Here is a 288,358-nt window from a genome sequence, read left to right on the forward strand (position 1 = left end):
GACTGTGAGGGGGCATGTACCATGTGGAAGACACAACTACAGTTAATTTTTACAGTGTTATGTGCTCCCCAGCTTTTTGTGGGTCAGAGGTTTAGCAAATAGGTAACACATTTCTCCATGTTAGAAGGTGTAAATGTAACAGCACTGGGGAGGCACAGAGAAGGGATTGGCCTGATGTTGATGTTGATACGTGCACACGCCCAAAACCCAGGTGGGGTTCTCTGCTCTCAAAATAAGGTTCAGTAGCACTAGTTGGAATACTGTTATGGTAAAACATGCTGGGCTTCATCTTGTTTGTACATCTCATATGGCTTGTATAGTACTGGTAATAAAAGTACTTGGTATTTATTCTTGAATCTTCCTATACTTGTGTGGGTTAAAATATTTAATACTGATAATATTTGGTGATATTCCAGTCTAAATAGTTGGCATCTCCTTTAGTCATTCTAATTTTAACAAGCATGTGAAAGCCTGTTTAAGAAATTATTTTAAAAATCATTTTCTCCATTGATTCAGCTTGTCCTTGAAGATATAACCATATTTGTTCCAACAATAAATTCCAACAGCATATACACGCTGTTGGTTTCTGGAATTTTAGAACCAATGTATTATAAAAATGCATCTTTTTGCTTTCTTGTTTCAGTGACTCAGGTTACCTTGTATGATGCATCCTATTTTAAAGGAAAAATCTGATCAGCCTTTCAAAGCTGTATCTGCTAGGACCCTGCCTGGTGGTAGATGTTTTTGCTATCCTGGGATTGCACAGCTTTATAAAATTTTATTATTAAGGCATTGATTTAAAAAATTACAAGATTGTGTAAAAGAGGAGAAGGTCAGAAAGGCATTGGGAATGGGCAGTTTTGCATTGCAGCACATACTTAAAAATGGGTGTAAGCTGCCTTTCAAAATGAGACTATTTGTAATACTGAAATTTCAGTTACATGTCAGCGAGACATTTGGTATTAGGAAAGAAAGGTGATTAAACCAGTGTCGTGGTTCCTTAAATGGTTCTGCTTTTCATCAGCTCACATGACACTGCTTATTATTTTTTAATTTTGAACAAAATTACCTAAAATAAATACTATGGTTTCTGGGTTTTATTTCGGTTTCTTTTAAGTTTATATTCAAATACTAGAATTTTGCTGCAAGTATTAGGTGTTCTTTCTTTTCTGCTGAACCATGTAATAAAGACTAGTTTGTAAAGACAGATGTAAAACCTGTGTATTTTAGTGTGGTGGCAGCCAAATGAGCATTGCAAACTTAAATCTGGGTGGCACAGTTGAAGCATTTTATTCTAAGATATTTGTAGGCAAAATATACAACATGTTGCTAGGTACCAGGAAGTTGTGTTTAATTATTACTTTAGTTGGCTGCACTTGAAATAAGTTACTCCCTTTCCTAATATTGATGATCTCAGTGCAAGCCAAGCCATTTTAATGATGGACCAAATACTGATTTTAATGATGGCATAAAGTGTTTAAGGCTTTAGCAGAGAATTAGGGAAGAAGGCTACAACAGGGAAATAAGGAACAGCATTGCAACTTGCTAATTCCTGATAGAGTAGCAAGAGGAGCATGATCTGAGCCAAACAGCAGGAGAAGAAAATCATTGGTATTTCAGTATTATGTTGAATATGGGTCTTAAAGCACAACAGCCCTGTGAGGTTCCTGCATGGTACTACTAGTCAGTATAGTACAGTATGGTTCAGCAGCTCAGAGAAAGGAATTGCAAATTTAAACAAGGATACCAGTTAACCTGCAAAACAATAAGGAAATGTTAAGTTCAATTTTGTGATCTCAGAATATAAGCTAGTAGGCAGATGCATAACTTCAGTCAGTATGATTTGCATATTCCCCAGGGTACATTTACTTCTTTCTTGTCTGTTACCTGGTAAAGTATTCTTATATTAAGTTATTTGTATTTTCTTATCTGTACTTGCATTGTCAGTTTCTCCTGACAACAAGACTTTATTTTTCTTTGAAGAATGCAGATTATTCACATGTCATTCAAGAGAAGGAAGATATCTTACTTCAGCCAGTGCATCTGCTTTTTAACACTGCTACTTTTTATGGCTTATGTTCTCAATTTGCTGTTATAATCTGAACTTAGTGAAACTAGGAACATTAGAAAAAAGATATAGTTTACAATCATAATTTAAATATCAGACCTCAGCTAGCAAGTTGCCTCGTTGTATGTAAGAAAATTATGTCAGTAAGTGAAAATTTTGTGAGTATTGTTTCTGCTGGAGTTCTGTTCACTGTGAAGGTGAGCAAACATTTCTATTTGAGAAACTCAGATGTGAACTTGGCCAGTAGAATTTGTATTCCTCCAGAAGAATTTCACAGACAAGTGGAAAAAGAGGATATGCTTTTAGATACACTGGTTTTCTTCTTTTAGACTCAAGTGTTTATTAAAAAAAAAAAAAAGGCTACAAAGTGATCTAAGTTCCCTTTCTTCTGCTTCCCCAACACAAAACTGAAACTTAAACCTAGGAGTGACTTTAAATTTATTTTTAAGGGAGTTCAGTATTTCATTGTCAATCTATTTAAAACATTAATAGAAATAATGGAAAATTACACTCATTTTTATGAGGTTTACTCTACTAAATTTCATATAACATTTTTTGTTTAAAGAACTTTTGACTAAATTACTTAGATTTTATTGGATACAGTTGAGGTCTGTGACAGAAAAACCACTGAACTTGATGGCTAGTCACCTTCCTTTAAGGAAGGAGCGTCTAGCTGCACTGGCTACATTGCACTCTTCTGATGCAGTAGGAAGGTGGAACATGAGCAAATATTAACAGGCATTGTGCGTTCCTGGCAGGTTGCAAATGGAGATCATCACAGTTTTCGTCTTGATGTGAACCTCCAGATATTTGGCGGGATCATCAAATCACATTCATTCATTAACGAATTCACCATACCACTGGTGTTTTTTGCCAAGGATGCAAACTTAACGTTATTAAAGATATTGAGAAAGCTGCCATGGATCTAACTCAATTGCTGGTCAATCAGCAAAGGTACATCCTCTACAAATAAGCAGATGACACTTGTTGGGATACAGGCCATGCTTTTGGTGGGATACAAAGTTGTGTTCAGCAGTGTTCATGGTGCCTTGATACTCAGTCATGCAGTAGCTTTCCTCACAGAGACACTGCTGCCAGTGAAGAAGAAAAAGAGATATTTGGAAATGTGTGCCTTACAAGAAAAAAAAATTCCTTGGTAGGTGACATGTACACATGCCAACATGCCAATTATTGTTTCTTACAGTGTTTCTTTAATCCCAGCCTGCAAACTCCTTCAAAACAATTTGCAGCGGTATCTATTCTTCCCAGGCACCTATACAGAACCTGTGTTGATATTACCACAACTCAGCTGTTCTTTGTGGCTGGGCCTACATCTCCTTAGCCTGCCCCGTTACAGCGTCCAACCAGCCATGGACTCAACACCTCCCAGTCAGCACAGGAGGAAGACCAAGTCATAGTGAGAGCATTTGAAATCCCAGAAGAATTACAGGAAAGTACAGGTCATGACTGATCCTAGGGCTGAGGGGGTGAAGCAATGATTAGGACTACCATTTGCGATGCATGTGTGTGTGACAGGAGGATGGAGATAAGGAATGGGGAATGCAAGTATGGTTTCCACTGTATCTAATACAACACCTAATAGCTGCTGCTGACACCCAAGCAAGCTAGGTTTGGAAAACAACAATCTGTTCTGAATTGCACTGTTTTCTTTAATTTTGATTTTTGATGCCTTTACTGGAATCTGTTTTGCTGAAATTTTTTTAATGTTTTGACTGGAAAGATCTTGTTCTACTTCTTGTTACAAAGGAGTGTTTAGACTTCATTACTGTGTGTTGGGAGATTGGTTTGTTGCAGGAATTCAAACAGTAGTGTTAGTTTAGCAAAAAACTGGAGCACGCACTCATACTGACCATGTTGAATTGGATAAGATAAAAAAATCACCAGCTTCTCATCTGGTAGTGCTCCAATGAGTTAAAACCATGTAAACTTTCTTAATAAAAGTCCATACTTTTTTATTTTTTTTTTTTTTCCCATAAAAAAAGGCAATGTAACTGCTTACATAATAGATGAAATGAGTATTTGATGAGTTTTGCTGCTCCTATGCCAAAGCAGGGTTCCAGTAATTCACTTCATCGAAAAAGATGAGAACTTTAAAATATCTAAGTGTTTGTTCTGTATGTGCTGAACATATATGCTGGTTTTGACTGGTTTTGGTAGAATAAATTTTCTTCATCATAGTTGGTATGGAGCTATGTTTTGGATTTGTGCTGGAAGAAGTTTTGAAAACACAGGGACATTCTTGTTATTGCTGAGCTGCACTTGCATAGCATCAAGGCCTTTTCTGCCTCTCGCCCCAAACCACCAGTGAGGAGGCTGGGGGTGCACATGGAGTTGTGAGGGGATACAGCCAGGGCAGCTGACCCCATCTGACCACAGGAATATCCCAGACCACACGGCGTCGTGCTTAGCATAGAAAGCTGGAGGGAAGAAGAAAGAAGGGGGGCTTTTCAGACTGATGAAATTTGCCTTCTCAAGTCACGTTACCCATGCTGGAGCCCTGCTTTCCCAGAGACGGCAGAACAGGCACCTGCCCATGGGAAACAGCGACTGAATTCCTTGTTTTGCTTTGCTTGTGTGCGCAGCCTTTGTTTTCCCTATTAAACCAGCTTTGTCTAGACCCATGAGTTTTCTCACTTTTATCCTTCCCATTCTCTCTTCCCTATCCCACTGGATCAGAGTGTGAGACATAGTTGCTAGCTGGGGTTAAAGCATGACAGCACCCTCTCTCTCAATGTATATACATACTAGCCAAAACTTTAAAGTTTTGGAAACTTTAATTTTGTGCATCTCCTCAGGAATTTTTTTCCTGCATGTCGCAAAATATTTTAGAGCAATTCTTTTGTCCATGCTTACCAAGAATATATGAAGCTGCAAAATAAACAGTTGTATCATTAATAAATGGATGCATTTGTGCTCATTGGTACATTGCTCGTTTGTGCTGCATTTTTGCTAGCTCTATTTCTATAGCAAGATTTAACAATCAAGGAAGATCCCTACTTCATGCCACATGAGCTATTAAAATGAAGCCTGGACTCGTTTTTGTAGCTTCAATGAGGTAGTGTCTTGCCAGACCAGTATCTATGGCATTCAAAAGTTTTTCTTGTCACCAATACATGTTAAACTACAGCTACATATCAGTAATTTGTAACTAAGTGATATTTAAGCTCAAGTTACATGTAGGTATGTGGCTTTAGCTTTATCTTGGTGAGGTAAAGACAGGATGGGTGTGGTGGGTAAATTCCAAGCAATAAAGTATCCAATTTATTCTTCCCAAAGCAAATATTTGTTAGGTAACAACATCCTATTAATAATAGATTTTCATATTTTCACTCATAAGTTTCTCTGAACTATTTCAGGCCTTTTTCTGCTGTAGATCCTTGTGGGGGGGTTCCAAAAACATACCCATATTTGTTTCAATTTTTAAATTTTTATTTACCTCTGTTTTCTTTTTCTTAAACGCTTTGGCATTTCTGCATTTCCCTGGGGGCCCTTAGCCGGAGGTTAACCTAGAGATTAACATTCATATTTGAGACCATACATATTTAACAGTACTTTAAAGAAAGGTGAGTCCTACAGAGAAAAAGATAATTGTTAGTAGAAAAATTTTAGGCCCTCATTGTTTGACAACCTTCTGTTCCATGCCTCATATCCCACTGTTTTCCTCTAGACTCCCTACAGGTTACTGGGAATGGAAAGATAAGCTATGACTGCCTTCAATGGGTGAATCCTAATGTTGTTGCCATCAAAGCACAGATTTAATAAAATCAAGACAATCTAAAACTCAACTGCCTCTACTACCTCAAAATTCATCTGTAGAAACCATGTTTGGCTTTTGTTTCTCCTTTCAAATGAAGGGTAAGTTCTCCTTATCTGCAGAAGCAGCGGAAACTACATCAAGGCAGAATGAAAAATACCAGTCAGGAAACATAATTTTGTGACAACCACAAGATACTTAATAAAAATGGCCTTTTAAAAAAGCTGGGCAGTGAGTACTGGTGAACAGAATAGCCGTGCCAAGCTTTGTGCCAAGCTGAGCTGGTATCTGGTGTTGGTACCTGTGAGTTTTTCTTACACACACTGTTTAGGTGTAAGAGAAACACAGATCCTGGGTGCACAGGTGTACTGGCAAAATATTGTCCCAGGTAAAGAGCTGACATGTATTTTCCTCTCACCACTTGCTGTCCCTACTTGCCCGAACAGCTCCATCCGTGCGCTAGTGGGACCGAAGGAAGGTCCCGGGCTATCTCTGATCCCTGTGGACCGGTAGGCGGGTTCTGCCCTGCTCCGGGCAGCCCTACTCCGGCCTCTCCGCCCGATCCTGCCCGGCCCTGCCCGGCGGCCCCGCCTGCTCCGCCTGGCATGACGGGCTGGATCCTCGGTGCCCGGGGCCGGCCCGGCTACGGCGGTGGCCAGCGGTGCGCAGCGGTGCCCGCTGCTTCCGCACCCGCCCCCGCAGAGCAGCGCTTGACCCCCGGCGGGTGTGCTTATGAATGTGGGGTGTGGTGGGACAGAGACGGTGGTGTCTGACACTCGCACTGCAGTTTCCAAAAGAAAAAGTGTCATGAGGGATGCACATGGATTCCCACAACTATGCGTGTTCAGATAGATGTACACGGTGCCTTGCGTTCCTGTCCGTGGCTAAGCGCTTGCCTTCGAAAATGCTCCCGGGGGGCTCCGGGTTAGCCTCTGTAAAAGAGGGAGGGGAATTCCTGCTCTCCCCCAGTGCCTGTGGGCGCCCTGGCCGAGGCGGAGAGTTGGTGGAAGACGCCGAGAAGGCTCAGGACGCCCGGGACGCCGGACTGGACGCTGCTGGCGGTGGGGAACACGGGGCAGGGTGAGCAGTCCGCTGTGCACTAGGGCAGATCCCTCCCACTCTGGCCAATTTCAGTGAGGAAGGTAAAATGCGGAAGTTGCCACCCAGAACTGTCAGTGGATCGTCGGGTTTTTAGCCCGGAGCACGCAATTAAGAAAAACAAATAAATGAAATAAATCCGCCCTTCGTGTGTACAGCCAGTCTCGATCCTCATCGGCAGCCGACATTCACGGCTGCTCGCCCGCATGGCGACGCTACCTGCCGCAGACAGGAGGGCGTTCGCCCTGAAAATCAACAGGTAAGCGGCTTTCCTCGTACCCGGCAACTACCCCTCGCCAGTCCAAGTTTGTCCAAGACAAGCGGGCGGGCGGCGAGAGCAGGGCGGCGCGGCTCCTCCCCTGGAGACCCCCGGGGCGGAGAGCCCATCTGACAGCTCCCGATAGCCGGGCTAGCCAGCCCTGGACGGGCACCGCTCCGCGCCGCCCGCTGCTCCTGCGGCAGCTGCGGACCCGGGCTGCACTTCTGCTGTAAGGTTTGCTCTGATGAAGGGTGCTCAGACAAAGCCGGCTATGGGTCCGTGTCCTCTGGCAGGAAGGCGACGTCCAGTCTCACCCCAGGAGTTCGTTCCCCATCTGTTCTGTCCGAAGAAGTCCCGAGTTCTTTGGAGGGGCTGCTCGCTGTCCATGGAGGTTCCCCTTCACAAGAAGTGGCAAAATTACCTGGTGCCTCTAAATTAGCACTATTGACAAATGAGGAGTTTATGTAGGGCATCAATACTGCGATGACAGTAATGACTCCGTGAGATTTTTTTTCATTCTTTCATCTATGAAAAGAAAAAGTCCCCCGATGGCTGAAAATATATCTACCTCTCACGTTCCCTCCCTAAACCAAATAAATTAGAGTTCAGCTGTTGGAATATCATATTCTTGAGACTAAACTTGCTGTCTGATAGACTTTGGTGTCTTTTCCCAGGGAAGTGCTGACTTAGTTTGTCTGTACTCTGTGGTGGCAAGCAGTAAGAAACCAAGACAATTATTTTCATATTGTTAGGTTAAAGGAAAAAACAGGCCTCCTTTTCAAGAGTCTTGTCATCTGAGTCAAAAACTGTTTTCAGGGTGTTGATGTAAGTAACAGGTACCTGAGTTTGCTGACACATAAAAGAACAAATAGCATAATGGTAATATAAACTGAGGATAAGTCTCTGTGCCAGAGAGAAAAGTATGCAGGGAAACTCCGCCTCTTCAGCAACTTGTTGGAAGACATGGGGTTTGCAGTCGGGGAGGATAAAATTAGCTCCTCTGTGATGTGCCGTTCTCATGGCAGAATATGCATCAGCGTACCTTTCTGTATCCTTTGGGAATTTATTTTAAATTTATGGTGGAATATTCACAAGAGTGAGGCACCATATTTAGAAGCCATCAGATGAGCAGCTCATGAGAGGATCAGGCCACAATTCCTGATGATTTGGAGACTTGCTTGAACAGAAATCATAACTAGCTGATGTTTACAGAGTGAGTTATTTTCTTTCTTCCTATTTTAGGGTCAGCTTTTTGGCAGCTTGCCCCAGCTTTGGTGATGGCCACTGTTGATCTCTATGACTAAAGTCTTACAAAGTAGCAGAGTCATAACAAGGTTCACAAAAGTTTTGCTAGTAAGAACTGTTGTGAAATTAAATTACTGTTAAAAATTTTTAAATTTTCTTTTTCTTTTGAATCAATAGTGAAATAGTCAGTATTTCATAGCAAGTTAAATGTTGAAATGTATTATAAAAATATTCTGAATACAATTTCAATTTAAGAGTGTGCCCTTTTATTTTGTGGGCATGGATACTCTCTTTTACACTTACTCTTTATTCTCTTTTATCAGTATAGTAGATGTTTTTTAGAAGGATATTTTATTTCCCTTTCTTCAAAAGCAGCAGGACATTTTTACGTTCCTCCAATGCAGTTTGCACTGCTGACAGGAGTGATAGATCTTTGCAAGAAGCATTAATGTGGTGGTTTGGATTTTTTTAAGTAATTTTAAAAATTACTTAAATCAGGTTAGTGTGTTAGATTTCTTGACTGTACACTAAAGGCTAATTTACAGCTGTAAAATTTTGTTTCTTTCTTTTCAGAGTTCATGACTTCTTCAAAATGCAACTTGTATTGAAAGTTGAACATTACTGACAAAGCAACATTTTCAGCAGTTAGTACATTGCCTCTGTAATTACTTTGCATTCACTACAAATTTGCATGCAAAACTCTGCCTTTTTTTGTTCACTCTCTCTCTTGCCAGTGATTTATGTAAGCTATATGTACAAGTTTTTATGTAAGTTTTTATGAGGAACGGCAGAATTTTAGGCTGTGTTCTGCCTAAACGTCAGCCACCTCATTGCTACTAACATAAGGTGTACCCTGGTGTGTTTGATGACCTGTGGCAGATATCTGACCAACCTATGAACTCTGTTCTGTAAAAAATCAGCAATAACATGGTACAAAATGTCTTAGTGGTCTCATTATGATTTAAATTTAGTCCAAGTTCATGAGCACTGGAGTTGCAGATGTTTCAGGAACAGCTATTACATGACAAGCAACACATTTGTTTAAAGCTAGGCAAAACTTTAAAAACAGGCCTTCAAATGCCTTCAAACTCTTGTATGCAACCTGCCCACGTAACCGTGTTTTCCTATCACTTTATTCTTCCTTCCACCCATCTGGTGTCTGTTGCCCCAACCTGTTGCTTCCTGCCTTTTTTAATCCTGCAAAGACTTGCATATATGTTTTTAATGCATGTATGTAAGTAGTTCCTTCTGCTTTAATAGGGTAGGTTTTATGAATAATGTTACTCATTTCCTATGTAGAAGTGAAGGAGCAAATTTTTAGTGTCCCTCAAGTCAGGCAGCTAGAAATCAGCATGGGGCACAAAAAGCCAGATCATCCTTGCTGAGTTTAATTCAAGATAGTAATTAGAAGATATCTGGATTGTGCAGTGTGTGTCTACTTTCCACAGTATTTATACCCAGGAATCAAGGAAGTTAAAAAATAATTTTGTAAACCACTGAGGAGAAGACAGCTCAACATTTCTAGAGATATGGGCTCTAATATGTACCAGCTGAGCAGTGTAGGTTTGGGAGACCAGAAAAACTGAATTTTAATCACTTTGTCATGGCAGTATGTTAGGATAAACACAACATTAACAGAAGAGATATTCTATTTTTATTATTTTTGTTTAGCTAGTGTAATTTACTGTCTTATCTTTCACATAGGTCTTGCAGTAGTAATTGTTTGTTTTGACTTCAAGTGAAGAAAATTGTGCTTCAAGCACCTAGCTGGTGCAGTGGTCACCAATGCTCTACATTCAAAACATTTCAACACACAAATTATAAAAGAGAAGGTTATCAAGGACAGTAATACAAGTCCCTAACATATCACTTAACTTTCAGTCATGTGTCTCTTGCAATTAAAAACCCTCCCAATAAGCATACTCCTCAACTGCCTCTACAGACAGCTGTTGTCTGAATTTCACAAGTATTACATAAGAAATTTTCAACATTCATTTCTGTAATTTCATTTCCTCGTCCCTGAAATTGCCCAGTTGTGCAACAAACTTAGCTTTTCCTGTTCTAGTTTTAAGATGTGTACTTCAGGATGAGTTCACATGCATAGACTTATATTAAAGAATAACAAACTCACACTACCAATATTAAAGGAAACATTTGATACCAATATTAAAGGAAACAGCTAAAGATTTCAATTTTTAAAACCTTACGTTAAAAGTCATACTCATATGAAATTCTCCAATTGTACCAGGAATTCCATTTTACATTAATGACGAAAATATTTTTTTGTTTTACCTAAAAAAGGTCAGCTTAAATCATATATTGTACAGGGTGTCAGGCCTGAAGATTCATGAGAATTTGCCCTAAATGACAAAGGCTCTTGTGGAAAAGTCAAGTACAGTGCAAAAATTGTCTTCATTTCCTATGTACTCTGATAGTAGATTGCTGTTCACTGCAACCCCTTCATTATCTGAGGCTGAGGCTATTATCTTTGGATTGAATTTCAATAAAACCCTTGTTATATGGATATAGAAAGATGTTAATTATTTAAAAGTATTGACCAGACTCCATTGTATACACTAAGCTATTTATTTTAATTATTTTTTCTTTTCAAATTCTTAAATATATAAAAGAAGCTCCAGAGAGGACCTCAGTCTTTTGTATATACAATAGGTTTATGTAGCAAATATAAAATCTAGTGTATACATGCATATATGTGTGAAATGGTACTCATCTTGTATTTGGTACACAGAATATTAAATGTAACAGATTAAAGAGAAAAAAGTAAGATTAATGTATTTCATATGTTAGGTATAGCAATGTAACATAACAATTTATAGTAAATAGGCATTTTTTAAGACTTCCACAAAAATAAATGAGATTATTCTTTTGAATACTTGGGACAGTTATATGGAGTTCACATGCACAGGGTATACAAATAGGGTTTGCACCTTAGATCCCTAAAAAGGTTTGGAAGGGACCTACAAGGATAGTGTAGTTCCAAACCCCCTGTTATTGGCAGAGGCATCTTTCACCAAATCAGAGGTTCTTCAGAGCCCCAGTAAACCTGGCCTAGAACATTTCCAGTGATGGAGCATCCACAGCTTCTCCAGACAAACTGTTCCAATGTGTCACCACCTTCACAGTAAAAAAGTTTTTCTTAATATCTAGCCTAACCTATCCTCTTTTACTTTAAAGTGAGAGGATTCACTTTCTCCTTGTCCTGTCACTACAGGCTCTTTTAAAAAGTCCCTCCCCATAGTTCCTGCAGGTCCCCTTTAGGTACTGGAAGGCTGATACTGGGTCTTCCCAGTGCCTTTTCTTCTCCAGGCTGAACAAATCCAAGCTTCTCCAGGCTTCCATCTTCACAGGAGAGAGTATTCAGCTCTCCTCTGAACTCAGTCCAAGGGGTCTGTTTCTTTCCTGTGCTGGGACCCCAGAGCTGATGCAGCACTGCAGTGGGGTCTCAGCAGGGCAGAGGGGCAGAATCCCCTCCCTGGCCCTGCTGCCCACACTGCTCTGGGTGCAGCCCAGGTCATGTTTGGCTTTCTGGGCCTTAAACACACATTGCTGGGTCATGTCCAGCTTTTCCTTCATCAGTACTCTCAATTCCTTCTCTGGACAACTGTTCTCAGTTCATTCATCTCTCCATCTGTACAGGTCTTGGTGGTTGCCTTGAACATGTTCAATGCCTTGCTCTTGGCCTTTTTGAACTTCATCAGGTTCATATGAGCCCAATTCTCAAATCTGTCAGGGTCCCTTCCCTCTGGACAGATCTTTTCCATCAAGTGGATCGAGTGAAGTACTTAACTTGATGGTGCACTCAGTCCCACCATGTACATCATTAATGAAGTTATTAAATAGAATTGCTCCCTCCACTTACCCCCAAGGAACAGCTCTTATTACTTATTTCTGTTCTCTGGACATTGCACATTCACTGGAGCTCAAGCAAGAAAGCTATCAAGCTAGTTCCTTTTCCAGCTAAGACTCTATCCATTAAATACATGTCTCTCCAATTTAGAATAAGAAAATTGTGGGACACGGTACAGAAATTCAGGTGGGTAACACCAGTTGCTTTTCCCATGTCCACTGATGCAGTCACTTGTAGAAGGCTTCTACTTGAGTACAGCACAATCTGCCCTGGTGTAGTCAGGTTGGCTGTCTTTAATCACCTATCTGTAGTCCATGTGCATTATAGCTTTCAGGAGAATCTGTTGCATGGTCTTACCAAGCACCGAGGTAAAGCTGACTAGCACTGTTCCTGGATACTGGTTTTGTTTGCAAATAATTTAATCTGGCTATAGGAAAGAAATACTGGAGTATACAGGAATAGCACTATACTTTTTTCACCTTTCATTCAATTTTTTCCACTTTTTCAGCTGACTACAACATGTGTTTCCTTCCAATTGTTCACAGCATTTACCTCCCATTTCTGTTTTACAGGGATAGATTATAAACAGATTAAAGCATCTGCTCAATTCTTCCACAGAATCACACAATAGCTGAGGTTGGAAAGGACCTAAGATTATCTTGTTCAGCTCTTCTGTTCAAGCAGGGCCATTTACACCTAACTGCCTATGATCACGTCCAGTTGCATTTTGAAGGCCTCCAAGGAGGCAGACTCCACAATTTCTTTGAGCAACCTGGGCCAGGGCTCAGCCTCATGGGAAAAAGATGTTTCACATAGAATCTCCCAAGTTTCAGGGCAGGCCCATTGCCTCTAGTGCTGTCACTGAGAGCCACTGAGAAAAGACTGGCTCTGTCTTCTTTACTCTGTCCCTTTCGATATTTGTATAAATTTATAAGATCCCCTGAGCCTTCCCTTCTTGGAACAGTCCTAGCTGTCTCAGTCTTTCCCCACTGTAGAGACACTCTGGTCCCTGGTCACCTGGTCACCTTGGTCACCCTTGGCTAGTCTCTCTGCCATATATCCATATCTCTCTTGTACTGAGTCCAGACTTGGGCAGATAACTGAGGCATGTCTCACCAGCATTGAGCAGAAGGCAAGGATCAGCTCCTTCAACCTGCTGGCAATACTCTGCCCAGTGCACCCTGGCATAATATCTGGTTTTTGCAACCAGGGCATATTGCTGGCTCATGTTCAACTTTGTGGAAGTCTCAGTCTCCTAGAACCAATGTAGTCATGGTCCTCTAGGACCTCTGATGCTTCCCTGCAAAGCTGTTTTCCATCTAAGTGCCTTCCAGCATATATAGGTGGATGAAGACAATCCAGGTGAAGGGCTTTGCACTTTTTGAACTTCACAAGGTTTCCATCAGTCCATTTCTCCAGCCCACTGAGTTCCCTCTGAATGGCAGCATGACCCTCTGCTGCATCAAGAAGGTCATGCTGCACTGTCCTCCCATTTCTGTGTCATCAGTAAACTTCCTGAGGGTACACTCTGCCCTGTCATCCATATCATTAATGAAGATGTTAGGATTGGATTGAGTATTGACCCCTGAGTTTTACTGCTAGTTTATACCCTCCAGCTAGACTTCTTGCCACTGATTATCACCCACTGTTCAGGAAGTTTTCAGTCCAACACACTGTCTGCTCATCCAGCTTATACTTCACCAGCTTTAGACATTATTCCTTTAGACAGATGAAGAACTGCCATCTCTTTACTCTAAGCTGCTTTTCCTTAGCTAGTGGCATCATGGTCTTGGTGTCTTCTGGATTTTATTCAGTGTAAGGAATAGATTGTACCTGGCTCTAAAGCAGGTGAAGAGAGGAGAGAGAAGACAGGGTGCTCTGCAGCTTCATATGCTGCTCATAAAGACTAGTCCCCACTGCGGCCTCTACACATAGATGCTTTACCATCCACCTTCCCACTGTTTGAAATCAAGGCAGTTTGAGGGAGCAGAAAAGATAAAAAGGACTTGACACCATGGTTTCATCCCTGCTCTATCAAGGGCTCACAGCATGTGAACAATTAAATAGTTATTAAAAGCCTCAGATGGCTCTTTCCCTAGGTATATTGAGCTGTGTGTCATATTCTGGGACATTTTTACAAGTACTCCTCCAATACAAGGGAGACGTGTAAACTAGCAAAAGTGGACTGTAAATCATTTACAGGAATAAGCTGAAGAAAAAAGCAACGTCATAGGTCTAGATTGTACCGTAGGATAATAATTGATATTTTTGTTTAAAATTCCTGTAAGCATCTCATTTTTTAAAGGTAAGATTATTCAGCATGATGTCTTTACTACATTTGGTAGCATAGTGTCCATCACAAAGACTAAAAGCCCTTTCCTCTGGCAAACTCTGCAAAAATTGCAACATTTCATGCCTAAAACAAATGTAACTTTTAGGAAGTAGAGAAGAAATAGCAAGGAAATGTCCTCATAACTATTTTTCAGACTGTACTGGTGTCTTTGGTTGTTCATAGTGACTTACTTTTGGTTTTTATTGATTACCCTTTCTGGACTCATCTGCCTGCCATACAATGAAGGCGATAGTAGCCACTTAAGTAGGAGGTTGATGACAAACACAGGCCCACCCAGCCATATCTCTGTGAAAAATTACAAGTGCAGGAAAGATAGGCTCTATAATACAAGTGTACACTTTATCAGCTGGTAGGCAGCTGTAGAAACTGTGTCTTTAGAGAACAGTTGGTCATGCAAGCAGAAAACTGTTGTTACAGTTGAGACAGATGTTATTGACAGCTAGGAAGCTCTCTAACTGCAGACTTGATACTCAAATAGGGTTTAAAATATAGCCATCTATTTTTGCTACGGTTGCTTAAGTGTAGTGTTATACAGCACTTTCATTTCCATGCAATCACTGAACTCAGGTGCAATAATCCCTGTTACATGATTAGAGTAATGGGATTTTTGCTTTTTCTCTGGGAGATGACTGCTGAGCTTGAAAGAGACTTTAAGCTCTGAACAGAAAAGCTCAGGAAAGCATTTTAACATAATTTTTTAAGGTCTGATGTTCCTCAAGACTTCAGACATATATATGCATGGTGAAGCCTAGCCTGCAATTTATGATGAGGTTCATTTTTTTTTAATATAAAGTCAAGGAAATCCTAAGATTACCAAAGGAAAATGTAGATGCAAATAAGAAACATTTTTGTGTCCACCAGGTCCTGTGTATGAATATTTCTTAATCATTGTTCCCAACAGTTGTCATTTTCAAACATGAAGTGAAAACCAGCAAGAAAGAAACATTTAGTGTTGTATTTTATACCTTTTACCATTTTCAGGTTTTATGGTCATTAAAAATCACAGTTAATGAGCACGACTCTATATGGTTGTCCTTTTCTCCTATTCTAACTTGACTATTTTTTAAATTTGATTTGAGGAACCCATACCAGACTTTACCATTGTCTGTGGCAGTAGGAAAAAGGGTAGTCCATGAAATATACTAAAATATAAAATATACTAAAATATACTGCCATCGTGAATGCAGTTACAGAAAAATACGCCCAGGCTTAACCAGCTCTTGGGCCAAGTTCACACAAAAAGTCCTTTCCTCATGAGTTTTGTAGAATTATACTTGCACATGATGAACCACATTTTTCTGAGCCTTGGTAATAATGGAGATCTTTTATAAGGGAGGCAGCACACCTGGACTCGATATTATTATTTTTCCCTAAAGTCGAGCAAACTGAGGCAGATAAAAGCATGTATTATTTCAGTTGTTACATGATCTGAGCCTTACAAAGAAAATAGTATTAAGACTTTTCAGAACATTAAGAAAAATGTAACATTTCTCTAGCTTGAAATTTTCCAGATATTTCAATTTGTAATTTATGATATAAAATGTCTTGTATAATCCACATATGTTAGTAAGACTGTGTAATAATGAAATTTATACCTGTAAAGACAACCAGCAGATACAAAAATATATTAATTTTAACAATAACTTTTAATATATGCCAAATTCTTTGAACACTCTTATTTTTAAGAGTGTGAGCAAAAGATCCAGCTTTCAAATATATCTTAGATACTTCTTTGGCTCCTGCTGAAGTCGAATCAAAATTCCCTGTTCTAGAAATAGCAGTACCTCTTCATGTGCTTGAAAGTGGGCCAATTATTTTTTTAGGCATTTTAGTAAATGATCCTACTTTTTCTAGTTCAACTTAGCTCTAAAGAAAAAAATGTTTCTCTAAGAAGTGACTGAGAAAAACAATCCTCATGTTTTTTCCATATCAGAAAAGTCACACTGAAGCTCCACAAATCTGTGTTCTTAGGAAATGAGGGGCCAAAATATTAACACAAATTATTTTCCAGTTCTGTCTAATTTGCCTTATTTCCTCCTCTGGCCTTTCCTATACACAGTATGAAAGACCCTTTTATGACTGTATTATGAATTTTTTGAAGTTGACAGCAATGTTTTTGCTGGTTGATAAAAACACAAATTTTGAGCTTGATAAAGACAATAAAAACTACCCTATAGGAGCAAAAAGAAAAATTTCCCTTGAATAAGATGTACATAGTCTTTATTTTAATATTATATATTATTTTAGTTAATGTCTGACTTTTTTCACTTAGTATCAATAATTGTTTTTTAGTAAAAAAGTGAAAACAAAGCACAAGAACCATTAAACTTGTTACAGGATTTACAAAATTATCAGTATTACAGTAGCATTTTCTTAATGAAGCCTTTTGGATACTCAGATAATACACATTAGCTGGAATGTAAGTCTTTGCAGTAATTTCATAATCACTTTTTTATGAATTGGTGGAACAATGCAGACAAAACAAAAATCTAGAAGAGTAAACTAACATAATTCTATTACTTTCAAATCTCAGTATAAGGAGAGGGTGGCTTGTACAATCATTACTGGCCTTGAAATTGCCATTATCATTCTTATTGTAAAGAATGTAAGCTTTTTGAAGACTTCTAAACAGTTTAGCAAAAAAAAAAAAAAAAGAAAAGAAAAGAAAAAGAAATAAAGCTATGCCCTAAAACCACAGTTTTGCAATGTAATATAGACCCGTGTGTCTCCTGGAGGCTGTAGGGGCACATGTGCTAAAAAGTATTTCTTCAGACATCTCAGTTAACAGAAAATAATAAGGCACCAATGTGAGCTTTAGTGCCTTTCAAGCAGAGAGGCTTCTGAGCCAAATACAGAAAATTTTCCTAAGATAAACTGAAGTTAATCCATTCAGAATGAAAGCTTTGTGTGGGGACAACAAAAGAATTCTGGTGTTTACACACATATTTCTCTTCTGTTAGCATCATTAATTAGCATCAAATGAGATATTAATTACAAATTCTCTATTGCATATATAAACTATCACAGCCAGTCTAAGTCTATAATAAGATAGCAGATGACATTGATTTACACTTTCTGCTTTCCAGGAGGTACCACTAAACTATCATGTAAAACCTCACACCTAAAACCACTTTCATTGCAAGAGCCAACCAGTCAATAACGTATACATATTGTCTTCTCAAATATTATTTCATAGCTATTCCTATTATCCATGAAGTGATTAAAAACTGCATAAAAACATTGTTCATAAGAAGCAAATCATAGGTTTTTGGTTTCTTTGCATGGCCAGGATTAGAAAATTATTTTTATCAGCGCTCATGTCTCTTCCCAAGGGAGAAGCAGCAAAATGGAAAGGCAGAGAAAAATCTTCACTGAGTAAATATCACACATGACCTGGGAAAGAAATAAAAATTGAGCTCTTGCCCATATTACTTTGTAACAAGCTGACAGCATAATGAAGTCAAGAGTTTCCTCTTCTAGATTTTCTTCTTTCTTCCAACACCATCCCTTGTAAGAAGATTGTTGTTAAATTTCAACCATCTTGAATAGGATCTTTATTGCTTTAGCTGATATAGAGTCTTAATGTGGTAGACCCCAAAGTGGGTGTGTTCCAGAGGGTGTAGAGCCTACCTGAGCCAACAAGGAAGGAGCAGCAGTTCAGATCGACCACTGCTGTAAACAGTGACTAACAAAGTGGAGCTCTGGTGCCTTAAGGACTAATTAGAAACTTAGAAGAAAAACAGGCAGTGCCACTGGCATTAAGAACAGGAGATCTAAGTGAGATTCCCATATTTGCTAGTTAAAGATCTGGATCATTGCCCAAAACTTTGTGTGTCTTTGCGTGTGGGAGTGAAACAGAGCGGTAGGTAATTGTTACATTTTTCTCTTCTAGAGCTTTTTAGTTGCTTGTTTTCAGTTGTAACTAGAGAAGTTTCATCTTAGGTTCAGAAGAGAACAAAAGCTAGCTGTGAACCTTCTTTGTCAGTGTCAGATGAAAGGGATTACTCTTCAGGGTAACCAAGACTGAATATTTTACCTGTTAAGTAAAAGTTTTCACTTTTTTTTTTTATGATTCTGTCATCCATGTACATTTAAGTGTGAATGTGTCTGGCATTGGGGATAGTTCCTGTACTTTCTATTTATTTATTTATTTTTGTATTTCCTTGCTGTCTAATTGTTTATGCAGTTCTTTATGCAGTTCTTGCAGAAGACAACTTCAGTCTGCTGTAAGTTTGTTAAGAATTACCCTTTCTGCCTCCCCTCTAGTATTAAGTAACTTTGGAGAACTTTGTCCAGTAAGCATGTGAAGCATACTTTTAAAATTAAGTCTTTTCTTAGGAAGTTTCTGATTTTTAGTTACTAGGGGATCTTTAAAGCTATTCTCTTTCACTTTTTTCAATTGTTTTTCTCTGTTTAAATTTTCATATTATATACATACTAAAAAAATACCCATTGCGCCTGCTTTTAAATTACATATTTCAAAGACATCTGTCATTGAGCAGAATTTACAGTGAAACTGCAAAACCTGCTTTATGCATTATAAGCATTCATACAATTTTAATTATAGAATGAGCAATGTTCGGCCATAGATCTCACATATGTTAGAGGAAGAAAATAAATGGCTGGTTTATCTTCCTTTTCTTCCTTTCCTGGGCCCATATCTGGGCCCAACTATTAACCCAAATCTCCAACCTTAAAATCCTTTAATGAGCTCTGTCCTGAGAAACATTCCAGAATTTGACCTCCAAGATTAATTTAATTTTAAGAACCTCCAGGTGTAGTCTGTTACTTTGGTTACACTGTTAATATATTATGCAAACTGAGTGCTTTGCATTGGAGAGTATCTGTGAAATACAGACTATGTCTCAGCTGTTTGCTAGCAATTGCTGGAGGTTTATATCTACCTGTGGGACAGACACTGCTGAAATTGAGATTGAGAAGCACCAGTTTGGGGTTTGGGTTTTGTTTTGGTTGGTTGTTTTTATTTGGCTACCCTCCAGTCCTGTCTGGGTGAATCAGAAAGTCTGGTGAGTTCCAGCTTTTTCAAGAATTGCACCAGATTGTATGATTGTGTGTCATGATCATTCAGGGCCCATGACATCACAGAGTGGAAAAATTAGTTGCAATTTATGTTATTTTGCTCTGATGCTGTGGTTCAGCCAAGGACCTGAAATGCAGAAAATCCTTAGTATGTTGTCATCTGCCATCTTTGTACAGGTTTACACTGTCTTTCTACATGCATGCTGACAAACTGAATTCATCAGTGACCTTTGTGGAAAAGTCTTCACCAAATCTACACCTTTTTTTTTTTTTAGCTAGTGAAAAGGAACAGCTGTCAATATAAGTGATCAGCAGAGCTATTAACACTGCTGAGTCCCACTCGTCTTTGAAAGGGTTGCAGTTGCCCAGATGCTGCTTTCCAGGTAGTTCAGGGACATTGCAAAGGGGCTGTTGACACTAGGCAATCACAAGATGGCTGCTTAGAATCACAGAATGGTTTGGGCCAAAAAGTACCTTAAGGGTCATCTAGATCCAACTGTCCCCTTCATGGGCAGGGACACCTCTCAATAGGCAAGGTTGCTCAAAGCCCCATCCAACATGTCCTTGAACCCTTCCAAGGTCAGGGCATCCACAACATCTCTGGGCAACATGTTCCAGTACCTTACCATCCTATGTGTAAAGAATTTCTTCCTAAAATCTAATCTAAATCTTTCCTCTATAAGTTCACAACTGTTGTTCCTTTGTTGTATCACTATTTGTCTATTAAAAAAGTCACCCTCCATCTTTTTGACATGTTTCATTTAGGTAGTAAAAGGCTGTGATGAGGTCTCCCCAGAGACTTCTCCAGGCTGAGCAACCCCAGGTCTCTCAGCCTTCGTAGGAGAGCTCCTGCAGTCCTCTGATCCTTGTGACTCTCCTTTGGACCTGCTACAACAGGTCCATGTTTTGTGTCCTGAGGACCCCAGACCTGGACTCAGTACCCCAGGAAGATTGCAGAAGAGCAGAGTAGAGAGGCCAAATTCCCCTCCATCAGCCTATTGGCCACAGTTCTTTGGATGCAGCCCAGGATGCAGCTGACTCTTTATGCTGTGAGAACACATTGCTGGGTCACATCCAGCTTTTCATCTAGGAGAATCCCCAGGCCCTTCTCCACAGGGCTCCTCCCAATGAGTTCTTCTCCCAGCCTGTACTAGTATCTGGGGCTGCCCTGGCCCAGAGGAAGCACTTCACACTTGGACTTGTTAAACCACAGGAGGTTCCCATGGGCCCACTGCTTAAGTTTGTCCAGGTCCCTCTGGATGGCATCCCTTCCTTCTGTTGTCTTACCTGTACGGCTCAGCTTTGTGTCATCTGCAAGCTTGATGAGGGTACACTCGTTGTCACTGTTGATGTCACTGATGGTGAAGATATGGAAGACCACCAGTCCTCAGACAGAGCCCTGAGGAATGCCATTCTTCACCTGGAGGGTTCACAAGAGCCACTGGCAGCAGCTCACTGGCTGTGTCCATTCAGCAAATTCTTTATTCACCAAATAGTACATCCATCATAGCCATGCCTCTCCAATTTGGAGATAAGCTGGGATAATGTCACAGAAACCTAGGTACATGACATCAGTCAGTCTTTTGTTGTTAACCTTTGCAGACACTCCATCATACAGGGCCACCAGGCTGGTCAGGCACAATTTGTCCTTAGTAAAGCCATGCTGGCTGCCTTGGATCACCTCCCTGTCTTCCATGTGCCTTAACACTGCTTCCATGAGGATCTGCCCCATGACTTCTCGGGCACAGAGGCGAGGCTCAATAGTCTGTAGTTGCCTCTGTGTTCCTTCTTTCTCCCCTTTTTCAAAATGAGAGCAATGTTTTCCTTTTTTCAGTCAACCAGGATTTTACCTGACCACCAGGACTTTTCAAATATTAATGGAGAATAGCTTGGCCACAACACCAGCCAGCTTCCACAGGCCACTTTTGGTGTCCTGGTGCTGTTGCAGTGGGATTTTCTTCCAAATACTTTACTAGAGCTTTCTTGTTTCAATTTAAGCACATTACTTATTCTTCGTCCCTCTAGGGACATGAACTGCACACCATTTTCTTTACTTATTGCTATCTTCTACATAGTCAAGGACAACTGCTGTCTCCTGCCAGTCTCTCTTTTTGTGACACAACCAGTTTTTTCAGTCTTTCCTCCTGGGTCATCCTTGCCAAAATTTTTAGCCGACTGACTGCTCTCTTTTGAAGCCTTTTAAAATTGATTGCATCTTACTCTGTGTTGTTATGAGTGAGTACATCAGCCCAAGTATGTCTCATTGACTTCTATTAATAGAAACAGGATCCGTTTCTCCTCACTGTGGTAGTTTCATTGGTAAGTGTCCCAGTGTACTCTCTCAGTGTTTCTTCTGTAACGTGGCTATTTTTTTTGACAGTTAATTTCACTTTTTGTATTTCTGCAGTTGGTTTTTTTCTTCCTAAGTTTAGAGGTTTACATTCATTTTTATTGAATCTAGCTGTGCTGATTTCAGACTATTTCTAAAATACTCTGAATTCCTCCTGGGTTGATGGAATCCCCAGATTTTAGTCCTAGGTGATCCTAGATCATCATCCATGTTGTAAGATAAAGTACGGACTGGAATTAGATTGAGAAAAAATTTAATTGCTTCTCATAGTAAAATTTTCTTGCAATAGTCTTTTGAACCAATGATGACTATGCCTTGAATGTGTTTCATTAACCAGCTGTGAGCTCTTTTGGAGCCAGCTGTGATGATTCCATCCAGCTGCTCTCTCTGCTTACAGGAATGTCATGAGGGACAGTATCAAGAGCCTCGCTGAGCCAGTTAAACTATTACAGAAGACCATTAGATTGGTTTTATTGACTGCCCTTAGATAATCCATATTGTCCGTTCATCATCTCCTAATAATTGCCAATAATATACCAATAATTGTGAAACTTTTTGGACCAGAATTTACTGCAGTCCATATTTTCTAGTTGTCCACCATACATTTCACCATCAGACAATAAACAGGCATGTCTAAAGTGATGTACATTTTAAATGTGATGTCACATGTCTAAAGTGATGTACATTTTAAAGTTAAGTCCAATGTCATGGTCCCCTTGCTTCAACCACAGAAATTTTTCTCAGTCACTTTTCAGGGACTGCTTTGCATTTATCCTTAACCACTTGTCTTCTTTCTTTCTTTTAAACACATAGATAGACCATTGTTGCTGGCAAGTATGACTGTAAAGCTTTCCTCAGAATCAGACAAGCCTACTGTACACAGAAGGAGGGTAAAAGTATAGCCAGGCATAGATGGACTGCAGCCTCCATGAAAGCTAAGACATGTACTAAGTGACTGTGAACTACCATTTTCCTGATGGTACTCCAATAGTGCCCAAGGCAGCTCTTTGATCAGGAAACAGGCGTGTCACAGACAACAGCCATTCTGGCATTATCAAAGAGCCATCTAGTAAGACCTCTGTTTCCACCTTAGCTCTCAAGTTTTCAAAAGTTTCCACGCAGATCCCTGACTGTTACACCCACCTTTCCTCCATGTTGGTGTGATTAACTTGTGCTTTTGGTTCTTTTAGCAATTGGGACTTTCCTTTATCTAATCCTCGCAATTCTAGGCAATTATTTCTGAGTTGGTTCAAACAAATTTTGCTGTCTTATTCTTACTGGACTTTCTTCCTTTAGTCATTGCAAAACTATGAAGTCAGTCAAATGAACTATTCTTATCTGAAAGTCGCCATTACAGATTACAAGCTTTGTCATCCATTGGACTGATTTAGTTTGCAAGTTCTTTCTATTGGTGAGACACTGGAACTAATTGATGGCAGTGCTTCTGAGAACTGTATTTGCTCTCAATTAACTACATTTGCCCAGGCTTTTACCAGACGGCAAATTTGGCCCTTCATACATATGTGTGCTTCCTCTTATACTGAAAATTCATATCATTTCCTCTTTGAAGCATATGATAACCTCATATTGGATGTAATTTAAAGAAGTCTTATATTATTGTTTACTGCAGCAACTTCTGCTATAGACTGCAACAGTCTAACTCTGCTGCTACCTCTACTGTTTCCATCAGTAACAGATACTTTGGCATAGGGTGGGAACTGACTCAGTTTGCAGTAAAATAATGATTTTGAATAATTTAAGTTTTGTACTCTGAAAATGCATTCATTATCAGAGATTATTTGTAGTGGGAAAATGAGTAACAATACCCCTCATATACAAGAAGCTTTTGTGTTAATCACATATCCTCTGAACAGAGAGAGACATAGCTGTCCCAGAATTTTCCTGGGAAGCTGTGAGAAGCTGTGAGAAAGCTCAGAGAAAGAATTATAACAATTATTATCTCTCTTTCATTAACTGTTATTTATAGATATAGTTCTCCAGAGTGAGCTATTCATAGTTCACCAATAGTGTGAGAGAGATTCCTAAAGGCCAATCAGGTCTTAGGTCCACCATTTTTTCTAGAAGAACTGTAGATTTCTAATAAAAAAGTGCCTTTATGCCTTCTGATGATGGAGTCTCTGTATCACCTTTGCCTGTCCCTGATACCCTGACGGTGATAGCTTTACTTTCTAAAATAGGTCAAAGATAGTCTATGGAATGCAGAGACTTCATCACTTTCCCTACATGGCTTCTTGCTTTTGTAATCATTGAATAACCTTTAAAAGGTCTTGGTTTTGAGTTTTGGAATACGACTGGTGGAATACCACTCATCCTACTGATGAGTAGGAAATCCTCTTCCAAATAGACCTCTTTACTTTCTCTGTAATTCTGGCTTTGTTCTGTCTGTAATAACTGGTGACTTCAGATTGGAGAAGCATTACACTCACACCTGTCATGGCCTTCTGACCTAAAAACAACTACTCTCATTTATGCAACATTTATTTTCTAAATCAGACCTAATACCTCCAATACTTTGAATACCTTCTGTCAGGTGCCTGTTGCTTCACATGAACAGAAACCTATTAAGTGAAATTCAGGGTTTCATCATGCTCAAAAAAGCTGTAGTAAGTGTCATAGAATAGGTACAGTAGTCATAGGAATCAAGAGGCCACAAAGGAGAAAAAGTGCAGGCAAGTGTAGCAAAGTGTGGCAAAGTGTGGCATTTGGTAATTCTAAGATGCCTATTAATGTTTGCTGAAGTTGAAAGAATCTCATGTGGAAAGGAGTGTTTTCTTACATCTGTGGGGTTTTTTTTCCCATTTGACTGCCCTGGTGGGCTGGCTGCAAGCTGTTATTTTTACTTGGAATCTGCCTAACATCTTGTTTTAAAAGTCTTGTCCTGAACCCTTATGGTGAAATATAGTGTGAAATATTTTGTTACCATTTCATGGCTGATTATTCTTAAATTGATTATTCTAAATAACATTAAATATAAATTGATTATTTTCCATTAAAAATCACCACACTGCCATATTTTCAGACTGTGTGTATTATCACCCTGGGATTTCTGAAGAATTCAGTTCTGGGGTCTCTCCACTTCCACAGCAACCAGTTCCTTAGCACTTACTAAGTTTTTTCCTTAAATGTTTAGCTAGTTAGACACAATAGGCAGATTTTTTTTAATTCCTTCTTTGGTTTGCCTTGGGCTTTTCACAACAAATTGCATTAGTAGTGTAAGTCTGGGCTTACACTGTTTAGTGAGTGGTCTCATTTTTATCCCTTGACCGATTAAAATATTTGCTTATGTGATGTTCATTTTTCTTTCTCCGCTTTATTGATGTATTTTTGCTTTGCAGAAGTGAATTGTTATGAATGTTGCAGTCACACTTTACTTCATGCCAACGTTATTCTTTCTCACATAGCATTTCCCAGTTGTGAGGGCTGCAAAATAATGATAAAAATCTGTTGGAAGAATGACAGAATCTCAGTTCCATGGGACTGAAAATGTTTTATGAGATTTGCATCAACTACAAACCAAGAGGAGTCTAGGTCATTACAAAAATATATTTATAAACACTAAGACTGGAGACTAAATTGGCTAAATGCTGGCATTTGGAATTTGTAAAGGGATAATTGTAATTATAAAGATTTTTCTCTGCTTAATTAAAGGCACTCGTCTGCAGAAATAAGAAAGCAATTTACTCTTCAACCAGGACTTGAACAGTTCTGTCAACGAAGCTTAAGTACCCCTGGCTTTTCTACATTTCATCTGGTAAGTTCTGGGTTTATTCTCTTTACACAGGTTTGGCATGTGCATTGCTTAATTGTTTAAGGGTAAATTAAGTTATCAACTAAGTTGTCTTATGTTCCACTGGCTTCTACCTGAAACTGTTAAAAATACTCTCTGGTGAGCTGAGGAAATTATGCCTTTGAGAAACACGAGAATGATCCTTGGAGCCTGGAATAGACAGTTCCTCTACATATTACTATGAATCAAAGTTAATTAGTAAGTGTTGGAGTATATTACATTCTTTCCCTGATGGAAACATTCAACAACTCCTTCAAGTAAATGCTTTGAGTGGTAGTCCTTCTTCCCCCAGTTTTATGTACTGAACGTCATTCCAAGTGGTCTGAAATATCCTGAGGTCAGCTGGGGTCACCTGTCCTGGCTGTGTCCTCTCCCAGCTTATTGTCCATCCTGTCTCCTTCCCAGTGGGGTGTTATAAGGACCAGAAAAGGCCTTGGTTCCTTGTAAGCACTAATCAGCAATAACGAAAACAAATTTTATTGTCAACACTGTTTCCAGCACAAATCCAAAACATAGCCCCATAATATTTACTGTGAAGAAAAATCAACTGTATCCATGCCAAAACCAGCACAGATCAATGATTAAAGAGAAAAAAACCCAGAAAGGTACAGGCTCAAAAAGCTCAATATAATACAGTTTCCAGAGCTAGCAGCAGGGGCAACGTTTTTCAGTGCTGTAGGATGTGCATGTTAAGTGAGAAATGCTGAAGTATGTCCCAATGACATAGACATAATTGAGTCAACTGTTACGTGTCTCCAAATCATCTTCAGCCTTCCATGTGTAATCACCCTCTAAAGAAGTCAGATCATATGACAGTACCCTTATGACAAAGGGAAAAGATGCCAGATCTTTTTATTGCCTTTCAGGTGGATGAGTATTCTGCAAACTTACTATGCCATAAAAGAAACTGATTATGATTTTGGTCCCTATTTTTTTAATTTCTGGTTCTTTTTGGGAGGTCTGATAAGTAGAAGTAGGAAGAGTCTTTGTGCACCAGTGATTGTGAAAATCTAGATGCAACCGGTTCCTTCCTGTGTCAGGGCCTCCCGCCACTACTCACTTCCCTAATCTGAGGCTCTGTGATCTTTAACTTGTTCTTGCGGTTACTCAGCCTGATGAGGCCAGGTCCCTTCTTCTGCACAAAGACAACCGCTTGTGCTACTAAAAAAACTTGGTAGCATTTCATTTACCAAGTATTGCGCCGTGGCTGCCATTTTGTGTGCTGTCACAATCTACATGCCTCTAATTCATCATCCTTAAAAAGGTATGTTTGCAGTAATGGTTTCTGGCATTTTCTGTCGAAAATTGTTTTACATGTTTTTATGATATGTGACTTCTCATTTAAGCGATTTTTTGTGTTTCCTTTGAAAAGCTGCACCAGTTGCTAGGGAGATCATTTCCCTCCACCTGCATTTACTTTTTACACTACATTTTTTACATTTGCGTCTAATTTACAATAGTCAAAAGCACATATTTCTAGTAATTAAAGGTTATTGTTAACACTTGAACTAGAAAAAGAGGATACGCTGAAATGCAATGGATTTGACCTGACAGAATGGAAAAGTGTGACTTTTGAAAGGAAGTGCAATGGCTAATTAAAAATTAGATTGTAGTAAGGAAAACTATTTTCCATGCAAAACATTGTACCTTCAGCAACTGAAAATATGTAGCACACCTTTGTATACTTTAACCTTTTACTTTAATCTTCTGTGAATTGTTTTTTTATTAGATTGAAATATATGTTATATATATTTATATTTATATTTATTACATGTTATTTATTAAATATTTTAATATATATCTTTAGATCTAAAAATCTCTATATAGACCTATTTATATATCTAGATATTAACATGCTATGCATTACACACTGACAGTACAGTAAATGACCTTCAACCATATTATGCCAGTAATTAATTTTTAAAAATTGCAAATAACATTTACTATTTACGCATAACTATTGATCCAGCATGTTCAGCACTATATTGGGTGCAAACCAGAGATAGTGCTTAAACTAAAAGCCAGCAGAGTATTTTTTTTTGGCCTCATAATTTGACGGACTTGCTGGTAATGTTAAGTTTTCCTTTTGGCTAAAAAGAGCAAAGACAGGGAAAGATTTTTCCCAGAGAAATTTTTGATAATTTAGACAATGCCTTAAGGCATTGTACAGGCAGAGGAGTGAGCTCAGAGACTGTGTTTCTGCAGAAATCAATATAGTTTCCCTTTAAAAGGGGAACCTGAGGTAGGAGGTGGTACTTGGTTGGGTTCAAAGGTCTGTACTAAAATACTTGCAGGAGTATTTACCACATATGGGGTTTTTTCAGAAGTTTAAATTGGTTTGCTTCTCCTAGATGTTTCCAGCACGTTTCTTCCTCATATGCTTAACTTAATGCGAGAAGTTTTTGGATTTTTTTAATCTGAAAAACTTCCTGAACTATATGTCCAGAACGCTAAAATGGCTCCAAAGAGTGCATTTACTATTAATTATTTTTAACACATCTTCTTTTCTACTGCGGCTGGTGTGGCATAGTAAGTTCAGAGGTTCAGAGCCATTTTCGTTCAAAGTTACTGGAGCTTTGCCATTGTAGAGCCTCTATGCGTGTTTCATAAACTAAGAAATTTCTCATTGTCCCATTGAGCTAAAATTCCTGATGTTGTAGATATAACAATGGTGTCACTGGTGCCACTTCATGCTCTGGTGAAATTCTGGTCAACTTCCATGAAAGCCTTGCATGAGCAGGCCTCAGTATTAACGAGGGAAGACTTGCTGATTTTGACACACAGATGCTTACACTGGAGTATAAGGAGGATAGCTTAAGAACACATTGGATGAGACAACAGGCAGAATAACATGAAATATAAAGGTGTGTTGATACCAGGAACATTGGAAGCCTTCTTTTCTCCAAAATGTATCAACAGCACCACAGACATATTTTTTGCTGGCAGCTTCAGAATACAGCCTTGTGAAAGATATCTGGGCTAATCAGTGCAATGCAATCCTCACCCTTTACAGAAAGGAGGATTTATTAGCTGGTTTTTGCTAGAATTCTTCCTCACAGTAAATAAGTTATTCCAGTGCTATTATTCTAATGCTGCAACTAATTTTCTTCACTTTTACAATGATGAGGCATCATCAGCCTTTCTGGAACACACAGAAAATAAACCATAGATTTTTCTAAAGCTGTATTTTTTTACATCTAGTTTTCACTTGTCAAGAAAATCAATGATAAGAGATTCTAGTCTTTGTACTCAACTGGACAAATATTGTATTTCCTAAAGATATACAGGGTATTTTTATTTGTTACATAGCAAGTAAAATAATTTTCAGTTTTGTCTATATATACACTTTTAATACATGAAGTCACATTTATTTCTATGTAGAACATCTCTAGGTACCAAATCAAACAAGAGTTTCTGCCTCTGTTTTTGACACTAAAGAGATAACAAGCAGACAGTTTAATGGCATGTATGAGTTATACAGCTTGTAGTTGTTTAACTTTGTTCTGAGTGGACCTTCTGTTTAAGAATGGATAATTCAATGTAATGAGATACAACTGCTGTCTATCAAGGTGCAATGCAGTGTGCTGTAGAAATGGGGAATATCTAAGGTTTGCAGTAATAACTTTAGTAGTTCCATGTAATCTTTTGCAAAAGCACTGTACAAACCCTTGAAAAATACAATAAATTAAGAACTCCAGTAATACAAAACCCCAGCAGCATTGAGAGATTTAAAAATAGTCATTTTTTTCTGATTTTGAGTTTATATTGTCCTCAATTTTGTTTGCAGTTGAAAGCACAGAGCATTTCTATTAGTGATTTTCAGGCACAGCACCTCAAATGAGTGCATCTTCATGATGCACTACAGTGCTTACAGTGGGTCCTTAGCTGCGTAACTTTGAGTAACTTCCAAGACTTGGCCTCGTTATTCCTAATGTGTTTTGTCTGCTGTCTCCTGCCCATTGGCATTGCCTGTCACTGCCATTTTGGTCATCTCCCTTATATCCTTGTTTCTAGGTTAGAAGTTTAGATGTTTGTTTTTGATGTGTAATAAAGAATGGGACAATTACAATAGTTAAATAAATAAGCCTAAATTACACTATCAAGAAGAACCTTCTGTTGTTAAAATAAATGCTTCTTTATTTCTCATTAGCCCTCCTTTTATGATGCAGTAGACCCAGTAGATTTTGAAGGCTTCCTGATGACGCAGCTGAACAATTTGGATTTAGATCTAGCACAAGAACTTGGGGACTTTCCTGAAGATGATCTGGATGTTGTCTTTACACCTAAAGAGTGCAGGACTTTGCAACCCTCTATGCCAGAAGATGGGTAAGGAAAGTTTCTCTCCCTCCAAAATGCTGCAAAAATAATTAAAGTTAGTTTAGAATAGTTAAAAATAGTTTTGAAGATGGTGATCCAACATCACTCTGCCACCCATCCAGCCAGTATGCAGTTCCTGAACATCAAATGTTTGAACTTTGCCACTGGCTCTATTAGGCTTGTTTGCACACTTAAAATTACACAAGTGTTTACACAACTTCCTTGGTAGTGGCACAAATGAGGTAGACATCAACAGGAAGAGGAGTAAAGAAGGACAGGAGGATGGAATGAAAAATAATTTTTGCAGCTGTGATGCCAGAAATAAAAATTTATTCTGATCATGTAACAAGAACAGTACTGAGTTTTTTTGGTTTTTTGCCAGCTGTGTGTTACATGGCATTGATCAGATTACTAAGAATCTCTTTCTCAGTACCTGTCTTGCTTAAATGGGAGGAAATGTTTCATACTTCACAAGGTTTGGGAAGGGGAGTGAGTGTTAATTTCTAGTGTAGAAGTCACATGTGGTTTTAGGCTGATATTGATGAAATAATTACCCTGTTTTAAACAGCTTATATAGGCAGCAGTGGTGACACTGATGCTCAATGGTCCTGCAAATACTTGAGCTGGTTGGAAAACAGGCATGCTATGAACAGAAGAATTTTTCAGAATGAGAAAATTCATCAGGGAGTTTTCTGATGTGGTATTAGAAAGTCTATGCAATGTATACAAAATACTCTTCAGGGACTGTTTCACTGTAAATGGTACCTTTAAGGAGAACTCCAAAGACCTGTTGAGTTTTGCAAGCAGTAACGGTGAGATAAATGTGAAGTCAGCACCATTTAGCCCCAAACTGCTACATCAGCAGAGATGGCTAACTATACAGTGTGTTTGGGATGGGGGCTGGCTCCTTACAGATTATCCAGGAAATGAACAGCACAGGCTATATTCAGTGCTGCGCTGAACTGCCACACTGAGAGACAAATAGGCTTCATTTACGTTGCCTTGCAGGGTAGACCTGCGTCCCCCTCTGTTCCTGCAAAAGTTGCTGCTCTAATTTTTACCAGCCAGCTGTTCAACCTAGAGCCCTATATAACAGAAGTATTTGTTCAGTGTTTTCTGCCCGACACACCAAATACAATGAGGCTAAATGGAAAGCACAGTTTGTGTGATTTTCGCCAGCTGTAGACTAGTTGAGAATCCTCTCTCTAAGCAAGGTTTCAGTCTGCAAGTTTCTTCTTTGCCCAGTGCTTCTCTCCAGAAGTTCAGGAGAAAAAAGACACATGTAGAGATGAGATGCCATGCTAGGTTACCTAAGAACGCTTTGAATCACACAGCTTCTAATATCTGCACAACACGTGATTTTCAGTTGAAGTTACTCATAGAAAAGTCCCGATATTTACAAAGTATTCTTGTTTTTTCTGTCAATTTGAGAGAGAGAATGGATGTGGGAGACAATGAATGGGATTTTTTGAAGTAACCTTTTATTTAAACAATGAACAAAAGTTCTGAAATAATTATTCAACTTTTGAAATTACATCTAAAATAAGGCCAATTCTTACCTATTCCAAGGATACTTCCCACCATGCCTGATGTTAAAACAGCAGTTACCTATTTGTTTTTCCAGTAGAAGACCATGCAGGATCATTCTGTACAATCAGCTTTAAGCCTGATTTGCACCTCAAAGTTATTAAGTGTTCTGTAAGGAGTCTGTGACAAAGCTCAAATAGTCAATACCAACAAATGTGCTTTCAGCAGATTTCTTTACACAGCAGCCTGCCACTTAGCCATTCACATTGATATAATTGATATTAGTGTTTTTACAGAAAATCCTGATCAAGGGTGCCAGGATGTGTTAGGGAGAATGAGAACACAGCAGGGGCATGCACCAAGGATGGGCCTGCAGGCAGTGCAGTCTTTGATGTCTCTGTGTGCGAAGAGCACGAAACAGGTACCGCCGACCAAACTGGGTTAATGTGCTGCCTGCCAGCAAACACACCTCCCGCCTGACCCAGAGGCAGGAACCACCACAGGCAGGGGCATTTAACAGCCTGGCATCAGCCAAGGCTCTGTCCCACTGTGCACACACAAACCCAAAAAAGCTGTTAGCCAGCCTCAGTAACCAGTTGCAAATCTCTTAGGAGTTATATGTGGAAAGTGCTAAAAATTATCATAGCTTTCACCTGTTCCTGTATTGAATGTGTATCCTACCTACTCTTTTACTCACTTGGATTGGAGAATGCTACAAATTATTTTGGAACAGGTCATTAAAAAATTTAAGAATGGGCATGGGAGAATTATGCCACAGCGTCATGTGGTGAAGTTCATGGGACATTGGTTGAAAGACCTGTAGTTCCAAATAGTATCCAGGCTATCAAGGAGCACTGACAACCCCCTTCATTAAAGGAGACTTATTTAAAAAATAGAAAATGAAATCATAACATATTCTTAGAACTTAAAGTTTTATTATGCTATCTGATTAAAAGCTTTTTAAGCTTCAAATCTAAACTTTAAGTTCTAAAGAGGGTCCCTTTTTAAGATTTTCTTTGTTTCTGCAAGAAGAGAAAATTGCGCATACATAAAAACTAGGTATTTGCAGGAGTCCAGGAGCTGAGGCCTCTAAAAAAATATTTCTATATCTTGAGACTTGTTATCAAGTTTTGAAAATCACAAGTTTGGTTATGTTGTATAATTTATTTAATTTTGCTATCTTTTATAGCAACGTCACTCTTATATTTAGAAATAGATAGTGTAGCAAGTGGTAACCTCTGGTAGATGTATGTTTGTACATTTATCAGCACAGTACCAAAAACCTGCATAAGGGAATTCATGCAGTACAGAGGATTTTTTTTTAAACCTCAAACAATAGTTTAGCAGTAAAATAAATACACGGGAGAGGACTAACAGAGAGGCCTTTATCTGACTAGCATGTTTAGATAAATTTGTTTGTCCTGAAAGTGTGACTTAGGAGCCGAAATATGTTCTTTTTCCACAGGGTTGAACTGGACTCACACGTCAAAGACTGTGTTCAGACTTACATCCGTGAGTGGCTGATTGTGAATCGAAAGTAAGCAACACAAAACTAAATAAAATAAAAAATACATTTCATGTTACTTATCAGAGAGGAGATGTTTGCTGTTTTAAGTAATCCTAAATTATAATAATTTTAGTTGATGATTGACGAGAAGAACTGACTTTTCAGTAGTATAAATAACCATAGCATTTTGTTTGAGATGGTGTTCATTGCCAAATACTGTAGCATCTGCTTCTTAATTACCAGGCACTCTGGGGATGAATGAGAAGTTGATGGGAAGAAATTCACATCAACCCTCTGTAGTGATGATTTATCTTAATCAGGAAAACTAGTACTGTTTGATCCCACTAAAAGGAAATGTAACAGGGATAAAGATTATATTCGCATGCTTTTCTCCTATTCATACTCTGAAAATTCAATATGATTTTATTTCCCAATGTGTCTCAAAACTCAAGGATTATGGGCTTTCCCAGCAGTGATTGTGTTCATGGGATTATCCGTGTTATACCCAAATTACGATTTTATATCAGTAAATGATTTCTGCACTTGAGCTCAGTGTAATTCAACACGGAGAGTCGGGCCTGTAGTCATTATAAGTGCTTAATTTCCTTTATTTTATTTTATTTTATTTTATTTTATTTTATTTTATTTTATTTTATTTTATTTTATTTTATTTTATTTTATTTTATTTTATTTTATTTTATTTTATTTTATTTTATTTTATTTTATTTTAATGTCCTATCCCACTTCATATGTAAAATGTGAAGGGGACTCTCAGTCAGTGCTCTCTGTTGCAGCGATGTCTGTTCTCCGATTCTTAGGGGAGTCTGTGGGATGTCTTGCCTCCTTCCCCATCACCTCATCCTGTTCTTCAGAAAGAGGTTTTTGGAGCTCTGTTTGGTCTATAGCACTTCCTCTTCATCCACTCCTGCACTCATGCCCAGCTCTTGAAAAGCAGAAAGAGCAGCAGGTGGTTGAGTGCTGACACATTTGCTGCCATTTTGTTGTGCCTCTTCACTCACCCTTTTTTTTTACTCTGTGTTTTTCTGATGTACATTAGCATCCAGTGCCTTATGGGTTTACAATGGTGATTGCAGAGGAATTTGCACTGTTTAACTGTGCAGCTTGTGCTCCTAAGTGGAGCAGCTGCTGGGGGTTATTAAGAGACTTCCTCCAGGGGTGCTGATGAAATTTGATTGAATTCTCAGAACTACTCTGCAGTGAGTCACTAGGCTAGTGGGTTTTGTTGGCTCTCCTCCCTCACCACTCAGAGTGCTAGCTCTTTCACACAGCGCTGTTCTGTGTGCTGTAAAGAGCCAGTGTGCAGCTTTGTTTGTGCATAGGAGAAGGGAGTAAGCAGTAAAGCAGCTGAAGTGAAAAATAGAACATAGCTATTTTTTGCATTTATGTGTGCTGGTAGAAGTGTGAATGGAGCCATAGAAACACACATATGTGGAAAGTTTTGCTTGGTGTTTTACTGTTTCATTAATTTGGGTGAGGTAAATTTGCATTCAAAATCTTTACTGAGCAGTTGACTCTGGTAAGCATGGTGGTGGATTCTGCCAGAGAGCTGAGCTTTGGCAGCTGTGGCTAACAATGCAAGCAAGTTATTAAAAACTGCAAAGAACAAAACAGTACCAAATATGCTGCAGTGTCACATAATCCAATGATAGACTGAACATGAGAATCTCATGTTATGCTTGGACAGCTTTTTTTTTTTTTTCAAAACAAGTGTGAGCGGAAGAAAAGATATCAAGAGAAAAATGAGGAAAAAAAAGTCATTGTAGAAGGCTTTCCATTGTTTTGAGGAAGGCTGGAAAAACTGTAGCTGGCTACTTGACAGATGTTATATTCAGATGTTGCTGAATATATCGTCTGGTGAGCTATGGGTGAGAGAATTGTGTGAATGACTTTGCTCCACTCATGAATGTGAAGGTTCAGAACAGGAGATTGAGGAGTCTGCAGTGGGTGGCATGAGCAGAGGTCATTCTCAGGCCCCAGGGCAGAGAGGTATGTGGCAGAAAATCTAGGCACAGCTGGAGTCCATGTGGCCTTGCAGGAAGCTGAATGGATAGCTTGTTCCTGAGCCTGTTTCTCCTTTCAGTTGTCCTTTGGGTTTTTTCCTCATCTCATTTTCTTAATTTAGTGTGTGCCCATTAAATTGACATGTGTATTAAAACCATGGTTTACTACTTGGTGAGTTTTAATTGCTATAATGCTTTTCAAAATAAATAAACAATATAAATAAATTTTCCAGGAGTAGTTATCGGGAAAGGCATCTCTAGTGTAGTTTTCATACTGCAGGGAAAATGTGAACTCAGGTACATAAACTTCTCCATTAATCATTTGTTTGCCACCAGATGTAGTGAAAAAAAAAATCTATACAACCTTTTTTTGGATTCTCAAATGTCTTAAAGTCATGCAGAATTTCTGCCTTCCATTCTGGATAATTACAGTGGTTCCAAAACAAGGTCACATCCAAGGAGAGCTGGGATTGTCTTTTTATGACCATTTCTCATTGCAGTGAACTGGCAAACGATTAAAATGCAAACAATTAAAATTAAAACACATCAGAGCATATAATTCAGTTACTCCCAAAATGTAATAAAAAGGTGTCTCCCTGATCAATAATTGCTTATTGTGTCTTCTTTATGAAAGTACTCAGATGCTCAGTCATTTCTTTGGGAGTATCACAGAAAGGAAAATGAATGAAGCAGGATGTTGTAAATAAGGAGATTGATTGCAAAAAGACCATCACAGGATTTAGCAAATTTTATACTAAGGTGAAAGAAACAGAGCTCTGGAGGCATCTAGTACCTTTTTTTCAGGGTACCTGCTGGGTTTTTTCCATCTGCCTCAAAAAAGTAACTTGAAATTTCAGAAGAATTTTTCAAAGCTGCCAGCCTGGGGGATTACACTGGGGCATAGAAATAGCTCTCTTGAAAATGTGGAATTTTTCTGCAGGTTGTAGATGGTTGCATGTGATTAACTTGGGATACTAGCTAGGTCCAGGATAAGAGCAGTTAGAGATTTTATGTATATAATTGAAGAGGCCAGCCAAGAGATAAGTGATCCTGATCCATGTTCTTACGGTCACTGAAATAATCACCATGTCTGAAAAGGAGATGAGAGCAGATTTTGTACCTAGGTCAGGTTTTTCTGCTGTCTCAGACATATACTCTGTAGAAAAATTATCCGAATTATCTTTATTTCTTTTCAAACTGTTCTTAATATACATTATAGAGTTGCAATGGTGCATTAAAACATGTTAAAGTTGTGAAATGTCACATTTTTACATAAAAGCTGTGCTACACTGCTTTTTGCAGAACAATCTTTTCAGTTTGTAAATAATTTTTAATTTGTCTTTTCTGTTTTATTTTCCCTTAACACCTCCTCATGTTATCCTGACCTTCTTGGGCTTCTCCATAAAAGAAACCAAGGGAATTCAGATACTTGTAGCCTGAAAAACAAGGGATCCCGAAAAGATTTCCACAAAACACTTCAAAAACAAACATTTGAATCAGAAACATTGGATTCTGGTGACGCAACTTTTCAGGTACGCAACTTTTCTTCACATTGGGAAAAGTGATCAAATACAGCAGCTTCCCTCAAAAGAAGCATCTGGTGTGACCTCCCCCTGAGTGTTGTGCGCAGTTTTAGTCACTGCAGTATAAGAGAGATATAAAGCTACTGGAGAGCATCCAAAGGATGGACACAAAGGTGGTGAAGGGCCTTGTGGTGAAGCCGTATGAGAAGTGTCTGAGGTCACCTGGTCTGATCAGCCTGAAGAATGGGACACTGAGGACAGACCTCATTGCAGTCCTCATCTTCTTCCTGTGACGGGAAGAGGAGGGGCAGGCACTGATCTCTTCTCTGTGGTGACCAGTGATAGGACCCAAGGGAATGGCCTGAATCTGTGTCAGGGGAGGTTTAGGCTGGATATTAGGGAAAGGTTTTTCACCCAGAGGGTGGCTGAGCACTGGAGCAGGCTCCCCAGGAAGTCATCACAGCACCGAGCCTGAGAGAGTTCAAGAAGCATTTGGACAATGCTCTCAGGCACATGGTGTGACTTTTGGGGATAGTCCTGTGCAGGGCCAGGGGTTGGACTCTGTTATCCTAGTGGGTCCCTTTCAGCTCAGCATATTCTGTGATTCTGTGACCTGGGATGGCATCAAGCAGAGCACCATACTGGCCATGAGGCTTCACGGCAGAGGAGGCACTAAAATCCCCTCTGCTAGCTCACCAAGAGCCATTCTGTCACACCCTGGTGCCCAAACCACACCTTGCCGTGTTCCCGTTTTCCACCAGGTGGGACCCCAGCCTGCGCCTGCTGTCCCGGAGGAGGCCTCAAGGGCGAGCGGGGCCTGCTCGGACCCGGAGCTGCGCAGCCTGCAGCCGGACCCGCGGCTGGAGCACCTGCTGCGCCACCTCAGCGCCCACGAGTTCGAGAGGCTGAACGAGGAGGCGCGCCGCACCAACAGGCACCCCGAGCTCCTCAGCCTCTACCCCTCCGTGGATGAGGTGAGCCTGAGGCCGGCTGTCCTGCTCCTCTTTCCCAGCTGGCTGTCCCAGCGTGCCCGAGGTTAAAGCCGTACCGCAGCAGATAAGCACTACGCTGCTCTCAGTGTGGGCCAAGCCACATGCTGGTGATATGGCTATGTCAGGGTGTCACCTTTCATAGTAGCTTGCACTTGGAGTCCGCAACTGTAAATATTTGGTGTAAGTGCCAGTTAGGGATCAGGAATGTAAATATTCAGAAATAATAAATCTGTTTCCTTCCATCTCTGGGAACGTTACCTGCCCACTGAGGGGGGGAAGATGCTAGTCTGTAGCAGTGGCTCAGCTACTGTCATGTAAATGTTTTATGCAAGTGTGTAAGTTTACAGTTGCTTTAATTGAGTATGACTGTTTAATGATAGGAAGATGTAGTGGAGATACGACCAGTGCCAGATCGCCCAAAGGAACATCTGGGCAACAGGATTTTGGTGAAGCTGCACACTCTGAAGTAAGTAATCCTTCGCATGCATTGCTCACCGTTTCTGAGTTCACAACAGTGTGCAGCTGCACACCTTGTTGCACCACTGCAGCTGTCCCCTACAACAGCATTCACTGCTCAAATGTTCTTTCTTAGCGTAGCAGAGAATTTTTTCTACCCATCTTTACAGAAGTCTTTAACATGCCAGGATGAAAAGGAGTTGGGAGTGAACCCAGATTATATATTTATAAAAAAAAAGGCGATTGGTGTCCTACGCACTGCTGGACTTTTGTTGTGGTTTAACCCCAACCAGTATCCAAGCCCCACACAGCCACTCACTCACTCCTCCACCAACAGGATTGGGGAAAGAATCAGAACAGTAAATCTGAAAAACTCATGAGTTGAGACACAGACATTTTAATAGGGAAAGCAAGTGGCACACAGACAAGCAAAGGAAAGCAAGGAATTAACTCACAGGTTTCCAATGGCAGGCAGGCGTTCATCCATCTCCAGGAGAGCGAGTCCACATGTAATGTGACTTGGGGAGACAAACACCATCAGTCCAGATTTCTGCCCCTTGCTCATTTTACCCCCTATTTGTATTCTCAGCATAGTGCCACATGATCTGGAATATCCCTTTGGTTATTTGGGGTCACCTGTCCTGTCTGTGTCTCCTCCCAGTCTCCCACACACCTAGACTCCTCACCTGCTGGGGGAGTACCAAAAGCAGAAAAGGCCTTAGTTTTGGGCAAGACCTGCTAAGCAACAGCAGAAACATCTTTATGTTATTAACCCTGAGTTCATCACAAATCCAAAACCCTAGCCCCACGCTGAAGAAAATTAATTCTTCCCCAGCTAAACTCAGCACAACTTCATAAACAGAAAAAAAAAGAGCAGTGTACGATAATTTTAAACGATCTCTGAGACCATCTTCCTGTCAAATTTAGAAAGTACATTGCATGCAGTCTACTACCCTTCTTTTCCTCTCAAAGTCATCTTAAAAAAATCTAATAAACAATAAATAATAAATAATAAATAAAATAATCTAATTTTTAAAATCCTCAAGACTTTGAGAGAGCTGAGGTCCGGAGCTAAGTATTTCTCTGCATTTTAATGAAAGGGCTAGTCAAAATATAACTCTTCTTTTTTTTTATTATGCACAGCCATATGACTGCAGTATCAGTCAGTGTCTTGTGTGTCTTTCCCTAACAGGTTTGATATAGAGATAGAACCTTTGTTTGCATGCATAGCTCTCTATGACATAAAGGAAAGAAAAAAGGTAAGTGTATATACCATATTTTTGTTCACTCAGCCTGGGTTTTTATCTTCAGAGTAGTAACGTAGGAAAACTTACAAAAAACTTGGTACTTTTTTACACATGCAGTCTGATCCAGGATTCTTGTTATTCAGTCAGTCACATACTTGCAATTGTATTTTATAGTTGTAGTTACAACTTCTGACTTGTTTTAAAATAAAATTTTAAGCATATTTGCTTTACAACATATTTTAACCCCTTTTTCCTTTTCAAGATCTCAGAAAATTTTCATTGTGACCTCAATTCGGATTCATTAAGAGGATTCTTGCGTTCTCATACACCCTCCATTGACTTGTCTACTCAGGCAAGATCAGCAGTATTTTCTGTCACTTATCCCTCACCAGATATATACCTGGTAATAAAGGTATGTTGCAGTACTTCTTTGACACCATTCTGCCTGTTCCTGTTGTCTAAGCTCACAGAACTGACAAACATGGCTTTTGTCTAGATGAGATGAATTATCGCAGTTTTTGATAGGAGTATGTGAGCAGGTGTCCAGTGGTATATCTCATTCTCAAGCTACAAAGTTATATTACTATCCCGTGTACCAGTTCTACTAGGTATGTAGAATTTCCTATCTCTGCCTAAGGGAAATAAAAATATAGTGAAATAAGGCACTTTCAAAAATTTTATTTACATTCTGTGGAGGTTTTTTGGCATTGGTTTAGTGCACTTTGCATCATTTTGTTTGCTTAATTCTGAGACTGAGTTAGCCTGAACCACTTCATTTGGAATGTGTTAATTATCTAATTTCAGTGAAAATGCAGTAGTAAGTGATTGACTGTGTTGTCACATATATACTTTCTGCTTTCTAAGAGATGGAAAACTGGAAGGTTTAGTATCAGTTACTCCATAAAGACAGTTTTAAGGAATTATATACAGCTATATATCTAGGTGAGTTCTTTCAAATTGCTAAAGAAACAACATGTTACTATTTGGATGACATTTTTTCTTTAACCATCTTTTTGTATTGCTTTTTGTAGATAGAAAAAGTGCTTCAGCAAGGAGAAATTGGAGACTGTGCAGAACCCTACATAGTTCTTAAAGAAAGTGATGCTGGCAAGGTAAGTAAATAATTGTAAAGAATATTTAGATTAAGAAATGCATGCTAAAACTAACCAACCAGCCAAACAAAAACAACAGAGAAAGAGCAGACCCTTTGAAATAGGATGAAATACCAGAAACACTGGAGGAAAAGCTGGTTAGATCATCCATGGTGCGAGCAGTTTGATGTCTGTGGCTGACAGAAAGAAATCAAGAGAAGGCCAGGTGCATTATTGTTACTGACCCCTTTGGAAATCAATACTGAGACAGTTTTGAGTCATGAAGCAGATGGGGATGAGCAAAGGAAATGACTGAAATGTAGAATTAGCAGAAATACTTGTACCTCAGAGACATGCTATGGATTTGGATGGGCAGACAGCCTGTTGTAGTGTGCAGCTGTCCCATTCCGTACTGCTGTCCATAGATAATGCAAGTTCTGTTCAAGGCATTCACGGTCATTTACCTCCCTGGAACACACAGACTGTGTTTGCTGGGCTTCCACATGTTTCACCTTAGAATATTGCTTTCAATAAAATTTTTTTTCTGTATCTGATGAAAGAAGTCGGACCTGCTGATGTTTCATGGTGATTGTTCATTCTGGATCTGAATATTACTGCAAAAAGACTGGCTTTCTATAGTTCTATAATACAAATAAACTCATTGAAAAGAAATTTAAGTGAATGTACAAGTCAAAATAGCTACAGTTCTGTCTGTGATGTAGCAAGAAAATATGACATACCAATGAAAATTATTTACTGAACTGTAAATATGTACTTACATTTTTGTCCATGGTCGCATTGCAATAACTGCTTTTGAAAGAGCCAATATTTTCTTTATTTCAGACAAAAGAAAAGATTGAAAAACTGAAAGCACAAGCTGAATCCTTTTGTCAGAGGCTGGGGAAATACAGAATGCCATTTGCCTGGATTCCCATAAGCCTAAATAGTTTCTTCAACTTTTCAACACTTGAACGAGAAATACCAGAAGCTGAAGGTTTAAATGGTACTTGTCTTAACTTTTCTAATGCAAAGTGACTCTTCAGTAAGACTGGGTATAGGAAACAATGTTATTCACTCTGGCATCAAAAGTGAATCACAGATTCAAACTCATGTCTTGTCAGCTTTCCTTTTCAGTCCTACAAACACTTACAAATTAATTTCATCACCATGTTGTCTCTGCATATTTATTTTTATGTCTGCTAAATATTCTTACATGGTTTAGGCCCAATTTTCATTGAACACTGGCTTTGTAGAAGTAAAATTTCCTTTGCCCATGGAGTTAGCTAGCAATACTGAGCAATCAAGATACCAAACATATCAGTTTGGTAGGCAGGACCATTGTTCAATGTGCTTTATAACCCATGAACTAAAAATTTAAATAAACTTTTGCTCTGCAGCAGAAATAATGTCACTTCAATAGGTGTGTCCTAATATTCCACTATTTCACATAGTCGGAAAAAAAAGAAGCAGAATATTTTAGGTTCTCTATCCTCTTATGTTGGTGAGATTTTCCTGTGGTTTTCTAGCGTATTCGTAGAATCTTTGTACTTCAGCAAAAAGCAAAAAACAAGATGATGATACATTTTAATTTCTCTTTGAAGGGAAAGGTTCCAGTAGTGACAAGAGGGCAACACTGCTGCAGGCAAGAAGGCTTTCTGAGAGAGGTTTTAACTCAGAGGATAACTATCCAGCATCAAACTTCAAAACAAACTCTCTGACCGTTAACACCTTCTTTAAACAGGTACTGGATTCTCTTTAGGTCTGATTTCATAAGGGATTTTTTTATCAATGAAATATGAATTGTGTTGGGAAAAGCTACCAGTTATATTTGAGGAGAGATAGAGGACAACTGCAGTCAAGTAAATAGTAAACCACTTGCTTTGGATGCCTTAAGGGCATGGTTCACTCCTGAACCTTTTGTCCATGTTATGAAGTATTGTTACAAAGGTACTGTTTTTGTCTTTCTCTTGGTAGGAAGGAGACAGGCTCAGTGATGAAGATCTGTTTAAATTTTTAGCTGATTTCAAAAGATCGTCTTCCTTGCAAAGAAGAATTAAGACTTTACCAGGTACATAATTAATTTTGGATGGAAGGTGTTATATGTGTTTTTCTCCCCTAAACTGTTCTGTAAATTCCAAACCCAAAACCTATTTGATTTGGGTTTAAAGTCTATAATATGTGCCATTGTGGAACTTCCTGGATTTCTAGTGTCTACCTGAACACAGATGCATTTGTATTTTTTTTCTGCATGAATAAGTATGGAGATTTAGATTTAGCTTGATACTTTTAAATTTTTTTTTCTCCCTAATTTACAGTGTACCTACTGGATATCTTCTGTTAATGTTCAAACTATTTGAAGACAGTTCTTTAAAGAAAATTTCTAGAAATCTTGCTACTTCCCTGCAATGCTTTGAAATGGTTCATATTTTATAGAGAGAGATTAAAATGTGTACACATGTCATCTTAGTTTGGTATTAGAGTCAACATTAGTTAACAAAGTAGAGAAGTACAGGCAGTGTTTAGCTACTGTCAAACACCAGACCAGCTTAATTTTTCTTTTAAATTAAATTACAGTTCAGGCTCTTCTGCATTGTGGAGGAACCTTAAAAAATATGAACTGAGGTCAAAGCTGTTTTTCCTTTTTAGCTGATTGCCAGAAATTACAAGTCTGAGCTCCACAAACGGTTGTAATTTACCACAGCAGAGAATTTAAATTGAAAGTCTGTTTATAGGGGGGTAAATGTTATCAGTATTAACTGTGTAACTGCTCACCACAGAAAGCCCAGTTTTCCTGGTGGGTGGTGCCTACTTTGTCAGAGATTAATTCCAGCAGAATCTGAGGGGGAGGGGGAGTAAGAGACAGCTGTATTAGACAGCACACCTTTTGTTTGTCTCCCAGACAAGTGTTATATTACTTGTGTGTGAAAGACACTAGAACATCATCCAGCATATAATATTCCTTCTTTCTTTCTATTTTCTTTGAAACACTACAGGGTAGACTTAAGAAGCTATGTGTTGCCCTGATTGTGAAGGTCTGTGTGTTGTCTACTTCCTCTGTAACTTTCTGTAACTATGATTTTCTTCTCAGGCAGCCCAAGAACCAGTTCTTTTTTTGCACTGTTGCTATGTAACCTTACATATTGTTTTAATTTTTCTTTTATTATAGACTGATCATTTTTTATATTTTTGTTAAGATTTTGTGATTTGATTTTAAAGGAACACTTAAAGTGGAGATTTCCCCAGCTCCAGAAAACATTGGTTACTGTCTGACACCAGAACTACTCCCAGTGAAGTCATTTTCAGAAAACCGTAATCGCCCTCACAAAGAGATTTTGGAATTCCCAGTTAGAGAAGTGTATGTTCCCCACACCATTTATAGGTAAGAAATAACATATTTTTAGCACTTTTCTGAAAAATGTGATTCAGATTTTTTTTCAGAAATAGAAACTAAAAATATTTTTTAAGAAGGCTAAAGACAATGTGTTAGGCTGATGATTTAATCTTCCTAGCCATTGCAAGATAAAATACCTGCACGATATTCCATAGTGTGTTTACTAATCTAATTGTGTTGTCTTTTGATAAATTTTCTATAACATTTTAAAAAAACTTAAACAATTGTCATTGATTTGGCATCTATCTATCTATCTATCTGTCTATCTATCTATCTATCTATCTATCTATCTATCTATCATCTATCTATCTATTCTCCTATGTGTTAGTTTGGGCTTTTTTCTTTAGATTTTATTATAGTTTATCACTTCTGGTAAATTTTAATGCTCAGTTGTTTCTATTGTTAATTTGAGTCATCTGAGTATCTGAGGAAATAATGTGTTGCTCTATGAACTTTTAAACTATGAATGAGCACTCTACACTATGTAATTTAATTTCTTTAACTCTGTTCTGTTATGATTGTTTCAAAGTGATCACAGTACTCAGTAGCATGCAAGTGAGCAATTCCAATAATTTATTTCTTAATAATCTGGAACATCTGAGTGTCCTATAGGAAATTAACAGCAGAAGAATATGTTTCAAGATGTTTGTGCAGTATTTCATTGTTAGTGAGTGGTGTTATAGTAATAGCTAACAGTAATTCTGATGGGGCGTATTTGCAGTATTATAGATACTGAAATAACTTGAAATAATTACTTTCATCAGACCATTGTGTTAGTCAAGACAAGGGAGCTTCTAACAATAATAGTAGATTATGCTATTCTAAGGGGGATTTCTGATCCCTAAAACAGTAGCTAGATACTGTATTGTATTAGTGGCAAAAATGTGGCTACAATAAGGAATCAAAGAATGAAGTCACAGAATAAACCGGTGTAAAGCTTACTAATTTCTTGCAGTGGAAATTAGCAGAGCCAGCTCTCCCATCTGCTCACCTGACCCAACCCAGGAGGAGAGAAGGACGAGACATAGTTCTGTACAAGTCAGAATTGCACCATGGCAAACTAATTTATTACAGGGAGATAATCCACCTTCACAGTAAACTAGAGATCTGTTTGGCTGTTGGTGACACCTGGATTTGTGTCTCAACTTTAAAGGAAAGCACAAAAGAGGAAGTGGCAAAACTTATCTTAAAATAACAACTTGCAATGTGGTGTCAGCAGGAAATAAGTAAGCTGGTTTGGCTATAACCTCATTAGAAGTTGTGGAGGAGTTACTCCTGCCACAATTCAGTGGTATTCAACCTCCCGAGGGCAGCTCACAGCACCCTCACACACTAAAATGCAGAGAGTTATGGTACTTCTGTCTTCTCTGTGTATCAAAGATAAAACTGGATGGTGGTAGAACTTTAATGCAGACGTTTCTATAGGGAAAGTAGTTTTTATAGAATTGAAAGTGGAAATGTAAATGAATGTGAGCCAAGATGCCTTTTTTTAGTTTAATGAAAAAATAAGACAGAATTTTAACTTTTCTACTCGTTGTCTGGCCCCAGTAAGTGTCAATTCCAATGTGCAGTCTCACAGTGTCTAAAGGTCTGCTTTTAACAAAAACCATTAGCAACTACTGTATTTCTGAGCTGTAACAACAGTTGAGTCTGCACAGAATATTCTCCCTTTGGTTCTCATCAGATTCTCACTTCTGCAACCAGACATAATGAGTATAAAAGCCACCATGCCAATAATTAATTTGTGCTTCTCCTAAAGCAAATTTGGGTGTCTCCACACTATCCTTCCGTTGCCAGGGTGTCTGTATTGAATACATACATCCACATGAGAGGAAATGCTTGCTATCATTCAACAGTCACACTCTTTCAGCAAGAGTTCACACCTTACATGCTTAACCTTTTCTTTTAAATCTCTATTTTGATTTTCACCCTAAGTAAAAGTCATGGCAACATGACAAAGTAGGATTTGTTCAGTCTAAATTGAAATAATGAAGACAACATCTATAAAGAATAGTTGCCTTCATTAATCTTTACATTAATTAGTGAATCAATGGTAATGACATGGCTGACATACATATGTGATGTACGTATGCACTTCCGTATCCTTCTTGAAGTGAGTGGCTCAGAAATACACACAGGATTTGAGGTGTGGCCTCACCAGTGCTGAGTACAGGGGGACAATCCCTGCCCTGCTCCTGCTGGCCACACTGTTGCTGGCACAGGCCAGGATGCCATTGGCCCTCTTGCCCACCTGGGCACTGCTGGCTCACGTTCAGCTGCTGTCACCAGCACCCCCAGCTCCTTTCCCTGTGGGCAGCTTTGCAGCCACTCTGCCCCAGCCTGTGGCACTGCCTGGGGTTGCTGTGACCCAAGGGCAGAACCTGGTACTGGGCTTTGCTGAACCTCACACCACTGGCCTTGGTCCATGATCCAGCCTGCCCAGATCCCTCCATGGAGCCCTATGACTCTTTGCTTAATTCAACGTCATGTAATTCTCATTACTTAGTTTTCCACACGGTGAATACCATTTTGAGTCTGAGATTAAACTAACCCCTAAGGAGTAATAGAGCCAAAGTGTTTCATGTTATTTTATTCCCTTTCTTCTAATCTGGAAAGTAGAATCATCCTGTCTTACTTGAGCAATTTGATAGCATTTAGTCATAGATGTGCGTCATGGCTTGCTAGGGCCTTAAAGGTGATTTAATGTTTTCTGGTTTTTGGATATAAGTCTGCAAACAATTTTTTTTTTCACCAGTGCTATACATGTAGACACTGGGGAGAGAGGTTGTCAAAGGTATTTCAGAGGAATGAATTGTTGATTTTTTTGTTTTGGTTTGGGGTTTTTTTTTTTTTTTTTTGGTTTGTTTAGGGTTTTTTGAGGGGTTTTTTGGTTGTTTTTTTTAATAGATTTGTCCTTTGTGAAAGGAAAAGTGGAGCCTTCTGTTATGTCTTTGAACTCAGGTCTTGCAAGCTTTTTTTTTACTGGTGTAATGCCATTATTTTAAATGATGCCATTTCTGATTTATGCCAGAGAGATCAGCCAGCCCACTTTCTTTGTGCACTGTGAAATTGAGCACTTCTTTTTGTTGTGTACTTACATTTCTTTAATAAAAATATTTCCCTGAAATTGTCAAAACATTCCAAGATTTATTTCTTTCATACCCCTCTATTTTTAATAGGAAAAATCATATAATTTAAAGTTTGTTTGTCATTTTATTTTCTCATTAAATATAAATGAAAATTATGCTGTTTACTGCCACTATGAAATGTTGGTGCTGAGGAAGAGGGATTTGTCACATATCTTCAGCAGTAACTCAGCTTAACCAGGCACAGGAAGTCCTGTCTGTGATAGGGGTAGTACTTAACGCTTAGGGGATTTTTGAAGGAAGGGAAAAAAACCCCTTTTCTTTGTGGTTTCATTTCATTTAATTGCAAACCACTTAGCAATGTTCTCAGACTTGCTGTAGTCTGTGGTGTGAGAGCTGGATGCCTATGCTTTGGTGATAATTATTCTACCCCATCCTTGACTAGTTTGGGGTGAGGAAAGGTTATTGATGAATAACAGTGTCTCACTCCTGTTATTGCTCTCACAGCGCTGTTTACTCCTCTCTGCCTCTCTGCCTGTGAAATCCAGAGAGAGCATGTCTACTACTTGTGAGTCTTCTAAGGGCCCTTTGGTCTAGTTTTACATCTGTCCACCACCTCCTCAGATGATTCAAAATTTTAGCAACGTGAGAAAAATCGTTCAAACTATTTTCCAAATTACCCATCCTAAAATACGGAATTTATGACTCATACACATCCTCTTGTTGAAGTTCTGTCACTGTTCTATTTTCCTAGTCAATGGCTGACTAGAATGGGTTTCCATGTTTGGTTAAGCATTTGTGAGGTGCTTTTTAATTTTTAACCATTTTTTTCCTGAAGACTCCCCACCAAAATTGTGAAAGAATCAACAAATATTGAAAATTGTTACTAATGAGTGCATCAGCTTTTGTGTCTAGTACCATAAGTTTTAAATGTCAATGTTAACTCATCCATCACTCCTCACCTACAGAGCATTCCTGGTTTGTATCAGTAGGGACTACTTGCACATATGTTGAGTTTTGCTCGGTATGGAATTCTCACCGCAGTCATCAGTGAAGATGCCTAATATTCATAAGAAGTTTGAGGTGCACTTGCTGACACGTCACACGAGGCGTAATCTAGCAAACAGAAGGATTCTTTTATGTGCACATATGCACAAGCAGTGTTTACAAACACTAAACAAGAATGGCCACAGACTTGAAACTCTGAATAGATTTTATTTTCACAGAGGATAGGTCTGTGTTGCTTTGCCCATGGGAAGTGATGGGCAAGTCACTGCTAAGCCCCATGAACATGTAGGAAGGTCAGCAAATTTGTATGAGAATTGCCATGTGGTGTCCTGTGCCAAGTCAGGGGAACCCTTAGCTTTCCCAGCAGGTAACTGATTCCAAAACAGTCTCTTATCACTCTTCTGGGTAATTCTCTGATCCAGAGAAGCTGTTGGCATCTGTGCCTCACCCAGCACTCTGCTGGCCTTTGGGACTGTATTCTCAGTGACACTGGGTGTTCTGCCATGGCTTTTGTGGACTCACGCTGTCTCTTGAATAGCTGTTTTGTTTTTTAAGCACATCTGACTGTATCTGGAGGCAGAGTGCTGCACTTTCTGAAGGGAGAGTGAGGGGAGAAATTTGATCACATTGACCAGAAGTATTTGCTATGACATGTTGATATAATAGTTCTGCTCAATGCAGAACCTTGGGGGAGATGCATTGCCTTCTGGAGCCCACCACATCCTTATGTGCATCCTACTTGTCCAGTTATTTAAAAGACAGCAGTATTTGCTGCCCCAATGCCCCTGCTAACTGCCATGTGAAAATGCTCCTTGTCATTGCTTCCCCTCAGGCTTTTGTATATGGATGGAGTGCAGGCAGTAGCGCTAAGGCAGTGGTCAGCAACAATATATACCTGTGTGAGGGAACATCTTTTGATCATCATCGCACCTTCCTGCTTTAGATGTCAGCCATCACTTTCATCTCTGCAGGATATCCAGAGTCAGCATTTGCCTCTGTTCTTCCTCGGTGCTGGTGGGTTTAATACACTTGTAAGCAAGATCCCTAAAACTGCTTCAGCATAAATGGCACAAGCTTTGGCTTTTCAGTCCAGTACTTGCTGGAATAATGCTTCATCGGTTGTGTAGTCAGCAGAGAGCTCTCTGTGTTTTTACATATCTTTCATCTCAAGTCACTTCTAAAAGTAAAATCCAGTGCTCAGGTACATTATATAGATTTGTGACATCTTGTCCTAGTCTGCAGATTAATGAAGCAATGGCTGTATTATTCACCCTTCCCTACATGTATTTCTTCACTTCTGGCAGATGTAGTGTTGACAATATCCTTCATTTAGTATGTCAGTCCCCCAAGTATTATTCAGTAGAGGTTACCGATATATTTCGCTCTTTCACTTAGCTTTCCTTAACATGATCTGGGAGAGAATTTAGCAAAGCAAAACTTGTACATAAGGTAGTAAGGAAGAGTGCACTAGTGTGACAGGCAGAAGTACCATTCAGAATGAAGGGAAAGGCAAATTAAAGCAATTTCTTTTACTAAGGTATGCCATGTGCCACGTAGCGCATGTTGGTTGAAAAGAGTAGATTGGACTGTGCAATTGAACGGTACTGTCATGTTGGAACACATGGAAATCAGAAGAGTAAACCACAGTTTTCCTGGTCTTGGGATACAGTAAATGGAAGATGGACTGTCTGACTTAATGACAATATTCTCCAAGGCTGCTTGACTTTTTCAGCTGGCGGTGGTACTGAGGAGAGATCTGTTATAAGGAGAGGGCAGTTCTGTGTGCAGCTTCTGACTGCCAGAGAAGAAAAGAAATCATGAAAGTTCATGAGTAGTCCTCATTGCTTCTCACTGAAAGCTAGCGTGCTTCCTCCAACACTAGTCTTAATCCTTACACTCAGAGGACAAACAGTGAGAAACCTTTATCAGACTGGGAAAACAAGACAGCAAATAGACATAATCGTGATTCCAGAATATCTGTATAATCCATGCCTACCTGAAATCTCAGATTTGCCATAAATTTCACCAGAGAAAAATCAATAAATTTTTTTACTCTTCTATTGGAATTATACATCAGAAAATCACCTATGCTGTCAAATTCCCTACAGAAATTAAAGGTGTTTTTTATGTTTAGTGATACGTTCATGTACGGAAGTTAGTAAACAGCAAAGTATGCTATATTTTCAATCATTCATATTCATTACTAATAAGAGATAGCTTAAAGAATTATTGTTTCAAATTTTCTTATTTGTATTTATTCAGGTTCATTGATACTGCTTTTTGGTTTGTGTAATCTAGAAATAGATAACTTCTTTTTTGCTATAATGTATGAACTTCAGTTGTTGATTTCCTTGTTTTTATCACCTCTGAGTAATTCTTTCCCCCTTCCAATATCTGATCACATCTGAGAAAGGAACTGCTTTCTCAAGAGATTCCTGCTTTCCATTACATCAAGCAAAGATAATAGTTTGTTTGTAACACAACATAGCTTAGTGTAGGTGAAACCTTAAACATAAGATGTTCTATGTGTCACACCAAGAAATTATCTTTTATTTGTGGACTTCTGAAATTGCGTTCTGACAGATCTTTTGCTATGTAGGTGGAATTGAAGGACAGGGAGAGGAATGAGCAAGATGCTAATTTGTGCACTTAATTTTCAAGCAGGAATGCTTTCATTTACCAATTCTTCCTAATCTTTCTTCCAGAAATCTCCTATATGTCTACCCTCAGAGGCTGAATTTTGCTAACCGACTGGCTTCTGCAAGGAACATTACCATCAAGATCCAATTTATGTGTGGTGAAGACCCATCCTGTGCAATGCCGGTAATAAATGCTGAGATTTCGTAGCAGGCTTTTGTTTACATGCATTCCTGAGAAACCTCAGAAGACAGTAGCCATTATTTATTTCCCATCACCTCAGTTTCTAATGGGGCTTTAGAAAGCCTAACACAGAGAGCTTGAGAAGCTCCTTCTCATCCTAAAGCAGGGCAATACTCCTTACCCACAACAAAAAAGATTTTTTTGAAATTCTAGTGGAACCAGAGGTATGTTGCTCTCTCTTATCTACATCTTCCTACCCTGTTTTGAGAAGAATGACATAATATCCCATCAGTATCATGCTGGAATTTCTAAGGGTATAATTCACAGAGCTTCAGAGACCTTTTAAGAATGATGTCTATTTTGCAGGGTAACTGCTCTGTATGCACTATGTTTACACAAGTGCTCAGGTATTATGCTGGAAGGTAAAAATTGGGATCTTCATTGCCTGAACATGAATGGATGCACAATTATGTGGTGTAGGTAGAGCTTTCCATGTTTGAAACACACTGTGTAATAGGGCATACATGAACACTACTAGCAGAGCAGACAGTCCTGTCTATGTTCAGGTTATTCAGGATCTCTGAATAACCTGAACATAGGATCACTGTAAGATCCTCTATTCAGCTTTACCAAGCTTCAGAGATTCAGTGTGAAGTGTTCTAACCCAGATGCCTTCCTCAGCCCAATTTTTTTTTATATTTTCAAGACATTGCTGTTGGCTACTTGAGAATGACATTGAGACAAAAATCTTCTGTAATTTTGTGTGTTGGAGAAGGAAAACAATGAATGGAAATATTATATTGAGGAAACTTCAGTCCAACAATCTGTTGGGCCAAGGACTATCACCCAACCAGCCCTTATCAGTGTGCTGACATTGTTTAGTATATACTTCACAGCCTTGCTCCACATAACCTGTGGATCTGAAATCAGAGCATTAGCAGTGTTTCCCAAGCTGCATTTCTTCCAGAGCTAGAGCTTTGCCATGTGAATGTAACATCTTCTTTTGCACAATACTGCATTGTTGTTATGATTAGGTTTTGACAAATGGTTAGGACAGACACAGTTCATCTGTCTTCTCTCTCCACTGTAAGTGATCTTCCTCTCAATAGGTATATAACGATTTGCACAGTGCAGAGATTCTTGTCTAAGCTCATCACCCAGGGCTCCCTTTAAATTATTTGATTTCAAGGCCTTACCATAGACATGTGTCATAGGAAAGCAAATCTAGCACCAGAAATGCCTATTTTTTTTCATTGATTTTAAAGGGACTTTGCACCTCTAAGGTAAGGTGAGATTTAGTTGTAACCTGAATGAGCAGGTTACAACTGGAAAATAAAACTCCTAAAAATACTTTTTATTCGACTTTTTAGCACTTAGATAAAGGCAGTGTGACATCATGTAAGTGGCTTACCATAACTTTTTTCGTATGATTCCTAAGCTTTTAGTTAATGACTAAAGAATGTGATGTGAGGTAGTCAGTGACTTAGAAATAAGTCTGCTCCATTTTCCTGGTGTTTTACCCTGAATGGAGTGTGGGGAAGGCGCTTGGTAATAAGACATTTATGCCAACAAGATAAGATAACATTGAGGAGTCATTTTACATCTTTAGATACTGTCTTAAAGTTTACACAAGATGATGACAAATAAATGCTGTAGTCCTGATTTTTTGTTCTTCTTAATGTAGGTAATTTTTGGGAAATCTTCAGGTCCAGAATTTGTCCAAGAAGTATACACAGCTATCACATATCATAACAAGTAAGTGTTGTTGCTGTCTACTCATATGACTTAAGTGTTAATCATGATCTCTCTATGTAATTGGTACCCTGCATAGCTCATCAAGGAATGGCATTTTAAACATTTATGTTTTGTGCAATTTATCATATCTAATTTGGATTGCTACATTCATTTGCATAAGTGGCTGTTGTAGAAGCGACCTTTGCTTTTCCTGTTTGAAGTTTTTAGTAGTTGAGAATATTCCTACTATGATGACTCAGGAGCAGGAACAGGAAGCAGCACAACTTTTAAGATCATTCACTTCAATGAATTCATAGAGCCAAAAGAGCTGAAAGGACAATCTCATTCTCATAAATAAGAACTTGGGATTTAGGATTTGCAGAATACTTATGCAAAAATCCAAAACAGAGATTGAAACCTAGGGATAGATGGAAGCTGAATCTGTCCAGCTGATACTGTCTCTTTTCTTCTGATTCAAAGCAGTAGATTGTTCATAAATATAACTTCCAGATTCATAATGCATAAAAATATTTCAGGTTCATAAAAATGTGTGTGTATATATGTATACTTTGTTTAATTCAGCTCTGGTTTTAGAATTTATCTGGTTTTATAACCATAGCATCTAAAAGCCAGCCGGCAAATTTGCCTCTTGCTCATTCTTGCACTTATGCTGGAAACGTGCTTGGCATTTCTTTTTAACAGATCCCCTGACTTTTATGAAGAAGTGAAAATTAAGCTGCCAGCAAAACTCACAGAGAAACACCATCTACTGTTCACATTCTACCACATCAGCTGCCAACCAAAGCAAGGAGCGTCTGTTGAAACCCTCATAGGATATTCAGTAAGTTCCGTGTGATACATAAGAGTGGGTGTGTGTGGGTGCATGTCTGTGTGTATCCCAGGCAGACTCTCTGCGTGTCAAGAATTTTGTCATTTATTCCTTTTCTGGTTATGGCAATACATCGAAATGAGTGGAAGATCTTAGTGTGGATTCATAAAAACTAGATGCCACCTGAGATGTGTTACATCCCCATTGTATAATTTTACTGTTTTAACTGTCTTTGAATTTAATGAATTCACTTGAATCAACTGAAATATGCACCTAAATATTTGTGACAACAATGCCTTATAGCATGTAGTCTCATTCTGTTACATCCTATTTATTGCCAAAAAAACCCCTAAACCATGCATAAGTACAATTATTACTGTTACCATGTTCATACATGAGTAACAACTAATGTAATAGTTTGATTTAGGTTTTACATGGCACTTCATTTCTGCTCTAAATTGTCTTTTATCCACATAAAAATTTAAAAACCAGAAAGACTCTAAAAGCTAAAATATAATTCTCTTGTCTTCTTTATCTTCATGTTGAGACTAGAATGTCTTAGATTAAGAAATACATGTATTGTATGTAGAGTATGTAGAAACTACATGATGTAGTCTCTCTGACCTATTTCTTTATCAAACAGTATTTTTTACTGCTGAGATTTAATCTAAAAGGAAAGTATTGAAGATGACGTTTTCAGATTTTAAATCATCCTACAGCTCTGGTCAGCAATTGGGATGTGGAGCCAGACAAGTACTTTCCATTTGTTCTTGCTATGAAGTTTGGGAGGACGTTGTGTTTGTGTATTTTTGCTTTTTTGCTTGTTTGCTTGTTTGTTTCTTTGCTGGATTTTGGAGTTTTTAAACCACAGTACTGAGAATCCTTTCAAATGGACTTTATTTTATGGACAGTTACAGTCCCACCAATGTCAGTGGGGGTGTTAAGAAATAAATTAGTTCACGACCAAGATCTGACATAGGTGAGGACTTAATTTTCAAGTGTCTGTTCACCTATTACAAAATGTTTCTGCCCTGTGGTATTCAAATGCCCAGCCTCTTTCAGATTTATATAAAATAATAAATATGTCCAAATATCAGTGCAGGGATATGACATGTCAGTCTGGTATGGTGATCACAAGGAAGACATTCAATTTAATTCCAGCAAAACTTTAGTTGTTGATTTGCTTCAATACCAAGAATCGGTGTATTCAAGATACATGATTTTTTAAATCAAAACATGGACTCCACTAAATCCTTCTGATAGGATTTATTAGAAAAATGTGTGCCACACATGAGAAGCTCTGTGTTTGTTTTCTTCAAAACAGATGGTTTGTAAAGTAGCTTTGTACATTTTTCTACAGTAGCTATCAGCTATCTTTGAATTTAAAATACAAAGAAATTACTGTTGAATGGGTTAGACCAGAGAAGCCTAAGTCAATATCTCATTTGTTTTTTGTTGACTGTATCTAGCAAATTAAATAAATGGGTCTAATCATATATCATCAGGAATATTGCTGTGTTTTCTCTTCATTTGTTTCAGTGGCTGCCAATTCTATTAAATGATCGTCTTCAAACTGGACATTATAGTCTTCCTGTTGCATTGGATAAACTGCCTTTGCACTATTCAATTCACTCTCCTGAGGTAACAAACAAAATTATTAAAAGATAGTATTTTCTTAATGTAGGAGAACAGTATAAGTGTTTCACAAACTAACATTGCTGTCTGCTGGTAGGCAGTGCCTCCTTTTTGTTCTTTAGAAGAGGAAAGTCAAGAAAAATGTTGTTGTTGTTATTGTCAGTGGTGTTAATATTTTATATAATTATGCTGGTTTTTTAGAAGTTAGCTATGCAAGAAAATTCTTGTGAATTGTCTAATCAGGAATACATTTGCTTCGAGAGTGTCAAGGCAATAATTCGATTTCTTCCACAGAATAATTTGGTTTGGTTTTTTTTCTGTGACTTTGTGGGAAGGGGAGTAGAAATGGAATCAGGTATTACTGGAGCAGAAAACTGCTCTCAGTAAACATGGCATGAAGGAAATTTGCACCACATCGCCACAGAATGCCTTTGGCAATGCTTTGACCAGGAAATTTTAGCCGTAACAAGATGTGTATCTACATGGTCTGTGCCAGACATCCAGCTGAAATTGTCTAAATTTCCCTGTTCAGTGCATCAGCTTCTGTCCAAATGTCTATGAGAACAAAGAGATGCTTAGCTGTCATCCTCTGTATAGCACTGAATTTGGATGTCTAAAATGAAGTGAATAGTGGGAATACTCTATAGACCCTCATGTAAACAGACTTTCTGTTTGAGCATTAAAAGGAAGTTGATTCCCTTTTTTTTTTTTTTGTCACAGAAAATTCCATCTCAGACACCCCCTATAAAGTGGGTTGAAGGACACAAGGGCGTTTTCATTGTTGAAGTTCAAGCTGTGTCATCTGTTCATACCCAGGTAATGCATCAGAAGTAACACACAGCTGTAGTTTCATTTCAAAGAAAATTCAGATGTCCAGGCCAATTTAGCAGGTTTATGAAACTGAGGTGTTTTGGCCCGCACAGTTAAAAAAAAAAAATTAGGAGCTATGGAAATAACCTGATGCCGTCTGTGAATGAAATCCTTTGGTGAAATTCAATCTATTGGTGGAAGTGAACAAATGAGCACTCCTGGCAGCAAGTCACATGGAACAATAGGGAGCCTGGTGTCCTCTCAGCTCAGCAGGGGTCTGTTCAGGCTGTGATTGGAAGGTGCTGGCAGGGCACACTGCCAGTTTCTGCAGGCTGCATCTTCTGTTCTTCAAGACTAGTTCAGACAATGTGTCCACACCTCCAAAGACATAGCTCTGCCCTGCCTCCATTGACAGGTTATATATGGCTGGTATGTGTTAAGCAGCTCACTCGTCAATGCCCTGTGCTTTGGGGACACGAGCTTAGCGCTGGGTGACACCTCAATGATTCCCATCATTTAAATGCCATGGGAAATTGGATCTTTGCCCGTCTTACTGAGATGCTGGGTTGAGGCAGGTCAGCTTTGTTTTGTTTCTGCTGCTTTTCCCTTATCCTATTCTAGTTAATCCTAGTAAATATATCCTAACAGCTGAAGGCCCTATGTTTGAAGCAGGTCCATCACCCCTTTGCAGCATGTTTTTTAAATGTAAGTAGGGCATAATCATATGGCACATAGCTTGCAGGTAGCTGGAACTCAGGTGTGAGTGGCAGAAGGACTATGATGTGACAGAGTTTATCAAATAGAAGGAATAGTCTTTTCATTAAATGAAGTGATCAGTTTAGTGAGGGCAATAACTTTCCTGCCTGTAAGCTGATCTCACCACAGTCTGAATTTGAACCATATGAATAGGAGCAAACAAAGCACTGTGACAGCTGCTTTACAAGTTGATCACTCAGAGCGGCCACTACTGAACACCAGAAGGGCAAAAATCTTTCCTTTCATCCTATGAGGTGGTATGATCAGGCTTTTCTTAGGTAGAGCTAGCCTGAAATATATCAACTTGTTAACTGTGAGTGCACTGTGTTTGCAGGACAACCATCTGGAGAAGTTCTTCACCTTGTGCCATTCTCTGGAAAGCCAAGTGACATTCCCCTTTCGAGTGATGGATCAGAAGATTACAGAGGCTTCACTGGAGCATGAATTGAAACTCAGCATTATCTGCTTGAATTCTTCACGCCTTGAACCTCTTGTCTTATTTTTGCATTTGGTACTAGATAAACTTTTCCAGCTGGCTGTACAGCCTATGGTCATAGCTGGCCAGACAGGTATTCACTGGTTCACGGTCTTCAAGAGGCTTTGCAAGCAACCTAGATATGTGGGGGAAATGCTTGCTGAAATATTCAGGCTTCAATTTAGTATTTAGGGTAGCACACTTCAGAAAGAGTTGTGCTGCTCAAGACAGAGTTTCACTGCACAATTTAATCAGGCTTAATGGAGTTGCTGCCTTTTCTCCTTTCCCCCTGCATTTAAGACTCTTAGTCTCTGGTTGGAAGGTACATTAAACTGTAGTAATTTACTTATCTGAAAATATAGGTCAGAAAGTGGTTGTGGTTCAACTTTGTTTGCAATTGAGTTGTTTTGCAATAAAACACCAGCAAAATCATTATCCTACAACTGACACTGCTGTCTGCATCATATCCTCTGCCCAAAGATCTTTAGACAGAGTTGAGTGAGCACAAACCCAGAGAATATAATAGTAAACACTGATTTTTGTTTTACTGAGATGCCAGTTGCCCATAACATATGTTAAGGCTGGAAGAATGGCATATTTGCATACAGTGGTGTAGGTAATATCCTATCTCATTCAGATAATCAACATCTGTCATCCACTACATTATTTGTGCTAAAGCCTGCTAGCTTATATTTCTCTGTCAGCTGGAGACTAATGAGTCTTAGTATTCTGCAAGAAGAAAGTTTATAGGAAATGTGTGAAAGCTGCTAGAAATGTAATTAACAGTTTTATGTTAATTACAGTTTTAATGTTAATTAACAGGTTTATGTTAATAGGGCAAAGTAACAGAATACCAGTGATTTGGTTGAAAGTCAATGGGTCTGCTAAAGAGTGTTTATTGGCCTGTGTAGACTTTGGGTCTGGACAGGCATAGCAATTGCTGTCTAAAACTCTAAATTTGTTAAGGACTGGATTGAATCTTGCAAGATTAGTTGTTGATTTAAAGAATGTCCTCACTTAATTATGTTATACCCTTCAGTGCTGACTCTAATTCTTGTCTTTGTTCCACAGCCAACTTCTCACAGTTTGCCTTTGAGTCTGTGGTTGCAATAGTGAATAGTCTCCACAACAGCAAAGAGCTGAGCAAGGATCAGCATGGAAGGAACTGTCTCCTGGCATCTTATGTGTACTATGTATTTCGTCTGCCAGACCCACAAAGAGAAGTGGTCAAACCAGGTATTGTCGTGCAGGGGTTGCAGAAGTATGCTGTTCAGCATGGCACTTTTGAGAGAAGGACTTAAGGCACTGACCTTTAAGATAGCAAACACTTCTCATACCCAGACTGTATACCATTTAAGCACTGAACTGTTCTGATTTTTCTCAGAGGTAGATCAGGAATATCAGGACTGCAAAGAGCAATATGAATTTACCCCAATAATCTCCATCCTTCAGTTATTAATTTAAGATGAAGGGTTGATGTGAGAGGTTTCCACAACTACAAGCCATGTTGTAGCTTCATGAAGATGAATGCAAGGGAGATTGCCTAAATTGAAGCTTTTTCTTGAAGAACTTCTTCCACAAGTTAAAATGGCCTTAAGATGCCGATTTTTTACTGACCTGTACTAAATACCTTCCATGCAAAGTAACCTACTGCCAAGTGGTACAGGGCCGAGCTCACCCAATATCTACTTTGCATTAAGGATGCCATTGGAGGATAAAATACTGTAAGTACAGCAGGTTTAAACAGGTGATCTTTCTCCTCTTCTCAATCCTGGTGAGGCCATACCTGGAGTGCTGTGTCCATCTCTGAACTCCCGAGTACAAGAGAGACATGAACGTGTTGGACAGAGAAGGGCCAAGGGTCAACAAAAATGACAAAGGGTCTGGAACATCTCTTCAACAATGAAAGGCTGAGAGAGCTGGGCTCTTCAGCCTGGAAAAAAGAAGCCTCAGGGAGCAGGCTTCAGTGTATACAAAGAGCTGAAGGGAAAGTGCAGAGACAGACCCTGGCCATTTCCAGTGGCACCCAGTGCAAGATCAGAGGCAGTGGGCACACACTGAAACAGAGACATCATGAGGAAACACTTCCTCTGAGGGGGACTGAGCACTGGTACAGGTTGGCCTGAGAGGTTGCCCAAGTCTCTCACCTTGGAGATAGTAGAAAGCCACCTGGTTGTAGTCCCAGGCAACTGACTCAAGGTGACCCTGCTTGATCAGAGGGATTGGACTAAATGGCCTTCAGTGGGCCCTTCCAACCTCAACCATTCTGGTATTCTGGCGCAATCATTATCCTAAACCCTATAGGATTCATTTGATTAATTGGTATATGTTCAATGATTTACCACAAGCAGCTGTGCTGTGGGAGCTAAAGGTATGTAGGCCTTTTTCTCTTTTGAATATTAATATAAATCCCCCATAAAGCACAATTAGACTGATGTTGGGATATGCAAAAATCTGCGAGCTCACATACACTTGGGCATTTTTTGTCCTGGAGAAACAACGTCTGCAGTGAAACTGAAAACTAGATATCATTTAGTGAAATTCCTGATGGCAATGCTCCCTGCTTCCTTAGATGCTTCAAAAACGGTATTAAATCATGTACTGAAGGTGGTATTTTGTGTTTAGGCCTGTGAATATTGTCTTAATCTACAGCAAATTAAAAAGAGCTAATGGGAAGAAAGAACCATTGTAATAGTGCTGCTACTTAGGTAACCCTATTAATCTTTTGGTACTGCTTGTGCAATCACCCTGTTAGCTGTTGACTGGGATAATATCAGTAACTTCTCTTTCAATGCCTGTGTAGATTGCTAATGAAGCTGCTGGTAGTGGGTTTTTCAGGAGCTTTATTCTTTTCAAAATGCTGATAACACCACTGAGCAAAACCGGCTTGAACCTGATGTTTGTCTCATATATATGTCCTTTAGTCTTAATTCAAACATCTCACCTGTGGCAGGTGGAGGCAGCAGTGCCGTTTCAACAGAATCTCGTTATTACACCTTTGGACGCACTTCTGCAGTGTCTGTTGGAAGTAAACTCCTGCAGAGCCGAGTGATAAGCTGTAGCAATCCTGACATCACTGCTACGCAAGCTGCTAATGATGAGGAGGTCAAAAACATCATGTCATCCAAGGTAAGAGGACAAAGTCAAATATCTGAAGAATGGTATGGTGCAAAACCTAATTATCTTGAATTTGTCTTTGAAGGTTGGATTTGCTCCTTGTAAATTAACTGTATGTATCACCAGGAGCATTTTCTGTTTATCTGATGTGGCATAAATGCATGTTAAATCTCATTGGGAAATTCTGATGTCTCTTACCAGTGGAGAGCAAGAGGTGAGAACTCTGTCTCTTGTTTGTGACTTAGACACTTCCCAGAGGCATTTGCTTTTTTTGGCTTGCCTCGCTCTCCTGTTATTCCAGATATTCGAGTTCTGTTCACAGCTGGTGACCTGGTCTGGTCCGAGTCACAGACTCAGTGCAGGGGCAGTAGTCAATTATATGACAGCAGCACTCTAGCTTTATATCAGCTACAGTGCAGATGCCATGTGCATAATTTACACCTGGGTCTTTCCAAATACTTCATTCAACCACTGGGTGAAATACAACCTTCCTCTTCATTCTCATCCACTGCTACATATACTACCAATGGCTTGCAGGAGAGTACGGTTGAGAACATCCAAGAGGAAGGATTTTGTTTCCCTGAGTGGCACTGGGTGCTCACTGATCTACGGCATCCCAGCCCGCCAAAACCTAGAGTTTGCCGCTCAGCTGGAGCTGGGAAGCTGTGCCTCTGGCAAAAGCAGGATTTTTTCTCCTGTGCAAGGAGCCTGTTGCTAGTTGCAGCCCTGGCAGAGCTCTACAGCAATACATCTGATGAGGTCTGAACTGTATCTCGCCCCCTCACTTTCTTTGAGTGTTATATATGTAAAATATTGCTTCTCAAGTAGGTTATTTTCAGAAATATTTTGAAGTCGTTTCTCTATTGAATGAGCATGTGCCTCTCCATCTAAAATGAATAGGTACTGGTCTTCAGCTAATTAAATAAGAACTAGTAAGATACACAGGCTTTGACAATTTATTTGATTTGTTCCTATGTGCATATATATCTATCCATAGCAATTTTTAATAATGTTAATTTGAATTTTATGACTTTTACTCTAATGTACTGTGTCCTGGGGGGGGAAGTAAAACAGAGCTCAAGGCATTTTTCCAAATTAATACTAAATTAAAATGTTTGATATTACAGCTTCATCACATTGATAAATGTAGAAATTTACAACTGGTTACTGCCATTTCACTGCATTTTAAATTGTCATAACTTTTAATGGAAGGAAGGACTTCAAGGGGCTAACTCTTTTCGATGTAGAGCCGGGGATAAACTCACACCTTTGAAGGGTGAACCGTATTCCCCAAAGTACAGCTGCAGTGCTGCCATTGGGCACACGATGGCAGTGCATTTGCACCTTGCTGCTGCTGCTGCTGCTGCTACTGCTGCCTGTCAGGTGGTTTTCGGCTTTGAGTGGGAAGGGGGATAGGAAGAAGGTAAGAGAAGAACTGTTTAGATGATTGTATGTGCATACCTTAAAAAAAAACCAAACAAACCCCTGACCGCAAGTGATTTCTTCTATGTTAATTAGATTAAGTTCGTTATGGATTCACTATTATGTATTTCTTCCATCTGTGCCCCCCAGCCTGTGGACCACAGCTCCAGTCGGATGTCTTACTATATTGAAGGAACAAATGACATGTCAAGCATTTGTGCAAGCACAAGACCAACCAGTAAAAAGGTAGGCTATGGCCTATGCATGAGGAAACTCCTTGCAGAACCTGGAGCTTCCTGAGGTAGTGCTGAGAATTAGCCCTTCTAAATGTGGAGAGGGAAGCAACAGAACAAAGTATCAACCAGTTTTATCAAACAAGGAATTAATAATGAGATATTGAATCTGTGGGTAAACAAACTTTTTTGCTTCTGTTCCAGAGTCTTTAGATTCTTTATCCAGGACAGATTTAGACAAGTATCAGCTTGTCTAAATCCTCCTGTTGTTCTCTTTCTCGAGGTCTTAGAGCTTCTGTCATTTTCCACTGCTGTTTACCTTTGGATTCATGTCTTTACGTGTTACAGTAAACTCCATTCAGAAGTAGTAGCCTCCTCTTTCTTCTGTAAAGAATTATTTTCTTTGTCTCTTTTTGTAGCTGTTAGAACCAAGCTTTTTGTAGTCCAGATTTGAATTTCCTAAAAGTTTAGATAATTGGGATTGTGTCTCTTGTGTTCAGATCTCACTGTAAAAAGTCTCCAACTACAAATGTCTGTACAAATGTACAAATGTAGTTGTACAAATGTACAAATGTACATTTGTAGTTGTCTCCAACAAATGTACAAATGTACAAATGTAGTTGTCTCCAACTACAAATGTCTGTACAAAGTCTGCTGTGGTTATTGCACTGTCTTTCTCTTCCACCACAGAATCAATTTTTTACCTTTTACCTTCTCTCAGAAAAACATAGATGTGCTAAACAAAAATGCTTAGCAGGTAGCGGGAAACATGACTGCTCCCTATTGAGCACACAGACAATGACCTGAGAATGGTCCAAAGGCATTTCCCTCTTCAGTTATCTACAGTTCTGGATCCACAGAAAAATGGGTCCCTAAGTCTGTTTGCCAACAGCATTCATTTTGGTGAAATGAGTGCTGTTGGCAAACAGACTTAGGGATCTTCTGCCTTCTGATCTTGCAAGGATGCCCATACATCCCATCTGGCTGCTTTCCCTCCAGTATGGAAAAGTTTCCCGCAGGGAAGATGTTGAAAATGAAAGTTGAGTTGATTGAAAAGCCATTTTCCAACAGTCTGTGTTTATTATGTAGCATTTCCATGAGGAACTGGCATTGCAGATGGTGGTCAGCACGGGCATGGTGAGAGAATCAGTCTTCAAGTATGCTTGGTTCTTCTTTGAGCTCCTGGTAAGACTCAACAGTGGTATTTTACAATTAGTTAATGGTCACATGTAGTAGATTCTCCAGGCACAAATTCAGCTGGGTGGTGACCTCTTCCGTTATTCTGTGCTGTGTAAAGGAGAGGTTTCAAATAATGAAAATACAGAGAGTACAAAATAAAGAGCTCTTTGTATTCACCCTCCTTCCTCACTATGGCAGTGATGGCAAAGTCCTGCATGAACTACATGAGCAGTAGTCCACAGCTTGTGAGACACACTCATCAACCAAGCCCTTTCTTTTTGGTGTTCCTGTCTTTTCCGTTTTGTTAACAACATGGGAGCAGTGACAAAGCTCCACAGACTCACAGTTCTCCAGAGCCCTGTGGTGATGTGTGTCAGTGGAAAAAATATACTGATTTCCACTATCAGCATGTAAGTAATGTAACATTAGGTCAAGAAATAATAATTCCACAAGTGTCACTCCTTGTCTGTCATCATAAAGGGCAAAAGTGGCAAGCTGCAGCATTTCAGAACTCCAGGTGCAAGGCATTGGGGGAGGGTGGTTCTGATTTCAGGTACTGAGAGTAGCCACCTGCATGAATATGAACACGAATCAATGTCTGTCTGTATTTGAGCCTTAGACCCTCTGTTGTCATTGCCATGTATCACAGCAGCTCTGAGAAAATCAGTGATTAAATTCAGGGAAAAGGAAGTAGGAAATTTTGTTCTTACAAACAAACTTAAAGCAGTATTTTACCTCCAGTCTTGACATTTTTTTAGTATTCTTTTTTCTGCTTTGCAGATAAAGAGTATGGCTCAGTATGTTCACAACACAGAGAAGCAAGATAACCCACGAAGAAGCCGGTTCTCTGATCGTTTCAAAGATGATATTACCACTATAGTTAGTGTTATTACTTCAGAGATTGCTGCACTTGTAGTCAAACCACCCAAAGTAAGTGGATGAAATAAGCACTATGGATCCTTGCAACTCATCTTGTGTTACACTGAGCTACATTTAATCTCATTTCAAAATCAGCAGTGTTGCTAGAATTAGGCCAATATTCTCATATGGATCTTAAGTGAGAGTTGTGGCACTGTAAAGGGTAGCCTTGTGCTCTCTTGGCAGACTGTTTTTGTTCAGCTCAGTTCCTCAGCCTGCTTCTCAGTGTGACTGCAGTGTGCAAGAAGAGAGTTGCCTTTCCTACTTACAGGAAAGGCTGTACATCCATTTTCAGTTGTAGTAATTCTTTATGCCATCTTAGCCAGCACATCAGACTGCAGGCCCAGCAGGACTTCTTCCTTTTATCGTCCTTTGCAGTTACCCTCTATCCTACTGAATTGTGTTTAATTCCTCATTTGAGTTCTCTGTAGCAGTGGAATATGCCATAGGAACACAGTGTTCCTCATGAATGTTGCAAAAGCCAACCAAATGTGATCTAACCCTTGATCTCTTTAAAGAGACACTGGGCATTTGAAAATTGATGACCAGAAATAAGCCTTAAGTCCCATAAAATTCTTTCTACTTTTAACAAATTGCACTGATACAAATTCTTTCTACTTTTAACAAATTGCACTGATACAACAGATTGTAAAGTTGAAAGGATCACAAACTGTAATTTATACTTTAACATTGCTACTGTCAGCCTGTATCGTTGATACCTCTTTGGACTGGCTAGTAGAAAAAGCTAAGGCCACAGATAGGCTGTGAGTGAATGTTGTTCCTTCAGTTGTTGTAACCAACTTGTTTTCACGCCCCAGAGCTGCCAAATGCAGCTAGCCCAGCAGAGTGCTCTGCAGCAGGGCAGGGCAGAGCAGCTGGGAGAGCTGGCCTGCCAGGTCACTTTTCAACAAGCTCAGTTTCATAATCCACTTCTTCAAAGTGCTGTGAGAATCAGAAACTGGGAAAGGGCAAGACCAGACAAACTGGGGCAGAGGATGACAGAAGGGATTGTCACTGTTCACCAAAAGGTTGTTCTTGAAGCTCAATCCACTGATGTACTTCTGTGATAGCCACATGCAGAAAAATAATTTCCACAGAAATGTTTACCTAAGCCACCAGTGATTTTTTTTAAATACATTGTGAAATAAAAATATGTTACAATAAAAATGCTTTAACAGAATTGTAGGCTTTGCAAAGAAATTGGTATTTATGGCTTCCTCATAAGAAATGCATTTTTTTGTTGGCTGTTAATTTAATTCGCATTTTGATAGAATGAGAGTATACAAACTGATTGTGTGTGAAAATTTCAATGTTGTGTTTTTGGAATTAGGGCCATTGGTTAGGTGTAGAGAGTAGTAGGCAATATGTGTCTGTTTTTTAAATCCAAGAAGTGATAATTGATGCTTCAGTATATGGTTGAGCATGTCAGATTGCCCTGGATTTTTACAGTGATATGTCTGGCATATGCTTGCCTGCCCTGTAAGATAGTGGAAAATCAGACTTTTCTGCACCATAGAAAAATGTTTTCCTGAGCATATTCCAGATTGTAGGGAATAAATATATTCCTGAATAGCAACAAAAAGCTTGAAAAATGAAAAAGTGAATTGTAGCCACCCTGAGGTGCTGCACACCTGTTCTCACTAGCCAGAAGTGCCAGTACAGACAATATTTTTCTCAGTCATCTCCTTTGTCAGTTTTGAACGTTAAATATGTGCAGATCCCTCAGGCATCTTCACTAATTCCTCTTGGAGAACTACACAGGCTCCTGAGAGGTTATGATTTAAATTGGTATGTTTGAAGTATCTGTAGCCTCATTTTAGAGGGTATACAAAGTTCTCTGTGATTCTTACTTGAGGCTGTGTATCTCTGGTAATCAGGCCAATTCCAAGCATACAAGAACTTAGCTGCTGGATGGTGAACTCCACAGATTTATCTAATCAGTATTTTGTTACTATCAGTTTTAAATTTAAAATTCTAAACAAAATACTTGGGATTCCATCAGCAAAGCCAGTGCAGGTTTGTCTTAATATTTGATATGTTTTAAGTTCCTAAACCAGCATTCTATTATGTTCCATAGGAAAAAAAATCATGTGCAGTACGGCAGCCAGTAGGCAATTCAGAACAGGTCTCAAATTCATTGTTGCCAGCCCAAAGGGGTGCAAAATGTCACAAAATTACATTTCTCTGTGAAATAGTTGAAATAATTTACAGAAGTGATTCTGTGCAATTTTAACAAGATCATATGACTGGAGAACTGAAACTATCTTGTCCTGTATTTTCCCCAAGATGGTTCTGGGAGCTGACCCCTGCACTATTTTTCATGATTCTAAAAAGTCTTCCACCTTTATGTACGTTTTATACATTATAACTGGAGTGTTTTCTTTTTTTAAGGAAAGTGAACAAGCAGAAAAAATTAATATCAGCCTGGCATTTTTCTTGTATGATCTTCTTTCTTTAATGGATCGAGGATTTGTGTTTAATCTCATCAAACATTACTGTAATCAGGTAGGCACCATGCATGATTGGGATTGCATTTGGCTTATGTGTTTTGTTCTGTTTGATTAGTTTATCCATCAAGATCCTTTGAGTTGTGTTAAAGGTCCAGGCAAATTTCCTATTTCCTATTGCATATGCAATGATTTTAAAACCTCTTTTGATTTGTGATCTGCAGGAAAAAAATTGAGTGGAGGTAAAGACTCTTTTGGAAATGTCATACTTTTCACTGCTGCAAAACACCCATGGAACCATCTTTCTTCCCTTTTTTTTTTACTGCCCTTAGCAGCAGGATCTGCAGATAATACAGATCAACTTTCTGACTCCTGCTGAGTGCTGTGAGGACAGTATTTAGCTTTCAGGGAGTCACTCAAAATAATACATTTTGATTTATTTGTCTTCTTGCTTCACAAGTCTCTGAAAATTAATAATGAATGGTGATGCAGATGTTGTTATGGAATTATTTGTTGTATTTGACGGGGAGCATTTTCCTTCTGTTTTGTGACCTGTATTTTTGCAAGTCCATCAAGTATCTCCACAAATTCCTTCATGATGTCATTGTTGACAAGAAGTGAAATGATGAGACCACCGATGTCCTGTGTTGCTTAGCAGGACGTTTTATGAGTTTGCCACAAACTCAGAAAAGTTCACTTTGTTTTTTATTTTTGTCTTATGCAAAAACCAAAAATATTTTATATTTTTGTTTTGGGAGAAAAGAAGAAATAAACAATTGGTTATCTCTTGGGAAGCTGATAAGTCATCTGGGGAGCAGGGAGAGAGACACCATCATTGTCAAACAAAGAGCAGCTAATGTATGGAGACTAGGTACAATGAGCATTTTAATGCATGAAGGGCTATGTGTCTATGCCCTTTCCGGGGAGCAGGATATTTTACTACATGGTAATTTAAATAATACTAGCCCCTCACTTGGCACTTTTTTGTTTGTTTTTTCTAGCTTTCAAACAAGCTGAATTCACTCTCCACCCTGATTTCCATGAGACTTGAGTTCCTGAGAATTCTCTGCAGCCATGAGCATTACCTCAATCTGAACCTCTTCTTCATGACATCTGCGTCTGCTCCGGCATCTCCCTCTCCCTCCTTGTCCTCTCAGGTGTTTGTCCATTAGATAGGTATTACATGAACATCACATGAAGCACATGTAGAAAAATATTTACATTGCTCTGTACTCAAGTACTTAAGTTAGAATCAGCCACTATTGGATCAGGGAGAAAAATTTCCCACTTGAGAAAAAGGGACAGAAGAAGAAAGGCTACAGGAGTGCTACTGCAAAACTGCATCTACAGGAGTTAAAAGTTGAATGTGACACAGGCATGTGCTCCCCTGGATACATGCACATCCATGTTCACAGAAAATGACTGTTGGGGTAGACACACAAGGTCTAAAAGGAACACAGCTCTGAAGGCCAGTTTACAGGCCTTACACCCTTATGCCATCCACACACAACCACAAATATGTATTTCAATATCTGTTTTGGAGAATTATGACATGCAGCAGTGCACGCTTTCCATGCGTTTTCCTTCTGATGGAACTTCTTACTTCCCAGGTGGAAATAGGTGGTATCACTATCTAAGTTAGTGACTAACACACTGCAATTTTCAATATCCTGGAATAGTGAATTTTTGCTGAGCCTTCATGTTGCTTAAAATAGGATTATCGTGCTTTCTTTTTCTGGTGTTCTTTCTTCTGGGTTTCTCCCCCACAGTACTACAGATCATGCTATATCTTTGTCCATGATTATCTGTGGTTTTTTGGACAGTGTTCTTCTTTTTATTTGAACTTCATGATTTTCTGTGTGGAAACACTCAGGTATCCTGAGTAGACCAAGCAATCTGCATCATATCTCATTTCTCCAGGAATTTTTCCAGACTTGGTCTGATACTGACACAGCTCTAGACTTCCTTAATGTCAGGACCTCCCATGATCCTCCTGACCACAGAGTTCACAAACACATCAAAAAAAGAAATTGTTGATTGGCATGGGACACACTATTTTGCCAGTCTTGTGCTCTTCTCCTCTACATTCTGTGGAGATGATTTTCTACAATGGGGTAAACTCCCTATCAAAGGCTGCTCACATGTCTGTTTTCCACCTCAATGGTCTTGCAGAGATCAGGACTGGGTTGAAGCATTTCAGTTCAATGCTCCATAATTGCCACAAATCTTGGAGACTAGGGGATGGAATTGAAACTAAAAGTGATGGGAGGTACAAAAGCAGTCTGAGTAATGGAGCAGTTCAAATTCATGGTTTCTTTTCTGAGTGTCATTGTCAAAAAATTGGTTGGATGCTAAGATGTGCTACATCTCATACTTTAATAACCTGTTGTCAGAGGTTCATAATAGTAAATAATATTTTATTGGGGTTTTTCCTGGTCCTAAAAGCAAAGCATCACAGTGCATTTGGTTAATACTAATCTTGGATGCCAAAGAGCTAGAAATATGGCTCTTCTGCTTACAGGGATAAAAAATATAAACATAGTTCTTGTAACTAATTCTAGCAAGTCAGAGCTTGGCCAACATCAGTTTAATTGATCTTTCCTTCAAGCAACATCATCAACTCTTTTCTCCTTTAGGAGTAACCTACAATGTGCAACCTGTGCAAATCAATAAAGCTTTTGTGGCCCTTGCATGATTTAATGCACTAACTGACCACCCTTGCAGTAATTTTGATCTGTCTGCAGGAGTGCTGCCTGCTTGAGTTAGACTTGCAGTAGAAATATGGTCTTGTGAATAAATCTTTTGAAATTTTTTTTAGAGAAGCCAAACTCACTTAAATGGGTGCTCTACACTTTGACATTATTTCACACAAAAATAGTACAGCTAGTGCCTGTTTGTTTGAGGTTGAATGGGAATGGGCCTAAGTATATGGATCCAAAATATGGGGCTGCTAAGAGACATGGGGCTCATTTGACCCAATATACTAATAGATAGCTACCACAGCATGGTGTACTGATACTTCATGTGTTTGGGCTCTGAGGCTATTCCCAGGTCACTGACAGAAATATTGGAAGGAATACTGAAGAATATAGATTAAAAGCAAGATTTGGACTCATAAAACCCAGTAGCTGCAGTGGGAGTAGAGTCTAAGACTTATGCTCACCTGAGCAAGGGACAAGAACATTCCAGGTGACCTGTGGCACACACCTATGATTGGAGAAGCTAAGAAGTTCACAGCACATATATAAGCAGCAACTTTCCATTCCTGGGCTGGCTGTATATCAGTCACAGCTGTAAGTTAGAGCAGTTTGAAGGGTGGTCTAAATTATGCCAGCTGCCAGCAAGCTCAGCCAAGGAGTTCCAGGGCAAAAGGAAACATGGTCCACATGTCTTTCCTGACCTTACTTCCATACTAGACATCATGTATGTGGAAGAACACACAGTGAACATCTTCTGACACCTAAGTCCCTCTTAATGTAGAGGCACTTTCTTGCTCTGTGATAGCTAATGACTGCTCTGAAACAATAAGAACAAGAATGGAGAAAATTCTGATTTTGTGTCCTGTGCAAACTAATGAATATAGGGTAGGAATTTCATGTCTCAAAAATGAGTTGCTCACACAGAACAGAAAGCATGAGATTGCATCCTAGCAAGCTTTTAATTTCACACACAGATGTCTTCCTCCAAAATGTCCAACCTACTTTCATAGTCTGTTGTTTTCCTCTGGTAGAGATTTTCTGTTTGTTACATTGGCTGTGACTGTGATCTCATTAAGAAACATTTGTTTCAGTGATCATTCTTTAATACTTCTAATATACTTCTGCAGAACTCCAGCTCCTGCTCTAGTTTCCAGGACCAGAAAATCACTGGTATGTTTGACCTCTCAGCTGAATATCGTCAGCAGCACTTCCTGACTGGCTTACTTTTCACTGAACTGGCAGCAGCACTGGATGCCGACTGTGAGGGGTGTGTATCCTAATTTGCAGATTTTAGAACGGGTCACACTGTTACTCTTGCCAAGGCCATAGTTTGACTGCAGGACAGTTCTGCTTCCCCCATGGTTTTCAGTGAGTCACTCTGTAACATAGCAATGACCCAGACATGGTTTTATCTGCAGTATGTTCCTCTCAATTAACAAAACTATGCTATCTGTGGTGGTAGTGTTGGCTGAATACAGAAATCGAGAACACAAAATTTCAGTTGCTCTTCCCTCTAAAACACCTCTGTCTTTGTCTGAACTTAAGCATTTAGCTAAACTTTGGCCAGAGTTTGATGCTTTTCCTTAAGCATCTCTGTTTACCACAATGAATTTTTATGGGAAGTTCCATGTATGCTTTGTTTGATTGTGATAAAGTGTCTTGGACATTTAAGATACCTGTCATTTGCAAGGAACCAGAATCTCTGCTCAGAATGAAAGAGATTATCAAGTGCATACTGGTGTTTATTATTTGTTTCTTTCACCTCCTTTCCATTTATTAAATCTTTGATTTATAAGTGATTTGTGCATGATCCATGAATGGAACTCATGGATGGTTTCTGTGTTAACAGGATTAGCAAGGTGCAAAGAAAAGCTGTCAGTGCTATCCTTAGTCTGCTGAGTTCCCATGACCTAGATCCACGTTGCTCCAAAAAGGAGGTGAAGATTAAAATTGCAGCTCTTTACCTCCCTTTGGTTGGTATCATTTTGGATTCACTACCGCAACTCCATGATTTTACAAGTAAGACCTTTTTGCCTTTGAATTTTTCAACTCCTAAGAGAGACTTGTCTAAATAATTTATCAAACATAAGAGATTTGTCTAGTAAGATAGAATATTTCTTTACTTAGAAGTAAGCTGGATTTTTACAGACAGGAAAAACTTCAGTGTCCTTGCTTCATGAGAAAGTGATATACCAGAGATACACCTGTAAGTGCTCCTGCATATCTCTTAATGTAACTTTTCTGACCTGACAAATAAAGCCTGCAAGGTCTGCAAGAAATATTTAGCTCTACATACACATAACAGTAGTGAAAATATTGATAGTGATACTGACATCATGTTACACCACAATTATAGCAATTAGATTGTATTCTCTTTTTCTATTGCTTTTTTGCTGCTATTAACATGATACCAAAATTAATTCATTAAAGGTATATATTTTGAAGAGTATATTTTTGTCTCTGGTTCGAAAATATTTTGCATTTAAATGTCTTAATAAAAAACTTACTAGTATGAAAGTATAATTTACCACTTTCAGTTGGGTAAGGTGAAAGCATTTACTATACATTCATACATATAATGTATAAATATAAACAAACAAACAAACAAACAAGCAAATAGGCTAAGTAGATCTCACATGATTCTTTCATCTTAGTATTATCCTTATACCATAGATGAAAAAAGTTATTATGAAGAAGCCCAGGTGTACCAATGTGCCTAGGTTTTAGAGTGCCTTCCTTTCAGAATCTGTCACAGGAGGCTGTGATCACATTCTGAACACATGGGGTCCAGCTGATCACTCAGCTTCTCTGAAAAACAGAACTTGCAAAACACAAAATGGGTGCTCCGAATCAGATAATCTTTTTACAGAACTTTAGTATAAATAACTTAATTTGCTAAAAGTGATGTCAGGAACCAGCCGGGAATAGAAGCAGGTAGGTGCCTGAAATAAAACTTAAGTCAGCAGGCAATACTGGATCTGTCAGCTCTTAGCAGACTTACATACTTTGTTGAATATTACCAAATCCATGTCTAGGGCTTATCCTCTTGACTGAAATTAACTAGAACTGGATGGTTCCAAGTCTTACAAAGTACTCGTGTGGCTTTGAACTTCAGAGATAATCTCATGTTTGCTACCACCTTGTACGTATTTTATGTGTTTGAATAATTTGGCAGTCTTTGCAGATCTCTGCAATTCCTTTTGCTAATGCTGTGCCTCTTCCACTGCTTGGTACATCAGCCAGAAACAGTCTCAGGGATGGAAGTGCCAATTGTTTTGCTCAGTTACAGACCAATGGAAAACTGTGACATGTGAGCAGAAGCAACTGGATTGCCCCTGAAGTTCCAATGGACTATTTCAAATTTAGTTTCAGATATCCGGAGCGGAAAGGGACGCACAGGAATCCCAGAAGAAGAACAAGAGTCTTCAGGTGCAATCAACCAAAACGTGGCCCTTGCCATTGCAGGGAGTCAATTCAACATCAGGAACTCTGGAATACCTGTGGTGGCACTGGTATGCTCACTGCTCTGCCAATCTCCTTTCTTGTATCTGTTTTCATCTTCCTTTTTTTCCTCCTTTTGTCCTTACTTGCCACTAACAGCTACAGTCATGAGAAACTGCATTTTTGTTTCATCCAACCCCAACAGTTCCCTCATAGTCCTTCTGTCATCTTCTTCTATTCTCTTCTAGTTAGTTAATTGCTATTTTACCATAGCAACTGTTCACTTTTTTCTTCCACATGCCTATTTCCATTTCCAAACCAAATCCAAACTCATTTTCAGATCAGCAAAGGCCACTGTGGCAGCCCCACAGTTCCAGTCTTACCTGAATCCGTGGATCGAGGATTCAGATGTTTCTTTCTCGCTACGTATGGTCTTTCCTCATTTGTTTTTTTTAATTTTAATCTACTATGCAATTTGGCTGACACAACTGCATGGAAGGGTGGAAGCAAATGGTAACAGAATCTTTTTCCTATATTTTTATACGGAAATTATTATACAAGCGTGTAGTAAAATGGAGCTTCTCTCAGTCTTTCACTGGTATTCAACTGGTCCTTTCACTAATTACATGTACACTCAAAATTACAATAACTATCACCTGGAAGAGGTCAAATTTATTGAAGTCCAGTCCTGAGATTTGATTACAATGAAATTTAAATAAGATTGTTTCACCCAAATGAACTTCCTCTCCTTTTTCTTCTTTCAACTGACATTTACTTTACGTGTTCCTAGCCCTACAGACAGAGTACCACATTAGGTCCTGATACTACTCGCAACCTTTTGATCTGTTTCCTCTGGATTATGAAAAATGCTGATCAGAACCTAATACAGAAATGGATTGCAGACCTTCCATCCATGCAGCTGAACAGGATTTTAGACCTCCTTTTCATTTGTGTTTCATGCTTTGAGTATAAGGTAAGTGAAACAAGGCATAGTTTTTTTGTCCTGGTTTGGATAAATTTTTTTCTTTCAATTCCAATTGTCCAGGGGAAATCTGTTATTGACAATAGTTAAATTAGCACTTATCTAACCTAGACAAATTACTTCAGATAAAATAACTGACAGTAGCCTTCAAGCAAAATGCTGCCGAAACTTTTGAGGCAGTCCTATGAAAGTGTCCTAAGTAGTTTAATTAATTTCTTTTACCTGGGTATTTGAGGTCTATTTTTGGTGGGAATTGTACCGACAGCTCCTGTAGGTACTAGACGGGACACCAAGGATGACTCTTTAGTTATGAGCAGGGACTTGATGTCAGCACTCTTCTCTCTGAGAGGATCTGTCTGAAATTGATCAAATAACCTTCTCTCTGAACTTTAATTTCTTTCTCTGTAGCACAGAACTTCATCTTTATTTCTATTAGCACTACACGTTGTACCTCTTTCCTAATTTGCAATATTTGTTAGACTTTATGTATGAATCAATCATATTCACTGCTTTCTGCCCCCTCTACAGGTCTCTCCTGTTGTATCTCATTCTGGAGATGTAATTTTGTCTTATGATCAAAAATCTAGGCATTGGTGATGATTGCTTTAACTTTATTTCCAGGGCAAGCAAAGCTCAGATAAAGTTAGCACCCAAGCACTCCAGAAGTCACGTGATGTGAAAGCTCGATTAGAAGAGGCTTTACTGAGAGGAGAAGGAGCAAGAGGAGAAATGATGAAGCGCTGCAGAATACCAGCTGGTACTTCATGCCATTGCCCCCCATGATTTTTGAGAGGAGCTCAAGTTTCTGTTAACATAAATGAGTTTGTTGGGTTTGTGCACACTATCCATTTTCATCCTTGTCCATTTCACCCCCTTTTCACCCACAGTCCATTCCTTTGCAGACCATTCTTGGTTTTGCATGGATGAAAATATCATTAGGTTTCAACTGTCCAAGGTGTAGCTAGGACTGAGTTCCTCTCATGTGAAGAATATGAAGCCAAGAAAGAAGTTTCAGGATGTTCTAAAAAGTTATGTTAGTGTCTAGTCAAGAGCCAAGAAATGGTATCAAAACTATCACTAAAAACAAATTGTTCATAGCGAAAAAAGTTGTTTCATTTAATAAATGGAAAATCTGTTGGTTGATTTTTGTAGGTTTTTGTAGACATTAAGCAAGTTAATGCTCTCAAAATCCTAAGTAAAACAAATGATGAGTCTTTTTGCTAGACCTGTAGATTGAATGGTTTTAGTTCTGACTGAAATATATCTCCTTCTTTTGGTGAACTGTCAGACTTCAGGTGTCCCCTTTTGTTTTAATCTCTCTGACATATGTTGCACTCTTAGGGAATGACAGATCAGCAGGGGTAAATGAAAATTTGCGCTGGAGAAAGGAGCAGACACAGTGGCGGCAGGCAAATGAGAGACAAGATAAGTAAGTAACTTAATTAATGCATATTGCTTTTATTGGAACCAAGCTGCTTGGGGATTTTATGTTTTGTTCTTGCTCCTAGGATGTTTTATTACAAAATCAGTAGTTTCCTTTCCCTCTTTTTGTCAAAGAGAAGGAAAAATAAAATGTCTCTGTAGCAGAAATATTCAACTGTTGCTATGGCACAACAAAGAGGTCACAAGAACGGAGAGAAGGGGAAATTTAAATTGCTATCTACACATTTTTTCCTTCTTATTAACAGTGTGGCAAACATTAGTTAGTGGAAGAGGAGGCTTGCTGCTACATTTATTTTGGTGTTGCTCTTGGCTCCTCAGTACATGCAGTACTGTGGTATATGTTTTGCCACATTAAATGAGCTAAATTGGGTTTGACATGCTATATTAATATTGAGAAGCTCTGTTAGCAGGGAAGATAATGCTTTGGGATTGTAGCAGCAGTCATAAGATATGTGTCATGCCAGAGAAGATTCCTTCAGCATGTGGATCAAAGTTCTGTGGTTGCTGGAAATAGTCCAGACACCTGTAAGGTTCACTAAGTTTGTTCAGGTCTTACTCTTATTCGGATTTCTGCCCCTATTATAGCACTAAAGTTTTGGCAGTCCCTTCTTTTTGTTGCTTTGAGTCATTGTAGTTATTAACCATATGACTTCCCTGATTTCCTATCTTAGCCCTCCTCAGATTTATATGTTTGTGCACTAAAGGATGGCTCTTTGCCCCTCTGGTTTTATTTTTGGGTAATTAATGCAGCAGAGCAGATACACATTTCAAAGTCACTCAGAAGCATGATTGTAAGGGTGTTGGCTCCAGCCACAGATATGCACCTTAGGAACTTTGGCCGAAGTTACAGGATCTTTAATCTCAAGCTCTAGAGAGCAGTCTCTAGCCAGGCAACAGCACTTTTTTGAGCAGCTCAGGAAAAATAAAAATTCCGCTTTGCCTTTCTGGCATGGATGTGTGAAAACGCACTTTTGTTAGTAGCTGATCCTGTGTTTATTCAGCTGCAGAGGAACTGTGTTCTAGACCTTGTTCTTAAGTCTCAGCTAAAAAGGTGTATGTGTTGCCTTTCCACTATGTCCTGTCTTTCATCAGTATTTCAGTTCTCTCTTAAATGTCCTGGGACACTGCTGTATGGACCTGCTGTCTTTTCTTGTCAACAGACTCAGGAATCAACATTTTTAATTGCCTACATTAAACAATGCTTCTATAGCACTGAAGCAGTTTCCACTTTGGTCTAGTCTACTTTTTTTACTTTTTTTAATGGAATTGTCAGATCAGTTATCTATTACTCCATTTTGGAGTTTTGTGCTCTTCTACAGGCCATGCTTTCAGAAATTACAGCATAGTTTCCTCAACAACTGAACATGATATTAAGTAGCCATTATACAGATGACTATTAAGGAAGAAAAGCATCTATCTGAACTGTCTAGAGGCCTAGTTCTCAGAAGTCCCCTTTGTGACTGCTCTTCTATGATAGCAGCTTTCCTAATTTCACTCCATAGTTTTTAAGAACTAAGAGTGTTTCTGAACACGCTTGTCATTGTCTGTTGTTATGGGATCATTCAGATGGGTAGGCATTTGCATCCTGGCTTTCTTTAAACAGCAGGTCATCTAACTCTTGGGATACACTCTGCTTGCTCTAATTAGAATTCCTTTTGCAGGACGAAAGCTGAGCTAGACCAAGAAGCTCTGATCAGCGGAAACCTGGCAACTGAAGCTAACCTGATCATTCTTGATATGCAAGAGAACATAATTCAGGTGAAAAATAGTAGAGGTGGCTTAGTACCAATCTCTGCTCCCTCAGAAGCCAATGGAAGCAAGATTAATTTTTCCTTTTGTTTCTTAGTGCGAAAAATTTTGAGATCTTCTGTAAACTTGTATAGTGTTGAATAGAAAAAAAAAATCATAGGTAGGGAGGAGAAAACCTCATGCTTGAAAACCTGTTAGTAGAAAAGCATTTATCTGCTAGGCTTTTGTTGTACTGGACATTACTTTTACATGCCACCACTCATAGCACCTAGTCTCCCCACTGTTTTGGTTGTGGGTTTGATCAGAACATACCAGTATGTCTGTTTAGCCTAGATGCTCAGGATATCAAGGATGCAAGAGATAGGATAGTGCTTGTCCACCACAGGATCAGTTCCTAACCCGAAGTATACATGAAGGATTGGAAAGAAGAGAAACAGAGCTTCAAAAATCACTGCGGGATCTCACTGAGCTTAAAAATGCATTGGAGGGTCTTCAGAAATTGGAAAACATTTGGGACATTTCCCCTTCTGTCTTCTTGTCTTCACTGCACAAGTGCTTTGAAATTTCTCCAAAGCAGATGCTAAAAATGAAGAAACTGCAAATTATAAACTCCTGGATGTCTCATGGGCTGGAGAGCAGAACTTCAGTTCCTGTGTGCCAGTTCATTGCTGAATTACCTCATACAGTTATTGTTTTTCTCCTTCCTATGTAGGCCAGCTTTGCAGCTGAATGCAGAGATAATCTCTTGGGAGGAGTATTGAAGGTCCTGGTAAATTCTCTTGGCTATGATCAGAGCACAACTTACCTGACTCATTGCTTTGCCACACTCAGAGCACTCATTGCCAAGGTATGCTCTTGATATACTTTTGGTTTTATGCTTCCAGTCAAGTTAATAGAACAGTATTTGTAGAGCAGAGCTGTGTCCATTCATTTACCATTTTCTCTGACATTTATTAAATATATTTTGCATATGTAAATACAAATTACTGTGTATAAGGTTGTTACAGGATTTCTGCATCTGTTATAAGGTTATTTCTCTGACCACACAAGATGGAATAATTAAATCTGAATAATCTTGTAGGTTTAGCAGTCTACTCTTAAACATATAAGATATACCAATAAAAAGGTAGGCAATTCCGCACGCTTTATTTCAAATACATTCTGATTTTAATTAGGAATCTTAATGCCAAGAATTGTACAAGACTTCCATAAAGTCAAATTTAAGTTGTTACATCAGCAAGGCTAGTTTCCAGTCAGATGGGCAGCAAAGAAATCAAAACTCATGAGACATTGAGGGCATCATTTTAGGTTTCTATTTCTAGGATGGGTTTCAAAATTCTAAGTAGATTCTAAGACATTGACAGTTTTCATCTTTGTTCTGCCTGAAAACCAGCCAAATCCTCATCTCTCTTCCACTTCTGTATCACCAATAAAAAAACTCCAGATCAGAAAAAAACAGCAACAATAAAGGAAAAAAACCCCTAACAAATCAAATAAAACCTCACAAACTTCAAAACATATATGAGGACAGAAATTGACTCAAAGTCTATTTTTTAATAATAGAGGTCATAAGGTGTTGCGTGCTTCATGAGGACTCTAAAACCTTTTTAAGATTCATTCTTAAAAGATTCATCTTTTTAAGATTCATACAAAGAAAAGCAGCTCTACTAAAGAAGAATGCATTAAATGTTTATTTTCCCTAAACTATTCTAAAATACAAATAAGAAACAGGATACTCCTGTCCACTTAATGCCTGTCTGCTCTTAAATTCAGATTGGCTGACAAAGCCTAATTACAGGGTAGATACCTGAATAGTTATGAAACTAATAATTATGTTTTCATTTTAGTTTATCTTTAAAAGCTGACTTCCAATTAGAGTAATGAATTTTGTGAAGCAATAGTTATTCTCATTGAAATAGATGTTGGTAGTTAAGCTGACTCTGTTCTGTATTTCATGAAGCAATCAGTCCAATTATTTCTATTACACTGTAGGCATATAGATGTTATTTTACAAGTAAAAGTGATAAAACCATCTGCCAGCAGGCTTGTAATATAAATTAGACACAAAACAGTGAGATAATGGACTGAAGAAAGGCTGAGAACTGGGAAATCGGTCTGCAAATTGGAGGCAGTATCTTGTGTTTACTCAGAGACCTTTATCAGTCCTGTTTATGTAGATATGGTACTGATGCATCTGTGCTGTCTCTGCTGAGAGTTTCTTTGGACGGACATCCTGCCCTCTGAGTTTATTGCCTGCTGTGTGCATTGTGAAGACACTGTAAAGGAGGGTCTGGCATGAAAGCTTGGCAGTGGAAGTTTTGTCATACAGCATAGCAGGAAGAACATATTGGCGGCCTGGGGAAGGGTTGGGCATTGGTGCAGAGAGCTAAAAATTGCTCCACATACTTAAGGGAGTGTTTGCATGCTTCATCAATCATTATGTATTCTGAAAATATCAAATCTCCATGCTTCTAAGAATTTTGCAATACTTGATATTTTCAAAAACTCCTGGAGCCATCATACTTTGAGTTTATTCTGTCTCTTTCTTTTTTTTCCAAAACACAAACCCTCTTTTCAAATCCTTCTTTCTTGTAGAAAACCTTAAAAATGGAATCTGCAGCATCACGGGAATCAGAAGTCTGAATAAAAAGATGTATAAAATGTAGTTTTTGAAAACTTTGGACTTTTTGTGGACCCTGTGACTTTTGTGCACCAAGATAATGGGTGTTTTAATGGCTATAAATAAGAGTAATAAATGTTTTCTTCTTCTCTTTCCCTTAGTTTGGAGATTTGCTCTTTGAAGAGGAGGTTGAACAATGTGCTGACCTGTGTCAAAGAGTTCTCCATCACTGCAGCAGCAGCATAGATATTACAAGGACTCAAGCCTGTGCCACTCTCTATCTCCTCATGAGATACAGCTTCAGCTCTACCAGTGTAAGATTTTGAGAGCAGCAGTGTATTTTGTGCCACCTTTTTTTGTGATCAATTGAAACAAAGACTGAAGTTGCAACAGCAAGTGGAATGCATCTACAGTGACCTGGTCTGCTGTTTCACATATTTGAGCCAAGAGAAGTGCTAGAAGTGCAGGGGGAAAGTAGCTTTAATTATTGTTCATTGCATTGATTCAGGAAACATGACTCCTGCAATATCTGTAAATGCAGCTTCAAACAGAGCAGCATTAGGCCTCTGACAGCAAAGGCTATACAATGCATAAGCAATATTCTTCACATTGTCTTTTTTCTTTCATTCCTGTGTCAGAACAACCCAGTCTAGTTCTATTCTAATGGAATTGCAACCTCTGTATACTCCTGTACACCTGTATTAATAGTAATTTTTCACTAGCTCCTTGGCCTTAAGACTAGGCTCTGATTTTTACCACATATGTGGAGCAAAATGCATATATTATGCATGTAGATTAATAATGTTCCAGCCCAAAAGCATATACATTAGCATTTTGGATAACATCTGATCTTGCACAGAATTTCCTTCACTAGTTATTACTTTAAAAGCCTTGGATATGTAAAAAGTGTAAGCTCTGCAGAAGGAAAATGTACTGCAGACACATCATGATCATCAGGGTGTAATGCATTGCCAGCTGGAGCTCCCAGAGGCCTTTTGCCTCCCAGATTTGTTTCCAGAATGTTTTTGCAGTCATTCTTTCTCATCTGTTCCTGTGTGTTGTCTGATCCACGCACCCACTGGCCTGTGCAAAGGGGGAAAGGGGTGCTTCTGGCTTTCTCCTATCTCAAGAATGCATGCATATTTCAAGGAACATTCTAGCACCAAATTACAGACATGTCAGAATTAGGGGTCTTTGGCTTAAGTGGGTAAAACATGATTAGGTTTGATGCACCAGAGGCCAGTTATGTGAGCAGTTGGTCTACTGCACTCAATCTGGACAGGAGAAAGTGGGTTTGCTTCATAGAGGAGGTAGATGTGTGAACTGCAGTGCAGCCATCATTCTTTCATGCTTTTGTTTTTTTCTTCTGGAAGAATTTTTCAAGAGTGAAGATGCAGGTGACCATGTCGCTAGCTTCTCTGGTTGGAAAATCACCTGAGTTTAATGAGGAATTCCTTCGACGATCCTTGAGAACCATCCTGGCCTATGCAGAGGAAGACACAGATATGCAGGCAACGCCATTTCCCATTCAGGTTAAATCTTTTATGGCATCTGTGGCTTTTATCAGGAGCTTTCACATAGGACCATGCTCGAAGCAAGTTCTAGATCTTGGTTTTCCAAAGCAATGAAAATAAGGATGAAGATATTATTGCATGAGTTTATGTCTAGCACAACAATAAGGGGGGAAGAAGTGGATATTATTCAATGAAATAAACTATAAAGAATTTCCCCAGAAATCACATTACAGGAGAACCATCTCTTGGTTTTGAGTACAGCTTTCTCCTAGACCCTAGCAGGGACTATGGCCTCTAAGAGTTTGCCAAAATGGAATTTGATTAGTTATGTTTTCAGACAAGTACCACCTGGAAAACTTCTTCCTCTTTGCCAACTTGTAAGGTGTCAGCAACAATAATGAAAGTCTTGTCAGACAACTGTCAAACACTTTGTTAAAATTCTTAGAGTAACTCAGGTTGTGCTGAAGACTTACAAAAACATCTGGCTTTAGATGTAAGATCAACTAAAGCTGAACTCCATTAGCACATTTGACTTTTTTCATTCAGAAATAAATAGATCAAAGAATTTCAGCTCATTTTGATTAACTAAATTATGTGTGTTTGTGAGATTTGCTATATGAGCAGCCTTTGCTGCATTACATAGAGCTGAAGAAAACATCCTGACATTTCCTTGGGTAAAAGAGGCTTAAAGAGAGTAACACCATCTCGTGCAGATGCTGTTGTTTTTCCAGAAAGAAAAAATAAACACCTGAGATTGAGCACATTGATCTTTGCATTGCTTCAGGTAGAGGAGCTACTGTGTAATCTGAATGGCATCCTGTCAGATACGGTGAAAATGAGGGAATTTCAGGAAGATCCAGAGATGCTAATGGACCTCATGTACAGGTGAATCCATTTAGAATTGCTACTGAGAAAATTCTGCAGTGAGGTGAGCTGAACTATGCATTTTAGGGACATAGCTGTGACAAACTCTCTATCTTTTCTGTTTGTGCTCATTTCCTTTTTAGTAGAGCAGGGCACCCAGGCTGCAGTCATTGCACATTGCAGTGCAACCTGTGGGAGGTGACATAGATTTGGACAAAGATAAGAGTCAGGTACATTGAAGAGTTTTGGATGCAGCAGTTTTACTTTCCTCATAGCCCCTCTGTCTCCTGCCCAGCACTGCCTAACCATTTCTTTTGCTTTCTGTTTAATGAATCATATAGAATAAAGAAAGACAGAATGTCTTCTTCCATTCAACCCAGGGGAAGAATTATAAGGGTATTTTTGTTATTTGAGAAGTGATCATTCAGACCTGCTTTCTGGCCTGTGTTTTCAGAATTGCAAAAGGATACCAGACATCGCCGGACTTGAGGCTGACTTGGCTGCAGAATATGGCAGAGAAGCACACCAAGAGGAAGTGCTACACAGAAGCAGCCATGTGCCTGGTCCATGCTGCAGCACTGGTATCAGAGTACCTGAGCATGCTTGAGGATAGGAACTATCTCCCTGTGGGCAGTGTTAGTTTTCAGGTAAAAGGTTTGACAGCATAAGGCAGCTCTGCTGTGTCTGTTCTTGTGCTAAGCAAAGCAGAGGTGTGTGTGGGGTGGATGTTACAATGGCAGTCTCCAGCTTCTATTTCCAGCAGTTTGATACTGCAATCTCTCATTTGCTAAGTAGAACTCCTCTATTATCACATGCTTTTTCTAGGGCTGTTACTTATCAACTGTGACAGATGCATTTTTCAAACTTCTTTCTCATAATCTAGATAATTGGAGCTGCTCAGCTCTTTCAGGCGTGTTCTCCAATCCTTTGACTGCCCTCAAGTTACTAACCAAACCCTTTTGACTGATGAATAACACAATCACTGCAGTCAATCCAGTATATCCAAGTCAAGTAAAAATGTCCTATACGTTCTTTCAGCATGTGTTGTAACTCTCACATTATCTCTCTGAAGACTTCACTGGTTTTTTTGGCATTGTTGAGCTCTTTAAGCAGTAATAAACTTTTCCAGATGATTTCCTTGGGTTTAGTTTTTCACCTTACTTTTCTGCATCACATAGATGAAGGCATAAGTCTTTGTGGTTAAAGTTAAACTTTTTAAAATGCATATATATATCCACTTAGTTTATTAGATTATGCAGTTTTAGATACCCTTGCCTGAACTGACTTCATATGCAAATTCAATGATTTTAGTGCTTCATTTCTCCCTATTATTAAAAATAAAATGGCCAAACCCTTAATTTATTGCCATGTGTTGATAATTTCTCTTATATCATTATTCCCTGAAACCAGTGAATTATTGGCTGCAATGATTTAAGTAAATTATAAATTATTTCAACTAATTAGTGGGAATATTTTGTTGGATCACTGTTTAGACATTATTACCTTTATTGGACTGTAATTTCTTTCTTTAGAAAGCCTCAGGTTTGTGTCATCTGGTGTTGATTCAGTCTAAGTACAATACTTTTAAGGTTTTCTTTAGTAATTTTGTATCAGTATTTCCACCATTTTGTCCTGGTGCAGTCTGATAAACCTATCACCATCTGCTCATCTTGTACACTTCAAAGAAGTAGATGATCCCCAAAGCATATCTCGTCTTCTGGAACTTCTCCAGTTTTGTAAAACAAATGGCAGCTCAGGATTCACTGCTTGAATACTCCTTTGCTTAGTTTTTTTGATCTGTTGCGGAGCACTTTTTATTGTCAAAGGGAGTTTGAAATATCTAGCTAATACGAATACTTGGTGCATTTATCATCCCACACCACTTGGGGTTTTCCCCTTCAAAATAGTAAATGTGAACGTGATTGAGCCACTTGGCATTTTGCATTGAATTTAGTCTGGTGGGCATTAGTATTTTCAATACCACCTCAGTAATTAGGTGATGAACAAATGTTTGTTCTTTATTTTCTTTAGAATAGTTGTATGATAGCTGTATGATAGCTCAAGATAGCTGTATAATAGCTCTTTTTAATGGCTAAACTTCTGGCCGTGGATTTATTCTTCTGCCATTTTGCATCCCTTACCAGTTTTGTATATCTTCAAACTTCTAAGTTCCATCCATTACTTCTATTTACTCTTCTTTCTACTTGTTGGATACTGTCATCATTTGGATATAAGTGAAATCTGCTTTCCCTCCCCAATGTCATCCTGCTTCCAGGCTGCCTTGAGGGCTTGTAAGCTCACACACTTGACCCTAATGCAATTCGTCCCTCCATTGCTTCTAGATTATGCAGGCTGCTATGGATATGTTTTCATTTATGATAGAGAATTGTGCAAGGCAGTAGGCAAGCAAAAACTTAGGAGTTTAAAAGCAGCAAATCAATTTCTCTCATCAAAAGGCTTGTGTAAATACATATTTTCCAAAGACACAGTTTCCCCATAGGAGAGAGGTAATAAAATGCCCTAATGAGAAGAACTCAATTACCTAACTCTTTATCTGACAGCAAAATTTTGGATTTCAGTTTACTCAATAACAGTAATTAACTATAATAACCCTTTGCATTTTTCTACAGACTTTCAAGAAAAGGTTTCCCATTCTTTACAAACCGGTTTATGTTTTTTAGCACCTGCGGAGATCTTATTCAGATGACTTTGTTAAAAGAGGGAAACACTATGCAGACTGGCTGAGCTTCAAGTGTAGTTACAGGTCTCACTCACTGACTCTTTCTGTGATCATTTCTTCATTTGGCTTAGATATGAGATCAACTAAATTGTTGATATGCATTTAGATGTGGAATTGAGGGTGATAATAATGTGAATAAAAATATTGCTCTTCATGAGTAGAAGTATTATCTCCTTTTTACAGATGAGTAAAATGAGTCAGCAAAGGATCAAATCAGTTCTGTCTTTGATCTTCTGCAGTGAGCCTGTTAGCATCCAGAAAACTGACTGTCAGTAGAGTAATACTTTTCCTTATATTGTACCAGACAAAATGCTGACCTCTGTGCAATCAAAACTATCTCTCAAAATCAGTGAGGTCACTTTCAGTAGAATTCCATTTGAGCTTAATTCATGTTTATGCTAAATCTCCTTCACAAGCGGTAGAGCAGAATTAGTGAGAGTATGAAGTGCATGGGGACTGACTCTAAAGCCACTTTGTAGTAACAGAGACAAGTACTTAGTGTGTGTCTACCTGCTGAGGTACACAGCTCAGCAGCAGCCTAATTTGTCTGGGCTGTTTGGGCATCTACATTGCAGGCTACCCCAGCCTTATTTAGCATGGGGATAAGGGCTGGGATCAGAGAGATTTTGAGTTCACAGAAGTACTTATTTTCCTTAATGAAAACTAGACTTGCTGATAAAATACATTGTGATTTATTTATTGTCTTTATTATACAAGGGATATGTAAAATTCTCCAATATGAAAGGTAGATCAAGGCTTAAATTGGGTGAGGCATGTCTACTTTGCAGAAGATCATGCAAGCCCCAGGAGTGTGTCATGCAGGCTCTCTCCTCCTAGAGTGCATGGACTGTTAAACATGGAAATACATTCCTGACATAAGCTATTAGAGGCTTAAAGATGGAGAAGGAATAATTGGTGTCTGTGTATTTCTTGTTACTTTTGTATAGAAATAATTTCTCTAGACTCTCTTCTCTTTGCTACAAAAGGAAAATAAAAAAATAATAAAAAAATTTTTAAAGCCATCAGAGTCACGTGAAAACAGTCCTTAATGGCTAGTGTTACGGAAAAGGAAAACCTGAAATAAATCTGGATGGCTTGTGAGTTTCTGCAAGTATGTGCCAGTGAACCTAAGTCTGGTTGAAGTCATTCTCTTCAATGAGACTGGTCGGTTAAAAAGTGGCATAGGTGTGCTAAATGTGTTGTGGTTCTTCCTCTGGCCAAAGTTCAGATGTATTCTGAACTCCTGTGAATGGCGTTCTGAGGCTGTGCTCACCCTTCCAGTGGTGCTGACATGATGTGCAGACTAGGCAGTGTGATGGCAGCATGGCTGGAGTAAATTTCATCCATGGAGAAATTAATAAATCCATAAAACCCAGGGGGGAAAGCCCAATGCTGCTGGTGGTGTGTGGTGCCAATTCTTTATCTGAAATCTGATCAATAGTAACAGCCCTCAGTGTCTCTGCTATTTTATAAAGATGCCTTTAAGGACTCAGCTGGCTAGCCAGCTGGCATCCATCCTGCACTCAGACAGATTGTCATTGCCAGTTTCTGCTGAAGTGAGACACTATGACACTAATTTAACTCCTTTTAATTAATAGAAAATCGAAGCTTAGCCTTTCTGCTGCTGCTGAAAGTTACTTATGCCAATCCCATACTATAAGTACACATATTTTGCTGTTATTTGTACGTATTATATATATTATAAAATTTTAATGTTGATGCCACCCAGTGTCATATATTCAAAGTCCTGAAGAACTGTAGGCATGTTATTTCGTGGTCTAGAATCTCAAAAGAGTGCCTTCATCTAGTTTTATTTAAATGCACAGTGAGATCCATACATTAACAAGAAACCGAGTAAATCCTGCAGGTTTGAAGTCTCGTATGGCAGAGGATGAACCAAGAAGAAGCAATCAATTGTGGTTTTTAGAGTGATATTGTCTGTGTCCTACTTCTCCTCTGCTTGGAAAAGATGAATAAAAACCTGAAAGTTCAACTTATTCAAGCAGATGGAGTCCTGTTTGGAATTCCCCACTCCTAAGTGCCAGCACTAGGAAGGGCACATTGCTTGTGACTCTAGTAATGTTGGGGATTGAGCTCCATGGAAATCCAGCCACCAGAGAAGAGCTAGTTTGACCCCTACAGGAGTCTGCATTTTAAACCTGAGGCTAGGAAATAAATTCTCTAGCGATTCTTACAGCGAAACTCCTGATCTGCCATCTCTGGAGATTTATGACATTACTTTCTCTTCTAAAAAAAATGTAACTATGTAGCCCCTGGCTGCACCTGAAAAAACCCATTCCTCTTCCCATCATGTAAAGATGTTGAAACAATTTCTTCCTCAATCTTTGTAATATACTGTTGATTTAGGTTTTTTATTTGTGTGCTCTGATATATTTTAGAACATTTCATCCAATGTACTGGAGGAATCTGCTGTTTCAGATGATGTTTTGTCTCCAGATGAAGATGGCATATGTTCTGGGAGGTATTTTTCAGAAGGTGGACTGGTAGGGCTGCTGGAACAAGCTGCAGAGCTCTTCAGCACGGTGAGTGAGGACCAGAATCACCAGGAGGGAATGGACAGTGGGCTGCCTAAGCCAGATCCACAGCTTCCTTTCCTGCACGTGAGGAAACAATGTAGTACTCCTAAACCAGGCATCACAGACCTGCCACAGTCCAAATAACAAGGGGACACATTTTTGGCTGTCCAAGGACTGCCTCAGTCAGATTAAGTAACCTAGGCTTTTTCAGCCTAGCTCAGCCACATACCCACCTTTACTGTGCAGACCACAGGCAACATCAAAGTGATTGTCTCACGCAGGAACCTAGACTTTCAGTTGGTATTATCATGGGATAGTATATTTAAGAAAAAGATCTTGCATAAAGTATATCTTTTTAGGAGGCATGTCAGAATTACACATATACTTTTACAAAACATACAAGAGCCTCATAATCTACACTTATTATGTAAGGACTTGTGATTTAGCATCTCTAAAGATATCACTTGTGTCCCTTTGTCCAGAATAGCTGTGGTTGCCCTGAAACATACATAACAAACAAATCCATTTCCTGCTGCTAGCCTGCATTTCTAGTTCTTGTAGTCCTGAGGCAGGAACCAGGGCTTTACATGGGTATTTGGGCTCAAGAGCCAAACAGATCAGAGATCCAAATTACATCCAGTTCATTGTTTGCAGTTCAGAACAGCCCATTTACTGTTGCTAGTTTTCAGAACACCTAAACAAGCAACATAGCAAATCAACAGATGAATCCCATAAATCCCCTTTTCAGCCAAGCCATTGATGGAGATATAGTTTCTTTTCAGAGTGCATGAAGACTCACTTCATTTTTTCTTCTTTTTTTTTTTTTTCAAAGGGAGGTTTGTATGAAACTGTGAATGAAGTGTACAAAATTGTCATCCCCATACTGGAAGCACATCGAGACTTCAGGAAGCTTACCTTGACACACAGCAAGCTACAGAAGGCCTTTGACAGCATTATTAATAAGGTACTTTTGAGGCAAGGCACTGCTAGCAAGACACATTGCTGGGTTGCACTATTTGTTTGAGACTGCTGTTAATAAAACTGTTCATGTGTGTATTGGGTTTGTGTGGCCAGGTGTTGATAGTGGAGGGGTAGGGTTTAAAGAATGATGTCAATGAGAAGCTGCTAGAAACTTTACCCATGTCCAACAGAGCCATTTCCAGCTGCTAGCCAAGGCTGGCCAAGGCTAAGCCCATCAGTGACAGTGGCAGCCCCTCTGGGATAATATATTTTAAAAGGGAAAAAAGTTACTGGTCAGATGTAATTGTGCTCAGAGGAGAGATGAGTGGAAAATGTGTGAGAGCAGCAGCTCTGCAGACACCAAGGTCAGTGGAGAAGAAGGGGCAGGAGGTGCTACAGGTGCCAGAGAGAGACTCCCCTGCAGCCCATGGTGCAGACCAGGGTGAGACAGCTGTGGCCCTGCAGCCCATGGAGAACCACAAGGGAGCAGAGACCCACCTGCAGCCCATGTAGAACCCCATGCCAGAGAGGTGGATGCCTGAAAGAAGGTTGTGACCCCATGTAAAGCTCACACTAGAGCAGGGAGGAACCACAGGCTGAAGCTGGAGAAGGACTTCTCTCCCTGAGCAGTGGGAGAAACAACATGTGATGAACTGTAATTTCCCATCTTCACTCCATTTCCCATCTTCCTGTGCCATTGGGAGAGAAGATGTAGGGACTAAGGAGAAAGGGGGAGAGGTGTTTTTAAAATTTGTTTGACTTCTTGTTATCATGTTCTGAGTTAGACTAATTTTCTCAAGTCAACTGTGTTTTGCCCATGAGGGTAACTAATTCTGATCACACCCTATCCTTATGTCAACTCATGAACCATTCATTATCTCTCTCCTGTCCAGTTGCAGGGAGGGATAATACAGTGGCTTTGATGGGTACCTTGCATCCTGCCATGATCAACCCCCCAGAATTTGAAATAATTCCATTTTCTTTTTTCAAATAAAAGCTTCCATCTGCTTGGGTCTACCTACATAACCTACTGTGTAAAAAGGCTCTCCATAAAAAAAAAAAGCAGAAATTAGTATAAAATGGTTTTAACTGAACATGTCTGTGTCCACCTGGCCACATCTGTTTAACAAAAATAACTTTATTGTCAATTCACTAGTGTTTTCAGTTATAAAGCAGAAGAGTGTTTATATTTATAAAACATATTTCATAAATATGAAACCCCATCTAAATTTTCAGGACTCATACTGTCCCTTCTCTTTCTTCAGAAGAACCTTATTGATGAGCCTAGTCAGTTTCAAATTCGTATAAATTTTCATTGCAAATTTGCAAAATTTTAATTTTATTACATGTATTCAAAGGAATTAAAAATTAATAAGGTATTTTTTTCTGTGCAACCTCCTTCATGATCAGCTTAAATTTGAAATTAGATTGCAGACAAATGTTCCCTTTGTTATTTGCTTTCTCTTCTGTGTTTCTAATCCATCAGCACATGATGATATATAGAAGTGGCTTTGAAATGCTGAAAATGTAGGACTAGTGGATTCTCTTATACATCAGCTGAGAGAAAAAAAGGCCTCCAAATACTACAATGTCCACATAAAGCAGTTGTAAATTTCCTCTTCTTTTTATCTATTAGGGTCAGAAACGAATGTTTGGAACTTACTTCCGTGTTGGTTTCTATGGATCAAAATTTGGGGACTTGGATGAACAGGAATTTGTTTATAAGGAGCCTGCAATTACAAAACTCCCTGAGATTTCTCACAGATTAGAGGTAAGGAAAAATATTATGTTAACAAGATCTCAAATGGCATATTATACTTTTCAGTTAACCCACACAGTCCTAATATTATGATTGCTATATAAAAAATCAGTAACGAACTGATTTGTACCATATTATTTCCTTAGTGCATAGCATTTCCACAGTATCCCTTTTTAAAGCATAATTATGTAAGTGATCCCATTCCTTTGAGGCTATGTCTCTTATAAGCGTGCCTGTAAAACATTGAGTGATTTTGAGCATGATTTGGTATCTTTTCAGCTCTTTTTATAGAATTGCTATGTCTGATTGTTTAACCTCAAGTTCTGTGATTGTCTGAGCAACTCACAGTGATCTTGGTCAGAAGATGCCTTACCCTGGCCAGATGTGGTTTGTGGAGCAGTATACTGACTGTACAAAGCCCAAAAAAGTCATGGTTGTCACTCGTTTCTCCTAGAATTGCACTAGCATTGCATAAAGGACTAACATTTTGGGATAATTCTGTTTCCTTTCTAGGGATTTTATGGCCAGTGTTTTGGGGAGGATGCTGTGGAAGTGATTAAGGACTCTGCTCCGGTAGACAAAAGAAAGCTGGATCCCAATAAGGTAGGGAAAGTACTACCGAGAGGGTTGAGTGCTTTGTCCCACAAGAGAAATGGGGAGAGAAGGTCCCCTTTGCAACTTTTATGCTCAAACATTAAGGCATTAAAAGAAACCACACAACTTGGTATCTCTGTGCCCAGGGGTATTAAGGCCTCTGTGACAGGTTTAGCATGGTAGCTCATCAGAGAGTATAGAAATTGAAATTCTGATCTCTGCTCCCTGCCCTGGTTCTGATCCCCAGGGTTAAGCTGTGCCTTCCTAGATGCAAGTTTTGTTAGCTCTGAATAAGAAAATGACCCCTGCAAGATTTTCAGCTCTTTCCTTTTCCAGACCATCCTTAGGAAATGTATACTATGGGATACTTCACGTGCGCCATTGCTTTTACATTCCTTGGGTTCTAAAGTACTGTAATGGTTCTTCCCTCTTTTCTTAGGCATACATACAAATTACTTTTGTGGAGCCCTATTTTGATGAGTATGAGATGAAGGACAGAGTTACCTACTTTGAGAAGAACTTCAACATCTGCCGGTTCATGTACACTACACCTTTCACTATGGATGGGCGTCCCAGAGGAGAACTTAGTGAGCAGTACAAGAGGAACACCATCCTAACCACAATGCATGCTTTCCCCTACATCAAAACTAGAATCAATGTCATTCAAAGAGAAGAGGTAATTCAGTTTTGAAAACAGATCTAATTTCTCAAGGACTGAAGGAGTCTCACTTCTCACTGAAGGGTGGGAAGATTTCTACATTTATGCTTGGCAGAAAAAGAATGCTGAATTTCTCTGACACTGCTCTTGTAAACAGGACTATCACAGAAGGGACAGACAAGGCAAGATAGAGATATACTATGGAGAAGAGACGATTCTTCTTTTGACCTCCTAGCTCTAATGCTGTGTAGGAGGATATGTGGAGCTCTGTTTGTAGCTATACTTCTAGTTGTTAAAGCAGAAGTAGGATAGGAGTACAGTCAGAGAACTAGATTTGGTTTAGGCTGGTTTAGAGACAGGGAAGCTTTATACTGTAGAAAGTACAACACCCTTTCAGGCATGAAGTAACTTAGAATAAGAATGAATTATGCGAACAGGAGGTCTGATTCACGCCCTATTTCTGCAAATGATAAGACATCTAAGACCTTTGGATCAGCTGCACCATCTACCAAGTTAGATTGAACAGTGTTCCTGGGTTTCACAACTACTGCTTTTGAAAGAGTCATATTTAGAATAGGTCAGCTGCAAGCATGATTCAAGTAATGAACCATCTTTTCTTCCTTTTCCCTTAGTTTATTTTAACACCAATTGAAGTTGCTATTGAAGATATGCGTAAAAAAACACAGGAACTAACTGCAGCCACCAACCAAGAACCACCAGATGCCAAAATGCTCCAGATGGTTTTGCAGGGCTCAGTCGGAGCCACTGTAAATCAGGTAAGGGATCCAAATAAGCCAGATGAAGTGCACTTTTCTCACTGTGCATTCTTTTTGCACTCCTTCTTCTTGCACTGGAAGAAGTATATCTAGTCAGACTCATTTAGTCACTGTGTGTATTTAAACTTCATCCCTTGATATTTAGCCACTGTATACTGTTCATTAGCTATGCTTTTGGTGAAAGTGTTCATGGGAAGCGCTGTCCTGGCTGCATGTGCAGAAACTCATAGAAGTACATCCAAGGATTATTCATTTCTAGCATGCTAGCAATCTCAGCCACTTTGTTCATTCCAGATTTATCCTTGGGGAATGGAAATAACAGCAGCAATTTTCCTGTGGAACCACCACAAACTCAGTTTCATTTAGGAAATTAAGTCAATATATGAAGTCAAGACCCAAGTACCCCAAAGTAAAGCTGAGATACAATAGGTATAACACAAATATACACACTAAGAAAAAGCCCAGGCAATTAAAAAAAAAGATGGAATGCTAAAGCCATGGCTGAGCAAAAAAACTTGGTGTTGTGCACAATTTCACAGAGTTTGGAGTTTTTTTCTGAAAGCCTAAATACTCTCCATTTCCAACCAATGCATCTATTATGAAATAATGTATTGTTGTAAGCTTTGCAAAGAGTGATCTTTTTCAGCACTGGGCTTTTTGCTTGAAGGTCTTGTAACACACACACAGGAGCTGTGTTTCTCTAATATAAACAGGTTTGTCACTAGAGCTGTCTCATCTCCTCTCTGCTGAGCAGAATTTGTTCCCTTTGTTGTGGGACTGGAGGAGAAATAAGGGTAGGATAAGATATAACAGGCAAAAATTCTGCTTGCCAAAGGAAATATTATGGGGGAAAGAGAGCTAAAATCCATCCTGTGTTGGTAACTGTGCATAGCTTATTTTCTTTCATAATTGCACTTAGGAAATAACAAACAGCTTTAAACAAATGTGTGTCTGCTTTCAGTCTAAGCAGGTGGGTTTGACATTTTCCTGTGTTATTTCTATAAGGGACCACTAGAGGTAGCGCAAGTGTTCCTGGCTGAAATTCCAGCAGACCCCAAACTTTATCGACATCACAACAAGCTGAGGTTGTGCTTCAAAGAGTTTATAATGAGGTCAGTAAAACAAAGTTGAAATGCTGAATTGCATCAATACATTCAATATTAGCAATACTGCAACGATAATATGACTGAGTAATTACCTATGCAAGTTAGCATCATGAATCCTGGCATCTCACACCTTGAACTCTTGGACCACACTTGTTATTTCTGCTTCACATGAATGCTTTGGTAGGCATTGCACTCTCGAAAGGAAGAAATGTTAACACTCTAAACTAATAATGTATAAATTAAGATCTTCCGTTTGTTTTATCTTTCGACATCTTATAGAAATCAAACATTTCAGACTATTGCCTTGATTTGTTTTTTAGTAAAATTATATTCTTACTTAAAAAGTTGTTCGTAAGAAAACCACATCTGTCAAGCAGACACAGTGATAGTGGCGGACACGTCCTTTGCTTTAGATACATTTGTAAATCTCAACAAAAATAATTCACATATGAAGATACTCATCTCCTTAGTCCAGACTATCCTCCTTGCTGAAGGATAAGTTAAATAAATTTGAGTTAAATAAAAGCAAGTCTTATGGAGAAGATACAGCTTGAATTAAATAAAAACAAGTCTTATGCAGAAGATACAGCTTCTAAGCATTGCTGTTGCCAATTTATCAGTTTATACAGTAAGTAGTCAGCTAGCTCAGTATTCTGCTGTCATTAAATTTGCTTTTTATTCGTTCACTCATGCTTTACTAATTTCTTAAAAATATCATCTCAATTTATTTACTTGGAAAAAACAGAACTTTCTTATTAGTTCATTATTATGTTAGTCTTGACCAGAGGAATGCCTAGACTAAAGGAACTGTTTCTTTTCCATTTAATAACACAAAATGAGAGAGATTAACAGAAGTAGATTATGTATATCATGGGGTTTTTTTTTCTTTCCTTTTGTCTAGGTGTGGTGAAGCAGTGGAGAAAAACAAGCACCTTATTACTGCTGATCAGCGAGAATATCATCAGGAGCTCAAAAGAAACTACATAAAACTGAAGGAGAACCTTAGACCCATGATTGAGAGGAAGATCCCAGAGCTGTACAAACCTGTAGTGAAAATCCCTAGCATAAGGTATAGTTAGGGCAGGTTATCTGTTGTAGCTATACAAAATATGCCATTTTTTGCAAGGAAGAAAGGGAGTCCTACTGGCAGCTAAAACCAAGCTGGAATATACACTGCCAACTCTATTACTGATTAAAGAAATCTGCTGACTTCCACTGAAGATCATTCTAATGTTAGCTGTGTTTCTCAAGCTCTGCATTGCGGGGGTAGAGGATTTATGTAATTTCAATGCATTGTTAGATAAGACTTCCCTCTCACCCTAACAAATTTACTGGAAATATCTTGTGATTTTTCAGCCTTTGAAGCCAGAAAGGAGATAGAACAAATAAGGCACCATGTGGTGTTAGGCAGCATGAAGTCATCCTTTCACTACAGAAAACATAATCCTTTTTAATCACATGACTGACACAGAAGAGTCTAATGTTCTTTGATTATGACTATACACTTCTTCACAAAGCCACTGTGTCCAGTTTGGGGTGGGAAAAGAAGAAATGACAACTCTGACCTGCCGACACATTGAATGTTTCAGCTGAGCTCCTTTTCACAAGACAGGTATTTCTGTGATTGTTTTTCATTTGCCAAGTCTATTAATGAATCTGTTTCATTGCAGGGAATCTTTTCGTAACCACAGTTTTAGGAAATACGATGCCCAGACTTCTTCCCAAAGCACCTAAAAATTAGCTGCTTTGGCCAAGGAAGAGCTTCATGCTGCGAGACAGAAGTGATGGAGTATTTGTTCCACATCTATGAAATCAGAAATCTCTCACAAGACAGCATGTGCACTTTCTGGACAGCATGCGGAAAAGCATTTACACATTTACACTGAATGAAAAATAGGGGATAAATCCTTACCAAGCACGTATCACAAGGGCTTGGAAAGGAAGGGGATGCTTTTTAGATACTTTTGTATATATTGTACAATAATGGCCTAATGTAGAGAGGTGGACCTTAGAGTGGTCAGTGCCATGAAGCCAGTCATGGCTAGGCAACAGACATAGAACTTTTGTGTGGTTTGATTGAGGTGAATCCAAATAACATGTCTAAGGAATAACAACAAATTATATACTTTTACAGTCCTTTTCTAAGACAGCATTTATCCATGTGCTTTTGGCAATGAGGCACATCCTGCAAGTTAATCACATGCTTAAATTCTGTCTTAATGAGGAGGGATGTGGTTACCTGCTCAGTGTTTGCTGAGCTGGCGCTCTAGGGAAGGATAATTTCCTCAGTCAGTTTCTGAACAGATCTTTGTCATGGCCTTAACAGGGGAGTTATGCACAGATTTTCTCAACCAAAGCATGAAAATCAAGAAATAGTAATAGATAGTTCTTATAGATCTTCTAAAATTTTTTCTAAGTATAGGGACATGCAGAATAGTGACTTGACATGAAGTTAGTAATCTGTGACTTATTTAGCAGAGCTAACAAGTAATAGTTTAAAAAGAAGATGCTAAGCTATGAGTAATTCTTTATTACATAAAGCTCTTGCATAGATAACCTTATCCAAAATTAACTACAGAAGCTCACAATGGGGATTTCCTGCAAATCACTTCACTCAGGCTTTACAGCAGCTTAAGAGAAATTAGCACATAATTTATAGTACCTAGTGCTTGGTATTTTTTGAGTCCTAGGCAAATATCTTACTAAGTAATCTTTTTACCACTTGTCTGAATTATTATTACAATGTTATTACAATTTTGCAGATGAGGATGCAAAGCAAGAGGAGAAATTAGGAATTTAGAACTCATTTAGGACTTTTGGAACTCATTAGGACTTTTGGAACCCCTTTAGTGAGGCAGTAGAAGAGCTACAATTTTTATTGTGACAATGCTTGCCACATAGTGTTCAAATTTTGAAACAAAGACCTGTGAAAGCGTCCTAAATATTACTTCCTCTCCTGCACCTCTTCCATGTTTTGGAAATGATACTTTAATGCTGATTAAAGTAACCAATTCCATTTGCCCAAGCAGAGAATTTAATGTTAAAATTCAAGGAAATGGTCGACTTTTTTCCTTTATGCTTCAGTTTAGAAAATTACAGTGAACTTTCTCAAACCTGATACCATATGTTTCCAAAGGCAGGGCCTCTTTAATCCGAAAGTGTAAGGGATATTGAGGCTGTTGCTTTTAGTGGAAACATTTTGACTTTTTGTGGTCACCTGCAGCCTTGCCATTTGATAATATGAAAAGCACTTAATTGACATTTGTATCATATTTTGAATGTGCTTTGTAGAAGATTAGCACAGATGATCAAACAAGATGAGATGTGGAAATAGGTGGAATGAACCCTGTAGTTTCACAGCACTTGGAGTATAAGAAAATAATTTCCATCTTCATTCATAGTATTGTTAAATTAAATAATCAGGAATAAGAACTCCCTGACTTTGAAGTGAGCGTATCCAAAGTACATAAGCAAATGGTATAAAAAGCTCAAAGCAAAAGATGCCTCTATGTCAGAGTAGCTTCTCTAGATTCAGTTGCTTTGAAACAGTTCTAGATTGAAAAATTACTGATTTCCCAGAGTTTTGAAGCTATGAGATCTCTGCCCTTTCTCTATTGTTTTTAACTTCCTGTTGTGGTGAAAGATCAGAATATTGTCATCTATCAAACCCACAATTCAACATCACTGTTAACAAGATACTTATCCTTTACAGCCTAAATAACAGAAACCTCAGGTAAATAAACTCCCTTACAAGTGTACAATAGACTAGATAAAAGTAATGAAGGGGTTCTTGGAACTGAAATAATACTCAGGATAATATGAATACTGACGGACTCTTCACTGCCATTTTACAAGTTGAGCACCTTGAAATCAGATGGCCAGTCTTGCCTTCAGTTTGCATTTCATGTTGTCCCTTCTGCAAATGGAACATGGCTTGTACATTTCTTTCAAGAGCTGAATTATGTGAAACAAATTTTCTATATTACAACATACATTTTTCAATAAAGCGACTGTTACACAGCATATTTAGAAGTGCCTTTGTGTTGCATCTTATCTCTTATCTATTGAGGTATAAGATACTTCAGCAGCTGGAAAGAAAATTTCAATAGGAACAACATTTTCTTGTGGAAGCATCATTTAGCAAAAAATACATATATTTGGGCAGAGGATGAGTTGGTGTGTCTTTAGGATAAATTGTGCCTATTGCAGGGATTACAAGCAACAAGTTGCTACCCAACTTCTGTTTTTCATTCAGTGTATTGTGAAAAATGTCAGTGGGAAGCTCAGTGACAGCAGTACCCTCTTTTCTTCCCCTGGTCTGTAGCTGTAGAGCAGAAACATGCCTGATTCCTGAATTCAGCATCTGGACAATTCAAGACTAGAGAGAGTTTTTTATGTCCAAACTAGGTAGATCCAGCTGCTGCGGCTGTCAATGGGGTACCATCAGATAAGCACTACACCATCCTAGACATTCAGCTGGGAGCTCCCAGAGCTCACTCATCCCTTGGCAATTACCGCTAGCAAGCACCAGCGTTAAGGAGCATGGTGCTGAATTTGGCACAGGAATCCTCTAGCTTAGCACCAGCGTCTCTCTGTTGACACATCAGCCATGCCCTGTCCTGTGGCAGCACGCGGGTGGCAAGGTAGTGACCAGCAGCCTCAGGTCTGTGCACAGCCCCACTGCCGCAGGAGAGCGTGGTCCAGACCACGTGTTAGCACATCTGGCAGATGTAAGGAGTCCGTGCTGGGTATGAGAGGGCCAGCAATAATGCCCGGAAGTATAAATGTCAATGCATTTTGAAAACATTTGAACAGTCAAGGTAGCTGCTTTTGGTCAGCGCAACGAACCCTATGTGGAGCCCTAACTCTGGATTTCCTGGTTTGCAAAACAGTATCTATACAGGGACCACACCTTTCATGCTGCATGAAAGAAATCACAACATCAGGAGGGGATGGACTGAACTGGCACGACCATGAGTAGGAGTAGCCACATTTGTGCTGGGTACAGAGAAAAGCAGTGTCGTCACTTAAAATTGGCAGGTGTGGGTTATTTGACCTCTCCTGGGAAGCTGAATGCCTTCTCGTTACGTTTCCCACCAATTGTGAAGGCTTGGGAAAGTGAAAGCAAACATTTAAACTCTTTTTTGCTGTTTCTCTTTTTGTCAGTTGGAAGTATCATTGTCTCAAGTATTTCAGAAAGGGCTGTTAAAGCTTAGCAGAGAGCCTGACACTAAGCCATCTAGGACTCTTTTAGGTGTTTCAATCTCTCAAAGCAATGCTTGTTATGAAGCACACAATAATGGTGTTTTACCTGGGTTTACTGCACTGAACTGCTGATGTCTTCTGATAGAGAAGAACACATACAAGGAGGGCTCATAGCCATTAGAAAAAGTCTCTTTTGATTACACAAATAAAGACAATGCACTCTCAGAGTAGAACTCTGTGTTTTGGAAAGCTACAGTAAATTCTGGCATTCATTGAGCACTTCTCAAAGGGACTATGTTCTGTCACTCTTTATGTTCTTACAGAGGAATTAGTTTAAATTACCCATTTTCATTCAAAACCAGACTGTTTTGCAACTGTTCAAGAATTAAAAAACTACCTTGAAGCAAATAATGTTATCAATCAATATTTGTCAGTAAAAGATCTTGAAAACATCAAACAAAGTGTTTAGCTGACCAAACCAAGCAAACTGAACCCATGAAGATGCTCAATAATAACTTTAATAAGAATACTTTAGAAAGCCTTGAAAGTTGTAACATTATGTTCTTCCTGTCCTAAGAAATTTGATGCTTTGCACCCTTCAAAACAAAATTTTCTCTTCAGAAAAAAAAAATACAAAGTTGAATTTTACTTTTTTTTAAGTTTCTCTTCATTATTTCAGAAGATCCGTAAATCATTACACACCTTTTTGCTATCTTCTTTTAGAACTATGTCTTGTTACAGAAATAAGGTTTTTCACTATCAGCCTCTATTCATGGAATATTTTTAAACATGCCGCTACTGGTAGGATGCAAATTACAAAAGGAAATCAAATAACCAAAGAGATAAGGTGTTTCAGCTGGATGGCAAGAGGACTCCTGTGCATTTAATAAACGTGTAAAACAACTGGAAGGGAAGATTTCCTATCACTTATTTCCAGCTTCCCCAAATGTGGACAGCTGTGCAAATTTCTTTTCCCCAACAAGAGCTCAGTGGAAAGAAAGAAACAAACAAAAGCAAGCTTAGCACTACTGGTACATCTAGAATTTGAAAGTGCCAGAAAGCCATCCTAAAGAACCTCAAGCAAGCAAGGGTTTCTGGACTTAATACATAGTGAAGAAAGGAAGTATGCACAAAACCCTATCCCTTCCTTTATTTGCTTTTAAAGAGATGAAAAGTCCCTTCTCAAGTACCAAAAAAAGGTTGGAAGTGCTCCAAAGGAGTGTGTTCCTTTTTGACTTAAGGCATAAAATCCTGGGTTCAAGTCTAAACCCTTGAGAAGACATTTTTTCCAGAGGAAGAAAGGGAAGGGGAAGGGAGAAGGGGAAGGGGCTGTAAGCAAGAACAACTTTACAGAAATTAAGTTGATAGCACTTGCCTCAGAGGCTGGAGATTTGTTAGCAGCCTGGAAGGATTGCATCTTCACTGTACTTCACACTGCCAGCTTTTAACATGGGGAAAATAATATTAAATCAACAGTGTCTAAAATATTTCAGGGTTGGTTTATGTGAGAGGCTTCAATCATTGATTAAATTAGGAAGACAAAACTCTTGTAATCTGTGGCAGATTAAAGAGCATATAGGATGTGTAAAAAGGATTGCTCAGCTCACGTTGTAGGGAAGCCCAGTTGCCTCCAAGGCCCACTGCAGCCTGGGACAAAGGCTGCAGCTGAGTGAAAGAAATCCATCTATTAATAAGCAATCAGAAAGAAAAAGATCAAAACACCAACACTGCTGGGAACAAAGGGAGCAGTATTTTAAAAGGACAGGGTAAATTGCTGAACACATCTCACTTTCTAGACCATGTGGGGCACTTAGCGAGAAAGTGAGGACTGTTGTGCACTAATGGCAGCTGTCAGGCAAAAATTAATCACAAAATATTTAAACAAATCAAACAGAGAAAAATCTATTTTTTCTAATAAAAACATCCTTGTTTTTTGGGGGACTTCTGTGGATTTGGTGGGCTGTGTTTGTTCGTTTGGGTTTTTTTGTTTGTTTGTTTGTTGATTTCATGGGTTTTGTTTTGTTTCATTTTGTTTTAATTTTTTTTAATGCTGACTTCCTGTATTTTGCTAGTTTACACCAAGGTCTGGGAAATTGCAAAAGCAACAAACAAAAGGCACACTGTTTACACATCCCTCCTTTGAAGGAGGCAGAATAAACTTGGGATTGCTTCTTTCAGGAGAGGATTCAGGCTGTTTAGGAGGATTGACACAGCCCTGCACATCTCCAGCAATAATGGGTGTCAGGAGTGACCACTGGTTCCACATCCTATGCACAAAAGGGGTGCTGTGGATGGAAATTACATAGCTTGGAAATTAAGTCACAGATAGGCATAGTTGAAGGAAACAGAGTGCATTGCAGCATGTCCCGTTATTTCCACTAGTTTTGGTTCACTGGTAATCTTCTGTATCGCTAATTTGTGGAGGATGCACCCAAATGCACCTCCCAGTGGCTTTGCAGCTCTGGGATCCTGCTCGCAGGGCAGGCACCACCACCAGGGCACTGGCCCTGCAGCACCAGCTGCTGTGAGAGCACTCAGCGTTTCCATGGTGAAGAAACTCTTCCTAGAAAGGCCACCGGAGCTACCTATAATGCTGATCATTTCCACGGCCTGGGAAGGAAAAGCATTTAACATAAAGTACTTGTGGCTGCAAAACTGAAGCTTATTTAATCCTCCTTAACTTCAGCAGTTCTCTTTCAGACAGTTCCCATCCCTGCTCTCCCTGACACTGCTGTACCTCACCACCTGCCCAAGACCCCTTTGCCTGACTGCTGTGAGTAGGATATGTGGTTTGAGCTGGATACTTCAGTGTAGAAGGGAGTGCCCACATAAGTGGTGGAGTGGCTCCCAGTTCCACAGGCACAGCTGCAGGAGCACCCAACAGGGACCATGCAGCAGAGCTGGGACACAAAAGAACTGAGACTCTTCATGTGTTCCAGGGTGGTCTGAGACAGTGACAGGATACCTGTGTCCATGCAACAACTGCCAGGCCCCAGATGAAGCATCTGGCTGCCAAAATAAACAATGGTTTTGTTTAATGGATGAATCTGTACTTACTGTCTGTACCAGCTTGTGTTGGCAGTAGGTACATCTGAGGGCTGGAGGCTTACACTGCTAGTCATGAGTTCACTGAAACACAAATAGAGTATTTTTATGCCAGGCATGTTGTATCCCTGCTGGTGCAAAAGCCAATATTGGATGCTTCAGGATGAAAAATCTTTGTGAGTTATGAGAGAGGATCTACACCCACAACTAGTGTTATAAAACGCAGACTAATCAGCATGGCATGCATTTGAAGAATAAATGAGCTGTCCCCAGCATCTGCTTCACGCTGATGTCTTCCAAACAGGAGCAAAAGGCCCGTTGTCTTCTTCAGCTTGATGTCTAGTCAATGACCATCAGATGGACCTTATTTGTTAAATCAGTCAGCAGGTGAGAAGAACAGAATGTGGGTCCACCACCCTTCTCAACAAAATGCCCAAGTACATCAAGATTTTTCTTGCATTTTTACAGTCAATATCCTAATCACATTTCTTTAAAAAAAGATACCATGCCTCTAAGTTAAAATACTCTCATGAACCTGAAACTAGAATGAAATTTGAAAAACACCATTCTAAGAGGACAGTTGTCTAATGAATTTGATGAAATCAAATAATCATTTGTACAAAGTAAACAAATTTGTCTGTGCAGAAGAGAATAGGGCCTTCCTATATCCTACCTATCTCCACAATGAAGGAGAAACTCCTCCAATGACCTATGCATGACGGAAACAAATGCTGGGGTCATTAGCTTCCTCATTCTGCTGCTCCTTGGCATGAGCATGCATAAATTTAGGATTGCATCCAATGAGTGTCGCGGTGAGGGAAGTCTTGGACTCTCAATGTGAGAATCAGCAAGCTCCAAATTTATTGATAAGCACCAGACTTTTATACACAACAAGTAATAAGCTCATGCATATTCTGTAAGCTAAGAAATCTATTGGTTATACTACAATATCAGCTCTTCCTTGTTCTTGAGAACTTCCATTTCTGCTTCTCACATCTCATCCTCATTACTGTTATCGTACCACAGCTGTGCTCAAGGACACAATGTTGTTGCAGGTGCAGAAACTCAGATTAGCTGGGTTTGGTACTTTCCCAGTCTTTGGTCAGCTAACAAGAGAATGTCTACGTGACCTCTGTCCTTTAGCCATTCCTCCACAAATGAGTCTAACTTTGGGAGTTGATTTTATAGGTTTCTTGTTTTGGTAAGAAATTGCCAGTGTTTTTTCTGTCCTGAGTTCTCCCTACAGATGTTGTTTCGCCTGTTACTATGGGTCTCCAGTTTGCTTCTGAGCTGCTGTAAAATATTTTCTCCCTGCCCTGGCATGTAAGACAAGCATCCTGTGAACATCCAACCTCATTCAGGCCAACTCTGCCTCTCACAAGCTGTCATGCAGACATGCTCGTCTTTCCCAGCAGAGGCATCCAAAGAGACCTTTGGTGGTAATTTTTGGTTTCAGCATGATTCTCCAATGTAGTTCAAAACCCTAGCTGCTGTATGCACATATCCATTAAGGAAATTATTCTATTAATCTCTCAGGTGAATCATGACAGGCATCAAGTCCAGCTAAGGGCTTTTGCAGAGATTGAGCTTGGTTATACAATTTCATTATACGGATGATATAACTACACTAAACTGCAGTGGCTTCCTCATCCTGCTCAAAAATAAAGTTCTGGGAGGTCTAGGGAATCAAGCATTCTTTAAAATACTTCAGGGACAAAAGTTTGGTGGCAACTTTATCCTCTGTCATATTAGAATTGCTCAAACCTTGGGGAGCATATTTTGACACTGCTTCTCCAAAGGCAAGTGCTACATTTCATCCAGTAAATTATTTCTGGAGTTGCATTCTTGTGCATTCATGCACAACTCAAGAACACTGTTCTGCCTCAAATATCCGTAGGCCGAATGGTGAGATCCAAGACAATGTGTGGCAAACAGCAGCACATACCCTCCAGCATTGAAAACTCTGATGATGGAAAATCAGGTGCCCTGCTGCATTCTTTCATCTAACTCTGGACTCTCAGGCAAACATATGGTATTTTTTCCCTGCTGCCACTGGTGTGGCCATGAACCAGGGTGGAAAAAAATACTCTGCCTTCTTTTGTGTTTGTGTAACATCCTTCCTTTGCAGATGGGGCTCTGCAGTGCGAATTGCCAGGGGTGTAGAAATTGCCAGTGCTGAGAAAAGAGAGACACAACGTGCATCTACTGAAACTGCTGCATCCCTAAAAGTAAGTCAGGACAGCAGAAGAGAGAAAAAGCTGGGCTTTTACAGGCTTGCAGTGGAGAGGATTGCTCTGCCTCTCAGCTGCCATGCCTGCTGTGTGGGGTCATTCACACCAGTGAAACACATTACCCTTGCTCTCATTGTGGCGGGCAGAATACTCACAACAGCAAACATTCAGTATTTTTAAAATAGTTTTTAATTTAATTCCTTAGGCTGCTATCCAGCTTTGGCATTGTAGCTGCTTGTCAATAGTCAGCACTTCACAGTGTCCTTGAGAGGCAGAGGTGCCTCTGATGGGGGATGCTCAGCAGCACAGCCCTGCCCTGCTTAGCCCCTCTCTGTTTGACAGACCACAAAGGCAGGGAGCCAAGGGTAGGAGGGACACTTGGTTCTGGTCATTCTTAGGTGGGTGCCTGAACTTCACTTCCTACATGCCAAATCTCCCTTTTGGATAAAAAATAAATATGTGGGTTTTTTCAAGAAAGTGGTATTTCTAGAATGGACAAAATAAGGCACAGGAAAACATTACCATTTCCTATGGAAAGAACATTTCAACTTTTTGTTTGGCAAAGTAATGAATTATTATTCCTATAAAATTTTCATAGGATTGGTTTTCTTAATACATCAGGATTGTTTCCACTACCCCTACAAATCAGGTGAAGTTTGCTGTCGCTTAAGGGACTTCCCTGAAGCTGTGAGCCTCGTGGAACTGTCAGCATCCTATTTTCTGAGGTTAGAGAAATGTGGGAGAAGACAAAATATGCAATTTATGAGTTAGAGTGCTGAGCAGCTGCTTGCTGTGGAGCCATAGATGCACATTGCAGTTTGAGGAAGACTTAAGGCAACTCATCCAAGATAACTATGGCCTCTTGGGCTCCTCTACAGCGGCAGCAAAGCAAAAAATCCCTGCCAAATACAGCAGCAGAGGAAATGTCTGATGCCCCTCCTTTCTACACTTTTACAAAAGTGGCCCACAGATGGGAACAGGGTTGATGCAACCTGCCTCTAAATTTAGCCCTCAGATCACCTGTACTCAGGTGCACTGGCAGCACAGAGGATGCTGATGCGACTGACCCAGTGGCTCCTGAGTAAGCTGTGAGGGATGTCCAACAAAAAACAGGTTTCAGGCATGGGAAGTGTTAGAATCCAGAAGGATGGGGCCTGAAAATCCATGAGAGCTCACTCTGCCTGAGCCTCTGCTCAACCCACTGCTGAAGGTCAGGATGATTTCTCTGAAGTCCTTCTTGTTTTTAACACATGTTCTATGTGTGCAGAGGGTTTATCTGTTTTGTGAGCAATCTGAAATGTCTGTCAAAGCATACAACAATATTTATTGCACCAGATAATGGAAAAATACAATGAGTTATCTCTCTTCAAAGTATTACTTTTACTTACTTTTAGACATGTCCCTTATGATTCCCTGCTCACAGACATGGGCATCTGGATTTTTGAAGGAAATAGGTGAGTTTGGTTTTTTTTGGGGCGGTAGGGACTTTTTCTCTAAATGTTTAATAGTCCAGACTTCCTACCTGTCAGAGCAGATCACAAATGAAAAACAGCCTAAAGAGCTAGAAAAACCCTGCAAAAGCACATATTGCCAGCCCAGTGTCTCTTGCTGGTGCTTGGGCTGAGCAAGGCAAACACTCACTCCCACAGCCCCAGGTGGGAGCTGCACCAGCATCTCTGACGGTGACAAAGCCAGTGCCAGTGCCCAGCTGGGAAGGAGGAACCTGCTTCTCATGGCTCACACCTGTGAAACAGTAGCAACACATTCACGGCTTCATCCCCCTTTCTCCTGGAGGCTCTGGCTGCATTAATTCAGATAGAGACAAGTTTCTCTCTCTGGTGCTCGACAGAGTGGGGTCTCTGTCCCCTCTCCAAGCCTTCCCTATGTGCATGTGCAGGGCAGATGGAGCAGATTGGAGGTGCTTACTGGCTCCCCTCACTTCGAGTTTGCCTGTACACCCCTCTGCCCCATTTGGCAGATCCCGGGGCTCCCAGTTAGTGCACTCTGCAAGGGCCAGACAAGCTCCAAGGAGCTGAAGGGTGAACCAAGACCTGCCGGTTTTAATCGCAGCATCAAAGGAAAAAGCCCCATCCACTGCATGACCACACTGAAAGGTCTGTCATTCTTACGTGGGTAATGCAACAATTGACTTCTTTATTTAATTTCACTTGTTTTAACTGTCAAGAGCTGGCAGCTCTTGAAAGAAAGGATTAAGTGGGAGAAGTGGAAAGAGTCCTATCTGCTTGCTCTGCACACTGCGGTAGTCTGAGTGCTTTCATTCTGTTTGTACAGTTTCTGGTACAACATGGTCCTGACCCAACTAATCGGATGAATAGGCTGATGGTAAGGAGTTGTTTGCTAGTCTGAACATACTTGCTTTTTGGTTGTTAATATAAAAAATGGTAAGTGGTGCTCACTGTTATCTCAATTAGCTCTTTCATCAGTAACCCTTTTTTTTAGAGTTGGTAATTCAGCCATTAAAAAATAGCCTCTGGATGGGAAGTTAGCAGTCAGGATTAATAACTATTAGCATCTTAAAGAGCTGCAGGGCCTAAAAAAAATGGGTCTGAATTAATATGTGCAAAAAATTTTTTTTTTGTTTTTTATAAAAGCTCTGTGGTTTGAGAGAGAGTTTACATCAATGTCATAGCAGCTTTACTTAGATTTAATCTCTAAAATGTTTTAAAGGCTTTGGAGATTTCAGAAGTAAAACTGGAAATTATTTAGATGGAAATGTCACTGAACCTATTAACTTTTTATAGAATGATAAAATCCTAACAATTTTTGTCTACCATTACTTGAGTGTGGTCCATAGGGAAAAAAACCCCATTGAGAGAAACTTTGGTGGTCTCCATTCATAAGCTTCAGGTCTAAAAAAAAAATAAAATCTGGGAATATGCAGAGCTTGGGGAGAATTACCCAGGGAAAGGCAGAAGAAAAGTAGAGGAATTACACAGAAAGAAGGAAATGAGAAGGGATCAGAGGATGCCAGTATTTGGTATTTGATAGCACACTAGGTAAAACTAGAAGAAGCAAGGAGTTTTGCACCAAAGCTGTGTCCTTTTGCTCTGTGAAGTGACTCCCAATAATCACCTTGCAGGGTCCAGAGCTGGAAAAGAAGACCAGGCATTGTTCTCTGTACACTCCTGACTTTGCTGAGTCTCCTGCATCTTGCTTAATCTTGGCCTGTGGATTCTGATTTTTATTTGGGAGGGACTGTCCTGTGAAACCTTCCCGGCATCATCACAAAGCTTCTGAATCATTTGCTCCTGGAGACACTGGAGCCCTGGGGCAACGGAGATAGCTCTTGTGATAAGAGTGGGAGGAGTGAAAGAAAACACCCATCAATCCGTTCCGAATATTCAAACCCTTAAGCGAAAAAATTCAAGGCACACAAAAACCTCCCGGGACTACTGTATCCTTTCGTTGCTGAAAAGGCTTTAGAGATGGCCTGTTCTGAACAGTAAAAATCACGGCACAAGTCTAAAAACTTTGTTTCTGAGCTGAGGTTCACAAAACAGTGCAGAGGGAGCTGATGCCCGTTTTGCTCTTTGAAAGCCCTGCCGAGGACCCCATCCAACCCAGCGCAGCCGGAGGGCACATTCTGCCGAGGCTCCAACATGAAAAAAAGCGTTTCACGGGAGAGCCTCCACTGGGGAATCCCAATCGCTCGGCACTGTGCACTAGCCTGGGACAGGGATCGGATCTGACCCCATTAATTGGACCTGCTGGCAACAACGCTCCTTTCCTGAGCTTCGAACCAGTCCCTCTAACCTGCACACATGGGCGGACTCCATTTGGGTTAGCCCCTGGCAGATTTTCCCAAGGATGCTGAACTTCCAGGCGCAGCCCCGACGGTAACCTACTCTCCCTGACTAGGAGCTCCCGCATCCCGGCGAGCCGCCGAGCCAGGCTCTTGAGCGGGGGCAAGGAAACTCCTCTCTGCTGCCGCTGCCACCGGCGCTCGCACTCCAGCGCACCGCCGGGGCTCCCCCGCCACGCCGTGCACCCAGCCAGGCCGCCCTGATGCTTCCCGTCCCGCGGGGGTGCGGGGGGCCGGCTGGGGGTGCGGGGGGCCGGCTGGGGGTGCGGGGGGCCGGCAGCCCGGCCCGGAGCAGGAGGGTGGCTGGCGGCGCCGCGCTGGTTTTGGGCAGCGCGCAGCCGCAGTGCGGCCGCCGCCGGGTACAAAGCGGGGCCGGAGCGCTCCGCGGACTCGCAGCGCGGCGGCGGGAGGGAGGCAGGGAGACCGGGAGCTCAAGTTTTGCGAGGTTACTGGAGCCCTCCCCAACCTCCTCGCCTGGGACGTGGAGCCCGGAGGTGAGCGGCGGGGGATGCGGTGGGGACGGGCTGGACGTGGGCGCTCGGGCAAGGGGCGAGAGTAGCGGCGGACGCTGTTGCCGCCGCTCTCGTCGAGAGGAGCAGCGCAGCTTCCCCCGGCCCCGGGGCAGCTCCTGGCTCTGTCGGCAGCGGCGCTGGTAGAAGACGGCGGTCCCGGCGGACCGGTCTGTGAGCTCTTGATCTCCCTCCCCGTTTTGAGTAAAAATGCTTGGTTATGCCAAACGAGGTGCGGACGCGCGTATTCCGTGCATCGCCGCATCCCGCCCGCTCTCGGAGCCGCGGAGGCGCGACCCTGCCCCGAGGGAGGCGCTGCTAGGTGCGGCGGGAAGTACCTGGGCAGGGGAGAGGAGGGGGTGGAATGGGTCACATGTGGGAGCAGTGTTCACCGGCGCTTTGTTTAAATGGACCGTCACTAACTTGTGAGACGGCACTTCAAAAGAGTAGAGATTTTTTTTGGGGGGTAGGGGGATGGGAAAAGGGGAAGGTCTTGGGCTTTGATGCTCAGTACATGAAAGTGCCTTAACTTTGGCTGCTCTTCACGAATCTCACGAATGCTCTTCACGAAAAAAGAAAAAAACCCAACTCACAAACTCTTAAAGACATCCTGAAGTGTTTGAAAACAGTCTTACTTTTTTCTGAAACAACGTTGTGGGGCCCAATAGCTTGATACACATTTACGTGTAAAAACTGATTCAGACGTAATTACAAGCCTCAGTAATAATAGTGACTTTCTTGTGACTGCTTTGTCCTCGAGTTACACATAGGACCAAGCTGAGTTTAATTTTTCTTGAAGCGATGTTAAGGTCAGGTATAGTGTGCTTTTTGTTAAATCATAGCTCTCAAACATTTAAGTAGCAGCTAAGCCGTTTGGCATTTTAGTAGCATAGTTGGCTACCTTGTATCTTGGCAAGCCATAAAAGATACCATGACAATTTACTGATTAAACATATCGGCTGTATCTTACCCTTTTATATCACCCCTTCTGTCAGGGTGACTGGGTCTTATTAAACGTTGTGTGGGTGTCTGTGGAGAAGGAAGAAAAATATGAGAAAAGTCAGAGGAGGCTGATCAGGTTAATGTATGGATTTAAGAAAGGCCAGACTAATTTAGAAAGTGCTCATGATGTGCAGAGAAAGTCCTGATATTTTTGTTCAGGTGGTGTGTCAAGTCCTTAGAAGTGCTGCTTGGGTCTTCAAGTCCAGAGTCAGTTTTCCAAAGGGAGTGGGTGCCAGTAGAGCAAAGTGGTACTGCCTGACAGGAGTAGGGCTGCTGTCAATCCGTGCTGCAAGCAGTATCCTTGAAGTCTTGTCTCTCTTCTGTCTGGGAACATCTGCCATATATTAGTGACTAGACTAGAAATAGGATTCTACCCCAAAACTTTCTCCTCAAGAGGAGATGAAATATTGTCATATGATGCGACAGCTTGTGTCCTTCCTCTGTTGGTTTTGAGTGAGAGAGGTTGCAGCTCTGGTGCACCTCTCCAGCTCTGGTGTGGGGCAGCGGGGTGGGAAACTTGTTGCATACCATGCAGTGCTGAGTGTGGGTCACACCAGCGCCAGGGGTGGTGGCACAACTCCAGGTTGTGGCAGAGTGCAGTTTGGGCTTAAGGACAGGTGGATACAGGCTCTTGTGTGCCTCAAAATCTGTAGCTTTGCTGACCATGTGTTTAATGGAATTTGGTGTTACATTTGACTCTGTTTCATTAGTCTGACATCGCAGTGTGGTTTGTCCCTTTGTATTGCTAGCAATCTAACTAGAAGGAAATTCATATTGTAAAGTGTATTTTGGTGACAACTTCTGTAGCACTCCAGCCCATACAGGAGTCCCAAATGTCTTAGTTTTTAAGTTTGTGCATACCTGCTTTCTTTTAAGGTAGGGCTTTACTTCAAAATTGCACTGGAGAAAGCCCTGATTGAAAACAATGTGAACTGGTTTTTGGTGTCAGTTCAGTGTGTCTTTCAAAATCCCACCTCCTTGAGAGAACCTGCTATGGAGGTATTTCTTGTAGCACAAATTACCTCACTTAGAGATGAGTTGATCCAGTAGCTCCCCCTTGGTATCTGTTTGCCTTTTCTCACTCTAGCAGTTTTCTCAGGTTTGTAAGCTTCTGGTACAGCTTGTCGTCTCAATTTCTGCAGCGCGCTGCATGTCTAAATAATAGATGGTGAAAGTGAAATGAAAACGTCCAAATGAAGAGTCAGTTTTGCAAATGATGCAGAGCTACTGTGGAGAGCTGTCGGGAATGGGCATCTGATCGTGCTTTTAGTTGCTAAAACATTAGTTGTTAACTGAGGAGAGTTGCAGATTTTCTTGTGGTGTCAGCACCTGTTGAAGTGGTAGGTCATGGAGATGAAGGGCTTTTTCCCTAGTGATTTAGCTAATGGAATTGACTAATGGGCCAAAGAAGGTGTTTCAGGCATCACTGCTTGTGCTGTTTATCCATCCAAATTCTCCTCTGCACTTTAGAAAGGCAAGAAACATAGTACTTGGGAAGTGGCTTGAAAGCTTGTGTGCATGTATGTGCACAAGTATGAATTTTATCTAAAATTTTTGTGGGTTGTGTCAAGATGACATGTATTAAGCTGATGACTAGGTTTTAATGTTGTGATGATGAGGAGTTCATGTGGAATTGCAACAAGAAGTAGCAATGAACTACTTCCAAAAAATAATGATTCCCCCTAACTTCTTAAAGATGCAGTAAATGTAGTTTACAGATGACTTGAAATGCCAGCTGTAACTTTTTACAGAATTTATTTGAGAAGTCTTTTGTTTAAACTATATAAAAATATCTAAAATAACATTGTATTTTTATAAACCTTTTGTATATAACCATAATTCACAAGACTTTATGAAATAAAAATATTTATGAACATTATTAAATAAGTTCATCTTGACTAGAGATTGAGATTTATGGTGAGGTTTATAATGTGTTTGAGTCTAGTGGGAAATGATTCATTTTAAGTATCTTAATAGTATCTGCTTGCATGGTTGAATAATTGGTAGTGCTGTAAAAAGGCATTTAGGCATCTCAAGGGAAACTACTTAGGCTTGTCAACTCTGACACTCCACAGTTGTCTCTTGCTCCCATTATAGAGGCTATATATTGAGGGGAAATAACATGCAAATGACTGTTCCCAGCTATCAAAAGACTGGCGCCTGAAGAGAAATAAATACATATCAGGAATTAACAATTGGCATAATTGATTTTTTTTTTCAGTTTATATATTTTCCTAGCAGTGTTGTACTGTGAATTATACTTGTAAGGTCTATCTAGCATATTCTCTGATTCTGAATTCTGCCCATATATTAGACTTTGGGAAACTGTATCTGCAGTCATGACAGTAGTGTTGAGACTTGTGGTTAAATCTGAAAAGTGATTCAGGCCATGTTTATATTTGTACTTCACCAAAGGTTCCCTGGCAAACTCCAGAAAGCAGAAAGATGTATGTGGTGATAGTCACTTTTTCACCATTAATGGTGTACTTGTCCATGATGAGGAAAAAAGGAAATAGCTTGTAATGTAGTGAATATGGGAAATGCTTTCTGAGCTTTGATAGTAATGAAAAAAAAAAAAAATTGGTCATTCAGGAGGGGTGGCAAGAGCATCTGATCTCTCTTTTGGCCTGCCACAGACTCTGCATTAACCCTGCATTAAGCCCAATGACTAGTCTGGCTAAAGCATAACTTAGAAGGTGACATCCTGTTGGACTTAAAACACTCCCACAGGTTTCCCTTGTCGCTTAGTGCCAATTTTTGGTGCTTTTCTGAGCTCAAAAATGTGTTTCTGATTTCTAATTAGAGCTGTACTGAGGAAGGATAGCTGGCAATTAAGCATGAGTCATGAATGCGTGTTTTCAATGTCCCTTTAATTCTTTAGAAATGTGAGTAGACTGAAGACAGAGGAGTCGGACAAGATCAGTTGGAACTTAATTGTGGATAAGCATTGTCTAACTGAGCCTGGTCTTTTCAAAAGCCAAGCTGCTGTTCACATACTTTTCTGATGTGTGGCCTCCCTATTGCACACAGAGCCAAAAGTAGTCGCAGATACCTGTCCTGATGGGCTGGAGGTTGTGACTACCTTTCCCCAAAACAAGGCATCTCCAGAAAATGTTCTGGTGAAGGGGATGGTGGGAGGAGCCTGCTTTGTGGCTCAGGGATAGTGCCTGTGTCCCATCCTTCACGCAGACAGATGTCTCTGCTGTCCTGGAGCACTGGGATGTTGCTGTGTGACACACAGAGCTCCAGACAAAGAAGTGTCAGTGAGAGAAGTCTCCTACATGCGTGCTATGTCTGCTTTTCCATCTTCTCTGCAGCCGGGTATGCCATGAGCTACAGCAGCTTTTTGTGGTGTTTGGGGGTGGTTGGTGTCCAGGAGGGCAGTGGGAGCACCTCACTGGATTTCTTGGACAAATGTTTGTGCCACCACACTTAGGGGATGGATTGGTGGTCTGCACTGGCCTGGTGATGTATTAGACCTGTTTCATCATGTGCCAGTGCTTGAAGTTCCTGCCTGTAGATCCCTAAGCTACTGGTTGTGGAAATTTAGAATGATTTACTGGTGAATTCTTCGTTATCTAAAGGTACCCTTTCCTCATTCCAAGGACCTTGCTTTTTCTTACTAGTCTTCTGGGCCCAGAGAGTCCAGAGCATTTACATGAAACAGTAGTGCCCTGGCAGGAGCAGGTTACACTGCTGCTGAGGTTTCTAAGAAGATGCAAACAGTCAAGGTGTTGGTTATTGGACACAAGGCACTAGCCTTAGTAAGGCTGCTTTGGGTTGAGAGGTTCTGTGCCAGAAGTTTTTGTCCAGTGTGAGGTACCCATACATCTAAGACTGATGAGGTCTAATCAGTCCTGTATGTCTTGTATGAGTCTGTAACTGGTTATCATTGACTTTTCAACTCTAAGTCCCTGGACTTTTTTTTCCTACTTTTTTTACTATTTCAGGCAGTATTCTGAAGTTTAGCTTCCAGACAGGGCTGTTACCCACACAAATGATCAGTCCTTCTCTTGGTCTCACTAAACTGTTAGCCTTTATGGCTGTGTACTGACAATGAGTTCTGTAACATGTGTCCACACATTTCAGCCTCCTAATTGTATGGCTTGATCAACACTTCTTGATGTAAGTTTTAGCTTTTATGCACCATCTATTATTTTACATAATCTACCAGCCCCTGCCAAATAATGTAGTTTGGTCTGTTAAAGATTGAACTGTCTTTTTGGAGTCTCTTTCACGATTTATAAGTATTTCTGATCTCTTCCCAATTCTGCAGTGTCACTATTGAGGGGGAGGATGCTGCCCGGATTGGCTCAGATGATTTTGCACCACGAATTGCTGAGTGGCGCCAGAAATGTTTCTGTTTTTTTCAGTGCCCCTGCCAGTCTCCACACCTCCTGGCTCTTTCCTGTTGAATCTGCCTGTGCCACAGGGGCTTTACAGGGGCTGCAGGTAGGCGGAAAACCTGTGCCTGGCTGAAAGCAGTGAGCTCTTCTCTTGCACTTCTGCTGCCACCTTCTTTCTGTTGGTGCTAGTATTAATGTGGCTGTGGGACAAAATTGGAACACTGATCTGGCTGGAAACAGATGTGCTGGAATACCTCCCTCCCTGCCCTGACCCCCGGCTATTTGATGTGTGCACAGTGTCCCACGGGCTGTGCCAACATAGCATGAGAGGGTGGGAAACCTCAGCGGTAGTACAGGGATGTGTCAGAAATTAATAGGCATGAAATCATGGTACTGTGATTGCCTCCCGAGCCTGTGAGTTGGAAATCCATATGATGTGGGTTTAGTCCATTAGAACCTTTCTGAGGTTCTAATGAGGATCAGGAGCACTGATCACCAAAGCCCTGCTTTGCGGGTGGGACTGGGAGAGCCCCTCGCCTCGCATTTTCTACTCATCAGCCTGCAACCTGTTAGTCTCAAAGAATAACAAGTTGAGTTTAGTTTAAAACTAAATTATCTATTTAAAACTAAACTAATTATCTCCTCCGAGCCGATCTGATTTTTTTTTTTTATTTTTTTAGCCGCATGTTTTCCCAGTTAACGGCTGGAAGCCTTCCCTGAAGTGAGACAATGTCAGAGGTTGAATGTGTTTGTTTAGGTGCATAAACATGGCTGTGCATGGTGGGGCTTCCATCACAGTGTTTTCATTCACTTCGTGAGCTGTTAAATGAGAAAAGGATGGCGCTCATTCTTGAGCTGTTTTGGAACAGCTGTGTCAAAAAGCCCCCAAGGACCTCGGACAATAGTGAAATCTCTGTGAATGATGCTCTTTTCATCTCTGTCACAGCACATGCAGAGGATCTCTGAGAGTTACACAAAACTAATTTAGTTTGGATAGGGAAAGAAGGATACATACGTGAGTGCTTTATGTGGCCCTTCAGTATTTCTCCAGATGGAATTTGCGAAGAAGTGTGGTGACTGGGGGAGATAATGTTTAGATTCAGACTAAGGAACCTTTCTCTCTATTTATGTAGACACTTCTGAGTGTTTTAAAATTAGAATATGAAAAGTAACAAAGGACGGTCAAGATACTGATCGCGAGACAAAAGCAGGGGCACTTGACTCATGCATAGTTATTAAATTTTGCAATATTGCTTCATTTTCCTCCCAATTTCCACCCTTCCAACAGAAGAGAAATCAGAATGAAAGAGTTGATAGGCCTTCTCAGTTTTGCAGCTTGGCAAATGCAATTTAGGGCTGTTGGTATTTTCTGACCAGTGCTTTGTTATTAACCCACCTGTTAGTAGACAGGCTGTTTCAATTTGTCAGTGTTCCTTTGCAGTGTTAGTAGACTGATACATTAAGATACATTCCACTTCCCGCTGCAGTTCAGTTTTTGGAGGGCTGCACTACAGCATAGCCTTGCTTCTTTTTTTTCCCCAGGTGTATCTGCCTCAATAGACACGGCAGAATACCTGCTAAGAGATGTATCGTTTGGCTGACTCTTTCTTCAGAGTAGAAACTGGGGTTTCTATCGGGGTGAATCCCACTGTGGGGGGGTTGTTTGTTTGTTTGTTTTGTGTTTAAGGAGAGTGCTTTACTGGGTAACGACTCGTATGCTGGAATCTGACTTTTCACTCGATTGGCCACAGACACACCCAGATGTACCTGCGCTCTGCAATAGATAACTGTAGTGTGCATTGTTTACATTTCAGACACCAAACCAGGGCGAAAATCAGGCTGTTCATTCATTGCGACCTGTCATGTAGCTGAGTGTGAGTGCACGTCCCTCCAGGCTCCATTAGCATGAGTTAACTTTGTAATTGGGTTTCTGGGGCAAACAGGGACAGGAAGCAGAAGTAATTTGGCAGGCCAGGCTTAGCTTTTTTGTTCTGTGTGTCCTAAGTGCACAAGAGAGCAGAAGTAAAAGAGTGGTGCAGAAGTAAAAGAATGGCTGGAGAAATCCTAACAAAGCAGAGGACAGTTGTCAAAACTTGATCTGGATGTTATGGAATATCATGGGACTTAACCAAGGTGGGACATTACAGCTATATTGAAGCAGAATTTCTATAGGCTCCTGTGATTTTTTAGAGTCCTTCTCCTCCTGCTCTGTATTTTTCAGCTGTCTGTCTGGCAGTAGCACTTTGCCTTGTTGAGTCTAGCAACAGAAAATTGCTTGCAACAGAAAATTCAGGCTTGCTGAATGAAAATCAGTTGTCACTAGTCAGTTTTGAAGCTGCTTCACAATGAACTCAATAGAAATGTAAGTTTTGAAGTTGCTCTAAACTCTGTTCATAATACCTAGTTTTGCACAAATAAACCAAAAAAGGGGGGGGGGGGGGGGGAATCCAAGCCAAACTGTAAAATGCGTTCCTGAGTAGGGGAGACAGGTTTTGGTGTTTTTTCTTCTATTTTTTAAGGCATTGAAAATCATTTGGCTCTTTTCAGGTGTTCAGTTTGGATTTACAGGAACACGATTAAAATTAAGCTGCCTTATGGTATTTTTTTTAAAACCACACTTCACATTTTTCAATTAATAACTTCACTTTTAAAACAATAGTCTTTTTCCCAGACTAATCTTAAGACTCAGAAAATGCAATACAAGAAGACTTTTTTTTAGCTTAAGCTCCATTCCTTCCTGATATGTGGGGCTGAACTTGTTCTCAAACTTTCAAGTTGCTGCTTTCTTGGTTTTTTTCCTGATGATAAGCTCTGGAGGGGTTTTCTTTCCTCAGATGAATGCTCGTCTTACTGTGGCATCACTGACCATTTTCTCAATTAACACTTTGCCAGCAGCCTTCTCAGGAAGCTTTCTGTGCATGACGAGTCAGTAACATTCGAAGAGGAGATATAATCACCTGCAAGACCCAGGTGAAATCTCTCTGAAACAAAGAGATGCTGGAAATTATGCGGGCATGATTAGCTGCAGTTTGTGTCCTGTCAGCATCATTTACCAAATTGGGCTGACAAACTTGATGTCTGCTTCTTACTTTGCTCTTGTGGGGTTAGGGGCTGCTTCATGCATGGGGTTTTTTTGAGTAGGCAAGGGTTCTGATGTGTGTAGTGGAGGTTGCCTTGATCCTAACCCCATCTGTGATTTAGCACTGAGTCTTTGTCTCCTTTGTGTTTTTCTTGCAGTTTCTCATCCCATCACTACTGCTGCTTGTGCCCACTGTCGTGTTTTTAAGCAATGTTGCAGGATCACATAAACGAAAATACTAGTGGCTGCCGGGAGCCTTCTCACTGAGGAAATTTAAGGCAAACAAACCCCTCTTTGTATCTGTGCACACATCATGACTGTCACGAGTTATGCAGTAGGCGTGCTAAGGAGATGCAGTCGGTGCTCACTGCGCCGGGTCTCGGCGGTGGGAGCTGCACCTCCTGCTCCAGCCAGGCAGGCAGTGCTCAGACACTTAGTGGCTGTGCTGGGATGTGGGGATCAAGACAATGTGGTCGAAATAAAATGGAGTTCTTCAAGAATTTTATAAACAAGCAGTTGACAGAGTATTGTTTGCATTGTAAAGGGTTGTTGGTTTTTGCTGAAGCAGACTTGAGAGTGTTTCAGGGCTGTTACCTGTAGCAATTCCATCTTTTGTTAGCCTGGGGCAGAGAAGGCTTGTGCATGTACAGCTGAATATTAAATCTCTGGCTCAGGAAGTGTTAGGTGCATGGATTTATTAGTCATAATGCTGGTCTATTTTTCATGCCCACAACTAGCCAAAAAGCCAGGATGGCCTGAAGTTTGTTTTAGGTGGCAGAGATTAATGACAGTTTTATTGCAAAGCTACATTTGTAGTTTTGTTTCCACAGGCGCTCGGGGTGACTGGGACAGGAAGGGACCTTTGTTGGTTCGCAGCCTGCAGTTGAGCCTTTTGACCCCTCCACAGACCGCATCCCCCCCCCTAAAAGAAGCCCTACCACTCCTCAGCAACCCCAGCTGCCTCTTGGTCTTCTTGTGCTGTTCCCCTGGTAGCCCCTCCCATCCCTCTCTCCCGGGCAGCAAAGCCCCCTGGCCCCCAGTCCGCATTGCTCACATTCCCGAGCTCCGAACGCTGGAAGTGGGATGAGGGAGGCGGCTAAGCTGGTCCTCTGCTCTGGCTCGGAAACCACTGTTGTGAAAGCAGCCTGCCTGCTCCTGTCCTCCCTTTATATCCATCAGAGCCCCCCTGCCCACATAGCTCACATTCCTCAGCCGAATTTCATTTGGGACGGTGTTTTGCTTTGGAGGCCGTTCCTGCTGGGTAAAAAAAGTTTCCTTGTAGCTACATCTTCATGGAGGAGCAATGGTTTATGTCCCCCTGTTTAGCACACCTGCTGGTGTTCTGGATGGCACAAGGTCTCTGGTGACTGCGAGTGAGTGAGATGGCAGGTGCAGCAGTGAGGAGAGTGTGGCGTGGGGAGGCAGAGGTTTGGCTGTGCACGGGCTGAAGGAGAGTCCTGGGGTCCTGGAGGAGACACCGCTGGAGCTGGTGTCTGTGACTGACTGTTGTGCAGGGTGGAGGTTTCATTGTAATTTCAGTTAAAAGTCTTTTCCTTCCCACCTCTTCCTCCAAGCAACTTGCTAATTTGCACCACAAAAGCCAGCCTGGGTTGTCTCCTGACTTTGTTTCAGAAAATAACAATTGTCCTCAACAATTGTCTTCAACTCTGAGTGAAAATGACGCGATTTATGGGCTGCTTTATGCATACTGGTGCATTTAAGTATAACTGTCAATTGAACTGGCTAATATTCTTTTACCACAATGTCCAGTTACAGCTAGTCTTTCATCAGTGCTGAGAGTCTCTTTGCAAAGAGGACTGTCTGGCCTGTGATACTGGTGTTGCCCCGTTGAAGAACCAGCTGGGTATGTAAGGCACTTTCCTGCGCATCCTGTCTTCAGAAACAGTGGGTTGTTTCCCATGTCTTACTACTGCTAAGCCAGAGACTCTTTGAGCAAATAAAAAATAGCTGTAATATATTTATACACAGCTAGGGCCACCAACAATTTTCTGTCAGCTAACAGCCATTTGTATGTATATTAAAACTTAGTCAAACTGGCTTTGTTGGAGCTGGAGCATCTCAACACTTTCATTTTGGTGCAGAAGTTGTCAAGCCACAAGGATGCCCTGACATTCCTGTCTAAAGCTGCTGTAAATAGGTGTGTGACCAGTGTATATGTAACCAGGTCAGAAGCAGTAGTTACTCCACATGCGCTTTTTCTCTTTTCTTTCTATTAGTCTCTGGACCTTTGTCTAAAACCCAGAGTATTACAGAGACTGCAGGAGGGGCCCAAGTAAGGCATGGAGTCTGTATTCTGTATTGCCCCAAGATACATGTCTGTGCAAAGTTGTCCTGTTTATTGCTCTTGCTCGCAATGGAAACACCTTTTGTGGCTGGCTAAACTTTGGAAAAACATGAGGCCCAAGGAGGAACATTTTCCTTCCTTTGTCAAATAAAATCTTCCCTTAGACCAATGCTTGAATAGTTATTTTTGAGCTGTGTTTGGCCTGTCAAAATCCAGCCATTTTTTTGCCAAAACTGAGGTAAGCTCCAGATAGAACTTAACATGTGCTCTTTCTCAATGAATTACTCACATAAAAGCACTGGCTAAACCATGTCTAGACTGCAAAGACCTGGATTTGACTGAATCTAATTAAAGCAATGGTGGCTTTCAGGTACGGATTTAACTGCAGTATGTTATCCTGGCTTTTGCTAGAAAGAGGCTGACCATGGCTGAAGTGGTTTTGACTTGAATATGGAGGTAAATTCAAGCCAGATACCTTTGAACTGTTACTTCTGCCCACCTGCTTAGCCCGCCACAAAGAGAACATCATGTGCCCAGAGCAGGATAGCCAAGCAACTCATGATGATATGGGTTTCAGCACAGTCTTCTCAGAAAAATTGAAATCAACTTCCTGCTGGTTTTGGAGAATTAGATGAATAATTCTGAGTTACCAGAAGGTTTCTGGCTGTATTGCAGAGATATGAAGAGTCTGACAATATCCCTGCTAGAAATACTGGTTTTGATACTGGAGGTTAAATATGTTCAATGCACAGCACTAACTAGTCCATGCTGGCCAGCCACCTTCATGACTTAGCTTGTGAGTTCATTGCCCATCTGTGCCCATTGCCTCATCTTAACTGAGGTCGATTACCAGCTGCTTATTGATTAAGAGGGATTAGGGGAGTCCTAGATGTCTAACACAGCTGGTTTCTCCCGTCTCTGACTAAGTCACTGAGTGGAAGTTGTGGTATTGCCTGTGGATCCCTCCCTGGAGCTGTTCAGGGTAGGTTTTACTGGAGTACAAAGAAGCATAATAACTCCTGGCTTCTGATAGTTCTACCTCGTGGCCTTGAACGTCTGCCCAGACATGTCTGTGAAGCATCTTGGCTGTTCTCATGCTTTTGCTATTCCTCTCTCTCAGCTCTCCGGACTCCTTTTATTTCCTGTAGCTTTTCTATCTAGTGCGCACTTTGTTCAGTGCCCATCAAGTCATGCCTGTTCCTCCTCTTTCACCCTGCCCCTGAATGCTTGCTCTGTTCAAAGTCTCTAAGACAATGCAGAAAAGGGGAGGTCACCATGAAGAAAATGGAAGAAATAAAAGGGAGAAGTGAAAGAGCTGTCTCGGACAGAATTCAGGCTCAGCTGTCTAATCTGACAAGTATAATTTTTTCTTGAGAAACTGTCCTTTGCTTCACATTTTCAGCCTGTCATCAAATTTCTGCTAGTTTTGAACTTTGTCTCATGAGGCTGTTGCAGGAGCAGGAGTAAAGAGCCAGTAGTGCAATTCCTTTTCTTGTTCTTAGAAATGGAGGGGGAAAAAAAAAAGATTCAGCTGCCTCTCACTGTAACACAGCAGCAGTGGGTGACTGCCATGACTTTTTAGGCTGTTGCAGTCTTGCAAAATGTTCTAGTTTGGAAATGAAAAAAGAAGATACACTGGACTATTCTTAGTACCAAGTTCAAGGCTCAGCATTGCAAAGACAGTTTGTGTAGCTAATTAAAGGTATACATACTACTTCTTGGCAGCGTGCAGAAAGAACTTTTCTGGTAAGGAATGTTGGTATGACCTTGCCTTGTCCCTGATTGTCTGAGAACTTGCATTTTTGTTGTCTTCTCAGCAGAACACAACCTGGGATAAACCACAGAGTGGCTAGGGGTCACAGCACAAATGTGCCATGCTTGCTTTAGTGAGTTCTCTTGTTTGCAGCTGGGTAGTGGGGGCTGTGAATTAGCCCCCTCACTGCCTTCTCTGGCCATGGGCTGTGACCCATGCTCTTTTAAGCTCTTCCTGCTTGCTGCAGGAATCTGATGTTTTCTTAGCTGTGAACACTCTTCTAGGCTGATTTATGTATGATTTTTTTTTAACAGATCTCTTGATTTCCTTTCACTGTTTATATGTTAATTCACAGCTGGTTGTTACAGGACTGAATACTATTCTGAGTCAAGAATAGCCCCAGTCTGTGTTGGGACTGTTCCTGTATGAATTATGTTTTGCTGCTGTGGAAAGAAGGCTGTTGTGCTGTATGATTGATTTGCAATTCATCTTGCATGGCCCAGTCAGGACTCAAGTTGGAGGGTGCTGATGGATGAGGTGATTAGTGCTGATGTTGAAGACGGACTTACAAGCAAAGAGGTTCCTAGCTTCATGGCTTCTTACCATGAAAAAAGGGGCAGTATTTGTCTCGCTATACTGACATGCTGAGCTTCTCTCTGATCTCTAGGAAGTCTCCATTAGATCCATCCATTTCCTCGATCCCTTCTTGAAAACTTAATTTTACATTATGATTTTTAATTTTTATTTTTCTTCAGCTCGAAGGAAAACCCTCCTTACTTTTGTCTTGCTGTCTATTGGAAGTGACAGGAATTGCACCGGAGCCTGGATGAGTATTTTTATAGATGAGTTTGTATTCCCTAAGGCTCTGGCATTTATCAGCCCTTGTTCATGATGGAAGCTGGAGGTCATTGCGATATTTTAACTCCTGACCTAATAGCATGTGAGCGTTTGCTGTTGCCCAGTTTGCTCAATTCCCTGTTTGGTCAGCAGCGGGGGAGCTGCTGGGAGCTCGGCTGGCCTTGGCTCCAGGTCACTCGCAGAGCTGGCTCGCTGCTGGCATCAGCCTCGCCCGCCGGCCGGAGCTGGCAGGAGGCGGCTCGGTTAAAGCGCTGTCAGTGCGCTCAGCCCACGGGCAGGGCCGGACGGCACAGGCTGTCTGTCCCTCTTGGCCGGAGAAGGGTGATGTGAGTGCCCAGCTCACGCTGTGGAAGCCGAGCCGGCTGAGCCTGCGGTGCGAGCTGCTGGCTGCAGCATCGCGGTGCTCGTACCTGTTTCCTTGTCTTTGCTGAAGGGTAATGGTAAACAGCCGCTTCCCACTTTCTTTGTAGGTCTTTCTTTGGTGTTCCTTTTAACCCAGATTTTTCCTTCAGTTTGCCAGTTACTTATAACTCCTAATTCCGGTTTAATGACTTTTTTGTGTCTGGGGATTGTACTTTATTTGCATCACAACAGAGCCCTATGAAAGGCTTGCAGTAATGTCAGCTCTGGATCTGGTGTTAGGCAGTTCAAAGTGCCAGGCATGAGTTTTATCAAGTTGGTCCCTTTGTGCTTCGAAGTTTGAAGATACTGATCTCGCTAGAAGTAGGCAGGTGGCAGGTCGAGCAGCGCATCTCAGAGTTGCCTGCCGAGAAAACTTGTTTTAGTGAGAAAGAATAAAAAAGTAACAAGTCTGTCACAGGGAGAGACTTCAGGAGTTCAGTTCTATGATATGACTAGTAAAAGTAAGTTAATAAGCACCAACATACCAAGACCATCTCAAGGGTTAGTCAGTCTCTTCTTTTTTTATTTTGTGTATTATGGCCTATTGATTTAATGAGATTGTAATTTCTTAAAGCCTGGTAATAAAACACATCAGTTAAAATGAGGCTGAAGGTTGGATGAAATTATTTCGTTTTGTGGACTGTTTCTTTCAACACCTTGGATTAATAATGTTTGGGTTTTGTAGCCTTTTTTTTTTTTTTTTAATTAAGAGTTTATCATAGCAGAACTATGTAGCAAAATATGCTTCTAATCTGCAACCCCCCAAGAGGCATTTCTTTTTAATTGCCAAATGTTCTATTTGCCAGTAGAAGCATGGGAAAATATTAATAACTGAGAGACTATCTGATGAAGAATGTTGAAAGAAGTCTGCTAGTATCAGGACTTTTTTTTTTATGGTTAGGAGTGCAACTGCGAATGCTTCATTGTAGGAAAAAAGGAGATACTACTAAACCTCAGCTTTGCCTTCACTTTTCCCAGCTGCTGTCTCAGATCTTTAAGCTCATTTTTTGTTTTTGTCTCACTCAGCTCAGTCGAATGGGTCATTGCATTTGGAAATTTTTCTAAACATCCTTTGGAGAGCAAAGCAAAAAAAGCCAAAACAAAAAACTCCTCTAACACACAATACCCCCAGCTGTAGTACATCCAACAAGTTTTGCAATACTTCAGTACTGCCAGAGTGTCCTGCAGTTGCTTACTTTCCTTTTGATGAGTTTTAATGGATCCCTGTTCTGTTAGCTTGCTTCAGATAGGTAGCAAGAGAAGGAGTTGCCTTTCTAGAAGGAGCTTCTCGCATGCTGTGAATGCAAATGGACCGTTTGCTCCCCTCCCACCACCTAAATCTTTCCTCCCAGGCTTTGTGGGATTTAGTGCCAGCTCACAACACAAGTGTGACAGCTGGTTAGTGTCCAAAGTCCTTTTTGTTGTTTCAGATTTAATCAGGAAATGATTTGTCAGAGGATCAAAGCCCTCTTGGGTGAATTAACTTTTTTTTTGCCAAACTTTGCCAGCTTGTAGCTTTGATGCATATGTAAATATTGTCTGATATTTATTGGGACGGAGCGATCCTTGCACAGGAGTGATTTTTGGTTATAACCCGAATAAAACTGGGGTTGGCGCTGCTGATTTTACTGAGCAGCCAGCATGGACTGTTAGAGATCACATTTGGATATTAGATCAGGTGTGCCTGTAAGGTGCATGCAGGTGGCAAAAGGTCTCTTAGCTCATCTCCTGATACAATTCTGAAAGCAGCGAACAAACTTCCAGCATCGACAGCGACTCCTCTCCTTGCCTCCTCTTCTGCCTTTGTTTCTGAGAGACAGTTGCTTGTCACTTGCCCCTGTGTTGGCCTTTGGAGGCTTTGTGACCCTCTGGAGATGAGACTTCCCCTGTGCACTGCTCCAAGGGCCTCTGGGAATTGCAGGGCTTGCGGGGGCTCATTGTGCCATGCAACAATGCAGTGAAGTAAGAACCCCTGGGAGGGCCTGACAGTGTTCACAGCTCGTGTGTCTGTGTGCCTGCAGATATTTTATTGGCAATGTCATGCTGTGAGAGTAGAGTGAGAGAAGGGATGAGATGCTGTGCCTGGGATTCCTTTGTTCCCTAGAACAGGGTGCTGTTGTTGGGACAGGTGTGTACGTGTCTGCGCAGGTGCCGGTGCTGGTGGGAGCAGTGTGAGCTGCAGGCACAGATGGAAGTGGTCTTCAGCTAGGGAATGTGTTCTGTGAGGAAATAAAGCTGAGTAAGCTGGTGTTGATGCCTGAGGAGAAGGTGGGAGGAGGGAGGTCAGGGTGCAAGGCAGTGAGGTAGTGTCTGGGTAACATCACTCTTCAGATGCTTTCACATGAAAGTTTCTTGGGGTGAGGGGTGGTGATTCCTTTTGTCCATGAGAGCACACAGCTCTAGATGACTATTCAAGACAGCAGTCCTGTTATGAAGGATGGACACATTCTCTTCAATATTTGGGAACCAATTGGATTTTTTTTTTCTATAAAAATTTTCTTGGGGTGAAACATACCCAAAATGCGAGTTACACTTTCTTTTCCTGCTCTCTGATTTGAAGTACCATGTTTCTGAGTCACCCCAAAGTAATTCCCCACCCTGAATGTGGGGAGCACACATCCTCTCTGGGCAGGAAGGCCAGGCCCTGCTCTCCAGGAGCAAATGCATGATGTATTGCATGGTGGCTCAGCTGCCAGCATCTCTCAGGCATCTGACACCTCTTCTTGACTCCAAATGGAAGGAAAGGAAGGCATGGAAATCTGGTGAGGCAAACCCTGTTCTGCTGCCTGCAGTGCCTTTGGGGATGTGAATGGCTTGTGCTGCAGCACTGTGTAGCTTGAAGGAGGGGGGTTTGTGCTCTGGAGGAGGGAGAAGAAAATTGGTGGTACTTGGTGAACTATGGGCTATTGAGTTCCTGTCTGTCTGGTACACCTGAGGGCGAAATGGAAAGAAATGCATGGTGTCAGGATGCCTGATGGATGTGAGAAGAGCTGGATCGAGGCACACAGAAAAGACATAAAGTGAGATGTTAATCATTAACAGGCTGAGTCATCTTGCAACAGCTTGCAAAGCCAAGTAGAGATGTACACAGCCTGAAAGGAAGGAATGTGCACAAGTGTGTTTATTCCAAGTACAGAAGGACTCACCCTCATTCTTACACTCAAAACCAGGGCATTTTACTGCTTTTGAGAAGTAGTAACACGCTGTAGTAGGAAATGTGCCCCTATGCCTTTTGTTCTCTGTAATGTTCTTCAGATGGAGTAGCCTTGGTGTGAAATGCCTGGTATTCAACCAGAGGGCAGCTGCTTACCCAGCCTGTGTTGTGGACATCAGCCTTGATCCAGCCTGCTGCATCCTCAGGGTCTTTTAAATGACCTCTTCCTGATTTCTTGGCCAAAGTAGGGCTTCAAGCCAGTCAGTTTGTCAGGGAAGAGCTTGAAGAGAGGGACTCATTAATCTAGAATGATGCATCTTATAATGAAGGTCTCTCCCTTAAAAGGAAAGAAAGCAGAACAAATAGTATTCCTGTTGTTTGCTCAGCACAAAGTCTGTTTTGTTTCAAGGAAGAACCTGCTCCTTGACATTTTCATTTTCTTATTGTTGGCTCTGAATTGCTCACCTGAGACTGAGCTGCAGGTGTCTTCAGGTTCAAACAAAGTAGAGCATTCTTGCTTCTCAGATTTCAATGAAATTTGTGTGCTGTAAGACCAGAAACGATTTTTTTTTTTCCAGGAAAAAATAGGTGGCTGAAATTGCTGTGTGGGTGGGTATAAAGCAAAGGATGGGGACAAAGGGATAAAAAATTTGTGTGAGAAAGCACAGCTGGCTAGGCTGCACATCTCCAGTGCATTGAGCTCTGTGTATTTAGAGGGTGATAGCACACACAAAAAAAAGATCGTTTCCATGTCCTGTGTTTGTCCAGTTGGCCTGTTGCCCAGTTGTATTCATGCAGTTGTGAAGACATGGTCTTGGTGCTCCTGCTTCACTCTGGGTACAGCAAATAGGAAGAGAAGTGCTGGGAGCTGCTGATGTAACTGAAAAAGGGCAATGAGATGAGAAGTGCTTTGGCTGTGGCACAAATTTGTAGCTTGTCCTTCCTCATAAAAAAACCCCACAAAAATACAAACCCAAAATAATAATTTAAGAAACTCCATGGTTTTTGTTCTAGATAAAATGAGGGACATCTCAGTCATAAACTGAATGAAAAGGAGAAACATATATGGGATTATTGAGTCTTTGTTCAGGCAGGTGGATGTTTTATTTGCATTTTTGATGATTGTGGTGTCCCTTTGCCATTTCAAAATGCTACAGCTGAGTGCAGATGTTTCAGAGAATACTTGACTTTTGGATGGATCTGCCTAATGACAGCCCGGAGTTTTGACTTTTGCTACTGGTACTTCTGTTATTTGTGTTGTGATGGTACTAACAGAGCACTCTTTGCAGAATGCCTGAGATCCATAGTGTGAAAAGTGTGCTGAACTCTTTTTGTGGAGTGTTTTTCCATTGTTTCTTCTCTGTGACTCATCTCTTGTTTTAGTGCTATATCCAAGCAGCTTTTTTTAGCCTTTGATCCAAGATAACTGACACTTAAAACAACAGTCTTGCTTCCATGGTTTTAAAGTGTGTTAGCTACCCATGTCTTAAACTGGCATGTCACTTGCAACTGCATTCTGGTCCTGCCCTTACAGCAAGGCATCTCTACCCTGTTGCAACTTGTTCAGAAATAGTTTGTTTCAGGGAAACTTGTTCAAGTAAGAGATACGAGATCTCCTCTCATTATACCTTTGAAAGCATCTATGCCTTTGGCAGGCTGACCTCCCACCAAACTCACTGTGCAAAGTAAGTTGGTGCCCTGAAAATTAGTCAGGCAAGAGCAATGGTGCTTTACTTTCACTTGCTCACTGCTGATAGAGAAAATCTTGAGATTGTGTCTTTTCAATGGCATTTCTCAAAACAAATGAAGCCAGTCCTTAAAGTGCTATCAAGTGCTTATTCGTAGATAAGCACGTACTCTGCAGCTAGAAGCTCTGCAATGCCTCGGTGAGGAGGAATTAATTAGCAACCTTCTTGCTAGGTGGTGTCCTCTTTCACTGTTCTCAGGTTGCAAAGGCTAAGAATGAGAAAAAAGCCTACCTGATTATCTCTTTCCTTGATTTCATGTTGGCCCACCCCAGATAGTTTATGCCAAGCATTCTGGGCAGAGCTCAGTTAAAGTTTCCACCAGACAGGGTCTGTGCAGAGCTGGGGGTTGCCATTCCCCCCTTACACATTTTGCCTGTCCGTGCTGTCCTTCGGCTGGGGCAGTCCTTGTCGGTCACAGCCGGGAGGTGTTGGGGACAAAGGGCACCACTGCTGCAGTGGGGAGGGCGAGAATCAGCCCTGTCACTGCAGCATGCAGCTTTGCCTGTGCCCATGAGGTTTCACCAGGACTGACTGTGGCTCAAGGGCTAAAAAACCCAACTTTCTCCAAACCCTCGCTCTCTCTGTGTAGGACTTCACTGTTACAGCAAGAAGTCGCCTTTCCCTTGGCTTCATTTTGTCCACTAAACATTGCTCCAAGAAAGCAAATCTTTAATTACTGTTTTGATAAGCATGGATATTTGTTGAGAATAAAACATGAAAGTAAATATGTCAACCATTTCCCACCTACACAGTAAAAATGAAATTCCTGCTACTACCTTTAGAAAAACAACTTTTCACTTACACTTGTGGTAGAAGTTATTTTGTGGCAGTGTGGGTTTGAGTTTATCTGCATGTCCCCCCCTTTACTTCCCTGAAACTTGTTGGCACTATTGCTGCAGGAGGTTTTTTGTTTATAGTACAGCTATATTAGCACTGTAGCAGGGTACAGGCTGCTACTCTTGACCCCTGGGGTTTCTGTGAAGGTCACAATGGAGGAGCTGGAATTCCTGCCTTAATTGCATTGCAGCAGAATATCCATGCTGCTTTTCCCAGAAGATTAACAGAATGATGCTGCACTGCTTTGAAATGTGATCTCAGAGCATCTCAGAGCTCTCAGGACTGCTTCTTTCATGTTTAACACATGCATGGATTTTGTGTATTTTTAAATGACTGATTACTATTCCTTGGAGTAAAATGTGAATGGTAGTTTATCACGCTGGTTGTTTGCTACTGCTTTTGCCATTCTTACCCGAAGCCTTCAGTGCTCTCCTGTGGAGTAGCAGGGAAGAGTGAGACTTTGTTTCCCCGGTAATATTTTGAGGTAGCTCAACTGCAGCTGTCACGCAGTTGTTGTAATGTACAGTAAGGCACAGCTCTACAGATTTGAAGAATAAATATACAGAAATTGTCCAGTGGTTAGGCTTGATAGGCTGCAGAGATGCCTGCAGAACTGCAGCAAAACTAAAGGCACAGATGTTGCTGTTCTAGGACTTTGGGGAAAGCATGCTAGGGAGAACTCTGTGCCTTTCCCTCCTCACATACAGCTTGGCTCCCAGAGCAAGTAGATTCTTGGCTTCAATCCAGCTACACTGTGAAATGTGGTATCAAAGTATCTGCTCTGTTGTGAGCAATTGGTTTATCAGTCATTGGCCCTTGTCAACAGAGCAGGGACATCTTGTAGGTGCCCCTGTTTCATGCAGTGTCTGTGGTTTTCTCTGTGCTCCTGGTCTGGGGTGGTGCCTCAGTACCTCAGGATGATTTGTCTCTGTCTTACCTTCTGTACACTAAGAGCACTTCCAAACTGGACTGCACCTCCAGGGAAAATATGAACATATTTATTTTCACTGCTGTTTCCCCCCCAAAGCAGCTTAGTCTCCAGTCATTCTGGAAATAGTCTCTCTTTTAATAATGATAAAAGGCTCTTTCCTTTTTTCTCTCAGAACTTAGGTATCGAGAAGGAAGGCTGGAACACTTGTTTATGCACCTGAATCACCCCTCCCTCCTTTTACCCCAAATCCTCATACAGACAGACTATACATGGCAACATTTTTTGGATGGAAGCCCACAATAATACTGGGGGTTTTTTCTGTCACTGCTGATGAAAGTGTCACGAAGGCACTCGCTGCAGGGCAGAACAGGGAGATGTTAATGTTTCCAGTGCGTACTCCAGATGTTTATGCAATGTGCCTAAGCTTGCTGTGGAATACAAAATATTTGTGAAAGGCCCCCAGGTCTATCCATGGATAAGCTATTGGTCCAGGTTTTCTGAACAAAGCAGGAGAGAGAGCTTAACTGACAAGCCCTAATTAACTCTGTTTTCCAGCAGCTCTTTCCCAGGAGAATGACTTGGAAGGTTGTTATCAAATGACTTTGAAACTGGAAAACCCTAATGTTGACTTTTCCCTTTATTTGTGTTTACTGGAATAGCAAATACTGAAACAGACTGGAGAAATTCCTTCTCTTAAACAGTGGCAATTAAATGATTACAACCAACATTTGATGCAAACTCAGATCTTTGTTCCGTTTCCTCTCTTTACCGCAAGCCACTTTTGTTTGACTTAAAGCATTTTCATTGCATACCTCAGACCTTTTGAATAGATATTTTAGGTAATGCTTAAGATGGTCACTCTGTCATCTTTTAATTATTTTTTAGTTTATGTGGAAGAGGGACAGAATCTTCGAAATAAAGCTGTCTACATTTTTCATCAGTGTGTAAGAAAGTACATGGGTGTTACACTCTACATAAACCATTGTTTCAAAAAATATACTTAAAACTTACCAAAAAAAATCCCCAGCAAGTTCTGGTTATATGGTCAAAGCAACTTAACACTGACCAGTTTTCATTATTTTGAGATTTCAAATACATTGGAAAATGCTGCCCTGAAATTTTACTTTCTATGAGGTTGCTGTGGCAACTTGTATTCTCTGATATACATGGTTATTCTGCACAAAGAGAAAACACATTGTTGACATTACAAAATCTGACTTAAAATATCAAGAGGTGCTTCACTGTGTGCATTGCTATGATTTCCAAAGTTTTGGAAGTATATAATGATGAACAAGAGCAGGGATGAAACAGGGAGCTGGACTGCTTGAAAAACAAAACAGAAGAATGATTCCAGAATTATGCATGTATCATTGCTGGAACAGTGTTCCAGATGCATGCATTGTCCCTGGTGCCTGTGGAATTAGCTGAAATTAATACCTTTTATTCCACATATATTTGTGCCAAGCACCGGGAGTTAAATGGGCTGAATCAAGAACACTGGAAGTTCCATTGTAAGCAAAGGGTTAGTCAGATCAGTTGCCCAGAACAGCAACATGTAGGTGTTGGAATCAAAATAAGTTCAGGGGCAATTAGGTTCAGAATAGCTATAGGTATTGCTGCATCTCACTTGGTCAGGAGTGCAGCTAGATCTTGAGTGTAGCTAGATACTTTTGAGGAGTATGAGAACTTAGCTGGAGAAGACTGCTATTCACATGTGTGTGCAGTTCTTCTGATTTGTGAACAGCGTTTTCTCCCTCTTCAAAAAAAAAAAAAAGACATTTTTAGCCTTAAAAAGTACTGAAAACCTTAAAAGTACTGTAAATGTTGTATATTTGACAGCCCCAGCTGTGAATATTGGTTTGTAGTAGTTCATTTTTCTCAGCGGTGGTTCTGCCACCCAAAACTTGAAAGGTGATTGCTGTTTTGTCCTTGAAAGGAAGACAAGGCTATACAGAGAGGACACTGGGCATGCCTGGTGTGAAGGGGGAGCTGCCATAAGCACAGGCAGCCGTGATGCAAGAAGTGGATGCCTCTGGAGTCAGGGACAGGCATGGTCTCTTTTCTTCCTGCTTCGTCTGCCTCCTTATCTTCCAGTGGGTTTTTATCCCGACCAACCCTGTGGATTGGCTCTGCCAAAGGTCCTTGGGTTTGCTGAGGAGCAGGCAGGCAATACACAGGTGTGTGAAGCATCACCCTGCAGGGACAGGTGGATGATGAATGATGGGATGTGGTTGGTGCTACAGCAGGCATCCTTAAAAGTGCCACATGAATGGATGCAATGGGTTTGTGGGGTTGAAGGGAAACAAAATTACGGTATTATCAGTGGTGGGGAAGAAAGCTCAAAATTTATGGTTCAGCCTGCTGAAGTCTTGGTTTGGATTTGGCAGCACTGACGTTTTATCTTGGTAACATGCACAGTTAAGTCCAGACAAAATTTCTCTGGTCCTAAGAAATTTTGTTCTCCTGAGACCTCATGAAAAATTTTCATAATTGATGGTTGGGGTATGATCTAAGCCTGGAGTGTCAGTGTGACTTTTCCATTCATATTGGTTTACAGATGAAAGAATGTGCGGCGAATACCCAGAGTAATTATGCATGTTTCTAATGTTTCAGCTTGAATAACACCGCCCACCTTCCCAGAGAGGTCAAGTTACTGTTTCAGGCATTGCAGTTAAATAATGTACCGTGTGCCAGAGAGAAACGGTGGACTAACAGCTCTGTAAGTTTTTAATACAGTTTTGGTTTTTTTTTTTGCTCTTTCAGGAAATAGTGAAATCAGATCAGGTTTGTGTCACTGGGTAGGTTTTGGATTTACAATCTAATGGACTATTTAAAATACATCTAAATGGGAGAGTACTTGTGGCTTGAAGTGGTGATTTGTTTTTGAACAGTACTTAATGTCGAAGGAGTATTAAGTGTGTGTGTGAGTGTGTGTGTGCCTGGTCGTGTCTCTTTATGGTGCACAAGCTGTTTGCAAACTGCTGCAGCAACACAGACGGTCCCACACAAGTCAAATTCTTCCCAGCAGAAGCGGTGGTGGGACGACAATTACATTGTTGGGGATTTTTCATCCATGGTGACCTGGAGTACCTGCAAGTATGCTGAGATGATAAAGCAGCATTGCAAGGCTAGTGCTGACTTTTTCATCTGCATTTCCATTCTGTGCTCTGCCTCCCCTGCCTTTTGCTGCTGCCCTCGCAGATGGGAGCCTGCAACTTCTCAGACAGAATTGTTTGAGGTTCACATTGCTTACTGACCTTCATGTTTCATGTAGTGTGTGGGTAGATGGAGCTTTTGCATGCAGGTGACATTTTTTAGCAGTTCAAGAGAAGCATACACTGACAATCACAATGTGCATACATGTGTTTTCCACAATCTACTTTGAAAGATTGTTATTAGACTATAACCTTAATGTCCGTGAGCTGGAGCATGAAAATCAAGTGTTTAAGGTTTTGGAAAGGGGCAGTGTTCTGTATGTGGAGAGAGAGTGTGTGTGTATTAATATTATAAGAAGAGATTTACTACTTATTTTTTGGCAGAAAGGATAGGAATATTAGTGCATAAGAGGCTGGACCCAACCCAGCCATGGGCACTCACAGCCCAGAGAGCCACACGTGTCCTGGGCTGCACCCAGAGCAGGGTGGGCAGCAGGGTCAGGGAGGGGATTCTGCCCCTCTGCCCTGCTGAGACCCCACTGCAGTGCTGCATCAGCTCTGGGGTCCCAGCACAGCAAGGACATGGAACTGTTGGAGTCAGTCCAGAGGAAGGACACTAGGGTGCCTAAAGGGATGGAGACCCTGTCCTATGAGGAAAAGCTGTAAGAATTGGGATTGTTCAGCCAAGAAAAGAGAAGGCTTTGTGTTGACATAATTGCTGCCTTTCCCTTTTCTTGAAGGGAGCCTGCAAGAAAGATGGAGGGGGGATTTTTTACAAGAGCATGTAGTGACAGGATGGGGGGGATGGATTAAAACTGAAAGAAGGTAGGTTTGCATTAGATATTAGGAAAAAAATCTTTGCTGGGCGGCGGGGGATGGGGGGGAGGTGGCAAGGCACTGGAACAGGTTGCCCAGAAAGGTTGTGGATGACCCATCTCTGGAAAGGTTCAGGGCCAGGCTGACTGGAGCTTGGACCAAGCTGGTCTAGTGAAAGGTGTCCTTGTCCATGGCAGGGGGATTGGAATTAGATATCTTTAATGCGCCTTCCAAGCCACACCATTCTATGATTCCAAAAATATTACCATTTGTGTATGCTGCATTTAGAGTTCCTGATCAATGCCATTGCTGAATACGCAAGCCATGGTAAGTTTCAGAAGAGAAGAACATCCTGACCACCACTACCTGTGTCCTGCTTCTCCTCCCCTTCTCTTCCTTATGCTAGGACAAGCTGCTTGGTTTCCTGGGGACACCAACAAATGTATTACCATGACTGGGTTTCAAGTTTAATTGGGCAAAGCTGTTCTGTTGAGAGCTGGTGTTAGAACTCTGGGGAATAATCTGTCCTTTACCTTGGAGGCCATATAGTTGGTTATTTAATTTTCCTAGTTATTGAATACTTGAAAGTGCTTTTTTTTGTCTACCATCTCTCATGTAAAATGTCTGGTTTACTCTTCTGTCTAGAACACGGTGCTCTTGAAGGCATAGGAACATACAGTAGTTATTCTGGATTAGTTTGCTTCACAGGAGGTAAATTCAGAATGACCTAATTTTTAGCTGTTCTTCAAGCAATTGATTCAGAACATCTGATGAGACAGCTGTATTATCTGGGTTTTTTTTCTTTTTGTACAAGGGACACAGTATTGCCATGACAATGGCCCTGAATGATAAGCAACTTCTGAGGACCCTTTTCGTTGCAGTCTGCTGCAGTGAGGAGCGTGCAACCCAATAGCACTGTGCAGCCTGGGGTTCATAAATTCATTGTGTTTTCAGAGCTTTAGGCGGAAAATATGATAGGGACCTTTCTTTCTCATCTTGGTTCAGTGTCATAACTTCCACAGAGCTATTACCAGGAGCATGTGGAGAGTGTTGAGGATCATTCCCCACAGCCCTTCCAAAATTCCCATCCTTTAGGAATATACTTTAGAATATCACTAGGAAGATGGTCATAAGATCCACTTGAAAATCCCTAAAGGCAGCTAGGAAAACTTTGCAGCTTGGAAAGCCCAAGCTGCAAAGAAGTGACCTGGTCCAGGGCTTTGACTTGGTGCCAGAGGAAGATGTGAGCTCTGTTGTTGATTTTCATTCTGACTCCAAGTCTCAGGATGTTGCCTGTTCCTTTAATTAAGGGGAGCTTCAGCCTTTAGGCCTAGATATGGAGATGGATATGTGAGGGACAGGAATTCCCTAAGATGCAGGTTCTTGGCATGCTTCTAGCTAGCATGACCAGCTGCCTGTTGTTAGCTATAGCTGTGTTACACCCAGGAAGAGGTGTAGTGATGACTGACATTTGGGGAATGTTTTCATATTCTGTGAGGATGGGGAAATACAAAGAGGAGTTGTTAGAGATACTTGCTTTTGTCACTTGAAATCTAGCAACTAAACATTTTTGGGAGTCATAAAGGTTATTAGTGTTTCAGATCCGCTCCTGGAGATAGTACCTATCAATTCTATATCCTTAACTGAATTTTAAAGGGTAAGATATCTAGTGAATTATTTTCTGCCTTTTTAAAGCTTCCAGGGCCCTTTCCCTCCCTTCCTCTCCTTGTCCAGCTGAGATAGGACCAGAGGAGTAAGCAAGTGGCTCTCCTCAGGAGCATCGTGTCTCACCTGGGAACAAGGCAAGCAAGATATTGTTTTATGATCCCTTTCAGTTTCATTTCCTGCCTTTGCAGCTCCTTTTCATTTCAAGACAAAAGAAATACCTTCATGCTCTTTCCTAATCTCTACTTGCCTTAAGGAAGCAAGCACAGATTCATCGTGTCTGTTGTTGCTTATCAGCAGTAATTTATGATATGGTGATGTAAACAAGCAAAGGATATAACTGGATAAGAGATGCAGTACAGGACATAATTGCTGTATGCAGGAAAGTTAAAAGGAGAAGATAGGTAACTGAAGTCTGTCCAGTTTTCCTTCTTTCTTGAACCACTTTTTGAGGTAACTTCACATCAGTTCTTCTGTTGTGATACCCTCCTCTCCCTCCGTTCCTTGCCTAATGCCAAATATCCCATCTAAATTGGCCTTGTTAAAGACATCCTGCTTTGGAGCCATAGAAAATTCACCATGTTTTTAATCTGGACTAATTTTGGTAGCTTAGTTTTGCAGTCAGAGAACAAAGAATTATGTCTGCATGCACATGAACATGTGTGGGGAAAAAAAATCCTCACAAACAAAAGTTGGGGTTGTTAATGACTTTACCTCCTCAGTCACTGGGTGTGAATCCCTATATAAGTGACATCCAAGAGTAGCAGTCTCCCTGCAGATGGAGAAAAGAAAGTTCTGGGTGAATTCTAGCACTGTCAGTGAGGCTTCACCTCTGGCAGCAGCCTTCGTTGTTGTTCCTTCTGTTTCTTTGCCCATTTCTGGTTAAGACTCAGATCTCTGTCTGCCAGCTGAAGCTCTCCATTGCAGGGGTGGTTATGTCATGGTCTTGTTCGTCCTACCAAGCAAAGGTCTCCTCTCCACAGTTTCTGTAGGGAAGGTTCTGGAGGAGGGAGTGAGACATATGTCGGACCTCTGAGTGTCCACTGAATGCTGGGTTAACTTCACCTGACGTGGCAGCTAAAGCTATTAAGATTCAGCACACGCTTTTATAGCTTGCTGGGTTTTGTCACCACCTTGACTAGCTGTTGTTTGGAGACTGACGTGTTCACCTATATTGCCACTTTTACTGTGTACAATTCACAATCAGCCGGTGGGTAAAAAAAATTTTGAAGGAGAGAGCCTTTTATTAGGCAGTGTTAAACTCAGCTGTACACCGTATGTTTTGACTACATTTGTGAATATTTTTTAAATGGTTTGGGTAGCAAATGTCTTTTATGGCACCTTTCTATTTTTCCATGAGCTGAAGTATTTGTAAGTGTTAAAACTGCTACTTTAACACCTATTTATCAAATGCAATTTAATTACTCATAAGTGAATTGTTACGCTCTTTAGAGTGTTTTATTCACCTGTGCTGCATCTGGCAGACTTATTTGAGTATTTGTCCTCTCTGCTGAGAGCATGAAAATCTCAAGGACTCTTGATACTGTTTAATCAATGTGATTTCTCCCTGTCTCAAGGCAGTGCACTCTGTTAGACAGGTGTCCCCATGCTTTTGCTACAAGAAACAGCCTACGTGCTGAAACCAGTCACCAACTTCTGAACACTATGGTACAAACCCAAGGTGAAGCAGTCTTTCCCTGTGCTGTGACCTCTGCACAGAGCTGACAGACACGTGAGAAGCCAGCCTTGCCTGCCAGCTTCTAGGTGAGCTGGTGTATACCATTTACCTGCAACGTGAGCAGGTAAGTAAATCCTGAATTCATGGGATTGTGTTCTGCAGAAGCTCTGTGTCTGTTGAGAGAGGCCATAGGAACAGGATTGTCTCGGAAATTACTCATTTTTAAATAACTGTTTATGGGGAGAAGAAAGAGGGGACTGGATAGGGGTTCCTCAGTATCTGAAGTTATCTGTTTTGCATGGCAGTACTTCTCTGAGTATCGTCTGTTTGTGCCACATGGAATGACCCTTCTGTGTCTTTCATTCTTTATTGTGGACAGATAGGAGGCTGTGTTCTGCTGCAGGTTGTATTGTGTATCAGGTGTTCCCCTTCCCTATTGCTCTCCAGTTGTTCAAAAACCTGTTCCTATTGGGACAGGTGCTTTAAGCTACTGCTGGTTACATTATTCCTTATTGTATGTGTTTTAACAAATCAAAAGAAGATTAAAGTCCGTTTGAAGTACGTGAGGAGCATGTCTCGGTACCAAGAGGTGGCATCAGGTACAGTAGATAAAGTGTTCTGGCTTTTGCCCAGGACTTGTTTTATCTCCAGAAAGCTAAAACAAAGTTGCTTTGGCAACAATTTAACTTCTACCCTGCTAACAATCACACTATTACCTGCTACCTGGAGCTTACTAAACGGAGAACATTTACCCTAGTGCTAGAGGGTTTCTCCTTGGTCGGTTTTAAATGTGTCTGTTAAAATGTGGCGTGAATTGCCGCAGCTGATTGTCAGAAAATCGCCATTATCATTACACATGGCTCCTCTGAGATGCTGACCTGAACCTTGTCTTCTGGGGCCCGGGATACTGTCTGTAGGTGTACCCTCTCACATGCCTCCTAGCAGCCTAGCATGCTCAGTAATTGCTTTTCGATTACTTTAGGGTTTTGAATTGGTGCAGTGTACAGCTCAGTATTGTGTGCTGAAGATGGTAGATTTCAGTGAAACACACAGCTTTTGAGAGGAAACACCCCTCTATGGAGGGCTCATCTTTGGTGTAAGACTCATGTGCAAGAGACTGCTTGGGGTGGGAGGCGGATATCCAAACGGCAATACATCAACATTGTGAGATTCCCAAGGCGGAGCACGGGTGTTACTGTGGTGCCCTGCCCGGATTAATTAGTGTCTCTGAAGCGGTAATTAGCATGGTGCTTTGTGCCACCCAGACACAGCCTTGGTTATTTCCTTTAGTAATTATGAGAACTTATGTCAGTGAAATGTACCAAGGCTGAATAGTGGTTTTGACCACTTAAAGGCTTTCCTGTCCCAAAATGTAGAACATGTTCACCAGGAAATAGTGCCTTCACCACTGAAAATGTTACATTCAAATTTATTTTTTAAAAAATGTCTCCTTTATACCAAGAATGTAACTACCCCTCCAGTGCTACACAGGACGTCTCTAGCTGACTTAGCAGTGCTTGTTGGACACAACATCTGAGGCATATCTCAATAAGCAATCTAGGCATGTCCTTGCAGTTGAGGGGGCTGGTGTTTTCTCAGGCCATCATAAATTCCTCTTTAGGTAAGTGAATCAGGCTGCTGTCTGCTGGAGGGAAGTGTGTGTGTTGGAGGAGCGTGTGGGCAGAGGTGTTCAACAGTGCTAGAATGGAAAAGGAGAGGAGATGGAATACATGTGTTACCCATCTGGTGACTTGTCAGGCTCGCAAAGTACACTGTGAGACGTGGACCTTTTGTTAAAAATTGGCACCATGTCTTTGGGACTTTAGGGAATAACTGTTGCATAGCAAGTTTAGCTTAAATCTAACATGTTATGAAGGTTGAAACTTTATGTAAAAATTACAATTTCATCAGTAAGTGGAGTCCTGTTGTATATTCAATATCTCCGCTTAACTGTTTGACCATGTTTGTTTTCATTTTTGCTTTTCTTTCCTGGTGCTTAATACTCAGTTATGCTAATCACTTAGTAAATTTTCTGGCTGGAAATAAAATGAGATTGCCATTTGGGAGGCAGTTTAGAAGAACAATTACTTTTTTATGTAAGATATATACATCTATTTTGTACAGATTAAAATTTTGCCTAGTGTTACATATATTATTTTAAATACCCATTGTAACAGAATGTTTTCTGGTGTTTGGTGTTTTTATTAATACCTGTTAGGTGTGGTTTGTTCTTTCCTTAAGGGAAAAAATGTACCCATTTTTTTGGTGTACTGTTTTTCATTTTGGTCATGCTTGGATGTGTAGGAGTCAGATGATTGTGTACACATGCATGCTGTGATTTGTTTGGGGTTAAAAGTGAAACAGAAGCATTCTTTCCATCTGGTGTGGAAAACAGGTACGTGGTAAGTCTTAGCTCCCAAAGGATTTCTGACTTTCATTCAGCCCTCTTTGACAAAAAGGAGAAATTCACCCAACATTGTTACTAGTTCATCTTGGGGCTCAAGCCGTGTCCTGGTTCTAGCCTTTGGAGATGAACAGTTACTGTGTTTTTCGGCTGATTTGGAACAGGTGTGGGCATAAGCTCTCTTCAGCTAAATTAAACAGAGTATCTGGTAAGGAGTTTATGCTAGCTGTGGGACAATGAGCAGAATATGACATCTGTTGGAAAAAAATAACTCATGAGAAACACCTGAATGGTCTTGGCTCCATGGTATAGGGACATATGGCAGTAAGGGTTTGAAAGTTAAGTTTCTGTGTCCTTGAACAGTGGCTCAGGGTGTATGACTGTGTATAACTGTAACTTTCCAGACTGAACATCTGGAACGTGCTGTACTGCTTTATAGAGAAGTGTAGTGGAGGAGGTTATAGAGAAGAGCAATGACTGTGGTACTTCCTATAATCTGTCGATATAGAGCTCCAAGGATATGATTTGTTTCCTATAATCTCAAGTTTCCATATGCAATTGCAGTCCTCATTATTATGTAAATGGAGATGTTTGTAATCAGCTTAGAATATACCCCCATTATAAGAAAGGCATTTTTAAGGTATCATGAATAGGTAACTTGCTGTATAAAACATTCATATGTGGTATTCACATTCTCTGAACAGAGAGACACAATTCTCTCTTCCAGGACTTTTCATGGGGAAGGCAGTAAGAAGCTTAAAGAAGAAGAGAAAATAATTCTTATCTCTATTCACTGCTCCTGTTGTTTGGCACATGTGGAATGTGTTATGGAGATTGTTTACCAAAAGTGATTCGGTTGTTGGACACCAGTGAAGGTTGTTTTGTTTCCTTGGCCAATTGGGTCAAAGCTGTGTCCTGAATGTCTCCAGACAGTCAAGGGTTTTTCTTTAGTATCTTTTTTAGTATGGTATTCTTTAGTATAGTATCTTTTTAGTATGTAATTTAATATAGTATTAGTGTAATAACATAGTATTACATATACTATATGTGTATATATATATATATATATATATATATATATATATATATATACACTTAATAATGCATTTGTTCAGCCTTCTGAAATCATTGGAGTCAATGCACATTATTCCCCAGCTGGGGGATTTTTTGTTTTTACTATATTCATATTTTACACAAATAACTAAAATTAAAAGCAAAGGTATTGAGAAAGAGTTAGAAAGAGGAGGGGGGAAGAAATTGCTTGGGACTTTTGGATTTCTGTTTTTTAACAAATGAAGGTGTCTGACTTATTTCCCCCCCCCTCCACTCCTCCCAGAGACATGGACCCTTGTAGTTTCCCTTCAAATGCTACTTTTAATTTAAGTTTATGAAGATAATTAACCCTTACAAGGCTTTTTAAAGGATTTGTAAACAGTGTAGGATTAGAACAATGTATTTGTCTGTATAGGCACATTGGCTTATGGCATGCTTTCAAGGCTAGATTTTTTTATTAATTTATAATAAAAACTCTAATTTTTACCAGATGGGATTTGCTTGCACTTTATTAAGCCCCCATCCTTATAGTTTTACAAACTGGGACAGAGGTCACTTTTTATGTTTGTACCAATGCTTTAGGGAAGTACTTAACAACTTGGACGATAAGAAGTGTCTCTTACCCGAAAATAACCTTTAAAGCTCTCTTGAGTAACCGTGCTATAGAGAGATAAGTTTTTCTGCTGGCCCATCACTCCATAGCTGTCAGATGTCCAAGTGGTGTCGTTGTACAGCTGTTACACATCAGCACCACTTCAGGGTGCAGCTGTTGGACTGTACTTGTGAGTGGCCCTGAGGCAGGATATCTCAGTGCAAGGAGCGCTGTCGTGTGTTTGTGTGTGTGTTTGTGTTTGTGGATGTGCCTCTATTTGGGAAGTTTGCTCATTTGGGGGATTATACACACCAAATGGGTTGGAGCTGAAAAACAAGTATCTAAACTTAAGTGGGGAATATCTCTGCTGAATTGGTGTGGAGGAAGAGAGCTGCCTTATGTGCTGTAGTGGTGCAGGCATTAACTCTGCTGCAGCTTCACTCAGTATGGGTTGAGTGCTTGCAAGGTGAGAATTCCGTGAAAAACCTGTCTGGAGGAATGAACCAAGTCCATCTGTAAAGTCCATCTCCTTTTCCTGTAGTTTATGTAGTACCTCCATGTGTCTTCCACATACATCAAGATCCTCTCTTATAATGTGCTAATACTTAGCTCACATGGGCTTGGGATGCATTTCCCAGTTCAAACAATCCATGTTACTAACATTTACTGCTGTGTTTCTGTTACTGGTGTGGCTGGTGTATCCTGACATGCCTGGAGCTTTGTTTCTGTGCATTCGCATGGATTGTTGTTTGAACGGAGATTAAATTGGGAAGGCAGGGCAGCTATTGCAAGATGCATGCTTTCTCACCATGGTGCCGTAGCCAAAATGGGCTTGAGCATTTCATCTTGGAAACAAAAAATACCTTAGCCTTTCATTTTTGTGGTAATTTCTTCATTGTTCAGCAGCATGGCTCTACTAGGCATCAGCAGTTTTAAGTACAAGATATATTGCACAACATATGGACTAATTGGTGCTTTTAATTTCTCTTCTTGTAGGTGACTCTCAGGTTCCTGAATGTGCTGTCAAATGCTGGCACATTGAATTAGCTGAATCTGCTGCATTATTTCTGATGTTTTAAAAGGCCTAAAGGAGACACTGGCGCTTCTATTACAGTCTTTTAAGGTAAGATGTTATTTCTTTTGCCAGAGCAGAGGGAAGAAGCCAGATTCCACAAGCTGTCCTAGTCCCACCTCTTGTTCTCTAATCAACCTATTGTGGTTTAGTCCAATTCAGCCACTTGCTCACTCTGATGGGGGAGAGTATCAGAAGAGTAAAAGTGAAAACCTTGTGCATCGAAACAAAGACAGTTTTATATGGAAAGCAAAATCCATGCACAGAAGCAAAGCAAAACAAGGAATTAAGTCACCTCTTCCCATGAGCAGGCAGGAAAGCCTTCACACATAAAGGTGATTTGGGAAGACAAACGCCTTCACTAAAAATGTTCCTTCTTTCCTCTTCATATGCTGAGCATGATGCCATATGGTCTGGAATATCACTTTGGGGTCTGGAATATCAGTTGGGGTCATCTATCCTGGCTGTGTTCCCTCCCAGTTCCTTGTGCACCCCCAGCCTCCTTGCTGGTGGCGTGGTATGAGGAGCAAACTAGTCTTTGTCACTATGGATGAACTCAACAATAACTAAAATGTCCATATGTTATCAATCCTGTTACCAGCACAAATCTAAAGCATAGCTTTTTATCAGCTATTGAGGAAAATGAATTCCACCCTAGGCAAAGTCAGCACAGAACTACATGAATCTAAAGTCTTGTATTGGACCCAGCTATCAGTATTTGTTGGTTATAAGCAAATTCATTGACTTCAGTAAGACAAAATCCATGCAATTTCAAAAAACATCCATGAAGAAACAATTTATTTTCTTTTCCTAAATCACTAATTCTATACAAGAGCTATGCAAGCACTCTTAAGTGCTTGTATATCTTTCCATTCACATGCCTTAGTTTTTCTATCTATGTATAAAAATTATTTAGTAGAAGTGGTCTTCAGTCCCTATAGAATGCCATGCTGAGATCAATTCACCACCAGGAAAAATAAGGCTATGAAGCTGAACATGACTGTAGCTAGAAAAGTGACCATTCTGCTTTGACTAGGGCTCCTGCTGTGATCTTTCATTCATTGCCCATGTTTCCTGTGCATCTTCTGGGGTCGTGGCTGCATTGGCAACTGTGCTGTAGTGCTGCTGCATTTTCTCAGCAGCGCAGCAGACGAGCCACAGACCAGACTGACAGGGTCAGTCAGTACCAGCGTGATGCTGTGCCCAGTGAGCAGTGTGGCCTCCTACTGCTGCAGAGTTGTCATGGTGACCAGTGACTGGCTGTAAGTACCCCAGCAGGACAGGGCTATATAGATTTTTTTTTCCCTCTCCTTTCTGTGCAGAGATCAGGTTAAGAGCAACACCAAAGGGATGGCCCAAATGAAATCTCTAAGAAAGGAAACCCAGATAAGTGAAGGCTGTGTAAAGGCTCTTTGCTGCTGACTCCTGAATTGCCTCAGGTTTGACAGCTGCTGTTTGAAGTGGCAGTTGAATCCTGGTTTCATTTACACTTAGAGTGCCACTGCCTGCCCACATTATTGCATGCACTGCATTGTGCTGCAGAGTTGGATGAGAGGTAAGACACAGCTAAAACTGAACTTCTCTTTTGAGAAGGAAGGATTTAGTCTCTTGACAGTTGTGATTACCTGGGATGGCGAATTGCTTTTCTTCTGCTGCTTTTGCAGCTTTAATCAGAGCATAAACAAGCAGTGGGGAGGGCTTGTTTGGCTTTTGAGTGTGGAGAGCTTGCTTTGCTTTTGACTGTGGAGTAAAGGTGGTGCTTATAGATGTGGACTTGAATTGCTGACAGCTTATGGGGCAGGTAAAGGGCTCCTGAGTCAAGTGATTCCAAAGACATGAGGACACCAGCTGGTTTTCCTCAAATTTTGAAACTGAGTAAGTGTGGAAAAGCAGATCTCCTGCTGTTTTTCATTACTCCACGAATTTGCCATTTAGATGTGGAGGTGTGCATGTAGCTGGGAACACCCAGACTCCACTGACTCTCTCTGGCTCTGTTGTGTAAAAGCACTTCAGAAAGGGGGCAGAGGGTTCTGCAGTGGACAAGCTGCCATGATTGGGAAGCTGGTGTGCACTTCCTCTGCAGGTCACATACCAGCACATTTTGCATTGGCCCTGGGCTCTTGCTCCTAGGGCAGCGTCCCTGCTTGGAGGATGCTGTTCTTCACTTGGGTGTACGTGGGCTGTTGCTCTTCTGGAGATTATTCTTTTACCAGGAAAAGCATTAGTACATGGATTTTATCTTTTCTGGTGGCAAAAAAATGTTTTGATACAGCAGGAGAAATGCTTAGAACAGGCAAAATGAGGAAACTTGCTGTTGCTGTGACTAGGCTGGTTGTAGTTCCTGTTTGGCTGTGTGCTGCAGCCATGTCCTGGCTGTAGGAGTGGGCACTCTTGGCCAAGCATGGGTTTCTAAGAGAAGGAAATGTGTGCATACATGCCCAGAGGGGCTCAGGTTGACCCCCAGCCCTGCCAGTGCCCTACAGCAGGTGCCAGTAATGTAGAGCACTCACAGCCTGCATGTCTGGTGGGGCGTGGTGGCTGGCCCTGAGAGGTACAGGGTGGGAACTGAGGGGAGGGTGCTGTCCAGAAACACATGCAGAGAGAGAGGAGGAGACTGCAGATTGCAGAAAGGCTGGAAAATCCAGGGCAGACTTGTATGGGCTCTCAGGGAGCTGACACTAGGGATGATTGCTGACTGCCTGGGAAAGCACAGGAGCACCAGGTACAGTCACTGAGAAGTGGACTCTGAGCTCAGTGACTTCTCACAAGCCTGTGGATATGGAGAGGAGCAGGATGAAGAGATTTCCTTTTCAGTGCTCTCAGTTGAGGTCTCCCCCAAGTTACATACACACATACATTTATATGTATCTTTCCTTGGTGAGCTGTCCTGTTGCATCAATAGCTCTGGGCACTTGCAGAGGGCAGGGGAGCGCAGGCATTACTGGCAGTAGCCATCAGCATAGAGATATGCTACCAATTAAATGTCAGTACACAAGGTAGGGTTAGTAATTTAGCAAGTCTTGGGAAAAGTGGGCTTAATTTCTCTCTGCAAAGCAGAGTATTTGAAAACTGGGTGTGGTATGATGGCATGTAACACCACATTTCATGGTGCTCAAGGCATTTTGCATTTGTGCAGACACTGGTACCTTGAAATACTAATGTGAACACCTCAGTGCTTTTTGCAGGTGTGTTATAAAGCCAGCATCTCACTGGTGTGATACACTCCATGGAGAGGGCCCAAGAGCATTTTGTCTGTTTCTGAACTTCACTGAATGTGATCCCTGTGCAAATGATTATAGCACTGCACTTCTAATTGGATCACAGACTTTGGCAATGTGAGATGAGCAACAGACTTATTAAAATTAATTTCCATTTATAAAACCGTGGTTGCTTCATTGGGATTGCCTTGGGTTTCTCAAAGCTGTGTCCTGTAGCCTTAATTTAGCTTTGATTTTACTAAAAAGAAAGGATTTACTTGCAATATCATCAGACTTAAAAGAGCATTTTTACTTTTCACAGCAGAAACTCAGCCTATTTAAGAGGGAAAAAATTCGAAACAGCAACCAACCTTATGAACAAAGTCTTGCACTTCTGACAGATGAAAATACAGACTGGTTGAAATACAAATGCTCAACAATCACCTTGCTTAGCTGATCTTTAAGCTGTAGCTTTTTTACACTTCTGGGTATCTTCTGTTCATGTTGTCTTGTTCTTTTCCGAGTTTTCTGTGCTAGTTGGACCAGTTAAATTGGAGTTTTGCACAATGATTAGTTGGCTTCAGAGGTCCCTGATATACTTTTACATGCAAGGGATATCCGATTTTTGAGAAAATATGTGTATTGTAAGTGCAGTTAAGCTTTGCTCAAATCGAAATACCACTGAAAAGAGTTAATTTTCTTATCTCAACACCTGCCAATTAAATGCACTCACTTATTTTATTTGTCCAGGTATTTCCACTTGACTAACGTGAAACAGTTGTAGCTTAAGCTCTGGTTCTGTCATCCTTCCTCCCCTTATTTGTGCTTAAATATGCCATAAGGCCCTCAAGCTGCCCAGCCGTGCTGTGTTACAGCTTCCACCTTCCCACATTGTACAGAAGGATTTTTCTGAGTCATCTTGTCATGCCACAGAGAGACCTGGAGGGTCCCACTGGGAGTGGTGCTCTGGGTATGAAAAGGTTGTCACAAGGTCACCTGGTGCTTGCCAGTTTCTAGAGGGAAGCCAGCTGTGCAGCCTGACTGTAAAAGGAACAGCAGTGGAAGTCTGCAGTGTGACCCAAACCCACCTCCTGGTGGTGCTGCCATCCATCCTGTGGCTGGTTGTGCCTGGCTCCATGTCTGAAACCAGGCTGAGGAGGGCCAGGTGGAGCCCCCACCTGCACAGTGGTCACTGCTAGAGCAGAGTCCAGGTGAGACTGCTGGATGTGCAGATTCTGTGTCTGCATCCTACGCTGCTCGTGGCCAGCACGTGTGCTCCAAGTTCCTTGAAGCTTTCTTGGATCTCAGGCATTCAGGTGCTGGGACCACTGTGGTTGGAAGTGATGCTACTGACCAAGAGCAGCCAGCTTGTGCCATACTATATTTTTGTGAATTTGGTCTTTGGCAGGGACCCCGCTCCTCAATTTTACAGGCACAATAAATGCTGCTGAGCTATTTCAGTATAGTAGCTAGTTCTTTATATTGATGAGAGGCTTGTGTGCTTTTCTGATTTATGAGACTTGTGAAGGATTAAAAAAGTAAGTCTATTAATCTTTGGAACAACCTAAACATAAAAAAAATCCCACCAAAACATCTTTGGGTTTCAGTTCTTTTGCTGTCGGAGCCTGACACCAATTCAGCAACTCTCAGGATTTTCTGAGAATGACAATCAGTTGCTAGTATCGAAAGTCAGTTCTCTTGTTTCATGTTTTAATCTTAATGAGTTCAGGGTTTTGAGCTGTTACCTATATATTTTTTACTTGCCATTTTGCTGTTTCTCTACATGCAAGGAGGCACAAGAGTAACTCGTCTTTCTTTCTGCTAAAGGTTCTTCTACTTTTTCAAAGGAGATGCTTTGTCCACTAGGAACTGTGTCTCAGCATGCTAATAAAACTCACTTTATGCCTTTAAAATGTTTATTCAAAGTGGCCTGGCTGGCTCACAGTAGCTGTGTGGGTGGACTGTCCTTGAATTTTGTCAACTTAATTTAGTACTGCACAATACCCAGTGATGGAAAACAGCTATAAATTGTCTGTGCACAGCCATGCATTATTGATAAAGGGTAGAATAAGCTCTACAATTTCTTTATTTGATGTTGTTAGTCCAACAACTGGCTGATTTGTTAAGACTTTCCCCCCTCCTATTGGCAGTAAAATATCTCTTAATTTTGAACTCTGAGTTTTCTGAATTTTGATTAGTTTGGTGTTGAAAACTTGCTTTGTCTCCAGTGTTACTAAATGTAATGGAAATACTTTCACAGAATAGAAAGAAACTTAGGTTCAGGGGGAGCTAAGTAAACAGTAAGTTTGACACCATGCTGAAGACCGGACTCTCCTAATTATCTCAAATATTTAGAAATAGAAGATGGATCATAAAGTGTCACAGTACATTTAGAAGAAAAAACGCTTTAATATACTTCATTTGGCACATGCTTAGAGAAAATGCTTTACAGTGAGCTCAGTGTGCTTTGTAATTTCAGTGTTCCTTCAAAGTTTATGAAAAAATCTCAAGCCTTAAATCTGTCACGCCTTTTCTCCTGTTGACACTTATGATGAGTAGAGACTCTACTGAATATAATTTGCATATAAAACTGTGCTGTAAACTAAACAGTTCTTTCCCTGTAGTTGAATGAAGGTACAATGAAATGCTGAAAACTGGAAATTAATAAATATGTAAGTAAAAAAAACAAACTTGCAAGCGAAACTATGAGGCGCTCAGTCTTCCCAACAGATGTCCAGCATTGAAACTTCCTTTTTAAGCTATAATTTTTGGAAGAGTAGCTTCCCAGAGGTTGTTATTGTAATACAGCCAAGGGAATGTACAACTTGTGCCAAGGAAATATTGTATTAGAGTGATGGAATTTTATTTCCCCCTTTTATGTTTGTAGATAGATATCCTTTGGTAGAAGCATTCCAGACCTCTACAGATTTTTGCTTTCTCTTTTTTTTTGTCTTTGTAAAAGTGTCAGGATAGGGAATCCACAAGTTATACTGATGTTTATAATGGTTGCTTTTATTTCATGGGGAATTTGTATGTATTAGTTTAACTTTCCATATATTTGCAGTGTTTTAAGGTTAGAAGTTATTAAGTAATGCAGTAATTAAGCTGTTGTGTCGTTGCAGTCAGAAGGCAGGAAAAACCATTGGTAAAAGGACTAACATGACTGACAGAGGCTTGCTAGAGATTTACATTGAGAATGACTCATTCTTCAAAACATTTTCATTTTCTGATGGAAATTGTGGAGTAAATCAAATACAGTGGCTATGAGTGATTAAAATGCAAAACTTTTGAGTTCTTACTGACTTTGTAAATCTGACTCCTTTACTGTTAATATAAAATCATTTATCTTAAAGCGGTCTTGGGGCTGTGAATATTTAAATGAAAGCTTCAGCTCTTGAAGAAGGTTATTTTGATATTCAACATCATTAATTATGTGGTTTGCATAGAAAACTGTCATGGAAGAGGCATGGGAGATTTTTTCCTTAGGTCATCTGGTAGATCTGTGGTCATCCATTTGATAAATCAAAGTAGCAAATTTTGCTATAGTTTAAATACTTACACAATTCAGATGTTACACAGTCATCTAAAAATTCTGTGCTGGTTGAAGAGGATACCTTTGGTTTGATCCTACAGAAAATACAAACAGTGGACATTGACTTGCCTGTGATTTTGGTTTTGGAGCAACTGTGCAGCTGTATTTTTTTAGAGAAGAGCAGGCTTCAGCCATGTTACTACAATTCTCTTTAGACAGTTTGGGAGTATGACTGTGTATGTAATTTCTTCTGGAAACAAGTATACTTTGGTAGTGAAATACAGTTTTGAAAATCCTTTGTTCCTGCTGTTTGTTTAAAAGAGCATCCTTCACTGGCATTGTTAGATGCCACTGTAATGAAAAACTGTAAGATAAGGAAATACTCCAGAGTACAGTGGGATTGGAATCTCCTCCATATCTGCACACTCTCTTCAGGTAGTGGATGGTGTTGTTCAGAATTCTTCATTTACCCCCCTGGAACTCAATCAGTAGTCTGACTAACACAAAAGAGCTTTAATGCAATTTGACATTTATTTTCTTCATACTAACAAAATATGCCTTGGCCCAGCCAGCTTGAGTGACTTTTGGAAAGTTACCTAGATTAGAAATGCACTGTGCAAGTGACCTGAATGTTGCTTGCTACCATCCAAAATCCTTGACCCTTGGGAGGGCCATTGTGGAGGAAGGTGGGATGGATGAGAAATCAGCCTCACATGGCTGATCTCTGCAGACCATGCTCAAAATACAGGGACAGCTACAGATGTTGCAGGAATGGCGTGATGCAAAAGGACCTGAAACCAGTTGATTTAAGAATATGTAAATAAAATGTAAAAAGGTCAGTTTTTCTAAGGTAAACTAGAGACTTTTCCTAGCAGTCAGTAGAAATGAAAAATGGTAGGGGAAGAATGAGGCCAGTGACTTGTGAAGAGAAATTATCTGAAAACTGTCTCTTACTTTTAATGTTGTATTTCCCATTCTTTTTCAAATGCATCAAAAGAGGATGTTATTTTTTCTTTTTCTTTCCAGTATAGGAATTAACAGGGGTGAGGTGGAATCCTTCTCCCTAAAATATTTTCTTTTTAAAAGCATAGGGTAGGAGAGTAAAACATGTGTTGCTGCATCTGTCCCCACCCAGGAGTAATGCCAAATGCTTTGTCTCTTAACAAGTTGCAGTATGCCCTACTATAGGGGAAAGAACTGCTTTCCTCTCTCCTTGTACAAAAAAAATGTATTAAGCTTGTTTTGGTGGGATAAACTTCAGAGGCCTCTTCAGAGGTTTGATTGGTAGTACAAAACCTGTGTTTGTTCCCTTACCTGTTGTGCTTCCCTTACCTCAGCCAGCCAGGCTGCAGTACACACCTGGTCTGTGAATCACAGAACAGTCATCGTTGTGGACAAAAATCTCTTTTCTGCTTTTTGTTTTGTTGTCCTTATTGTCCTCCACTAATTTGAAAGAGATGGGGAGTACGCGGAGTTACCCTGATTCTGTGAAATTACTGTGTCAACAGTGCAGTTATCTGCTCTGAGAGGCTCTGCACTGGCAGAAACTGATTCTTACTGAATTTTCCATGAACTTTCAGCTGTAAAAGTAATTAATTCTCTGCAAAATATACTTTAAGCAAAGCTATGTCCTTGCCTAATGTCTGTAACCCCAATAACTAATAATGTTTTGTCCTTCTAGAAGACTCTATTAGTGATCTTTCCGCAGTGAACTTGATGAGACCTTCTTTGCAAAATGCAGAGCACTTTTTAACCCTTCTTCTCCCCACAACCATTTTGGCTGGTAATGTTCATGCAGTTTCCATGCAATGTGGTGGTCAAGGTATGTAAGTTCTCTATTATGTGTATGGAACTCAGAGCTGTAGATTGCTCTTGTGTTTTCCTCCTGTTCCCTTTTCCCTCCTCCCTTTTGTGCTCCTCTTAATGAGGTTCTAGGGGATGGCAGCACAGATTTTCCCAGTATACATCAAAGCAAACATACCTAAGCTGGAAGCAGTAAAAGCAAAACATTGTTAGATATGGCAGAAGAATTGCTAGGAAGGGAGAAACTGAGTTATGTTGTTTGGGAAAATGATTGCACCTCTGGCTAATTACAAAATAATTGAATGAGCGGTTATGTGTTGCCTCACTGCAAGCTTCAGATCACTGAAACATGATCTGTTTTTTTTAGTGCTGAAATTTGCTATGAAATAGAAAATTGAGTAAATAAAATTTGGATTGGCTGTTCTTCAAGGTTCCTCACCCTTCCTCCTTCTGGTTTAACCTGGGATATTCTTGTGCACCTGGAAAACTGAGCCATAAAAATGCAGTTTTTGTTGTTTTATTTATTTTGTGCTAGAAAAATTGCATTCCTGTAAACTTTCTGCAGGCTGCCTATAGCAAAGGCAGTGCTGGCATGTGAGTTTTCAAGACACAGAATAGGCTGAAGAACTCAATTTTAAAGTACACCATGAATGACTGGACTTAACGTGTCTTCTACCCAAGGAATCTTCCCCCTAAAAGTTTTGAGATACATACCACTTTAATGAGCCTGTGGTTTACTTTGGAGTGAAATCACAAGTGATTTCAGGTTTTATGCCAGCTTTTTCTGGTTTTTTTTGCCTTGGCCTTGAATGTTTTGGCATCTTTTGTTGCCTTTCTTCCACAGCAGCCTCAGTAGAGGTGCAACAGCAACTATAATTATCTTTCTTGGTAAAGAAGGGTGCAAAGTAAAGATGCACATTGTTGCTTCCTGAGGATTAAAATGCTAACAATGTCATCAACATGCAAGACACTGGCACTTAGGAGTTATTTTAGCTGAATGTATTTGGCAGTCCTTGGAGTGTAAAAGGAAAGTTTGTCCTTGAGTTTTTTAAAAGACCAATAGTTACAATGTTGAAATATTCATTAAAAGATTTCAAGTTAATTCCCTGATAAGTAAGCATGTAATGTTGCATTGTTGATTTTTCTGAACCAATTTTTAAACTTCAGGATAACTTAAAAAGGGTTGGTGAAAAATACGTTTTCCATTCCATTGCTGGAATGCGTCCATGATTCCCAAAGGGTAAAAGAGTTCCTGTGCCAAATTCAACAGAGTAGCAAGAGATCTTATTTTAAGTCTGTCCTCAGTGATGGATGGATTATGGCTTGTTCTGGCCAAATTAGAAACTGTAGGAAAGAGGAAAGTATTTTTTGCCAGGTTCCCCCTCACTTGTGAGAAATGCTACTACCCTAAACTTGTCTGTCATATCACTTCAGATTAATAGCTCCCTTAAGTTTGCTTCAAATTCTAGCTCCCTCTGCTTTAAAAATAATGATAAAAAAAGGCATTTCAGAAAGATTCACTATGTTTTAGAGAGATGGAGAATCAGGGTGACTGCCTTTCAAAGTCAGTAACTGATGGCATTTCAATTCAGGGAGGAGTTTAGCTTGGTTAATGTAACTTCACAGCAGAAGTATGCATCTCATTATTTTATGTGTCTGTATTTATTTAACTTTTGGCTGTGCATTTTACCTGTAACATTCCTTTTAGTTGTGACTGAGAGCAGACTAAGCAGATAATCACAGGTTTAAATGCACAACAGTGTGCCTTCGTTGACGATGCTTAGCTGGGCTTCTCTTTTAATTGAAAATGCATAAAAGCAAAAATCAGTAATGCAATCAAAATTGAAATCTCCTTTTGCACAACACAAAATAATTTTTCTTTATGTTAAAAAGAAGGGTGGCTACTAGGGCATTATGTCCTTTGCCAGGTATCTGAAACGATTTATGATATATCAGCGGTCAATGAGTAAACTGTTTGAACTGTATTGGAAATAGGTTTTCTTGTAGACACCTAGTGTCCTGGGTTACAGGATGTGGCCAGGGGTGTTTATTCTATTGCCATCTCTTAGAGGTGGGGCAGTTATCTTCTGTTAATTGGGCCACCTGTTAAAACCAGGTGGGGCAGTTTATCTCTTCTTTATCCCCTTGGGGAGATATCTTCTGTTAATGGGCCCTTGAGTGCCACAGCATGACTGATAAAATTACATCACTCCATTGGGAGATGCTCCACCCAGGGGGAGGAGCCAAGTATTCCTATCTGGATATAATCTGAGACTTGGAACACCAGAGCAGCCTTTTCCCACTGGATTCCCAGAGGTGCAGCTTTCTTTTCCACTGGATTCCTGGAGGAAGACCAGGCCCATCTATACCACCACTGGACCTTCAGAGGAAAACTGCCTTTCTACAGGATCACTGCTCCAACAGAACCACACCTATCACTGCAGGAGGACTGCAGCCAACATTTAATCAGACTGCTACCTATACCCTGACCAACAGGGTGTCAGGTTGTATTCTTACTCTCTCAGTAGGTTTTTTTTTTTGTACTATTGCATTTGTATTTTAATTTTCCTAGTAAAGAACTGTTATTCCTATTCCCGTATCTTTGCCTGAGAGCTCCTTAATTTCAAAATTATAATAACTAAGAGTGGTCTGGGGAGTGCATTTTCCATTTTAAAGGAGGCTCCTCCCTTCCTACGCAGACACTTATCTTTTTTTCAAACCAAGACACCTAGGAAAAAAACAAATCAGAAGATTAAGGAATTTTGAAGGCAAAGGTGCCTTATAAACACAGGAGAATTTAGGGATATACATTGGCAGTGAACCAGTGTGAAGGACTTGAGAGAAATGATTCCCTCTGTAGCTATGACCACCTCATCTGTGTCAGGTTTGCTCCTCAGGAGAGTCATTTACTTTAGCTCATGCTAGCTCAGTGTTAGCTGTGGTGCTAACCTGCCTTGACAGTGTGTTTTGAACAAGTGTGTTATGATGTAAATTACGTAAAGACTTCTGCACACGCTTTATAGATGAGCCATTGGTTTTGTTTTTTTATTTTAATTTCAAGATTCCTAATGCACTGAGCAACAAAAGCTCTAATCCAGGATTTTGAAAGCAATTATTTCAGCTGTAAAGAGATACAGAGTTTGACTTTCATGATTCCTCTTGTGCAGGTAATTAAGAGCTGCCTGACACAGTACTACAAAATCTTCTGTTCTGGGGTAGGGTGCTTCTAAAGGCTCTCCGAGAGCAATGAGCAGATCGCATTAAAGTCAGATATGAGCTGACCACAGCAGTTGTTAGCCAGAGAACTCTACTCTGAGCCTTGCTCTCCAAATGCATGTGCCCTCCTACAGAAGAAATTAATAATGCAGAAGCACATAATGTGAGAGTCTGGTAGGAAGGATGTGTAGGAGATAATAGGACTTTAGAGAGGACCACAAGCCCAAATACAGTTTCACTTGTGAAGTCTTTTGATGCAGTGTAAAGCTTGTAATGGAATATGAATCATAGTGGAAAAAGTCTTCTGGGAAACCTGAGGATATTTACATTACTTGATATAGAAGACTGAACACAAAATATCTCAGAACTACTCTGTAAGGAGGCCAAGAAGAAAGAGATGGAGGATCTGACAGTTATCATTCTTCATATCATTTTAATCCAAATCAACAGATCATGACCTATTTCATGTGTGCAGAAAACTACGCTATGAAAAGCCAGTGCCCATAAAGGAGACAGAGGAGTCCTTCAACTTTATTCAAGTAAAGGGGGAGAGTCCTCTGGGGCACATGCCCACAGGGATTTCTCTCTCAGGGTTTCAGAGGGCGCAGCCTCCTTTTATGCTAAACTCCCGGCTGCACGTTTCCCTATTCATTTCCCCATTGGATGAGGTACTAGGAAGGTACAGCCTTCCCAAACTGCCAACCCCATATGCCCCCTTGAACCTGTCATTTTACCCCAAAGTTCAAAAGTTCAGGTATCTGGGTCCTGGAGTAGACTTTGTGTGGACCCATTTGTCTGTTACTCTGAAGCTGAGGAGCCAAACTGTCTAAGTTCTGTAACAAACTTGCAGCTTGGGGTTGGTAGAGTTATTAAGACCCATTTCAAAGATTGCTTCTGAAGACCCTCACCCATCAAATTGTTTGTAAAGACATTAGCACACATCTTTCCTATCCCATGTTTATCTCCCATGCTACTATTTTTTTTTTTAATGGTGAAAAACCAAAATCAGAAGTAGTTCCTAGGGGCACAGTATCATTCTGTGTCTCAGAAGTGACTTCTAGCCTTCTTCTAAGTTCTCATAAAGATTCATTTAATGGGGGTTTTTCCTGCCTTTTACTGGGTGGAACAATTGTAAGACAAACCTGGAGAAATAGATTGATATTCTGCTGAGGTAGATGGAGTACATTTTAAGTTTTTGGGTTTTTTAAGAACAAGTGAAGTATATCAGAACAGAGGTGATGCTGTTCATGCTTTGTATGAATTTTTAGCAGTGACTAAGACTTCTCCTCAATTAGGGAACAGCTCTCTCTCCTCAGGACATGGCAGAATAGGAAAAAAAAGAAAAAGTGTTTAAAATTATGAAAGCTGTTCTGTTTGTCACTAGTTTGTAAATCCCAAATGTAACTTGTGAGAGTTTCTGTTTAGTAATGATGTGGTTAAAATTAGTTTATAGTTGGAAACTATATGTGTTGATTTCATTTTGTTTGTAAACCTCAATAAATACTGTGGTGGCACTGGAGGAATGAATAACTGGAAAAGCAAAACAAGCTTCAGTAAGAACACAAGAACTTTTCAGATTTTATTGGTTGTTTTGCTGCAGATGGGTCCTCCTTCATCATGAGAGAAAAGGGAAAGTAAAAGAATTTTTTAGTGTTCTGTAATCTTTTTCTTCTGTTTTCCCTGTACATTCTAGAATCTGTCTTCCTCATTTTTCCTCCACTGAGTGTTTTAGAACAGCATTCTGCTTCAATAACTGTATTTTATCATTAGCATGACTGCAGCACGTTATTTTGCCAGTGCTCCTATTGAGAAGCAGTGGCATGAAGTGGATTAAGTCAAGGGAACTGAGTTAAGGGAACTGTCACCTAAAGAGCTGTATTATTATTCTCTCCCTCTTAGTACACTGTACCACAAAACCTGTGCAGGAAAGGAAGAGATGCAGACTTTGGACAATCTTCTGGCATTTAGCATTTAGTAGATTTTTCACAAAATTGTTAATGGGTGGAGTTGTCCTTCCACATCGTCAAGCCGAGGTTTATTGAGCTTCCTCAGCCCAGTGTGCTGCAGAGACAGGGCAGCACTGATCTTTGAGAACAGCCTCGGTTAGGAGCTTTTTGTTGAGTAGGGGGTGAGTGACCTCAGCAGATGGTCAGTGATCACAGTTCTTGTCAGGCTGTTTGTGTTCTTCAGTTTATCAATGAGATCTAGCAGTTGTATCTTTTACCCTACTGACAGCCTCAAAGTTACTGAGGTTGTAAAACATACAGCTTTCTTTAGCACTGGACTTAAAAACCAGAGTGGCCTTGCTTCCCCCTGCCAATACTTAATACTTAGCACATATTTTAGAGTCATATTTTGGGACAGAGTAGGTATCACTCTTATTGAGTGCAGGAAGTACATGTTTGTGTTGTACTGTGGTTTTGGAAGGCACAGATTGGGCTGGACAGATGTCACAGGAAGACAGGAATTCTAGGACAATATTTTTCTTTAGTGAAAATGGAAAAATAAACTATGTGTGAATTCTGCATGCTGAAGATTGCCCTCCAGCAGATTCTTTAGCTGAAGAGATTTCCTAGTTTGAGTAAAGGTAGGACAGTTCTGCTGTGGAAAGACAGGGAGAGCAAGATAAATGCACAGTGTGGAAAGTGAGCAATGCTAATTCAGCATGCTGCTCAGAAAACTAACCTGACAAAAGAAAGATTTCTACTGTGTTAGTGAAATGAATCAATTGAGTAAGACTTTGAGGGAGTATGTGGGTAATGAATAGGACAGAACATCATGATAATGCTAATTTACCTTAACTGTTTTCTGTTTTGATGTCCACTGTTAGGTTTTTTTCCTTCACACAAAGGAATTCAGGAGTGCTGGGTTTCAGTGTACAATTGCAAAAATCCATTTGATTTTTAAGCAATGAAGAGTGAAATGCAAAGTTACTCAGTTTCATTTCAGGCAACAGTAGCTGTTAATGCTTTGGTCGATAAAAATAATCTCTTAGAGAAATTACCTTCAGGCATGTCAGAGATCATGGGTACAGTCTCTCGTTCCTTTAGTGTAACCAATAAAAGCTGTTATTCATCAGACTATGGATAATCTTGGCCATCTGTGATCTTCTTTCCTCCTGTGTGTTCAGGAAAAGTTAGAATACCTGCACAGGCTTTTCAGGCATCCCTATATGAGATGCTGATAGCCATGAATATATCCATATTCTGATTGTTTTCTGTCTTCTGTTGGGAAGCAAGAATTTTTTTTTTCTTGAATATAACACACTGCATAACAAAACAGGCATGTTTAGGAGGAAAATCAACTTTTTTGCAGGAAACTATTGGTGTGCTTTTTGTCACTTAATCTGCGTGAGTCTGTTTTTCAAAATGGTACATTGTTGTGGAATTCAGAAGATTTTGAGGTGTCACAGTTCCCAAAGTCATGAACCCAGTAACAGCTCTGTTGGAGCAGAGTGCTATCCTATGTGTGCTCTATAAAGGAATTGTGGCCTGGAATTGTGCTTGGGGCAGATGTGGCAGGCAGTGTCCATTAGGTGGCTCTCGGTTATGGAAAATACATTTTCAACTACGTGCAGGCTAATTTTGAAAGGCATTAGCTGTGTTTGTGTCCTGTCAGGCAATTAGAACAAATCAAGAGGCCATAAATTCAGACCTTCTCAAAAATGGTAGGTTTTGGTATCCTGAATAGCTCTGCAAATACTGTCCTGTCTCTGCTTACTTGTGTTGTTGTAAAATGTTCCCTGCTGCAGGCTCCACAAGTGAGATAAGATGGAGGTAGATTATTGTCTGTTACAAGGCACTGCAAAATGATTATGCAGTTTCATTACAAAAAATGTCCTTTTCGTTAGAAACTGAAAAGGTAACAAAAGTTCTTTATGACTCCCTCCCAAGTGAAACAAGGCAGCTGCAAAATTCTTCTGCAAAACAAATTGATGTTCTTGAAACTAAAATCTGATATAAAAATGCAGAACCATTGAATGCGTAGACATGCTGGAATAACCACTGAGTGGACTAATCTGTTTTATTTGATTCTTTGGGCAATTAATCCTGGAAAATAAGAATTTAAATTCAAAAATGTTGGAATTACCACAGGGACAGTTACATGGTTTATGCCTGATGGCTAGACTTAACTTTAGATGCTGTCCTCCTTGCAAAGGGGACACTGCTGAAACGCTGTTACATCGTTGTGGGTAGTGCCACAGGTGCTGCTCTGAAGATTTGAGAGAAGGCGAGTGGGTTAATGGCTGTATTTGACAGTCCTCTGCTCACTGAGGCTGCAGCAATACAGCTCAGCCACAGACTTTATTTCTTCATCTTCTGGACCCCTCTGCAGTTTGGATATCTGCGCAAGGCTTCTTCAGGGAGAAGCCTTGGAAGCACTGACCCACCTTGACCCTGAACGGCAGGCAGGGCAAACAAACTTTCTGGGGGAACAGTGGAGGGAGGTGGAGCGCAAATTTCTTCTTGGTTCCTTGCTGTCATCTTAAAGAGTAGGCACAAAGCAGAGGAGCTGGTAGATCTGACTGTTCATCTGCCTCATTAGCTTGTAGAAAGGCACCCAGGGGGCCCCCAGACTCAGGCAGAGTGGCAGGGCTGGAAAGGCTTCCCCTTTCCACAGCCAGCGAGGTGACCCGGGGTGTGTGCAGCACTCCGGAGTTACAGACTGCGGCTGGCTGTCTGCAAGGGGATGCGGTGCTGCCTGCTCTGCTCTCTGCCCTGCCCAGGCAGCAGAGGTGCTGGGTTTCCTACTAACTGATGTGCCACTGCTCAGGCCTCGCTTTCTGAAGGAGAGGTTTCAGAGGAAATGGGGCCCTTTTTTCCTTTTGGTCCACTTGTATCAAATAGCTTTCTGAAGGAAAGTAGGGCTGCTGGCTTGGGTTTCTGTAAGGAAGGAGATAAGATTTTAAAAACCTGAGATACCAAGAATCACATATCAGTGGCAAAGCACAGACAAGCAAGGAATAATGTTATTTATTGTGGAGTTTGGTGCCTTACCAAGAGAGAGTATGCAGATAAATTTAACTGGTGTTTTTATTTCAGCCAATATACAGAGTTTCTATCAAATCTGTTATGTATGATTCCCCATGTGTCTTCTGTGACAGTACACACACTAGGGAGCACTGTCAAAATGGTTTAATTTTTGTAAGACTGCTTGGGTATTCTGTCTTTATTTGTTGCTCTACATAGGCTATATGGAAGTATAGTAGAGTTTACTGTACAACTTCAGTCATTGCAGGTTAGTAATCAACAACTGTTCCACTGGTGGAACGTTCTTTTGTTAAGGGAATTTTGTGGTGATCCCAACAGTGCAGTACTTCGTGCTTGAAAGCGTTTTCATAAATCTTCATTACAAGACTGTCACCAGATACATGTAACCTAGGAAGGAAACCAAAGACTTTAGGCACACATGGATCATGGGAAAATTAGTCTAGACTGTCTAAGCGGGAAAGAAAGATTGGCAGCTCTAATGTGCTTGGGTGATTGAAACTCCTGTTTTCTGCTATGCTTTCTACAGGCTCTGTCCTTAATAAAGAGAATTATTTTGGCAGAGCTGTTGTAGGTTTTAGATGACAGCAACGACAGATATGAGAAAAATCTCCATGTTGGTTTGTTGGTTTGCTGTTTTTTTTAAATTAGGTTTTGCATATGTATTTGCATGTCCAAGTTTTGAGTAATGAGAAGGTTAAAAGCTGCATTTAAGCACTATCTCCATGTGTGTATATTGGCTTCTTGATGAATTCTGTCAGTCTTGCTATTGTTTCCTGCTACTTATGCATAAAAGCACAACTTGCTTCCAAAATAATCACAAGTTTTGAAACTTGGCTTTAAGGTTTCTGAAGCATGGTTCATTTCACAATGAAAGCATTAAAGGCAGTGATATATAGTGAGACAGTTCCCAGGGGATTCTTTGTGATCCATATCAATGCTGCCAAAAATGTTCTTGCTAGGGGGAAGAGGGGAGTGAGTGGATTTTTGCATTATTTATGGGCTACTGAGACTTATAGCCTTCAACCGGAAGGAAATCAGAGCTATGCTGTAGTATTTGCCCTCAGTCCAGGAGCACCGAGCAGCCTGGATCCCATCCTGGGAGTTAGACAGAGCCCTCCCTGGCACACCTGTGCATCAGCAGAGCTGGCACCATCATGGTACTTCAGTGCCTCTCCTAATTCCTGGTGCCTTCTGCACTTTGAACAAAGGCATGTCCCCAGTGAGTGTGGCAGCTGTTCACTGGAGGGGCACTTGGAATCTTGTGTTGTCCTAGAGTCCCCTTCTGCGCAGGGGACAGGTCTGGAGGCCTGACAAGAATTTTTATCACTGTGCAGTACTTGCATGTCTCTGAATGCAGCAGTTCCTGCTCTCTCCATAGGCCTGCTGTCCTCCTTTGGCTGCAGTGGGTGTTGCTTATGCTTTTGCACTCAGCAGCATCGTCTCTGTGTGATGTTACCCACGTGCTTCCTTCTGTCCCTTTAAGGTTTTCCACAACTCACAGCTGTGTCTGTTCTATAGGATTGTCGTGTCCTTGGTCAGTCTTTCCAAAATGTGCTGAATGAGTCTTCAGATCCCCTAGAAAGATGCTGTACATGAGTTGATCTATTTGCTATCAGACGCCTTGCAAGACTGACAGTTATGACCAATGTGAAAATAGGATTGTTCTTAATCTAGTCTGCAATGGATTGCTTAAAAAAAAAAAAAGTGTTAATACAATACTATACACTGCACAGTGTTAATATTATACAAATCATTCTGCATTGGCTTCAATATCATGTGCAAGAGTATTAGTCTAAGTGTTTGGATGACTCATTTTCAGTCTCCTGCTAGCCTCCTCGTCTCCTAATACAGAAGCCACAAGTGGTCAGCTGGGCAGAAAGGTGAGCAGAGATGGAATTCATAGGTCTGTACAGTAAGTGCAGCTAACTGAAACCCAGAGATTCATCCACAGTATTTGTGATGAGGACACAACTGATGCCTGAGTGAGAACCGTGCACTCTGTACGTACAAGTCTGCTGCCCCACTGCCTGCAGATGGCAGGTGATGCAGTTTGGGAGTCATGAATGTTAATGGCAAACCCATGTGAACAGTTTTTAAAAAAATACATTAAAGACTTTGCTTTTTAAGTGCTAGTACATTCTAGGCAGAAAACTGTTCCAGAGGCTTGGCTTTCCTTAAGGGCTGTGCCGTCCCTTGCTGAAAGTCCTGGTGCCATACAGTAGGTAGCTCAGCAGAGTAGAAGGTGCTGCATGAAATAATCATCAAGATCCAGAACTTAGAGTGAAGAAAAGCCAAGAATGAACAAAGAAACCTTCAGAAGTTCCCAGGAGTCTATGTAACAATCGTGAGGAGGGTGAGCAGCCTCAGCAATTTGGCAGCAGGCACCTCTGTTTTTCTCAAGAGCCAGGCTGCTTTAGGACTCAGCTATCAGGTAATATCAGTGTAAATCTGCATGAGTATGCCCTGGAGGATGTTCTTAGTCTCTGTTCAACAGGATGGCCTCCTTTGCAAACACTGTTTTTCATAACATAGTGTGTATATAAATAAATCATTATAATTAGAAGGGTGCACAGATTTTCCTCTCCATCTCAGCAAAACAAATTTTCAGCACAGCTTGCTGTGGGAGTGAAAAGATCCTTTATTTCCTAGTCTGTGATAACCTGTAGATTTGCCAGGTTTCTCTCAAATGTGTAGTTTAGGTTAGGCATTCCTTAGCAAAATGCCCTATTGGTAGATGAACAACACCCCCACAAACAAAGTCTGTGTCTGGATACTTGCACAACCTGATGGAGAGCTAGTAAAATATTTCCATGCCTTTGAAATTTAATTAGCAGTTATGGATAAGTTTTGGCATGTGTCTGGAGATGGGATGCAGAGCTTGTGCCTTCTTTGAAATGTTGTTCCAAATTGTTTAAAAATGCTTCTTCAAAAAAAAAGAAAAAAAACAAAGGAAACCAGGAAGCCAGCTGTCTGGAAAGCTTTCAGAGAAGTGCAGGTATGCTGCATTTTTCTTGGACTCTTTCTAGAGTTGTAGAGTTTAGCATGGGTTTGTCCATAAAAGGATGAGGTTGAATACTTAAAAATTACACAGTGACTTCAAACCACTTCTGTTAAGGCTGCCACCAGTGCAAGAAATGATCTGAAGTGGCGCTTTCCCTCTGTCACTTTATTCTCTTTTGTTTATACAGGTCTGTCTCTCCTGGATCAAGTCAAGCTCCACAGGGTTCAGTGACCAGAGAAAAGTGCCCAGGGAATATAACATAAGAACAGGGTAGGCACACAGTACATTGTTAGAATATACCACTAATCGCTAGCAATTTGTAGTCCAGCACTGTCTTAAGCCACAAGAAAGGTATTTGCTTGTTTCAATAGCCTCTGGTGGACAAATACATTGTATTTTTCTTCCATCTGGGGTTTTTAAGTATGGGTGACTTTTAGCACTGTCAATTAACATCCTCTGGCAAGGAGTTTCAAGAACTACTTCGATTTTGTGAATGCACCTCATTTTTAGTTTTTCTTTTTATCCTGCCTGACATCCCCTAGTTTTTGCAACCTTGAGAAACATTTTCTTCCTGTAAATCTGTTCATGGTTTTAAACCCACATATTTAATGTCTTTTTAATTATGGAATTTTTATTTTCCCTCACATCAGTAAAAGTTCATAGAATATCCTGAGTTGGGAGGTACCCACAAGGATCATCAAGTCCAACTCCTGGCCGTTCACAGGACACCCCAATAGTCACACCATGTGAGCAGTGGCCTGAGTGTTATCCAAAGGTCTTGGACTCTGTTAGGCTCAGTGTTGTGACCAGTTCCCTGGGGAGCCTGCTCCAGTGCCCAACCACCGTCTGGGTGATAATCCACCTCTTCTAATATCCAGCCTAAACCTGCCCTGACACAGATTCAGGCCATTCCCTTGGGTCCTGTCACTGGTCACACAGAGAAGAGATCAGTGCCTGCCCCTCCTCTTCCCGTCACAAGAAGAAGATGAGGACTGCAATGAGGTCTGTCCTCAGTGTCCTCCAGGCTCACAGACCAGGTGACCTCAGCTGCTCCTCATACGGCTTCTCCTCAAGGCCCTTCAGCATCCTCATGGTGCTCCTTTGGACACTCTCTAGCCTTACCTTAGGCTATTGTGGCACCCAGAACTGCCCCCAGCACTCGAGGGGAGGCTGCCCCAGCTGAGAGCAGAGCAGAACAATCCCCTGCCTTGCCTGGCTGGCCATGCTGTGCCTGATGTCCCCAGGACACGGGTGGCCCTCCTGGCTGCCAGGGCACTGCTGACCATGTTCAGCTTGCCACAGACCAGGGCCCAGTGGTGTATTCCAAGGGGCTGCTTTCCCAGCCTTTTGTGTCCTGGTCTGTCAGTACTTCCAGGTTTGCCCTGTCCCAGGTGCTAGATGTGGCACTTGTCTCTATTATCAAATTCATGTCACTGGTGATTGCCCAGTCCTGCAGTTTGCCTAGGTCTCTCTGCTGGGCCTGTCTGCCTTCAACAGCTCTCCCTAATTGTCAGCAAACTTGCTTAGTATCCCTTTGAGTTCTGTGTCCAAGTCATTTATGAAGGAGTTGAAGAGCTCTGCCATAAGGAGGAGCCCCGTGGAACCGTACTAGTCACAGGTCACCAGCCTGCTGCCACCCCCTTCACTGTAACCCTTTGTGCTGGCCAATAAGCCAGCTGTTCACCCATTGCAGACATATCCAGAAGGATCCTGTAAGAGACAGTATCAAAAACTTTTATTGAATTCCCACTATCACTCATCTTCCCTTGATGGGCTATGTGGATTACCCTGTTATAAAATAAAATTAAGTTTGACAAGAAGACAGGTTTTTCCCTTATGAACATGTTTTAGCTGTGACCAAAAACTGCATTGTCCTTCAGGTGTTTTTCAATACCTCACAGAGTAATCTCCAAAATTTTGTCAGTCACTGAAATGAGACTGTGACAGGTCTGGACTTTCCAGGCTCATCCTTCTGGCCTTCTTGGAAACTGGGACCTTTCCAGATTCCCAAAACCATTCAAAAATCATCGAGAGAAGCCTTGTATTTGACATCAGGCAGCTCTTTAAATATTCTCAGAATCCCATTAGGGCCCATAGATTTACAGTGGTTCAGCTGGAGCAGCAGCAGATCCTGCAGAAGTTCATGTCTGTACAATCATATTCGTACTGTAACAGGCCCATGTTACTTCTCTGCTACCTTTTGTTATTAATGTATTTAAAAAACCTTTTTATTATTCCCCCCCCCCCCCCCCCAACAGTACTGGCCAGCTTCAATTCCAGTTGAGCTTTGGCCACACAGATTTTCTCCCTACAGTGGCATGCAGCATCTTTGTATCTCAGATCATAATTTTAAAAAATTACCAAAATGCAAATTATAGAATACTTAAAATGTGGTGTAGGGGGGAGTATATTGGCAACATACGTTATTTCTCCTTCCTGCCCAATCTTGTTTTGATGGCTCAGTACTAGGAAAAATACTTGGTTTTCCTTGCTGCTGTCAAAGGCTTCTTGCTAAACTGTAAAAATATGATTGGTAGCTTCTGGATGTATTTCTTTTGTCTTCCATTTTGAAGTATTTTGAGTATTTCTAGCACTGAATAAGGAGGAAGGGGGTAGGAATCAAGGAGATCCTGTTCTCCTTGTGCATACAATAGCAGAGATTAGGGATTTTCCATATTTAACAAAGACTCCCTCTTTTTTCCATAGCATTTGGTAGTCATTGTTTTAGTGTGAGAGAGAAAGAAACTCTCTGACAATGAAAATCTTCTCCTTCCTTGAAGCTCAGGTTTGATTTTTTAATTGCCATATCATCAGCAGCATCACCACTCATCAGGTCTCCCAGCAGATGGTGTGACCTGAGTTGCCAATCCGGTGAGCTGGCCAAGGAGTTGCCAAATCCTCCTCCCTCTCAAACCAAAAGACATTTCCCTTCCCACCAGCTTTATGACTGACCAATTTTTTAGTAGGATTTCTTGGCAGGATAAAGTGTCACTGAGGAGTCTGCTTGGTGCTGGGTGACCTGAGCACTGTCCCTCCAGGTTGTCACCTGGTGGCCACTGATGGGCTGTGCTTAGGCTGGACCCAGGCACAGAGATGCAGGTAAAGCCTCCCAAATTCATTGTACCAGCTGACTTTGAGAGAGACTGTAACAAGTAACCACCGTGGCTTCTGCAGCTGGCACAACTAGTGGTGACTGCCTTCAGCACAGCTACTGCTGTCATCTTAGTTACCTTGGTGTCATTAAGATTCTTTTTGCTAAGTTCACAAAGGTGAGGGCTGGTTCTTTTAAAATTATTTTTGGAGAAAGGCTCAACTGTAGGTAATGGATCAATGCAGTTTTAGACAAAGCTTTTCTGTCGCTGAAAGGCAGCAGAAAGGTAGATAGAAGTGACTGGTGCCTTGTCCACACACAGCAAGCTGTAGCCTTTTGGTCACAAAGGCAACAGGATTTTTACCAGGTAGCTGTCTGTGCCATGCACTAGCTTACTTTTCTCAGCAGTGCAATCCACGTCCCTGGGAGCAGACTCTGTCCTATTAGCAAGAAAAAAAGCCTTGTAATTCCTCTTGAAAGTCAAGTGCCAGACTGAGGCATGTCCACTAGCTACTGATCTTACCTCTCTGAGCTGTTCAGCTGTGCAAGTAAAGCAACTGCTTTCCATGTTACACAGATGCTTACCTGCTCCATGGGATCCTCTCCAAAGATTTTTAAGGGACAACAGAGAAACCCTCCAATATCTGATAAAAGTACAGAGTCTCCTTTACACTGTGACAGTCAGTTAGCAAAGAATTTGTTCTTTTAAGAAGCTTTAGACTCCACACCTGTGTCATTTTTGTAAACTGGTGGTACTTGATTATTTGTAACAAAATTGAAAGAACTTACCAGTGTTTTCTGCTATGCTCTTGAGAGAGTGAGCATCACTGGGTTACTGCTCCCACTGTCTGCAGTCCCAAGGTGGGAAGTAATCTCACACAGGAGGCTTGCTCTAAGCAGAGCCATTCTTTCATAGCAAGAAAAGCACTCTGATCATACATTACTAAGCAATGTAACTGTGTTACTGTTTTGCTTGAGAGCCATGCATAGGGAGGCTTATTTAGACACCAGATCTCCTGGTATAATTTTTTGGTGACTAATTCAGCGCATAGTAAAATCACAAGTGAGCAGGCTGCTGATCTAAGGGCTTTTTTCACTATTACAGGTAGTTTTTCTGATGCCATACAGAGGAGGGCACTAATTTGTGCACAAACATTCCTGCTTTTCATATAGAAAAACTCAGAATACTAACAGCTAGATACATTCGGAGTCCTGCAAAGGCATCACTTCACCCAAGTGAAATGCAAGCACCATGGATTATAAATGTCATGTAACTTGGGCAGATCATCCAGGAGTCAGGTTTCATCATTTTCCTCATCAGCTTTATGAATTGGTGGAGGAAGCCAGCAGGCTCCTGCAGTGGATACCTTGGAGCATTTACTAAGTTTTGACCCCAGTTCTTGGGAGGAGCTCCATCTCTTCCCCTCCTGCACAGAGGAAGGCCCTCACAATTAATATTAAAGGGGCACCTAAATGTTAGAGACACAAAAACTCCTTGGTTAGGAATCAACCCATGCTTAACAGTATGTGTCCTTTCTGCATGCTAAACAGTGATGCCTGGAGCAGCCAGGCTGTGCTGAGTTGGCAACATGATTTCCTTACTCATCTTGCTGACCAGAAAGGTGGCTAAGCAGCCACTGTGGACTCTTCAGCATCCCACACCGATGACCAGCTCTGGCAGGGTGTAAAGCACCAAGTGACCAGGGCCTGCGTGTCCCACGTCCCTGCCTTGCCCCCAGCAGGTAAATGGGCAGAAGTTGGCCCAAGGTGCTGCTCGCTGCCTTACCCTGCTCGTTCCCGTCCCTCTGTGCCCTTGGCAGGAAGCAGAGAGCTGTGTAACCCTTGTCCTGTGCAGTTTGCTTTTGACAGCTGTCGCAGCCAGCAGAGCTTTGGCTTCAGATGTAGCGTAATGATTAGTGTAACACGCAAATAATAATTTTGTTGTAACATCTGCCATCCTCTCAGGGTGAGGCTGTGTGTTTTACCCGTGGGCTGACAGTTGCTGGATGGATTTCGTTAGGTTCCCAGACACACCCTGGTGTGTCTGTATAATTGATGTACTTATTAAAAAGGGAACAGAAAAACCTCTTCTGTTCCCAATACCAGATTAATAATAAACTCTCATTTCGGTCTGTGAACAAGTCTTTTTTTGCAAGGCGGATCTCACACCTTTAGCTATTATGATCTGCAGTTACGAAAGTAGAAGATCATTTTTGTTGGCCATTGAAAATACAGAAGTGTTTTGCAATTTCTTTCTCTTTTTGTTGCTTTGTATGGCAGAAACATGCTGAAAATATGCTCCCTTAAAACTAGCAGTTTCACCTTTTTTTAAAAAAAAAACTCCAACAACCCATCTTCTTGCACTAGATGGCAGTGTGGATGGTTCAATGGGAAACTTCTTTTATTTAGAAAAATCATAAGATTGATGATAGAAAGTATTCAACATTTTAAAAAAATCATTTTTTAGTGATGGCAAAATTGCTTTTTGTTGCTTTTTATCACTCATTTGTGTTGGGGAAAAATGTGTATTCCAGGTCTGAAAAGCTTGTGTAGGAGGTGCCTGTGTAGAATTCCTGGGGGGAATTCTGCTGAATGAAGAGTGACAATTACTAAATATTGAGAAGTATGCTAAAATGATTGGGTGTAATTACACATTGTTGGTCAAGGGTTAGCAGTGAATGAATAGGTGTATCAAGTTGCACATATGTTGAAGAAGCTTTATCAAATTATCAAAATCAAGCCATAATTAAGAAAAATACAGCATCCTTCTCTATATGTGAAATACTAAACACGGTAGATAAACTTAGTTAAATCAGGATGCGTGTGCCATACCTGAGTGCCAATGTGAGAATAAAGTCCTGGTGAATGCCAGCAATATTTTGTTGAAATTCGGCAGTGCTGCTTTCCATTGAAAGAAATTGAAGGGTAGACCTGAACTGAGACATGGTTTCTGAAGTTCTTCTTTGACTAGATTGTCATGAACCTGTTGGATGCTGGAAAAAATAATGGTCCCTATTCTGAGCCATTTATGCTAAGTCTTTGAGATGGTGGGGGTTGTGGTCTCGCATTTTCCCTTTAGCAAGGCCTGATTACCAGAAGAGAAGAAGGTTTCACCTGGAAAGAAATCTAGATAATCACTGGTAAATCCACTTGCATTTGAGTTAGGTAAAAAAGGTGCTCTCTGGTTCTACTCAACTTAGCCCCTAGGTATAATTAGAAAAAGTACTGTAGAGGCACCTCTGCAAAAATTTGTCTTAGATGTGTAAAAGTGTATTTTCATCAAGTGCTTTGTGGCATATCCTTTAGCTCTCATACATTATGCAAATAAGAAATTAAGATTAGTGATTTGAGACCAATTATCAGAAAGTTTTTAAGGTAAAACTAATTATGTTGTATGGGGAGAGAACTATGAAACTTTTAATTGCAAATAGGTATCCAATACCCAGATGCTCTTACATTAAAGTGACAGCATCTTTCCATGGCTTGTGCAATCTGTATGAGATAAAATATAAAAGATAAAATAATAATGATAAAAAAAAAAAAAACAGACAATCAACAGTAGGAATAAGTCTTGGCTTGCACACATGCAATGTTATATGTGTCTATACAACAAAACCTTTCAAATAAAAATGCACCTTGCTTTTGTAAAAATACTGAGAAGAGAGCAAGAATGTTTGGGAAGAGTAAAATTATTTAATTGATGTTCTTAATGTATTAAATATAAAATACATTTTATTGGTTTAAATATGTTTAAATATTTTAAATATGTTCAACTATGTTTAAATCTTTTATATTTAAATTTTAGATTTTATATTTAATAAAAAAGTGTCTTAGTCCCTAATGTTAACTAGAAATAATATGGTCAGAATGCTGAACTCAACAAGCCTAATTTTTGTATTTGCAGGATCCATATTCTTTCCTCATCCTGTTCAGATGTCTGCTAGTTAACACATTGCATTATTCCTTAATATGAATACAGCTCAGCATTTGTCCACAAATGTATGCTATTGGAATGAGTAATTATTCTCTATTGTCCATTGCTCTTTGCCTATTGTATATTAAGCTTCTTAATGCAAAGTTTCTTAGGCAGAAATTGCTCTGTGGTACAGGCAATTGGATACTCAGATGCAGATTACCTTCCTTTCAAGCAGAGAGAACAAACTGAGTGACATTTACTTGCCCTCTCTAAATGATTGTAAGGGGCACTGCTGAGTCTTGGTCTGCATTTCAGTGCCTTGAAAGAAAATTTGCAGAATGCTGGTGCTCTGTCACAGCTGTGTCCTAGACAGTGATTTAAAATGCATCTGGGGGGAGAAGTGGCAGGCAAAGAAGGAGCCCAGATGTTATAAAGGAATTTCTTCTGCAATTGTTCTGCTTTGCCTGAGTAGCAAAGGTACAATTACTGCTTGGACATGAAACTCTTACCTTGCTGCTCCAGGGAATCTTTGTGGTTGGAAAAGGGCCCTCTTCTGCGTACAAGATAACTGAAAACATAGACAGAGATTAGGCTCTTGCTGAAGACGGGTGTCTCACCTAAGCAGAGCTTGTGACTGCAGCCTCAGCTAACCTTTCTGATGGCTCTGCAGGCTGCTGGGCATAGACTTGGTACTGGGCTGCATGATTGTGCTGGTACCCGCTTCATTTCTCACCCCTGCCTTAGCTCCCCTCTTACACATGGCTCTGCCCCAACTCACAGACACGCTGAAAATTGCCATCCTTCATTCTACTAATAAAATCGGACTTCAAGCCATTTAAATGATGTCATTTTTTGCTTAACTGTTTAATTAATTTATGTTGTGGTTTAAACAAGGGCACAGTTCATTCAGCTGTCATCGGGAGAAGATACTGTGTTATTTATTTTAAATGCTAGGATTTTGCTTAAATATAGAATAAACCAATCTCTAGCCTTGTCTTGTTTTGAGATTGATAAAGAGGTTAGTGCCACAACGTTTTATGTGGTCAGATTCGTGTACATATATCTTAAGTGTCCAGCTGTCCTTCTGAAATGAACAAGCAGTGACAAGTTTCAGAACAAAAGTTAGGAAAGAATTCTGGGTAAGAGAATGCAGCTGGTTTGGTACCTGAACTGCACAACACGTCCAAGTTAAAAAAAAAAAATAATATGGAGAAAAGATGCTTCAATTTTCATCTCATAGAAAACATATGTTTTCTCTTTCTGCCTTGTATTTGAAAAGGATAACAAAACTAGTGTATATTACTTTTTCTCCTCTCCTTTTTTAAGGAAAAATAAATAAATAAAAACACACGTACTTTCTGTTTTGTTTCTCTTTCATGATCTCCTCTACCAGGACATTATCAGCACTGTATGCAGTACAGGGGAATATTTCTGGATGACCATTTCACCAAGTGTGCTTATTAAGAATTACTGCTGTTTATTTCAAACTGTGGTACTAAACAAACAAATCAATAGAAAACTCCACCCTTCCTTCCAGCTAGGAGTTACAAATGACCTTAAAAGTGAGCTAGCAGTGCCAGTGAAAAGACTGTGGTCTACCAAAGATAAATTGAAATGCAGACATGCTATAATATAGAAGTTACAGAAAATTGAGTAATAACTGGTTTGTATTATACTGTAACCACTGGGCTGAAATGTGCTTGAAGTCAATTATATTACTGTGAGTAAGAGAAGAGGAATTTGTTGACAGGAATAATTGTTAAATGTCTGTGCCTTCACTAGGGGCAAAAGGAAGCTTGATTTGTGCAGCTGCATCACGCTGATAGGACATTTACAGGAGTGAAGCCTCTGCAGGAAAAGATTGGGTTATTACAAAGAAAACTCTGCCCAGTACTCTCAGCACAGTTTTTTAGAAAATTGTCTTGATTGCATAGTGGTTGAATTGGTTTGAACTGAGAGGAACATATAGTTTCCTGAAGAAGTAAACATAATGCTGGGAAATGAGATTTGTAGTCCTTTTATCTGTTGATTATTCACCATTTGTGAGTAAATGAGATTGACGCTACTGCCAGGTTTTACACTGGCCTTTGCCAGTTCTGCACTCCGTAGTTTAAGTTGTGCTGAAAAACTTGTATTTTCCAGGTAGAGCAAAAAAATAGATATGCCTTCTTATTTTATGTATTGAGTCTTGGACTTCTGTATGGAAAATGGTCACACTTTGCAAAATGCTAGAGGTATCTGCAGCTGAAAGGGTGGGTCATTACTTTGAATGCTTTGGCCAGAGAAGTTCCCCAAGCTTAGGAAGAGAGTAGCAAAATATACAGTTTACAACTTTGACTTCTCTATCTGGGAGAAATTTTGTCTGAAAATTCTGGTTTCACCTAATGAAGTTCAATCATTCAGTCAATTTTTTGGAAATTAAACCATTTTCAGAGTGGGTTACACCCCAAGAAGCAGACCTATATGTATGAGGTCAGCCACAGTGCTCTCATGGAAGCTCACAGCAACTGCCCTGAACCTGGGCTCAACTCTGCTGTGAATTTACTGAAACAGCTGCTTATCAGTTGGCATGGGTCACTGCTTTCACATTTTTACCGCTGATGCCTGGGAAAGTTGGGTGTTTGTGCATCCTGTGCTTGCCTATTGTTAATATTCCTTCTGACATTCTGCAAAATAGGGAGGAATAATAATACCTTGTGCTTGCAGTTAGTTTTCAGTTTATCAGCTCCCCATATCCCCTGGAATAAAGCTAAAGGAAATGGCTGGGCTGGAGGGCAGGCCGGGGCAGCCCAGGCTTCGGTTTGGGTCATATGCACGCTGCTTTTAGCAGGTCCCAGTGCTGCAGGCTGGTCTGGGAAATAAATTGCTCAATTACTAAATTGGCAGTGTCTCCTTGTGGGTGTTCTTGCTGCTGTTTTCATTCTCTGAATGGCCCTGTGGTGAGATCTTAACCATCTTGCAGGAGCAAAGGCAAGCGCTGCAAATGAGTAGTGGTGCAGAGCACAAGTGTGGGAGCAGCCACCATCGCCCTTGTTCCCTACATCTTGGGAGGCTTACAGATCTTGGTATTTGGGTCGAAATTCAGAGTCTTTTAGGAGTGTTAAAGTGTAGCAGGCTCACATAGCACGTTTCTAGCCTAGCTGCCTTTTGAAAATCAAGCGGGGTCCTCACTAGTCCATTAAATCTTGCTGTTAGCTGACTAGTCTCCATATTCACACAGAAGGTGTTCCTGATAAAAACAGCCTACCTCTTGGCTTGCACCATATTTCCCTATCCTGGTTTTCCTTTGAATTGTGTTGGTTGGGAATATTAGGCTGTCTGCTTCAGTGCCCGCCCTATGGGGGCAGGAGATACATACAGTTCTGCCAAGAGAAGCAGTTTTTCCCTATATAGAGACTCAGAAATTTTCTGACAAAAATTTGCTAAAACTAGCACTAGGATGCCACAGGTCATTGTGATGCATTTTGATTTTGTAATATACATAAGTAACAGTCATTTCATCAACAGATCTGGCAAGATCAAGAACAGGACAGATTAGGACATAAAGAATAGACAATAAATAAATACAATTAATAATAATCTCATCTGGGATTAGAGGTTGGTGTGAGAGAGTTGGCAGGAAATAATTAAAACACATTTGCTGTGAGATTTGTTTATCTTTTATTCCTGTTACTTATTCCTCCTACTTTTCTCTAATGCAAATTTCCGCCCATGCTGTAACTATGAGCTGGTGCAAAACACAGCTAGCCCTGAGGGATAGTAAGAAGCATGTTTATTTCCCCCACTACTTCCTTTAGTGGTTGCTCTGTAGAGGTATGCACTGCTATGCCCACTGATGATTTTGGCAAATTTGGGAATTAATTGTGTAGGTTCCAGGTGACTGGGAGAAGAAACCACATGCCTTGATACCAAAGTTGAAAATAAAAAAAAAACATAATTGCTTTACAGTGTCCCACAAATAGCTTTTAAGTGGTGTGGTTTAAATGTGAGAAGTGAATTTTTACTGTCATTAGTCACTGTTTGGATGCTGAAGGGGGAGACATGGTTAGCTTTTTAATGAAGTCATTTTCTGGAACTGTGAAACTTTGTTTAAAAACAAAAAAGCTATTTTTTGTCGAAAATACGATCACATTGGAATAAGTTCTCTTCTTGTGGCAACCATCTTCTGTTCTGAAATAATCTGTTTTGGTATTCTGAAATCTGACTCTGAGGTGCTATTTTTCTTTGGGGTCAGGTTTTTCCAAGTTCTTTTATAGACAGAATAAAGCTGTGCAGCTGCCGCTCGGTGATACCACGCAGGATTGCATTGTGGAGAGTGTGTCCCATTTTTGGAGAGAGCGTGGCATTCAGTAGCCCAACTGGATTTTGTTAAGATGAGCTCTATTCAGTATCAGCAGTTGGAATTGGCAAGACCAGTGGCTGTCAGTGCTGCAGAGAAAAGAGCTCAAGAATCTGCCGTGCTCATCATGAGTGATAATGCGTCTGAGCACAGTGGCTCGTCAAACATGCTTTCCTACAGTACCTTGCTCTGCGTGATGAATGGATGAAACTAAAAATGTTTCTGAAGGACTGTCCAAGTATCTTTGAGCTGCTCATTGTCTCTGATTTTACTGTGTCCTCCCTTCAGGAACGGGCAAATGGAGTAATGTCGAATTTCTAACTACAAAGCTCAGTCTGCAATAGTTATTTTTCTGAACTAATGTCTTTAAAGATGTTCACAGGTAGAAATTAATTACTTCTTTAGACAGCAGTTGTCTCCCTCATGAGTCAACTCTATTTATCAACACTTTTTAATAAGATGACATTTATATTTACAGATAATAGTCATATGCATAGAGTAGCAGTGATTCCTAAAGTTTTTTTTAAAGTGCGTTATCATGATTGCTTTGAATGCTATTTTGTTATTGCAGCAACATAAATACACACTAATCTCATGGGAGGGGCTGGCTGGTATCTTCACAGATCCAGAGAGTCTAGGGAGTGATTTCTGCTGTTCTGTCCCACCTTGCCTCAAAAACGTGTGTGCTGCTGAGAATGAACAAAATGTTCTCTCCACAGTTGCATTCCTTCTGCCACTGTTCACTGCCAAGTCAATAAAACAAAAGTGGAATTCTTTAAAGCCTTTTTTTTGTTTCTGAGCAAAGAGCTGCCGATGCCAAACATTATACCTGCTCAGGTTTTGCCTTCCATATTGCCTTCCTAATTCACACTTTTGGCAATGTTTGTTTCTGCAGCTTTTTCTGAGCATAGCAGCTGCCTGTAAAATCTTTCAGGAGAGGAGGAGATGGAGTGGTGTTCACACACACAGCTGTGTTTATTTCCGTATGAGCTAAAAACTGCCCACTCCAAAATGCAGAGCCATAAAGGGAGCACCGCCAGAGCAGCTGTGGGTCACCTTATGGGTGGAATCTGGGTTCATGTGCCTGTCCTGCAACAAGGCCAGCTTGCTGCCTCAAGCTCTCAGCAGAGGGGTAAACACCATGAAGAGCAGTGCATTTGTGGGTGTCACTGAGCTGATGATGGTGGGAGACACCTTGAAAACCTTGACTCATCTCTACAGCTCTTGTGTGAGAGGACAACTCCTACCTGAGACCAAAATCTCATTAGTTATGGACCAAGAAATCTTGCTGTTAAACAGTGATGCTAAGAAATTTGTTTCAACTGTTTTTTATGCTACTCCTTTCCCTGTGACTGGGAGCAGACTAGGTCACAGAGAGGGATGTTCACATATCCTGCAGCTCTGGTAGTCCGGGCTGTAATCTGATTATCAGCAGTTCTCCAAGGAAGCTTTGAAAGACCTTTTCTGCTTCTGCAAGTCCTGCAATGAGCTCCCTAAGGAAAATGAAGGATGAATACTGCTGAAAATATGCAGTCTACTTTTTGTGCTGCAGCGTCTGCCACTACATTAACCCTTCCTATTTCTATCACACTTTTTCAAGAACCTATTCAGGTGTCTGAGTTATAATACAATAAAATAATCTTGATTTTGTTACGTTACTTCACAGCATGTTAAGTTTCCATGTATGTATTTACAACAACAACAACCAAAAAAAGCTACCCACCACAAATTTTGGCAGCAGTCATAGCTACCTGTTATTATTCTAGAGCAACTGTTGATGTGTGATTTATGCACCAAAAAACAAACGCCACAATTCTCTTAAAATCAGCTGAGAGTTGGTTCTAGTTAAGCAGAGAGATACATGCAAAGGTTTGAAGTCTTATGCTGCAGCTGCAAGACTTCAGTTAAGGATAAAATTTGCAACCATCCATTTTTTTATTCACTCTGAGCTGCAAGCATGGTTCACAGTGTAGAAGCTGGTGTGACTTGACACATCAATTTGTGAGGTGCATGTTGCCCAGTAAGTTATGACCAAATTTTACACACGTCCATGTTTAACATTTGCTTTCCTAATTTTGGTGAGAATGGAGACAATGTAAATTGAGTAAGTTTCCATAGGAGTTTTGTTGTTTAAGTGCCATTTAGCTTTCTTAAAATTGGCCCTTGAAGAACATGCCTTACTTGACAGCTGCTGATGAAAATAGTGCTTGTCTGTGTGCCCTCAAAGGCTCATGTGCCTGAGCAATCATATTATTAATATAGCTACATTTATAAGGAAACTAACGTTGGTTTTCACCCTTTAAGAACTTCATTTTGATGTGTGGCCTAGCTAGTATTTTCTTTCTTTGAAAGGTCCTATTTTCATAGCAATTATTTTTCAGTGTGATGGCAGCAGGTAAGAAGCATGCCAATGTCCTCAGATAACTCAAAATCATTTTCATTTGGGTTTGTGTTTCTTCTCCCAATTATGAATGGGCTATAAAATAACCAATATATAGCAAAAATAAACCATTTGAATTGTAATGCTCCATTGCATACATAAATATATTTGCTTCCTAAATAATATTTTTGAAATAATAATTCACATAGTGTTTATTTCACTTCTTAATGTTTGTCTTCTGCAAGCTTAGCATCATTTGCCTGTTTCTTCTCTCTGGTGAAGCAGATATACTGTGTTGGAAATATTGTTGCCTGGTTTACAAGCAAGCATTTTGTACTGCCAGTTCTGTTCTGGTGGAGGTAAACTCAAGCAGTTTTTGTGCCTGTACTTGTGTAAAATCAGATCACTTTCTCAACAAGGTGTTTCCCCAGCTTAAATTATTTCAGAGAGCTTCCCACCTTGATGGCAGCTTCCTCCCTGAAAGAGGAAATGCTTTTATGAATAGGGAAATACAGAGTATTTCTAAATACTGTGCAATCTAATATCTTAAATCGATTATTTACCCTATTGCTTAATAGCAAAGGAAAATGCCCTTTGTGTAAGCATGTATATACAAGATATGTGATGGCATTTAGATGTAGGGAATGGAAAATTAACTGTTTACCTAAGAAAAATTTTGCCTGCTTACATGTTTTCAGCTTTTGAAATTTCACTGCAGGCTAACATCAGCACACAGCCTTCATTCTGTTCATTTTCATGGCAGCATTTTAATTCTGGATGTATCAGAAGGGCAAAACATGGATTAATAATTCGCAAAACATATGTCCACAGTCATTCAGTTGTAACCTCTCTGCTTGCTTTTGCTATTGTTTTGAGGAGAGGGGGAAAGAAGAGGTTATTCAGTACAGCAGAGAAGAGTAAAAAGTAAATGCTAGTATTTCCTCATATGGTGATTAAACAGCTTTAGAAACTTAAGAAATTAAAAGGAAGAGGAGGACTTGCAAAGGTCTTTAATCCTCTCATGTGGTGCTGCTTTGTAATGGTTTTGGTTGTCTGTTGTCTTCCCTCACAGTAAAAATATACAGAAGAGTACCAATTCCTATTGCTTAGGTAGTGGACCTGTTGCTCCAAGGAATGGAAGCAGATAAAATTAGCCCCAAATGAGGTACATAGATCCTTGGTGACAAAACAGTAAAAATAAGCAGCTCTTCCAAATAAGTAAGGTGGTGAAAAGGAAATTCAGCATATCTTAGGAAAATATCTTGGGAGAGAAGATCTGTTTTAAGAGTCCTCTCCTATAAGAACTTTTCTCAAGATTTTAAATCAGTAAAAGATTAGCTGTATTGGCAGAAAAGGGTTATTTTTAGACTTTGTAGGGAAATTAGAGTGGCTGCAGAAGGGACCCTTAAGTCCTACTCAGACTGAAAAAAACAGAACCTAAATCTTAAAAAATTTTCCTTTTTATCTGATTGGGACTGCCCTTGTTCAAATTCAGCTGCTGTCTTCTGGATTATGCATAGAATGAGGGAGAAGGGGGACAGGTATAAATAAATTGTGTATTTTCTGTTCTGTAGTTCTTGCAAGAAGATAGATGGATGTGCTTTTAAGCTCTGTATTGATTTGCTTGCTGTGGCTGTGTTTGTCAGAAATTTGTGGGTACTGGGGCTGAAGAGAGCTCAAAGTATGGCCTGCCTTTCTGGGGAAGCACCATGTGGATGGGAATAACCTGAAGAAAGAAAGTGCCCCTCTGCTTGGACCTTTGTGGTATGGTTTCCTACCACTGGGTCATTGATATCTGTGAGGCAGCTTATTCTGCTCTCAAGACAAAATAATACAAGTGAATATGAAAGCCATTCTTTCGTTACCAAGAACATCTCAAATGGTTTTAGTTTTATTTACACCACATAGTTTCCTGCTTAGGACTTGCTTTCTGTGGAGAAACACATGAATCACATCGAAGATGCATTGTTTCAGTGGCAGTCCTGCTGTGTTGCTCTTCAGGAGCTTAAGTTCTTGCGTTGCTCTTTTACCAGAATTTGGTTTGTTGTGCAAGATGCACTGTCATCTGTCTGTTTGCTCATATAGGACTGATAAAATCATACCTTATTTTGCTATTTCTTCATTAACACTCTGCTATCTAATAAGAGATCAACTAAAAGGACTAAAGGTAGCATATTTATGGATCCCCATAGAAAGTATCGTTTTTGCAGATTATGGTGGACTCCACTGTCCACTGTCTCGGGGTTATAAGTGGGTGAGTGTTCCAGATCCATACACCATCTGGGGAATTACAGATTTGATTCTAACTTGACACGTGGTGTAAGATATAGATGGCCCCTTGTTTGTTATTGTTTCAGCTCATGTCAGTGCTGAGATACAGTTTTGGCTGGCAGACAGTGTGAATGAAGGCTGAGTTTATTTGGATGTGACTGGCAGAAATGAGAGTCAGCACTGCCAGCCTCCGTGCTGCACATGGCAGTCATACCACACACGTCCCAGCAGCTTGTCAGCACCTCTGCTCCCTGGCACCCTGTGGCACAGCAGTGGTGTGCCTCATGCCAGTTGCCAGATGCAGGCCTGTCTATTGGAATTTTCATGGGAAGAGACATAATTCACTGAGTCCTGGCTTCCTAAGGTGAAAAGTTCTTGTGCAGTAAGTTGATCACCACACTTTTGTCTGCATTGGACTCTCTTGCCACTGTACATCTGTTTGAAAAAGATGGGGAGCATGAGCATGAGAGGATGCTGTGAATAATTAATGCAAGTGTTAGTTCGCTCTCTGACCGAGAAGGAGGAAGACAGGTTATGTGAACTCTATGCTGATTTCAATTACTTGGATTAAATTACAAAGTCCCAGAGCATTAGGAACAGGTTGTTTTAATGTTGATTTGACTAGGCTGCAGAGAGGAACATCCCCTGTGAGGGACAAGTGCATTGCCCCAACTTGTGGTCCCCTCCTTTGGGTGGGTAAGTTCCCTGCAGGTGTCCACATGTAGCAAAATGTTTTTGGCTGCGTGCAGTGAAGAGGCTGAGTGACACTAGCCTGACAAGCTGACATGTCTTTCCCTATGAGCTGTGGAGCAGGAAGAGTATGGAGATACCCAGCTAGACTGGCTCCATCATGCTCTGCTGCAGCTGCTGCTAGATGGTCTCCAGCTGGTTCATGCCAGCTCCAAATCCCAGAGTTAGCATGGTTTGGTGAGTCTGCATGCTCAGTAATGAGAGCCCATATGGCATGTGGGGGGGTGGTATCTCAGCTTCTGCTGCTGAGATATCTTGCCTCCCTCCTGCCAGAGTGTGCAGGTTTGCAGTCCATAGGCTGTGGTGTGGACATATGGTGGCTTTGGAGGCAGGACCAGAGAAACCTCCTCACCCCTGGAATGAATGCTGAAAGCTTCACAAGAGATGGTTTGTGGCTTAGCGAGGAGGTAAAAATAATTGTGCACACGTGCTGGCTGTTTCTGAGGGATGCTGTGTGATGGAGTGGGAAGGGGCAGCAGCCTGGAGCATGTCTGGAGTGTGTTCCCTGGCCGTTCTGATGCTGTGGTCCCCATAGAAAAGTTGTGGTAAGTAGGGTTCCCTTGTATTGCTGAAGGGCCATTTCAAGCAGCTTGAAGAGAAATGGGCCCCTGTTAGTACTGAGGGTGTAAATACAGTCTAGCACTTGGGGATAGATGTGGGCAGTGTGGGCTGTAGACAGTCTAATGGAGAGTGACACGTTAAGTCCTCTCTTATAAACTGTGGTAGATGAAAAGCAGGAGTCTGGTCCTTGCAATATTGTCTCCTTGTCCCTACAATTTTCCACTTTCATTGTGGAAATAGCCTATAATTTCTCTGTTCTTGTAAGGTTGATACCATTGTCCACAGTACCCATATTAGTAGTTAAAAAAAGGAAGAGATACCAGGATTTGGGCATTATTGCAGGGGAGAAGCAGCATTTAGGGCTATATGAGGCGGGACAAAGTTGATCTGTTGGAGCTTTCTCAGGTAAAGATACAGCTTCAGCTGAAGTCACAGTTACATGAACAAATGCTGCTAGACAAAAGTATTCGTCCTTGAACTTGCCAACTGTCCCATATCGTTGCTCTTTTGTCATATCAGATTTATGGTTGGTCTGGTTATGTATAGCATCTCAGACCTAAAATCAGAGGAAGAGACAGACTGATATTTGACTGTCTGCCTCTAAATATGTTGCATGCTTGCGCCATTATATATGCAATGTCACTGAAGATGAAATACTTGGGTACTTTATAGAAGAGTTAGACTTGTCTATTTATCAGAGCTTATGCCTTAAAATCCTTGCAGTTGTCTTGGATGCAAAGTCTAAACAAAGATCACAGTCCACTTCATAAACTGTTTGTAAACATCCTTGATTGGTTTGTTCATCTCAGCCTTCAAGTTTATCTACCTGTAAATTCTATTTGAATAAGTGAATTAATTTTAAATTATTTGGATCTGCATATGTGTTTTTCCAACTGTTGTTCAACTTTTAATCTTTAAATATAAAGAGTGGAAAGGATGCTGTGTTTTGTCCTGCCCCATTGAGTAAACAGATGTGATGGACAGTTCATACACATACTGTGGAGAGGAAGGTAGAACCACTTCTCGTCCCAGGCAGAGCAGTTCCAGGGTTGTCAGCTCTGGGAGGTATACACAGGTATACTGGTGCTGGGATGCATGTGTCATCCCCAAGATGCATTCTTTCCTCTGCCAACTTTTTGGAAGCCTTTTCAATTGTTACTCATGTTGGATTTCAGTCTTTGTCAGAGAAGATGAAAATGCTGCTCAGCACACATTTCATTTCTCTCCTGGAGACTGAACTATTTCAAGCCATGGAAGTTCCATCCCTCCCGCTTTTCCACAAGAAAAATATGGATAGCACAGTTGCATCCTTTGGGCTCCCTGTCACAGCAAGCATTACTACCCATAGCAATACTATACTGGTTTGAATTCATGTACTTTTATGTGACTCATTATTCACTGGCATAAATAAAAGGGAGTGTCCTCTACATCACGCATTAGGAATTTCAGGTATAAAAAAAAAGTTGTTTTTTTCTACTGCGGATTGCCTTTCTTTTTCTAGTTGATTTTTTTCTCTCTCTAATATAAACAGAAATGGGTTTCTGAGTTGCAGCACCATGCAGTTTTCTGAAGGTGTCTTTTTTCCTGCCTTAATGTAATGTGATGACAACAATGCTGTCAGGAATGATTTCCAAAAGAGATGGGTGGTCTGAGAATGCTTGTAGGGTGTGGGGGGCCTTGCAGCACTGTGTAGCAGGTGTCATCCAAACATACCTGTCTGTGTTTAGGCTCACATCACGAGTGAAGATCATGCTGTGGCACATTAGACAAGGACCACCAAGCCATCAGACCGTAGCCCAGTTCTGTATGGACGGGATGTCCTCCGTATTACAAGTGACAAAAGCATCCCATCTATGGTTCACAGAATCCACACAAAGATTTCCTTTTACTAGTGAGTGGTGATCCTGATAGTAAGAACATAGGGCTGCCACTGCCAAAGAGCTGCCACTTCTGGCTGGCAGTGAGTCTGCTGGACCTCTAATAACTGGTATGGCTACCAAAAGTCCACTAGGCTGACCTGATGTCTTTTGGGATGCTTTGGAGGCTGCATCCAATCTCTGGCCTATGCTAGAGGAAGCTGCTTGTGCTTGCAGGTAAGTTCTGTTTTGTCTTAACTGCTTGACAAGAATTACTAGCGGTGAGGTTTACCTTCCCACAAATTAGCTGGATGTTAGAGCCAAGCTTGGTTACACTAAAAAATATTGAATGTGCCTTACCCCATTTTGTAAGATTGTTCTTGCAAACAACTTTTTTGTAAGATGTTGTTAATGACCAGGATCTTCCACATGGTGAGTATACATGAAAGGGTTAAAAAAGGGCAAAGTAAAATGATCTGGGGACTGCATTGCTTACGAGCTGGGAGAGAAGATTATAGTTCATAAAATCACAAAGGGTGTGGTTTGAATCTGCAAAAGCTGCATCTGCACTGATTTTGACCAAGACCTGCAGTGCAAGAATTTGTTGACAGTAAAATATGTGAAACATCAGTATAAAATAAGAAAAAAATGTTGTGGTGGGTATTGACAACCTGGGACTTCCTGCCCTACAAGGCAGCAGAAGCAGGTGGCATCAGCAGGGTCAGAAAGAGGCTAGTTAAATCCACAGGCAATTTATGTGAATATTAAAATTACATAGTAAGGACGTACCTTTAAATATTCCCAATCCAATAATTGTTGATGCTGGGAAAATACAGAAGCATCATAAGTCATCATAAGGCACTTGAACTCTCCTTAAATAATATATGCTGTTGCTACTATTGAAAACAAGATAGTCTGGATGGATCATTTGTCTGACCCTACAGAGTGCTGGTTATGTTTGTTTCTGCTGGGTACTATTTGGAAATCCTTTTGCGTTGATTTTTTTTAGTTTTTATAGAGATGGGGTATCTATTCTATAATCTTCTTAAATTAACACAACATATCTCAGTGTTTACATACAGATGTACAAAACGATATAAACTTTCTATCAAGTTTTGAAAATTCTTTACAAATCCATTTCCTACACTTTAGCTGTTTCTTTTTCCTTTCCCAACAAGCCGCTGAGTGGCTTGTGTAAAACAGCTGATTTCTCTTCTGGACACTCCAGACACAACTGGGATAACTCCATGTGGAAGGGAAACTAAAACCCAGCAGCTGATGGTAGACTATTTCTGCTATTGCTAGCAAATGTGACAACGCAATACTTGCAGAAATTCAGAAAGTTTGTGGGATATTTCGAAGAGCAGGAAGGACCCAGTACCTTTGAAATATTTTCACAGATATTCATTTTCTGAGGCATTTTCTATGCTGAAAGCTGCCCAGTAAAGCCCCGTTCCTGTGCAGTGGGTAGGTGGCTTGGGATAGTGAGGCAGAAGCTTTGTAGAAGCTCAGCTCAGGAGATGAGAAGACAATTTTCAAGTATGTAGAAGAAAACCGCTCAGACCCCTGCATTACTGAAGGTTGTACATTTACTCTCTGCTTGCAGCAATAACAAGGCGGGCAGACAAGCTTAATGCAAGTCTGCTTAAGGCAGGGGCTGGGGGAGAAGACAATGGAGGGAATCCCTGTGAAACTGATCCACGTTTTTGCCAACACAGCTTGAGAACTGGAGCCTCGCATGGCATTAGCTCAAGACTTTGGGGTTCAAAAGCTACAAAGCTTAAGAGTTGGGTCTGATATTTTGTTGTTGTTTTTGTCAGAAGGGAAGCATTTGCCCTGGGTAGGAGCACTCCGACTGTTCTTTTCTTCAGCTTGCTGACTCAGGTCCCAGAATTTCTGAGCCATCACTCTCTTCTTAACAGAGCTTAGCTCAGCTTTTGCCTGGAGCTCTGCTGTAAAGAAAGGCCTTTTAACAGACCACTGCCATAAGTGGAGGGAGTGAGGAAGGCAGGCAGGTAAATTCATGCTGACCGTAGCCATATCTTTTTAATTAACTTGCTTGTTGAAAGGATTTACAAGGCTTCTTTTGCTCTCATCATACTGCAGATTCTGCAGGAAAAAAAAAAAAAAAAACCAACAAAAACCCAGAAAACCCCCCAAGAAGCCCCCCCAAAAAAACCCCAACCAAATAGTGAGATGTGACTTCTTTTGATTGACTGCTTAAATATTGTCCAAAATTAATTACCTGTCATACTGCTTATAGTAAGAATAAGAAAAGTTTCTGTCTTGTGAGGCAGAAACTGAACCACAACTTACTGCTGCCTGAGAGATGCTGCAGGAAACACTAAAATCCCAGGGATTTTTAGTTCTGCATTTTAAGGTGGCCTGGCTGCTGATTTATTTTGTTCAGTTAGCAAGACTTGAACAGCAACTTGCATAATTTTGCTTGTGATTTGGATGCAACATTAGCAAGACATTGGCTCTAGAAAGTTTATGGATGGGTGAATTGTTACATGATTAAATAATTAGGTGAAATTTAAAATCATTCACAATTTACCCTTATCTCAACGTTAATCATTCTGTGTCTCACTTGAAAAAAAATCCTTATATGCCTGCATTCTTACTTGCTTTTTGCTTTTAATTCTAAAGAAGTAAATATATAAAAAATATATATTTCTCCCTTACAAATATTGCCTTTCAGGTTATTGGCTACTCATTTTGATACACATGAAGATAAGAAAAACACAACCAAGGGAGGGGTACGAGTGAAAAGAAAGTATCAGTGAGATACAGTTGTTATCCCAGGATAGACACCAACCACAGAGCAACTCCCCACATACTTTTGCTGTTGTTGGCTTCAGACCTTGCTTCATTTAAATTGCACCTGGCGTACTTAGTACAGTAGGTTGCAGACATTCCTGTTCCCAGTAGAGAAGCACAAGTTTGAAAAATGCTTGTCACTCTAGCTGAGCAGGAGGGATTCCCAGTGCTAATTTCTTCTTGCAGAAATTACCATCTATGTTTTCAGATGGGTTTTGCATATTTCTTGTGTCTTGTTTGCAAATTATATCAGTGTCTTGCAGAATGAAACTGGGCAAGTTCTACTGCCAGGACAGCCCACATGTGAGAGAGAGGTCTCAGGCAGAAGTCTTGTTGCGCTGATGTATAGCAGGAATGGAGCAGTACCAGTTCTTCTTGAGTGTTGCATCTCATGGGTCGACTTGCTCTGTCAAACCCTTCTACCCTAGACCTATTTAATCACCACTTTGCACTTGCTGGATAGGATTGCAGAGCTGGTTTTTCTCCTGGAACCATTCCCTGACTACATCCATCTGAACAACTGGGAGCCCGTACCTTTGGATCCTTCACAGTTCTGACCTACAGTGCTCCCACTTTTAATCCAGGTCCTGAACAACAGAATTGTATTGTCTGAACCACATTCACCCTCGGAGTGGTTGAAAATATGGTGCTGATCTGGAGCTTGTTTGGAGTGCTTGATGTGACTGTTTGCTCTTAAGAGTCTGTGTGTGCCATGAGAAAAAAGTTACATATGCATCTATTTAGCCTAAAGCCTCCTTGCCTGGGAAGCCAGGATCTGTTTCCGTGGATCCCACAAACCAGTGTGTGCCCATCACCATTTCCACATGTGACCTCAGCCCTGAAGGCAGGAGGACCTTCAGGACTGCTTTTCTGGGTTAAGAGCGGAGTTACATTTCTCTTCTAATCACCGTGTTGCCAACATGCTGTTCTACAGCTGCTCTTAGACCAAACCTCAACTCTTCTCTATCTTCTGTGTCTCCTGCAAACATCAAACTAAAGTGAAAGTCTGGATTTCCTGCAAGGTCTGTGCCTCTAGAGGCCTCTGCATTTCTGTAGCTCTGCTGTGTGGATGCCAGAACTGATCTGTACACACTCAGATACTTGTGGTGCTGAAACACCAGAATAGGTGTCAGTGACCTAGCAAGACGCAGCACAAAAGAGTAGCAAGGTTCTTTTCCCTTGTGACTAGCACAGGATTAGGACATAGGCTTTATGTTCTGCCTAAAAAATTGCCATTCTGGAAAAACCTGTAAAAGGTAGGGTGTCATGAATGTTTATAGAAACTGAGGATCATGTGTGTTTAAGGTTTCTGCTATTGAACCTCAGGGCAGAAGAGAGTTTGAATATCTAATGCAAAACACTTTTAACAACTGCTTCATTGAGCAATAACTCCTCATAGAGCTAGTCTCTGCTTGTTTTGCATTTGCCCTAGGATCTGTAAATCACAGTATTCACAGGCAAGCATGGGTTGAGCATGTAAAAACACATAGGCAAAGAGTTGAAGACTTGGGAATGGAATATACAAGCTCCTCTACTAATTTTCTTGTGTAAGATGTCTCTGCTGGAGAATATGCTTTGCTGTAGAGGAGACTGAGTTTTCCTCCTCTCTGTGTTCTAGCTGGTCTCTGGTATTTTGCTGCACCTCACCCACATGAGAGACTTGTTCCAAATGCAGCTTCTAGGGTGTGTGCAGCTGGGGAATCACATGTGGCACCATTCTAAAAATGATCCATGTATGTGTTGGTGCAATTTCAGGAATTCAGTTCCCGATGTACGGCTCAAAGCACATTTTAGCAAAATTCCCTTCTTCCATGAGTTTGCTGAGCAAGATCAGATTTTTTCTGTAGTTGAAGAGCTGTTTAATAGGCAGATTTTCAATTCCTGCTACATTTAATAGAACACAAACAAACAAAAAACAAAACAAAAACCTAAACCACCCTACCATACCAAAAATTACAGGAATAAATTATTTCACTTAGCTAACAAATTATTAGATCCTATGTTTTACTTTCTTTTTTTCATTTTCTTCTATCTGTTGGACTGAATTTGCTTCCTGAATCATTTTATTAATCCTCACTTAAGCTCAGAAGCAGCAAGGGAGTTTGCTTGAGGTCCTTGAGCCTGCATAGCTTTGAAATTGGCAGAAGCATACTCACAAGGCAGTTTGTACCAGGTCAATTTCATCTCTTCAAGCCACAACAAAATGGAGATCTCAGGCCTTGTTTAGATTTTCAGCACTATTTTTATTAACTTTGTGTCAGTTGTCACCTCAATTACATTTCTTTCTTGCTATTGTGAAGCTCTCCTCATTGTGCCTGCGAATGGTGACTATAACAGATTTTACTTTTAAACCTGTGATGTGGCACGCCACAGTCAGGCCTCATTTTTGTGGTTGATCCACTCATATTTGGGACTGCAGTGCACCTAAGAGAGATGTCTCAGGCCCCAGGATCCCCTCCCACCCATCTGTCCCTACCCATCCCTGGGTGCATGCTGTGCTCTCAGGTCTCCCCTTGCACAGCGTATGCAACGAAAGCAGGGAAGCGTGCCTCTTGTTAGAGTGCCACCAAGACAGCACAGAGCTATGCTGAACAAATCAGAAGAGGGCAAAGAAATGCAGTTTTCTTTACCCCTGGTTGCAATGATAGAGATTGATACCCTGCTAAGTGCAGCCTGCCCTTAGACAGTGGCTGTCCTGAGCTTCAGGACACATCCTGAACTTCACGTGGAGGCTGATGATAATTTTTCAGTAAGCATTCACTGGGACTCAGTAAAAATTGTCTGTCTTCAGCTTAAAGTGTAACTTTATATCCTTACAGCAAACAGAGATGGGAGTGATGCTTTAACATCTCTCTGTTTGAAAGGAAGTAGCTAATATTTTCCTAAAAGCTCACAGATTTAAAACTTCTGCCCCAGCTGCAAACTCTGCCAGCAACATGGCTTTTTTTGAGTTGTTTTTTTGGTGTTTTTTTTTTGGGGGGGGGAGGGGTTTGTTGTTTTGGGTTTTTTGGCCATGCTTCATTATTTCAAAAATTTTATAATTATCATTAGGCCTGGAGTCTTGTGATGGGCCTTTATGCATCATGGCCTGTGTTGGATTCCTGCCTTATATTGCTGTTCATAGTCTTTCACTTATACAATCTTTATAGCAGCTTCATGCTCTGCCCCCCACTGAACAAGAGATGGTAAACGTCAGTGTATAAGGCAGAGCTAGGGAAGGAGGAATTGCAATGAAATTTCCATTCTTGGAAAACTGATATCAGGATTGTACTAAAAATGAAGGTATTTGTGTTCTTGAAGGAGAAAGCAAAGCTGTGTTAGCTTGTATGATGGAGCTCTGTTAGATTTTAAAGACAGCCAGCTTCTCTATCAGTCAGTGTGTCTCTGACTCAAATTCACATGGTGCCTGCGCTCATTAATTTCTTGATTTTCTTTTACTTTGCTAATCTGCTTAGCTTTTAAATACTTTCCTGTACATACTATCAGAGCTAAATCAAATATAATTGGAAAACTGTGACTAGTTTCTTGAGGAGTTGTCAGCCCAAGTCATATGGGGGTCAGCAAAGCAGCATGTTCTTCATATGCCTAAGCTCCACCTATCTGAGTCAACAAAATAAAATGCTGTTTGGACTGTAGAAAACTCAGAGCAGATTCAGGAACAGGCCTCTCTGCAGCCCCAGATGAGTCAGATCTTCTGCCCTGAAGATGAGAGTTGTGATCAGGCTGCCCCCCACACTGAAGGTGCGCAGGGAAGAAGGAACAGGAGCCCTACTGCGGAGTCAACAATTCTGGCTTTGCTGAGCCAGCCAGCAAACCACACAACTGCTGATGGTTTGGCCTCTGCCTCTCATTTGGCTTCATCTCAGCAGCCACCCACCCAAGAGGACAGTGCCCTTTTTCTGTACCTGCAGCCTGAGCTTCAGGCAAATGCTGCTTATTGGTTTGATCTGCCACGTGTGGCTTGGAAGAAAACATAACACCCAGAGAACCCATTGCTGCTGGAACTTGCAGTGGAGAGGTCTTGTGGCCAGCTGAGCACCATTCCTGACAGCGTCCATGCCACCTCTGGTCCCCCACCCTGCTGGCTTCCACACAGCAGCTGTTGGTGTCTAGGTTGGTCAGGCAGAGATGCCTGCTCTGGCTGCATCTGAGCGTTCGACCCTCGCCTCCCCCGGGGGACATCTGAGCTCAGAAACTGCTCGCTGGTGCAGTGCTTCTGTAGGTGCTCTTCACCTAAAAAATCCTCTAACCTGCCTTCGTAAGATGTTGGGTAATCCAAAATTTTACACACATGCCTGCAAATGAGGAATCTGCGGTGGTGCAGGGGAGTTTAGAGACCAGCTGCAAAAAAGTTGATGGCACGCCAGAAAAGCCAAGGCCAATTTCAGAGTCAGCTGTCCTCACTGACCTTAGATCCAGAGGTTGTCAGAGAGCCACAGTTCAGCTTCAGTCACTTGGACACCCCTGGGGTTTGTGATAGCTAGGATGCCGATTTAAGAGGAGCATGCTACTGCTGGGCTGAAGTTTGCATTGAAGATGAGATTTTAAACAGTCAGAAATGCCTACTGCTTAACGTACCTAACTTCTTAAAACGACGTGTTTTTAACTGCTTTTCACTTGTTTGTTGCAGGTTGCATGTCTGGTTGGACTGGATGCATGGCATTTGCATGACACCAAACAGCCTGGCTGTGGATGTGCCACTGAGCAAACATGGCCTACCCCGCAAATACTAACGGCAGCGCTGCAGGTAACTGCTTTCCCCCTTTGGATTATTAATTAAAAGAATTCCTGCATTGTGTGAGCAGGAAAAGGAAGTAATGGCACTTTAAATACTGAAAAACAGTTTCCTGGTAGATCAGAGCCCATCTGTTCCGCCACCCCCGCCCCCATCCCCCACCTCAATAATCTTTTAAATATTTATAGTGTGCAAAGTAGTTTGGGAAGACTTAAGGGCTGGCTCTCAGTCATTCAGCATGCAGTGTCCTCTTCTCTCAAGGACCTACAGGGGCTTACTGTAGGCTCTGGGAAGCCTAGGGCTTTGCTGCAGAATCATGTGGCTGTTACACTGAGTCTGTAATAATTTGTGAGATTAACCAGCTCTTAATGCATCAAATCCCCAGCCCTTCCTGGTCACCCTTACTGATCAGTCTAATTTTTGTTGCTTGCTTCCCCTGCAAAGCATAAAAAGATTTCTTAAGCAATATCCTGAAGAAGTGTTCACTTTTTTGTAATTTTTAAGAACTTCCCGAACTGTCTGTTTTGGTTGTGTGATACTCTGTGATATGGATTGCTTGGCATGTTCAAAGGTTGCTGAGGAGGGCTGGCAGGTCAGGAGGGGGCAGAAATTGCAGAACAACTGATAAGAGCACAGCAGCAGTGTTCCTCCTGTGGTTATGTCAATATTTTCCTCTTCTGATCACTGCACAAACATAGTTTTAGCCCACTAAATCTGAGGCTGTTACAGTAGGATTATATCGAAAATGTCAAGTGCATGGCAGGAGCTTGTGAGTTGCTCACTGTGCTCACTGTAGAATTATTCTAATTAGAGCATGGGATTAAAACATTTTGTGCACAGGATATTAGAAATATGGAGCGCCACTAGGTGCAGTTTATGCAAAACGAGAAGTGTTTTTTAAAGGCTAGTGAAAGTTGAATTAAGTCTTTGGAATTACTTTTATCTGTTGATGATTAAAAGTTAAACTTACCAATGTTGTTAAATCTCGAGACTGCTGAAATAAGACATTTCTATTCCTTTCCCCACCCCCCTTTTATATAATTAGAAGTATATTCTTTAAGATAGAAACCATATCCTTTTGTAACCTTCAGTAATCCTTTTGAGAAGGTGGACTGCAAAACCTCTGGTGTGTGACTTAACTGTAGCTGTTTGCTGCCTAACCCCCCCATGCAACTTGTAACTTGACTTTCATTTGTAATATGCCTTTAACTTAAGTCATGCGGAAAATTTTCCTCTGCTTACAAGGAAAGAAAAATTGTGCACGGAGTGTTACTGATTGCTTTAGTAATCTTTTTTCTCCCTGCAGTAGAATTGTCTATCGAAAAAGTTGGTGGGCTGATGTGTAAGTCTAAAGGCAGCTAAATGCTTGTGCTGTTATTGCAAGATGAAGTTTTAGTTTCAGGATTGCTATGCAAACAAGGCTTCTTGCAGGATAAAGCTGTTTGTTCCCTTATTCGTAGAAAGACGCTGTAATAAATTACAAGTATTTAATTCAGAAGTAAATTGGACAACATTTTGCAGATACTGTCAGGACTTGTTGGCTTTGCAAACCCTTGAGGACGGTGTTCTAACATGCAGCTATGTACGCCCGTGTCTCCAAATCCTCAGCAGTTCATAATAGACAAAATATTGGGTGGCAAATACCTGTGATTTGTTGTGCTGCCGTGCTGCCTGGGAGAGAATGCCTTTGGATGAGCAGGAACTGATCTGGGCGTTGGAGGTATTGAAGCAAGTTTCTTAATTGCATGGAGCTCTACAAGTGGAAAGACAAACTTCAGGGGTGGTGTTTTCTGCGCCCTCTGAATCAATCAGCAGCAGGAAAAAACTAGAAAGACTTGTTAGGGACTACTAAGCTGCACTTAATGTTACTTGAATATTTTGGCAAGTCTGACCACATGTTCAGCTTCATTCAAGTATGAAGTGACTAAGAAGCAAGCAGTGGTTTGCTTTGGTTAACTCGAGAATGTGAGTACTTGCACTATCAAATAATTATATAACGAAATGTGCCATTTCGTTAATTTTTTTTCAGTGTACAAGCCTATATGGACTACTGCTGCTGCAGATGAAACCTGTAGAGGAATGCTTGAATTTGGAACTTGTTTCCAGGAAAGGATCTAGCTATTTTGCATTTGTATAGAGATTTTTTTTTTTAAGGGATATTTATGGGAAGTAGATTTGCTGTAAATATTTTAGTGAGTGTGTATAGGAGATAAACTACAAAGCAAGTGATGACTTTATCATGAAAGCACCTATCATAACTTTCTCTGTCTCTTGCCTATCTCAGTAAAGACATTAACCTTAAATGTGGTGAATAAATGACACAGACTGTGATTTATGCTTCAGTACTGTTTGTCAATAGTTTTGTTTGCTGCTGACTTCAAAATTTTATCACTCTGTTCACAGTCTCATTGCACAGGGCTCTTGTAGTGAACTGTATTTCTTTGGGCTGCAAGCTTATTTGTTCTTTTTTATCCAGTTTGGAAGTTTTTGTGACTTCTTACTGATTTTGGACTAGGCTGTCAAAGCTGTGCTGTCTGCTCAGAAAAAAACTGAATAAATTGGTGCTTCAGAAAAATTTGCTGTATTTTATGAGGTGCTGGATTGTGTTTAGTTATAGGTTCTAGTTAACTGTTTTAGAGTCTTCCCTGGTGGCATGTGAGCTCACTGCTCAGTCCAGTAAACGCACCAGGGTTAAGGAGTGCAGTGCAAGTCCAGAGCATGCTGTGCAGTCATCCAAGAAGCTGCCTTAGGAGCTGGGAAATACCCTTGGGAGTCTGTAGTTGGTTTGGTACACGATACAAATTAATTTCTCTTTGCATAGTACAAGAAAAAATAAATGAGGTGATTGTTTCTCTAAATAGTATTAGTGTCTCCATTAACTGCTGGGTGAAACTTCCAGTAATTGTTAGCTTCTGTGCTTGCTAGGACTGATGCATAATTCATCTACTTAATGAGGCTCTGCTAACATTTCTGTAGTGATATCTGTAGAAATGTCTTCCAGTCAGATACAAAAAGCACAATGCACAAACTGAAAACTTACAGGGCAGTTTGGAAATAGCTCTGGATGGATTTTCATTCCTTTCACTAACAACCTCTTTGTGAAAACTTTCTTTTCAAAACACACGTTCTGAAAGGCACTCCATGGAATAGACTTCCAGTCTAATTCTATTTATTATGATGTGGAAAACAAGGAAGCAGCAAAACAAACATAAGATTTAGATTTAGAAAAGATAAAGGATTAAAAACTGGTTTTGTCAATAACCATAATAAAAAACATGTTTTATTTGACTTCCCTAAGCACCTCATTCTCTATATGCAGAGATTGGAGAATTGTTAGTTGTTTCTTAACAGATATGAAAAGGCATTTCCAGTTTCCTTGAGTAGGATGGGCTGCAGGGGTCAGTATAGCAAGGCTGTTGCACAAACCCTTTCTTTATTTTTGCTGTAAAGCAAATGCATATTATTTGCTGTATGCAGGGTCAGAGATTTCCCTGCTCTTTTCTCTTTCTTCCCTTTTGTCTCTGCCTTCTCCTCAGTCTAGTGTATGGATTTATGTTTCCATGCCTTCCCACTCTGTTTTTAACATGCTTCTCTGCATACAGAAGCACAGCATCCTGCGCTTCTATGTAGAGAAGCATGTTAAAAAAGTTAAGAACATTCATTTGAACTGTTTACCTGCATGTTTAACTCTGCTCCATGCTTTAGATTCCTGCACAATTCTTAAAGCAGTGGCATTGTGGCGCCTGCACATCATTTTCACTGCTAGACTCCTTGCACCTGTAAGGCAAGGAACTGCTGCTGTGATAGCCAGTCTGCAGTTGTCAAGTGTCTTTGCTTCCAGCGTACTCTTTTCACTGGCAGCTGATCTGGGCATTCCACCTCCATTCCTTGCAGCAAGCCCGGGCTGTGGGACCACAGGTGCTTTGAGGAGAGATACAAATCATATCTGGACCGCTGTTTCCTCTGCAGCAGCCTGGCATCCTCTGGTTATTTTGTATGTGCACAGTTACACTGGAGCACCCTGTGGGCTTCTGGTCAGATTTTCTTTGTATCTGAGCAGTTTTCTTAACTCCCACATGAAGTTATAACTATACACCAGTTAGTCAGAGAAGGAGGCCATTACGAAAAGCTGCTGCCTGAATTAATGTTGTTTGAGATACTAACGTCAGCATGACTCAAAGACCAAATGTTTAATAAATGTGTTTTCCATCTGCTGGTATATAAATGCTTAAGCAACTGTTGAAAAGTATTATGAAAACCCCAGTTAACTTATTAACCCTTTTAACTGAGGCCAGTAAATAGAACATTTACTTAGAGCAAATGTTTTTATCACACAAATCCTCTGCATTGATTTGTAACAACTATTACCAAAGATTTGTAGACACCAAAGATTTTTCTTTAAATTACTGTATTATTTGACTTACAGTCTCTCCTTTGATTCCATTTTCCTCATTCATTTTAGGTATGCACAGAATTTTGCATTATTTCTAGCCTCATGATGTAACTATAGTCTAAGCAGAAAGTGTGCACCAGAACATTACCACTGTTACTAACTTAAGCAGAATATCCACTATTCTTCACTACAGACCATCCATCTGGGAGCTTACAGACCTAAATGAGATAGCAGCTGAAAGTGTTTGATTGCCAGGCAGTAGTCCACCTGCTGGAGCCTTTCCTCCTGAGTAGTGCAGGTGCCTGCCCTGGGTGCCCTGGGAGCCCAGCTGCTGCCAGCCACTCTCACTGCTTCCTGCACGGCGGCTGTCCTGTGGCATGGCTGCAGTGCTACTGGCACACCGAGCTCTGCACTCAGCAGCCTCTGGGTTTACTTCGTTTAGCAAGTGACCAGGATTCAGGAGAGTTTGTCTTTTGACCTAATCAGTCATGCAAGGGCAATTTGTTTGAGTCAGGACTGTGTGATGACAGATTATGTAGACCCATTCCTCCCCTACCGTGCTCCCTGCTCCAAGCCTGTTTCCAATAATTTTCAGAATTAATGGAGATGGGTGTATGCCCAAGTGCATGTTTTAGTAGCTGGTGAAAGGCTCTTGCCATCAGGAGAGCCTGCTTCATTGGCCTGCAGTCTTGAGCTTTTGGGATGGGCAGATAGCTGTCACTGGGATCCAGCTCCTGCCTCACCCACAAGTGATCCTGTGAGTCACCCTGGTGGTGCCCAGTATTTAAAAACAAGCTAGGGTGGGACCCTGAAATCTGTGGGGAGAAGGGTGAGTGAGCCTCCAGTGATTTCACATAGTCTCTATCACAAGTCACATCAACATTTTCATCAGTGTGCTGTAGTACATTCACTGATGCCAGATCTGCCTTAAGGACAGATGGCTGGAGCTGAAGCACGTGATCTCACAGAGAATGGCATCTTTTACTCGAATTAATAATTGCTTCTGCAACTGCTAGTTGATGACTGGAATCCAAGGGTGCATTTGCCTCTGCAGCAGAAAGCTTAAAAATTCACTGACTTTCATTTGCCCAACTTAAAGGCCTTTATGAGCTGCAGAGGGCCAAGGACCACACATCTTCTTTTACTCAGGACCTGTTGCCCAAAGAACGTGCTATAGGTCTGATTTTGGATTCTGGTGGAAAGGTAGAGATCAGGAAGAAGTTAGAAAGGATACATTAAGTACAGTGTCATTGAAAGTTTGGGGATGCAGGAGTCTGCTCTGGATAGCCCAGTTCTTAGAAATAGAGATAGCATGTGGTGGGAAAGAGATGGCCCAAGATACAAAACAATGATATGCAGATGCTGATGCTCTGCAGGAGGACAAAGGAGAAAAAGAACAGGTTTGATTGATCTTTTTGTCAGAGATTACTGCAGTTGTGTCATGTTCTGGAGCTGCCCAGATTCTTACATCTCACCTAGGCAGAGGACTGTGTTAATTCTCTCTGATGGAAGCTTGCTCATGGAGCAATGCAGGCTTTCCTTCTCTGGGATGTTGTGGTGCACTTCTGTGGGCAGCACCTGGATGTTCTCATGTGGCCTGCTGCTGCTCCCTGTGGAAATACATGTCCTTTACACCCAGGGAGGCGGCTAAGGGTGCTCATCTTGTATTTTTCATCAGGCATGTATTGCAGTTTGTGGTACCATGCAGCCTCACTGAACTGGAGATTAACAGTGATAAAACCCCCGGGTTCTTGTGTCACTGCTTTGTACTGTCTGGTGACAGCTGGGGTGAGAGCAAGGAGCAAGCACCAGGAACAGGCAATGTCAGGAAAAACACAAAGAATAAACTTTTTCCAGACTTGAACAATTATTCTCTCTTCATTGTCTGTCTTTCTCCACTTACAAGACACACGACTCAGTAAATTTTCCCCCAAACTATTCTACAGTATTCCTCATTTCCCAGATTCTTCTGCAGAAAGCAGTTAATGAATAATGCATATGAATCTCCTCCCTGTGGGAAGGGAAGATATTTTGTTCCCTTTAAAATAAAAATATATGATCCCTCAGGAAAATTACTTGGATGAAAATAGCCTGATGACAGTTGCTTGTCCTTATGTCTGTAAACACGTGAGTGCCTGCATTTAGACATGTTCCTTACAAAAGGGTTACTACTGGAGCAGAAGTCCTTGAGAAGCTTCTTGTAGTGGCCACCTCTCTCCTCCTCCTCCTCCTCTTTTGAGCCATTGGAAGGCTTTGTATTAGAGATGACAGAAGGGCAGCCCTTCCTGTATCATATTTTCACAGCACTTTTTAGGGGCTGAGGGAGCACTTGGACTTCCCACGTTGGCATTGCTGCTGTATCTCCATTTCCTTCCTCTGGTAACATGACTCCCCTTGGTAGCAGAGTACTATTCCTGCCAGGATGTCCCGGTGTAACCAGCTCTGAGCTTTGGGACAGCAGCATGCTTGTGTCTGTCCTCCTCTTTTTATTTCTGCTATTCCCTCCTCTGATTTCATCCAGAAATTACACTTACCACACTGGCAGAAAGCAGTGGTTGACCTCTGCTGTGGGATATAGGTTGGGGTGTCTGGGGGGAATTAGCTCCCTGTCTCTCTAAAACTCCTTAGAGCACATTCTAAATCTCTTGAGAATTTTCTTCTTCTGACTCTTCACACAGACTTTGACAAAACTAAATGTTTAGAAGCTTGGTGAGTGTGCAATCTAGTCATACTCTTTCTGTTTTCTGTCTGTCCTTCCCTACCTTTTGCCAAACCTTCTGACCTGTAGAAGTAATGTGACCCTTACCCCTTCTCACAGTCTATCCCTTTATTTTGCCCAATGTCTCCTCCCTTGTTGTCTTGCACTGTAATTAATGTTTTATGAACTGTTTCCTCTTTTTAAAATTAATATATTCCTGTATATTTTTTCTTTATAATAATATGTTGTTTTCCTTCAACATATAAGAGCCTGTCTGTGATATTTTTGCCCTTCTGTATTTGTTTGAAAGTTGGAGGGGCAGGGGGGGAAGACAGGGGACACAGACTTTTTAATATCTGGGTCTGAAGGTTTGGTCAGACTAGGATGAGGATCAAACTACCTGATAATTGGGAGGAGACTGTACTCCCTATGTAAACCAGACATCCCTTGTCTGGAACAGTCTCTTACTGCTGGGGGGCATGTTGGTGTACTCCTAGCCCCTTCCCTACCCTTGCTTCACACAACCAACCTCTCTGCCTGGAGCACTGTCACGTGGTTTGCAGATCAAGTAATAGAAAGGAAACACTTGTGCAACTCTGCTGCTGTTTCTGGAATTTCAGGTCTAATACTAGCAAATAGGTCAATTTTTAATACTTCACATACACTGCTTCATAAATCTAAAATGTGCAGCTTTCAAAAATACCAGCACAGTGCAAGAAAATAAAGTGAAGCGCGTCGCCATGGTTGAAAAAAGTGGCTAATATTTGCATGCGATACAAGCATAAAGGCAAGATCAGGGCAGTCAGGTTTCAAGGATTTACAAATACCACCAGGGTTTTTTTACTTCAGTAAGTCCATTGCTAAGTCCTTTCTCCCCCTTTCCTCTTCTCCCCTCCCTCTGGCAGAACAGTGATTCTTTAATTTTAGATGTCTTTTTCCATATCTTAAGTTATAAAACTAAAAAAGGTATTCCTGTCTAGAATCATTCTCTTCTCTTCTGCTCCTGTTGTCTGTTTTTGTGTGTGTGGAGACAAATAGCTTTTAAAATTGCCAGGACCCAAGTGTGCTTACATGGCTGTGCATCCACTGCATCAGCCTCTAGACTTTCACCGTTCTCCCTCATCATCATCAGTTATAGTCCTATTCCCTTCCTCTCTCTCAGACACTGTGTCTGCCATCCAGGACGCTTGTCCCTCCCTTTTTGCTTCCTAATACTCAGTGTCTTTTCCCAGTGCTTGGTTTCTCCCCAGCTCCCCCCAGGGATGCAAAGGGACTTCTCCAAGTCTGTATGTACCTTGAAGAACGCAGACTGATACCCAACCTTCCTCTACCTCTGCTTCCTGACAATCCATTTTCAGTGCTGTGGAAAATGCAATGTTGACAATTTTGAGAAAGTTACTTATCTATCCCTTAACAGAGAAAAGTTGTAAGACTACAACTCTGCAAACATAAATGCGGCTCAGCCACCACTTTTCAGCCCACAGAACAAGTCACCACCACAGCAGCAGGAGAGACATCTCTCTGTGAAACTGTGTGTAGCATCTCCTCATCCAGTCCAGCTTTACTGTCCGTTGTGAATCCTGCTACTGTGTGATATCCTGGCAAACTGACCTGAACTCCTCCTCTGACTAGGCGACTTGCTTAGGGGATGAGGGAAAGGTTGTGGATGTTTCTGCCTGGGCTAAGGCTTTTGATACTATTTCCCACAGCATTCTCCTGGAGAAATGGGCTGCTTATGGCTCAGTGGCTTTACCCACTGCTCACTGGTTAAAAACCATCTGGATGGCCGGGCCTCAAGCTGGAGGATGCTGATGGATGGAGTTACATCCAGCTGGTGGCCAGTCACCAGTGGTGTTCCCCAGGGCTCAGTACCGGGGCCAGTTCTGTTTAAGGTCTTTATGCCCTCATATGGATGAGGGCATATCAAGGGCACTCTCACACAGTTTAGAGACAACATCAACTCCAGCAGGAGTGCTGATCTGCTGGGGGGCAGGAAGGCTCCATGGAGGGATCTGGACAGGCTGGATCATGGGCCAAGGCCAGTGGTGTGAGGTTCAGCAAAGCCCAGTACCAGGTCCTGCCCTGGGTCACAGCAACCCCAGGCAGTGCCACAGGCTGGGGCAGAGTGGCTGCAAAGCTGCCCACAGGGAAAGGAGCTGGGGGTGCTGGTGACAGCAGCTGAACACGAGCCAGCAGTGCCCAGGTGGGCAAGAAGGGCAATGGCATCCTGGCCTGTACCAGCAACAGTGTGGCCAGCAGGAGCAGGGCAGGGACTGTTCCCTGTACTCAGAGCTGGTGAAGTGACACCCCAAATCCTGAGTTCAGTCCTGGGCCACTCACTCCAAGCAGGATATGGTGGTGCTGGAGGGAGACCAGAGAAGGGCAATGGAGCAGGGGAAGGGTCTGGAACACAAGCAATTTAAGGAGCAGCCGAGGGAGCTGGGGTTGTTTAACCTGAAGAAAAGGAGGCTCAGGGGGACCGTATCACCCTCTACAACTGCCAGAGAGGAGTGTGTGTGTATCTGGGGGAGGGTCAGCCTCTTCTCCCAGGGAACAAGTGACAGGATGAGAAGCAAAGGCCTCAAGTTGTGCTAGGGAAGATTGGATAGGAAAAATTTCTTCATCAAAATGGTTGCCAAGTTTGGAACAGACTTCTTAGGGAAGTGGTGGAAACACTATCCCTGGAGGTGTTTAAAAGATGTGTATGTGCGGTCCTAGGGAACAGACGTATTCTAGTGGTGAACATGGAAGCGTTGAGTTAATAGTTGCTGATCTTAAAGGTCTTTTCCAATCTAAAAATTTCTGTGATTCTATGATTCTGAGAAAAAAAAAAAATGTTTCACCAGATATGAAGGCTTGAATTGTCTACTTGCTCCCACAACAAATCTTCTTACCATAAGCTTTCCCAAGCAATCACATTGGCGTTACTTACCTGAGGATACACAAAATACCATGTAGTTGAAGTTAATTCTGTGTGATTCCAAACTAGATGGACACTTAACAATCATATGGGGACCATTTATCAGTTGCAGCTGAAAACATATATTTGACACTGTGACTTAAAACCCATCCTGGACCACCCCAGCTTGGGAAGTGTCTGAGTTGCAGGTTTCTGTACGCCAAGAGAAGAAGTATGTTTGCTTGCTTCTTATGCCCTTCCAGAGGCATCTGCTACAGAGGAGATGGCTGGGCATGTCTGACCTCAATGGCTAGCAGGTTTTAAATCATTCTGTGGCAACCAACTGCCAAATTCTGGAAGTCTGTAAAGAAAAAAAACAGAATCGCACATCCCCATTCTCTCACAAATTAAAATTTAGAAGAACACCATATCCAATCTGCATCAAAATGCAGCAGCTGATTTTGGGGATAGGAACATAAGCCTGACAGTAGTGGGTATGGCCAAGCTCTGTGCTCCCCTGAACTGGATCTCTGTAATCAGGCAGATTATTTCATTCTTTCCAAGCAGAGCCACACCATTGCTGAGGAAATGGTCTGTTGGAGGCATGTGTTTTAAAGAGCTGTATTTCATCCATCGCCTTCCACAGATCCATTGTGCTCTCTCTGCCTTTTGTTTTCAAAAGGGGTGTGAAATAATCTGCTTTTTAGATAAGAATTTATCAGCTGGATTGCTGCCCATGCACCAAACCTCACATTCTCTCTGCTGCAGACCAAGTCAGGTTTTTTGGTCGCTGGGGAGCTGTGCCCTGACCTCAGTTTTGTTTCTACTGCAAACAGTAGCTGAATGAGTTTATTTGACATTTTAATGGTCTCAAAGGCCAAGAAAATAAATATGTATATGCTCTTTGCCTTTAGGTTTAACTGGTGCCTCCATATTTGAATTGCTGGACAAGGGCTGATGTGCTAATACACACTTTGGGTTATTATATGGACTCATGAGGTCTTTCTCAGCCTGCTGAGTTAACAGAGTTTTGAGGACAGTCCACTCAAGGTGCATGACTTGATGAAGTGCCTGTTCAAATGTCGAGCCCTCAAAACCGCAGAGTAATGATAAACAGATGGAGCATGTGTAGACAGCTGCTAAAATCTGTTCTGCTCTAAACAGGATATCATCCTGTCTTTTTTTAGAAAAATGAAACCATATAATGTTAAGATTGTAATTTTTTTTCTCTCTGAGCAGAATCCTAACTCTTGAGAAGAATGTTCTGGCCATTCTCTTCTCTTTGCTTCCTTCTCCAAGTGTCATGTTTGTTTTCACAACAGAAAATTACATGGAAAATTAAAATTACATTTTAATGATCTCCCCTGCTGATGGAGCTAGAGATGCCCACCACTGACACACAGTCCTGCTTTGCACTGTTTATTCTCACCTGCCTGGTTGAAAGATAGGGCTTAAAAAGCAGCAAACACAAAGTGGTGGCTGCAGGCCAGGCAGTGTTTCAAGGGCTGAATTTTTGCCTTTTTTCCTGAATTGAAAACATGGGTTGAGTGTCAGCTGCCCTAGAGTTTTTCTGTCTTCTGGCAGAAGCTTCAAACCATGGTTAGGAATTGTTCCCAAATAGTATTTTGTGGAGAGCTGCTTTTCTGCATGCATGGGGTTGTTAAAGCACAGACCAAACCCAGTTCATTTAAAATTCAATACCTTTGTGGTCCATAGATGAAACAAGTTGAGTTCTTCAGACTTATTTTGTGAGCTCATGGTTTATACTGGATACATCAATGACTTGTAATTCAAGGAAATAATTTAAAATTACCTAGAGGGCAGAAACTACTTTAGAGTCCAAAAGCTGATGCCTGGAAGTATTGTATATTACTTTGCTTCATATTAAATGCCACTGAAACTATCAAGACATTCAGGAAACACTTTTATTGGAAGTCTGCAATTTTAGTTGAAGGTATTGCAGAGGACTTGGACCTTGTTCCTGCCAATTCAGCACAAGATCCTGCTTCTGTTTGAAGCACAGCTCTTCCAGTCTGTAATGAACTTGGAAATTGTTTTGAGAATTCATGTTCCCCCCTCCTTTTTATTTTTAACTGTTCCTGAGAATCTGCACGGAAAACATGAAAATAAAGTTATTTTCCTTTAGTCCTGTGAAGTCTTAGGACCTTTGCCCTTGTTACATGAGTCTGTCACCTTTTAAGAGCAAGCGTTGTAAGCAGAGGTGAAGAGAGATGGAGCTGAGGGCTTTAAGGCTCTTTTTTATGATGCTGAGAAGTGGGTCTTCTTGCATCTAGAATTCCAGTAATCCTTACTTGGGTTAATACTTGGTGTTATGTGGAAGCAAGAAAATTGAAAAATATGTGCATTGTTTTCAAAATGCTTTTACTAACATGAAGGATATCTTGTACATTTTGGATGTGTTTCAGAAAAAAAAAGAAAACATATACTAAAAGTTGTATTTTTATCCCTCAAATTATGGCTTGCATATGAGAAGCATAAATAAAACAAGATTGAATGTAACACAGACAAAATTGCAAGCAGTGGTGGTTACAACAAGGGTAATTGTTCTGCCCAAATTATATCAATGAACCTTTCTGTGCACTCAGTCCACATGTGGGAGTGAGAAATGAGAGGTGGGTGGGGGGGAAAGGCTTGGGGAGGAAGGGAGAGCACAGGGTGGAAGAGAAGTGACCTGAAATGAAATTCCCTTTTGGGAATTACATCTGTCTTCATCAGGAAAAAAAAAACAAACCCAAAAACAAACCCCCCCCCCCCAAAAAAAGAAAACAACAACCAAAAACAAACAAACAAACAAAAAAAAAAAAAACACCCACACTGGGGAAAAAAAAAAAGCCCAGAAACCCAACATCATTTTAGCATGTTACTTGGTACAGTTCCTTTTGTCCTGGTACTGATTTCATGTATGTTAACCCTTGGGGAACCAGAGGCATTGCACAGCATGTGAAGTGCTGTAAAGGAAACCGCTGGCGCTGGGCTGGGCTGGCTGCCGGGCTGGGACTGTCTCAGGAAATTCCAAATGAGTATAAATAAATGCTCTGTAGCAACCACTGGGCTCCCTGCCTGCTGATGTGTCAGGACTGTGCAGTCCCTTTAAGGCAAAGGAAAGTGTGCTTCAGCCTTAATTTGCTGGAAAACGGAGCATGGTAACATCCAGGGGCTTGCTTCTCATGGATCGGTGAGTGAGGCCCCCAAATGGGGCTGGCTCTGCTAAAACCAACCCTTGGTGTTCTGACAGCACACTAAGCTGGGATGGGTAGAGGGGTTTTTTCATGTTTTTAGTGGTGCTGGCTTAGTCGGGTTGTCTCACAAGTGCTGCCATCTGAAGGGAGTTTGCACTTGGGGTTTCAGGCACCTCTGGTAGCCTCTGTGTTTCTGTCCTTATATACACAGTGGTTTGTTTCCTTCAACAAGCTCAGGTTTTTTCATGGAAGATCCGTGTTGTGAAAGCTCTAGAGAAGGGAGTGGGACTGTGCGCCTATTTGCTACAAAAGCATCATCCAAAAGCAGAAAGGTAGCTGTTGCCCTCAAAGTTGGTAATTTTGAGTATTTTTCACAGACTTTTAAGTATAAACCACTGGGTTTAGTTATTTTTTAACTTTTTTCCAGAAAATCAGTTTGTTGTTCTGAACTACTTTAAATGCAGAGGAAAAGCTTACAATTTTTTTTTTGGCAAATGTAAATTGCTTAGGCTTCTGAAGCTGGGAAAGTAATACACATCTCATAAAAGGAATCAGTACTAGATTAATATAAAGAAGGGGAGGAGGGAACAATTCCTAGTATTTGAAATATCATACTGATTATGCAGCATAAACCATATTTCTTATGGACGCAAGCTTGTGACAAAATAATGTCCTTCCAGGACTCATAAAAACAAATATTTGTTGAACCATTCTTGCAGAAGACAATTCTTCCATTTTTTCCACTCTCTGCACAGCTGTAAGACAAAACTGAAACTGTAAATCAGTTTTAATACTCCACAGCAGGTTTATATCCCAGGAATCCAGGTCCTTTCCTGATGGTTATTCCTGTTTCAATAGCCCGATGTATCTGTTTTCCACTTCTCACCTCTTCAGAGATTTATAAGCACAGAAGGGTAATGATATTATAAATATTTTGGGTTTGTGATTCAGTTGTTCTTGGATAGAAAGTGAATACAGCCTTCTTTGCTTGTGCTTCAGCAGGTAACACTGATGCACCTTTGTGTTAAAAGACCTTTTCAGGCAAACACCCTGCTTACACCCGTGACTTCTTTGGGAGATGATGTGGATAAGCAAGAAAGGAAGAGAAGAATTTGGGGGTTTGCTTTTCTTCTGCTTTACCAGCCTTTTACCTCAGTATTGTGAAGCTCATCCTGCTATGTGGATTCAAGTCCTGGACTTTGTAGCTACTTTTTTCCTTTGTCACTTTTATTGTGATAATGAAGCAACAGGGGATGATGTACTCTTGGAAGAGTGAGGCTGGTGTGCCACATTTTCAAGGGTTGTCAAGGGAGGTGGGGGAGCTGTGGGGTTTCCCCTGTGTCACAGAGGACAGCAAGGTGCTTCACCAACACTGGGAGTCAACCTCATGTTCATCATTTGCTTTCAGTGTCAGACTAGGTGTTTCTTTCTCAGCTACACTGCTTGACATGGGCATTAATACAGCATCGGTGGAGGATGATGTGGGAAGCACATCGCTGAAATGCAACTGAGGCTGTCTCTGACTTGCCTGACAGTGGACCTGCTGGTCATGCTCAAAGCCACAGCTCACCCCAGAGGTGGACTTGCAACAGCAATTAGCCAAAATAGGCACTGTTTTCAGTTGTTTCTGTCCAGAGGTGGCAGGGCTGTTGGCAACAGGAGCGGTGACAACCATGGTTTCTGCTCTGCTCTTCCTTGCTGCTGGTGGGGCACTCAGCAGACTAAGCTAATGACTGTGTCCCTTCCCACCCATGCCTTGCTTCCTGCCACTCACTGCCCTTGGGACCTCTGAGTCAGAAACTGGGATGGAGACAGAACAGCCTAGCCTCTTAGTTTTTGTGGTTGATGGCCCTGAGGTGCCACACAAGTGCCCCACAAGATGTCCCAACACAAAACTGACAGATATTGAGTTATTCCGAGTATGTTAAAGAGTAGATTTATTATCAGCCTCAAATAAGGGAGTTGTCAATAATATAAAGCAGATTTTGTGAATTTCGATACGGGGGCATTTTGTAGTCCCTCTTAAGATGATTGTGATTTTTACTTCCCCAGAAACATATTTCTCTTAAAAAATTCTCTGTTATCTTTTTAAAAACATTATCTCTTCATTCAGGATTAATTAATTTGCACAACTTTCTTATAGTATGTATTTTCTAATTTAAATTAACTTCTGTTTGAGCTGCAAGCTTTCACTCCACAGATTCTAGAAGTAAAAGTTTTAGACATTAAAAGGTCTAGAGGGGGTTAAGAGGTGTGTTTTTGGAAGGTGGTTTTTGCTTTCAGCTCACAGAAATAACTTAGCTGTGGCTGTATGATGTTCAGATATAAATCCTGTAGTTAAGTCTTTTTGTACCATGTGAAAGAAAACACTTAACTGTAAAAATAGGGTAACACTTAAGTGTTAAACAGGTTTAACACTTAAGTGTAAAAATAGGTAATGTGACTTTGAAAGACCCTGTTCTAACACCAAAAGGGCTATTCACTACATATATACGCCTTTGATTAGCTGGCTGGTAAGCATTCTGAGCATTTTCAATGTGACACCAAAATTCTCTGTCAAAGCTGGCAAACATGTCCCAAAGAGAAGAGTAAAAGCTAGAGTCTCTTCTTAACCTCAAGGTTCAGAAATAGCTCTGTGGTTGAGGAACTGACCCCTGAGGAGGAGGTGATGGTGGGACATCCAGACTAGTGCACCCATCTCATCACCAGTACCAAAGCCAGTCAGTCTCACTCCAGTGCCAGGCAGGATCATGGAGGAGATCCTCCTGAAAATTATGTACATGAAATAAGGAGGTGTTTGCTGACAGCCAACGTGGCTTCACTAAGGGCACACCATGCCCAACAAATGTGGGGGCCTTTCCTGGTGGGGCTACAGTGGATGGCAGGATGAGGGAAGATTAAAGACCCAATATTATCTACCTGGATTTGTGCAAAGTATTTGAAACTGTCTCACACAACATCCTTGTCTCTAAACCAGAGACACACAGATTTCATGGATGTGTAAAGAATAGACTGGATGTCTGCACTCAAAGAGTTGGACTCAACAACTCAGTGTCCAAATGAAGATCAGTGACACCCCCTCCAGGGCCAGGTATTGGGACTGGCGCTGTTTAATGTCTTTATTGGTGACATGATCAGTGGCAGCACCCTCAGAACATTTGCCAGGGATACCAAGTCATGATACTCCAGGGAGCAGGGATGCCATCCAGAAGGACTGACAGGCTTGAGAGGTGGGCCTGTGTCCTCAAGTACAGCAAGGCCAAGTGTAAGGGTCTGGATTGGGGCAATCCTGAGCACAAACACAGGCTGAGCAGAGAATGGACTGAGAGCAGCCTGGGGCAGAAGGACTTGGGGATGTTGTTAGACAAGAAGCTTTAAATAACCCAGCAATGTGTACTTGCAGCCCAGAAAGCCAATTGCATCTTGGGCTGCAGCCATAGAATTGTGACCAACAGGTCAAGGGAGGTCATTCTCCACCTTTTCTCCACTCTTGTGAGACCCCACCCGGAATACTGTGTCCAAGGCTGGATCCCCCAGCATAAGAAGGATGTGGACCTGCTGGAGTGAGTTCAGAGGGTCATTAAAATGATCAGAGGGTTGCAGCATCTCTCCTCTGAAGACAGGCTGAGAGAGTGTGAGCTGTTTAGCCTGGAGAAGTGAAGCTTCCAGGGAGACTTTCCAGCAACATTCTTATCCCATATGGGGGGGCCTGCAAGAAAGCTGGAGGGTTACTTTCTATGAGGGCATGCAGTGATGCTTTTAAAGTTGTTTGCATTGTGGCTGTGATTGTTTATTCTCCTGTTGCTGTAATCATCCTATTTCTAGAAACAGCATGGTGTTAAAAGAGCAGATAAATTCTTTAAATTCCTTCTTTTACCAGTGCTGCATGGTAAATGGGCCATCTCAGCCCAGTGCCCTGGTGTTTGCTCCCAGAGCAAGCAAAACACAGCAGCCATCTGAACCATCTCTCTTCAGCTGATGTTCATTGACTTAAGGTACATCTCTGCACCTTAAGAATTGACTGTACTCTGAATTGACTTAATTCACATCTCTGCAGCTTAACCCTGCAAATACCTGAGCTGGAGCATCTACATTATGAAATAAAACCCATGTAAATACTATATAGTGGTGTAGCTTCATCCCTTCTCGGTTATTATCAGGGAAGTTGCTGTCCTCCATTTCCTGATTACAACCCCCACCCTAAGCACTGAGTATTTAGATGTCAGATTTAAAAGTCAGCTCTCCAGCTCGGGTATTGACACATAAATTTTGAAAAGTAATCTAAAAACCATATATAAGTGTTTTCCCAGTTTTCTGCTTCTCTTTTTTTTTTTTTTTTTTTCAAATTAAATTTGCAGCAAACATTTTACACTGGAGATTTATCTGTTTGGTAAAATGTGCAGTAAATGCTCCTCTGTAACAGGAGAATCCTCCATCCCTGTGAGTGTAGGTTTGGGGAGTTCTGGTTCGGACTGCAGTACCCCCAGACTCAACACTATCAGGTGCATCAGGTGTTAAATCACATTTGCTTAGAGCATGACTGTAGCTGAGTATGAGCAAAACAGATTACCTTCCCTACAAGGCAGTACTTATTGGTTGGTTTTCCATGGCAGAAAAAGAGATGAAGGTGTTACCGGCCACATCCACAGCGCAGTGCAGCATTCTGGGCAGCTGTGCAGCTGTGCAGTGCTCTTGCACAAGCAGAGCTGGGCCATCCCAGCACCACAGCCTTGTGCCACAGGAAGGGTGGCTAAGGCCAGCACACAGCCCCAGGGTATGATCATGAGCAGCTGGCTTGACTGCTGTGCTGCAGTGCCTTTCCTCCTTGCAGAAGATGAGCAGCCTGCTGGGGCAGTGTGTACTCCACACCTGTGATGTGCTTCACATCGCCACTTTGGGCTTTAACTGCAAAGAGAAAATAAAACACTTGATGATCCTGCTCTGACTGGAAAAGAACAGAAATATTTACTGTTTCTGTAAGTTTTTCTCTCTAGGTTCTTGGAATTAAAAAAAAAAAATCTTTAGGTCAACTGCTTAGTTTTTGGACTTTTCCCCACCCCAATAGAGACCTAGGTTCAACTGTTAGGGACCAAATAGTTTCATGGCATCTCCTGTACATTGCTAGCCAGGAGAAAACTGATAAAATTATGTGAAACGTTAAGGTCTATTTTCCAAGAGGTTTTATTGTGGTTGTTTTGTTTAACTTATATTCAAAACCTAACACTTGAAAAGAAGAATGAAAGAAAAATGGTCAAATATTCAGTTTTGCTTTTTTTCCTTAAAAAAAAATGCTTGGCCTCATGAATTTTGGCTCTTTTCAAAAGGTGACACTGATGTTTATATATAGTAAAGTGAAGAAAAATAAAAGAACAAAAGTAGTATTTTGGAGGTGGGGGGAGAAGGGGAAAATTCTCCAATTTATTCTCTGTTGTAGTAAGGAATCAAAAAGTCAGTACTTTTATTTTAAAATTCCTTTTCCTGGCCCAGATAAGATTTTAAATTGAAGTTGAGCATATAAAAATATGGAGTGATTCCATTTATGCCAAATATTGCTTCTGCATTTTTTCCTTTGCAACATTCTTTAGGAATTGTCTTATGCCATAACTCTGGACGGAGACTGTTATTCATAACAATATTTTAATGAAAAATACTACTTTAGTAGTAGTCAAATCCATGATAAAAATGTGTTAGAGCATATATCATAACCAGATGGGGAGAACAGGCTCAACATATGATATCTGTATTTTTGAAGGCACCTCAGACTTTCACCTCAGTATCGGAGCATATATCATAACCAGATGAGGAGAACAGGCTCAACATATGATATCTGTATTTTTGAAGGCACCTCAGACTTTCACCTCAGTATCGGAAATACGTCTTTAGTTGCTTCTCTTTGCTTTTCTTGGACCCTCCAAGGCAGCTCTACAATAAAGGTTTTCTAGCATGCAGAACCAAAACTCAATGTGTGCCCACATTTGCCTTGCTTTTGTCTTCCTGAGAAGTCTTATAGCATAGAAACTAAATATTCTATTCTTTTTCCAGTTCTCCTGGTCTGAAAGCTGCCATGATTAGTGTGGACTCAGGTAGAGCTGACTCAATATTTTAATATACAGATGTTCTTGTGTAGTGCATTGCCTAGGATATAATTTAATAGAAGTTGGCAAGACTGGAATGTTTGGACAGAGCCAGTCCCAGCGGTACAGAAAGTGAGGAGTACATTTTTTAAATGCTACTTGTGTCCTGCCCATGGTTATCCTGTAGCAGGGAGAGGGAAATGAAGTCTTTGTGTACTTCTGGAGAAATGCATTAATAATGACAGTACCACAACGAGGTCTCTATGCTTCACAGAGTGTTCTGGTTTCACTGGTACTGGCTTTAAAACATGATGTGTTTGTGTCTCATTGCATTTGGACTTGATGATCTTGAAGGTCTTTTCCAACCTTCCTTTTCTATGAAGAGTGTCTGCAGCATTTTTACAGACAAAAGTGTATGTGTTTGTGCATCTGCACCTGTGATTAATACTTGCCTGATATACTACAGAGGCTAGGGAATAGTTCTAACTTCACCAGTGTCCAGGATCAACTGGCCAAGGATGAGACAAGGAGCCTAACAAGAGTGTTTGTACTGTGTGGTGTTTTCTGCAATATTTCTTTGTGGGTGGGCACTTGAGGTCTTTGGGCATGAAGGGACACTGCTTCCTCTGAGGTTAATCTGGGGTACCTGCTGATGTAGCATTTGGTACTCAGCCACCACAGCTAGGAAGTGAGTGTATCCATGGTTCATCCACGACCTAAGCCTGAAAAGGCTGCACCCTTACCAGGTGTTTATTAATGTCATTTTTATTAGACTTTTTTTCCCGTTTTGGAACCAACAAAACCAACCATTTTTATTGCTTCAAAACAGCCATCCATTTTGTGTTGTTTCATGTTTAGCACGAACGCCCAATTTGACTTTTCTCTGAGACAACAAAATGCACAAAGGCTTGGCACAGTTCCTGCAAGCTGCATCAGTGTTGCGTTGGAGGTGGTAGTGGATTGCATGCCTGATCCCCTTTTGTCTTAATGTATCAAGAAGCTCTCCAGGAGTCAGCTGACAATACTGGGATCGCATGGGTGGAATGCTGACTGTGCTGTTTTAAGGAGAAGCAGCAGGCACTCAGCTCCAGGCACATCTTGTGCTTGTACCACAAACAAACTGTGTCCTGGCAGTGCTGCCAGCTTAAGCTGAGGACCAGAGAGATTCCACTGTGAAGACACTGAGCTGTCTGCATGTATTGTAGAGAAGTTTAGTGAGGGATTCAGTGTCAGTGTGGTTGCTCCTTTCTTACTATTTATTTTTTATAGGTTTCTGTTTAGCAATCTTAATTCCATGAAGAACAAAATACATGAGATCCCAGTTTGACTCCCATGACTGAACATGAGATTTGCATGTCTTTTTAGAGGTCTTATGAATATTTTTCCAGAGTTTATGAATATTTTTCCAGAGATGCATTAATTCTTATGTCCTAGGCCCTTCACAGAGGAAGAGTCTGTTCTTCCTCCTCCCATCCAACACTTACACATTGTGCCTAAGGACAGTTTAAAGAAACTGTTTGACTTCAGTGGTGTAGTGATGGGAAAATCAGAGATGTTGCTGGGTAGGAGGACAATGACCAAGAAAAGCAAAGGAAAGGAACTGGGGAAAATGGGAAAACAGGTAAAACCGATGGAGCTTGAATTTACACAGGCTGGGTAAAGTGACTAGAACCAAACCTGAGATGAGGGGTGAGAGTATAACCAGATTTTAGTCCATAATGGGTGGTGCAAGCAAATGGATGTAAGAAATACAGGGAGAAAATGGTAGAGAAATACAAAGTATGAGGAGAAGGCAAAAAGAATCCAGAAGGGTACAGGGAATGAGGGTCAAGGAGAGAGTGGGCACAGACCTAGGGTACAGGCAGGACCAACCTAGGCTGTGGATCTGCTGGGGCGTGGAAAGGAGAGTTTGTCTGCAAGGAATAGAGCCAGCATGAGAATCTGGGAACGGAGTACTGACTTCAGTGAGGAAGAGGAGTAATTTAGATAATATGCTTTCATTTTCTCCGTGGCAGGGTGAGTCCTGAAGATTGTTCCCCTGTCTGACATTGAGGCTGTCTTACTGGGCAGCACTGAGCTGTGTGTCCTCATGTGTCTGAAGTGTTTTTGTATGCATGTATTTTTGCTTCCAGTGGTATTTAGATGGCTATTTTGGGTGTATCTGTAAGTAAATACCATACCACACTGACACTCTGGTCTTTCACCAGAAACATGTGGTCTGGGGGCGGGGGGGTTGTTTGTGTCCGTCGAACCGTCTGTCTACACTGCAGAACCGAGGTACTAAGGTGACCTGGTCGGCCCCATTGCTGTGGCTCTGACATGTGCGTGCCTGTGCCTCCATGCTGTTCTCTTCCCGAACCGTGGATGGTAAGCTCTTCTGAGCAGCGTCCTCCTCACAGCTATAGCTCGGGATGCCCTGTGGTAGCCAAAAGCACGATGGGTCGCCATGAAAGCAGTCACACTGTTTGCAAGCAAATCTTTTCGTAAGTACGCCAAGGAGACTGGAAAAACAGGAGCTTCCCCCCCCCCCCCCCCCCCCGCCGAAAACCTTTTCAGTACAACATTAAGTCACTTCCTGTAGTTGCAGTAAGTCTAGAGCTTCTTTTTTCCCCCCTCCTCTCTGCCCCCTGCCTCCTCCTTCCCTGAAGAAGCCTGTATTCCTTTGCGAAGAAGACGCGGCTCCCGACCCCCGGCGCTCGGAGGCGGCAGGCAGCGCGCAGTGCGCGCCCGGCGGGGCGGAGGGCAGCGCGGCGGGCGGAGCGCGGGGCAGGACGGCTCTGCCGGATGGGCTGGAGCGGGAGCGAGCCCGAGGGAGGCAGGGCTCCGGCGTGTGACACATGAAGCTGGGACAGCCATACGTGGCTGGAAAATTTGCAGTGTGGGGGCAGAGACATGTGGCTAAGTCAGGTAACCGGAAAGCTGGCTTTTATTATTCCTCCAGCGCATAACTTGAAATAGTTGTTTTTCCGTTCTGGGTTGGTTTTTTTTTTTTCCCTTTATTTGTATTTTTCCTGCTGCCAAGTATGAGGCCAGGAGGAGCAGTTTGTGAGGCAGTGCTGTATATGAATACGCAGCCTGAGAAAACCCAGCCGATGTATTGAACTTTTTATTTAGATTGCTTCAGGAACAGGTGAGTTCTGCGGCTGGAGGGCAGGTGGGTGCGCCTCTTGTATGACGCTTGTCCCTGAGCAGTGGGGTTCAGGATCCTGCTGGAAGGGGATCTTGCTGCCTGTTGTGGTGGTGGGAGCTTCACGGAGTTTAAAATGAAAGAAGCAGAGGCGCTGGTAGAAGTGTACGAGCTGAGGTGAGAGCAAATTGGTGGTGCTGCTGTTGCAGCTGCACTTCCCAGAGCCATAAAACAGCGCTGCAGAGCTGTGTAAAGTCCAGTGGCATCAGTTGCATAAGGAGCAGGGTCAGAGTTCCCATCGCCTGCTTGAATGCACTCTCTAGAGAAGTTGGTCTGCGGATGATTCGCGTGGTGCATTGTAATCCTGTGATCTTTACATGATAGCATAGCATGTGGAAAAGCTTGGTGGGGCATAGGAAGACTGGAAGGATTTGAGCAAGGACTGGAAGGATTTGAGATACTGGCTGTGCCCCTTCATTAACAGACACTATCTCTGTGTATGCATGTGTTCACATTTATGTGGGTATGCACTTCTCAGCATTTGAAAACCCACTGATTAACTTTTAAAAAGTTAATCAGGATTTAGTGTTAAGGGTCAGTCAGCGGAAAGTCGTTCTGTTCGCTGAGCTGCAGCAGCAGTTCCTGCCTCAGGCGTGCAGTGAACACCCGTCTTTCTACGCTTGTGTGTGAGTATATAGTTTACTGAATGCTGATTCTGTTCCTTCTTTTCCAGAAAAAGAGGAAGTTAATATAAATGGAGAAGATGAAAAAGAACGGAAAGACCCCTATTTTGTGGAAACACCTTATGGCTACCAGCTAGACTTGGATTTTCTGAAGTACGTGGATGACATACAAAAGGGGAATACCATTAAGAAACTAAATATAAGAAAGAGGAGGAAAGTTGTACCAGCCTCGGTGGGTACCAAGAACTCCGGTGGCCAGTGCAGTGGCTGGACCTCCACAGAGTCTCTCTCTTCATCGAACAGTGATGAGAACAAGCAGTCTTTGGCAGCGAGGTGTCAAGTAACCTTGCCTGTCCCTGCCAAACCCTCAGTTTCCTTTGAAGTATCTCCTACCTACTTAACTGTCCCAGAGAATAAGCAGCTTCCTCCTCCCTCCCCCCAGCCTCCTCGACACAACCTCCTTGTAACAAAAACCCTCATGGAAACACGGAGGCGACTGGAGCAGGAGAGGATGATGCAGGTCACGCCTGGAGATGTCCGCAGGCCTCGACTTTCCAGCTTTGGAGGCATGGGCTCCACAAGCTCCCTCCCTTCTTTTGTGGGATCCAGTGGGTACAGCCATGTGTCTCAGCACCTGCAGAATGGGTATCAGGGGAACGGTGACTATGGTGCCTGTTTCAGCTCCTCGTTGGGCAGTTCCATTCGTCACAGCCCCATGAGCTCGGGAATATCCACACCGGTCACCAACGTGAGCCCGGTGCATCTGCAGCACATCAGGGAGCAAATGGCAGTTGCCCTCAAGCGTCTCAAGGAGCTCGAGGAGCAAGTCAAGACTATTCCTGTGCTGCAGGTCAAAATTTCAGTGTTGCAGGAGGAGAAGAGGCACATGATGGCTGAACTTAAGAACCAAAGGAAAGCCACTCAAAATGACACATACGGTTTCAGAAAGCGATCCTATAGTGCAGGAAATGCAGAGCAGTGGGAACACATGTCTCAGGTGAGAAGAGGTGGAGAACTGTATATAGATTGTGAGGAAGAGATGGAGAGTATGGAGCAGAGCTCTCAGAGGATAGAGGAGTTCAGGCAGCTAACTGCTGAGATGCAAGCCCTGGAGAAAAAAATCCAAGATAGCAACTACGAAAGTCCAGCAAACCTTCGAGTGAACAGAGAAAGCCTGACAAAAGAAGCCCGGTCTGTTGCTGTGGGTGCTGATGAAAACATGAACGATGTCGTTATATACAACAGATCTGCAAGGCAACACAAAGAAATAGCTGTGGGAACAGAGAAAGAAGTGAGGGAGTGTGGAGTTGGGGTGACAGAGGCCATGCTTGGATTGTCTACAGAGGTTGAGAAGGAGATAGAGCTTCAGCAGCAGACCATCGAAGCCCTTAAAGATAAGATATATAGGCTAGAGGTTCAGTTAAAGGAAACCACCCATGACAGGGAAATGACCAAATTAAAACAGGAGTTGCAGGCAGCTGGGTCTAGAAAGAAGGTGGATAAAGCCATGATGGCTCAGCCCCATGTTGTCAGTAGGATGGTGGAGGCTGTCGTACAAACGAGAGACCAAATGGTGGGAGACCACGTGGAGGTTGCTGATTCGTCAGTGGGAAACCATCTGCAGACCAGCAGCATCGGCACCTCCTGCAGTCCCGCCATGCGGAGCACAGCTGCGGGCCCCGAGCTCCTGATGAGCCGATGGCTGGTGAGGGAGAGGACAGAGGTGCAAGATCAGGGTACAGGGAGGTCCATGGAGCTGCTTGATAAGTCAGTGGGCACAGAGACGAGCATCTGTGAGACGGGCGTCAACACAGAGGAGCCGTCAGAGGTGCCGAGCCCTTCCCGGATGGCCCAGGTGGTCGGAGCAGTGAGGTCTGTGGGCTGCGGGGACTGCTCGGTGAACGTGGTGGTTTGTGTGCCCAAGGAACACGTGTCCCGTGAAACAGCCACAGAGGCTGTACCCAGGGCAGAGGCAATGGTGATGGCTGTGCCTTCCACAGCTAGCCAGCAAACCAGCACTGCTTTGGAGATGGTGAGCCAGTGCACCAGCACAGAGGTGGCCTGCCTGGCAGACTGTGGGACTAACACCACTCTGAGCAGCTGTGATAAGCAGACCAGCACGGACGGCGTGGAGTTGCGGAGTGTGGCAGTAGGGGATGGCCGGGTGAAGGACATACACGCGTCTGCAAAGATGCGTTCAGTGGGAGTGGGCACCATGCTCTCTAGCCACCCTGGCTTTGAAAAGCCTTCTGCAGTAAAAACCAAAGACTGTGGCACTGGACAGATAAGTGTTTATGAGAACTATCTGGTAGGCCTGAAAATGAGGAGCATTGCCTGTGGACCTCCTCCGTTGCCGGTTGTCCCAGCTGGCACCAGGAGCATAGGCGTTGGGGGAGAGTCTGTGTGCGACCCAGTCAGCGGTCAGTCCGAGAGCCCTCTGCCTCCATCTGAGCTGAGGACAGGCTTGGATCACTACATTGAACGCGTGCAGAAGCTTCTGCAGGAGCAGCAGATGCTGCTTGCTGAAAATTACAGTGAATTGGCGGAAGCTTTTGGGGAGCCCCACTCCCAGATTGGATCTCTCAATTCACAACTCATCAGCACCCTCACCTCCATCAACTCTGTCATGAAATACGCCAGTACAGAGGAGCTGCGTAGCCTGGACCTCCAGAAGCAGTGCATGGAGAGAAGCATCCCATCAGGTAAGCCCAGCATCCGGGCACACATCTGGTGCACTGTTCGGCTCTTTCCCAGGGCTGCAGATCAGTTGCCTCCTCTTTTAGTCTGGAAGCCACTGTGTAGCCCTCCCCAAAGAAGCACAGAGCTTAGCATTCTTGTTGAATGCCCATTGGGTATTCTGTCCACCCCGTCGCTAGTAGCTGAAAAAGCAGAGTTTTGTCTCTCCCAGTCCAGCAGGCTCTGAAAGTCCTGTTGATGATGGTGCCATGGCTCTGACCGTGCAAGAGAGGTGTCTAAAATTTTGAAAGCTTTAACCACTGTGCAGCGTGCTGACTTAATGTTATAACTTTAGGAGTTTTGAGGTTAATGCCCATGGGTTTGGAATTTTAAACTTGGCATGCATGTTTTTAAAAACAACAGTGTCAGATTTGACAGAGCCAAAAGTCACTTACAGTCTTGGTGTCAAACTGACTTGTTTCCACAGACATTTGCCTAGATTTTGTAGTATTTCTTCCGAAGGCGCATTGCCTTTGTTCCTTGTGCTGCTCAGACAGAGAGCTGTGGGGTGCTTTCCCTATTCCAGCAGGGCTGATTGCTTTATAATAGGCAACTCCAGAGCACTTCACAGAAACCACATCTTGGGCTTTCTCTGTTCTAGTAAGTGTTTGTTGTAATCCCTAGTTACAACCTCGTGTTTGAAAGGCATAACTACTGCTGGGGTTTTGGTGACACTCAGGAAAGGCAAGAATTTTAATTTAAACACTCCTTGCCTTTTATTTATTAATTAAAAAAATATAGACAATTATTTTGAGGGATTTTTTTATTCCCTGGGGTAGAGTTGAGTACTTTTAATTTTTTTTAATGTGTCTGATAGTCTAGTTTAAAACTTAGCCTTTTTTTTTTAATATCACTGAATCCAGCCACATTACTATTAAGTTTATAAATGGTGGCTTCCTGGAAACCAGTATGTAATGCCTGGTGGTGACTGTTAGATATCTTCTTCTTGCTCCTGCCATACAATGATTGAAACAAGAGGTTAAGGAGGTGGCAAAGACTGGTGCAAATGCATGTCCCGTAGATGCTGAAGAGGGGAAAAAACCCTGAGTATGTAGTATTTAATGTCAGCATAATGTTATTGGCTAATCCAAATAGTTATATAAAGCTCTTCCAGCTTGCTTAATGTCTTAAAATTTACCTATTTTTGTTAAAATGCAACTTGGTAAATCTGTTAGATAGAACCATCCACATAATAAGCTGAGTTTAAAAACCTAAAAGGTTTAGGTTCTCATAGCGAAGGAATAAGCAACATTTAGTAGCGGTAAGGAAAATGTGATATTCTGTCTGCATACATGCAAAATGATACTGTATAAGCAATATTATTATCTTTCTGATATGCACTTTTTATTCCGGTCTTCGTAGAAATAGTGATAGAATAATAATAATAATAATAAGGGTATCTAGCACACATCAGAAATGTCTGTAAAAGAGTGAACCAGAGTTATCACTAGCTGTGAATCCTTAATTCCTTTCCCAGCTTTTACTGCACAGTGTCAAATGTGTAGTCAAGAGGTTTGAAAGCATTTAGACACAGATGGAGCAACAGATCATATTTTCTAAAAATGTTAATACGTGGATTCAGATTTCACATTCCTGATAATATTATTTTGGAATGATTTTATTTTAACTTGTAATGCCATTATCTTTAGCTGTGGATGATGAGTGTAAAATTTCTTTATTTTTAGTCCCTGGTGAGGGATGCTTGGACAGCATACGTAAATCAAGCTATGGTCTATAACACTTTAGACCCATGGAGAATTGGAGTGGAAAAGAGGTCTTAAGCCTGAAATGTTACCCTATCTCTTTCTATTAATTCTTAAAATATTGTGTTTAATACATTTATATGCTGGTCCTGCTGCCCTTTCCTATGGTATTACAGATCATGTGTTAAATGTGGAGAGATTATTTGCTGAATGAAACACTAACTTGAATAATTCTGCAATCATTGGAACTAATGGAGCCTTTCTTTTTCTGTGCATCAGTATTTCATGATAGCTTGTGAGCTCTTAATAAGTCTTTTTCCTCACATTTAGATCTCTTGGATGTAACTTTTCAGGTGTGTGTGTGAACTCAGCCAGTGCCCTTCTCCCTGGGCCTGCCATCTCAGACTTATTTCTGTAAAGCTTGTATAAACACAAAAAGCCTTCAGAGCACTGAGTCTCTATTCAACTTCAGTTCAAATAAGCAACTGAGTTGAAGCTATTCAGAGAAACATGACTGCACACACCTTGTTTTTTTTAGAAAAACAGTCTGACGTGTCAGTTTCTAATTAGCATTAGTAGCGCCATATTTAATGCTTTATTCAAAGAGCATCCTTAGGAAGTATCTCTTAGAGGCCAGTTTCTTTTAGGGCAAAAATACCTGAACTAGCTTTGAGGCATATGCCAGCTGTTGGTTTATTGCTTTTTGGGAGTCAGGTGGGCTACCTCTGGACCCTGGCAAAGCCGACCAGGACGAAATCAGAACTCAGAGGCGCTCTCTCTTCTCCCAGATGCTGTTACCTCTCCCAGGCTCCCTCTTTTCCCCTCCTGGACTCTCTTTCCTCTCCTGAAGTTGTTCTACATTAAAGCTGTGGGACTTTGGTCGCCAGAAGAGAGGACCTCTCATCTTTTGCTTTTGTCCTTGTCGGTTTCGCCATAAGATTTGCGTACCAGTTTGTCGTACTGATGGCTCAGTGGTCTGTGCTGCTTCTGAGACAGCACATCAGTCGAGTTCTCAGCTTTACAGATTTATCTCCCTGTTATTGCTGGGGAGACAGGGTGTGCTGCAGGGGCCTCTGCCACCTCACCTTCCCAGACACGGTTTATGGCAGGTGATGGAGACACAGGCAGGAAAGCTGGAGCCTGCTGAGCAGGACACAGGCTGGCAGTTTTCATCTCTAGACACCTTAGACCACTGAGATAATCTCTGAGCCAGGTCTATTAGCAATTGGTATTTTGCCTGTTGCAAAATAATCACCTTCCCTTCTGTAACTTGGCAACTCCTATTAACATTTACATATGCACTGTCTTTCAGAAGCCCTAGTGACCTTAGGGAATTCAAACCTGCTGGCCAGATGAGCACATTCCCACTCTGCAAAGTCAGTTAGCTGGCCTTGGCTGCCAGTGTGTCCAGCTTATCCATATGGATGTGGGTCACAAAGCTAGATGCTAACTGATCCATATTCTTAGACTAGACAGCATATAGGAAGCCTAAAGGGAGGCAAGTGGATTAATCTCCTCTGGTTTTTGCACTAGATTTTAAAAGAATTTTCAGGATGTTATATTTGAATGCTCATATGATGTGTTTTGCAAGATACCAGCCAGAAGACTAATGTCACTTGTACAGGTTCTAATTACATGGACTTTTCACAAGTCTTCTCACTAGTCTAGGTGGCTGTCTTTCACTGTCAGGGTGTTTTCAAGAATGGTATTTAAGAACAACTGATCTGTCATTGCCCTGAAAAATTACCTGAGCATACTTGACCCAAAAATGCATTGCTATTTTGCCTCAGTGATCTTCAGATATCAGTTTTATTGTCACATTTTAGAACAATCCTGACTGAGTGTCCCAGTGGAAACATTACACTACTTAGTCATCATGAGGAGGGAGGCAGCTTCTTGAGTTAAAACTTAAGGGAGTGAAAGAAAATAGGAAGCATATGGTGTCAGAATATCTAGAGGGTTTGGAAATCTTGATGTGCCATCTGGTGGAAAATCTTCCAAGGTTTTCAGCTTCTAAGTTTTAACCAGAGCTGAGGAAGCAGGCTGAGAGACAATGGAAAGACCAAAAGAATGATGGTGATGTGAGAAGGCCCTGGTTCCCCAAAATTGGTGTGTAGGACTAATGAGGCAGTGTGAATGTGGTCATCTTCTGTGCTGTCAGTTGGAGAAAGCTGTTTTTCTTTGCAGCTCTTGTGTTTGAGACACCTTTCTCTTGAAGAGTGTGTCGTTTGACAGGTTAGTAACTTCTCTCCTGGCAACACAAACCATGCTACTGCTGCTGAAGACTTAGGGCTTGCTTGAGGCTCAGAAGCCTGTGCTGATGTGGCGCAGGTATGGTGGTGATCCTGTGAAGCTGTGGGTTGCTACAAATCACAGTGGGTGTGCCTGTGTCAAGGCAGGTGAAGGAAGTCCTCAGCTCCAGCTGCCACAGGTGCATGCCTTAATCACCAGGTTAAGTTTCTGTACAGATGTTCTCGCTGTAACAAACAGGATACATCCATCAGTCTGCTGGGAAGATGTGGAGCATTTTCCACATTCCCTGGAAGGTTGTGCATGATGCAAAACAGCCACGCAGGTGGTCCCCCCCAGGTGCTACATGAGTACTGTTTATTTACAGGGGTCTGGCTGATGTCTCAGAGAATACAGGGCCTCCTCTGCATGTTTACTGTGGCAGGTGGTTTCTGCTAGTTGTGACAGCACGGGAGACTCAAATGGGAATCCCGCTCCATAATGGTGCCAGCCTCCATAAACCTCTTCTGAGATGTTTGATGTACCTTCCCGTGTCATATGTTAACACAAGTTTATTACTGTTGTCATTATTAGCCTTGTAACATTTGCTGGTTTGACTTGATGGTAGCACTGCATGTAAAAAAGCTGCTCTATCTTCTGGCTTCTGCTTCAGTTAGCAGAGAGCATAATTTGCCACAGTATAGATTATTTTTCCCTTCAAATTTGTTGCTGCTTATAGAGTAGCAATCTGCAGCCTGCTGTCTGTTAGATAGAGCCCCAGTTCTCTCCCTATGATGTGGCACAGGGCTGTAATGTTCAGGCACTGAGCTCTGTTTGGAGTTCCACTCCCATGGTAACAGGCAAAGCTATGAATATTTAATAGCAAGAGATTCCCATTTTTCCAAGGAAGTGTGTCATATTTCAGCAACAATAAAACGTCAGCTGATAAAATCAAATCCACATGAATGAGAAAGAAAGTACTCCAAGCTGACCTTCCTGCTGTGCCCAGCATCATGAGATGCTTTGATCCACCACTCCTCAGGGAGATGAAGCTTCATGCACAATTGTCTTGGAAAAGAGAGCGTTTCATAAATAAGATGATTAGATGCTTCAGAGATGTGTGATCTTTTGTGGTCAGTCATGTTTAATGAAAAGAATTGGTTTTTACTTTCAGTTTCAACAAGCTGGATTCACAATCTAATTTGGGGATAGAAAACAACTTCTCAGCACTGAGAAAATGGTTCAAGTGAGAGTGAAAAAGAGATTATTCTTGCAGTTCTCTTACTAGAGCCTTCATCCTATTAGAAGGAGTGTTTTCCCTGGAGCTGAATGATAGTTCAACATCTGCCTGTGCTCAGGCCCCAAGAGAATCTGCCTTCTGACATTTTATTGTATAAAATGCTCATGTGTGGCAATTTTTTGTTTTGAAACTTTAGGTTCACTGACTTTTAACCTGGAATGGCTCAAAAGTACCTTTTATAATGAAAATACTCTCTAGTCTTGTGAAGATACTGCATTCATCAGCTGGATGGGTTACTATAAATCATTGTAAATGTTTAAACATAACATGTTTGCTCATTACTGCTTTTTAATGTACCTTAATAGAATGGGTTTTATTCTTTAATAGTTCAGATCAGTAGACCAAATTGAAAGTGGATTAAAATAATTTATATTTTAAAAAAACATATCTTAGACATGACGATTTAAAAATACTGGAGGAGAGAGAATACTTCAGTTAAATTAATTTTGTAATGAGCTTACTGTTTCTATAAAGAAATCATGCAGTGTGGAAGAGAAGTATTTCCTTGCTATATATGCTCCAGACAGTATTTGTGCACTGTCTTTAGTGGGGAATCTATAGCTTGTACTACTGACCATTATAAACATATTGTGCAAATAAATGCTTGCACTGGCCAAAAGGTTAAAAATAAAATCTTTGTGCAGCTACCACATAAAAAAAAAAAAAAAAAAAACAAACTTGTGCACTTTTTTAAGCTAGAAGCCTATGATGTTCCAGCCAGAGAGCTGGGTTCTCATCTTCATGGTACTTAATTCCCCGGCCTTGCTTGCACTTCTCTTGATTTCCAGTGGGATAAAAGTATTGTCAAGCTAAATTGTTTTTATGATAATACTTAGGTTTGCTTCCATCAAACTAAATGGAAATTTTCAAAAGCGGTGAAGGCCAGACTTCTGTTCCCATGAGTTCATCACAAATTCAAAAGAATCTGTTGAGTTCCCTGAACCAGCTAACAGCATGACTACTTGTGCTGTCATAAATGTGAGGCAAAGTTTGCAATTAGGAAGGAAAATTGCATCCTAATAACATTACATTATAGGTGCCAGAAATGGCATGGGTAATATGTTGTTTCTCTGTAGCAGCTTTGCTGTCACCCTGGTCTAAATTGGTGAGATTTTCAAAAGAAGCAGAAGTGATTTATGAGAGGAGATTCCTTCTAAAATATTTAAAATATTAGATTGGCCCTGCAGCTCTGTTGGAGGAAGAAGGAGCTCAGTTCATTTGGCTTTTTGGTTTGCACAGCAGTAGATTAATCTATTAAATCACAGACCGTATGTTGGGTGGTACAGCTCCTTCCTTTGTTTTCTCAGTGATTGGACTCAGTGCTATCCAAGTCTCGTTATGTTTTCTGTCTTGAAAAGGGGAAGGCCGGGGAACTGATATTAAATGATAATTAAGGGCTCATAGCATTAATACGGAGTTGGACCCAAAGCTCTCTTTCCCTCATCATTGGGTACTGTGTATGCAGTAAGTGTAGACATCTAAGAGCTTTGCAGGGAGAATGAGTGCACTGACTGGTTCACCTAATGCACATTAATTGTCTCCTTGCCCTCAACTCTTGATGTCACCCTCTTTTGTCAGGTGCCAGGAGCCGGCTGAGCAGAACCCTTTTATTTTTCATTGAAAGGCATGGGCATCATGCCCGAGGTCCTGAATTCAGTGTGGTGCTTCTCAGCCAATGATGCCTGTACCAGAAGAAGGAACCTATTGAAATCATGTTGCATTGGTGGCAGGTTCAGGAGAGGCTCTGAGTCAGGGGAGAGAAGTCTACTACTGTCCTTATTTCTCTCTGTCCTACCCTGCAGCTCCCTCCCCTGCCTGTCCCAGGACAGGAGGGAGACACATGAGGAAATTTAGGCTTAGGGGACATGACAGGGGTCCACCAGGTGCTGCTGTTGGTTCACCTCAGGCTGGAGCCCCACTTTGCCCTGCCAGAGTCCTGCCATCAGCTCTAGCATGCACAGCCCCACCTGTGCCTCCAGACACACCGTGGTTGTCACAGCTGCTTCTGCAGGAGAACCATGCTGTCTGGCAGACAGTGCTGCTGAAAGCAAACCTGGGCATCTCTGGAACTTTGCATGTCCCTGGATGCTTCAGAGCAGGTTTCCTTCACTCCTTTTCATGTCCTCAGAGGCCAGTCTGGAGCGGAAGGGGTGACCTGGTAAAACCAGCCCAGGCAGCCACCACCGGCTGCAGCTGGAAGTGGTTACTGTGTTTGGTACTCTTTAATTGTACCTGTCACAGCTCCAAGCAAGCCTAGAGACAGTTCCCTTGTTTTTCAGCTAAGGGAGTTTAAAAATCATGGGTTTTGGCCTTGGTTCTATCACCTTGGCAGCCCTCCTCTTCTCAGCTGTTGGATGAGGAATGATGCTTGCTCTTGGGAAGAGACCTGACCAAAGTCAGTCGGTGCTGCAAAGTGAGTAGGGGTGGGGGAGCAAGAGCAGGACTTCCCTCTTGCTTTTCATGGGTGTCCAGGTGCTCAGACATGTCTCTAGAAGGGTTACTTCTACCCAGGGGGCCCTGGGAAGCTGCCACCTTCTTACACACAAACACACACACTTACTTTTCACTCTTAAGTGAAAGCTTTTTTGCTGTGCTTGTAGTGACGTGATGGTCAATACCCTGCTGCGTGCGTTTTCCTGCAGACAGCTTGTATGTTGGAGGAGCTATAAGCTGAGATGAAACTGGGCAATAGGCCTCACTGCTGGAGAAGGATGCTTTGGGAAATGCATGCAGGGTGAGCCTTGGCTGGAAGTTCAGAGACTTGGGTGGGAATGGGAGAAAAAAGGAGGAAGCTGCTGGGAAGTGACAGTGTTTAGAAAAATCAGCTTCGTTATGTCCTGTTGTAGGAAAAATACACTGAGGTGAAGTAAGAAGGAGGAAAGGCAGTTTAACAAGAACAGCTTGCTAAACAGATAGGTACCTGTGAGTCTAAAAATTAATGTTGGGAATTTACCTTACTGCAGATTGTTAGCACCCTGTGCAGTGTCACTTGTATTTGAATGAGAAGGCTGTGCCTTAGTTCTTGATAAATACAAAGTCAAAAAATAATACAGAGGCACAAATCATTGAAAGCAAGAAAAGAGTGGGAAAAAAGTAGTAGTGTTTAAAGCAAGTAAAACTACAGCTTTTTTTCCTTGAATGCTAACAAGATCACTAGGGAGGCATATGTGTGCAAAAACCCACTCAGCGTATTTCACAAACAAAAGCATTTGTGCAGATTTGTAGAGAAGTTGCAATAGCACAGCTGGAGTAACTCCAGGGGAATCTGTAAAAGTCTGTGCGTAATTAGCACTGCCTTTTGAATACACAATGGAAAAAAGTGAGAGAACGCCAGCAAATCAGCAAGGGGAAAAAAGTATAACCCAAAGATTTGGAATTTGGTTTAAATACAACTACTAGCTCAGTACAACCCTGACCAAAAAGAAAAAAAAAAAGAAAAAGAAATGTAGTGTGTGGGAGTTCATTGCAGCTGTCTCAGTAACTAGGCAAAGCATGTAGCTTTCAGAATTAGTTTGAGTACTGGAAAAAATTAAAGTTTCCTGAAAATTTTCTGCTTTCATGGAAAATGACATTTCTTGAAAAGCAAGTACAATGAAAAGGTTCTTGCAGGAAGAACCTTAAGAGCCTGTGAACATGCTGTGCTCCTCAGGCATGTTATCAAGGAGCAGCTCAGTGAGCCCACCCTGACCAGGGTGCCAGGAGATGAGGTCACTGCTCATACTGAAAGAGAGGAAAAAGAAGGACTGTTCCTTTCATGCATTTTAAAGCCAGTATCTTTATAGCTTGTCCTTCTATTGTGTATCTTATCAAAAGAAAAACTCACAGCCATTTTTTTGCGTTTTCTGAAAATTATCACAGTCTTTTTCCAATTAGGTCCTCAGAAAAGGGTATTTTAAAGGACAAACTTTTTTTTTCCTAGTTTATTCTTTTTTTTTTTTTCTTGTGGATGACAGTATTGGTGGAGATATTATCATTTGACTCGTCCATGATGCCTACTGTCTTCTTTGGCAGGTGCTACTTTGGAGTACATCCCTCACGGCCAACTTGCAAACACACACTTAACTTCAAATTTGCGAACGCTGAAATTGGAGCAGGAAACTGTGCCCACTCAGGAGGAGAAGAAGACTCCCCTGGTGGAAGCTGCTCGGGGAAGGAAGTCTTTTTCTTCTCAGGATAAAGCTCTCACTCCAATTAATCTGACGGATGATCAGCTTGCCTCAGGTCTCTATGGTAATAACTGGCTCACATTCACCTTTCATCATGCTGGTGGAGTCTGAATATGAAATACAGTTAAAGAAGGTTTTCAATATTCTCAAAAATGCAGAAAGCAGGAAAAGATGCAGCTGAGGGGAAATTCAGAGTGTGACACCGTGTGTCTGCAGGCAGTGGTTAAGTTTCAAATGGCAGATTGTAGCGTATCAGTGAAATGTCATTTAGTGTCTTCCTGAGAAAAATCTACTGAAAGGTAAAGGGTTCATAATTTTTAAAATACTTACATTTTTAGGCATCTCTTACCTGTCCTTTGTATAGAGACTGGTTTAAAAGTTTTTCAGCGAATACTAAATCTAAAAGACCATCTTTATTTTGAACCTACGTCTTGAATAGTTTCTTAAATATGCTGTATTTATTGTTAAACATGCTGTCTGTATTAATATGTTCATTTTGGCAAGGAGCTGCTGCTCTCTGACACTAAGAATTAAGATTTTGTTAACAGAATAACAGATTTCAGTGTTAAAAGTTTTTCACTAATAGCAAAGAAAAGCAAAAAGCTTGTCTTTTCTTTAAGTGTTCTAAAGCATCATGAAGATTAGCAGCATGTCGTAAGATAGAAAAGTTAGGCTTAACTAGTTTCCAGAGCTGATTTTGAAGCTGTTCTTCTGTATTTCCAATGTGCATGTCAAACCATGACTGTATATATATATTAGAAAACCCAGCTTCAGATGGTAAATTACAGAGAGAGCCATTGAAAAACAGAGGGTTGTTTTGAAAAATCAGCTATAATGCTGCTGCATTCAAAGCTGGCTACAGATTTATACTGATATGTATGCTTTATCTCCCATTCTAACAGTATGTACTAACAATGAGAACACACTTAAATCTATCATGAAGAAAAGAGATGGGAAGAAGGAGTTGAGCAGCACCAAGAAGAACCTGCAGTTTGTTGGCATTAATGGCGGGTAAGAGACCTGTCTCCAAAACCTCTGTTACTGTATCACTTTTCACAGTGGGAAGAAGAGAAAGAACCCAGGAACACATGCATAGGTTTGGCCTGTCTTTCAGCTGAGGTGCAACTGCTGAGTGTAAGGATCAGAAGGAAGAATTGAACAGTTGAGCTACTCTTAATCCTCTTCTTGTGCTTGCAAGTCATATGTGGCATCAGTCTCAAATACCTGTACATTAGATTGCTGCCAGATTTACTACAGGAAAGTGAAACAATCTCAGACAGCCATGAGGACATTTCTCAGGCAATGCTGTAGTAAGAAAAACTTATATATATATCTTTGGTAGTTGACAAGCACAGCATTATACTTTTAAACAATACAGCAAGAGATGTCATTGCCCTAGAATTAATTTTTCTGGCTTTGTGTTAAATATAAACAGAGACCTTCCTATACAAATACAGAAGACAGTATGGAAAATTGTCTTCTTTTAAAATATTACTTGCCCTCCCAGAATGTTTTGAAGACCTTTAAAATGGTTTCATCCAATTGTTTTTAGATAGCTTTTCCAGCCCTTTCCTCAGATTAGTTTTTCTTTAGTAGGAACGCTTCGTGCAGTTTATAGCCTAAATATCTCACTTAACCTAATTTCCTACATATTAGTTAAAAGTATCATTACATATAGCGAGGGAAAGTTACCATAGGTTTGTTAGCTTCCCTGCTTATATCTGCCTAGTAAGGCAGTGCAATTTACTCTGAACAAAGAAATTTCATTTTGGGGATAAGGCAAGGTCTGATAAAATGTTAAGACTTACATTTAAAAGAGATTGTTCTTCTTTCATTACACTCTGTGTACATAATACTGACAGTGTCATTTGCCAGAACACCGAGTTTAGTGAGTAGAAGAGGTCTCTGAGGGAAAACAGGAGGACGGAGCTTTTGCAGGACTTTTTTTCCACTTGTGCCAGTGCGAGCAGGTACTGACTACTGCTGAATGGCACTGAGCAAGCGCCTCTGCCCCTGCCTCGTCTCCCGTAGGTATGAGACCACATCCAGCGATGACTCCAGCTCCGAGGAGAGCTCCTCCTCAGATTCGGAGGAGGAGTGCGAGAGCCACGAGTACTCCTGTGAGCAGCACGCAGAAGAGAAGCCGCCCACCCCCCATGCTGCGGAGGTCTGCGCCGTGGGGGCACAGAAGGACAGTCCCCTCCCAGAGTGTGAGGCCGAGGAGGTGGAAATCAGAGAGAGGTAGGCTGCCCACCCTCTCCAGAGAGCGCCTCTGAGGTGTGTCACCTCTGCCTCATGCCATGGGGCAAGCTGTGCCTGTGGAGAAAGCATCAGCCCCAGCACTGGCTGACTGCTGCCCACTTCCCTCCTCCTCAAGTGGGTAGCCAGAGGCAGTTTCATGGTAAAATGACTGTGTGTGAGCAGGAAGAAGGTGTCAGAGGGTATCCTTCCCAGCAGCTGACCCCAGTGACTTTAAATGATTCAGTAACAGCAAGACCCTGGTGCCTCCCCGGCAGAGGCTCTCCCAGGTCACAACTGGCGCTCGCTTGGGAGCAGGCAATGCCTTGTTATCATCCTGGTGTGTAACAAATGAATCTTGAGCCATGCACACCAGGTCAGCTGGCTGCTGGGAGTGCATCTTGCATTTGCACCTTCCACAGCATCTCGGGCATGGCACAGTAAGGTGATGGGGTACAGCGCTGAGGACACTGAGATCATGTGCTTCATATGATATGAGATTATATACTGTGATACACTTCCAAGGCTGCCATCACACTCTGGTTCAACACGTCATGTCTTAGGGTACTTTTCAAATTGCTGTCTAAGGTAGAATTTGACAGACAAGGCTGTGCTTTTACACATATGGAAAGAATAAAGTGGTGAGTTTTTATTCATTCTTCGTTAGCGAACAGCAAAAGGAAGTATGAACCAAGACAGTGAAAGGATATCTTACAGATAATGGGTTTGCCAGTGTGCTAATTTGGAAAATTAGGTAGGTAAAAGAGCTAAACCAAAATTCATGTCATGTTTCACTGGAGATGTAGCATAGCATCAAGTTATCTGTAATTGCCAAGTGTCAATTAGAAGAGATGCAGAAATTAATAATTAAGAGCTTGGAGGCCCTGGAGCTGTGTGTTTTTTGAAGAGCCCTGAGCTTACTTTATACAGTACTGTAGCCTGTTGTTTTACAGCTGGCATAAAAAGATGGGCAGTCTCTCAAATCTTTATTTACAGTAGCGAGGGGTGATTGGGAGGAAGAGCAGCAGAACAGCTTAGATAGCCATTGTACTTACGGAGCGCGTTCCTTGCAAGCTGAGTGTTCTGGCGATGCCCTCTGAGGGGAAGAGTCAGGGCATGTGGCCATGTATGGCCATGGTCCGAGCAGTGATGTAGAATTTCATTGCTCTGTTAGCCCGAGCAGCTGGCTTGTAATCCATGAGGGCTGAAATGCCCATCTTACACACATGAGCTTGTTAGCTTCTCTGCTTTATGGGAGGATTTTCTGGAAGAATTGCCATTATCCTCTAGGCAGATTTTAGGTAAAGATGGTTTGCCACAGCCTGGTACAGGCCTTCTTGACCTTATTTTTGGCCTACCATGAGTTTAGAAATTTGTAATGACAAGGGAGTAAAAATTAAAGAGGGCTGGAGAAAGCAAGTAAATTTCCAGAGTGGGTGGGATGAGCAAGGCTAGTTCCAGTGAATGGGAGCTGGCAGGGAGGCACCTCTTGAGCTGTTTCCCACTGCTTAATTCTGTTTTCATCACAACTATTGGCATTTCTCCTTGTCGATCAAGTAATCAAAGCACACAGCATCTGAAGTGTGCTCTGCAGTCATACAGCAGTAGGTGAGAATTTCCACCAGAAGGTTTGCCAAGTCTTACAGCACGAAATGTGTTTTCCACTCTCCATTCCTGTTGCTCTTCCCACACTCATCTCCATTCAGTGTGGAGGGAGTGTCTGTGAGAAGAGCTGCCAGAGTGGCTTCTGCGTGATAGGACCAGATGGCTTGCCTGGAAACTTTCATTCCCAGAGAACTTTCAGAAAAACAAATGTTTCTACACTGAAACGCTAGTATAAAAATTGAAACATGCCATGTATTTTGCTGTTTCCCTCAGGTACGAGCTAAGTGAAAAGATGCTTTCTGCCTGTAACCTGCTGAGAAACAACATTGATGACCCCAAGGCCTTAACCAACAAAGATGTGGTAAGCAATACAGGTGAAAATTTTCTCTTTAGATGCAGTAGAGAAGCTTTAGGGAGAGGTAACTTCTGGTTTTACAGGGCCAGCACTGCAGAGGCTAGGTAGAAAAGGATTTCGTCTTTCCTGCAAGAGTCACAAAGCTCTTTCTACCAGGACACTTTCATCCAGAGAATATACTTGTGCTTTGTGTGCTTCAGTGTTGTTGTCCCAGGGCACACGCATAAAAACAGTAACATGAAAACTCAGTTTCAACACACCTGTGCATTCCTTTTTTATTCCTGGGTTTTTTTTGGTTTAGCACTGGTGTGGGTAGCTCTCAGGCCTCACATTAGGAGGCTGCAGTGGGTGAAGACTCTGTTGCACCCTATGAAAAAACCTGAGAGTCTGTTCTGAAACACTAGGTGATGTGCCTTACAAGCACAGGGGTGCTGTTCATCTTGTTTACTGCACTGGGGGTTTTTATCAGTGCTGCAGAGAGTAAGGAGGATTTATTGTTAAAAATTAACAAATACTCAAGTCTCAGGACATAAAATTGTATTTGCGTTATTGGAAATTCCTCAGATAGGGATTGCCTGCACTGCTCTATGAGGGCAATCTGAAAACAGAGGAACACTGCTTAGTGATATGAAATTGAATTTTGCATTTGTTGCACTTGTGCACTGGTATAAAAGGCAACAACTTAGTGCCATTCTCTTCTACTGTAGAGCATCTGCAGCTTCTTAAAGACAATAATGTTGTCTGTATGACACAGTAATACTGTCTGTGTCCAGTGCTGACGTCTGTGGTCCGGGGAATGTTTTGAAAGGTTGTGACACACAGTTTTTAATTCTGTGTTCGTCCTTCAGGAGTAGTTTAGGCATTCAAACAACAAATGCTTTAGGCCCTCTTGGAGTTGAAAGTGTCAAAAATGGCAAAACCAGATTATGATCTCTGCCTTGGAAGTGTAATTTGAATTTACATTTTTCTTTCTTGTGCTTAAAGTGTTTTCCCATACAAGCAGTGCTTTGTAGATGGAAGCTGCAGACTGATCAGCTCTTGTCCTCTGTCTGCTGATAGAGAAGTCTTGTCCAAACAGCTTACACATCACTATAGCTAAGGATCTGCATGAGTTGTCCCAGCCTCTTCCAGCATACTCAGCTCTTGTAGCTGCTGTTTACACCAGAAAGAGTTGTGGACTGCATCTTTTTGAATGTGATGGATTAATTGAATTTTAAAAGTGTATTATGTATTTAATAATGTGTGTGATGCTGTGACTAAAAATAGTTTCTTAGTGGTATTTTGCACTCAGTAGTGCCTGAAATAAATAAAAAATTCTATTGTGTCAGTTTACACAATAGAATTTGCATTTGTAAATGCATTTCAACTTTGCATTTCAACTCTTTATGTTCACAGAATACATACATCACACTATAGTAGCACTGATGTAAAATATTCTGTTAATGTGTTTATGTAGTACAGATAGATAGGTAGCACTGGTCTGTGTAGAATATTTTCTCTTTACCAGACACAGACCACCTCTAGAACTACTGGTATGTTTTCACTAGAGGCTATATAAACTTTCTGGATGTCCTCTCTGCAAAATTGGCCTTGAACTGACTGGCTGCCTTGCCAGGCGAGGGTTTATGAGAAAGATATGGTGGTCCTTCCAGGTTAGAGAAGGTGTCTCAAAGTCAGGGGAGGTGGTGAATGTGGAAGCCTTCTTGGCTCACAGTGAGATCTGCTCTACCTGCCTTGTGACAGCAGACAAGTAACCTGGCCCTAAGAGGCTCCTACTCCCCCACTCGCAGTCCATACCCATGGGAAAGTTTATCCTGAATGTGTAGCCTGCATCTTCTCGCTGCAAGTAAAATCTCTTATTACTAAAGCCAGCCAGCCTTCAGGTGAAGAACAGGTTCTTCCTTTTTTCCTCTTTTCTGCAACAAAAGTTACACGGTTTCTTTGCCCAGTGGTTCTTTTCAGCAGAGCATCTCCAGTCCTTCCTGTCTGTCCAGTAAGTCAGATTTCCTTGACTTCTGTTCATTCTTGCCGCTTATATTTGAAACTGTTTCAACCAAATATTTTGTGTCATTCAGTGATCAGACCAGACAAAGTAGTCTCCAGGTGTTGTCTTCACAGTACTACGCAGAAAGAAGGGACTTCATCACATGCCATGCAAGCTATAAATCTGTCTATTCACCCCAAAAGAGTATTTACATTTTGCATTACAATGTGATGTTGGGTTCAGTTTGTAATCATCTGTAATGATCAGTTCTTCTTCTTCAGAACTGCTGTGTAGCCACATATCCTTTGTGCATTTGATAATTTGTGCCTCAGAACTGGGCCTGTCTGACTTAGCATGCTGTTGTTTCAAGTCCAGTGAGAAAGTCTTGAGTTTATCAGTGATTTATAAAGGTAGTTAAGTATTTGATGGAAATCGTTACGCAAGTCTTTTTTTTTTTTCCGTTCACCAGTATTTGATGACTGTTAATTCTGGGAGTATTCTCATCCTGAAATTCTGTGCTGTCAGAGGTGAAAGTCAGGTGAAGTGAGAGGAAGTAAACAGTGTTTTAAAGTGGACTTTAGTCAGGGGGGATGCTTCAGTCTCTACATCTTATTTGTGAGCTGAATACTTTCTTCCCACATTGGACTAAAAAAGATTTGAACTGCATTGCTGACTTACAGGATGGAAAATCTTTTAAATAGATTGTCCATATGTAAATTTTTCTGTCTTGGTTTTGGCAGAGGTTTTGTTTAAATACCATCCAGCACGAGTGGTTTCGTGTCTCAAGTCAGAAGTCAGCTCTCCCTGAAATGGTTGGAGACTATATAACTGCTTTTGAAGAGATTTCTCCTGCTGTCCTCAGACACATCATCAACATGGCAGATGGAAACGGAAACACAGCTCTGCATTACAGTGTCTCACATTCTAACTTTGAAATTGTAAAGCTTCTTCTGGATGCAAGTAAGTTTGCTTTATGGGGTTTTTTTTTAATTATTCTTGGTTTTGCAATTCTCGTGGGTGAAATTCTTGATGGACTAGAGGCCAAGTTTGGTCTTCTTCCAGCAGGTGTTTTTAACTGTTAACAGTTATATGGTGGCGCACCTAGGTAGCCTAGAATCTTTGTTTCTAGTACTAGCTTTGGAGGTTCTTAAAGAAGTTAAAAAAACACTTCAGTAAATTATGTACAGAGTTGAGATAGATAGTTAGATTCTTGACTCTTGCCCTGTGGTCCCAAGTTCTGCAGCACCAGTCTCCAGCAGTTTTCTCTGGAGGCAGCACAGCTGCTGCTCAGCACTCTGTAGGAGGAAGATGAATTGAGGTTTAAATATCATCTTAAACACACAAGCTAGTCTAGCTTTGTCTAGAGCAGTGCAGAAGTTTTTTCTGGCCACTACATTGACTCATCTATGCTACTTTCCTGAGAAATTGGGGCAATATGGCATTCTGTCACAGAGACCATTTTCCTAGTCCATAAGCAATCTGTTTCTGCTTTATGTGGTTGCTTTTGTTGCCTCATTTTCTTGATCCTCTTGCAACACATGTGCAGAAAAGGTAGTGGCAAAGGGGAGACTCTGGAGTATCTGCTCCCCACATTCAGTGTGCCAGATGGTGTCCAGTGGAAGGTATCACACTCTGTAATTGGTCCCAGGGATGATGTTTAATCTGTTTAATCCTAGTTTTGCTCTCTGAGTGAAGTTTGTTTCTCTAAATTAGTTAAAAAACCCGTCACAGTTGATTGTGAAAGCTTAACTAGGCCAATTACACGTCTGGAATGTAAGCCAAGCAATATTCAAAAATCCAGAAGGGTAGCATCAGATAAACAAGGATATGAATGATACAAATCTCAGCTTTGATAACCTAGCACATGTGTCACACATGCAGAGACTTCCTCAAGAGGAAAGAGAGCACTTTGAAATCTCTGGTCCTTTTGAAGGCAGTCTGTGTTTGGGAAGAGTGAGTCACAGCAGGGGAATGCAGGGAATGTCAGGAGCGTTCTGGCAGGCTGGCTCTGCAGCACAGTGTGGTAGGAGGAAACTGCCCCTCTGCTTCCCTAGGTGTCTCAGAGGAGCAGGAACATGCTCATCTCTGCTGGAAATCAGGATTCCTGTTGGTTATGGCAGCTAATGCATGCCCATGAACACCAGGGGTGTTACCTGTAAAATGCAATAATCATGACTAGTCCCACGTAGTTCTCTCTGAAAGAGAGAACTGCTCATGCCAGCATTGGAAAATGTTTGCAAATAGGCAGATTCCTTCAGGTTTCAACAGTCTTCTTCTGGACTGTGTCTGAATGGTCACTGTGGTCAGCTTTGCAGCGTGGTGATATCACAGGTAGATTCTTAGACCAAGAACTCTGTGTCTGTGTTTGGTGAGAAGAGTGGACAAGATGAGATGAGAGAATACTCCAACAGCATGAAACAGAGTCACCAAGAGGACAAATAGGAGAACAATTTCCCTCAGCCAGATGGAAAAGGAGCTAAATTAACCTCAGAAAACACACTCTGCTGAAGTAGTCTAGTGAGAGTCAGAGCACAACACTTCTAAGTTATTCATTACTCAGGATGTAATGTATTTAGCAGAGTGTTTGTTCTCTGGCTTCAGTGGCTTCACAGAAGTGATGTCTGAAAGAAGTATTGGTCTACTGGTTATAAGGTATTATCACCAGTGTCTATTTAACATGAAAAAAATTTGCAATATCTTACATCTACACTCAAATTGCTTCTGAAATGTTCTTTTGACTGAAAAAAAATCCTTTGTCCATAAATCTGAAGAATTTCCTGAACCTTTTTTGCTTGTTAAGACATCTGTGGTGCAATTTAACCTCTAGTGTGCAGATAATGTTTATGTAAATCTGAGTCCCTGCTTTCCAGTATGATGAGCACACTGAAAACCATGCTGCCCAGTAAACCAATAAGCACTGCTGAATTTCTGCAGAATTTTAGGAACAGAGACAGACTGGAGGCAAGGTTTGAACAAAAAGGAGAGCTCTTGTCAGTTGCTGGCACTGGTGAGAGGACTTGCCTGTATTTGTTCCCAGAGCAGTTTTGTTCGTTGTCAAATACACTGTAGAACTGGCAGCGGTCTTTCATTTAAAGGGGTGGTTTTTTTGGCAGCTCCAAAACATGCAGAAGTACACTTGCAGATTTTTAAAGTAACACCAATTGCAGGAAAATTGTGCTAAAGACACAGACTTTGTGCTGAAGAGAAATATCTTTTTCCATTGACCATGTTGCTGGATCACTTTTATTCTGCAGTATGCATGCCCTTGGGAGAAGAGCTTAAGGACTATCCTGACAGTGTTTCTGCATATCATGCTGAATTTCAGACCATTTGGTTTTACAAAAGCAAAAAATAATGCACAGATAAAGCCGTAAATGATAACATATAAAACGTCTTTGTGCTCTCTCTTGTGTTGTACACATAGTACAAAAGAATTCTTTTCTTTGTTTGGCTCAAGTGCTCCTCTGTTAATTTTTTTCTTCTCCACCTTCCCTTGAATTGCATCCATTATGAAAGCAGTTGCTACTTTTTCTTTTTATAGGCTGCTCTACTGACAGTTTATTCAGTTGATTAGCACAATTACTGCTTTTTGGGTTCTTGCTTTCTGAAGAAATTATGTCATCCCTCTGCAGATGTCTGTAATGTAAATCATCAGAACAAGGCTGGTTATACCCCCATCATGCTTGCTGCACTTGCAGCTGTGGAAGCAGAGAAGGACATGAGGATAGTGGAAGAACTGTTCAGCTGTGGTGATGTGAATGCTAAAGCCAGCCAGGTCAGTCAAACGTTTCACAAGGCACAGTTCTTACTGCTGTACTCCTGTGCCTCTTTATTGTTCCTTCCATGCTCCCATCCCTGCTCTTATTGGTTTAATTGTTGGTCTCATTTGCATTCACCATTTGTGGGTTTTTTATGTGTGTTTTTGATTGCTATATGGAGCAAGGGAACAACAGTTCCAAAATGGAGTTGTGGAACAACAGTTGAACCTCAGGTCTGGACCTCTTCTAAAAATGAAGGTTGATCATTGTGTGAAAGAACTATTACGGAAATTTGGGCAGCATTTACAAATTCTTGAGCATTTAGCTCCTTTGAATAAACTGCAGGTGTCTGAAAATAGATTGGATATCTTCCATTAATTCAGTAACTACCTATGTGAATGTGGGATATATGATACATAAAAAGTATTTAAATAGTGGCAATCAAAGCCTTGAGAGTACCATTTAAAATAACAGATTTCCCCCCCTCCCGCCGAAGAAACACAGTGTCTCAAAAAAATAAAAGTGTTTGTGCTTTGTCACTGATTGCCTCTGTAGTTATTTGGGTTTTTCTCCTCTCTCCATGCAGGCTGGTCAGACTGCACTGATGCTAGCTGTGAGTCATGGCCGGATAGACATGGTTAAAGCTTTACTGGCCTGTGGTGCAGATGTCAATATCCAGGATGATGAGGGCTCTACAGCTCTGATGTGTGCTAGTGAGCATGGACATGTGGAGATTGTTAAGCTCCTGCTGGCTCAGCCTGGGTGTAACAGCACCCTGGAGGACAATGTGAGTTGCCTTTCAATGCTTCTGAAATCTGCTTGGGCGAATGTCTGACTCAGAGTGCCAGAGAACCAACCACAATGAATCTGCTGCTTAATTGGTAGCAAGTGCTGTGATTATTTGGCTAGTATTTTTGCTTTTCCAACAGACACACCTGGTAGCAATTTCTGTGGTTAGCTGTAGGTGTTTAGTGGCCAGAACTGAAAAAAACATTTGTTAGTTCATAGTTAGCTCAACACCTTTCCCTCTCACATTCCTTCTCACTTTCAAAGGAGTTTTCTAGTTTTCAGATAGGACCCTATCTGGTGACTTAGGGCCTCACTGTGTTGCTTTTCTGTGCCCATGGCAAACATCAGCGCTACAATTCTCTTGAAACGATGTTCCCACTGCTCCTACACGATGACCTTTGAGACTGTAGGTTCAGCCTTAGTCATGAAGCTACACTGTCCTGACAATAAACAGATAGACTGTGACTTCAGCACCAAGTGAGACACCTGCATATTTCTTGTCTGCAGGGACCATTGCGGCCTACACTGTCATCAGACAATTTGATCTGTAGGTTTCTCAAGCTTGAAAACATTGACTTAGCTCATTTGTTAACAATATTTCTTGCATACTCTTCCTTTCTTCCTGTTGCTTTACCCACTGAACACTGAAATGGAGCTGGGTTTGGGATTTCGGAGGGCAGTGGGCGGTTATTTGTTGAAGCTGTTGCAGAGAGGCAAGGACAAAATTTCATTCCCCCAACTGCTGCAGGAGGCAGCTCAGTTCCTTGTGGTTCCATGTGGAACTTCTGGCTGGAGAGGAAAATGTAGGAAGATCTCAGTCTAACAAACACTTTCAGGAGCAGTCTAGATTATTGCTGCTTGGATGCTGTTAGCACTACCAGATACAAAATCAATAATTACAGTCCTTATGGGGACACGATAACTTAACTATTCCTGTGGCCAGTTTGATGGTTTCCCAAGCACAGTTTGCTGCTTATTCACAGATTTGTCAGTGCTGGGGGATTGAGATTTTTAGCATTCCCCAAGCTATTCTGAGTGTCACAGTGATACTTTTCCAGTCTGCGTGATCAGTAGTAAGCTGAGCATCATCCTACTAATGTGAGCCACAGTGATTCAGCACCTCTCTTTAAGATCTTCTGTTGACTGGAGAGTGTTAGCTGTGCATTTGTCATGCATTATATTGCACTGCAGTAGACAGCCCTTCTAGCTCCCTGTCTGTTCAGGACAATTAGACTTATGTATAATTGCTGCCTTTAGTCTCATAAGAAGACTTTCCATGTGGATGCTGTCCATTGTGTCCCATGCTGGGCATTTAAAAACTGGTGCCAACCGTTCCAATACCAGTGCTACAGCAGTGGCTGGAATGTGTGCTCAGTCCCTGTGGGACATTTCAAATACTGGCATTATTGTAGAGACTTCTGTGTGCAAGAGCCAAAAGCCAGGCAGTGAACCAAGCTCCAAGTTCATATCATGGATTGTCTGACATCCGTGTCTTCCTGGACCAAACATGGTTGAAAGGAAAATTAATAAAACACTCTTATTAGTAAGTAAAATCAGATTAAAATACTCTTTCAGCTACAGCATTTTTTGTTTCTACCCTCAATAGCTGTGGTTTATGAAAGCAATGGTATCTTCTGAGAAACTAAGGTGGCAGTATTTGACTAGGAAAGTCCATTTGTTTGTATTTAGACTTTCATCAAGTACCATTTGGAATTATGAGTGCAATTTCTCTTAGTGTTGATGGGAGCTATACCACAACAATTATCATTTTAACACAGCAATTATCATTATATCTGACCGGCATTTTTCCCTCCCTTATCATCTCTTCTCCTTGTTACTGACATTGTAGTTTCTCTGAGACAGGCCAATCTTCTGGTCTTGCACAGCACTACATGTAACATTACTGTGATAATAGTGTACTCATTCTTCCACAGCAATAATTGAGACTCCTCCTTTAGAGAAATTATGAGGCTTTGGCAATTGGACTGCCTCATAAAACAGCAGTGCAAGGCTTAAAACAAAAAAAAAAATTAAACAAGACTCTAAATTACCCTGTCTATATGAGCAGTAGGGCCTCCACTTAATAACTTCACTTATCTGTGGGCTGATGGGGCTTTTAAGAGATCTGTTAAAGCATACAAGCACTAATTCTCTTGTTTCTTCCTTTCTTCTCTCAGGATGGCAGCACAGCACTTTCAATAGCCCTGGAAGCTGGACATAAGGACATAGCAGTTCTCCTCTATGCCCATGTCAACTTTTCCAAAACCCAGTCACCGGTTAGTACACAGCCTCCTGTAGGTTATGTTTTAACTTGCTGCTGTTGAACATAATAGTGAAATGTAAACAAGAAATTTACCCCCTGACAGCTGTACAGCAGTACAGCACATGAAATTTTGACTTTTATTCGTAAGACAATTTCTGTGCTGTTAAGTGGAAAGTGCTTTTTAAAATACATATTGACTGCAGAAGGTTGAAGCCTGGCTGAGGGATAGTTCCTGCTTCTCCTCCTAATTACCACAGGGTACAGATAGCTCACTAGCAAGGTTCACTGATTCTGGCTAGTGTGCAGAGGTGCTGTTGTATTATTTTAATGGTAATTATTGACCTGGAAATTGAAACATAGCTGATCAAGGTGTTTTGGCAGCTATCCACCTCTCCTCTAGCCCTGACTCACTCTCCTGATAAACTGCTGCTAAACACCTCACTGTCTAAACAATATGCACTTGCAGTTAGTAGGCTGTATGATAGCCGGCACTTTTCATTCTAAAATAAAAAAAAAAAAATCTGTAGAATTAAAGGTAAGGAATTGAACACAGTAATTCTGTGTTGAGTTTTCCATCTGCTAGCTGGAATAATTTCTCTTTGATTAACTGTTGTTTATTCTCTTTTAGGGCACTCCCAGGCTTAGCAGAAGGACATCTCCCGGTCCCACCCACAGAGCCACATTTGAGTAGTAGTGTATAAATATCTGTAAAAAATCTCTATGCCATCTTTAAGCTGCTAAATGTTACTGTTTTACTGAGACAGATACTGAATGTAATTGTCTTGTGCCTGAACTCACCAGCAAAGTGAAAGCAGAGATCTAGTCCTAAAGGTAGAAAACTGTAAACTTGAAGCAAGCATATAGTTAAGTAGTGCTCTGTGGAGAACCTTAGCCAGAACTGTTCTTTTGCTCACATACTCATCTTTCTGTACACTGGCATAAGTCCTGTTTTTCTTTGTTGTAGATTGTCCTTCCTGATGTTATGTGCAGATTAAGACTTCTAATGCTCTCCATGCAGGGGTTTCCCAGTGGCTTATTTTTAGTCATTCTAAAATATATTTACTGTGCCTAGACTTCATCACAGTAAACGTTTCATAACTTTCATTCCAACATGATTTTCATGTTTTTAATGACTTTGAAATTCAGAAGTTGCAGTTGCTTATGTAGTCAGTTCCGTGGATCTTGAGCTGGTGGGTGAGCGGGTAGGTATTGGGGATAGAGCCTCTTGTCAGGTCTGAAGTTCACTAAGTAAGTTGTTGCTAATTGGGGATAATGTATAACTTTTTATATAAAAGATACTAGTATCTATAAAATTAACTCACACAGTATTTTCAACATTTTATATGCCGTAATAATTAAAACCTACATGAAGAATTACATGTCCTGTTACCATATTTTTATTACTGTTTCAGTCTATAAGCTCCATACCTGTTTATTGGAGAATAAAATTAGAGGTACCAGCTGTATATTCCCCTTGAGTGTAATTGAGTGTACATCTCGGTGCATATTTATGGAATGCTATTACCTTGTCACATTCACTTTAGTCAAGTGTATTGAAATGTTTGAAGTGCCTTAGACTCTTGCCATATTTTCAGAATAAATTTCATTATACTGTTTTTCTCCTCTCCTGTTTTACTTCTGATTTGCCATCATCCAGAAAGGCTGCATATAACAACTGCAGCAGGAAAACCAGCTAAATTTGAAATCAAGGCAGGGAGGACTGAACAGTCCCTACATGAGGTTTTTCCTTTGCCCTAGATGATCTGCCTTTGCTTGTCTTGCACAGGCCACACCACTTGCTGTTTGGTTAAGAAGTGACCTCTCAGCCATGTGAAGCATCTTGGGGAGGTGTTAAAGGACTGTGTTTAAGGGAGGTGTTAAAGGACTGTGTTTAAGCAGTTCACTTGAACTGAAAAGTAGTTAACTGAAATACAAGCCTTTGAGCTTTACAAGCAACCCTGGCAACTTGGTGAAGGGGATGCTTTTTAGATGGCATGCAGCCAAGCCCTAAGCTAGTGCCTGTGTATCCTTGTCAGTTCTGACCTACCTGATTAGGGCCTTAGTGCCTTCCTTCAAAGGATCTGAACAGTTCTGTTACTCTCCGTCCTTCGTCCTTCTCTCCCCAAGTCCTTATCAAACAGCTTTTCCTACACAGTCCCTTTGAAATAGGGACCCACTGAAGCCATTCTCACTTTGCCTACATTGACTTGGTGACTTGGCATGCCACGAAGTCTCTGTGGGCCAGACATGGTTTGGCCCAGCACTGCAGGTACAGTGTGATAACCTGTGCCAGATAGTACCCCGGTGCTTGGGGTGTCTCGTGAGCAAAGGGCAGCTGAAGTGTCTCTGACAGGGGGAGACACAGCATAGTTGTCCCAAATAAGCCCCCCCACCCCTTGATGTCAGTCAGTTTTTGCTCTTGCACCTCTCTGGCCAACTTTTCTTGTCACTCTTCACTTAGCATCTGTTAATGTGTGGATGCTTGCTCACCTGGATCCTACATGCTAGGTACAGAGGCACATCACCTAGCAAGCCAAATCACTGTGAAAATAAGTAAGGTCTTCCTTCTGACACAAGACTGACAGCAAAGAGCAGCAGCAGATGCCAAAAATAAGAAACAAACAACAACAACAAAACAACAGACAAAAAAAACCACCACAAAACAAAACCATTAAAAAAAAACCACACCACCAGAAAAATGTCCCTCACTTTGCCGTCTGTCAAGAGTCAGTGGGTGCAGGCTGTCCTGCATAGCAAGGTGCTGCACATAAGGATCCACCCAATAACCTGAAGTTGTGTCACACATACTACACAACAGCAGTGCAAGCTTCCCAATTAAATCCTCATTCACTTCAGATCTGGGTGATTTTATCATTAAACAGAATTAGTGCAAGTTGGATCTCCCTGGCTTGGGCATGGCAAGAGTTTCTTCTGAGTCTTTTTAGATCTGTTGAACTGACATCTCCTGCCCCAGCTTGAACAGCTGTTTGGAAGGCAAAACCAAGATAATCTGTTCTTGTCTTCATGAATTTAAAATACACATGGGGCTAGAGATAAACAAATCAAGCTGAAGAAGTGAAGAAAATGGATGACTGCTTTAATCTTTCTCCAGAACTTAATCTAATTTTACAGAAAATCTAGTTCACTTACTTAATACCCACTTGCCTGTATCTCATGGATTAAATTCTTGTCTAGCAGAGACACATGCTGCCAGGACAGAATTCAGAGAACAAACAGGTTTCTAATTTCAGTTTTGCCAAGAAAAAATTTTTTATTTAGCACTGGGTTGACCAAAACTAGACTAATTGTGCTTTTTTAAGGGAGTTAGTGATCATACATGACGGTAGATTTAGGTAATCTTTAGAGGAGCAGGGTCTCCACATAAAGTTGGACTTCATGTGTATTTGAGACACGTTGTGTTTCTGTGACACTGTTATGGCAGCTTTAAAGCATGTAGATTATGCTCCAAAGTCTGACTTTGATAAAGAGTGTGCTGAGCCACCCAATAATGTCCTCTTCAGTAGTGCCTCTGTATTGCTGTAGGAAATAGGTTAATTAGTAACATGTCTAATAGGTCTTTGCCCCAAAAATAGTTTTTAAACTATGATCTCTGTTGCTGTGCTACTGAGCTTCATTTGCACATGATATTTGTACATACTGTAGCCTAACCCCCTCTTTGTACTTAATGGAGCTAAAAAAAGAATGTGAAATGCCCATGAATAATGGCTTTCCACAGCAAAGGGCCATGACTGCTATTTTCCATGTCAGAACAGATTTCTGTCTCTCCCTCCACAAATCAATGGGAGTCCTGGGCATGATGGGATTCCTGGATGTGCAGCTATCATAGAAGAGTTTAAAACAATTAGTCCAGGTGAGTAATGACACAGGGAGAATCACTAAATGTACTTAAATACTTTTTTTTTGCCTGCAACAAAAACATAAGGAGAGTAATGTGGAATAAACATTCCTTCCTTTTTTTCTTTTGTTTTCTTCCCCCAACTCTGAATATAATTGGTTTATCAGAAATTTAAACATCTTCTAAGTGACAGAAATCTGTGCAGGAATCTGACCACCATAACACCGTACAAATGTCAGACTATGTAAATTGAAGTGCCTGGATTTATTTAGGTGCCATTTTCCTGGTAAGCAAAAGAAACTGACTGCCTAGAGCTTCAGAAAATGTTAGGTGAAGCTGTGGGCTCTGCATTTCTGTGCAATGTTCAGTTTCACCCCAAAACCTATTTTTCCTGGGTTAAAATGCCTTGTTAAAGAAAAGTGACCCCAGTTTTAGTTGTATGGTGAAATAGGCTATTGAGGTATGCCAGGATATCAGGAAGATTGCCCAAAAGAACTTTTCTAAAGTCAGTGAATGTAATTTCTGGCTTAAAATCCTATTAGGGTAGACTTAATGAATTAGGCACCTTAAAAAAAAAAAGTATAAAATAAAAATAATTACTTCCTTTAAAATTTTTTTCTCTTAAATGGTTCTGCCAGCTCCAAGAGGTGACACCTGAAGCAGTTCATATTGGGCCCGTCCCCAGGAAATAGTTAAGAGGTTCCCAAAAGTGTTTGTATCCACTGATGCCCTCTGCAAGCCAAGTTTAATTCCACCCACTAATGCTGGACGGCATTTATCACCAGTGCTGGGATTAAGGGGTTTACCATGCATACCAGCTCTGACCTGAGCTCCCCCTACACACTCTCACCAGCATTTGTTTTTCAGGTTAGATGATGATTGACTCTCCGTATATCCAAGCATGATGTTGTCATCACCTTTGAACTCTAACTGTCAGTGAATAAATAAGAGATTGGCACTTTTTCAAGATTGTAAAATATATAACTGTCTTTTTCCAGTTACATTGTCATACATTAAGTGAGTCTGTCACTTGAAAGGTGAGAGTTACTGGTATGGAGTTCTACATTATGGACAATAGCCAACAAAATATTCATCTAAAATCAACAACTGAGGAAAACATTTTTTGCAAGACATACTTTCAGAGGTTTTAGCTTCTTGATACAGCTGGAAGGACTCAAATTATTCTATAAATAGCTTTTTAGTCCATTTCTCCTGGTGCCTCATACTTTTGGCTGAGATGCCTGTCTGTTAGAAGTCCAGTTCAGCCATGATGTGAATTAATGCAAGCCTTGGCATCAATCCCTGACACACAGGACTAGCTGTTTCCTGGAATGGAAGCAGCCCAAACATTACAGGCATCTTCCTGCCTTTGAAAGGCACCAGCAAAGCTGGCCAAAACAGAATTCATGCTCTTACTGCAGCTGCAGACAACTCTTCTCAGTGGACTCAGTGCCTGCATATAGGCCTGCAAACTTCATCCCTTCCTGCTCTTCTGTGGGCATCCAGGTGTGTTAACTACAAACATATCCTCAGTAAAAAGAGACGCTTTCAGCTGTTCATCTCATATGGCGATACTTGGGCCTGTCTCTGGAGGCCTGATGTGGGACAAGGGACAGAAGTAAGGGGCCAAGGAGCAGCGTTAGAAGACCTGCAAGGAGGATTTTGCATAAAATGTTTTTAGAAATGGCTACAGTGAGATTAGAAGAAAGGGCTACCCGGTTTCAGGTTTGTTTTGTATTTCAGTTTGAAACTGTGGAGGTACTAGCCATTACTACTCACAGCTTAATGCAATGCCTGGGGAAGGTCAATTTTAAAATTCCTGCTTTACTTCACTTTGTCTGTAGGATCTTTGTGCACACATACACTGAACAGAAGTGCCTGGTTAAAGCTGAGCCACCTGTTTGTTTTTAGTTCCTGTAACATCATCCAGTGTATCACTACCTTGAGTACCACTGGACAGTAAAGTGCTGTTGAAGGAGCTGAAGAATTGCATGCTACCCGCACAAATATTTGGGAACCTCTCTCTAAGAAACTAATCAGAAAATGCTAAGAAGATTTTGTTGGTGGTTTTTTGTTTTTCAAAGATGATTCTAACAACTTAAAGTTGTTTGTAAGAGAGTACTTCTGTTTTCCTGCCAGGTTGTTCGGCAACGAAAACAAGGCACATAAGTAAATTATGCTCAAAGTGGTATTGTCTTACAGCTGTATGCATCTGTGGTGGGCTGGTCCTGGCTGAACACCAGATGCCCACCAAAACAACTCAGTCACTCCCCTCCTCTGATGGTCAGGGAGAGAGAGAAAAGTCTGGTGGGTTGAGATAAGGGCAGGGAAAGATCACTCACCAGTTATTGTCACAGGCAAAATAGACTCAGAGAGATTAGTTTAATTTACTGCCAATCAAATCAGAGTAGAATAATAAGGAAATATTCCCCAAATCTATAAATACATTCCCTCTCTCGTCCCTTCCTCCCAGGCCAAAGTTTACTACTGAATTCTCTGCCTACTCCCCACCAGTGGCACAGGAGGACTGGAATGAGGGTTGTAGTTATTCCATTAAGATGCTTCCGCTGCTTCTCCTTCTGCTTACCTTGCTCCAGCATGGGATCTGTCCCATGGGAGACAGTCTTCCACAAATTCTCCACCATTAATCCTTCCAATAGGCTGCAGTTCTTCACTCTAGCGTGGGTTTCTCACAGGGTCACAAGTTCTGCCAACAAATCTGCTCCAGCATGGGCTCTTCTCTCCATGATACACAGGTCCTGCCAAGAGACTGCTCTATACTGGGTTTCCAACCGGGTCCACAGCTTCCACCATATATCCACCTGCTCTGCCATGGGTTTCTGCACAGGCTGGAGGTGGATCTTGGCTCCACCGTGGACCTCCATGGGCTGCAGGGGCACAGCTGCCTCACCATGGTCTGCACCACTGGACCACTGGCTGCAGGGGAATCTCAGCTCCAGTACCTTTAGCACCTCCTCTCTGTCCTTCTCCACTAACTTTGCTGTTTGCAGAGCTGTTTCTCTCAAATGTTCTCACTCATCTCTTCCAGCTGCTGTTGCTGAGCAACTTTTACCCTTTTTTATAGATATTACGCTCAAACAGCTATCACTGTTACTGATGGGCTCGGCCTTGGCCAGCAGTGGGTCTGTCTTAGAGCCAGCTGGCACTGGCTCGGCTGGATGCGGGGGAAGAGTCATCTTCTCACCCTGCCAGCACACTGCTAGCAGCCTGCTACCAAAACATGGCCATATAAACCCAGTACAACAAACCCTTGTCAATATATCAGATGCTTCCTTACCACAGGTGATTAATTAATTCTTAAAACTTCTCTTGTAAGTGTTCTATTTCCTTAACTATTTTAAATTCTTCCTGTTGAAAAAAAAAAAAGCATGTTTCCACACACAAAAACCCCCATCCTATGCATCATCCCTGAAGAGGTCTCAGGAATGAGAGGGTCATTAGGGGAAACAGGGGTACGTGCTGTGAGAACTTCACCTGGGGCCTTAAAGCACATGAAGCACTGCAGGCAAGCTTGATTCACATTTCTTTATCATTTTATCTGCCGGTGCTTTGCTGCTTCACCCTGTGCCACTGGGCAAGTGGTAGCCATTCCTCCTGAGAACCATGTCTGTGCATGTTTGGTTAGCCAACACCAGAAAAAATAAACTGCCTTTATAAATATTTCTTGCGATACAAAACTGCCCTTCAAGGACTTCTATGTAGAGACCTGTAAATAAGGGCCTCATTATACTTAAGCAGAATATGATTAAATACATTTCAGCTATGAATGACAAACCTCAATGTCCAGGTACTCCAAACAACATTACACTCATGTGCAGTATTATTATTTAGATAACAGGAGGGATAACATTTTTTTCAAAGCTGTGTATGTGCTTAGAAATCTCTAAGAGCTGATCTGAATGTGAGTAGCAAAGAGGTATTTCTAAGAGATGTACTGGTAATTTTTTTTCAGCCTTTCATTTAATGGTTTTAGCACTGCTGCAGAAACAGCCCTTGCTGCGTTTTCTAGAGCTTTGTCTAGCTGCAGAGCTAGAAGGGTAGCTCATGCCCCCCCAGTAATGCTGTCCTTCGTCACTGAGCCACACTATCTTCACCAAGATGAAGACATGAGATTTCATTTGCATGACATTTCATGTGTCATGGCAGAACAGGCAGACTAGGAAAGATTCTCCTCTACTTCCTGGCAATGGGATCACACCTTTCTCTGAGGCATGAAAAGCCACCTGCTGGGTCTGGCAGCCATCCTGCAGCACCCCTGCATTGCTCTTGGGCATTTTCTAGGGCTGGAAAGGCAACTTTTCTCCAGTTCCAAGCGTGACTGAGACTTGGAGTCAGACAGTTACAATTCCACAGTACTGAGCAGGCAGGGGCTGGCCCTGGAAATGGCTTGCCCTCACTCCATCACCATACACCCATTCTTGCAAATTTATCATGAGAATTTTCCAGTCCAACCAGATACATCTGTTCAGAGGCCCTTTATTGTGGTGGCTTAATCTGCATCACCAGCCTAGCAGGAGGAGCAAGAAGCATGTAATGCCTTCTGCAGTGGAAGCTGATTTGGGAGATTTGTGAGCAGAACAGCTGTACAAAGAGATTGGGAGAGATTAGAAACACAGTATGACAAAATGAGGCTCATTTTAACAAAACCAGATTGAAGCAACTGAGGAAAAAGATTATGAATTTGTGGGCATGACAGAAAGCTGGAAATCTCTAATGCTGAAAGAGAAGCTGCCAGTGAGCTGCTTAAACAAGCACTGGCAGTGTGATGAGAATAAAAAAATGGTCTGTGCATTTTTTGTCCATTTCAGATGGAGCAGAGGCACCTGACACTGGAAGATGTAATGCAACTTGACACCATTTACAGTCACAGTGTTCCAGCAAACAGGTCCAAAGTCTGCCACCCTCAACAGAACAAACAACAGCTGCTAGAAAGTTGGAAGCTGAAAAAAAAGGAAGAAGTTTAAAATGGTAGTTTTGTTTTGGTAAGAAATAAATCCTTTGAATAAGGAAGTCAGAACATCTCACATTATATGAGTGCTGAAATAATAAGCCATGTGGATGGTTTGCAAAGAGGTAGGCAAGAAATACATAAAGTTCTCTAGATTAGTTCTGCAAAAACAGGTTTTAGTTCTTGGTAAATTTGGGTGAGTTTTTAAATGAATATTGAGTTTGTTTCCATTTTTGCCTCATGTAGTAACTGCCTTTTCTGGCCTTCACACAGCTCATATTTGGTCAGAATATGGTCAAGAACTGAAAACAAAGAAGAGACATATTCATATGAAAATGGCTATGCGTGTGAGTTTCTGGAAACATGCTGTAGATATGACTGCAAATGCCTCCTTTAAGCTGGGCAGACAAAATCCAGAGCCTTCCCACTGCGCCCTGTAAATCTGATGGACAGCCCAGCTGCAACCTATCAGATGCTGGCTGTTCCCCCTCCCTCGTCTGCCACTGCCTCCCCCGTGACTTTTCTGTGGAGTGGGGAGACCTCTGCAGACAGGATAAATCCAGCATTGGTGCAGGCGTGCAGAGGGAGACAGCTATATTCTCTGACAGAGCAGTTAGTTACAGAGGTTTGCTGGTGTTTGGAGTTATGTTTATGTGTTTCTTTTTGGGGTTGGGTTGGGGTTATCTGATTGGTTGAGTTGGGGTTTTGTTTGTTTGTTCCATTATTCTGGTATTATTTCATTCATTCTTTCTCCTTTAAAAATCACCTTTCAACTGCAATATATCAGGGCTGCATGTATGACCTGACAAGTGCAAATCTTGGTCTCAACTATTTTCTGATTTAACGCTGAATTAGTAGCCCACTGTTTTCTACCCAAATTTTGTGCAAAGAGACCAAGCAGTATTCTCCTAAGATCTGGTGTCAGGAGATGGAAAAATGCTATGCCCTGTGGCCCAGAACTACTTTTGGAAGGAGGGATGAGCATTGTAAAACAACTGCTAACAGAAATGTAAGCTCCGTAGATAGAAAAAGAAACCTTACCATACAACCCTGTGCTAAACCACAAGATTTCTACAGCTCTTCTCACAAGTCAACATGGAAGAAGTTCAGGAAGGAGCCTGACTTTACCTTCTGAGAAATCTCTGGTTTCTCTCGTACAGAACTAGTCTACCCAAGAGGTATAGGATGGCTACGCAGGCTCTGAGTTCGATCTCTGCTCTAGAAATTAAAGTTCTCTTCAAATTACAGGATGTTTTTCTTGAGGATGCTTACAAAATCACCTGCCATGGAATCTGGTGCAGGAGACATATTTCATGCAAACAGGTCATCCCCTTCCTCCACCCTCACCAGAGCGCATTATCAAAAGGGCCTAACTTACAGTAGCAAAGATGATAGCTGAAACTCTTTTCCAACTGTAGAAAGGTTTGTGTTTTATTCTCCTCAAACCTGCAAGAAAATGGGTTCTTCAAAGGCAGGAACAAACCTGAAAAACAGGCTATCATCTACCATGGACCTGAACAGGGCTTTCAACAGTCTGCTGCTGGCATGCACTCTTACTGAGAAACATGAAAATAAGCTGAGCTGGGTACACTTCTCCAACACATAAACACTTGAGGTGAGGAACCAGCTATTCCAAACAATTCATCCTGAAATATAATACAGACTGCCTGAAAGTACCTGAAGTAAGGAAACTAAGGAGTCTCACATCATAATGAGGTTGTGTTTCCTACTACTTCAATAGCATCCAAACATAACTAAGTGTGAAGTCATTCCTTCTGTCCCCTGCTAAGAAAGAGTTGCATTAACCAGTATTTTAAGGCCACTCCTGAATTTCAGTGTTTTGCTGTCATCCTTTACCATCATCACTGGTCCACTTCTAAAGTACAATTAACAGTGTGATCTCACATGACTTGGTTTGGGACATCAGTTATTTTGACCATCTTAGGAAGTTTATTGGTGCCCCCTAGAAGTTAATATTGATAATAACAGTTATTTTAGATATCTTTTTGAATAGGAATAAAAGATAACTACAAGATACTCTTTGTTTATAACCTTGCCACCCTTGATAAGAGCTCCTGCTTTAACAATATCATTATTATAACTGAGTATTCTTTAAAAAAAAAAAAGTTTAAAAAAGTATATGTGTGTCTGTATGTATAATTTTCACTTTATTCCTCCAAATTGTTCTGAAAAAAGACAGGAGGGTCTCTCTGCAGCACATAAGAATAAACAGCTACTCAAAGTTGGCAGGTGTTCTTCACCCAGAGGAAAAAAAACAGCAGGCTTATGAGCCATAAGCAAAGTGAGTATCCAGGCAGGTATTTAAGGTATGTATCATTCAGACAGTAGAACACGAGTCCTGCAGAGAGGAATTATGAGCTATTATGTTTATAATAGAGACTCAGGCAGTAGTGGAGTTGTACCCGACTTATGTTAGGTGCCTAATGAACAATCTTTTTAGATGCCATTATTGTGAATTCACAGAAACTGCCTTCCAGTGAAAAGGCAATCTCCATGCCTTGGTTTCTTGAAAACAGGTAAGAGAAAATGGCTTAAACAACCATGCAGAGAAGATACTCTTTGTTCTCAGCCTCATCATGTGCTATCTGTTACAATTTCAAACTCTGAGGATATTTTAAAATGTTTACTCAGACAACGTGAATATTTTCATGCACTTTGCTGGATGACTGAGCTGGGCATCTGCAAATGGCCCTGTTTGCATATGAATGACAGAAAATTAAGGTGTCCAGTTTGTTTTTAGGCAATGTTTCCTTCACCTTTCCAGGTATCTCAGTGGCAAGACAAAGCCAGCCTAATTAAAATTAATAGCTTGACAGTTGAAATAATTTGTAACAGTGTGTCATCTTCCTTACGAGCTTTTCACCAATAGTGTAAGAGGAACTCAATTACTCTTAATTACCAAATGTGCATATATATTGTACAGAGATCAACCCCAACACTGCTGACCGACACACAAGTGATAGAAGAAAACTGTTGCCTAAGGAAGCCAACTAAGTGCTCTGATTATCTGTACCTTGATAGCACTAAGTAAAGCTTTACTTGATAGTCATATGTTTCCTGAGACCCAGATCTCCCAGGTCCTTTCTCTGAACTGGATTCCTAGCATGGAGGTGGGATGGACACATAAACCTTTGAAGGGGGAAAGACCCAATGCACTCCCGTAGCATTTGGAGACCACCTCTGAACTGCCCAATTGCTCTGGGGGCTCTGGGGCATGGAGGCTGGAATGGGAGAGGCTCTAGGGGAAGAGAGGCTGGCTGACAGCAAAGAAGAAAGCCTCTTTCCCATGCTAGGAGACACAAAAGGTCAGCAGCTCGCATCAAATAATTTCACAGCATGGCTGATTAAGTAACAGTCATTTGACTTTGATTAAAATATTTGGAAGAGCTCAGCTGTTTCTGGAGGCAATTCTGACACCCCTGCCCCACTCAGTGGATCTGAAAGGCTTCCTACAGGAAATGGCAAGAAAGGGAGGAAGAGCAGCACAGTATTTTGCTCTCAAGCATGTGTGCTACACTCACTGATTTTAATGGGAAGTCTTATAGAATGCTCCCCTGAGAGCAGTATATCATGTGAAAAATATATTTATTTAGGCATAAGGAAAAAAGATGAAAATAAATCAGAAGGAGATATTGCAACAACAACTTTGCTTCTACTGAGCATCAGAATTAGGAGCAACAAATAATAATAACAAATTAAAAACTGGATGGAGAGTAAATTGACATAACAAAACCTACCCCTTCCTTTACTGCAGCTGTAACCGTCCTTCAGGATTACAGAGTTTCAACAGTTTCAAGTTTATGAAGATCAAGAATGCAAAATAATAAAAACTTGCAAGAGAAGATTTAGAGAAGGCATAGATAATAAAGCAAGTGCTTTATAATTTGCAATGATCTATTTATTCCTTTACATACAAATTAGTTTCTCAGTGAAGTGGAAATTAAACTGTATCCATTAAAACATAAAGACCATAAATTAAAAAATAGCAATTAATTGTGTTCCCTATTTTTAAGACATTGGAGCTTAGTTTTTCACATTCTGGCAGTCTATCAAACTCAGCTCCATTACAGATGTCTTAGAGCTGAATTGATGATGATATTCAGAAGTAAGGGCATTCTCTTCAGGAATCCTACCCTGATGAAGGAGCTCAAATGTATAGATGGCTTATGCGACTCTATCATTCTTACTGTGTGAATTAGGAATGTTAGAAATGTCAGCTTAATGAGTCATGCAACAGTCTTCAATGTTCTAAGTCACTGGATCCAATTAATTTTCAAGTGTGCCTAAAATGAACAATGAATACTGAGAAGAAGCAGTTCAGTGGTTTGCTCCACACTCACTTTTTAACTTCTGTTTTATACGTTGGACCTAATAATGGTTTCAAATAGCTATCCAAGTCAATTATTAACAATGATTGAAATTTCCAAGGAGCTGACAGTGTTTTTTCTTCAGCCTTTACGTCTGCAATGAAATTATTCCAATTTACATGAAAAAATGAGGAAAGGAGGAATGTAGGTGTTAGTGTAAAAAACAGTGATTTTCCCCCCCTTCTTTATGCATATTATTAGTAAAACTAGTCAGAGTGGAAACATGATAAACATATACATTTTTTAAATATCTCCATTGTATTTGATTCACTGAACTTGAAAACCGCTTTGGTTTTGTATTATATTTGGCATAATGTAACAACATGAATTTTGTTTCCACTGAATCCCGTTTTTTTGAGCAGTGTGGGCCAATCTCATTGGCTGGGTTCCCAGCCATGAAGGGGAAGAGCCGTTTGTTGTAACAGGCAGGGTTTTCTTTATTTTACATAAGTAATTTTTACCATAGCCCTGACATATGGACCATTAAACTCTAGATTCTGATTAGTGTGTATTTTGCAAACAAACATTTCTGCTTAGGCACCCATTTCTGGTGGCTCTTCTCAGTTGTGGCTCATCTGAAGGTTCTCTTTCCCGGTGCTTATTGGGAGAACACCAATAAGCAGAGTGTGAATAAACACACAGCTTCAGAGGCCATTAAGGCTTGTTACCTGCTATGGCAGGCCTGTTCTCCACCTTGGGATACACGTGATGCTGTTCCCTGCCCCCTGCCAACACTCCTTCTTGCACAAGGCTCTTTGTAGAAGGGTCCCCTTCTACACCTTATCTTCCCAGTGGGTATGGATTTGTACCAAGAGGAAAGAATGTGAACTGAGGATGCTGAAGAGTGTAGACAATTTGTCGCGCCTTGCTAACAACCAGTGGTCTTTGTAAGCAGAGACAGGCACAGCAGCTTTTTCACTGTTGGCAAGCCCACCCCAAGTACTCTCCTTACTCTCACTGAGGAAAGGCAGCAAATAGACAAGTGGTGGCAGCACTATAAAATTACTTTAGTTGTTTACTCAGTGAGAGTGGAGCCCTGGGCACCAGAGGGGAAAAGAAAACAAAAAATGCGGAAAAAAGCCCAAAACAACCCAAACAAAAAACCCAAAACAAACAAAAAAACCCCCACAACAACAACATAATATGAAACAAAACAAGCAACCAGACAAAAAACAACCCCAAAGGAAAAAGGAGTTTGAGGAAAAGAGAGCCAAACAGCACATCGAAACTCCAGATCCCTAAATGCCCATGCCGTAGAAATATTTTTGGACGAAGAAGACTGAAGTACTTAAAATCTTAAGTCTGAATGAAAGATTCAGCTTGACTGAAATTACTTTTAGCAAAAGCCATCAGATTTCACTGATCTGGAGTAATGTTCCTGATGCCAATACTCTATATATCATCAGAGAAATGTCTGAGAGAGCAGCAGTAAGGCCAGCTTAAAAATCTTGTAAATACTGAGCATTTCAAGGCAAGGTTTGGGTTCAGATATATGCCCAATAAGAAAACCTTTCCTTTTGTTGTGGTGCTGGCAGCTCAAGGCCTGCAGGTCACATAACTTGAAAATAGAAACTGTTAGAAACATAAATATAGAGGTGGGGGAGAAAAAACAACCCAAAAACCTATATGGAGCCAGAAAGCATCAAGAAAATCCTCTGCTTCAAATACAAAACTTTGTCTGGGGGATTGTGTTTTAAGAGCCAAGTGACAAAACTTCAGCTTCTCTGTAAGTTAAAGGAGGATTAAAATAAAGAATGAATGAAGGAGAACAGCACACGTACAAATGAAAGGAGAAAAAAAAAAAGCACAGCTTATTTATGCCACCTACTGGATTTTTCTTGAAGTATCTTTTCAAGTGTTTTAGTTGTGATATGTCTGTCACTCCAGCAAATACACTTGCATGGGAGACTACTCGCACAAGTAAACCAGCTGAAATCCAGCTGATGACACATGAGTAAATGCATGTGCAGATTACATAGCTAGAGGAGCAGAGAGGAGGGTAGCTCTATACCTGTTTACTCTGCTAAGCTGACGGCTCTAGGGCAGCCCAGACACCCAAAGCTGCAAGCAAGCAGTAAAGTTCAACACTGAGGAGCTTCCCAGCTCTTATCAGTGTCAGGGAATGTGCTGGCATGGTTTCCCTCCTTCCTTTGCTTGACTCCCTCTGGCTGTCTTTGATATTTTGTTCAGAATGTCCAAGAGTGTGTTTATGGACATGTCAATGTTTTCAGACAATGCAGACTGGCAGTGTGCATGCTTTATCTTCTATCCCTCACCATTCCTTCAGCTGAGGCTCTCTGAGGAATCTACAAGTAGCCCTGGAGGTACAGTCTATAAAATGATCTGTCAGAGTTGAAAATATCTCAAAAACTCTCTGATTTGACCCACTGACAGAAAAAACAAACAAACCCACAAAACAAAAATTAAACAGAATCAGGTCTAGCAGATCTCTAAAATGAAATGCGCTCAACTGCACTGACTTCTGGGAAACTAAAGGTCTTCACTTTCCAGGCACCAGTGTTAGAATTAAACCCTTTTTAATTTGTCATCTCTCCACTGGCTTGCTGAGTCATACCAAATGTGGTGGTAGGATCAGGTCTTGCTCACATCTGTCATCAAAATGATAATCTTATTAGCAAATAAAATATTTTTCCCAGGTTCAAGGGATCAGCCAAAGGCATGCAAAGGACGGACCATCACTGATGGCATTCAGGACTTTAAAGAAAAAGGTCCTTTAAAGGACAACTATCATATAGCTCTTAAGACAAAGGAAAAAAAGAAAAGCAAAAATGTCTTTTGATTGTTATTTTCCTCATCAGAAATATTAATTACAGATATTTGCAAAGGTGATGGCAAACTGCAGTAATCTTAAGTCACTGTCATCATCACTAGACAGACTTGAACCAGAGATGCCCAGACATTAATTAAATTAATGATAAAATTTCCTGAAAACTTGCAGTGAACTTAGTATGATTTGTCTTAGAACTAATGGCAGTTTATGACCATCTCCTCTTGCTTCATTACTCCACAGAGAACAAATCCAGCAATGTGTTGTCAACCTCACCATACACACATTAAAAAAAAATGGAGAAAAACATTGCACTCTAAACCATGCCCAAAGTGTGACTTGAGCTAGCAAAACTAAAGCAATTCATTTTTAAATGATTGCTCATGTACTTGTATTCATCAGACATCTAGCTGTTTTGGTGATATTCGTCCAGAACACAAAATACCAGATAGGTACTAACAACATTAATATTTTGTTCTGTATGGTAGGTTCTGTAACATTATGGATAATACAGATCTGTGCAGTTAACCTGAAAGGCAGTAGTAAAAATATTAATTATGTGAAAGAGCGATGAATAAACGTTCTTCTTGGAATAAATGTTCTTCTTGGAACCCTTGCATTTTTTGCATCCTGTACTTCATCTCTGAGGTTGGCTGTCCCACTTAGTTTCTAGTCAGATATATAAGCAGATATATAAGTCAGATATATAAGTACAGGGTGATTGCTATTATTTTTCTTTTATCTGTTTTTGCCTGTTTTATGCGCTGTCCTTCTCTTATCTTTTCTCCTTTTTCACCCCTGCTGTCTTTTCTGATTTTCTTCTCCTGCCTCTGTTGGTTTTTTTTTTATTTTGCCTTTCTTGGTCTTTTGATTTAGCCTCCTTTCATCTACTTTTTAATCTGCGTTTTCAATTGGTTTAAGATAATTTGTAGGGGAGCACCTGAAAACATTTCTCTGTGTGTGCTCCACCATGCAACGAACTTCACAAACTGGATATTCAAGGCTTGCTTGTAGACAAAATTTTGGAAGCTGATCAATGCCCATATGACTTGAGAAGATCTCAACTGGTTTCATTCAGGGAGGAATTGTATATTTTGATATCCAAAGCTAAGTATGCTTACACTTACTCCTTAAATATTAGTGATATGCGCCACTACATGTAAAGGCAAATCCTATTTTTGTTCCTCTAAAGACCTTCATCTTCTTCTGTCTTGTGAGAAAATGTGCAGATACTGACATCAGAAATGTCAATCCCAGAAAAATGATGCAAGGGAAAAGTTTCAGTTTCTGTGAGCTGAATGATGGTCATACCAAGCTCACACAGCTTGTGCTCAGCCTTCGCTTGTGGACCATCTGACTGGCTGCGACTGGGGCTTAACAAGAGTGTTTGAATGAGGTATCTCTCTGGAGGATGAAAAGTGCCATAAATGTCCCCAGTGTTGTACCATGAAGAAACAATTTCTTTAAATGTAATTTATTAAAAGCTAATGCAAAGCATCAAACAGCAAGGATCTGGGGCTTTCTTCAGGTTAAGATAGGCACTCACTGTTTCCAGCATGGAGGCTCAGTCTGAGCAGAATTAGCTTGGAGTTAGCTGATCACAAAGAGAGAGATGCCTTTCTTGGCTTCTTCTAGCAGAAATAAATTTCTACCTACTGTAACTTACTGCCATCTGATATGCTGAGTCATGAAGCTGGGGTTATAGAAATCTTTATGCAATCTTTATAAATCAGCCTCACATAATCTCAGGTGCTTTCTGCTTCATCTCTGTTGAGTCACTCATTTGACAGTTGTCATTCATCTTAGATTGAGATGTAATTTAATAGTTTCATTTCAGCATGAAGATAGCGTCATCTAAAGTTGAGCCCAGAAAGATTTAAAGGTGTAACAGAGGAAATATTAATACTGTAAATAATATCTGTAGAGCTGCATGTGTTTATAAATCACACAGTGCCAAGCTGGAAGGGCGGCCTATGTAAAGAAGAAAAAAGCATCTTTGCTTGTCTTCCCCTGCAGAGTTCAGCCACTGTGTCACCCACACCAGCTCCAGAGGTGATGGCTACCAAGTTATCGCTGTGCTCTCACTTGACCTTATACCTGCTGGTATCACCTGCCCACGCAGATACTGATCAAGGTGTCTTTATACACACTGCACGATACAAGTGCGAGGTAACGCGTGAAGGGAGGATGGAGTCCAGCAGGACGCCAGCAGCCCCACGACACAGCAGCTGAGCTGCGGCCACTGGGATGTTTACTGGGGCGTCACACCTCTGCCTGGGCCAGGCCGTGTTGATCGCCTGCCCAAACCTGACCTGCCCAACCCAGGGACCACTGGGCTTACACATGGCCTCTCCGGATCGATTCCGCCTTGCTGTCGCAGACCTCGTCCAGCATCACCAGCATGGACACGGCCTGCGCTGGCCGCTGCGCGGCACGGAGGGTGGGCAGAGGCCGCAGGACAGCCGCGGAGCAGCCCGCGACCGGAGGCCTGGCCATTCTGTTGTGCGGAACCTACGGGCAGCACGACTGAGCCGAGCCCCGCAGCACCTCCGGCTGTCAGGCCGCCCAGGGCCCGCGCCGTGCATCCGACGGCGACCGGCCTGGACGGGGCCCGCCTTTCCCGCCGCAGGCCAGCCCGGTGGGGGAGGGAGGAGCGCGAAGGCAAGGGTGGCCGCTCCCTCGGGGTAGCAAGGATTTAGCGGCCACGGACCCCCCGGAGCAGGAGTGGGGGAGGCGCGGCAGGAGGAGCGACGCCAGCCTGGTGCTGCCCGCCAAAACGAGCGGGGTGGCGGGACGGGACGGGGCAGAAGCGCGCAGACTGCTCTCCCAGCTGCCCCCCGCCTGCCGCGATGCCCAGTGACACCCCGGCCTTCAGCAAGCCCCCGGACGTCGTGGGCCCGGGGGACAAGGCGAACAGCTTCGGGAAGGCGGCGGCCCCCATGGCGGCCGCCCCGGCGGACAGGGGAGCCGCTGCAGCGGGGAAGAAGCGGCCGCGACTGCCCAAGTGTGCCCGCTGCCGCAACCACGGTTACTCCTCGCCGCTGAAGGGGCACAAGCGCTTCTGCATGTGGCGGGACTGCCAGTGCAACAAGTGCAGCCTAATCGCCGAGCGGCAGCGCGTCATGGCAGCGCAGGTGAGCTGTGTCCGAGCGGGGTGTGCTCCGCGCCCGGGGGTTTCGGGGCCGTGCGGCCGCGCCGGGATGCGGTGCGCTGCGAGACCGCAGCCGCCGGTAGCCTCGCCCCGGACAGGAGCCAGGAGTTACACCGCTCTCTTCCTATGTTAGTGAGACTTGTCGCTGTATTTCTCGCAAGTTATTTAATTTTTGTTTTTTCCATAAAAAATGGGAGATGCCCCAAAGGCGCGGAGGATTGTAGCCGGGGCGAGCGGCAGCGGTGAGCGGTCAGGTGCACCTGCCGGGCACGGCCGAGCGCCGCTCCCCTGGGCCGGGTACCGTCCGGCCCTGCGGACAGCTCCCAGGGGGCTGTAGAACCTGCACGGAGCAGGACCTCAGTTACCGTCAGTGGCCGTTTTCCTGCTTGCTTTTAACTAGAAAATGAATAATCTAGCGAACAAATTGCTTATCGAGAGTAATTGTGCTGGTGGTTTCAGACTCGGTGTAAACTGCGTTTCCTGATGGTGGTGGCTTCAGTTGAGCGCATTTCGAACTTTTTGGGGATTTTTAAAATTTTAGGGGGATTTTTTTTTAATTTTTTGGGGGGTTTTTTCGAAATTTGGTGTGTAACAGTTCTTCACATAGCTGTGTAGGTGGCTCATCTTAAATCTCAACGAGGGTTCAGTATTTTGAGGGCTAAGAAAAACGGTGTCCAGTCCAGGGTCGGAATAACATTTTCGTTGGGTCGACTCACTGAAGTCACAATTCCGGCAGTGTAAATATAGGGCTCTATTAACCCTTGTGATCTTTATCTAGCAAACTTTATTAAAGGAGCTCCTGGGTGTGTACTGGAGCGGCTGCTGGAGTAGTTGAGCTCTGCGAGGGGCATTTTACTCCCTCATTAGTGCTAACGATCACCTGCCAGCACATAATTGACGAGGCTTTAGAGCTCCTGGTGCGACTGAAGGTACATCATGGTGATACCAGACCCACCCATCAGTTTGCAATTGCTGTCTGCTCAGAGCTTTGTGATCCCGGATAAAATGTGTGTCGGGCTGACAGGTTTTAAAAGCCTAAGCAGCTCTAGGTTAAATCCTAGCTTTTTTGGTTTTGTTTTGTTTTGTTTTGTTATTTATTCAGTGCAGGTATATAAAACGTCCTCAGAACTCAATGGGAGTAAATTTTCGTTCATTTAAGCAATCCCTCCTTATTGGTAGTATGGCAGTCCAGAAATTATGCCCAGGTTACATGCACTTTCTCTGCCTGGTGTGAACCTTGGAAAAATAAAAGTGAATCGCTTTGCTGTCTGCCTCGGGGAAGGGAGCACAAAGTGTCCCCGTGCAAAGTGTCCCCGTCGGCCCAGAATCTTGCTGCTCAGCTGCTTCTGTCAGGCAGTGGGTGCCTCCTGCTAGCAGGCTCCGGTGATGATCCTCCTGAGGGTATTCTCTTCCCTGCCTAGTATTTGAAAGTAGCTTTGAAAGCCTCCCTAGCTAATCCTTATCTGCGTAGGAGTTACACATTGAAAGTCTGTCTTTCCCCATTTTGATATATTTCTGCAGTAAGCCCCTTGATGCTGGTGGAATTTTACAGGTCAAGGTTACTGGCTTGTGAGTTGAAGTTCCAGTGGTGTTTGCAAGTCTGCGCCTTCTGTACGGGATGTTTCTTATTGCAAGGGCTAATACTAACTAACAGAATTATAAATTTGTATTAGGAAAAAGTGTGGCTGTTGAACATGAAAATGTAAGGAAGTCCTGTCCCAGATACCCAGGAGAATTTCTGGCAAGTAATGCCCATGATCCCAGTCTATAAACTGGAACAAATTTCTGAGGCTCAAGTAAAGATGGAAATCAGTCACCTCACAAAGTAGAAGGGTATGTAGCTGTAGCAGTGTCATATATACTCCCCAAACACTTATGGCATGGTGTTAAATTGATCTGCTAGATCGGATGAAGCAGAAGGGGCTGTCTGCAAGCAATGACTATGGTTTGTTTGCACCCATGTCCAGACTGTCTAGTGCCTATAGGCTTGGCCAGTGCCAGCGAGGCTTTGGAACGCTGTCAGTATTAGAAAAGAAATGGGATGCTCCAGCTTCTTCACACTTGCCCAGCACTCTTCAATGTGTGTGATGCTGAGATTCTTGCAGGATGGTACCCTACGTTTGCTGTGCTTCTTCCATAATGGTTCTCTCTGTACACCGTACTGTATGATGAAATTTCCTTGAAGGACAACATTTCCAGCAGAGCCAGCAGGGAATCTAGCAGGCCTGGATAGAGCAGCAGATTACAGGTACAAGCCCTCATGAAAAGCTGCTTGATATTGATAAGAGGCACAGCAGAACCCTGCAAGCAGACTAACTTCGTGACCCCAGCAGCTGTGTATCAGCAGAGGGGAGGGTAGTGACTACACTTTCCACAGTGTGCTTGTCCCAAGAGCAGCTGTGTTGGGGGAGTTCAGTCAGCTGCAACACGTATTAATCTGGCCTCAGTGGAGGAAGATGTATATGTCACCAGCATTTCATAGGTTTGTTCATTTGTGCTTGTACACAAAATGGAGTTGGTTTTTGCTTACATACTTCTTTGCCCATTGGCTGGGTTGTGTGAAGGGCCTAGAGAGTAAGCCAGGTGAGGAGTGGCTGAGAGAGCTGGCTTTGTCTAGCCTGGAGAAAAGAGTGCTCAGGAGGGACCTTCTGCAACTGCGTGAAAGGAGGTTGTGGGTTGGCCTCTTCTTCCAGGCAGCCACTAGTGACAGGCTGAGAGGAGATGGGCTCAAGCTAGGCCAGGGGAGATTTGGGTTGACATCAGGAAGAGTAGGAAGAATTGTCAAGTACTGAAAACATGAGCTGTCCCTGGAGGTGTTCAAGAAACAACTGGACCTGATATTAAGTGCTGTGATATTAAGTTGATATTAAGTTGACATGGTGTTTGGTTGAAAACTGGACTCAATGGTCTTGGAGGTCTTTTCCAGCCTTAGTGATTATACGATCAGCACTACTCTACAGTACGAATAACCAGGTCTGAATCTGCATCGTTCACTGCTGCCGGTATAAATTGTGCTCAAAATCACAGAGCATACCCTATGTCTTCTCTTTTGTTCCTAGGTTGCCCTAAGAAGACAGCAAGCTCAGGAAGAGGAACTGGGAATCAGCCACCCAGTGCCCCTGCCCAGTGTCCCTGAGACGTTTGTTAAGAAGAACAGTGGTGGCAACTCTTGCCTCTCGCTGGAAAGCAGCAGCCCAATGCACTCAACCATGACAGCAGCTAGTACACCACCAGGTAAGGTGCTGGGAGAGCGGTGCTCACGGCTGAAGGCCATGGCCAACACTGCTGATGCCTGCTGTTCACACCTGTTCCTTCTTTGTAGTGACAGGGTTACGGAGAGTCCTCTCCCCAACAGCATTGTACTTTTGGTACAGTTAGTGGAAGGGAAGGATCCAGTATCAGTCTTAAGTATTTTATTTGATTATTTTTACTTGAAAATCGAAAATTTATTTTGCACAGACTGGTGCTGTAATAAAATTCGATAGGGTGTGTGATTGCAAGTAGAGAATTATGGAAGCCTTTGTCCTTTTTCCCAAAACATGTACTTCTGCTACAGTCATAGTAAGTGGGTTTTGGCTGCCTGTGTAGTTTCTTCAAAATTCAAGAGTTTCCAGAACTGCATAGAAAGAAGCCAGGTCCGTAGGTAATGTTATTGACCCCAGCAGCAAAGATCTGCCCGCCTTACAAAACCCGGTGTTGTGGCACATCGGTTCTGTGTGGCATGGTGTGATGAACTATGAAAGATGATGTAGTCCCTCTCTTTTACTACAATTACTGTATTGCATTTAACACTTGCAAAACAAAACCCCAAAAAAACCAACAACAAGAAACAGTATTTGTCTGTATATTCAGTGAAAGCATGGCTAAGCAAAGATGGCATTTGAATATGCTAGGCGAGTGAAGACTCTAGGCAAAATGTTTTTTCCTATGCAAATTGCTTTTTCCACTTTCTAACTATGCCTGACAGATACAGTGATTGAACATATAGAAGAAAGAAGAAAGAAGCTGGTGTAATTGATTTCTTGTGAATAGACAGAAAAAAGCAAATACAGATAAAAGGAAAAGGAAGTTTCATTCATTTTTAATAATCTATGCACATGCCAGTAACACAGGTGAATATACTTGCCAGATAGAAAGGTAGTTCTAAAGTGGGCAATGCCTTGCATTAATTAATAAAAGGAAAATGCATGTGTGTGTCTCTCAAGTGACGCTGTTCTGTTTTGCAGGCCATTAAAAGTATGTCAGATGGATTTGTTGCATCTAGTGCAGACAGGCAGTTTCAGACCATTGTAAAGGAATTTTGTTGGGAAGCTTTTAAAAGAACTGCTTAATAAAGCAATAAATAGCTTTTTATTAGCTTTTTTTGTTTTCATTATGTTAGTGTCACCTTTGAATTGATGCAGTTACTCCTTTCATATTTGCATTACTGCATGCTTTGTCTATAGACATGGAAAAAGCTGGCTAAAGATTAAAGTAGTATATTCAGTAATATATAGGGATTGTGTGTAACTCAGGAGAACAAGAAGATCCTTGCTTGTACAGAAGGGCCAAAGAACGAAAACATTTTACTATTGACAAAACTGTCATAAGCTTTGATCTTAATGTTTTTAAAACGACAGTATTTCATTTATTAATCCCATTTTAATAATTGCTAGTTAATTTAGTTAAATAACGAAAAGCGTTGACCAAACAGGCTTAAGGCAATTCCCATGCTTGAAAAAGTACTTGAAAACATAAAAATGCCTAATTTTAAAGCATTTTGAATTGTTTAACTGTTTTCTTACAATGGAATTTGAGCAATTTAAATACATTGTTTCTCAAGCATTTTACTAAATAACTAACTGTTATTATTTGTGTCCAAATAAATAACTGTTTGTTAGTGACAACATTTGAAATACACAGCTGCATCTCCAGAAAGAAGGTGTGATTCAAGTCAAGAATCACAACAGCATCAACCTTGTTCACCAGAAATGGAAGCGTCTGCAAATGAATAGGAAATCAGGTCCATAGTTTTGCCTTTGGACACCTGAGTAGCAACAGACATTGTGCTTAGCTCAGACGTGACTACACTGTATAAATGAAGTTACGTCCCTAATAGTTTTGGTAGGTTCAACTGCTGAAAGCAGTGTAACTACTCAAGGGATTTGGCTTTATACCAGTGACTGCTGGCTCTGAAGCTGGAGAGAGTTATGTGCATTTATCCAGATCCGTAGGGTAGCTTTGTTAGGTGTCTGAGTACAGACTTTGGTGAGGATCATAGCCTAAATATCCCCATGTTTTTGTTTTTAGCATATAGTGATCTTTTTTTCAGATGAAAAATTGCCATGCAGCAGAAGTTCTGGCTTTAGATGTTGAGTTGTTTCAGGACCAGGTACTTGATGGATTATTGTATTGCTGTTTTATGATTTTATTACTAGCCTAAACTGCAAGCAAAACGAGAGATCCCCTCGGAGCAAGTGTCATTGTCTCAGGTTGGTAGGCTGAGGCGCTGATTTTCCGAGAACTTACAGTAATTATTAAAGGAAGCAGGGAAAGTGAAACCCTTCATTGCAAGGGGAGTCAGCAGTTCTCTGAAAGCCCCAGGGGAAGCAGTGACTTCTGGGAGTACAATGTGTCCTGTATGATTCACATTAGATTGGGCAAGAGCGGTAATTCTGTTCCTCCTCTAAGGTTTTTGGCTTTTGAGGACTGTTCTTCTTTCAGACTCCCATCACATGGAGCATTGTTTTCCGGCAGAGGAGTGATGTGTTAAGGAGTCACACAAATCAGACATAGTGCCAGAGAGAGTGTCATTGCTTGCTGTATCCATTTTATTAGTAGATCAGAAATAGTGTGATGCTTGGATACCAGAGGCAGTTTTTCAGATCCTACTGTGACATCCCTGTTTTTGAAGAGGGAAAAAATGAATTATCATGTATCATGGTCATGGCACAGGTGTTTGAACATTAACCATGTCAGGCATGTTTACTTTGGATGGAGTGTATGTTCCCACTCAAAAGCAAACAGGGAATCTGCAGGGTAATTGGAAGGGAACAGACCATGGTCTTAGGGCATTAGTAGAGTGTCTTACAGACTGAATTTGTCATTCCTGTGCATTTCCCCTTAAAAAGTTGTAGATTGCTGAAAGAAAAGGCCATTTAATTGTACAGACCAGCAAAAGTCATTATCCCAGGGCATTTGATGTAATTGTCCTCACTTCTGTAGGATAGGTATATATAGCTTGTTAGGTTAACAGATATGCAAAGTATAGGAAAGATTATGGTGAAGCATGTAGAATGTGCTTTTGAGACATTCTCATTTTATAATATCTGTGTTATTCACTGGTTTGTGTCAATTTAGAGCCTCTGCCATTTTGATATTTAACAGTCATGGGGGTCAGAGAGGGGAAGCAGATGAGGTCACTAAACACTTTAGAGTTTACTGAAGACAAGAAAGCTGCTCATACTGAATGAAGGAGAATGCATTTCACCTTTGCTTCATTATATTTGATCATTGGGACTACTGTGTGACACAAAATGCCAGCTCCTGGTCCTGTGCTCTGTTGTGGTCGTTTCCCTGTTATATTTGCAATGACAGCAGTGTTCAGGTGCCTTCCTAGTATCTCTGGTTGACAAACATCATTTTCAACAATTGTGAATAGTAAGCTTGTATTTGTTATTTCCCTTTGTTACATTTATTATGTTTGACAGAAACAAAATAGTATTCTTTTTTTCTCTAAGTAGCTGCTGTCTTCACTTTGAAACTCTTTGACAAATAGAAGGGGTTTTTTCTACTCATAAAAACAGACCATAGTGGGGTCAGCAGTAATAGAATACCTAATGTATGATGGTACTGAGATCCCTTTGAATTTGCAGTGCCCTAGCTGTCTGCAAAAACCCTACCATGTCTTCTTTACTCTTCCTTTATTTTCTTGATCACTGTATTGTGATGTCAAAAATTGATACCAGATCTTGCAGCTGTTGTGCTGCATAGGTGATGAGTTAAAAAAAAAACCTAGTTGTTATAATGGAAAAATATCATAGCCTGGTTTAAAAAAGTGAGAAATTTTCTTTTTGAAAGAGAGCTGTTTAGCAGTATTTATAGTATAGTGTTGTGTGCTGTCAAAATTTCAGTTTCATCAAAGAAGCCTCATTTTAGTCAACTGATCGTGTGGATGCTGCTGTGGCCATTTCACTGTGAGAGTGCTTGGGGGTTGAAACAGGTTATCCAGAGAGGTTCTGGAGTCTCCATGTTTGGGGAGGCTCAGAACTTAGCTGGATAGTGTATAAGCAACATGATCCAACCGGGAAGCTGGTTTTGGTTTGAGTAAAGTTTGAGCCAGCTGGTCTCCAAAGATCCTTTCCAAACTAGACTGTTCTGTGATGAAATTTCTAATTGCTTCCATTGACACTAAGTCAACATACTTAAATTGGAAGTACTGTCAGCCTCAATACTGTAAGCATTTGCAAGCCTGTGAAAGAAATCTTAACTCTTTTGACCTAGTAATACTCAATGGTAGATATTTTTTTTAAACAAAGAGTTAGCATTGTGGAGATTGACTAGTGGTGGAGGGGATTGATGGTTCAGGTGGCAGCAGCCTCAACAAGGCTGGCAGTAAGAAGGCAGCATTAGCTGCCTTGCCTTCCTGTGCCAGGACTACCATGATGGGTGCATGCCCTCAGCGATCTTGGTGGCTCTGTTATCTGTCCATCCTCCTGCTCTTCGCTTTTCTCTTGGTGTCCTTGCTACTTTCTAAGAATGATTTTCTCCTGCTGCACCCGGCTGCTTCTTTACCAGTTTTAGTTGCTGGCTGCCTCCTGGTTCTGCCAACCCCTTTCCATTGCTTCTGGTGCTTTCCCCTGGCTTCTCCCAGAGTCAACAAATCTCTCTTAAAGAGTACAGTTAAACATGACCTGTCTTTACTGGATAGTAAAGCAAGCAAAGAGGGAAGTTTTGTGTCTTTCACCTGTGAATAACTAATGCATCATCGTCATCATCATTGGTTTTCTCCAGTTCATTGCAGTTAAGATGAGAAAAAAAGAATTACATTTGCATGTGTCTCTTGTAAGAGTTTGTGATCGTCTTAGCCCTCTTGGATTGACATGATTTCCATAGTGCAAGTTAGATATTGTCTTGGGAAGTAGTTGCTGGGAATGGTCTGCCTGTATAGTAGTTTTCTTAGTTACTAAATCTCTTTCAGGCTGGACTAAGTAAATATTACAGGAGCTTTGAACAATCTTCCCTTGATTTAGGATAAAATTTATCCCGAATAGGCTTTTTTAATCCCAGACTGATACAAGTATGCATTGAACAATGCCCTTCACAGTGTGGTGGCCATGGCTTTCTAATTTTCAATTTATATCAAAATAATGTGTTTCGCTCAGAGTTATGTAAGAAGGAGTTGGTTGTGAAACAAGAAGGGGTGGGCATTTCAGCTTCTCTCTGCTGCTTGGGGTTCACTGTACTTGGGAAAATGGTAGAGGAGTTCTGAGCATCTCATTATAAAAGGACATAGATAAATCTGAAAGGATAGAGGGAAGGGTGACAAAAATGATGTATTGCTTGTAGAAAAGGAGACTAAGGGTGGATATAAACAGTCTATAAATATTTGAGAGGTAATAATATGGAGGAGGGGGAGGGATTATTTACAGTGCTTGAGACAGCATAACAAGGAGCAACGGCTTGAAACTAAAAAAGGCAAAATTAGATTAGACACTAGACACTTTTTTTCCTAACGAGTAGTGCAATTAGCAGCGGAGTGACCTGCATAAGGACAAGGGGGTAAGTGAAGCGTAATCAGGAGAGGTGTTTAAGAGTGTGTTAGATTATGATCTCTAGTGATTAATATGGGGGTAAACTCTGATCAATGTGCAGGCAATGTAGATGACGGAAATCTCCTACAGCTTTGTCATCTCTTATATGATTCATTGCCTCTAGCCATTCCTTGACTGTGTTAAATAAATCATAATGTTACAGGGTTCTGCATCCCTGATTAGATGTTTCCAGTCAGTTCTCCAGTTCTCTTGCAAAGCTTGCAGTTTTCCTTCTCTTCTTTTCAAGCAATATTTGTTCCTGCAGCTTTGCATGCACACATTTGTGTAGGTGCCTCTGTTTTAACCGAGCTAATATTTGGAGTACTGTATATATCCATTCAGTGAAGCACTGACTCTGGTCAAAGCGCTGGTATTTCAGTTGTATTGGTGAAACAAGGTAGAAATAACAGCAGTTCTCAAAGTGTCTGAATGAAGAAGTTCTTATTTTCCTTTCAGACTTTCAGTCCTGTGTGATGATTCGCTGGAAGTGTAAAAACAAATGGAATTATAAACATATTTGGAAAATCCTCAGAGACGATTGATTTTCTTTTTTTGTGCAAGTGGTATTCAGAACATTGTCTAGGGCTGTCTTCATCAGAGGCAGGGGCTGGGGAGAGGTTTCTGCAGCGTGCTAGGAAAGCAAGGGTGCCAGGGACCAGTCATGACCTACCCCTACTTCCTTACTTTGAGAGAGAAAGACTGCTCAGCCCTGAAATGGAGGCAAACCACAGGAACCTCAGCAGTTACTTCTATCCTTTCACATTTCAGAAGAGATTTTTTTCCCCCGAAAGGATTTTCAATAGACCTTTATTTTAGAGGTTTATTTCATTTTCAAAAATACTTCACCATGGGGCTTTTTGTGTTTTCAGCATCTTGCTGTCCAAGTTTTTTCACACCACATGAAGATTAAAGACGTATATCTGTGCTTAGAGCAAGATAGCTGCCAAGTGGTGTTTGCTGTGTGCTGGACAAACTTTGCCGTGTACAGTGTCCTAGCACCAGATTTTCTTCCCACCTAAGGTAACAGGGCTGGTCAGCACATCTGATTGTTCTTTTTGCCTTGGAAACTCTTCCTCTGTAACGCTGGCATTTGCATATGTGCATTCAGATTTAGAGAGTTATCTGTGCCAGATTGTGCTTTCCATTTGTTATTATGAACACTGAGATAAGGAATGGAGCAGAAGCAGAAAATGTACTAGGAATTTCTAAGAATTTACTATCCATGGGCACATTATTCACTATCTGCAGATAACCTCTTGTTCCTTTCTGTGTCCTTGAAACAGTTATTGTAACTTCTCTGAATGTGTGGGGCTCTTTGTTTTAAAGAAAAGATATAAGTGAGGAGTGAAGGAGTACTGCACGCTTCCCTAACCGAGCACTGATTTGATTTCTTGCTTCTCCTTTTGTTTCACATGCTTTCTTGTACCTTGAAGACTGCTTTCATTTGCTTAATTTATCAAATAACTTTCTATTTCAGCCTGTTCAACCATTTTCCATTTACAGTAGATTGTCACTTAATAACATGAGAAGTATAATGCAGTTTTGAAGGTGTCTTTTGTAGAAATGCCTTTTCATATGCTTCTTCTCATTCCTCTGTTTTATTGAAGTTTACTGAACTTTCTTCTGAGTTTGAGTACCTGCTAGTCTTAATCAGGATTGTGAACAGCTCCTTTACTTAAATAACAAACACTGTTCATGCACATCTGTCCTGTGTTTTCTTGAAGAGCTTGCTGAGAGTTAGTTAAATACTGAGTTTAACTTCCTTTGCGGTGAGATCGGATGTCAGATTTTTCATTTTTTAATTCCTGTCTCCAGTCTTTATTGTACTATTTTGTTGTGTACAGGATAAGCCACTATTTGGTTATTTGGATGTCTTTAGTAATGGACACAACTGAACCTCAGCAGATGCTAAACCACTGTACTTCCAGTCACTGTGCATTTCTTCAGTTATGCATGAACACCATTCATTAGTGATCAGTTTGCATTAGTATTGAAGCCAATTTTGTGAGTGCAAATGTTGTTGCACCTATGCAATACTGGCAGTCATGCACAAAAGTTATGCACATCTGTGTGATTCTTGTTCTCTCAGTCAGGTGTGCTGGATGTCTGCAGCGTTTTATCACTACTCCTGCTTTTTTTTTTTTTTTTTTTGCATCACATATTAGGTAGAGTTAAAAAGCCTTCCTCTTATTTCCAGTTGGTCTGTTGTAGAAACTTTTGGGTTTCTGTCATGATAATAGCTTATAACCAAGCATGGGCTCCAGCTAATTCCAACCATCATCCTACTCCCTTTATTATTTTTAGTGTGAGGCATAGTGATTTTAACCTAGTCATATTTCCTCCAAGGTCTCCTATCTCAGACACTTGTGAAGCTTTCCCTCCCTTGTAATGTTTTCTTTGATCTCTCATTAATGACTTAAATCCCTTTAGATTTAATCCACACCGAGTTTCTTTCTCCTCCTCTGAATTTGCTTCTTTGCCCCTACAGGTGTCTGGGCTGTTTTCCATCATTGTCCAGAAATCTGTTTTTCCTACCTAATTTCCTATAATTTTTAATTTCTTTCTCTGTTTTTTAAAAATTGTGGTTTTACTTTTGTCTCCATTACTCATTTAGTAGCATGTTGGATTTGGTAGCAAGAACACAAAGAGTTAACCATTTGTAAATTTCCTTCTCAAGTCAGATATCTCAAGATGAATAATAACATGTAGACATAGATATGCACACACTAGTCATACTCCCAGCTTTTATACTGAGGATTGAAAATGGTCCTTGTTACTCATGCTCTTAATTTTCTGAAGCACTGATTGTATTGGTCCTGATCCCGTTAGCTGTCACACATGCTAATAACTTGAGATATGTAAATAATGCTGTTGTATCAGTTCAGTGTGGACAAACATATGCTAGAACATTAAAACAGTGCCTACCACCTTCACAGAGTTGAAGCCATATTCAAAGATTTTGAATGTATTTTCTTTACCAAAGCCATTCATATTTTTTTCCACTTAAGATTTGAATATGATCACTGTAGCTGTGTTATAATGACCAAAAGTGCAAGAAAAGAAAGACCAATCACTACCCCTCAGCTCACGTAAAAAGATCGCCTACTTCGCTATAGTCAGTGACAGAGACATTGAAAGGTGAATTTGCTGCCATAGATATCTTATTGAAGGCCTGGAGCTTAAATTAATTGTGGACATAAAATATTATTTTCTGTAGGTTTTATTTCTACTGCTGTATTAGGAGGATTGTTAAGTTGCATGCTAAATGTTTGCAGCAGATCATTTTTATTAAGTGTACACTAAATGTGAACAAAATGTTCCTTCTCCAGTTCTACTGAAATCAGGCGTATTTCAGCTTCTCTTAGCTGGATCTGGACTGCGGCTCTGTGTGGGACTGAGAAATTTACTATGCCAGGCTGCAGTCTTCTGGATGAAATTGCTCTCTCCTTGTTTTTTTTTCTTTGCACAAATCACATTTTCTTTAAAAAAAATGCAGATTTCTGTGAAGATTAAAATTAACCAAAGATCTTGAAATTGAAAGGGTTTTTGAAATGTGTTAGAAACACACAAACAGAGTTAGCAATTATTTCACCCATTATGGAATAATAACTCTACAATGGAAGATGGGAATAAATGCTCAATAATTTTTTCTTGTCCTTGCTTTACAAAAAGATATGTAGTATTATAGCTTTATATGGAGATGGTGACATTCCAGTTCCAACAGGGGCTGAAATCAGCAGGACTGGACAAGTCATATGCAATATTAGGAAGACAAAAGAAAAAAAACCAACAACTTGGCTGAGGATATGGGAAGTCTCCCTTCCTGGAAATACTCCAGAACTGCCTGGACACAGTGCTGTACAATGTCTTGTAGGATGGCCCTGCTTGAGTAGGGTGGGTAGGCCAGATGACCCCCTGCCATCCCTTTCAACGTGACCCACTCTGTGATTTCCAGTAAGCCTTTTAACACTGAGAAAGTTCCTAAATCTCAAAAGAATGATGATGTCATGCCAGTGTTTCAAGAAAAGTGGATGTAGTAGGGTACATGGCTGCAAATCTATCAGCTTGACATCACTTTTTTGAAAGTAGTGGAACAATCCACAGCAAAATGAAATATGCAAGAAAGGGAGAAATGCAGCTGTCAAATGATGTTCACACAGCGTGAATTAACAGAAGGTTATGGATAAAAATTCTGTCAAGTTGGTAATCTTATATTGTTACAAAATTGTTTGGTGAAGTGCCGTACTGCAAGGCCTTTGATTTTTGTATCCCTTGGCATCTTGTTTAGGAACCTGAACTGACAGAAAGTTGGTATTGTATGTGTTACCTGGTTTTAAGGAAAATGGTCCTATTCATTTGTAGGTCTGTGTAGGAAATTTTAACACAGTAGTGTTTCTGGAGGCGTCTCACAGGGACATGCTCTTTGCTGTAATCATCCCATTGGTATCTTGGAAAGAAATCTGGCATCATCACAGGTTGTGCTGGTACGTGATGGAAAGCACTGCAGAAGACAAAAGTGCACTGTACTGGCAAGCACTGCAGAAGACAAAAGTGCAGTGCAGGGAGGCTTGGTTAGATGATGGTAACATGAAAGCAAAAACTGTTTTAACCCATATGAGAAGTGAAAAATTAAAAAGTCTGTCCCAGAGAAATACTGTTGCTGCACAGCTGGTGTTCCTGGGGGATACTGTGCTGAATGTTAGTGGTTCCTGGTGAAAGAGGACGAACTGGCACAGTCCTTCTAGGCGGGTATATGGTTGGGGAAGCTGGTGGGGTGATCATGGAACTAATACAAGTGGGACTCCTGCCCTGGGAGCATGGTGCATACCAGAAAGTCAGCTCAAAATGAATATTGGAAGGGAGGGCATCACTGAACCAAAACCAGTGTCTGTTTCCCTGTTCATACTGTTGCCTAGGTTTCTCTTTGTAGCTAATGGTGAGGATGTAGCAGTAGTCTGGACCGACACACCTGGACTTTAAGTTGGAAGAGCTCAGGCAGGAGACAAAGAAATTATTAAAAGACCAGAGAACATGTACTGGAGTGAAAGTCAGCCGTTTATTTTACACTTTAGTGATCTCCTTAGCTAATCTTTGTTTGATCTCCAATATGATTGTTCTGATTGCTTATGCCTTTGCCAGACTATGCCAGTTCCAGTTAAAGTTTTCTGTGTTATTTCATGGGGTAAGTTTGGTGTTGCAGCAGCAGCATTGGAGATGGAAAATTCTTGTGAATTCACCATAAGGCTCAAGAAGGCCTATAGGAAATAACCTGAGTTCTGAGGTCTCCCAGCTTCCCCTGAAATGTGTTGTCCCCTTTGCATAACGTTTATCCTAGAGTGTTTCTTTCTGGCAAGTTTTGTTCTTGTTAAAATCTATTGTCCCACTTAGAACTGGTTTAGCCCTTCAGAAGTAGAACTAGGTAAATGCCATTTTGCTCAAAGACCACTCTGGAGTTATTCCTGGAGGGGAGAAAAAAAAAATATTGATTCCTTCTAGATGAAATTGAATTCTTCCAGTCAAGTAGCCCTTGAGAAGCATGCCCTGTACCCATAGCCATTGCTGCCATTATGCGAGCTCTTTATTGATAATACTGGCTGAGCTCAACTGTCCAGCAGCTGCACCTAGCAAGGAGTTTTTCATGACACCCATACAGCCTGAGTTTTCAGACCCACTGCAGGAAAGCTGCAATGACTGGTTGTTTTGTCTTGCTGTGGTGGGAGTAGGTGAAAAGCAAATGATAGGAGTTGGCAGGTGATACGGCATAGCTGTGATAAAGAGGTGGAATAGATTGGTCCTTGTACACTTCAGTTTCAGGGAAGAGGCCAGAGGCCTACAAGAGGCTCAGAGGTGTTACACCACACACTTTGGGGTTGGTTTGTTTGTTTGTTTGTTTGTTTTAAATGTGTATTCCTGCTTTGAGAAGAATTATGTAAGTTTCTAGTTTGGGTTGGAGAGATACTGTGGTGTCAGTAAGGTGTTTTGGCTATTCCTGACCTGGAGACATAGCTGCAGTTAGCCTTTATGTCTCAAGTCTCATTACTTGATATTTTTCTGTTTCTAACAGGTGTTAGAGCACAGCTCCATAGCCAGGACTGTCAGGGAAGGTAATCTGAACAGAAAGGAAGGAGAATCACCAGAATTTAATGTTTGAGCTCAACGTAGCCGTAACAATTGCCGTAACATTGGCAGTTGATAGAGGGAGGAGGAGACGCAGTTTTCTGAAAAGCTTTCTGGTCAAAATAATTGGGAGTGCTGCAAATCTGGCTTTCAATAGGAGAATGAAAGTAAAAGAGCTCGTACATCTCAGAAATCAGGTTCTAGGACAGGGGTACAAGCACGGTCTCCCCTTCTGCTCTGGACCCTGCTTGTTGCTTGTGTTTGCTGGCTCATCTTGGTTACAGAGTGGTTTCCACCTCCCCACTGCCTGAGAGGCAGTACAGAGTGAAGGCCCAGAGATCTGCAAACTGCAGAGAAACACAGAGAAGAGTTTTATTTTTGCAGCAGTGCCTTGAGTAGCTACCTGTTAGCATTCAGGGTTACTTTTAGGAATCCAGGATCTCCTGGTTCAGTCTTCTTTTAAGGGGAGAAGGCTTTCACTGACAGATTTGAAAGGCATGATTCTGCATACCTTGTGCTACAGCAGTTCATACTGTTCACTTTTGGTCCAAAGTAAATACCTGGTCCTTGATGTTTGCTTCTATTTCTCATGATAGAAAAGTGTCTCAGATTTTCTGATTCCTGGGAAGTTTGTTTATTGAACAATGCAGTTCAAAAGCACCAAAGCCTCTTTTTTGTACTGCAATTTCCTAAGTCATAATTTCATCAATATGTCTTTGCAGTTAGGGATATGAGTTGAGAGTTTTATACATACAAGCACCTATATGAGAGGTTTTAAGATAAAGCACTCTCTGGAGTGTATAGGGAACTAAGGGGAAAACAAAAGTCAGGATAACAGGGCATTATCTCTCCTGTTTTCTTGAGTGCCCTGCTTCTCTGTCACCTGCAGTTCTAGTGCCCTTAGGAAGAAGAGGGGCGTAGTACATGGACTTACAGTGCAGTGAAGCTCTTAGCCAAAGCAGGTAGTGCTGGGATGTTGATCACTGCCTGGTCCTTTTCTGGGAGCTTTGAGAGTAGTGAAGACAAAATCCTGGTTCTTTGCACATTCACATCAGTCTACATAAAGGACAATCCCTGTGAATGTCATACTGGACCAAATTTGTCTGTCGAGAACCTATACTGCATTAACCAAAGCTCCGAAAGGGGGGTTGGGTGGTTTGTATTCTGCATAGTGAAGGAGCAGTAAATGGACTTTGTGTGAAAGAGCAGGGATCAGCAGGTTATAAAGCTGTGAAAACAAGATGAAATAGTCTCTGTGGAGAAAGAGGAGAAAGATAAAAGGTGGCACTGGAGAAGAGAGCAGCTGGGGTTGTCTTCAGAGCCTGATGTTCTGGTTTTGCTGCTTGTTGCTGTCATGCTTCTTAAATTCCCACTGAAAGACTCCAGCCTTTTCCTGTTCCCTTCCTTCTGTTACTGGAAGGGTTTCCTTTCCATTTCTTACTTGATCTAAAGCAGGGAGTGGGAATAGGGAAGGTGTTCATGTGTAATATTTTGTACGGTATCACTATGCAAGGTACAAATAATAAATCACACGCTACATGCTTAGACAATTTACTGCCGGGTTTTGTATATGCTGTGACAAGTGATCAAAAGGTCAAAAAAGCTTCCTTAACAAATTTGATAAGATAATGCAGTGAGCTGTAACATCATGAAGTCCTGGGGGCCATAGACCAGAATAGAAGAAATAATTATGCATGGTAATGGGTAATTACAGATAATGGCCTTTTTTGGGGGTGGCAGAAAATTATACAACCCCACAGCCTTGCCTGAAATGAACATTGTCTAGCACATTAACTTTATATCAAGTTAAAAGTTCAGTGCTGGAACCAAAGATAATCCACAACTTCTAATACCAAGAGAATAGAAATACTCCTCTCAAAGACAGAGCACGCCATGGGGGTTTTGTTCCTTGGAAGGCAGCGTTTCTCAGCAGAAAGTAATAGTGCCAGCTTTCTTTGACATCTGAAATAGCTCTGTCATGATTGTCTGGTGGGAGAAACACATTGTACCAGAGTTTCTGATTATGATGTTAGGGAGTGATTTCACACTGGCCTTGTTCAAGGCTACTGTCCAACCTCAAAGCCAGATACGAATTGAACTAAACTAATGCATTGCAAGACTTAATATTGCTAAACCAGCTAATAGGAGCATGTCAATGCTTTATGTACTGAGCAAGGAGAAGTTGTCAGATACAAGATTCTTTTGAGGTAAGAAGGCAGGTGTTTCCTGACTGAATAATTTTTGTGTGTGTTTTAATGGTGTAGCTGTCCCTCTGCAGAAGCTGTGTTGCAGGAAGTATTAAAACTCGTGAAAACAGTCACTCTAAATTGAAAACTGCAAGAAATGTAAACTTACCAGTAGTTGAGCTTGCTTACTGGGCAATGCTTACCTGCTTGTGGAGTCACTGTGTTCCTTGAGTAGTCACAGTTCTGTATTTTCAACAGCAGAGCTGTGTATGTGCAGAGTCTCTGTAGGCAAAGAAAAAAACCAAAACTGTGAACCATTAGTTAATATAAGAACACATGTCAGTAAATGAGGGCGGTGAAATTCTCGTAATTGCCACAATGCATATTTCTGAAATGCCCAGTCAGCTGGAGACTAACCCAGTCTAATGCCACATGACTAAATTGAACCATGCTATGGCATGCTCCCAGACATGGAAATGTGGCTCTGCTATCCTGATTTATAAAACAGTTACTGGTGTGCATCTCTCACAAGTAAGATGACTAATAATTTCCCCCAGATTTCTTTGTGTTTCAGTAACCATTCCCAGTAGGCACTTTGGTGCTACCATCCTGTTTTACATCCTAAGAAAGTCTATTAGTATGGACTCTATGTCATTTGACCTCATATCAGAGGCTTACCCACACATGCTTAAATTACCATTGCCAGCACATAATAAGATGTAAAACTGGCCCTTAACAGTACCAGTAGGAATAGAAAATACTCCATGCTTTTATGCGGCCTTCAGATTTCAGTGTTTTTACTTCTCACTATATAACCTTAAAAATACATTTGCATCTGTGAGAAGGAGATGATGATGGAAATTCCTGTAAATTACCTGGCCTTTCTCCTTTCTTCTCCCAAATGATCTATATACTGGCTTCTGCGTTGATTTTGCCATGCATATCCGTAATTTGTGTAAATCACCATAGCTTTATTGAAGTAAATGGTCTGAGACTGGTTTACATTACCTAAGGACTGGACCAGTGTTTTTCACTGTGCTCTGCTAAGCAAAAGCAGGAGCCCATCATAGGTTACTGAATGTAAAACCATATATATGTAACTGACCCCTAGTACTCACCTTCTTTAAAAGAAAATACCAGCCACCCTGAAATGAATTACTGGTTAACTACTATTAATATGCCATAGAGTCGGGGAGTCGTCTACAACACTGAAAGATCAATACCAGTATTTATTGTGCATCATATTGATCTTCTATGAAAGAGTGGGCCATATTTCTTACTGTGTACATAGTGCAAAAAAGTAGCATCGGTTCTCTACAGGACTTAGTAAAGACATAGAAAATAACTTAAGAGATCCAAGGGCACGCCTGCATGAAGAGGTACTGTTGTCTTTGTTGTAAAAGTGTTGCTCAGGGAGGAAGAGATGACCCTACATAGTAGATTTGGCATTCCAAAATCTTAGTGAGAATTTAAACTGCTTTCTTTTTTTGTTACTGTTACGCTATTTTCTGTATCTCCTTGTACAGGCTCAGTCCCATTTTTGATCATGTTGTATTTGCAGCTTCCAAAATATTAAATTTGTGTGTAATAGCAAGGGAAAGGCCCAGGTGCCCTTCCTACTATTTCCGTCTGGGGAGTGAAGATAGCCAAGGCATAAGCACAGCTCCTGCAGCAGATCTCATTTTTTAAGCGCAGGTGGAGGGGCAGAGTGGAAGCTACAGGGCAGTAGGGGTTACCTTCTTGAGAGCTTAATAACTCAAAAATTTCACCTTGTTATGCAGGTGTTGTAATGCTGCAAGCTCTAAGGCAGGGGAGGACCCTCTTCTTGCAGAAGAGCCATTCAGCTGTGTTGAATTTGGAAGAAAGAAAGAAATCAGCTGAAAGCTTCTTCCTTAACCTTGGTGTTCTCTACTTGCTGGCAGAAGACAGTCAGTCGCAGGCTGACAGCCTCCCCTAAGGAGACCACTTACTTGGTTGAGTGGCTGGAGGCATGGCTGTAGGAAGGTTCAGCCAGTCGGTAGGAGTCTTCCCTTACAGATATGGGCCAAGGACCAGCCTGAGGAACCCCAGCTAGAGAGTTACAGATGTTGGTTCCTACAGATCTGTCCTTCCACATTTAGAAGTGTGGTGTCTCATGGGATTTAGGGAAAACTAACTCTTCTGTCTGTATTTCCTGCGGTGTCACAGGAGTCCTAGTTCTTCAAGGAGCTGGATGTGTGTTTCCCTTCATTTGAACTTTTGCCTTTCCCTTTGCTTCTATTTTTTGTTGTTAATCTGCTGGGGCACGTCTTTGTGATGTGGCTCTGCGGCTCAGAATGGTTGTGTGCTGGAGATGTTACAAGGACTATGGATTTCATAACTCTGGGTTTATAAGGGAAAAATGTCCCAGGCTGCTGATGCTTGGGGATTTATGGATATGGGTGCCTGAGTTGCTGAATGAGCCAGCTCTGCAGACCAGCTTTGGAGAGAGCAGCTGATAGTGGTGAAAAGACTTGGACCATGGAGCAACAGCCGAAAGAAAGCAGAGAACACTTCTAGTGGGTTTTAACAGCCCTGACTCTGAACCATTGGTGGGTGTTTTGCAGCTACATAAAAGAAAATGTGGGACAAGTCAAGCCTTTTGCGCTGCTGGTGCCAAATGATGGTAGCCCAAACCACAGATAGAAGATAGAAAGACAAAAGAAGGATCAAAAAGCTTTTTTTTCCCCTCCTCATTAATGCAGCAGAATACTGCTACTGCTGCTCTTCAGGAGGGAGCTGTAGTGCTAACAGCCACTGGAATGTCACAGAAGTATCAGGAATATCAGGAATGGTGGTGTGATTTGGTGGATAGCTATGGGTAATTTCTGTTCTAGCCTAGCCTATCTTGTCCCATGTTAGGAAGTGTAGTGCATAAGACCTTTCCAAAAGTTGCAACAAAAGCTGTTACTTTCTCCCCCTCTTCCTTTTAGCTGCTGGCACCCAGGATGACTGATCTCTCCTGTTTATTAGAGAATCAGAATCACAGGATCATTTAGATTGAAAGAGGATTGTCAAGATCGTTGAGTCCAGCCTTTGATCCATCACCACCTTGTCAACTTGACCGTAGCACCTAGTGTCACATCCAGTCATTCCTTGATATCCTCCAGGAATGGTGATACCACCTCCCTGGTCAGCCCATTCCAATGCTTAACAACCCTTTCCATAAAGTTCTTTCTGATGTCCAGCCTGAACCTTCATTGGCACAGCTTGAGGTTGTCTCATGCCATTCTGCCATTTTGTACCTGGGAAAAGAGTCCTAACCCCCCCGGCTACAGCCTACTTTCAGGCAGTTGTAGACAGCGATAAGGAAGCCTCCTTTACTCCAGCCTTAACAACCCCAGTCACTCCTCATTGAACAGGTGTTCCAGAACCTTCCCCTGCTCCATTGCCCTTCTCTGGACATGCTCCAGTACCTCAATGTCTTTCTTGGAGTGAGGGGCCCAGCTGAAAATAGTACTTAAGGTGTGGGCTCACCAGTGTGGGCCAACTACAGGGGGGCAATCCCTGCCCTGCTCCTGCTGGCCACACTGTTGCTGGTACAGGCCAGGATGCCATTGCCCTTCTTGCCCACCTGGGCACTGCTGGCTCATGTTCAGCTGCTGTCACCAGCACCCCCAGCTCCTTTCCCTGTGGGCAGCTTTGCAGCCACTCTGCCCCAGCCTGTGGCACTGCCTGGGGTTGCTGTGACCCAAGGGCAGGACCTGGTACTGGGCTTTGCTGAACCTCACACCACTGGCCTTGGCCCATGATCCAGCCTGTCCAGATCCCTCTGCAGAGTCTTCCTGCCCCCCAGCAGACCAGCACTTCTGTCTGACTCAGTGTTGTCTGTGAACTGGCTGAGGATAATCGTGATCCCCTCATCCAGATCATGCAGGTGTAAAAAGACCTCATCTTCCTGGTGCTAGTATTTTTAATGGGGAGTAGTAGCCCTTCTAATACTGCATTGTAAATTGAAAGGCACTGCAGAGATTTTAGAAGAAATCACACATATGTGCAGCATAATACAGCCTTGTGAGAAGTTCGGCAGATGACTGCCTTGCATGTGTCTGTCATGTGAAATCTGTATCCCAGCAAGGAATGTGTTGGAGGATTTTACTTTTGGCTTCTATTTTGCAACATTTAAAGCAGAGCAACTGGAATGCAGCTTTATTTGAGAGGTAAATTTAGGGAAGGGAGTCAAGCTTGCGCTGTGTCTGTGGTCTAAATTCTGATTTTATCAGATGCAGACAAAAGGATCTAAGAGTCTTGCCTAGAAGCAGAATAATAACAATTTAAAAAATTATAAAAATGAAAAAGAAACTCTGACAAGTCTTCTGTGGCATTGCAGGCACTTTTGTTTTATGTGCAAATTAGAGAAATACTCCAGATGAACAAGGTCAGCTGACATGGTTCTGCAGAAAAATCAGGTGCAGGAAGCATAAAACAGTCTTTGCTAATAAATAGTTCATTGATGTCAACAGAATGGCAGCACGATCTGAATGGGGGCACTGTGTAATTTAGTGACCTGGAAGGAGATGATCCATGATTGCAGAAAGCTTTCATTATAGCTGAAGAAGTGAAACACAATTGCATTGGAAATAGCAATAATGGGTAAAACTGATTATTTGATCTAATACACAGCTAATACACAGGACTGTGGATGTTGTTGTCCTGACTCTGAGAGGCTGGTGTGCCACCATATTCCTTCCGCAGGTAAGTAACTAACATACAGGTACACCAAGAGAAAGATCCAGAACAAACTAGACCTGCCTGACATGCAAACTAGAACCAGAGCTACAGATATGGAAGGATCTGGATGTTTGATTTTTTTTCTCCCCCTGTACATGTATGTATAAGATTGTGGCAGTTTTTTTCTTGTCTGGCTTGGCAATGTAACTGATGCCACGTATGAGGGAGAGCTTGGCTGTGCAATGGTACCAGCAAGCACCTTCTCTTTTTCATGCTTGCAAATATTGCAAGGCCCTGGTTGACAGTAGAGTGGGGAAATCATGGCTTCTTGTTGTCTGAGAAGTATCCCCATCTTAGGGAAAGACAGGGAGGCAGACCTTGCCTGTGGGGAGCACAGCCAGCTAACTCCTGATCTAGAGGCAGTCCAGAGTGGATGCAGCAAGTCACAAGCAGTACCTTTCTCCTCATCCTCTTTTGCTAGTGGTGGGGGATCTTGTTCTGCTCTGATTTTCTAGGTATGGGAGCTAAATTTGGGTTTGAAGGCTCAGCAAGGATTGAGGACTGTACTGCTTACAGTTAGCTTGTGAGTTTCTGGGACACCTTGGCTGCTCTTGTGGTATTTTGCCCACTGCAGCTTCTCTTGCCTTGTGGCTGTTTCCCCTTCCTGGAGGCATGTTCAGAAAGTGCCCTCTCACCTTCAGGACACTGGCTGGAAGGACTCATTCTGTAGCTAGATCCTTTCTGCTTCTAGAGAGTTACAAGAGACTTCTCACACTGTTACAGGTTAAATAGTAGTAGGGACTGCAGAGTTGGGCGATGTAAATCATTATCCCCATCCGTTAATACTGATTGAGGATTCAGAGCATTGTCTTAACCTGCAGTTGGTTGTGTCTGCTGTTTTGCAGTCTGTGGTGTGTGTAGGTGGCAGTCTTGGACTATGAGTAGTTCTTGGTCCACTTGAGTTTCCATCGAACACTCAGCCGTGTTTAGCTTTCAGCTCCTATTTCTTATTTACCACGCTCTGTCCAGCCTTTGGGAGGAGTAGTAGCTCATTAGAAGGTGAAAGATAATGGTCCTTTTTTTTCTTTTCCAGAGGGACGGATGCTCATTCAGGACATCCCTTCCATTCCCAGCAGAGGGCACTTGGAGAGCACATCTGAATTGGTTGTGGACTCCGCCTACTACAGCAGTTTTTACCAGCCATCTCTGTATCCTTGTTATAACAACCTGTACAACTACTCCCAGTACCAGATGGCAGTGGCCAGTGAGCCTTCCTCAAGTGAGACAGGGGGTACAATTGTGGGGTCGGCCATGAAGAACAGCCTTCGAAGTCTTCCGACGACATACATGCCGAGCCAGTCAGGAAAACAGTGGCAGGTATGATCTCCTCTTTGCTGGTTTTGTGGCAGTGCAAAACCAGAATCATATTCCAGGGTAGCATTAGGACCCATTTTGAGAAAGTTAGACAAAATGGGTGGTTGCAATGCAGCATAACAAAAGTAATTACATAGTTGGATAGTGATAATGGTATGGATAAATTGCCGTAAGTGCAAAGGGCACTAACTTGATTTTATCTTCTGTATTATGTGACAGTAGATTATTAATTGTTTTCCAGAAAAAAGAGTCCAATTCAATTGCCCAGCATAACATCCTGAGAGCCTAAGGTGTAATTTCTGGGAGGCTTTGCTCTTCAGAAGCATGGGTTTTTTCCATGTTTCACATCCAGTGCGCCGAGGTGACCCGGGAGACCGTGCTGTTGTGCAGCAGTTTGGTTGTAGTCAATTGAATGTGACATGGCATATTGCTAGTTGTGTGTTCTGGTAATGTCAGCTCCAGACCTTGTGATTTTTACTCATGTAGTTCTGGTTACAGGCAGTACCTCAGAGGTTCAAACCAGAGCTCTATGTACTTTGTTAGGATATAAAGCAAATCAAGCCCTCACACTGTAGGACTTGATAATTGTAATCTCCAAGTCAGTACCAGTCAGAAACTGGAAAAAGGGAAAATCTGCCAATATGGGGGATTCTTGGCGAAGTGGAAACATTCAGTAACTCTGGGACTGTTTGGTTTTGGACTGCAGAGATGCTTTTCCTGTTTGAGACTGAACTGGTAAGGCTATACCGTCTGAGTCTGTGTACGCCTGTGTCCCTTCTGTAAGGACAGGAGAGGGCAGACCTCTTCTGTAGAGCATCAAGACAAGGGCAGGCTGCTTCTGCAAAGGCTGTGTTGTGAAACCACTCAACAGTGAAATGTCCACCAAAACCTCCTGTGTAGGTGAACAGATAGGTCATCCTGTTTGCTGACAGAGAGTTTCTCTAGCCAGGTTTCTCTGGCACAGGGACCAGCTCCAAAAGGGCGTTTAATTTTTTATACCAAGGAGCTGAAACTAATGCCAGGGTGGTTGCAATTACCACTATTCCACGTCCCTTTTTCTGCCATGAGTACAGCTGTATGGGATAAAGAGCTGTCTCTCTTCCTTCTGCGGTGCAAGCCCATGCCGTGAGAGCTTTCTTCTCTCAGTGTGTTGACACATGAAGGTACACCTTTCCAGTTGATGGCGTCCTCTCCAGCTGATGAGTTTAATCACCAGGCCAAGGGGAAAATTAGTCAAGGCGAGTTACATTTTGTGCATGGTAATGGGGTGAGGTGCCGAGTGCTTTTTCAACTTTTTCATTTTGGTTGGTTGGGTTAGCCTGGTGTAGCAGAGTATTTCAGATAGAAGGTTACTTCTCAAGCATCTATAGCACTTATCTTGCTGATGCATGGAGACACCATCACAAGACAAACGAAGAGTGGCAACATTTGCCTTGAGAAGATAATGTTCTTGCAGGCTGCTAGTCCCTCATTTCACCTAGCGCATAGTGTTTGAGGAAGAGTTGCATGAGTATGTTAAAACTTGGAATGAAGATGTGGTATCCTCAGGGTTCTGTTGTCATGTACTGTAATGCATATAGAAAGTCTTGGTTCAGAGAGCCTGTGTCTCACTTGTGAGATTACCTGTTACTTGTTGCTGTGGAGCCTTTGACACCCCTTAAAGAAATAAAAACAACTGTGTGGTTTCCATAATTCTTCTCTTCAGGCCCTGCAGAAACTAACTTCTGCTTAAATGTCATTCAAATTAGTGAGATCTCGAAGGGAAAAATAAGAAAAAAAACTACGTGGTTGTTGTCGAGAAGGACAGTTTTCTTTCTCCCAGGAGGCTCAAAGCTGTGGATGTCCCTTTTGGGACATACCACATTATTCCATAGACCTTTATGTGTGAATTTAATTGTATACCATATCTAAGATTTTAATTTCTCCAGAGCAGACTTTTTTGGGATCCCTCAGTGCTGTTTTGGTGTTTTGGATGTCCAAGCAGAGAGGATGTCCTTTGCTGTTTTGGATGGCCAAGCAGAGAGAATAAAGGTGCTGCTTTTTGCCTGCAGAATTGATGTCTCCCCAGCTTCTAAATGTCCTGAAACCAGGATCAACTTCTCCTCTGACACAGGGCAGGGTGTAGTTCAGGGTCAATGTTTGGAACTTACTGTTTCTCAGACTGATCTACATGTAAGATAGTTTTTGCTGGAAGAGTTCTGAGTCTTAGGGTTTGCATACTCTTACAACAGCATAAGATGGCACAAATAATGATAAAAAGTTTTAGTAAGAAAACATTTGATGGCAGTGGGTACAGTGATGCTGAGGTTGTAAAACCCTGTGTGGTGCTGAAGATGGTTTCTTGTAAGGGGAGCAAGGTCTCAGTTGCTGCACGTGGTTTTACATCGATTCTGCACACGCGGGTTACCAGCAAGGGAAGATCACAGAAATAGCAATAAATGGAGGATGAATAACTAATGAGCCTTTCTGTCAAGCATAGTAAGGAATTAAATGAGAGTTTCATTCAAAGCATGATCCTCAAAGAGGAATCAGACCTTGGTTGCGCTCAGGAGGTTTTGCTGGCAAACCTGTGCATGCTTATCCTCCTCAGGGGAAACATGTAGCTGTTACCTACTCTGGGACGACTTCTGGGCAGCTTGTACTGACTGAATTCGTTTTTTACATGTACAGGCTTTATTAAACCAGACTCCAAGAGAAATCCATTTTCTTTTTTGACTTGTATTCCTGTTAACTTTTTGATCAAAGTTTTCGATCTTTGTTTCTTTGCCAGAATCATAGCTGTTCAGTGCCTGCTGTAACCAAATTAAGGCAGCTTGCTAAGGTGTGATCTCGCAGGAGGTATGCTTTTAGGGTAGAAGTCACCACTGTGCTCACTGGAAGGTATTTTAGTTTAAGCTGGGTAGACAAGACACCTGGCTTTTTAAGGCTCAATTGTGAAGGCTCACAGATCCTAGATTAACTTCACACAGGGAGAATTACATATTTAACTTCTGGATGCAGACAAGGCCTTGAGCAGCCCAGCTGTCTCCTGTTTCAGAATTTAGGGAGCAAGAGAGAATAGCCGGGGAGGAAACATGTGAGTGTGTGTGGGATGAGATGAGGATTAATGCATCATTGAGCATTGGCAAATAAACTGAATCACTGAATCTTTAATGTAGATTAATGTCAGATTTCATTAGTCTTTGTTCTTTGCAGAGGCTGGCATGCTCGAGTGGATTCATAAAGGTGCAAATATTTTATGTATTTCTCTGTAGGTTTTCCTCATCTATATACAGTCACAGCAGAAGTTGTATCCATCATGATTTGATAAGCATAATGAAGATTATTGTTTTGGTTGAGGCTCCTTTGGTCATTTATATTCTGCTGCTCCTTCCAGCTCTAAGGCAGATAATCGCATATGTCTGGTGTTGCACCTGAGGAAGAGACAAGCCTAGGTTGGTAGGAAATGTAGCAGATTTGGTGGTTACTGTACCTCTCTTTTCCCTGCAGTCCTGTGTGGGCATCTGGAGTCTTCCTTGAAGCTCTTGTAATTGCTCATTACAATGCGAATTTGTGTGCATTCCTTCCAGTTAACAGCAACATAAGTACTGCATGTCAGAGTGGGTTGGTGTACTTGAAAGTTGGTGTTTCTGAAACTTGTGGGAGAATATGGGGTGATTGCAGCCTCTTCTATCACATTAAAAGTAAAGCCTTGTTGGACATGTCTCAATCTAAGCAGACTTGATTTTCGAAGCTGACAAACTGCTGGCATGTGATCCACAGCACAAGTCGAATCTGGACTCATATTGTGAGTCAGCATCATCCCACAAAAATATTAAAACTTCTGGTTCATACAGCTAAACCATTAAAAATTAGCAAGATGCAGAATGTGCCCCCACACCTCAGAACCAGTGGCTGCTTTTCTTTCATATTCTGGTAACTCCAGGTATCCTGCTCCTGGGAAAGGTTAAGGCTACTATAGGTGTTTTAGACACATTTCAGAACTTCAGCTTCCTTTTCCTTTTCTTTTTCCTTTTCCTTTCCTTTTCCTTTCCTCCCCTTTCCTCCCCTTTCCTCTTCCCTTCCCAGAACTTCCCATTCTTGGCAAACCAGTGTTCTCTCTTTCAGAACCTCAACTTTTTTGTTCTTTCCTTACACCAGTTTAGAGCAAAAATAACTTATGAGAAATTTTGACTTGCTTTCTAGTGTGGGATCTACATTTGCCATCTGTAAAGTATTTAGTATTGCTGATGTAGGAAACTGCTTTTTAAGGATTTCCTAGAAGCACCAAAGATTTCTTAGAACTACCAAACTTGGAAAAATTCTTTTTTACTAAATCCAGAAGAATGTGGCTGTGACAGGACAGCTAGGAGGTTGAAGAATAGCCACTTGCTAGTAAAAAATTTGTCTCTTTTCAACTTCTTCCACCTGCTTCTGCTTTCTGGCCCAGTTTTTCCACCAAAAAAAGCCTGTCTCTCCCATAGAAATTGCAGTCTTACTCTCCAGAAGTCAGTATAAAATGTGTGCTTGTGTGTGTAAATATATACACATTGTGCAAGTCACCCAAGACAGTCCCAATTTTATGTGTAAGCAGTGAATTATATACTGTATTCATAACATACCCTTCACACTACAGATTTATGCTAAAAGTATCCTAATGTTTCTGACAGCTCATGTGTGACATGAATGCAATCCATATTTCTTGGAGGAGCTAATCTAAGTGGTTTATTTTCCAATACTGCTGATAGGGCTATATCTCTAGGTGTCACTGCAGTTGAGATTCTGATGGTAACATATTGTTTATGGGTCACTGCCTTTGTCTAAAAGAATAGGTTGGAACAGAATAGCAAAGGTTAATTAAGTTTGTCTATCAAGAAGGGACAGATATAGATGTGTCTTGTATTTTCTGTGCTAGAATCAAAGTAAGTCAAGGCAGGGTATCATAGACTCATTTTTTCTTTTTTCTGGAAAACATGCTTAGCTGGTTTTAGGAATGAAACACCTTGGCAGTATGAGTGCAAGAGTAGTTGTGAGTGGTCAGCACATGAGCAGTAACATTGCAAGATGGGAGAGCAGCAACAAACCTGGTTTATAACTGCAGAAGCTGAGGCAGGGAAGTGTCAAATAACTTGGCACAGTCACACAGCTCACAAATGACAGAGGAGAGATTACTGATGCCTGAATTTCCGTTTCATTGCCCAGTGGCTGCCTTCTTCCCCATGCCAAAACCCAACCTGTGAATTCTGTTGTTTGCAAGCAATGACACAAATGCAATTTTATGCCCACTAAAATTGACCTTAAGACCAAGACAAAAGGAGAAGGCTATGTTAAACTTTCAAGTTTCTTTGGTGTTTCCATAATTACTGAGTGTGGTACATTTGTTGCTGAGTCATGGGTGAAATAAAAGGATGGAAATCCTGGGCAAAGTGATTTGGCCAAGATCATATGGCACACCAGGGGCAGAGCTGAAGGATTGCACTTTGGTCTCCTGTGTTGCTTATGAATTTTTGCAGCCCTTGTCACGCAGGAATAGCATTCATGACCTCCTTCTGTTTGTCTTTCTTGGAAACAAGCTCCATAGTTGGGCTCACAAAGAGATTGTGTCTGGCAGCTTCTGCAAATAAAAGAATTACACAGGTGATGTTTTGGCTAAACTAATATCTGGGAAGGGCAGGATCATTTTCTAATCTCTGAGGCTAGAGAGGTGAATCACCACTTGGTGCCTGCTTTGACACCATCCTATTTCTGGCTTGGCTACCTTCTCTCCTTGGCTCTTTTTCCATGAAGAAGATATGTAGAGATAATGCAGATGCTGCCAGCTGGGGAAGAGTCACTGGGCCTTATGTGCTCTTCCACCAGCTGTTGAGAAAGGCTTTTTACAGGAATGGTCTGATGCAAGAGCATTTTCCTCACGTTTCCCTGGATTTTGCTATGTATGCTGTCATGTTGGACATAGCTGGAGGGCTGCACTGACCATTTTGTTCAGTGATGAATAAGTCCTGTGTCCAGCTTATCTGTGCAAGGGCAAACTGTAGCTGCCTCTCATTTCCTCACAGTGGCTTTTCAAGGCAAGGGAAAGAATTTCCAATGTACTCATGGCCTTCCAATCAGGCCATATTTATTTGTTCATGAATTGTAAGCATCTCACCATTGCTTGCAGTACATCTTTTAAAACATTACTGAGTGTGTGCTGTGTTGTACAATTTAGGGGAACCTGTAAATGTTGCATAGGCCAACTGCTGCTCTGATGATATGTGTCTCCCACTAAAGTCTTTGAGGTACTTGGTGAATCCTGCAGCTGGAGCAAGGCACTGTGTGGGCACTGTATGGGCACTGTGTGGCTGGAAGAGAAGCAACTTAGGAGTTCAGGATGCCCTCTGCAAAGGCTAATGCATGGCTTTCCCGTCCACAGCTCTTGCTCACCTAAAATACGCTTTGTTCTTTTGGCATTGCAGCCTGCAGTGATACAAACCAGAGTGGTTTGTGGGACTGTCCCAGCTCATGCCTGTCTCAGCTTTGTTGTAGGGGTGGAAGGGGCAAGGGAGGCAGGAGACACCAGAAGGCATTCTCCTGTGGTCCAGGCATGACCCCAGCATTCCCCCTGGACAGACCTACCACAGGGTCCCAAACCTGGTACCTGACTGTAGCATTTGGAAAGCTGAACTGCCCCAGGTTGAAAATAATCTGAATATTCAAGGGCCTCCCCCAGGCTGTCTTGATCTCCCTTTTTGGCACCCAAAAACCTGCAAGGATTCCACAGAGCTGCAGGAGTTAATACAGACCAAATGTCCCTTCTCATGAGGTAGTGGTCTCCTAAGCCCCCTTTTTAATGCAGCACAAAGGTCAAGAATTTTTACAACTGGTTGGTTTTTTTATTGTTACTGTAAAATAGGATTGCTAAGCACTATAAAAAGGAAACCTTATGGTTCAGATTTACTGTGGTGTAGATTCTAAATAGTTTAATAAAAGAAAACCAGAAGCTTTTGGATTTTCTTCAGTGGTTAATACACAGCATATTCTTTGCAGAACCGAGCCTCTGGCTGTCGGTCGAACTGTGGTTCATAGACTTGGTGTGAGTAATAAGATTATAAAACATGTCTCTTGCTAGCCAGCTACCACACACTGATAATAATAGTAGTAATAATTCATTGCATCTAGGGATTTTAGGTGAGTTGGTTTTTTAAGAAATGGAGAAAACCCCTAAAAGAGGCGTTGAAAGGAGGTAGATCACTGCATCCACTCTACAGGCAGACAAAATGTGGGCATGATCGAGTTTGTGCCAGGGAGTGATGCTGGCATACCTAGGATTTTGCTACAGCTGAAATAATCTGTCTCCTGCAGGCAGCCTTTTCTTGGTTGTACATGTGCACACATGGCCTTGCACAAGGGAGAGGTGGAGATGTGAGGTCTGTGGATGCTGCCCTGCTCCATCAGGGGAACGGGAACTATGTGCAAGACAGCAGATGAAGAACATTTGGCTAACTTTTTTTATTTCCCAGTACTTCCAGAGCTGTTGAGCTTTGCAGATGTGCAGATTCAAAATGCCCTATGGACTGTGCTTTTGGGCGATGTTTTGTTGGGGGAATCTTGTTTCCAAAAAGGAGAGTGCCCTTTGTCAGAAGAGGAGAAGCAATGTCAGTGGTTGAGTTCAGACTTCCTCAGGATGACTCATTAAATTTTTGAAGAGCAATTTGCTATTTACTCCAGGTGAAACTTCAGTGCTTGTTGAACTTTTTCTGCATGTGAAGGTAGAAAAACAAAAATTTTAAGTATTGCTTTAATTTATCGGAGAAAAACTCTTAACTTTCACAGGCTAAAAGCAAGTCCCTCAGTACATGTGTAAGTATATGCAACTCTGCTGCTGTCAGAAGTCAGGCAGAAGTGCACTTTGCTTCCTGTAAACAGCCACCATTCTCTCTCTGTGCACCTAATCTCACTGAAAACATGCCTCAGAGAGCACCAAGAGGATTTTATGTGGCTTGGGCCACATTATTTGCAGCTAGGCATATGAAAATGAAATATGGAATTCTTATAGGGAATTCCCCTTGGAAAACAAGGGGTGACGGCATTGTGGAGTGGTTCTGGGAAGTGCTGGTGGCTCCTACTGCCAGGACCACACCCTGTAGGTGTGCTGGCATGGGTCTGCTGTCTGGGACAGCAGGTGCATGCCCAGCCTCCCCTGCTCCCTGGCTCTGAGCTTTGCAGTCTGGGGAGGGCTGAGGGGCAGGGCTCCAGGGACTACAGTGGAGCAGGCAGGCCTAGCTGAAAAAGCTTTCAGGCATGTGTAATGGCGTGGCTGGATGTGCATTATTGTTGGCACTGCTACTGACTACAAAACTCTGACAGTTTGTCTCTGCCCAGAAACTTTCTGTCTTTCAGTCATTCACTTCCCAGAGTAACTTAGATAAGCCAACTAGTCTTATCTTTCATGTTTCGGCTGCATTTTTGGAGCACGGAGGGCATGTTGCGTTGGGCTTTGTTGCAGTGGGCTTTGTAGGTCTTTGTAAAAACTAATGTTAAGTTGTTAGTTCTCTCATAAAACACAAATCTTAGAAACCATTACCACTCCTCTGAGGAGATCAGTTTGGATGATATCAGGGCACTGTAGTAGAAAAGCTTTGATTTCTGAGTGTTGCCACTTTGCTGCAGGCTGTGGAAGGGAAAAGGGTTATCCAGTTGGTTCTGTGCTGACATGGCAGACCTGCTCACTAGTGTCCAGTTGTGGCTTCACAGCCAGCTTCTTGTGTAGTCTAAACACAACTTGCTTTTTTTTCAGTAACTCCAGAAAATATTTTTCCCATCTTATGGTATTGTAAGAAAAACAGTGTGCTTGTGTTTGGGCACAGCACTGTTCAGTGCCATGGAGCAGATCCTGTGAGAGCTGGTCAATAGGACTGTCCTCCTTAGCCACCCAGTAGGTCCCTGGCAGAGCAGTTACCAGCAGTCTGAGATGGGTTAGTCTTTGTGGAGGTGTAGAAGCTGGATGGACACTTCACCTCTGACATTGGTCAGGTGTATACACTTGAATGTGCCATAAGCTGGGGACTTGGCAGGAAGTTGCTTGCAGTAAAGGGTACTTTCTTGTGTTCCAAATGCATCTCCATCTGCAGTAAGGTAAAACAGCCAAAGGTCTGCTGCTGCTGGGTCACATCTCACACCACACCACCTGTAACTGGTCAATGTGGGCAGACTGTGAAGCCACCAAATCAAAACCCCAAGGCTAGCATGTCAGAATTTTACTTCTCATGCACCCACTGTGACCTCCTTCAAAGCCATGGAGGGGTGGGGGCGAGGAGTAGCAGGGTGCCCCCATGGCACTGGAGCTTCACTTTCACAGGCTGCTGTTGCATTTCTCTGTCCTGACAGGTGAAGGGCATGGAGAGACACCACGCCGTCAGCTCCCAGTACCGCATGTGTTCCTACTACCCACCTGCTTCCTACCTGGGACAGGGGGTTGGCGCTCCCATGTGCCTCCCCCAAATCCTGACCTCTGAGGACATGCCCTCCTCCTCAGAGTCAAAATCGAGAGGTAAGTGCACCCACTGGTCGCATGTCACCACCTTGCCTTGGACCTACACCCAGGAGGCGTGGATTGCTGCTGGGAAGGAAGCTAAGCATCATCAGGCAGCTGTTTTAAAGATAGTGGCTGACTTCTGGAAGGCTTGTAGTGGTGGTGTGCAGTCATGTAGTCTTGCACTTAGAAGCCTCATTGTTCAGGAGTCAAATCAGTTGTACCTTCTGCACTTAGGTATGTCTCTTAAAACTGTACAGCATTTGAGGTGCTTCTTTGGTGCTTACCACCTGGCTCACTCACAGGAGTAAATAACAATTTGTGCTCCAACTTCAGAATTACCTTTCTTCTCGAAATGCTGTGATTTTTTTCACAGGCCTCCCACTGAGCCTTTGCCATCCTTTCTGAACCGCAGGTGGGAACTACTCCTGCATCCCAACCATATAATGAAGCTGTTTGCAGACTTGCTTCTGGGTTTTTTTTTTTCAAACTCATCATACCATGTTACTTAATTTAAAACTGCTGCAGATAAATCTTTCTTTCCATATTGTGTTTCAGGCTCTCCTAAGGATTACTGTAATCCTCAATAATTTCCAGCGCTGGTGGATTTACCCTGTGGTTATGCCACTGTTTCTTGCACTTCCTTGTTCCCTTGCTCCCATAGCAGACAGTGCTAACACAGGTGTTAACATGGCTCTGCTGGAGTAATCCAACTCCACTGAGCTGCCTCTCCATTGCTGAATCAGGTTAGTAGTTGATGCTGGAGAAATAAGAGAAACAGATTAAAAAATCTTGACACTCTCCAGCATTCAAAGGTATCCTGAGCCAAGACAATAAGCTTTTCATTTCTCTGTACCACTCAGTGAACTTGGCAGTTTAATTTTATATGCTCTGTGGGAAGTATTTTTTGTCATTCACTTTACACCTACCAAGTTTTCATGGGTTAGTTTTGTTTGGTTTTTTTATTTCACTGAGTCACAGCACTGATAATATCCATCCTCATTTGCTTCTGTTTCCTTCTTCATTGAAATTAGTCTTCTCTTTCTTTCTGGTGGAGGGATGTATGTTGTGTAGGTTCCATAATAGTTCTCAGTCTTTCTGTGGATGAAGTCCTGGTGTCTCTTTCAGTTGTGTCATGTGGTTATGTCATGACAGGATCTTAGAGATCCAAGTGATGTTTTGGAAGGTGAAGTGTGTATAAAGTCATACCTGTGGCTTGTGTAAGTCAGCACTGAACCCTTGTATTCACTAACTCCAGAATCATTTCTGTTGATGAGGTGCTGTTCTTTCATAGTGGCTGTTTCTCAAAGTCTTCCAACTAACTGTGGCATGTTAGATAGATGAAGAAACAACATATGGTGTGATGAAACCTTAGACTTTTCCTCCTTC

General features: G+C 41.4%; 3 protein-coding genes across 5 annotated transcripts in view; all 3 read left to right on the forward strand.

The window, feature by feature from the left end:
- Positions 1-7,147: 7,147 nt before the first annotated feature.
- DOCK8 (dedicator of cytokinesis 8) lies at positions 7,148-95,316 on the forward strand (the record flags this gene model as incomplete). The annotated part of the gene is made up of 48 exons (XM_084224704.1): positions 7,148-7,200; positions 25,726-25,828; positions 30,015-30,190; positions 33,174-33,245; positions 36,645-36,768; positions 37,521-37,733; positions 38,132-38,217; positions 39,400-39,466; positions 39,717-39,866; positions 40,486-40,566; positions 41,389-41,576; positions 42,163-42,286; positions 42,520-42,613; positions 43,762-43,924; positions 50,736-50,853; positions 52,535-52,605; positions 53,287-53,425; positions 54,953-55,054; positions 55,769-55,864; positions 56,949-57,183; positions 58,161-58,325; positions 60,043-60,218; positions 61,779-61,874; positions 62,951-63,046; positions 63,821-63,970; positions 66,350-66,463; positions 67,407-67,562; positions 70,232-70,371; positions 70,954-71,123; positions 72,471-72,616; positions 73,336-73,518; positions 74,149-74,284; positions 74,869-74,956; positions 76,632-76,728; positions 77,432-77,566; positions 79,501-79,653; positions 80,713-80,871; positions 81,638-81,738; positions 82,172-82,364; positions 86,857-87,000; positions 87,827-87,958; positions 89,591-89,725; positions 90,227-90,316; positions 90,747-90,983; positions 91,598-91,741; positions 92,747-92,853; positions 93,749-93,916; positions 94,518-95,316. The coding sequence occupies 48 exons, from the start codon at positions 7,148-7,150 to the stop codon at positions 94,579-94,581; spliced, it is 6,330 nt and encodes a 2,109-aa protein (XP_084080830.1). The 3' UTR covers positions 94,582-95,316.
- Positions 95,317-107,516: 12,200 nt separating this feature from the next.
- On the forward strand, positions 107,517-236,767 carry KANK1 (KN motif and ankyrin repeat domains 1). Of its 3 annotated transcripts, XM_084225585.1 has the most exons (13): positions 107,517-107,645; positions 140,435-140,561; positions 186,865-186,981; positions 210,094-212,745; positions 222,023-222,241; positions 223,080-223,188; positions 224,209-224,418; positions 226,294-226,381; positions 229,100-229,319; positions 231,992-232,134; positions 232,704-232,904; positions 235,084-235,182; positions 235,798-236,767. In XM_084225585.1, exons 3-13 carry the CDS (start codon positions 186,945-186,947, stop codon positions 235,858-235,860), a joined length of 4,041 nt encoding a protein of 1,346 aa, XP_084081711.1. In that variant the 5' UTR covers positions 107,517-107,645; positions 140,435-140,561; positions 186,865-186,944; the 3' UTR covers positions 235,861-236,767. The 3 variants fall into 3 exon arrangements, with proteins under 3 accessions (XP_084081711.1, XP_084081712.1, XP_084081710.1); XM_084225586.1 differs by lacking the exons at positions 107,517-107,645; positions 140,435-140,561; positions 186,865-186,981 and adding an exon at positions 208,586-208,716; XM_084225584.1 differs by lacking the exons at positions 107,517-107,645; positions 140,435-140,561; positions 186,865-186,981 and adding an exon at positions 208,865-209,140.
- Positions 236,768-254,019: 17,252 nt separating this feature from the next.
- The window catches only part of DMRT1 (doublesex and mab-3 related transcription factor 1), a gene marked incomplete at both ends in the record, with an annotated part of 58,092 nt that continues 23,753 nt past the window's right edge, over positions 254,020-288,358 (forward strand). Inside the window, 4 exons of the mRNA XM_084224856.1 lie at positions 254,020-254,304; positions 257,381-257,555; positions 277,199-277,482; positions 286,825-286,987. Of these exons, the coding sequence (XP_084080982.1) occupies positions 254,020-254,304; positions 257,381-257,555; positions 277,199-277,482; positions 286,825-286,987 (907 nt within the window). The remainder of the gene's footprint in view (positions 254,305-257,380; positions 257,556-277,198; positions 277,483-286,824; positions 286,988-288,358) is intronic.

Source organism: Fringilla coelebs, assembly GCF_963513975.1.
Source record: "Fringilla coelebs genome assembly, chromosome: Z".
Taxonomy (NCBI): domain Eukaryota; kingdom Metazoa; phylum Chordata; class Aves; order Passeriformes; family Fringillidae; genus Fringilla; species Fringilla coelebs.

Excerpts from the sequence above, each read along its gene's own strand:
- KANK1 (XM_084225584.1), top strand. The coding sequence starts at position 209,071 with ATGAAGCTGGGACAGCCATACGTGGCTGGAAAATTTGCAGTGTGGGGG. Across the intron at positions 222,242-223,079 it reads GCTTGCCTCAGGTCTCTATG|TATGTACTAACAATGAGAAC; the intron begins GTAATAACTGGC and ends CCATTCTAACAG. Across the intron at positions 226,382-229,099 it reads CCTTAACCAACAAAGATGTG|AGGTTTTGTTTAAATACCAT; the intron begins GTAAGCAATACA and ends TGGTTTTGGCAG.